Raw genomic sequence first — 282,898 nt, forward strand, 5'->3', positions numbered from 1 at the left:
TGGAAACAGACCTGAAGGCTATTTAAAACTGGAGTCTATGCACACACAACACATGAATTAACATTGTTGGCAGCAGCAAAGCAAGCTAGGTGTGCCGCTGGCAACTGGAGGAGATACTCGTACACAATATTACAGTTTACATTACCACAAGAGACTACAGCTTGCCTGTGCTACTACATAATCCCCGCTGAAGACTTGAAGCTGAAGTAAGTAGGATACAAATATGCAGCTGACAGTGAAAGCTGCCCCCAACTCAAAGGCATTAACCTTCTTCTACCCTTTGGTCCTAACAAGCCAGTACCTTACCTGAAAATCGATACCTCATAGTAAGTGTAACAAAAGCTCATCAGCACATGCACAGATGTTCCTTGAAAGTTATTTAAAGATCAATGCAATGCAGAAGGAATCTCTCAACGTTTCAAGAACAATCAATCTTTACAGGGCAACCTTAACAAGTTGTGGATGAAATATTTGGTCCTTTCCTTCTATTAGGACCCCTCTGTAAGGAAGGAGGAATTTATTTAGCCACATGTGTCTTTCCTTAAAACATTTGTTTGTTTTTGTGTACTTCTGCTTCCAGAGAAGTACAGGTATGCTGACCCAGGAAGCCTGGCACAAATTTGATTCCAGCACTACCGCTTGTCAAAAAGCAAGCAAGGGTTTTACTAACATGAAACGACGACTACTTTCTCCTCAGGTAAGTATTATCAAGCATCTCCAGCACTCTCAAATTCCCAAAAAACAAAGCAGATCAGCTGTGTCCCATGCTGATGTGCCCATTCATCACCTAAGAACATACTCACCATTCTCCGAAGTTCACTGTCGGGTTCCTCTTTTGGTTACTAAAGAAAGGAGAGTTATTAGTCAGGACAGAGTACAGCCCAGCAGAAGTGTTATTCACAGAAGGTGCTACAGTGAAGGACTGACCTATTAAAATAAATGCTGCAATGTTTGTGCTGTATTTACAAGGATAAAGCCCAGCCAGCATGGGTTCAGGAAAGGCAGGTCCTGCTTGACCAACCTGATCTCCTTCTACAACAAGGTGACCCACTTAGTGGATGAGGGAAAGGCTGTGGATGTTGTCTGTCTAGACTTCAGTAAAGCCTTTGACACGGTTTCCCACAGCGTTCTCCTGGAGAAACTGGCTGCTCATGGCTTGGACGGGTGTACTCTTCGCTGGGTAAAGAACTGTCTGGATGGCTGGGCCCAAAGAGTGGTGGTGAATGGAGTTTACTCCAGTTGGCGGCCGGTCACAAGTGGTGTTCCCCAGGGCTCTGTGTTGGGGCCACTCCTGTTTAATATCTTTATCAATGATCTGGACGAAGGGATCACGTGCACCCTCAGTAAGTTTGCAGATGACACCAAGTTGTGCGGGAGTGTTGATCTGCTTGAGGGTAGGAAGGCTCTGCAGAGGGATCTGGACAGGCTGGATCGATGGGCTGGGGCCAACTGTATGAGGTTCAACAAGGCTAAGTGCAAGGTCCTGCACTTGGGCCACAACAACCCCATGCAACGCTACAGGCTTGGGGAAGAGTGGCTGGAAAGCTGCCTGGCAGAAAAGGACCTGGGGGTGCTGGTTGACAGACACCTGAATATGAGCCAGCAGTGTGCCCAGGTGGCCAAGAAAGCCAATGGCATCCTGGCTTGTATCAAAAATAGTGTGGCCAGCAGGACTAGGGAAGTGATTGTCCCCCTGTACTCAGCACTAGTGAGGCTGCACCTCGAATACTATGTTCAGTTTTGGGCTCCTCACTGCAAGAGAGACATTGAGGTGCTGGAGCGTGTCCAGAGAAGGGCAATGAAGCTGGTGAAGGGTCTGGAGCACAAGTCTTATGAGGAGCAGCTGAGGGAACTGGGGTTGTTTAGCCTGCAGAAAAGGAGGCTCAGGGGAGACCTTATTGCTCTCTACAACTACCTGAAAGGAGGTCGTAGTGAGGTGGGGGTCGGTCTCTTCTCCCAGGTAACAAGCCATAGGACGAGAGGAAATGGCCTCAGGTTGCGCCAGGGGAGGTTTAGACTGGATGTTAGGAAATTTTACTTCACTGAAAGGGTTATCAAGCATTGGAACAGGCTGCCCAGGGAAGTGGTTGAGTCGCCATCCCTGGAAGTATTTAAAAGACGTTTGGATGAGGTGCTTAGGGACATGGTATAGTGGTGGTCTTGGTCATGTTAGGTTTATGGTTGGACTCAGTGATCTTAAAGGTCTTTCCAACCTATGTGATTCTGTGATTCTGTGATAAAAACTACCCTCCCACTGAAAAAAATACCTGTTTTGTGTTGAATGATTCCTGAAAGATTACCCAGATAAACTGTCCTAATTACGATGATGAACCATTCCTTTCCTAAAAAAATGTCATCAAGACCGGTATTTTTATTTTTAAACAGAAAATTGGCATATTTCAAAACATTGAAATATTTTACACCATTGTTTCAATAAATGAAATTTCTCCTTAATAATGTCATAATCCTGATTCTTTGAAGTAAAACACATTATCATTACATTTCCATGACTGCTCTGCTCTGAAGTATTGTTTATTGCATTGGGATTTCAAGTGGAAAAAATCTTCAAGTCCAATAACCAAGAAAAAGCACCAAAAAAGCAAAGGATCTCCTTGAATTCTTGAAGAACAGACAAAATGTAAACAGTACGTCCCCTCTGTTTTTCAACAAGTCTACTTACTGGAATATGAAAGACTAGAAAATTTTAGAATAAAACCTCAGATTCAGTTTCAATTATATTCCCTCCAAGCCTCAAGAGAACACACACGCAAAAATTTGTTCTCTCAGTAAGAAAATCACTGGTCCAAAGAAAGGGTTGTTAAAAAAAAAAAAAAAAAAAAAAAAAAGACAGGCATGCTTGCAATGTTTGTTTTAAAGTACCCCAAGACTTTAAAAATGTATGTTACCTGAGGATTCCCTATCAAAAGAAAAATAAGAATAAAAAGTAAGTATGAAATCTTAAGATCTAAATCTATACAGTTAAAATATAAAACATTTCTGTGCACACAGTTTGCTATGGCGACAGGAGAAAAGCTACAGAAATAAATTTACTGCAGTAGCCATTTGAAATGCTGAGAAACACTTCAGTAACACCTAAGTATATCCCCTGTTTTCATTGTAATACTCCAGCTCTGAATGGGGCAAGCAGAACACAGAGATCCAGTACTACCACACTATAATTCTCAGTAAAACCCACTAAACTCATGAAAATATCCACTTGCCATACAGCATTTTTGTCAATATGTAAGATAGAGGAGCACACAAACCACATCAATTGTGTCTCACTTCAGCTGAAGAACATTTGACAAAGTGAGTGCAAGTTTGCAGTGGACAAGCAACCTCATCACAGACAAGGGCAAGACCTCAAGCTTAAGAAAAGCAAGAGTGCAGTGTAATACATAGCAAGCTGCAAATACAGTGCTCTTCACTTAGAGTAGCTGAAAGCATTTTGTTCTCCTTTTTTTTTATCCATTACTGGATTGGGTTTTTTCCCCCACTTTGAGCTACATTAAACAACTTGGCTTACCTGGAGGTGCACTGTGCTTGTATTCTAGCTTGTGCTGTGGATCCTTCCTGCAAAGAAGAAAACAGTAAAAGCTCAATTCACCACCGTGTTCCACACTTAACAAGCCCTGAACTCCTTGGTATTTTATGGACAATTTTCATTTCTTTTTAAAATAAAATTCTGTGACCAGTGCCTTACCGCAGTCTCTCAGCTTATAGAATGTAGGGTGGAAAAAAAAACAGGTTAAATAAGAGTTCTTATTGTTTCAGCATTAAAAAACATAGATGGCTGATCAAAACTAAGTCATGAGAGTTTCCAAAGCTGTAAGATGAGATGCATTTGTTCAGCATGGTAAGAACCGACCCAATTATTTACTTTCATTAAAAATGAAACCAGAACATAATTTCTGGTGCATTAAGTACAATGGGTGCACTGTGCATCACAGGTCTGAGATAGCCAGGCATAGCTTCCATATTCTGCAACACGAGGCTACAAGTTAAATAGTTTGGGAAAATGAAAGCATTTGGAAAGAACTGCTTGTCTCAAAGGATTACAGGGAGACGCCACAGAAGGATTCTTCAGAGAGATTACTTATTTCTGCAGTATGCTGCTGCAATCTAGCAAGCTCAATTTACAAGTGTGTAGGTCTTCTAGAAAAACATTGCAACAAAGCAATGAAAGAAAATTTAAAGTCAGCATACTCTTGGATCTGCAATACATGTTCCCCTCATTCAGGCTGTGATCCAGGTCCTTAACACACTCATCCTCCTCCTGCAGTTACCCAATGCTGCTCTACTGCTTTAACTTAGTCCAACTTACGTTGTGCTAACATGCCTTGTTAGTGTATCAGAGGCTTTTCTCAGGGCTGCATGTTGAAATAGTTCCAACCTGATTTATTTTTGTGCAGAAAATTTAAGAAACTTCTAACTTTGGAAGAAAACCAGTGCAGTTGTCCTGACTAGCCTTTAGCAAGCTCTTCTGCTGGGTCACTTCTTAGAGCTGAGCTCACAGCTTGGCCACACACAACAGCTGCTCTGCCACAGCTGACAGCACAACGCAGCAGGGATATAGGGAACCAAAGAGCAGGGCTGTGGGAACTGGCGGAGGGGACTTATGCTCAACTAATACCCTACCAAAAACCTCCTCTTGTAAGGAAATGCTGTGGTGACGAGCAAAGATGGGAGCGTCCACCTGTATTGCTCTGTGGGTGTCCATCAGCTGCTGGTAAGCTTTATGCTGAAATGGCCAGGGATGAGTTTTATGGGACTTCATCTGCAGGGGAAAAAATGATTCCTGGAAGAGAGACTCACCTTGTTGAACATACAGCTCTTTGAGGGAAACTATGTGGTGTAGCCAAAGAGGATTTTAGGTGAATTTCTTGTGAAATTGTTCCATCCCTACGCCCTCACATGAGCACGTGGCTACTCTGCACTGATGCCCAGCTGGGGTGAAGGCTCCTTGGAAATGCCAGATTTCTGCTGAGACCACTACGCAGCCTGACTGCCCTGGCAGCTGCTCCTCCCGCATGGCAGCAGCAGGTCACTAAGGTAAGTGTGTTGCCTGGTGAAAGGCAGCTGTCGGTGTTCCACTCAGCCAGTGTGCAAATCAGCACTGTGTAGGTTGTTGAGTGCCTCCAGTTCCTCCAAAACCTTCCCCTCAGCTCTCCCCCAGCTGTTAAGCAGCTCATTTCTCATAGGCTTCAAAAGAAAAACAGTGAAAGAGAGTGGCTGTGTTGAGGCGACCTCTATTTTTCACTGAGTTTGATGGGTTTGGGTAACTGCCTTCAGGCAAAGATGTGCTGAGAGCCCACAATTTCAATAGCCTACATTGGTGGCTGCTTCCAGAAGGTGTAGGCCTTGACCACTTACAATTGCAGGTGGACTCCCCTTCCTCATCGGAGTTGCACAGCCAGTGCTGGGCTCGTGCTGCAGTGGGCTCAGCTGGTGTTTGCTGTTCCAGGGGTGGCCAGGAGTCCATCTACAGAGAAATAAGCAGCAGGGAACTATCCCTGGCTGACTGAGGGAAGGGAACCAAGACAGGGCATAGTTTTAAGCCTGAATTTTCTTTCTACTGAAATCTGTTACCTCTGGCTGCTTTGGATCCTGCCACCTCTGGCTCTGGAGCGCTTGGTGGAGACCAGCGTGGTCTGGAGCACAGATGGCTTTGCTCCAGCCAAGGGACAGCTACAGTTTTTCCATTAATCCAGAGATGCGTCAGCTGTGGTAGGCGAGACAGAATAGCACTTCTCCTACTCTTGGAGGGTTTGTTTTTGGGCCCACCCAGAGCCTGGACTCTACGTGAGACTCAGGAGACCTGTGTTACTTCACCCTCTGGTTCTGTCCCCCGTAAATAAGTGGGAAGGGAGGATGAGAACCTTGCCCCGTACAACAGAGCAGTCTGGAGAACAAAAGTTCCTGCACATCCTGCAGCAGAGAAGGTCGCCAGTGGGGGGGAGCTGCTGGCTCCCAGCTGCCCTCCTGGCGCTTCCCCCCGGGCCGTGGGTGCTGAATCACTCACGGGGGTGGGGGGTCTACAGCTTTTCCTCCCCGATGGTGTGGATGCAGACACCTGTTCTGCACCACAGCGATCCTCCTCTCCCCGCCAGCCCTGCCAGGAGCGGTGGCGCGGTCTTCTGCCGAGACAGGAGGAGCGAGAGCTGCGCTGCAGTCATTCACCTCACCGCCTGCACTGATGGTCCCTCAGGGCGTCACCTCCCTCGCGGTGACGAGCGCATTTAGTGGCCAAGCGGTCCCGTGGCGGCAGGTGAAGATTTGCTCCCAGAGTGTACAAATATACTTCGCATCGGACGCTTTCCAACACCTTTCGCACCGACGCAGGCGGCACCAGGAGCCTCTGTCCTGCCCCGCCGGCCCCCTCCCAGGGCGGGCTCACGGCGGGAGAGCCGCCCCCGAGGAGGGGCCCCGCCGAGGGGGGCCGGTCCCGCCAGGCCCCCTGGGCCGCGCTGAGGGTGGCGGGGCGGGCCAAGATGGCGGCGAAGGGCGGGGCCGCGGGCTGGAGGCCTTCCTCGCGCGGGGGGTGCGGGCGCGGCTCAGCGCCACGGAGGTGAGGGGGGAGCCGGTGCTGGTGCCCACCCGGTGCGGCCCGGCCCGGCCCGGCTCGGCCCGGTGCGGTGCGGTCCGGTCCGGTCCGGTCCGGCTCGGCGGGGAACGCGGCCTCGTTGGCTTCGCGCCCCGGAGCCGGGCGGCGGTGGCGTGGGCTGTGCCGGCACCCGCGTGGGGCCCTACGGGTCTGGTCTTGGTCTGGGACGGAAGGGACCCCTCAGGGCCGTCTGGTGCCGGCCCTGCCGTGGGCAGGGACACCTGCCACTCGGTCAGGCCGTGTCCTCTCGCCACCTGCGGTGAGCTGAGGTCTGCGCTGCCCTCGTCCCCGCGAAGGGGCGAGCGGGTGTGAGGGGCTGCTGAGCTGGTGAGAGTGCTCGCCCAAAGCCCCTTCCCGCTTTGGTTTGGTTTCTGTTTTTCCCCTGAGGTGGACTGCGTCTCAGGAAAGGTCTTCTTCAGCACAGAGGCGGAGCCGGGCGAGCTGAGGAGACTCAAGGCTGGAGAGCAACTGGTTTTATATGCCAGAATATCCGTCATCTTTGTTGAGAAGAGATATAGTGCGTAAACTGAATGCACAAATAATTTTCAAAAATGAGGAGACTCAGCTGTTAATACCTGAATCAAAAGCTGTGGAAGTGTTTTTATATTACAGAACACACCAAGACCAAAGGAAGAAATTCCTGCAGAAGTGGAGGATGCAGTAACACCCTTGGTATGGACTAGTGGAATTCCAGGTCGGTCTAAATTGGCGGAACCAGTAACCTGGAAGCAAACCGGTAAGACAAAAACAGTATCCTCTTAAGTGGGAAGCTAGAAAGGGGTTGGAAGATTAATAACAAAATTTTTGAATTATGGATTATTGATAGAGTGTGAATCAAAATATAACACCCCAATATTGCCAGTGAAAAAGCAGAATGGCAAGGAATATAGGTTAGTTCAAGATTTAAGAGCCGTAAATCAGATTGTTCAAGACATTCACCCAGTAGTAGCTAACCCATATACCTTGCTGACATCTTTAAAAAAAAAAACATAAGTTGTTTACTGTACTTGATCTCAAGGATGCTTTCTTCTGCATACCTCTAGACAAAGATAGCCAGGCAATATTTGCCTTTGAATGGGAAAGCCCCACCACTGGACACAAGACACAACTCACCTGGATGGTGCTACCTCAAGGGTTCAAAAATAGTCCTACCATATTTGGTAATCAGTTGGCAAAGGAATTGGAAGTGTGGAAAAAAGAGAATTCAGAAGGAGTAATACTGCAGTATGTAGATGACATCTCGATAGCAGCAGAGACTCGAGAGGACTGTTTACAAGTGACCATCAGCTTGTTGAATTTTTTGGGACAAGCAGGATACCGAGTATCAAAAGCAAGGCCCAGATTGGGAAAGAGACTGTGATATATTTAGGCTTTGAAATTTCACAAGGACAAAGAAGATTGGGAGCAGGCAGAAAGGAAGCAATTTGTCACATTCCAGAACCCAGAACGATACGGGAATTGCGGATATTTTTGGGTATGGTTGGGTGGTATCAATTGTGGGTCCTCAATTATGCAGCTTTGAAAGGATCCCAGGGGAATTACCTGCTGTGGACACCTGAGTGTTGGACAGCTTTTAAAAATCTGAAGAAGGCTTTGATGTCCGCACCTGTGTTAGGACTCCCAGATTTAGCAAAGCCTTTTGAATTGTTTGTACATGAGTGATAACATCTTGCTTTGGGTGTGTTGACTCAAAAATTAGGAACTTGGAAACAGGCCGTTGGGTATTTTTCTAAGCAATTGGATAATGTCAGCAAGGGATGGCCTGGGTGTTTGTGAGCTGTGGCAGCAACTGTACTTAGTCCAAGAAGCAAGGAAATGAACCATGGGGCAGAAGATTACGGTTTATGTCCCACATATGGTAGTTTCTGTCTTGGAGCAAAAAGAGAGGCATTGGCTCTCCCTGAGCTGCATGCTTAAATACCAGGTCACTCTCTTGGAATAGGATGATGAGGAACTTAAAACTACAACAGCAGTGAACCCAGTAATGTTTTTGAGCTCGGAAATGGGTGAGTCTTTACACCATGATTGTTTGCAAACTGTTGAGCAGGTATATTCTAGCAGACAGGACCTGAAGGACAAACCGTTGCCTAATCCTGATTTGGAGCTGTTTATGGATGGAAGCAGTTTTGTCCAAGATGGAAAAGGAATGGCGGAGTATGCAGTTGTCACCACCACCCAAGTGATGAAAGCTGAAGCTCTCCCTGTGAATACATCAGCAACAGAAAGCAGATTCACACACATAGAGCTATCTGGAAGGAAGGAGGACTGTTGTCAGCTCAAGGATCACCCATTACATACAAGGAAGAAATTCTCCAACTCCTCCAGGACATCCAGCAGCCCAAGGAAGTAGCAGTAATGCATTGTAAAGCACATCAGTTTGGACAAGCCGTGGTAAATGTGGGCAACCGATTGGCTGATAAAACTGCTAGAGAAGCAGCGGAGCAAAGCATCCTTGCCCTGGTACCAGTAAAACAGATAAAACTTCCAACCCCGAAACCAAATTATGGTAAATTGGAGAGATTATTGGCAGAATAGTTGAGAGCAGTAGAAAATGAGGATGGATGGTGGGTAACACCCACCTGGCAAGTCATAGTTACCCCACAAATAATGATAAAAATAGCAGAGGAATAAGAGAGAGAAACAGATGGGGGAGTTGAAGCGATGATTGTGGATTTACAGAAATCAAGATTGCTGTGTGCACATCCCAAATGTTACAGATGCTTTGAATGAACAAATAGATGATATGAAGAGGGTGGCACAGCAGACTCAAGGTTTAAGAAGTGAAATGCAAAAAAATTGGTTAGGCCAAATTTTGGGACATTTTGGATTTCCTCTTAAAGGATGAATAACTGAGTTGTTACAGACACTAATCATTTTGATTACAGTTGTTTTGGTGATTTGTTTGGTTTATCAATGTTTAAAGAAAATGTTGACACAGACAATGTCTAGGAATTCTGTAGCAATTTTTAAATCGGTAATGAAGCATCGTACACCAATGCCGGGAGAGAAGCCACCTGCTTATGTTGAGGTATGAAAGATTAAGAGTGGAAGTATTGAAAAGGTGATTATTTCAAAACTTCCAAAGGGGGGAAATGTAACCAGATGTAAGCAAAATGATTAGTTCGTTCTTTTGTAACTAAGCAACATAGAGATAGGAGCGGGATAGACAATACTTTAATGTTGTGTTTATACATCTATGGCTATGGATATGTTGATATGTTCCCAGTACAGCCCCAGCCCATCTTGACAACGAGTTGAGGGTAGTTAGAATAATTGGTTTGTGTTAAGGGTGCCAAATCATTGTTAGGGACCATGCACCATGAAGAAGGGAAGCAAGTTACATAAGCAAGGTGATATTGTGCATGTCCCGAAGAAGGGGTCGACTAAAGGACACACCTGTACGACCACCAAGGACCACCAGAGACCCCCATGGAAGCCCCTCGGAGCTCAAGGACGCATGGGTAATGACCATGCAAATATGATAATTAGTTCTGGGAAATTGAATGAATATGCATGATCATTCTGGGAAATTTGATGCATATGTATGCATTTGATGCATAATCGGACAATATAAGTTTCGGTTGATGTAACCTGCGGTATGCACACTAGGTGGAACAATACCCCGTGCATCCAGCGCCGTAATAAAGAATGCCTGCTTCTTAATGCTACGTTGGTGTTAAGGAGTTTGATTCCTGATTTTGGTGACACTAACAGCTGTAGTTCTAATTGACAGTAATCAATTCTGGAGTATTCTTCACCCAGGTATATTTTCAATGCTTTTTTTGTGCTGAAAATGGCTTTAAAATTGTTTGAAATAGATATCTTACCAGCTTGTGTTCTGCTGGCATTGTACATATATGTGTACGTGTAACACCACCCCCCTGCACCAAAAAAAGTTAACGACACTGAAGTCCAGTTCTGGACCCCTTGTTATGCATTTTAAGGATGAGTCATTTTCCTTTAGGCAAAGTGGATCCAGACGTACATCCTGTGTCACTTAACTGTTCAGTACACAGATTTCTTGTAAATCTCAGCTACTTGGGTCACAGTCTTTGTCAGGAATAAGAATTTCAAGTAAGATGGCTTGATATCTCTGTGCTGGTGGGATTTTATTTGGGAGATCACAGATGACCTTCAGCTTTGAGGATCAAATTTAACCATGATTCTAAATGAGAAAAAGAAATACCTTCCCGCCCCCCTTGACCAGCTTCGAAGTTTTTAAGTGAATTGTCGTAGCTAGGTCAAGAGGACTACCCACAGGTGTAAGTTCAGGCATGTGTTGGAGACTTTGCACAATTGAAGGCAGGTTGATGAACAGCAAGGAGAGATGTCCTTTATAAACTTGTGGCTTTTATTCTGAGCTGAATCAAAGTGATTCATGTTCACGTCTGTCTTTCAGCCCTGCAGAGTGTCCCACATCTCTAATCCTGGACCAAGTGCTTTCTGAGGAGGATGGCATGGTTGGCTGGTGCTCCGTCCCTGGGAATGACTCTCAGAGGTGGTCTGGTTTTCTAGAGCTGCTGAATTCTTCTGCAGAATTCAACCCCTGCACGATTTAATCTTGGTTCTGCAGAGCTTGTAATCAGATGGATGCCTGGGTCTTTGGTGATGGGGTAGGTGGGTGTTGAGAGCTCAGCTATGCCTGTGGTTGCTGCTGCTGTGGTTCCTGGATTCACACATTGATGAAATGTGAGCACAGTCTCTGTTAAGAGCTGTTCTCAATCCACAGGAAAATCAAATGCTGAGACTGAACTACTTAACCTGAAACTACTTGTTTTTTCTAGGGAAAATGCTGCATGAGATTAAAAGCGTTTTCATGGAGGAACCAAAGTATTGGCTGGATGTTATCTCTATCTGGAGAAACCTTCATGGGCATGAGGGTGAAAAAAGATTATGTCTCTCAAGAAAACCCATCACCTCTGAAAAGGAAATCAGAAGAAGAGACAAATACTGCAACTAAAAGAACACAGAACAAGTGAGAGAGACTGTATCTGAGGAATGTCAAGCGGAAGCTGGAGAGAGGTGTGCGGTAGCAGAGAGAAAGAATGATCAGGACTGCTGGACTGAAAGCAAGACTTCCTTAGAAGACCTTCCCAAAAGCAGTGGAGGGAAGCCTATTGCGAATGAGCAGCTTAGCTTCAGTTTGAGAGTTTCTTGTCATTGTAGTGGAGCGATTGCCAAAATACTTCCTTCACAGGTATGCTAAAGTATCTTATTTTTTAAAAGAATTTAGCAAAGGTGAAGGCAGATGTGTAGTTTATTTGTCATGTCAGTTGTGTGTTGAATGTTTTAGAATAACAAACTGATCAAAGCTTTTTCTGTATTTTCTGAAAAAAAGCCCTTAACCCGCATTTACCTTAAACAAGTGGAAATACAAGGGCTGTTGTTAATTTCGGGGCACTCTTACCCTGACTATTTTTCAAATCAATGCTTTTTATTGAGGATAAGTAAAGGTAAGAGGTTGAGGTAGCTGGGCTTGTGGAGTCTGAGGAGTGATCTGATAGTAGTTTACAGGTACTTAAAGAGCCATTGCAAGCACAGTGGAGCCAGACTCCTCTCAGTTGTGGCAGAGTGTAAAAGAAGGCGCAAAACCAGAACTTGCAGCTTCGGTGGGCTCTGGTTGAGCACTGGGGAGAGCTTGTTCCCCAAAAGGGTGGTACGGTCCTGGGGCGTGGCTCTTGGTCCCTGGGAGAGAGTGGTGGCTTAGAGACCTCCAGGGGCCCTTTCCATCCAGCACTCTTCTCATCTGTAATATCTTTCTACTGTGAGGAAAATAAAAAAATTAAAAAAGAAACCCTGTGTAGCTGCAATTTATGTAGATTTCTCTTACTCGAAGATAATAGCAGTTTGATTAGATTCCCCCCCCCCCCGCTAAAGCTAGTACCTTGGGAGGGTGGAACACATGAGCCTGCCAACATTAATATTTGCTTAAATTCGTGCTGTGTGTTTGGACTTTCATACTGTGAAGGTAGTCAGAGCTTTCTAGATGGCATAAAAGCATTAAAATTGTGAGTTGCATTTGTGCCTTCACAGGTTTTCTATTTGGTAATCTAGTTTACAGCCATCAGACATATTTTGTGTGTGATATAATTCTAAAATGATGACAACTTTTGTTGTGCCCTGTTGTACCTCTTCTGTACGATTTTTGTATGAATTGTTCTCCTAGGGATAGAGAGAGACTCTTTCTTTTCCCAGGTATTTCTAAGGATTGTGCAGTGGAGGCTGGGATCTGTAGTTTTCTTAATTCTGTTATTTTTACTGCCTGTGACTGTTATTCCCCCTTGCAGGAGATCAGAAGAGCCATTGGCATAGTGCTCATGAAGCAGTGTGGGTGGCAGGCTGATCTGTAGGACCCTGATCTAGAGGTAGTGGTGCCTGTCTGCCAGATGGCCTCTTGCTGCTTCCAGAATTGCCCCTGGTATCTTTTGTTTTGTTCTCTGCTCCCTTTGCACGCGGGACCATGGCCTCTCCCCGTTTGTCTTTCTGCCACTGAATTTAACTAGAAATCCTCTGGTAGCACTGAGCAAAGCTTTTCTGTAGCCACTGTGTGCATGCCTTCCAGTGCACTTAAATAAATACCAGAATGGCCAGCATGGGCCTGTACATGAGAGGAAGGATCCATACAGGCCATGTCTCAGGATCCAGCATGCTTACAAACTGACTGTGTTGAAAATGGAGATCGCCTGGGCCATTGGGCAGCTAGTTTAGCCTCTGTAGGGGAAGAGAGTGAGCAGCAAGGTCGTGTTCTCGAGGAATGCCATCTTGAGAACGCCATTTATGGAAGAGCCTCCTCCCAGACCCTGTCCCTGACAAGCAGCTTGTTTAAGGCATCCTCCAGGGTGCAAGCTGTCTGGAGACCTTGGAAAGGACTCTTGACAAGCTGTTTCTGCATCCCTGTGCTTGGCGTATGGGAGCTGCTCTCAGCACTGATGCTGGGAGATCTGAGGCGTTCTGTAAAAGCTCTGAGTTCATCTGCTGGCTCTGGTTTTCCCAGGCTGTGTGTCAAATGCAGCTTTGTTGAGTCTCAAGTGGGGCTTTTGTTCTTGTCCAGATTTTTGCTCTGAAACCATTCAAGTGCTGAGGGCTGGGATATTTCAAAAGCATCGTCTTTCTCTTTGGGCTTCCTGGGGAGGGAGGGATTGCAGTCATGCAAGACCTGTTGGGGAGCTCAGTCTTCTTTTGGGATGCTCTCTATGGGACAGGAGGACAATTTCTTTGAGCTGTGTATATTTCTGGAAGGATCACCCATGTTTACCTTCATCTGAAATACTGCTTAGTGGCACTCGTTTTTGTTGTGTGGGGTTTTTTGGTTTTTGTTTTTGTTTTTAAAAAGGCTCTGTGTGTGAATAGCTGAGTGCTGGTAGCTAATATACAGTGAAAAATCTTCTCCTGGTCAGAGTAATTGGTCTTATAATTAAAAATATCCATTCAACATTACAAAAATTGGTTCCCTTGAAGAGTCAAGTGCTTGCTGATGTCTTCCTGGCTGATAAAATCCCTTCCCAGCTTGCTTAAATATTAAATCATCTTTAAAGTGACATTCAGATTACCTAGTGTGATTTCTTCCAATTAATCATAATTGCCTAAAGCGTGCATTTTTGTTCTTAAAAACTAGGAAGTTCATAGAAACATCTTCTGTGTCTGGTTTAAATGAGTTAAAGCTATTGTTGTGTGTCAGTTTGAGAGTTTCTAATGTTTTTTTTTTCCTCTTTCAGATCTTTGTACATCTTAATGACCTTCACTCTGTGGTGGGGATTCCTCTTTTCAGGTAGGCATTCTCACCGGCTTTGCCTTGGTAGTATCAGAACAGACATAATTTCTAAATAGTCTTGCTGTCCACTGTGAGTACTTATCTTCTGGTTTAATATTCACTGGACTGTCCCATTAGTCTTTTGGTCTGTCTGGAGCTTATCTGAGCACATAGGCCAGACTTGGCAGTGAGTTCTGGATAAAAGCAGACTGTGGTTTCTATCTGTCTGTCTGCAGATCTGTCCAGTTCATTTGTTCTTTCATATTACATGGGCTTTTCTGGGTGGTTGTACTGTTACCTTATGTTGATTTTTTGCTGTCTGCAGGCTTCCATTGGCAAACAGAGAGTATATCAAAACAGCAGGACTGTGGTCAACAGTTGCATGGGCCATGGCATCTCTGGCTGAAATCTGTGAAAGTGAATGTTCATGGCAAAGATGTAGAGTCCCAAATGAAGGGGAGGTTGCTGCTGGTCAGAGCTGGAGCTGGAAGCTTTGAAGAAGTGTGGTGATTTTAATGCCCCATCCTCTTAAGGCATGTGGAGAGGGTTTGCCTTATCTGTGATCAGAGTGCGCTGTTCAACCAGATATCTGCTGTAATCCCAGATCCTTCTCAGGAGAGGTGTTATTCCTTGTATGAAAATATATGTCTAAATGGCAAGATTTTTTCACTGTTGAGGCTTCAAACCTTGTTTGGGGTTGTTCTCCCAAGGGAAAACAGAAGCGTATGTGATGATTTCCACAGATTAATTTGGTATCAGTACCCCCAGTCATAATTTGTTTCCCTCAGTGTCACCTCAAGGCTGGATGCAGTGATGGATTGTCTTTAGTGAAATTATCTTCTCTTTTTTTTTTTTACTATATTCTATTACAAGCAAGTTTGGCCTGGTAAACCAGTGATTATTGTTACCTGCACTGGATTCGGTGGGAGTATGTAGGTGACCTGTACATCCCCGAGTAAGCTTTGTGCTGGGAGAAAAGTCTGTCTTGCTTGGGATGCAATAACCCCTATATTTTTGCAGGCAGGTGCCTTTGTGCTGGATCCCATGTGTGGGCTAGGAATAATGCTGCTGGAAGCTGCCAAAGAGTGTCCCGTGAGTATCACAGTCGCAGCAGGCAGGACCTTTGCAAGATGGCTTGTAGTTGCATCACGAAAAATGTGTCCCACAGTTACACCAAAGTCCATTACTGGAAAGCTGGAACCAAACTGATCTTTCTAGGCAGTTGTGAAAAGTGTTTTAGTACAAATGTTCCTGCACAGGAATGTAAAACAAAGTCCTACATATTTATGCAGATGGGTGCTGGGAGCCCTGGATTTATACCGCAGGTTTTGTGTAAGGCAGCTATGGACTTTTAAAGCTGCCTGGGCTTATCCTGGGAAGGGAGGTGTCAATGGAACAGTACAGTCAGTTGTCAGTATTAGAGGCAGCGTAGCTCTGTCTCTGTAGCTAGCTGGGGTCTTGCTGTTAGGACATAGCCTCAATATTTCTGGAAGTTACAAGTGTCTTGAGCAGACCAGGACGTGAAAAGAGTGAAGACAGTGCATACTTCCCCCATTCCTCTGTCCTCTGGATCTGTGTATTGCTCTGTGTAATGGTACGAGAACTCCCAGGAAGAGGTTTGTCTTGGAAGAGCTGTGCAACAGGGCAGTTCTGAGAAAGGTTTGTAAAATAACTACACCTGTTTGTCAACTAGGTGACTTTTCTCTTTTTCTCTGAACAGGAAGCCTGTTACTAGGGTGCTGATAGAAGTGATTCACAGTTAGAGGGTGCAGATGTGAATATTAGGACTACAGGCTTGATGGATAAGATTGAGTTACTTAAAGCTTCTGTGAAAGGTATGTCTGTAGGCTTCCCAAGTGAGACACATTTGAAATTTTTTGTGGTTCTGGGATTACACAGGTACTGTAGGTTCTCTTGAGGTGATGTGTAGTAGAGCTAACTCTCAACAAATAGCTGAGCAGTGACTCTGTAGTGCTAGTGAATGGATAATTATTTGTTCTGTCCCCCTCTGAACTTTGGCAAGAATAAACTCAAGCAGAAGACAATGACAATAATTGTCAGACATGGGCAGTAGTTGTCTGTCTTAATGGTAAACTTGTGAACACCACAAAGAGTATATACCATGTGAGAATTTTTTGTGTCTTACGGGAACACAGCAAGGACAAATCCAGATAAAATGTCGCTTGTAACTTAAATGTACTAAATGAGTAATGGTGGGGACTCATGTAGCTCAGTATTGAATTGTTAATGTTTTGCAGTAGGAGTATTTTAAATGATGATGCCTTTCCTCTGGAAGAGGGAATCTGTTTGCTCTCAGTTCATGAGCTAGTCTGGGGAGAAGGTAATAATTTTATGACCTTATTCTGGAGCTCAAAGCTTGAGTCTAAATTAGTCCTTTATGAAATTAATCACAGACAAAAGCTGGGTGTTTTTCCCTGTGCATGGATGATGAAGTATGCATAGTTTTTCCTTTGCAGTATCTATTTCTTACCAGAATGGTAAGAAATAGTATTATTTCTTTTTTATAGGAATATATATAGCTTTATTTCTTACTTAAAAGCTGTGATTGGCCTTGGCTTCTAGGATAATGGAAGGTACTTTGATGTCAAGCTTTTCTAATACTGAACAAGTACCTGGTGTCTTTGTCACTGGTCAGAAGCTGTTACTTCTGCATGTTTTGAGAAGGACTGTAGGTAACTTGTCCTTCCATTTTTAGATGAAATTGTTGTGCTGTAAGTGTGGATGCAAGGATGGTCCAAGAACCATCCCCAGCCAGTTCTGGAAAGGCTGGCATAGAATCACAGCAGGGTTTAGGTGGGAAGGGACTGCTGGAGGTCTTTAGTCCTGTTATCTGCTGGGAGTGGGGCTAACCCCAAAGGTGGATCATGTTGCTCAGGGCCTCTTCCAGTTGAGTTTTGAGCATCCTGAGGGATGGAGAACCCATAGTCTCATCCTCTCACATGCTGGCTACCCTCTGGCCAGCCCAGCCTGGTATGTGTCTGGCCTTCATCACCCCAATGGTGCAGTGCTGTGTCATGGTCAAGAGAACTGACTGTTTCCTGGATGCAGAAACTCTGAGGAGATACTTCAAAAATACTAGCTCCAACAGAATCCAAGTGATTCTGGCTGTAACCGGATTCTTGGGGGGAGAAAAGGGGGATGGAGAGGAATTTAACATATGGTTCCTTGCCGTTCATACATGTGCATCTGCACATCTGCACTAAGTAAAGTGCTTGCAAACTGAGCTCTTCTTTTGCGTTTTGCTTGTAAAGATGTACTGTGTGTTGAGAAGCAGCAATTAGTTTGGACCCATGCAGTGCCCTGTTAGGATAGTCATACTTTCATACCACCAGTAACAAACATATCACCAGTAACAGGGAATCTACAAGCTAAACCCCACTCTCGTGTTTGTCTCTTCCCAGTCTGCACTGGGTTGGTGGCTTTGTAGTGCGATTTGTGAGGATAAGTACAGAAGGAGTTATGAATCTGGGTGCATAACCCACAGAAGAGCTGGCAGACAGTTTTGTAAGGTGAATGGGGGCATAGCTGCTGTTCATTTTTCAGATAGTCAGATGTCTGTCTGAAACCTGCCTTTATTCTGCAGCATTGCCATTGCCTTCAGAAAGCTTTGACACTGTGATTTCGGCTATTCTGTTTGGGAAGAAGTTCAAGATCACAAAAGACATACAGCTCTTTCTGGATATTCTCTAGGAAGTGGAGAGGTACGTGTTACCTTTGACATGCTTGGGGTTTGATGTAAATGTCATGATGGTTTGCGATCCTAAGTGTTCAGCCAGCTTCAGGTTTGTTTTATTCCAAACACTCTCCAGCTCTGTAATCTGATCTTGTGCAGACTGTGAAAGTCTGAGTCCTTGTCCCTTAAAGGCTGTGGTGGCTTGTCTTGCAAGCTGTGGACATGCTGATGGCTGCTGTCTTGCAAGCTTGTGGAAGCGCAAGCTGACAAGGAATGAGTTTGCTGTCTGAGCCACGCTCACAAGTATTTTTTTACAAGGCATGATGGTGACAGAAAGGAGGAAGAGAAGAGGATGACCTAGACAAACTGAAAGCGTGGCCAGGCAAATAAAGCAATAATCCTTTCTCAGTGGAGATCAGCTTGTATAAAATCATCGGCTTTCTTTCCGAATTCACAACCCAGCTTTTACTAGCCTGCCTTGGCAGGAGGGATCTCGGACCAGAAAACGGTGGTATGCGTTTTTCTTTCTGTTAGCGTGTACTCAAATATCCAGCTAGCCACCTGGTCTGCTTTATATGCCTCCTTTCCTCTCTCACCCTGTCATTTTGTGGCAGAGTTCAGCCAAGCTAATAGCGGGCTGCTTCTAACAGGCAGTTCAAACCATCTGCCCCTTTATATCCTTTCTTGGCTGAAAACAAGCCTTTTCTGTAGGGTTGGTTTTCAGCGGGTGTTCATCTTGCTCACCCAATGCAGGAATGTGGTGGGAAGATGGTGAAGAAGGTGAGGTAGCTCCACAGAATGTCAGAGCAATCTTATGTCAGCTTGTGCTGACCATCCCTCCCTTTGGCTGTGCTTGTCTTCTGGTCTCGTTTGGTCTCTTGGGCCATCCTAAGCAAAATCTTTCCTTGGGAAGGTGGAGGTGAGGAAGGGACCATTACCGTGAGAGCCCCACCAGTAAGACTGTTCAATCCACTTGCTCTGAACAGAGCCAGGATAGTCTTTTTTTCCCCTTCTTTCAAGGCCAAGTGTAATGTTTGCTCATGTATGAAGAGAAATGGATTTCAAACAATGGTTAATTGTCCTGTGTTTCCTGAGTTGGAAAGCCATTAAGGATCAGTGGAACACAGAAAAGACAGACCTTTTAAAGTTTCCAAAGGGCAAGGCCAGCTTCAGAATTGCCTTACCAACCTGAGAAGTTCTTGCTGCCCTGGGAAGCTGTTCCTTTGCAGACTGGTGGAGGGCTCATGAGACCCAAAAATGGGGTTTGAAGGTGACACTACCCTCCATCCTTGGAAGAATACTGAGAGGGGGAAAAAACTGGGTCCATCTTCCCTGCTAACCCAATGGAAAGACCTCCTGAGGCTGGAAATGTTTGGGAGTCAGAATGGAGCCCAGTTCTCCCATTTAGGAAGAGTTATGAAGATAGAGAATTTAAATTCCATTTGGAGATGTAGCTTACTGAGTTGAGCCATGACCCTTATCGTCTTTAGGTGTTTTATCAAATGCAGCTGGCATCTGAAGTGTCAGCAGCGTTGAGCTCTGCATGGATGAAAGAATGCCAGGCAGGCTGAACACCTAACCTTTATTTTTCCTGCAGTTGCCAGAGTATTTCGTGGTGGAGGCACTATTGTATTGCTGCTGAGCCAAGATCTCCATAAGTGCATGGATGGCATTGCTGAGTGTGCTGAAAATGAGTCTCCTAATGCAATTTCTGATGGTGCAAGTGAAACCGCTGCTGCAAAAGCCCTGAATGTTGATGGGAATTCTTCCTCCTTGGTGAATGGTGTTGAATCCTTTCTCAGCAGCAGATAGACACATTTTGGGTCTCTGGTGCCAGATGGCATCTATGCCATCTGGAATAGATGTTAGTCTTGGAAAGACGGATGCTTTCATATGCAAATACAGGAAGATCTCTACTGCTGGGAATCGGTAGCTTTCTTGCACTGTGCCTAAGTGAACCTGAATGCTGATACACTTCCAAAGCAGCACGGCAGTGATCTGGTGGAACCCTGCTGACCTGAAGGAACCCTGTGCCATTTGTTAGCTACCCTCACTTGGCATGTCCTAAGGCATTGCTTTTCTCTCTTTGGTTTTTAGGAGAGGTGGAAGATGCCTGCTAGTGTTTCAGATATTTTTACTGTAAAATATTGTAATGAGCAAGAGTCCTCAAATCCTTGTTTAGGCAAACCCTCTTAGTATCGGGAGGAATTTCTTTGGGACAGAAAGACTTCATTTGCAGAACTACAAAAACAAATGTGGTAATATTAAATGTAAATGGATTTTCACCTTCAGCAATGCTTTTAGGAAGCACACCTTATCTGAAGAAGTCTCCAGCTCTTTTTGAGGGCTGGATATACGCTTTACCATGTGCCTTGCAGTATTACTTTAAAGGTAGTTTCTGATGAGTTGGAAATGTCACTATTGAGATCTCTTGGAGTGGAAAATAAACTTTTTGGGGTGTTAATTCTTCGCAGTGTGTGCATGTATCTAATGGGTATGCTTTAGCTTTTTAGGGTGAGGAGACTTATTTCTATCAAAAATAATGCTTTTCCTCACTTGGTAATGTTACTCCAAGGGCACAACGTGGAAGATGGAAAAACCTGCCAAGTGGATGAACAATTAAAAGCGAGTTCCACCTGTAAAGAAGCACATGGAAAAATTCTCCTGAAAAGAGAGAGGTCTTAGCAGTTCTTTTAGTCTATGCAAAAGGTATTTGGAGGGGGAGGATAGTCTAATTCAAGGCTTTCCATGGCTGCTGAGCTGACAGGGAAGTATTTTTATAGAGAATTACTGCAGATTGCTTTCAGATGCTATTTTGGATAAGCGTTTGCAACTTGGCAAGCTGGGATGGGCTCATGCAGTGTGTTCCTCTGCTGTGATTGGTATGAAGATACAATTAGTAGTGTGTCTGGGTTTGGGTTTTTTTTTCTTTTCTTTTTTTTTTTTTTCTTGATTCTGACAAAGTGCTTTGGCTGGGTAAGGGAAGAGACTTTAATCTTAAGGCTAATTGTATTTCAAGAGACTAAAACTTACTGTTGTTGAGAACTGCTTGTGGAGCCCCCCCCAACTTTATACAATGCTGAGGTGTCTTTTCAATACAGTTGTCATGCCTGTGGGAAGGGGCCTCTAGTGGCCTCCAGCCTCCCCGTTGAAGCAGGCCTATTGCCAGTGCTAGATCACATCAGCTGGGGCTTTGTGTAGCCAAGCCTTAAACCTCCAAGGATGGAGATCCCTGCCTCTCTGGGTATGTGTCCCAGGGGACACCACCCTCCTGGGGGAGAAGCTTTCCTTATGTGTGAGCCTCCCAAGCTGCAATCTGTGGCTGTTGTCCCTTGCTGCATTGTCTGATGCTGCAGGAGTTTGGCGCTCTCATGTCTATAACTGCCTTTCAAGCAGTCACAGGCTCCTGGTAGATGCCCCCTCTGCCTCCTTTTCACCAGACTACCCAAGCCCAGCTCCCTCCCCTCACAGGCACTGTGCTCCATGCCCCTAACCATTTTTGCAGCCTCTGCTGGCCCCCCTTCTGTTTTCCTGCATCTGTCCTGAACTGGAGGACCTAACGCTGGACACCAATCCTGGTGAGGCCTTACCAGCCCTGAACAGAGTGGGTAAAAATTGCTCTTCTGGCTCTGCTAGCCATGTGGCTCCTAGTGTAGCCTGTTTGCCTTACCTGCAATAGGAACATGCTTCTGGGTAATGGTCAGCCCGTTGTCTGCTGCAACCGCAAGCCCTTCTCAGCAGGGCTGCTGCCCAGCTTGAATCTCCCAGCCTGGCTGAATGCACGGGGCTGTGTCACCCCACAGGCAGAGCTCTACTCATCTCCTCCTTGAACACCACAAGGTGCTTCTTCTCAAGTTGACTGAGGCTCCTCTGGGCAGAAGTTCTGCCATTCATTACGGTAGCCACCCCCCCAGTTTAGTGTCACCCATGGCTATTTGTGCTCTTCACCTGAGGTGGACCCAAGTTAAACCTTCTTGGTGTTATAGTAGATATATAAACCATCTGGAGAGAGTATTTCTGCCTTGATCTGTCTGTGACGACAACCACATAAACAGGTATGAGCTGACTCCAACAGGACCTAAGTGTTTGCTGAGAAACACTGCTCTGTGCTCAGTGGTGAAGGCAAGCACAGAAACGCAGGGGAGGCTGGCCGCAAAGCTGTGCTTAGTGCTGATGCTGGTTTCTCCTGCCATTGCTTCCTGGCATCTTGATTGCTCTCAGATCAATTAATTGATCTGTTGAGCTTAGTCTACTTTGTATGATTGTGTTTCTTAGTCTAATTTGGCACTGACTTTTTCTGCTGTCATTTAATTGATGGTTATTGCATTAAGGCAATACTTCTCTGTGCCACCACCCTTGCCTCTCACCTCCCCTTCCTTCCTCTCTGACCCCTCTGCCCTTCAACCAACCTTTCTCTCACATCTCCCTTTTTCTCTTCCCAGCCCTATGCTCACAATACTCTGTATCTGACCCATTCCCCCCCGCCATTCCCTTTTGCGTTCGTCTTGTACCATCCACCCTTACTGCAGAATTGGCTTCTCTGATCACTCTACTCACTCAGCAGTGTTTGCTCTGTTCCTGACAGAGCCCATGCCCTCTGCAAGGCAGCCTGGGGGACCTTCCAAGGGCCTGGCCAACTCTTTCCCTGTACCCAGCAGGTGTAAAACACTGCTCTGGCAATTAATGTGTGGATACCATGCATCAAGGGCAACACTGGCTTTTAGGAGATGGCAGAGGATTGTAGCTTTGGATGAGTTGTGACAGATGCATCAACATAGCACTGAAATCTCTTAGTTGTGGGGACTGGCTCTGTCAGTTTGAGTGCTGACAGATCAGCGTGGTGCTCTGATCTGTTAACTTGCATATCCCTGCCATTAAGCACTGGAAAATGCAAAGACGCTCCCCTTCTAGCATCTCCCCATCCCTCTGTTGCCATAGGTGGCTTCTTGGCCCAAGCAGGAGAGGTTCTCTGGGGCTCTAACTCCAGCATGCGGCACTGCTCCCTAGGGATGCTTGGTGCAAGCACTGTCCAGGCTATGACCCTCCTGGTTTATGAACTTTCTCTGCCTTGCAGGAGACATCATTTCCAAGCTGTGAAATTGCAGTTGACACAAACGCTTTTGAGAGAGGCAGGAATTTTACTACAGATACTGTAGCTTGACAAATGCCTCATAACCAAGAGACCATCCGGGAATGGACAGGAGTAATTTAATCCTTCTCACAGTGCAGCTCAGGTGCTCAGACTGGAAATCGTGGTTATTTACAAATTACACAGGAACTTCATGTACAAAGGATACCTAAAGAGACACAGGTATACACTGATTTAAAAGAAAAAGGTCTGTTTGGGCATTTTGGGAAGAGAGTGGCACCAAAGCCTTACTTTAGGGTCAAGTGTGGAAGGTGCTGAATTAAAACATTAGAGATGATGCCCTGGGGAAGGGGGTATAATTCTGACTAGGATTCATTTGGCAACAGTGACTTTTCCTTGATTTCTTTATGTACAGATCCTTGAAAAATAGAAATAGCCCTAAATTCTTACAGCAACTTTCTTCCCCCTTTTACCTTCCAGTGCAAATATCTTCCTCTGCATGGACTTGCCATGCTGAACTGAAGCATCTGATCCTGAGCCATCTCTGTCCTCTGAGAGCTGTCTCCTTTTCAAATCGCTCTGCTGGGCAGCATGGGAGAACAGCTTGCTGAACCGGTAAAATGTGATGGTCAGATTTTGAAGAATCAGACTTTTGTGCTTGGAATCCTGAGCTTAGTTTTCCCTTCACTTCTGCTTCTTCGAGTAAGTCCTGAAAAATACTGTTCAGCCATTACTGAAGCATGTTGGTGGCAGGTGGGCAGCCATATGGAGGAGTCTCTGGTGGACTTCAGCTGCATAATGTTGCCCCTGCTAACAAACAGGTAGGCCATGCAAACACACCCAGGTGCTACTGTAAATCCCAGACTGCACCAAGCCCAAAATACAGACTAGCTGTATCCATGTTCTATGTCATTGGGAAGAGTATAGATGAATGAGGGGAGGTGGTTTAGGTTATCTGTTATACTGGCTGCATAAGTGCACAGAGATATAGTGCAAAATATTCCTGTAAATGAAATAATTGCGTTGTTATTTTGAGGTGTAGCATAGCGTGAATAACAAAGTAAATGTTAGGCCTCACTAATCAAATACCAACAAAGCTGGGTGCAAGTTATAAGTTATCTTGGGTAGCACACAGGTGATAATTACTGGCATTCATAAGGTTTTTGTGCATTACCCAGTTGTGCAAGGCTAAGCCCTAGCTCTGTGGTTGTGAATTGCATCCAGCAAACTTCTTGGTTACTCGGTTACTTACTTACTTGCTGGTTATTTTTAAGAATAAGAGAGTCTCCTCTGTGACTTCACTCATGCCTGCCCTTCAAACGGAGCAAGGTAGCCAAAGCCTCCATCTGTGATCAGATCTGACCTATGGGACGAAATCACATCACGCAAGCTGGCATTGTGATGCTGAATCCCCTCTGCAGGAGCAGAGCCTGCTGCACGCCTCAGTGCAGCCAGGGGAAATTGTTTTGCGTATGCTGTGTGTAATCTCATCTGGAGGTTATTGAGCGGGTAATCTACCTCCACAGGTGGCCCTCCACACACCTCTGCAGAGGAACCATTCAAGCTAAATTGCTCCCCAGCTCTCTGCCAATACCCTTCTCCCAGCTTAGGGTTTCTGTTGGGTCACTTTTCCTTAAGCATTTTTCATTAGGCTATGTTTTCATTAAGCAGCTAAATTAGCCATGCACAACGAGCCTTTCCTCAGGCCTGTGCTTTCCAAATGTATTAAAAAATATAGCTGTGCTGTGTATTACAGCTGCTCAAATCAAAATATTTCCTCTGGCACAAGAGAAGGTGGTGTGCTTAGCCATGTGAGTTTAGATGGTTCAAACTCATGCTGGCTTTGTGTTCGCAGATTTTACCTTTCCTCCCCCTCTAAACAATCTCTAATTTTATGACTAAGACTTTTTTAAGTATTCCCTTTTCCAACTTCAGTATTAAAAGAAATATTTAGTCCACCATCAAGGACTGCAAACTGGAGCAAGAGACCGTTCTGTTCTGGAGAAGAGAGAGAGCACTTAATACGTAAGGAGGAGGGAGCAGTTGTTTTAGCCCTGTGGTCCTTTCATGCTGCTGCATGAGCCCTAGTGCATTTTTCACAGGTTTTTTGTTTCCAATTATTGGTTATTCCTCTTGTATGAGTAAGTGACTCGCTTCATGCAAGGCACAGTAACTGGAGATCCGAAGGAAAGGCATGCTCTACTTACTGGCAGCGCATGCTGCCTACCCAAGGGAAACCTGGTGAAGCCTTCATCCATAGTTAGCACGCTAGAACGACGCATTACCTGTTATCAGGAACAGCAGACCCACAACGTGCTGGGTGAGGCTTTCCTCCCAAAAGAAGCTGACTGCTGCCACGATGCACCCGTAGAGAAGAACAGCTGTAGCCGTGCCCAGGAATCCAGCCATGATCCTTCTCAAGTCTGTTTCCACCAAACCCAAGAAATTAAGAGCAGGTGTTGCCACGAACAAGCCTTCCACCGCAGGAGGAAGCGGAGAGACACCTAGAAATAGCCACAAGTGCAGCTGGCCCAAGCCAGGTAGACGCACAGTAGGAGTAATCCCAGACCTACGAGTGAGTACCTGTAAGTAGAAAGTGATGCTGTAACAAGGCTGCTACAAACTAGCGGTTTTGTAGTTGTGCTATAAACTTCCCACTATCATATGAACCATATAATCATAGGGCTTCAGCCATATGACCTTCAGGATGTGGGCGCAGCATCGTTTTGTGCAGATACACCGTAATATACTCTTTGTTCTCTATTTCCTTGTAGAGTTTAAATTTAAAGTAACTTGGATGGATAGAAATGCTCCGGTTTCTAAATACCGGGAAGTTTCCATGCAGACAGGTTCTGCCATAATTGTTTAGCACGTGGCTGTGGAATAATTGCTGGAGGTGACTTAGAAATTAAACTTATATTCACACTTTTAAGTAAGGCACAGCAGAAGCTGTCTGGGTGGAGTGCAGCTGGCATGCAAGGAATCCATTTCACGGAAGTTCCCTAGGCCTGCAACCTTAGATTTCAGGGCAACTTGGTGTGTTGGCTCTAAGAGGAACTGCCCGGAGGGTGGAGCGGTGTGGAGACACCACGGCCAGGCTCTGTGATAATATGGGAACTTGAAGGTACCACGGAACCGATAAACTGCATATTTGCTACCCTGGGCCAACAGTCTGTCATGTTTTTGACAAAATGCTGTCCTTTTGGTGAACTTTGCTCATAATAACATCGTTATAATACCAAAACACACCTCCATTCCAAAAGTTACCTGCCTCCAAGGTGCGACCACCCCTCACGGAGCTTGTGCTTTGAATTTTTCTAGTTTATACCTTTAAAAGATAAGCGAGAAAATTTTACACCAATCCTAACAAAAGTATGTATGCCTAGAGTCACTCAAGCTCCACCTGAAAGGTAAAAAATAGTATAAAATAACTTGAGAGAGAGAATGTTAGGAAAGATACCATCATGTACCACTCTGACTTCTGGGATCAGTCAACAGGCTGAGCCTCTCTTCCTCCCCATCAGGATGTCTTTGGGTAAGATTCGAACACTTGGTTATACCAAGTGCTTCACCGGGAAACTTAGGAATCTCTATAGAGTCGCTTTATATCTTTTAGCGCGTTTGTAGCTGGCGGTGTTATTCATACTCTTGGTATTTGCATGTGCTTTGCAGACAGTGAATTTATCACCAGTAATCCAAAAGAACCTGTGTATCTGTTGCTTTAATAAACTGCACTCTTCATTGATCTAGCCATGATAGTTCTCCTTGAACGCGACCAGACTCTTTAAGTGTGGCCGTGGTAGTTCATGCAACATGACTAGACTGGAGGTGTATCACGTTATTTGTGAATCCGTAATTGTGATAGTTCAATACACTGTATGCGACCAGACTTATAATGCTGTCAAATTACTTTAACACTGTCGCCTTAATCAACTTTGCTGAGCTGTTTCAGTGAAAACCCTGAGAGGGCTCTGACAGGCAAATGTTGACTCTGATGGGTGGCTACATATACCGTCCTTAGAAAAATAAACTGTTGACCAAGTTTGAGACTAAGACTAGACTTAGCCTCACCTACACTCCTCTCTGAGAAGGAGTTTAGAAAGCAAGGGGGTCCTGCCTGAACCTCATGACTCAACAGGAGGATCCCCCCCCCAGCCACTCCTCAGACTCTTACACGACAGTAACTTTTAATGCAACAGTGGCTTCTGTCATCAGCTTCTGACATGTCTCCTGCTGGACCTTTTCCAGTACACCAGAATGCAGGTTTTCAAGCTGATGTCTGCAGACCCCTGGAGAGGTGAGGGGAGAGATGATCTGCCTGTGAAAGGTGGCTAAGAGCAGGTTACATTCAACAAGCTTGAAAACCCTGTGTGTGGTGTTCATGCTTTCCTGGACCAACTGTAGCAGCCTGCAAGTAAAAATGAGGGTGAAAATTGCTGATGGCTGGGCCCTGGTGAGATCCTGCCTTCTCTGCCCCCTCCTCTGCAAACTAGTGTCTCATTGCTGCGTTTTTCACATGAAAGGGAGAGCACGAGCCGTGAGCCTCACCAGGGAGGAGTGGGCCATGCTGAACACTTACGGAGCAGATACCATTCATCCTAGTGGATCATCTTCACCAGGTTGAGGGGGACGTGGCGCAAGCCTACCGGCTGGGAAGAGTAGTACTTGATAGCAGTGCATCTCTGAGCAATGCCTGCTGGAGAGAAAGATGAGGCATTCCCATACCAGGTAACCAAAAACAGCACCGGTCTCCCCTCCCAGCGCTGGGAATTACCCCCCTTTCCCACAGCTAGTCCTTGTGACCTGCCTTCCTCCTCCCCATCCTTCTACCATGTGCTCAGCTCCTGCCCACCCTTTCTCCTCTGAGGAATCAGCTCTGCCCAGCTTCTCCCAGTACCAGCACCCATGTCCTGGATCATCTGGAGACCACCAATAGCCGGCAGCATTTGTAAAACATTATCTATTTACTCGGGAGCCTGACTTCTTCCCTCCCCCTTGCCCCTTCCAAAAAGATACTGCTGCTCTCTGAAAGACACAGGTGAGTATTTCCACACAGAGATGTAGAAACATGGGGAAATGCTTACTACTGGCCTGTGGAAGCAAAGGCAATCCATGTTTTTCCTCTCACGCTATGCTCGTGCCTCTCCTGGCAAAGACAAAACCTTCCCAGAAAAAGCCTGCGCTGCAATAGGAGAAACAATGCTCTGACTTATGGAAAATTGCAGGCAGGAACCCTGCCTGCTGGGAGCTGGCTATTGCTAACTTCTCCCAAGCAGCCCATGCTGGCTGGTGGCAGCGCTGGCTGAGCCATGGAACTTGCAGGGGAGAGGAAAGGAGGGGGGGAGACGGGCTGGACCTCACTCAGGCTTTATTTTTTTTGCAAGAGGGGAGGTGAAAAAAAGAAAAAAGGAAAAAGCAGTGCAGGGGTCTGGCTGGATTCCAGTTGCCACATGCTGCACCACTGATCGGTATCCCCAAAGGGCCAGCATTTGGCAAACATCATGGAGACGTGCCCTACCTTGCCCCTGCAGCCATCGCTGCCCTGGGGCACCATTTCCTTAAAAAAAGGCATTTTTGCCTTCTGTGTTCTTCAAAGAGCAAATGCCAGCATGAGCTGTCACTGGCATCTTGCTCCTCAGCGTGACACCACGGAGGTGGCTGCTTTAAAAGGCAGTCTCAGGCTGTGCAGCTGCTTACAGGTAAGCTAGGCATGCAGTGCAAGGGGTCTCATTGTGCGTGGGTGCCCTTCCTTGAGCCAAGATGCTGGGTGCTTGGGAGGGTGGGGCTGGGCTTGTTCAGCTGAACAGGAGCAACAAGCAAAAGGCATCCTAGAACAGACAGGAGTTGACGTGGGTTGCCACAACGAAGTGGTACCCAAGAGATGCTGGCTGTGGTCAGGAGGGGCCGGGGGACAGACAGCTGCTCTAGGGAGGCATTAAAGAGGAAGAGAGTATAGAAGAAGCCAAGTCTTCACACTGTTGGCATCATAATGGAAAGATTTATTTTCTTTTTTCTGTGAAGCACAACATAAAAGTCTCATGTTTGAGGAGAGGGGGAAAAGTGTCCAGGCTCCACTACTGCTTTTTTACATTCTTAGAGTCATCCCTAAAACTTTGAGGCTTAGCTCTTCTCCCTGGACATCAGGAGTGACTTCAACAGGAGTATATCAGGATGGGACTTGTGTACGTGAGCCTCCCACATCTGGAGCTAAATGGGCCCTCTAAATTTCAACTTTCCTTCATACGCTTCCTTTGGGGCACAGCTTACGACCACAACCAACCTGCCCTGGGTCTAACACAAACCGCAGCTCTTCCCCTGACCAAGGCAGCCTTCAGCATTCCAGAAAACACTTGCCTGCCTCCATGTCTGATCCCACCGGGCTCAAGCAGGTGCTCTGTGGCCCCTGTAAGGACACCCTCCCTCTCGCAGCAGCTCCATAAGCAAAAGGGACAGGCTGGCTCCAGGCTACACCTTCCCTCAGCAGCACCAGCAGATGCAGTGCCTCACCCTTTCATTTGGCATGGAAAGATGCTGGAGGGGTGGGAAGAGGTGTCCAACTGTGGCAAATTGCATTGGCATCACCTGGCTGGAGCCTGCCAATGCACGCCAGCCGAGGAGCCAGTGCTCCTGCTTCAAGCAGTGGACAGGATTTAGGGCTGTAGAGTGTGAAGTGGCATTTTGGATCTAAGCAGCAGCAGCAGGATGGATGGGTTGTGAGCGCAGCTGGAAATAACAAGGCATCCAGCCTCAGCAAGGCATTTTCTGTGGCTGTGGGGTGCCACTGACTACAGCTGGGGCTCATGATCCCTGGAGGCACAGCAGTCAAATATCACAGCGAATCCCCCACCATCACCAGAAGAACTCTTAAAGCAAGAGCATTGGCTGAACTGTCACAAAAATGTTTAACACCCAAATGCAGTTTTATTGAATTCCTTTGACCTTTGTGAGTGGTGCTGAAGAGGAGCCCAGTCTGCCTACCTGCAGGATACAGCTCAACTGTCCTTCTGTAGCCACATCTAAGGAACAGGAGGAAAAAGAGAAAGCAGGAGAAGTTGCCCCAAAGCTTGGGGGAGCAAATGATGCCCAGTACCCCTTTGATCCAACCTGTTTCTGAAGGCAGCGGAGGGCACATCTCTCAGCTCCATCTGTCTCTTTTACCAAGGAGAAGGGACACAGACACTCCCAGAGAAACCTGTGGGTGTTTTTACAAGAACAAAGGAAGTGCAGGCAGCTGCCGTGGATAGAAAGCAGGATTTAAGGGGAAAAATAGCCCTGTTTGCTTCATTCATAACCATTTCTACCCAAGCAGAACTTGGCAGGGACATAACATGGGAACAATGATAACTCCTTTCCCCTCTAATGAGATAGAAATGAAGACTGAGAGGCAAAAGCAGGTGGCTGATGAGGTTATCGGTGCTCCCCAGCAGGATGTCCGTGAGCCTTTCTGGGCAGAGCTCAAACTCCCTGGCATTTTTTTCCGTAACTCATTCAGAGCTGCTGCTACTCCCAAACTTGTCACAGAGCCCAGTCCCCTTGGATCAGCTCTCAGAGCATCTGTGGCAGCCCTGTCCAGCTAATCTACACCTGCTGCCTGTCCGAGCTCTTCCACAGCAGAAAGCAACACAGCGAGCCCCAAAAACCTCCGTCATGTGCCAGGAAAAATCACAGCAGCCTGAATCCGATTCTGGCAGGTTTAAGACTGTCTTACCTGTGAAAGCAAAAGTCATAAAAATGAAACCAAGGACAGGGGTGCATGGCCCATGGCAGCTGGAGGGACAAATGCACCAACAGACATTATGCAATTTCACAGCCATCACTGCTACACCTGCTAAAGCTCAACCCCTTCAGCTCCTTCTCTGCTCTGATAATCACACATTGAAATGGGGCCATGCCCAGCTCTCTATTCCCACGCACCTTCTCAGCAGAGAGGAGGGTCCCCCATGCCATCCTTGGCAAGGCAGGGCCAGCGAGCAGACGGTGCATCTTTGTGCCCAAAGTCGCCCCTTATCCCACTCTTTTTATTTCACCCATCAGTCACTGGCAGCAGGAGCGTGGTGGGAAAAGCTGTGCCTGGTTCACCGGCACAGAGCCCAAGAGGTACCCTAGGACCACACGCCGCAGAGCCACGTTCCAGGGGTTTCACCTCTGGGGAGAAGGGTTCTCACAGCTATCTGGCACTTGTTACCCCCGCGTGCCTCCTCCACGCTGGAAACCCGTGTGCAAGATGGGAGCGGAAGTGGGACTGGCGTAAGAGAGGGGGGGTGCACGTCACGAAATAAGGGGAAGTGGTCCCGCGGATGAGGCGAAGATGTTGCCCGGCCAGGGTGCATTGGATATGTGTGCACAGATGCTGCGCCAGTGGTGCAGGGGACTGGCAGGTGCACAGTGTGGTGCAGATGTGGGGCATCCGTAACGCGTGGTTCCTGTGCCCCGTTGGGGAAGGACAGATACCCCACAGGAGCCGGCAAGGGCCCTGGGAGCTCCCGCGGGAGCTGGCACGGAGGCTGCGAGCAACGGGGCAATGCTGGGATCCCAGCGGGGTCCCAGTTTTGTGCACTGGGGCGCGGAGCGCCGGGTTCCCACGCACCGAGGTGCGGGGAAGTGCCCTGTCCCAAACTAGAGACCAGGGGCGGGGCACCAGGGGAGAGGGGAGATGGTCCCCGGTGCACAGGGACATCATGGGGGGGTCCTTGGGCTCCGGCTGCTGCAGGGGCCCCCAGCTGCATGCACAGAGGGGCGGGCTCTGAGGAGGGGTCCCCACCTGCATGCACAGGGACTGGTGAATTTGCGGGTCCTCAGCTGCATACGTGGGCTCCGGGGATGGATCGCGGTTTCCGTGCCAAGGGGCTGGCTCTGGGGGATGCCGGCTGCATGCTCGGGTGCTGTCTTTTGGGGGGGATCCCAGTGACCGTGCACGGGGCTGGCTTCTTCGGTCCCCGGCTGCACGCACAGGGGCTGAACCCGGGCAGTCCCGGAGCTGGCAGCGCCGCTCACCCCTGCGGACGAGGCTGTCGAGGCGGGAGTCGATGCCCAGGTAGCAGCAGGTCCGCCACAGCCCTGCGTGCGTGGCGAAGACCGGCCGGGCGCAGCCCGGAGGCGGTGGCGGAGGGAGGAAGGGGCGGAGCGGTACGGGCGGCCCCCAGGCTCCTTCGCAACCGCTGCCGGTGCTGCCGCGGGTCGGTGTCGAGCGCCGCCACCAGCAGCCCCAGCGCGCACAGGCGCAGGCACAGCCTCGGGGCACTGCCCGCTGCCCGGCATGGCGGAGGCGGAGGGAGGTGGCGAGCGCGGCCCTCTCCTCGCACATCCACCCGGAGCCGGGCGCAGGGACACCGGGGCGGGGGCTGGGAGCTCCGTGGGCGCCGGGGCGGGGCAGCATACCGCGGGACACGGGAACCGGGTGGGACGCCCCGCCCCGCCGGACCTCGAGTGGGGCGGGGCGGGGCGGGGCGGCGCGGCGGGCGCATGCGCAGGAAAGGGCCACCCCACCTTGTGCCAGCCCGCGCAGGCGCAAGGGGCACCGCCCCGCCCCGCTCCCCCGCGGCGACCCTTGCGCCTGCGCGGTGTGGAGGGACGGCGCCATGTTGTCAGAGCGGGCCGGGGGGAGGCGGTGAGCGTTCCGGTGACGGATTCGCTTCCTCTCTCCTCACCCTCCCCTCCCCCGGCCCGGGGGGCTGCGGCCGAGCGGGGCCTCCCCCGGCACCATGAGCGGCGGTGGAGGTGGCGGGCGGGTGTGCGACCTGTCCCGGCGTAACCCCCAGGAGGACTTCGAGCTCATCCAGCGCATCGGCAGCGGCACCTACGGCGACGTCTACAAGGTAGACGCAGCACCGTGGTCCGGGGGTGGGGGTGTTGTCTCTCCCCCCCTCCCACGGTGGTGGGTTCCGTTGCCAGGCAACCGGGTCGGCCCCTCCCTCCCCCCCCAAATTTGAGGGCGGCTTCCGTTGTCAAGCGATCCCCCTTTCCCCCCCGGCCCTGAGGGGGCTCCTGCCGTTGCGGGCGGCAAGGTCGCCCCGCATTCTCCCCCGCTAGCGGAGTCTACCCTGTCGCACCGGCCCCAGTCCTGGTGGGAGCGGGTGGGCTCCCGGCCTGGCCGCTCCCGGCCTGGCCGTCCCCGGCTCCCCTCTGGAGGGACCCTGCCCCAAGTGCCTCTCCCTGTCGCCGGCCTGGCCGCGTCTCCGGCTTGGCTGGCCCGTGCGAAGGGGCGCCCCCGGGGGCCGCGTCGGTGCTTGGGGGCGGCCGGGCCCTGCTGGGGGCGCGGGGCTGGCGGTGCAGGACCGCGGCGCTCTCCCGGCTTCCTGCGGCCGCGGAGCCGCCCCGGGAGCCGGTTCTTGCCGCTGCTGGGTGCCGGCTTGGGCGTCTCTTTCACGGGCGGAGGCTGGGGGTCGGCTCCTCTCCAGATCGAGCCGGGGGCTGTGGGGGTGTGGGAAGCGCACGCTTGCTCGCTCGTTTCTAGCCCAAATATCACTTTAAATCGTGTGCCTGAAGGGCTGTTCATCCCGGCTACTGTTTCCGTCTTGGGTGGAAATACCAGTGTTTTGTGCTTGTGTCTCTGTAAAATGTGAGGCTGACCAGTCCGAGGGCAAACTGGGGAGTCAGGAAAAACGTAGTTAGGATCAGAGTCTTTCACGATCCTGTCCTAACTTCAGAAACGTAGGAAAAGCAAAGCTAAAGCAACAGCAGCCGAACGTAAGTTTGGCTGTTTGGGCTTTATAGTGTACTTGTTGACATCTTTCTCTGCTCTGCAGCGTATGTTGTTATTTGTGTATCCAGTTGAACTCTTGCCTGATGGGATGTGGCAGCCTGTCCCTCAGGTAGGATGACACTGTTTGTACCTGCTCCTGTTTGGTGACAGAGCAGAGGGGAGAATTGAAGTTTGTCCTGTGCGGCCTGTTGGAAGCATCACTTTAACCGTGTGCTTTCCAAGTGTCTTCTGGTCTGTTTTTGTCATCACAGGGTGGGTGTGTGTGTTTAAGAAAACTTGTATTGGTAGGCAGGACTGTAGGGAAACATTTAGAGCCATTCCACAATTTGAGGTGCACAAAACTGGCGCTGATGCTGCCTTTGACTCTAAGTAAATGCAGCTAGAATGAAGTCCTGTTTGGGTTGGGGCGATTTTGGTTTAATCTCAGCTCACTTAAATGTTATGAAAGTTTTGGGACCTAAATCCTCTTGTTACTGTGCTCTTAGTGTGCTAACTCCCTGCTTTATTAATTGTTTAATTGAAAGGGGTTTTTGTGTTGTTTTCCCCATCTTGCTAGCTTTCTTCGAGTGAGTGTGTACTATGCTGATGTTTTAATTATCCAAGTCTATTTGCCTTATGCTCTGTTTTTTTGCTTTTCTGCAAACTGTTGTCTTGATGTGCTCAGCTCTATTTCTGTTGCAGTTTTTAACTGACATATTGACTCTGTGATATCTTATCAATCAGATTTTTTTGGTGCTCCGTACATTATTTTGATGGATGTGAATTAGCCAAGTCATCAGTGTTTGTCGTTTAATTTTAAGGATGTTACCTCCAACCACAGGTGAATATTTACATTTGCAATACCACTATGCATCTGAAAGCTGTTAAATTTCATTGGATTTGTCAAGGTGTTCTTGATGATTATCGTACTTACATTGCAGTAGCCTTCAGTTTGGTGCTCTGTGAGTGGCCAGTGTTTGGCACTGCTTGTGACTTACTTGTTTGAGGCACAGAAGTTCTCTCCTCCCTCAGAGTGGATTTGTTTATGTTTACAATCTGCCTGTGACAGCTGAGATAGAAGGTGATATATCAGGACCAGGATACACTAGGCTGGTATTTATTTCTTCTAGGTGAGAGACAGGTAAGTGCTTTCTGATTACATTGTGGACAGTGTAGGGAAAATGAGATGTGCTTTTCTCCTGGATGGATTATTGCCTGTTTCATTTTGAGGCAAGGTCTTGCCCAAGGTGCCTTCAAAGTGGAGCATGAAAATAATAATGAAAGCTGGTTACTTTTAACGTGACAAAGAAGTAATATAGTGTGTCATCCATGTGTGAGCTTACTAGGGCTTTATCTTAAATTTGTGAGGAGTTTCATAAAGCCTCTTTCATTTGCTTCATCCTGTCATCTGTAGGTGAACTTTGTGGTTGATGAAATAATTGTGTGAAGTTGAGATTAGCTGTGTGATGATGGTGCTCATCAGTGGTGGGATTTCAGCAGAGTGGATCCAAGCACTGGATGTACTTGGGAAGCTTCAAACTCTTCTTTGTAAATTGTGTTTTTTTCCCCCTTAGCAGGGAGAGCCATGTAGGGAGGTGTTTCTGCTGTTAGTAGGTTGGGATTATTGCCTTAATAAGATGACAATCTTGTTATGTTGACATTCTTGCTAAATGCTGACCTTTCTGTAACCTGCTTTTCTGGCAAAGTGCTGAGGAGCTGAAAGCAGAGCAGACTGGCATCTACTGCCTTGCTCTGTTTTAGTTGAACTGAGCTACAATAGGGCATGGGTTAAATGTTTGAGTTGTTTAAGAAAATAAATTATATATTTAAAAAAAAAAAAAGCGACAGAGTCTCTACTCTGGACATCTTAGAATTTGAAGTAAGAGCCCACGGTGCAGACTGAACTACAGAGACACAAAGGGAACAAGGATACAGGTCAGATTGAGATGATCCTGCTGCTATGAGTCCTGCTGTTTAGCTGGTACCTGGAAAGGTGCTAGTGCACCACAAGTAGGGATTTTTTGGCTTAAAACAATATTTTTATAATTATCTGCCCTCCCACCCAAGTTCAGCTTTCAAAGAGGCCTTGGAGAAGATGATAATGAATGCATTACAAGAAAGGTAATGCACAACTTGTTCATGCCATTAGCTCTAGAGCCAGATATGCACAGTCAACAATGAGTCTTCTAACTAGCACCAGTGCAAGTTTGTTGTAGGAGATGAAGTGTTATCTGAGTTGCTTAGTTCTTAATGTATCCCAGGGACATAAACACTGGACATAACGCTGTTTTCAGTGAGGGTCTGAAAGAGAGAGGATGTTTGGGTTTTAAAAATTTGTTTCAGTGAAGCTGTGTTGCCACGATAGATAGCTAAATCGTTAATATTACAAAGTTCTTCTTAGAAGTTGAATTAAAACACAGGAGTTTAAATCTATTCCCTTGTCCAGAGATGTCTCCCCTCAAGACTGCTAAAGTTAATGGTGAAACTGAGTTACTACTTTGTAAGATGGTTGATGGATCCGTAACAAAACATAGACAGATGGTCTGCTAGTAGTGTTTTTTTGGAGTTGAATATTCTTGAGTGTTGCGTATCACATTTTCATTTGAATGGTTTTGTTTTCTATGTCTCAGTAAACTTACTTGTCAAGTAATTTAGCTTCATCTAAAGTCTAGGTTAGAGACTGATAGCAAAATTGCTTTTCTGATTGCAGTTAGATGTCAGGAAAATTATTGAATTTCACTGTCTGTTTCTGTCAAATATTCTTGTCCAAAATGACATCCGCTAGAAAGGGTGAAAATTAGTTATGCTGTTGTACGAGTCATTTCTGTCTTTCGTGTTTCTGTATTTCACTGTTGCAAAGAATTTAATTGTGTAGGGTGGTCAGCAAAGTGTAAAAGAGGAGTTACGGTTTTTTGGTTGTGAAAAAGAGACACTGTACTGTCCTGTTCAGTTTCAGGAAATATTCCTAGAGTTAAATTAGGTGGTTACTTAATTTAGTTTGCTCTGTGTTTACTCCATCTCTCATTTAGAAAGACTTTTCTGTCTCTTGGTATGAAATTGCCATTCTAATTGTCCCTAGTCCCAGGCCCCCTGTAATTTATGCCATTCTTTTAGGGTCTGGGTTACAAGTGCTGCACGTGATATTCTGACAGAGACCGTATTAACAATAATGCTATAATTTTCTTGTTTGCCCCAATCCTAATACCTTTGGTTTTAGTAGTAATTGCACATAGATTTGAAGTATATTCTGAGGCAACTGTAGGTCCCTTTCTTTTTTTCATATGATTAATTTATATTGCAGCATATCTTAAACCAAAACAATGCTTTTTTTCAGTAAAGGTTGAACTTCATTTGCCATCTCCCAGGTCATTCATCTAGTGTGGGTGGACCCTTCCAAAGATTTTCAGCATCTTACTAAAAGAAAGGCCTTTCTTTTACTTTCCTCTTTACTGAAATTCAGATAGTTGTGATAATTAGTGAGATTATTGTTCCTGCAAAGGTATCTGTTATACCATGTCTGCCTTATTTCAGTTCTTTTTGTCATTTATGGCTTCAGCCAGTTAACAAATGAAGACACAGAACTTGGTAGGGTGTGCTTTGCTTGGTGTCTCATTTTAAAAAAGAAAAAGCCTGATTTTCTGCTCCCCAGCCCTTTGGCATGGGCGTTGGTTTTGGTGAGGGAAGTCATGTATCTACCAGCTCAAATGCTTCATGCTGAAACTCTCAGATTCTGTGGGTATCTCTCAGGAATACCTGGTGACTGTTACTGCTTTCTGCTGTCAACTGTGTTTCGGAGTGTCTGATTTCTGATAGTGCTCCTATGTGTTGCTGGAAGAGAATGTGTCCAGAACAGACGAACCTGAATTTTGATAACTCCCATTTTGCAGAGTCCTATGCACAAATCTGTTCTCTCCATGTCCATGCCCTTGTTCCTCTTTCCTGGGGTGATCCAGTAAGGCATCAATTCTTCTACAGCTTTGCTGCTTCTGAAATATTGAAACTGTGCCTTTTAGTTGTATGCTTTTTTGATAGGCATTTTAAGTCTTCCTTTCTTCTTGATTGACCTTACAGCTGTTGAAGCTCCTTTTGACTTTGACAGGAATAAATGTCTGTGTTTTGAAGGCTCTATTTCAGCTTTAATTGTCTTTTGATACTTGCCAGGGAAGCAGAGAGGTCTGGTTGTTTTGCCGTCCTGTATTTACTGCACTAAGTACTACAGGGCTTAGTTACTGTGACTGTGGTTTCCTTAACCAGTAATCCATGCCTTGTGTAGGGATTTCTGTTTGCCTTAGTTTCAGATCTTTTTGTTTAACATCACCTTTATCAAAACATTGCTTTCTGAAATTGTAGCTGTAGTGTTTTGTAGCTGTATCAGGCCTCCTACCAGAATGTGGAACCTAATTATTTTTAGCATAATTCTTAGTAGTTCAATTCCTGTTAATTACATCTGTGACTTCATAGGGTGGGCTGAACTGATGCAACAGCTCACTGTTGCCTGAGAGGGGCGATTGCCTACCCTGCACCTGGCTGCCTTGCCTACCCTGCACCTGGCTGCCTTGCCTACCCTGCACCTGGCTGCCTTGCCTACCCTGCACCTGGCTGCCTTGCCTACCCTGCACCTGGCTGCCTTGCCTACCCTGCACCTGGCTGCCTTGCCTACCCTGCACCTGGCTGCCTTGCCTACCCTGCACCTGGCTGCCTTGCCTACCCTGCACCTGGCTGCCTTGCCTACCCTGCACCTGGCTGCCTTGCCTACCCTGCACCTGGCTGCCTTGCCTACCCTGCACCTGGCTGCCTTGCCTACCCTGCACCTGGCTGCCTTGCCTACCCTGCACCTGGCTGCCTTGCCTACCCTGCACCTGGCTGCCTTGCCTACCCTGCACCTGGCTGCCTTGCCTACCCTGCACCTGGCTGCCTTGCCTACCCTGCACCTGGCTGCCTTGCCTACCCTGCACCTGGCTGCCTTGCCTACCCTGCACCTGGCTGCCTTGCCGCTTACCTCGTGTTAGCTCCAGCACTTGGCATGATGCCTAGGCCGGCTTGGTTAGCTAACCTGTCAGAAAACTAACCAAAAAAAGGGAGGCAGGTGGGTTTCTGCTGGCCTGGAGAGTTGAAACGGCTGCTGGGGGAGTCCTGTGGGTTTGAGAGAAGCTGAATGGGAGGACCCTAGGGCTGGAAGCAAAGGGATTGGGAAGCCATTTGGGTGCATTTTCCTGTACAGTGGAGCTAATCTGGGTCAGGAAGCCTGTCTGTGCTCTGGGACCAGTTATCCCATGAAGCAGCAACTTTTTTAGAAATCGCTGGTCTGCATTTTGTTCAACAATTCACACAGGAAGTAGTCAAAAGCAGAAGCGCCCTGTTGTTACTGTCTTAGACTTTGATTTTTGGCCTAGTTTTTGTTGCAGCATTATACACTTTATAGTACCAGCTTCCATTTGAAGGCCAAATATGAACTTGGCAAGAGATTTACCTCCTTGGACCTTGGATTTTATGTTTATACTGGTTCAGCTGCACAGACCTCTCCTTCTCATGAATCTGCTGTTGTTGCATATATTAGGGGCAGTGCTAAATACTAGCCTTGCTCCTCCTTTTCTTCTTTCCCTTCCTTGTCTTTTCAGACACACACCGTGCATGTCTTTTTCTTGCCAGTTGTCTCCCAAATAGAGCCCATCTGAGTACTGCCCCACTCCATTGCTGTTTCCTTTTCTATTTCAGAGTAATTGGGTCTTTCCAGTTGTGAGGCATTTTGGTTAATAAATTTTTGTATAATGCAATGACAACAAAACCTGGATTTTTCTAGCTTTTCTTTCTAGTGGGTGGCAGTTTTTTATACAACATTTTGATCTGATATCCTATGGTTGTCACAGAGACACTAGTAATTATTTCCTGTTTAATTAGGTAGTGCTTCTCCAGCTTGACTTAGTGGTTGGTGGATTTTTTTTAAACACCTCCTCAGATATGGCAATGTAGATATCTGGAAGCGTATCGTTCTTTTAGCTACTGGTAGAATGAGGATGTCTAGATGGTTTTCCAGAGCAGACATTGTATAAATGCTGTAGACATTTAGTAAAGTGACTGCATGTAGATGCAGGCATTGTAGGCCAATTTTTGCTTCTGGAAAACCTGTGTAATGCATTCCCATTGACATAGTGAAACCTGCATTTGAAGGAATTAGTTGCAGGCTCCTGCTCATGGAAACAGGGATGGGAGGAAAAACTCTTGGCTATTGCTGTTAACCTCATCATCAGAAAGGCTGGGAGTTACAGCACTTAAGGTGCAAGTGGAAACAAAAAACAAATGTGTGTTTACTTACGTGAGCCCCTCTGAAATTTTTGATTGCGTTTGCCAACTCAAAAATACTTTTTTGAAATTTTTCGTCAGCCAGCTACTCCTTATTAATGCTCTAATCTCAAAACCCATAAGTAATTGGCAACTTTAGTGTGATTACGCTAAATGAAAGCATAAGGCAGTGTCCTTGACATACTGAGCTATTGTATGGTACGTACGCACGCACCCTCAAAGTAAGAGTTGGAGCCAGCTCCAACCCATGTTGTACCACATGTGGTACTTCAGTCTTTCTCCGTCTCTCATTCATGTGAGCTTAGGCAAGGAATTGTTTCATAACTGATGATTTCAAAGGTATTTGATGAGATCTAGTAAAACATCTTAGGGGTACTGAATCCTCATCCTTATCCTTTGCAAGGAACCCTTGTGTCACCACAATCGGAATAGTCTCTTTTTTATATATTCAGATTAACAAAGGCAATTGATACTCTTACCTGTGGCAAGACCTTCAATGCTAACAACCCAAATGAAATAAGATGCAAAGTGATAACTTATTCAGATCATCAACTTCAAGTCCTGTTTTCTTAAGTAACAATTCATGCCCTTCAGGAGCTGGTAGCCTGCTGTTCCTGAAGGCATTGGTGACCTGCATTAAATCAGATTTTGCTCCTCCTTTCTGGCTTTCATGAGGCCAGGCTGACACTGGTCCAGAGAATGGCCAGCTGGCCAAACAGTCCCACTACTGCTGGTGTTGAAGAAAGGAAGCAATGCCGAAGCTGAAGGTGAAAAGACATGTTTGTTCTTTCTTGCCCATGATTTTCAACAGTTCTTCAGCATCCTGTTCTCCAAATAAGAAATCCCTTTGTGATGGGAGGGGGCTGAATCAGCCACAAGGTGTGGAGAGCGCAGGTTTGGCAAGGCTGGCTGCTGCTCGGACCCTATGCCTTTGGCTGGGCTTTTGCATGTCCTGCTCCAGATGTACCTATGGATGTATCTGTAGATTTGCCTGTCTACTACTGATAGTTTTTTGGCATCATATTTGTGACCGGTATCCTCATATGTTTTAATTAGATTTGTTCCGAAATTATGGTTTAATTAGATTTGTTCCGAAATTGTCACTAGCTCCTACCCACCTTCTTTCTTGGCTTTCGATGCCATAGCATTCTGCAGAGCGTAGTGACCTATGGAGCCATAGTCCGAGAAACAAATTTCTGACAGCTGAACACAGTATTGTTAAAAAGAAATAAAAGAAAAGCAATTTTTCAAACATTTTTTGCTAGACTAGCAATGTCCCTAAAGCCTGTGAAATTTCTTCAGCATGGCTTGCACATCCCAGCTGCATGCAGGATGCATAACTTCAGGATCTCCTCACTTGTATCCACTACAGTCGTGTCTCATTGATTATCTTGCTAGTACAAGTTGCCCCCAAACAGGTCTTTAAGTATTAACAAGACTCCCTGATGAGCTCAGCTCTTCGTTAAAGCTTTAGTAGTTTTTCTTGTTAATCTTGAAGGTTAAAAAATGCCGACCTTTGATTCGTGAGCATCTTGCCTGTGTGTTTGTTTCTTGCTATGAAAAGAATGTGTTGGGAAAAGAAATAAGGATTAAAAATCTTCCTGGCACCATGGAAGCATGAGCTTTCTCATGTGTTGTCTTCATTCTCTGGTACAGATAAAAGGAACTCCTATTTTTGCTGTTCTTAATGTCTTTGCGTCTTTGTTCCACCATACAGTGATGAGCAGAGATCCTGCTACCATCAGTGGGGTGGGCCAATAATGACTTGCAGGGAAGGCTGCCAGAGAAAATTCATTTTTTAACCGTTCTTTCTGCAATCTATCTATCAAGTTTGGACTACTCTTTGACTTTTATAGGATTCCCCCGGTCTCAGGATCTATCCATAACTGTCTGCCTGCAAATTACTTGCAAATGCCAGTACTCCCAGCATTGCAGAAGAGCATTGCCACACCAAGGAACAGTGAGGGGTTTGAGATTGGCTGTGCTAGGAATGACCTGGGTGGATCTCTAGACACCGGAGTACACTCTGCATTTATTTCCAGACTTTATTGCTGGCTATAAAGGATTGGAGAGGGGATCTCAATAAAAGGTGTGAGCCCTTGAGCCCCTGAAGCGACTTAAATTAGACCATTAGCCACTATGAAGGTGGGCACCTATCTGCATCATTAAATTCTGTAATTCTGGCCTTTTTTGATTTGAAAGTGTATGGGGGGAAAAGGCAAAAGCAGGACTGGTCTCACCTTTTGTGCCCTGTGAGGGGGTAGAGTGGGCACAGCATTCAGTGCAGCGGCGGTCCAGCACAGTGCAGCTCTGGGTACCAAGAGTCCCCTGGGGAGAGGAGAGGCGAGGCTGTAGCTGAGCATCCTTCAGGAGCTGCTGCTTCGGTGCTGGGGAGCAGCTTTGCTGTCCTCTCCCCATAGCTGGGTGCAGGGGCATGGAAGTATCCCGAAAGCACTGGGCAAATGCCTCCCCAGTTATCAATCAGTAGTCAAATGCAACAGTTCTAGAAGATAAATTATTATTGTCATAATTTATGTTGCTTCTTAATGGCTTTTTAAAAATTTAGCGTCCTTGGTTACTCAGTAGTGCATAGGCTTTAGCATGACAGAGCCCCGTACAAAATGCAATTAAGCTGCTGAGTAATTGCTGCTGAAGTTGGCCACAGAGCTGCTGTGTATACGAGGGCAATGCTTTCTACCTCTTTTGTTGCTGGCTTGTTTTCTTCGCACCCTTGCAGCAAGGGGAGGATGCTGGTGCTGGCAGAGAGTAAGGACCAAGGGGCACGTAGCGAAATGAGCAGGAAGCGTTGCATTGCTCTTGTGGGAGTCTTGGAAGCAGTCACGTATGCTGCAGGGTGCAGCCCTTGGTGCTCCCTGGGCCCTGCTTGTCTGCTGAGATCTGTGCATGTTAGAACTGCTTTGCAGTCGGTATCTCAGTGGTCGGTTTGTTATGGAATTTAAAACAGAAGTACAGCGTGGTGGAGGACTTGGGTAATTTAGGACTGTTGTGTGGCAGCGCAAGGTTTCCTGAGCATACTTAAAGCTTCAGATCTCAGTACAAATTAGCTGCCTAGTGGGGTTTTTTTGAGATAGCCTGCTTTGTTGTTAGAAAAGAAATTCAGGAGGAGAGGTTTTGTTGGAAGAGTGCTTCCTACAAACGTGTACTGGAGAAGAGCATGCTAGCTACAGAATTCTTGCTGTTGGGTTCACTGTCATTAAGCATAGATGTGGATTATTTTAAATACATGTTTTGGGTATAACAGAACTCAATAATGATGCTTATCAAGTGCAAATATATGCTGTAAGCCCAATAAAAAAATAAATGCATGGTGTATCTGGAAAAAAAATTTCCAGCCTTGCATGAAACGTAAATATACAAGATGTTTTAATTTATTGGCTCTTCCTGACATTGGTTTTGCTTAAAAAAACCAAAAACCCCAGCAAGTGGTCTCACTGTTTTAAACCTTGTGTATCTCAGTTGCTCTTTCACTCCATGTTGTCAGAGAATGTCGAGTTGAGAATGCAGAGCTGGTTGCTGTGTTCTGCTCTCTAAATATTCTTTTTTTTTTTTTTTTGGTAGGCTCGAAATGTCAACACGGGTGAGCTAGCAGCAATTAAAGTAATAAAACTAGAACCAGGTAAGTGTTTCTTAACTGAAATAGGCCACAGAAACTAAATATTTCCATGCTTAAGATACAATTGTGCAAAATCAATGGAGTCCACTTATTGAAAGAAGGGATGACTGTTGCCTTTTAGCATAGGACAAAATACACTGTTCTAGGAACTAACAAGCATGATAAGCAAGGTGTGAGAGGAAAAAATGTAACTGGAGAACAGTTAAAGGGAAGCTGACTAAACTTTCAGTGAGAGTTGTGGTTTGTTTTTTTTCTTCAGTACTATGTTTTCAACTCATGTGATACAAAAACCTGTATAGAACAAAAGAAATGAGGAAGATAGCAAGGCAGAAAACACACCTGGAGAGAGTGCGGAGAAATAAAAAGAAGGAAGGGTGTAAATAAAAGGGAGAAATAAAAAGAAGGAAGGATGTAATAATAGGTGAGCATTAGTATCCAGGACCTGAGTACATTTCCTGAAATTCTCTTGGAGACTCTGATGAAGACATCATTGTATGCTAGATTTGTGCTTGAACTGTGCCTATGTTGTGATTGCACAAAGTACATATGCTCTACAGATCAGGTAACAGCCTGCAAGTGCTGTTCTATTAGTATGGCAAGACTTGTTGAAGGAGAGTACGGTAATCTGGGAAGCAAAATATCCAGACTTTTTGTTTAACTTGTAACAGTTGGTGTTGCGTTTTAAGATGTAATGTTGGGGAGGGACATATTTTCACTGCTACCTGGTTTGATCCTTAAGGTCTATGCAGGCAAGAAGGGAAAGAAGTTGCTACTTTCTTCCATTTTTTTTTCTCTTTCAATTCTGGAAATGATTAGGAATGTTGTGTTTATATAATGCATGGACATTTAAAAAAAAAATTCAAGACAGGGCAGTATGTTACCGTGTAGTTCCAAAAGTGTATATTCATCACACTTCTTTTATTCCTAGTCAAAGTTGTGGTCTCAGATTCTCTTGTCTAGTTTTACTGCTTTGGCTTTTCATGTCAGTTCTCATTGCCGGAGTACTTAGCTGTGCACGACGTGGGTTACCAGTCCAGCTAAGACGAGCAGTTGTGCTGTGTCTCCCTGTGGAACTGTAAAGATAAAACAAGGAAGGAGACTTGTGTAGTGGGGAAAGAACCATAGCACTCAGCAGACTCAGATGATGTCAGCCTTTAAAATAATGTAACTTTTTACTTACTTGACTGTTTCCACTCTCAAAAGTATGATGATGTCAGCCTTTAAAATAATGCAACTTTTTACTTAGCTGACTACTTCCACTCTCAAAAGTATGAAGTGACTTGGTTGAAAAGAGTGTTGTATGGGTTGTGCTGAGTAGGACTCAGAATTGTGCTGTGTGTGTTCGCTGAGCTGTGGACAGAGCCTGGGGTTGCACTGCAGCTGGGGAAACTTGCCCTTGTGCTGTGTTGATGGGGCCAACAACTGGCATCTTGCAGCTGAATCAAGTATTTGTGGCAGCCTTTGGCTACCTGAGTGGTGCCCAGGGAATGTGCTTTAGCTGCCCGCTGTTTGCACAGCAAGCTCAGTTTCTCTCTGTGGTTGCCACTTCCAGTTGCAGCAGAGGCTTGACTCACAGCTTCAGACGGGCAGTGTCCATGTTCCAGAAGTGTGGCATTGGCTTTCTTTGCAAGTCTTGGAGCTTAGGGGAGAGTGTGAAGGCTAAGGGTGAATAATGTTTAGGCACTTCCTCTAAAGCTTATGCTACTTTATGATTTTGGATGCAATGAAAACACTGGTCAAATACTGGAGAAATTACGTCCTTTCACAGAGACAACTGTCTGTATGTGAAAACAATTTCTCGTTTGCTCTTCAGTGTTTGCAGGTCTAGCCAGGATACAGCAAGCCATCAGCAATACAGCATGGGTAGGAGACAGTCTGTTGTGATGTTAACTTGCAGCGTGTGGTTTAAAATTTGCTTTCCGGTAAATGAAATACATGTGAATATTGGATTTCTGGTTAAAAAGTCCCAAATGGTAGGTCACCAGTATGTTGATGTCTTGGGAGAAACTTAAACCATATTTTCTTAGGTAATAGCTTGGCCAGTTCTCTTGGTATTTGTTGTGTTACATTTGAAATTTATTAACAGCCATATTTGAGATGTGATTTTGGGTTGCCACGATTGGTAAATATGAGCTTAGTGTCTGTATTCAACTTTTTAGACAGTAGCTTTGGCTTCTGGTTGAAAAGCTCTTCTGCGTTATGCGGAAGCATGCTACAGCAGTACACGAAAAGGAGAGTTTTGACATACTTTGCATTTTCCTGTTTCTTCAACTTGCTTGTAGACTCTCTTAAGATATTCATGAAGTTAAATGGTTATTTTAGGCCTTCAGGCTTCTTTTACCTATGAAGTCCTTGAGGTGAGTAAGAATGAGTTGTTTTTTGTGAACTGTGTATATCTAGTAACTAAACAGACTTCAGAAGAACTTCTTCAGAAATAAAATACTAGACTAGCTATGATTTGCCCTTAGGACTGAAGAAATTTCAGAGGAGCCCCAGTGTAAGATACTGAACAGCAAGGGAGCATTTGACAAGTATTTCTTAAAAAAAAAAAAAAAAAAAAAAAAAAATTAAAAAGGCTGTCAAATATCTGTTACCAGCATTCTCTTACATCTTGATGTCTTTCTCGCCTTCCCTCTTTAACTTGCTTACAAAATCCCTGCACACCACCCCCAAACCAAAAATGTCTCTCTTGGGTTTTGAATTTCACACATGATTTTCTCAGTGTACACATCTGGTAAGAACCTTTTCTGGAAAGACAGGTACAACTGAGGTACCACATAGTAAGACTCAGATAAATGCCACATCTATGTCAGTGTTTTATATGGACATACGTTATGTACAGTCCATAAATTTAGGTGCTTACCGAGTTTACTGAAAAGTTGCAGCAGCAGCGTACTATTGGATGATTTTGCTCAGGAAGACGATCTAATGGGTGTTGAACATGTGGCCAATAATAGCAAAGTTTTGTCATCTTTTTAAGAACCTGGGCTATTGGCAGGACGTATGCAAATGGACACAGTGGGGTCTTGTGGGGAAAGTAAAGACTAGAAAGAGCTATGGCCAATATCATAAGAGGTATCAGATAGCAGATGTGAGGTCCATCTGTCCCAGAATAAAATTTCTTAAGAATATAGTTACTTATTGCTAAGCCCTTGCTAATAAATATTGATTTACAGCTGCTTTATATGTCTGTGAAACTGGCAGATAATTAGTTTTAATTACTCAAAATGTTTATTTTATAAACATGTACTGAAAGTCTAGTTGAGATGTGAGTATGAGCCAGGCCAATGAAAATATTAATTCTTCTGCTTTTCAGGAGAAGATTTTGCTGTTGTGCAGCAGGAAATCATTATGATGAAAGACTGTAAACATCCAAACATTGTTGCTTATTTTGGCAGCTATCTCAGGTACAGTTTCTTTTGCTCACTTAAAAATGCCTCTCTATCTCCTTGTAAAGTACAGGTCTATAAGGTGACTTTGGCAAAATATAATTTATCAAAGAAGTATTATCCACTTGTATATTTTTTTCATTTAACTTAAAATCTATTCTGTTTACTACAGTGTCTCTCTGTAAATAATGTGTCTCAGCAAAATCTTTCAGTGACGATATAGTCATGTTTCCTTGGAAATGAGTTGTCATTTAAAAGCTTTGAATTTAATACATAAATGGAAAATTAAACAGAAGTATGACAAGTATGAAGAAAGAGTCTGTGTATATAGTATCTTTTAAATTGGTTTCAGTAAAATGTCTCTTACATTTGCAAAACTTTGGGAAGTATAAGTATTGCATAATACAGATAGAGTTCTCAGAAATGTTCTGGCTTAATTTTACATGCCAACACCAGTTGTCTGAGAACTCAACATTGAATGTTATGGGGAAATAAGGAGGAAAAAAATTGTTGGTTTTTTTCCTTGCTTAAGACTAGTAGTGCTATGTTAAGCTTTAAAGACAATTTAATACTGAAGTACCTAAGGGTGTAAACCATGCAGCCTTTAAAAAACCTGCTGGTGATTTGTGTTTTGGAGTTGTTTTGAAATCTAAAAATTATTAATATTTTAGCTCTTTTATCTTTGTTTTTTTCTCTGCATCTGCAGAGTTGTTTAGGACACAGTGTAGTATTTGTAAATTGTTGTGACTTGCTATTCTTTTGTGTGATTTCTTTTCTAAGGTATTAGGCTTACTTGTTACAAGTACAGTAAACTTGTACTCCATACAAAGTCTCAGTATTTGGAAAATTTCTAATAACGTTTGCTATTACAATTCTTATGTTGTTCATCCTGGCAAATGTTTTATGCTAGATATAGCAGTTGCTTGGTATTCAAGGGCTAGACCTTTTAATGCTGGATTTCATGAACCTAATGTTGTCATACTTTTAGGCATATCGTGCCATGTAATAAAAAGCTTTTAAAAGGCTCTGAGAAGTTGTGATGCTCTTTATGGCAGAGACTTCTCGTTCTTTTTGGGTATTCACGTATCTTCTGTCTGCTTGGGGACAATAGAGGTGCGACATGACAGCTCTGTGTTGTGAAGGTTTCTAGACCCTATTCATAATGGGAAGGTGCCAAGCTGAGTTACTCGTACGTGTACTAGACTTCAGCAACTCCAGCTGAAGTTCTCCATGATGGCTATCTGCTGCAGTCAAAAGCTTTTCAGCAATATCGGCCAACCGCTTTTCAATAGGGGGTGGGAAGATATAGGTGGTATTTTCTCAAGAAAAATCTTGAAACATTAAAGCCTTTCAACAAAAAATTACCATCTTTGAAGCAGGAATATATGACAAAATTTGGGTCTTGTATTTGGAGTGCATCTTTTCCTTTTAAAAATCCTTTCAGATTTGACCAAGCTATCTTCTGAAATACTGCATTTCTTTTACTTTCATTCTAGATCAGCTAGAGCTTGGGAAGTCCCAGTTACTGTTTCTTTTCTAGCCAGCAGTGTCTGGTTTGCTGCATGTTTGCAGTGCTACAGAAGAGCTAACACGTGCTCCTTGGCTTGCTTGGCTGTTGTTGAGCGTTCCTTGTTTTGCTCTGGGGTGAACTGGGACAGGATGTTGAAATGGCAGGTGTGGAGCACTTTGTGGTGCTCTTAGTGACCTTGATGCTGAACGTCTGCGTAGTTGGAGCAAACTGAAATTGGACAAGTTGAATATGCATAGAGCTTGGAGGCGGTGTTGGGGAAGAGAGAAAGTTCTGGCAAGAAATACTAGAGGAGAAGGAGAGGTCTCATGCAGAAGCTCATCTGGCTAATGCTTCAGCTGAAGAGTTTCTTCTCCCTGCCTCTTGTATGCAGTGTCCTGAATAGCCCTGGATGCTCACTGAAACCATGTTTTATTACTGGTGGGATTCATTGCATCTTTCTCAGTATGAGTATCTTGTTAGCTTTTGTCTGATGAGTGAAAAGTATTGCATGCTGACAGTTGTGATTCAAGTCAATAGAATCTGTGTTTTGAATCGTGTTTGCTTTACAGTTCGCTTTTCAAAGGTCTGTAGTGGAAAAGCTGGTCCTATTAGTACTCCCTAGACATAGTTTGGTGTGGAAATTTCCTTTGGTGAAGGAAATTTCCAAGAGCAAATGTATTTTCAGAATAAGACTAAGTAGAAATGCACCGAAAGTATGAGAATGAAGAGGAAAGCAAGCCGTTGACTAGCCCATTAGATGAACACCATCTGCATGCTACGCTGAGTGAGGTCATGAGTGTGTGATTGTGTACTGCTTGCATTATCGTGTATACATGTGCAGGAAGGGATCAAAGTCTGAAGATAAAATCAACAAGCTATGCTGTTCTGGCATCCCATATCTTGAAGGGTGCTCGTCTTGGCAGCCTGAATGCTTTTCTAATGCCAAGCTGGTCTGTGAGCTGCATTATGCACAAGTTTGTGCGGGTGTGCATACAGATAGAGCGTGTGTACATGTAGGGACTTGGTATTCCAAACTAGGAGTGTCTGCACTTCAGTTTTGAATGTTTAAGGTTAATTTGAAGATTAACTTAAATTGTGTGTTACTTGCATTCTGTGCAGTACTGGAAGGCTTTTTCTTGTGCATGAACAGTCAATTCTTAAGGCTGCTACATATCTCAAAGTCATGTTAAAATTTTTTTGAGAATTTGTGGAATTACTAGTCTGTTTGACAGCAGCTTATGGATTGTCAGGTGGTAAAGTTCCAAGGGATCTTGTGATCTCCTAAAGGCAGTATTTGGAAGCTCTGTGTTATGGTGACTAAGCTTCTTAAATAGATGTTGCATATTCTGAAAGTTGTGTGGCTGGGACCACATAGTGTCCCACTCTCCTGGCACACCTCCTTAATCTTCCTCCCAACCTCAAAGCCTGCCTTTGTTTGGGAAGAGGGCACCTTTTTGTACGTTAAGATGTTCTCCACTGCACGTGATTATTTTATTTGTACCTGTCTGCAGTACTGGGAAGGAAGTTGTGTCGACATTTTTCTTGATGTGTGACATTAAGTCTGGCATGCTCCACAAACCTGAAAGTCATTGTTGTAAACCTTTTCAGAAGACAAATTTAGAAGAAAGAAGTAAGTGAGGAATGGCAGAATGGGGCTCTGCAGTACTGTTGAAGTTGCCCTGAGCTGTTTTTCTAGCATAGGAACTTCTGACCAGAACGTGATGTTTCCATTTGTGTTTGTTTCTGGAGGTGAGATTATTTGCATTGTAGAAGTACTGACAAATGTATCCAGTTGTCTTACCAGCTGCTTCTTTTAACTAGTCATAGTGGGAACAGATTGCATAGTATAACTAATAAAGGCTGTTTCTGATGACTTTTTAAGATTTCATGTGAAAACAGACTGTGAACAAATATTGTTGCATTCACCTTTCTTTAAAATTTTTAGATTGAAATGGTGCCTCTTCTCATGATGCTGTATTCATGCTGGGGATGCTTTTTCTTTAAAAAACGGTTTTCCTCTTGTCTCAGGGTATCAAAATATACCTTTGTAGACCCAGAATTAAATTTTGGCAAATATAGTATATATTTTGGCGCTCTTGCTTGGTCCCCTCCCCTTGCTTTGGTGCAGTGCTTCTCTTTTGTCTGGGCAATGGAATGCCTGTCTTTGAGGCCTCTCATTCTCTGACCTTTTGTTTTCCAAGTATCTTTCAGTGCTAAGAACAATAAGAAAAATACCATCATCCTATACTGGTCATTTATCAGCATATTGTTCCCCATGCTTTTCTTCTGTTTACATATGGATTTTGTTGTTAGCCTAGGTGTTAAGTTGCAGACACTAAATGATACTGTTGATCCTGTTTTGTTTGCTGTGCTTGCCATATGCTCTGCAGACACAGACAACTATGTACACTGTTACTGTTGATTTACATGGATCTTCACCTGTCTCAAAGCACTTAGGCACAGTAATAAAAGGCTAGATAGCAAATTAGAAATGCAATCTCCTCTTTTGATCCTCTTATGTTTTTTCCTTTTCTGTAGGGCTTTTCCACACTGGGAAGTTAATGCCTAATAAGTGAAAGTGTGAATTTACAGCACTTAGCTACTTCATATCTCTTTGCGGGTGCTCTGCTGCTGTCCCAAGGCTGCTGGGGTTGTCCTGGCTTTTTCCCACTTCTAGACTGCTGCTGCTGTTGGCATCAAACAGGATTCAGCCACATGAGAGAGAGTGGCTTTCATGAGCCCAGTGCCCCCAAAAGTGTTCCTGTCTGAGTCCTGCATCACTGTGGGGAATAAACAAGGGACTTGCAGATGTCTGTCTTTTCAGTGCTTCTTTCTTGCTCATGTTCCCCTGCTGCCATTGCTAATTCTGTTTTTTTGTTACAGGTAGTCACATTGCTTCTGTGTCTGAACTTGATCAGTTATTTCAGTGGAAAGCCTTCATATTATTTCAAGCAATGCTTTAATTAACCCCTAGAAATGTATGGAGTTAACAGCCAGGGACTTCTGTTGCTTAAAACCTCTGTAATGCCTGAAAAATACCTTTTCCACCACTAGAGGAAGCAGCTGGGGTGTAGCTTTGAGGACCATGTGGACTATGGACATTAAAGGGACTATGATGGACGTTATGGACTATGATCCAAGACAGACAGTTCTTCCTTGGAACAGCAGCTATTCTAGCTGTTACCTGCTGGTGAAAAACACTTGCAATTTGCAGCTCAGGGGATAAGCTCAGCACTCACACCATTGCCTTGCAAAACACTTCCACAAACGTTGGCATTGCCCACAGAAATGTCTCAGCTATTCTAACGGAGCCTTATGAATGCAAGAAACGCAAGACTAGGGGTCATGGTCAAGCTGCAGGACAATCATCAGTCTTTCCTTTGGTTGTCCTGTGTCCCAGTCTGCCCTAAGGTAGCTGTATGCAATTTTTCTTTCCTGTGTGTTTTGAGGGCCAAGAATGACTAGGCAAGTCCCAGATCTTCTGCTCTCCAAAATGCCTTGCTGCAGCCACACATGGTACATCTGCCTTACCAGTGAAAATTACTAAGTGAAAATAGTCTTCATAATAGAAGATACCTTTGAATCCTTCAGCCCATTGTCTATTCTTGGAAAGCACCTTTTATGGAGGTATAGTGAGTCAAACTGAATTGATTCCCTTAGTAAGAGGAATCTAAAGAACTTCCCTCTGACCCCTGCCACCAAAAATATCCCTAGTATTTTTGAGGAAAAACACTTCATCTGAGAAGGCACTTACCCACAGCATGGGCTCCACTCTGCCTAGCTTTTACTAAAGCACTAGGGTTTCTCTCCATTTGTTGTGAAAGAAATTGAGTTGAGAGATATCCCTAGGGCTTTTTGTTTTGGGTTTGTTTCTTTTTTTGTTTGTTTGTGTTCATTCCTCTGCTCTGAAAAAAGTGGAGGAGAAGTGAAAATGAGGAAGAAATAAGAACCTGCATCTGTCTTCTCTCTATTCTCAGTAAAAATATATTTCGTTTTCATAGTAGACCTTGAACAAAAATCAGTGTGCACGTTTCACTAATACTGTTTCTATTACTCAATAAACCCTGGAATATTCTGGGTATTTCAGTAGTTACTATTTTGACAGTGAAGTATCACATAAAGATTAAATCATATTCATTATTTGACTCATATTTTTCATAATACAGAACTTGTTATGTTGTGCTTTATAATGTTTGAGTCCTCTGACTTACCTTTTATAGGTGCTGTTTTCAAATATGACAGCTAATGAATGGTTTTGTTCGCTTTTTTAGACGAGACAAGCTATGGATTTGCATGGAGTTTTGTGGAGGTGGCTCTCTACAGGATATTTATCATGGTATGTCAAGACTGTAATTCCTTAAAATCTAAGTAAAGCATATTTTCAAAAATGGAGATGATTACAGTGTTTTGGAATCAGAGAAGAGGAATCCTAAATTTAGTATCCATAATAATCCATTGAAGGTCAGTTTTAGCTTATGCATTTACATAATTGGTTGGGTTTGTTTTTTTTAAATGAAATTAGCTATAGTGGGGTTTTTGTGAGCAGCAGAAGTTATTTCCTTCTTTTAGTAGCTCATATACCCATCACGACTTTTCAAAGGCTGTAAAATTAGACAATATTGTATTGTAAAAATAAAAAATGTATATCCTCATGTGCTGTGTTCATAGCCATTTTGTTTCAGAGCTTTTGAACTTTGCTTTAGTATAATCTATACCACTGCCTACAGATACCTAGATAAGTGGATTGATTAGCATGGATGCTCTTGTCCTTTGTAAACAGTGATCTTTTGTATGTTTGTATAGCAGTAGTGCCATGAGGGGGTGTCTTTTTTTTTATTTTTTTATTTTTTAATGCTGTATGTATGACATGAAAAGCAAGGGTGGCCTATATATTTGCTTTAGGCTTAGGTGCAATGAGTGGTCAAAGAAACAAGGGGCATGTGTGAATCTATTATATAAAGAGAGGATCAGTCCATTGACTGATAGTTTTCAAGAGACAAAATCAGTTTTGAGGGATTTTATTGCCCTGGAATTAAGACTTGCTTAGGAAAGGAGTATGCCATAAGTGAGTAATGGCTCTGTGATTCTCAGGTGATGTTTTTCAGACAGGAAATCCATCCATATTCGAAACTGTGAAGATTTTACATGTTAAAATCTTCACATCCTTCTCTTGTGCATAAGCAGCTTGTATACCTTTTTACATGTAACTTGGGTGCAATTAAAACAAGGCACCAATTCACAAGTTCACACCATGCTCATGGCGTAGTCATTTGAGCATGGTCTTGTTGATACTTTACATTTTTGGTAGTGTTCATAAAAGTATCTTGTCTAATAAGCTTTGTTATGTAGAACACCTGTAGAGTAGGAAATGAGCTCATGCCACATAAATGCCTGAACAGATGTTGTACAGGAGCGATTTCCTGTTGCAGCTGATTTTTAGCTTCTCTGCTGGTAGTTAAGAGTGGAAGCTGCTTTTCTGATCTTAATTATGTTTCAAAGGGTCTTATTCGAATTGAACTATAGGCCTCTGTAATCTTAAGTCATTTAAGTTAATCAGAATGAAATTTCTCAAAATAAACATACATGCCTAGAAGTTAGGTACTCTGGGTACTAATATATTTAGTTTTATGCAGGTTTGGAGCTTTTCTTTCAGAAAAGGGAAGATGGATCTAGACCTGTTTTGAAGATATATATTGCATGATACTAATTTATATTATGGTTGTGGGTTTTGTAGAAGTTAAGCAGTTAGGTGCTTAAATCTTGTTTCATTTTTAACTCCCTACTCCTTCAGTTTCCTTTGAGAAACCCCATCCAATTTTTCTATTTGTTTTCTCTGCAAAACCTGAGAAACTTGTAGTGAGGACTGCATTTCCGAATCTTAAAACCCTTGAATTTCTGGATCAAAGTCCAGTGACTGGGGACGAGTCACAGGCCATGCCTTGCTTGCTGTTCAGTGTTTGGTTCACATATTTGTTCAGAATTTAATTGTTTTCCTTTAAGAGACTTGAGTGAAGTGGAACCCTGGAGGGGAGAGGAAGGCTTCTCCTTCCCTTGGGAAGTTGCTGAGCCTGCTTAGAGGGAGAGTTTGAGAAGGTGCATGGTGTGGCAGGCCCAGGAGCACCAGTGATGGTAGCTCATGCAGAAAAGGGTTGAGAAGCTGCAGAAAGCAGGTTGCATGGCTGTAGGGAAGAGAGAGCAGGTTGCATGGCAGTGGGGAGGATGGAAGGAGAGAGCAGGTTGCAAAGGGTAGAAGGAACTTCCTAAGGCTCAAAGGGGACTGAGCAGGTTTGCTGTAGCTCTGCATCACTGGATTGGAAGTCCAGCCCTGCATAGAAGGACACAGTGGGTTTGTGCAGGGAAAGAGTTGTGCTTAAGTCGCTCCTTCTGTTTCTTTTTCCTCTTAATTACTTTGAGATTTATATATGGATGGAGTTAGTAGTTTCCATTCCAATGGGACTAGTCATTTTTGAGTTTAAGAAAATGTTTGGTGGTCTTTGGGATGCTCAATCTGGGGGAAAATCTAGGCACATTTACTTTGAGACTTCTAGTGTAAGAGCCTGTCAGTGTGAATGGAAGTAATTGAGGTATGCATTTGGAATGGGCAGTATCTTACCTGATTTTGAGAATTTTTTTTTTTCCCTTCCATTTCAGTGACTGGACCACTTTCAGAACAGCAGATTGCCTATGTTAGCAGAGAAACACTACAGGTAGTGTGTTCTCAGGTTCTTGTGGTTGACTTTTAATGTAAAAGTATTAAAAGCTAAAAATAAAAGCTACAAAAATGTGTGATGCCATAGAAGTACAATGTTTGGATGGCTTAGCATTTTTCTCATACTTTTGAGGAGGTCCTGTACTATAGCCTAGAACTGATTTGTATAGTTGCATAACCTCAAATTATCCTGGATCATTTGAAGAAAACTGTCATCATCTTTCTGCTGTTAATTTTGTTTTTTAAAGGGGGGAAGCAGCCTATTTATTAATCCATATTTGTGGTACAAATTAGTTACTGCAAGTTTGAAAGAAAATGTGAAGACTGTTTTGCATATCCGATAGTTGATCTGTGCCACTAAGAAAAAAAAAATTGCCTGTGTACTTGAGATGTTCAAGTCACCAGCCTCTCCTCATGGGTATGCTAGCTTTCATTTTTCTTTCCTAAATTAAAGGTTCAGTTCACCAGTAAAACTTAATCAGAAACAGCTTTTTCAGCGGATGTCTTGCTTCCATGTGAGAGAGCAGTTCTTGGCTTCTAGTGAATGCAAATCTGTTGAATGCCATCAGATGAGAGCTGCTGCCTCTCTCAAACACTCTCTCAAGATAGCTCTGTCCCTGAGCCAGCTCCCTTGCATGCCACTTACCATCTCCCTATGCTATGCCAGAGATTGCTGACTTCTGACTTACAGGACATGGCTTTTTTTCTTACAGTGAAGTCTTACGTGACATCTGGGAGTGTTTTGGGTTTTGAACCTTTAAATCCTTTTGTTCTTATAGAATCACAGAATGGTTTGGGTTGGAAGGGACCTTTAAAGGTCATCTCGTCCACCCCCCCTGCAATGAGCAGGGACATCTTCAACTAGATTAGGTTGCTGAAAGCCCCATCCAACCTGACCTTGAATGTTTCCAGGAATGGGGCATCTACAACCTCTCTGGGCAACCTGTTCCAGTGTTTCACCACCCTCATTGTAAAACATGTCTTCCTTATCTCTAGTCTGAATCTACCCTCTTTCAGTTTAAAACCATTACTGCTTGTCCTATTGCAACAGGCCCTACTAAAAAGTCTGTCCCCATCTTTCTTATAAGCCCGCTTTAAGTATTGAAAGGTTGCAATAAGGTCTGCCTGGAGCCTTCTCTTCTCCAGGCTAAACAACCCCAACTCTCTCAGCCTTTCTTCATAGGGGAGGTGTTCCATCCCTCCAGTCATTTTTGTGGCCCTCCTCTGGACCCGCTCCAACAGGTCCGTGTCTTTCCTGTGCTGAGGACTCCAGAGCTGGACGCAGTACTCCAGGTGGGGTCTCACCAGGGTGGAGTAGAGGGGCAGGATCATCTCCCCCAACCTGCTGGCCATGTGTCTTTTGATGCAGCCCAGGATACGGTTGGCTTTCTGGGCTGCAAGCGCACATTGCCAGCTCGTGTCCAGCTTTTCATCCACCAGTACCCCAAGTCCTTCTCGGCAGGGCTGCTCTCAATCCCTTCATCCCCCAGCCTGTATTGGTACTGAGGGTTGCCCTGACCCTCATGAGGTTCACATGGGCCCACTTCTCGAGCTTGTCCAGGTCCCTCTGGATGACATCCTGTCTGTCAGGCGTGTCAACCGCACCACTCAGCTTGGTGTCACCTGCAAACTTGCTGAGGGTGCACTTGATCCCACTGTCTATGTCATTGATGAAGATATTAAACAGTACTGGTTCCAATATGGACCCTTGGGGGACAGCACTTGTCACTGATCTCCATCTGGACATGGAGCTGTTGACCACTACTCTTTGGATACGACCATCCAGCTAATTCCTTATCTACTGAATAGTCCATCCATCAAATCCATCATCATCTTGGAGTATGGAGGAATGTTTCAGTAGTCTAGAATGGAATTTACAAAATAATTATTTATTGTGTGGGAAGATTTCTTGGTTAATATGTGTAAATTGCTTGTGAGAAGGAAACTTGCTACTTTGTATGTATTTTCTAAGTGTCATCCATCAACCTATTTTTGTGTATTTTGAAGTTGTCTGTAAATACATGCTTGTTAACACTCTGACCAAATCTAATGTCTATAGTTTCTGATATCTTGTTGTAGCTTATAATGCAGCAGTCACTTTTCTTAGGAAAAAGTCTGAGAATATAGGCCATCTGTCCATCCATGAAAGTAGTTTGTTCAATTTTAATTTTTGCCATGAGTTTCCATGAATCCAGAGTTTCATTTGAATGCCTGAAGTTAGCATTCGATCTCCCTATTTAGAAGACCATTAAATGTTATCTTTTCAAAAAACACTTGCTATCAGCTCTGGTTGGCATCAGTGAGACTGATTCTGAAAATACAGCTCCTGTAAATATGGCCTTTAAAGTACCTGCCTCCACGCATTCAGTTTGGAAAATGGTGACCTCAAATTCTTCCAGGGCAGTGGTAAAAACGAGTGAGTTGTTGGGCTTTCTGTGCCAGTAGCATCCAGAGATTTAGATGCGAGGAGTGTACATGGGACTCTTCTAGCTAATGCCAGTTGTTGCAACAGTCAGGTAGATGTTTTGATTAATTACACTCTGTACCAAAAGCCAAGTCCAATTTTTGGGTCTGCATGCATGCCTGCAGTGAGAACTCTGAAAAACCGTTGGACCAATGGGGTATTGTTAGTCATTTCCCCCAGAGAAACAGGTTAAAGCATCTGTGAGTGTTTGGGGTTTTTTTTTCTCTTTTAGTTTATTTAAGGAGTTGAATTTCGTGACTGATTAGCACTTCAGCTACATCGCTACATTCAGGTTTTCATGGAAAAAAAAAAATTCTGTGTTGACATGGGTATCTTCTATGAAAATGTAGTCTTTATGGAGGTTCATGACTGCAGAGCACGGAAGATGTTTATATGTAATTTTACCCCAGAAGAGAATTTTAGAGATAAACCTGGAGTGTCAAAAGTGACATGCTCTGTGATTTGTCATGCAGGGATTTGGTTTCATAGAATTCTTCCAGAGTTTAAACTTAAAGTTTCTAACTCGTGTTGAGTCCTAAAATGCTGTGGTACTGTCATTGAGACCCAGAAAGACAGCCTAATGCCTCTGCAGAAATCCATGAACTGGAGTTGAACTCTTGTGTTATACCTGAAGTGCTGCCTGCTAGCGTGCCTCTAAACTTAATTGAAGTGTGTAATGAGATAGGAGATAACTGCAGTAGGTATCCAGTGATCTGACTGCTGAATAGAAGACTGTTAGGCAATTTAAAAGTAATTAACTTTGTCTAGAAAGGTGACAGTTACCATGTCCAGAGGAAAACTTGGTTGGGGAATGCTTTTCTTACAATAGATGTGGTGACTGGTATTCTTTCCATCAATCCTGTGTTTTAGACATTATGCTACTACATATATTGAACGTGCAAATGCAGTTTGAATACACTGAAATATAAGAATGTTCTTCAGTCAGTGAGTCATTTAGATGATTGAATTGGATCCTAAATATGTCTCGTAATTAAATAAGAAATGTATATAAAATGAAAAATATTGGACTAAATTATTATCTAAATATTTTATGCAGGGACTATATTATCTTCACAGTAAAGGAAAAATGCACAGAGATATAAAGGTAAGTAAAAACTGAAGTGAATTTTGGTGTTTTTAAAATAGGCTACATCATCTCTGATGGGTCTTTACTGTTATGGTGTTACTGTTGCAATTTTGGGGATATTTTTAAATATGTAGGGTTTTCCTATCTATTAGAATAAAATTATTCTGCCCAAGGGAAGAGAAAAACCTGTTCTTTAAAATGCATGCATGGAAATAGCTTGTTCTTTTAATTGGAGCCAAACATACCATTTATTTAGACCAGTGCTGTAAAATTTAGGCATCAGCTAGTGTCCAGAGCAACACGTGTTCAAATGGCTGTAAGGGTGTACTCTGTGCAAAAGGAAAGGTTTGGTCTTTCCCACACCTTTCCAAGAAGCTCGATGTACCCTTCTCTTTGAACCAGCTAGCGAGCAGAGCTGTTGCTTTGGCTTCTTGCTTCTTTTTTTGGTGAACTGCTTGCAGGGCAGTGGCTGCAGTTCTTCATGATTCTTGGAGACTACTTCTGTCCCCTCCCTCACATGCTAAAATGAAAGAGGGTACCGCAAATCAGGCTCTTAACACTGACTTACTTAAAACTTCATCTCAACAAAGCTGTATCAAAGGTGGCTTGTTCAGACTCTGTTATAGTTTCCTTCTGGTGCTTCCTGTTGACTTTTTGTTCCTGGAGTTTTATTTACTACCTACTCTTTGCCTTTCCAAACACTTCCTTGCTCAGACTGCAGCTTAAGCTTGGCACGTTTCCTCCTGGACATCTAACAGTAAATTATCATATTCCTTTGTGTTGTGTGTGGGGTTGGTTTTGTTTGTTTGGTTTGATCCCCCCTCCCCCCCCCCCCGCCCCCGACTAGGGATGCAGTGTATCTAGTAGCTTCAACTGTAGATGCCTTAATGCAGCCTGATTCCAAGTTGTTCTCATTGACTGCAGGAGGATATTTGGGTTTTGAGCAATCATAAAAATAATTTCTGAATGAAAGATTATGTTGGACACAAAAATTAAACCTTTTTTACAGTGCATAAATACTTGTTTCTGAACAGAACTGTGCTGATAAAAAAATGCTTACAGGGCTTACATTGAGAATCTTTTTTTTTTTTAAGAAAAAAAAAAAAAGCTGTTCTCATGAGCATGGAAAAATACTATCTTCATCTGCAGATCTCCTGACTGTTGAATTATGTTTGCTTCCTTCAGCAGCTAAGTTACGTATTTAGAGTATCTGTCCTGTTTGTCTTGAAAGGTGAACAAGGTCAAGAGCATGTTAACTGGACTGTCACACTATTTACCAAGCTCCATTTATAAGGCTCATTAACTATACTTGTGCAGCGTTTGCCAAAGCAAGCTGCATTTTACTGCAGGCCTGACTTTTCCTTCTCTGTGAAAAGCCATAATCTGTAAAAACATAGTTTTTTGGAGGCCCATCTGTACTGCCTTTACATCTACTTATGGTCAGTGCTGACATTTGGAGCTGTGTTTAGCCAGCTCCAACCTTTGCTCAGCTGGGCCTTTACCTGGTTTCAGTCTTCAGATCAGGTTTGTTCTCAGGCCTTATATGTCCTTATATAAACTTTATCGTACCAACTACCGCTTCGGGTTAGTTTTGATTATTGAACTGAAGTGAGTGGTACACAGAGCCACAGAACAGCGAACTCTTCAAATCTAGCACTAACAGAATCTCTGTTGCATGAGGACGGAAATAGTTTTGCTAAACACTTGAATATCAAGGCAGGTCCTTAAGGCTATAATTATAATTATCAGGGCTCTCAAACAAGACAAAACCAGCTCCTACATATGAAAAGAAAATTAAATTACTTCCGCTTTGACATTTAGAGTATCTATTTCTTTTCAGTCAGCGTAAATAGAAAAAAAGTAAGAATTCATCAGCATAGGCAAATCATCATATTCTGCTTTTTGAGAGGGTTTTGTGTACAACGGAAACTCTGTAGTACCATAGGCTAAAGAGTACTAAACTAAAAATTAATGAGAAGCCCTGTATATCCAAGTTTCTTTATATAACAGAATGGCAGCTTGCTAATTTCACAAATATTTCCTTGGTAAGGCTGCAGATTTCTTGAACATGCAATCCTTGGTGTGTGTTTGGCCCCTAGTTTGCCACAGGATCTCACAATTTTTTTTTTTAATATGGTATTGGAGGAATCTGCATGTTTTAATTCAAGTATGCTTACTTTTTTTTAAGGGAGCAAACATTCTTTTAACGGATAATGGACATGTAAAATTAGGTGAGTTAATACAATTTAGTGTTATTAACAGATTTTTATGTGCTTTAAGAAGCAGTGTTCTGTATTTTGTTTAATGATGTAATGTTCTTGTAAGGAATTAGTGAATATCAGAATTCTTTTCCTCTTGCTGGTAATATCGAACTGTACCATCCAATTAGTGTCTGAGGAGTAATTGGAGTAGTTTTGGAACACTAAGGTAAAAGATTTTGTGATGTTGTAAGGGGGAGGAAAAAATCAAATCATGGGTTTTTATAAATTTTTAATAAAATGTACTATCCAGAGTGCTTAAGTGTGAAATGTGCCTTGAAAGTTTATCTGAAATAGTCTCTTGGATAATACTAAATGATGTATTTTCTCATATTAAAACACTGCATGTAACTGTTAGGACTTCTGTGCTAGCCTGTTCTTTCTTGTGTTGATGACGGGCATGCTTGTGTGCAGCCTGCATATATGGCAGGCGACTGAGAGGAGCTGACTGGCAGTATCTGAGGTACACCAAGTTTCCATTATTTGCTTTTGTTATTTATTTTTTGTTAAATATTTCCAGTATATTTAAGAAATTCTTACAGTGGGGAAACCAAACTTGTGTTCATTAACAATTAATTACATCAAATCAGTTATTAACTGTCATTTTGGTTTTGCCCTTTTTTTTTTTTTCCATAGCTGATTTTGGAGTATCCGCACAGATAACAGCTACAATTGCCAAAAGGAAATCATTCATTGGCACCCCATATTGGTAACCGTGTTTTACTCGGCCATCAATATAATAGTAACATATATAATACTGTTGAAAAATTGTGATAAAAGCATGCTATGTCACTCTCTGGGTAGACTAATCACTAAAGGCTGTGTCAGACTTCCTAGTGATCATATCTGTATTAGTGATGCTCAATCATGAATTAGCTGAGTATCAGAGAAAATGCTCTAACACTCTGAAAAATTGAAAGCCTGTCCGTGTGCTGCTATCACTGTTGACTAATGTATCTCAGTTTACTCAAACTTAAATACTATCAACAATTTTGCTTGTTTTTAACTCTGATCTTAATTTTTTTTTTTCTTCCCTGATTTTCTGTTTTGGTGTTTTATGTTTCTTCCCCTCCACTCTAGATATGTCTTTTCTTCAACTCTTTAGTTGCTAATGAGTTTCATTTGTTTGTCTCCACAGATTCTTTTGCCACTTGTGAGGTGTTTCCTCTAAGCCATTTTCTTCTCCCCCCCTTATTTGCCTAAACTGATTGAATTCAAATATATGCTTCTATTCTATCTGTACTGGATCTTTATTCTTCTGTCAGTCAACTAGTTTGCATAATTTATCTTTTCTAAAGTTCAGCATTTTATTTTCTCCTCTTTGTACTGGAAGTGGTTGTTCCCTTTCTCCTTGAAGTAAATGGCAGACATTCTTCACTGTAGAATAATAGCACTTTTGTTGTATGTTTCGCAGAAAGCTACTCAAAATTCTGTTGTCTGACAGCATAGTAGGTACAACATAAAAACGTATATAATGAAAAAAACCCCTTACATTCAAGTATTCAGTCTTGAAATAGTCAAGCACAACATTTTTAGCATTCTTCTGCAGTGTAAGTCATGCCAAGGCATGGATTCACTTCTCTTTCAGAATAATGCAAACACCCATCAGTCATGATTGTATAATTGGTTTGTGTGTCTCTTTCCTAAGATGTCTGGGTGACTTTAGTCCTAGCCTGTATCAGCCAGCAAGGAAGCAAAGTTGTTGAGATAGTGAAGAAGAAAATTTAGTTGGAAACAAGCAGTGTGAAAGTTTTAGTGATTATTAGAGGTGTCTGGGCTGGTAAGGGTGGGAGGGAAATGAAGGGCAAAACTGTTGTGCAGTGTCTTTAGTTCTAGTAACCCTGCTATTTACCCTTGTGCTCCTTCTCCGTGTCATTCTGAAGTTAACCCATGTTCCCCCTCTGCCTTCGCAACTCCCTCCTTTTTGATTTAGAGTGATGGGGTTTTTTTAATGAACTCTCAGAGAAATTTATGTAAATATAGTTTAACTATGCAAACTTGAAATAAGTTATACCACCAAACCTGATGATGTTTTCAGATCTACAGCTAAGGATGTCTGTGTTTAATGCATCATTTGCCTGCTGCTTTACTGGAGCACTCATTAAGTGACATTCATTTATCTTAGCTGTATTGAGTTACATCTCCATTTCCACCACTACTTTTCAAGTGATCTGGACTAATAAAGTTCAAAGCTAAAAAATATGAGCGTGTTTGCCATCTGATATGACTACATAGGACAATCAAATCCATAATTCACTTTGGCTGTTCAAAATGTGACAATGCCTAGTGAATCATTTTCTTTAGGTATTCCTATTTATGTGTCAGTCATGTTTGTTAATTTTTGCCACCTGAGGATGTGAAACTACTTTGTTAACTTCAGTGAGGTCTTCTGAAATTACAGTGCGGCAGACTTTACAAACAAGGAGCACTCTGTGCAGAGATGAGAATGAGCCTTCAGGTCTTATGCTTTCAGGATACAAGAAAGTTGACATTTTGTTACTTTTTTTAAAATTTTTTTGTTAGAATTGTTCTCCTCAAAGTCTGTTGATCACTTTCTGGGGCAATGTGTGAATTTGGATATTATTTGATTTTACTGTAGTTTGAATAATTATACCTTAGGCTCTTTGGTTGTTGAGTGGTAGTTCGTTGTGTGCCTGTAAAAAAAAGTCTGAGACAGATTGGTTTCATCCACTTACTCCTAAATAGCTGTTTTGGAAACTGCCTATTAGTTATTAGAAGATAATTGAGGAAAACTTCATTTATACATTACATAACTTTTTACACACACACGTGTGTATATATATCCACATGTATAAATGTATATGCTGTGAGCTTATAGATTGAGAGCTTTAGGGGAAAAAAGTAGTAAACTGCTATGTACAGGAGAATGTTTGATTTGTGGCAAGAAGTTTATCTAAAAATGTCTGTTACCCTTTAGGATGGCACCAGAAGTTGCTGCAGTAGAAAGAAAAGGTGGCTATAACCAGCTCTGCGATCTGTGGGCAGTTGGAATAACTGCTATAGAGCTTGCTGAACTTCAGCCTCCAATGTTTGACTTGCATCCAATGAGGTTAGTAAGGGGTTAAACCTTGGTGTGTAAATACAGCTTTGTAAATAATCCATTTGGAGTGGCGGCTACGTGTGCTTGTGGTGGTTGGGGGTCCTACAAATGTACATGATAGAAATTGTAACAGCTCTTTTTGGTGCATAAATGTGTAATGTTGTCCTGGTAGCATCTCTTAAACTGATGGACTTCTTCCTGCTAACTAAATAATGTATTTAATAATTCATCTCATATACGTATTGCAATGTAAACCACATAAATACTTTTGGTTTTTTTTCAGAGCACTTTTTCTAATGACAAAAAGCAACTTCCAGCCTCCTAAATTAAAGGACAAAATGAAATGGTAAGTACTTTTCTGTTTCAGTAGATAATGATCATGTATTTCAATGGGCAATTGAGTCTAATGTTTACCACTTAATTTTACAGGTCCAATAGTTTCCATCATTTTGTGAAAATGGCACTTACAAAAAATCCTAAAAAAAGACCTACAGCTGAAAAGTTACTACAGGTATAAATTTGTTTGGGATTTTTTTTTAAGTTATAAAATTAAAATATGCTTAATATGAGTGGTTGGAATTTTAATATTTGTTTTTCCTTCTGTTTTTCAGCATCCTTTTGTTACCCAGCCATTAAATCGAAGTCTTGCTATTGAACTTTTGGATAAAATGAATAATCCTGATCATTCCACTTACCATAATTTTGATGATGATGATCCTGAGGTAGGAATATGTTTTAATTGTAGAATCAGATTAAGTTTTCATTTGCCAACAAAACTAAACGATTATGATTTATTGAGCCACAGAATGTTTTGTGATGTAAGAATAGTCTCAAGGGTTGCTTTTACTTTTGGTTGTGCTGCTCTGTCACATGTACAGGCACTTACCAAAATTTATTATATATGGGGGAGAGAATCTCAAAGAGAAAGAGATGTAAACACTTTAAAATTTTGTTTATTGTTGTCCTTCAACAATTTTGCAACAGTAAATGTGGACTGCTTCTCCAGTCCTGAGTTCTGTCATGCGTTCTGCTTTCTGTTTCTTTGTGGAATTATGTTTCCATTCATCTGCAAAGAAAGCATTCATAAAAATAATTTTATACCTCTGTAGAACTTGTTCTTTTGTTCCTAATTTACTTTCTTATGAGAAGAAGAGAATGATCCTGTAGTTGTTGTTGTCAAATGGTTCATTTTCTATCTTGGAATACTCTGAAACTTGATTTCACTTACAGTTTTGACAAAGGCAAGAGTTTCTGATTTTCTGCTTTACCAGCTGGGAAAAATAGCATGTTTATGTAAGATGATAAACAGCGCAGAACTGAAGTGGTTCATAAGTAAGAGAAAACAGATATTCTGTTACTGCATCCTGTCTTTGTATTTAACTGTATGTTGGTGAAGACTTTCCAAATGTTTTCAGTTCCCTACCTGATGATCTCTTTTTGGGGGAAAAAAAAAATCCTTTTGACACAAATGCCATTGATTCATTAATTGCATACTTGTGTTTTACTTTTTTTTATGGATAAACTAGTCTAAAAATGCCTTCAAAGGAAAATAAGCTTAAAAGAAGCAACTAGTTTAAGATACTAATTTTCAGATTTTACAAATTAAATGAGCTTTCACCTTCGGGAACAGCAAAGACAAGTTGACATGCACCAAGTCTATCTTCCTTAGAAGCTGCAGTAAATAAATGTGGAAAGAAGCCAAAGTGAAATATATCTTTTTTTGTATTGTAGAGTGCAATGTTTACATATTTCCTAAATGTCAGGGAAGGAGAGGAAGGCATAATAATTGAATAGTCGGTACTTTTAAAAGCAATTGCAAATAGCAGAGCACACTTAGTAAATTTTTCTGTTCAAAAATATATATGTATTTAGGGAAGTTAAACACACAAGAAAACCCTTAATGTGGTTGACTTTCATGTCAGTGTTAAGAGAAAGGTGTCTGATTCCTGATGGAGATAGCACTGAGGAACTCGGATCTTCTCCTCACCGTAAGCTCTAAGGATCAGGTGTCCTTTAGTTCTCTGTTCAGTGATGATAAAGAGCTCTGAGGCCTGTTAAAGCGATATTTCTGTAGAAATCAGAAAATCGAAGCTTTCATGAGCTGTCATAAGAAGAAAGGTAGCTATTTTCAGTGTGCTTCCTGTGAGTGAGCTGCTCAGATCAGAGTAGCTTGCCCTGCAAGTCTTCCCTGCTTTCCTGGAAATTGTACTGCAACCCTGATGTGCCATTCCCCTGTGTCACTGGTATATCTTTTCGGTAAGAATCTTGACCTTCATTTTGGGCCACTCAGGTGGAGAATCTCTTCTTTTCTCTTCCTGTATGGAGTTACTTCAGTACACATTTTATTGGCAGTTACTTGTAGCTTTCAAAAGTGTTCACTCTTTTATGTCCCTTCTGACTTAGCATTAAGAAGGCTCTTCTGTTGTCTAGTGTATTACTTATCAGTTATCCCACAATGAAGTGTGGTATCAGGGGAAAAAGCTATGCCTTGTTTGGGGAGGAAATGAAGAGAAAACAACCTCACAGCAGTGATCAGAGAAAATGCATAGTTTCATCACTTATAAAGGAGCTAGACCAGCTGACAGTATGGAGGACAAGCAGGCTGCTTGCATGTCTTTTGATATGCATTTTTTCAGATGTTAGGTCATTTGTTGTTTATCTCATGTTGCTGAGGGTTTGCTGCTGCATTCGTGGGCTTCTGTGCTAGGCATAATGATACTTCTCCATCATTGTTCATCACATGGCCTTGAGCTCTCCAGTGAACTTCAAACACCGTTACCTGTGGTGCTGGATCATTTTCATTGGATGGGCAGCTTAAATGTCTCTTCTTATTTCTCCCTAACCATGTTGCCATTGAGGCATTTAATCCACCTGCAAAATGAGATTGATAGTGACACTTGGGAAAACATTTTATTTTGTAATAAGCAAGCCTAGAACCCACTTCTGTGAATAAAGCAGGTGATAATTCATTATCTGATGCATCTTGAGTAAGGTCTGTATTTCAGATGAAGAATCCTGCCACAGGCAAAGCAGTTGTAGGCATTGTGGTCCTTCCTAAAACAGAAGGAAATAAGAAGTATACATGCTCCTTTTATACATGGTTGAACTTGCTCCAATGCCTGCCTGCTCACAGAGGTAGCTGGAAATGTTAATCCGAATTTGGGGATTGACCACTCCTACACTTGTGGCGATCACCTGAATGCATCCATCAAAAATTGAAAGAAGCAACATAACATGGTACAGCATAACATGGTACAAACACCACTGGTGAGAATCTTGAGCTTCAGACCTGCTCCCCAGTTTCTTTGGCGTTTTGGTTGTTGGGGGGTGGTGGTGTTTGTGTGTTGTTTTTTTTTTTTTTTTTTCCGAGGCTAGAGAGCTTTTCTGGCTATTGGTGGTCTTTGAGGGCAAGTCTAGTGCCCACTGTGATGAAAGCTCTTTACCTGGCCTGTGCTGCTTTTATGGGGATGCTTGGATAGTCTGCAGAGTTGTGTGGGTGAGGTAGAGATTAAGATGTGAATTTACCACCTCTTTGAGGAGTGCCGTACTACATCTTTAAATCATTCTAAACTCAGACAAAGGTGAAATGTTTAATGTGTAAAAACAAAACTAAAAACACTCAATCAGGTTATTTGGGTGTAATCAGAAAGGTCTCCCCTTGATACAGTCGCTGTTCATTTGGCAGCAATATCTATAACTGACATTTTGAGTGTTTTTCTCTACCCCAACTCATGGAGGACCTCAATTGGTTTCCCATTCAGGCAAAGACAAAGTTTCCTTTTTGGACTCTGCTTTCACTCCCTTAAGAATAAACCTTTGGAGATGTTCGCAACTGCCTGTTCACCACATTTCTGCGACAGTGACTCTCATGATAGATGTGATATTAGCTGAAAAGGTTGCAAAGAGGAAAGTGCTCATGTTTTATCTTCAGCACACTGTAATTTTTGAGGATAAGATTGCTCTTGAGATCTGTGCTGTGATTACAATTGTGCCCAAATGGCATTTGTGTTGGGGAAGTTAACCTACATTCCTTTGTCCTCTTGCACAGCTCAGGTGTCAGCTGTTTGTATTGGTTTGTTGTCAGTGTAGGTCTTTCAAGGTGACTTGAGGACTTTGTCCTCATGACCAAGAGATGAGAGTTTGACTTGTTCCAGTAACTCTGTGGTCATGGAGAGGGAGGTGTGAGGGCAGGCTCTGCCTGTTGTGCAGTACAAACGTCTCTGGCAGGATGCAAGGAATAAGCACAACACAGCTGCAAAGGCAAAAATACCTCCCACCCCCACTACAGTCAGGCTCCTGGTGCTGGCATTACAGATGTGCACACATCATGTGCAAGTGGGCAATGCCTCTTAACAAAAGATTATAAATAAGCAACCTTTTAGGACTTAGAGTGTTTGAAATACTGAAGTAGAAAACAAGATCATACCTTGAAACACATCCTGAGCTATAGCAAACCGTTTTTAAAACTCAAAAGAATGCACAATAGACAAACCAGAACTGAGGAACGGGAGGATTGGCATAAGTTACAAGAAGTGAAAAACTGCCTGTGAGATATGTGGGAGAAAATACATACCCACAATCTGTAAGTCTCTCCAGTTTCAAAAAAGACCAAAGTGAACATAAATGGGAGGTGAAACACTATGTACATGTGTTGGGTCCTAATATAAAGCAAGGAAGTAGTGTGTGATGGAAAGGGGAGAAGGGAAATAATGCTTTCAGATAATATTTGGGGGATAAACAGAATTGTTGAGCTATTTGTGACTGTGATAGTACAGCAGTTGAAGCTCTCTAACTCTGTCATCGCTTTGTTCTCAAAAGTTGCCAAGTGAAGATTATAATTAGTATGTATATATAATTAGTAAGTATAAAAGCAAAGCTAACATACCAGAACATCAAATTTCTGACATTATTGTGTCAGGTTGCTTTAATTAAAAATTGTTTTGCTGCCACATATTGAACACAGAAATGTAGCGAACATGCACTTCTCAGAGATTACTTGGGCTAACATTATGGAGAATGAACTTTTTTTTCCTAAAGAGTAAGACTTCATTGCAGAGGGCATACTGAGAGCACACTGTTAGGATTTATGTTGCTAATTTTGGGGCCTGATTGTATACAGCAGTCAACTGGTCTTGTACTCTTGTTAAGAAACCTTAAGTTATAGTTTCTAAGAGAACCTGCAGTAGTGGATATAGAAAGAAGAGAGAAAATCCAACAAAGGCAATGAAAAGAAAGCCAAGTCTTAAAGTTCATGTCACTTCATCCTGTAGAGAAGTAAATGGAAATCCAGCAAAAAGGTAGAAGTGGAATGTAAATACGAAGGTGAATTTGTAGAAATGATGGCATCGCTCTTGCCACGCAGCACAAGAGTACCAGGAATACTCCCTTCTATTCATCTCTGAAAACCTCAGGCTAACTTTTCATCCACTTAAAGAAACTAACTGATGACTTTTTAGGAATCGGTTTAGGTTAGAAGCTGGGAAAATGATTGGGGTATCTAAATGAAGGAAATGCTGCCAGTAAGAGTTAGTCTTACTGCTTATTTTGGAAACTACCAATACCCTTAAACTGAAAGGCACAAAAAGGAAATGTTATCTCAGCAAAGACAAATGCTGGCCAGCATTGTCTTTATTTGCTCAAATCCAGTGTTTTAAAAACCCTTACCTTGAAGCTGAAGACACTCTACAGATAAAATGTCTCCAAACAATTCTATCTTTAATGTACAAAAACATACATGCAGTCTTTATTTTTAGCTTCTGCTTGATTGCTTCATTTATTTTTTGATACTATGCTAAAGAAACCTGCTAAAAACTAGGTACGCAATACTGGGTTTCAAGTGAGTATATTTTGGTATTGAAGTATTTTATTTTTCTGTTCTAGCCTCTTGTAGTGCCTCACAGAATTCATTCGACAAGTAGAAATGTGAGAGAAGAAAAGACACGCTCTGAAATAAACTGTAAGCATGTGTAATATGACAACATGAAATATTCTTAAAATAATAATTGATATTCCCTTACTTCAACTGGTATTCTGGGTATCTAGCACATATAGAAACATTTTTAGTAATATATAGGAAAATAAACTTATGCTGTTTCACTTACAGGTATAGGTTCTAGATGACCATGCAAAAGAAAATATTAGTGTAAAACACTTGAAGACACCCTTTGTCTGCACTTGAGCAAATCTCACTATTGCTTCATCTTAATTGAACAGGATGCAACCTGAGCTCATCTAAGAGCTGATTGGTATAGCTTCATGTGCCACTCCAGCAAGGATATTTGGAGTGATGCCAGATTCTGCTGGGTAACAGAATGGCAGAGGAAGATTTTTCTTCCTTAATTTAGTATCTTGTTGTAGTTTTTGCTTTTGAATTGAAACAGTCATGTAGAAATCAGAAAGGAGGAGGTTGATCACTGGCCATTAAAAGCAGATTCCATCCCCCAAATTGTAGTGATTCTTTTGCTTGAATTAAATCAGAGCAATACCTGGAGCTTTAGTTGTCTTTTCTTAAGCTAAAATTGAGAGGAGGAGTGTTAAAGAGTATCTGCCAGAGAGTTGTCCTAGAAGACGTGATTAGCTCTCTCCAAACTTCATTCAAGGCTCTTTAGTGCTAGTGAATCTCCCAGAAGAACAGATCCAAGAGTGAATTTACACAATGGATGTGTTTTTTCTATAAATTACAGCTGTATTGCTCCTCTAAAGAGTGCACTTCACTGCCCTGTTTGCTGAATGGTTTTCCTGATCCTTCTATTGAATAGGTGGGGCAAATGGTGATTGTACTGTCTTTGTGATAGTAGAATACTTTCTGTGCCCATTAGTTTCCATCATGCACAAGTTCGGTATGTGCATGTGTCAGAAGTTTCCGTCAGTGGGAATAAGATACACTCATTAAACTGGATTTTTCTTTTTGGTAGCCTTTGGAGTTAAAGTTTGTCTAATTACAGTCCAACTTAAATTCTTGTTTTCCTTTTCTCCTCTTTAGTTGGTCAAGTAAAATTTGATCCACCCTTGAGGAAAGAGACAGAGCCGCATCATGAATTTGTGAGTAACAAGCAGCATGGGCTATGCTCTGCACATTATTCCCTGCAAATATCTGTGGAGGAGGAGAAATCCAAGATGTGTAGCATACTTCCTTAGCACTACTAAACTTGGTAGTGATTTTTCTGACAAGTCATAACATATTGGTCCTAAATTTTTTTTGTGCCATTACACTATATGCAGCAAGACGCCTTATTTGTGGGCTCTGCCAGGTGTGATGTGTGTGCTAAGCAACAGCCCTTTGTCTTGTGGGTTTCCTCTGTCCTTTATATCTCATTGCCAAGTATATAATTCCATTTATTTATAGTTATTTTATTAATTGTAGAATTACTGTGCGTACTCAAATGTTTCTCTCCCTTGTGCTTGTATTGACAATGACTGATAATGGAAATAATAAAATTGAGAGCCTGGGAAAGAGGTGTGATCCATTTTAGAAAATTGGATTTTTGTGGGGTTGTTATTTTCCCACACAAAAATCTTCCTGTGGCCCTGCATCACACCTGAGCCACGCTGAGTCTGGCAGTTGATGTATTCTGTAAAGGTGTATGGCCCATGTTTTCTTCTTACGGACCCATCAATACAAGGGGTATGAGAACTCAAGCAGTGAGGGAAAAGGCGTCTGTGCTGTCTCATGCACTCAATTGCACTACCTTCCTCTCTTTTATGGAGACTGTTGCTTTCCACACTTGTGCACTCGGGCAGTTTCTTCACATTCCTGGATAAAAAAGACACTCCTTTGCTTCCTTACTGCAGACTTCTTTGTTCTCTTTGTGTTTCTAAGGCAGGTGTTAAGGTGAAAAAGTTGACTTAGTGCATAGGTGGGAGGGACATTGGCTTTGCCCTGAGTTGGCCTTGGAAAGGGTGTGTACCTAGGAATGTACTTCCTCTTTTGTAGTCTACAAACCACTTATGAGTGGCATTTCTGACGCAGATTTCCTTATATTGCTCTGTAGTTGTAATAAAATCTCCTTCCCAGTGCCTTGTCCTTTGGTAGTGGGTCAGCTGGCTCTGTGTGTATGAGGGCATATATAATCTTGCTCTTCCTTGGCAACTGGCTGGACAGGTAGTCTGCTGTTTCTGGTGCCTGTTTGAGATGGAGGAGAGTAGCTTACCAAATCACACATAGGACTTAGGCAATTATTTCAGAGATGTTATTTAGACCTTGACATAACTGCATAACAACATCATTTAGGATCCCTAGTTATACAAGTGTTTATTAAATATGATAATGAAGTCAGTGTTTCTACCATAAACTCATCAGTTAACTCAAAATGATTTTTTGAATCGATTCCAAGTTATTCTGGCTTTGCTTCCCTGTTGTATTGTCTGGATTATAACGAAAATACAATTGATAGTATTGTATAGTTCAAATTATAATGCTTTTGCTCCTTAAGAATTTTATTTATTTATACACACACAGAATCATAATTGCAAAAAGGTGTTAATGGAGAAGCTGAAGTTTTAAAAATACTTTTTCCATTTCTTTCTTCTTTTATCAGTCACTGACTATACAAACCAGTCAGTCGACAACTTTATGGGATGGAGAGGTGTTTTCATTGCACCTTAGGAACCCGAGTTGCTAAACTGGGGAGAGATTTTTCTGCAGGGTTTAAAGCACAAGTTTTGAGAGCACTTCTTCAGCAGATGTTCTCAGAAGGGACGAATCGAGCCTTTTCCTACCTTGTGCGTTAGCAATCAGGACCTTTGCACTTTGGAATCTCAGAAGCTCTTGCTGCTCCAAGAAGGGACTTGAATGATCCAGATTAATTCTTCTGATAAGGAAATCTCTTAGTATTGTCTATTCCTGTCAGAGTCTGGATAATTGAAACCTGTCCAAAGAACTTGCCTCATGTCCCTGTCTATAAGGAAGGTCTATAACTGCTTGTTTGGACCTTTCTGAAGAGGGAAATAAACTGCTCCACTGCTCATATCAGAATGAAGCATGCAGACCTGATCTGTCCTTTCCAGATAAAACAGAACTATGATTTTGAAAATTATAATGTTGGGTCTAGAGACCAAAGAAAAACGGTATTTTGTCATTAGATATAGAATTAATGGGGAATTTAAATTGGCATGTCAAATGCACACAAGAGGCCTGTTCAAAGAATGGGTGCTCTAGCAAAGAGCCTTAGCACAAAACAGGCTGAGGGAGAAGTTTGTAACAATCTACACGCTCTGGGAGAGAAAGTCTTTTAAACGGAAGTGGGAGTAGGAGATGCCTGTCTGTTCCTCCAGCAGTAACAGCGTGGATCCCTTTTCATTAAAGCAGTTCTTCTGACCCTTTTGCTTCTGTCTCACTAAAGCATGCTTAAACTTTATGCTTATTTACTTATGGGTATGAGTGCACAAGCCAAAGGACTGGACCACTGCAGCATGATGAGTTGTTATTGGTGGTGCACTGAGATGTTGAACTGGTGCATACTTGCCTCTTACTGAGGCAGTTTGTTGCTCCTTACCACAGCTCCGGTGATGAACAATAATTCATTATTTTTGGTGTGATTCAGTAGTGTTTGGTAATGTGACCATACCTGTAGCTGTGTTTTACCCCCCATCCCCAGAACTGTCTGAACATGGTTTGAGTTTCAACTAACAACTTTTTTTTTAGCAAGAAAATTTCCCTTTATGTATTTCTGGCTTTCAGTCACAATGTAAATAACTTGAGTTTCTTGATCTCTATCTAATGAACAGCCTGACAGTAACGATTTTTTGGACAATTCAGAAGAAATATACTACACTGCAAGATCTAACCTGGTATTTTCATCTTATGCTTTTCTTTGTCAGTGTTAGTTTTGTCTTTGTTTTCCTTTTTCAAAGCTCATGTTTTGTCCTGTTATTGTACTGGTGTTTTCATCGGTGTAAAAGTCATTCAATGTAAGGATTAGTCTATATGTGTATTTCTGTAATGAAGGAAGGAATTCTTACTATGTGCAGTATTGAAAGTATTTAACCTGTGTTCGTGTTTAGTTGAATCACTTTTATAGAAGGGGCTCAGTATTGTGCAGTCATTCTGATTTCTTTATTTAACTGCCTTACAGTGCATAACTTGTTAATTTTTTGGAGGGTGATTAAAAATAGAAGAGACATTCTCTTCTTATTTTTGTCTGGTAGTTCCTTTAAATAGTCTCATGAAAGACTACAAAATTGCATACATGTAAGTCTCTGAATTCTCCAGATGGTAATTATGTTACAGAATGAATATACACTTAACACAAACAACAGAAAGTGGGGTCACAAGTTTTTTCAATAGCATTTGGCATTGTTTATAGTCTGATACATTTTCCAAATTTCCTCTTACTGCGCTGCTAAGAAATTTGGTTGTTAGCATTGCAGTGTAGAAAATACTCTAGAAAGTGAGTTTCCTTATTTCTCTGCTCTTTAGACACTATGTAGTTAGAAAAGTAATGCTTTTAAATCTTGGACATCTTCATATACTATTGAAAAAAAAAAATGAAGAAACGTTTTGTCCTAGATGAAAAGCATTATTCTGCTAACTTTATTTGCTTTGTGAGATGTTTAATGTAAGTGCACTGAGGGGGAAAATGGAAAACTGGGGTGTTTGGGAATGGCCTTGTTTTGGTTTTTATGTGGTTGTTTTTGTTTTGGATTTTTTTTGTTTGTTTTGGCATCAGATGGCTTGGTGTGACTTGAATCTGCCAATGCCATAGTTACTGAGAGCTTAGACTGTCTTCCCCATTCTTGGAAGGAACTTCCTGTATTGCTTGATTATAAAAATGTTTCACCAATTGTTTTGAGATCAGTAGCTTAGATTTCTCTGTATGCGGTTGGGAACACCTCCATCCTGTGTAATTGCTCTGGTTTTGGGTGTGTGGTTTTGGTTTTTTGGTTTGCTTTGCTTTTGATTTTGTCTTTTCAGTTTAACACTTTTAAAAATCTTTTTCAGGTTACTTTCAGTGTTGTCGCATAGCTTGCTAGCCTACTATCTGTGGGTCTAAGAAACAAATGAGAACATGTTCCCTAACTGGACTGTCCTTTCCCATCCTTCTTTTGCCCCATGCTGTTCAGTACACTCTTCAAAACTGATTACTATGATAAAGCTCATAAAGTACTATTGTTGTCACAATCATGAGAGGGTTTTTAAAGTCAATCGACAGTGCTTTCTGTGTCTCACTGCTTTCTTCACAACCTCCTGTGCTCATTGTGAAACAAAGAGGAGAATTCTGATTTTTTGGTGGTAATGCTTCACCCGTTTGTGAGATTTTTCCAGGAAGGCACAATCCTTCTGGAAATCAGAACAAATATTTAGTAGTTGGTTCATTCTTCTGTTGTGGACCAGGACATACTAATGAGACTTTCTCTCTCTGTCTCTCTCCTTCCTGCTCTGACAATATTGGCTTCAGATGTGTTCAATGACCATACTCACTCCCAGGGCTCCTGGTGGGTCTCTGCACTCCCCTGGGGTTTCCCTGTCTCAGGAAACCCCCCTGTACGCTGTGATCCCTCACTCCGCTGCAGAACGCACGTGCACCAGAGCTGATCACCTCTGCGAGTGACTGCTGGTGGCAGTTACGCCACGTTTAAATCTGCCACCGTCAGTCCTGCCCTTGCCCACGCCTCGTCAGCTGCTCTTGTGAGAGCCGCCGGCTCCTGGCAGGCCTCTGCACTCCCCTGGGGTTTCCCTGGCTCAGGAAACCCCCCTGTATGCCATGATCCCCCACTCTGCTGTTGAACATGTGTGCACCGGAGCTGATCGCCTCTGCGAGTGACTGTTGGTGGCGGCTACATAGTGTTTGGCAGCGTTGAATGCGTTGATGATAACTTCCTTCTCCAAGTGATAGAGGAGCCAACGAGGAGAGGTGCTATGCTGGACCTTGTTCTCACCAACAAGGAGGGGCTGGTGGGGAATGTGAAGCTCAAGGGCAGCCTTGGCTGCAGTGACCATGAAATGGTGGAGTTCAAGATCCTTAGGGCACTGAGGAGGGTGCACAGCAAGCTCACTACCCTGGACTTTAGGAGAGCAAACTTTGGCCTCTTCAGGGATCTGCTTGGTAGAATACCATGGGATAAAGCCCTGGCGGGAAGAGGGGACCAAGAAAGCTGGTTAATATTCAAGGATCACCTCCTCCAAGCTCAGGAGTGATGCATCTGAACAAAGAGGAAGTCAGGCAAAAATTCCAGGAGGCCTGCATGGATGAACAAGGAGCTCCTGGACAAACTCAAACACAAAAGCTTACAGAGGGTGGAAGCAAAGACAGGTAGCCTGGGAGGAATACAGAGAAACTGTCCAAGCAGCCAGGGATCAGGTTAGGAAAGCTAAAGCTCTGATAGAATTAAATCTGGCCAGGGACATCAAGGGTAACAAGAAAAGCTTCTATAGGTATATTGGTGATAAAAAGAAGACTAGGGAAAATGTGGGCCCTCTCCAGAGGGAAATGGGAGACCTGGTTACCTGGGATATGGAGAAGCCTGAGGTACTCGATGACTTTTTTTGCCTTGGTCTTCACTGGCAAGTGCTCAAGCCACACTACCCAAGTCACAGAAGGCAAAGGCAGGGACTGGGAGAATGAAGCACCGCCCACTGTAAGAGAAGGTCAGGTTCAAGACCATCTAAGGAACCTGAAGGTGCACAAGACCATGGGACCTGATAAGATGCATCTGTGAGTTGTGAGGGAACTGGCGGATGAAGTTGCTAAGCCACTGTCCATCATATTTGAAAAGTTGTGGCAGTCTGGTGAAGTTCCCACTGACTGGAAAAGGGGAAACATAACCCCTATTTTTAAAAAGGGAAAAAAGGAAGAGCCGGGGAACTACAGGCCAGTCAGTGTCACCTCTGTGCCCAGCAAGATCATGGAGCAGATCCTCCTGGAAACTATGCTAAGGCACATGGAAAATAAGGAGGTGATTGGTGACAGCTAACATGGCTTCACTAAGGGCAGATCGTGGCTGACAGATTTGGTGGCCTTCTATGATGGGGTTACAGTGTTGGTGGATAAGAGAAGAGCAACTGACAACATCTACCTGGACTTCTGCAAAGCATTTGAGACTGTTCTGCACAACATCCTTGTCTGTAAATTGGAGAGACATGGATTTGACAGGTGGACAAGGAATTGGCTGGATGGTCACACTCAAAAGAGTTGCAGTCAGCGCTTGACGTCCAAGTGGAGACCAGTGACGAGTGGTGTTCCTCAGGGGTCGGTATTGGGACTAGCGCTGTTTAACATCTTTGGCGACATGGACAGTGGGATTGAATGTACCCTCAGCAAGTCTGCCGATGACACCAAGCTGTGTGGTGCGGTCAACAACGCTAGAGGGAAGGGATGCCATCCAGAGTGATCTTGACAGGTTTGAGAGGTAGGCTCGTGTGAACCTCATGAAGTTCAACAAGGCTAAGGGCAAGGTCCTGCGCATGAGTCAGGGCAATCCCAAGCACAAATACAGGCTGAGCAGAGAATGGATTGAGAGCAGCCCTGCCAAGAAGGACTTGGGGTACTGGTGGATGCAAAGCTGGACACGAGCCGGCAGTGTGCACTTGCAGCCCAGAAAGCCAACCGTATCCTGGGCTGCATCAAAAGACGCATGGCCAGCAGGTTGGGGGAGATGATCCTGCCCCTCTACTCCACCCTGGTGAGACCCCACCTGGAGTACTGCGTCCAACTCTGGAGTCCTCAGCACAGGAAAGACACGGACCTGTTGGAGCGGGTCCAGAGGAGGGCCACAAAAATGACTGGAGGGATGGAACACCTCCCCTATGAAGAAAGGCTGAGAGAGTTGAGGTTGTTTAAGTCTGGAGAAAAGGCTGCGGGGAGACCTTATAGCAGCCTTCCAATACCTGAAGGGGGCCTACAAGAAAGCTGGAGAGGGACTTTTTGCAAGGGCATGTAGTGATAGGACAAGGTTTTAAACTGAAAGAGCGTAGATTTAGATTAGATATAAGGAAGAAATGTTTTACAATGAGAGTGGTGAGGCACTGGAACAGGTTGCCTAGAGAAGTTACAACATTGGTGGATGCCCCATCCCTGGAAATGTTCAAGGCCAGGCTGGATGGGGCTTTGAGCAACCTGGTCTAGTAAGAAGGTGTCACTACCCATGGCAGGGGGGGTGGAACTAGATGATCTTTAAGGTCCCTTCCAACCCAAACCATTCTATGATTCTATATGTGGATTTTTCAAGCGTCATCAAGACGAAAATATTATACTTTTTCACAAGCATAATGTATCACCTACTACTGTTGGGCTCTTTCCCATGCTGTTCTACTTGTTTTATAAAATACCTTATGGGCAACAACTCTTTTGCAGAGCTATGTATCTCTAAGATCCTACAAAAAAAATTTATCAGAAATTGAGGTATATTTTGGGTAGCATAAGTCATAAAGATATACAGTCAAGGTGGAAAGAAAATTTGGGGAGTGAGTGAGAGTATTTTTACCTATTACCTAGCACTTTGCACAGCTGCATGGATTATATGGCAGCTTATGCAGTCACCATGCACGTTACGTTTTTAAAATTTGACACTTACGATGTGGTTACCCTTAAAAATTATTCCTCTCCTTTTCCTCTTCCCCCTCCCTCCACCTCTGTGCTCCTGAAACAGCTACCTGGATCTGCCAGAAGAATGGAGAAATCCAGTACAGGTCTTGTTTGCAGGGAAAATTCAGTGTCCAAGCCCCAGTATCCCTTAATGCAAATGACAAACAGACAAGGACAAGATAGTACTTCTCTTTGATCTTCTACAAATATACCCCTTTGTTTCATATCTAAATAAATAACAGAATATTTTGCTCTAGGTACAAGGCTCTTTTTCAGGATAGATCTCTTTTTCTGCAACTAGCCAACAAGTTTCTCAGGAACTTACTTGGGTACCTTCCATCGTTTGAGATCATCTTGCACATGATCCTTCCTGTCATTTCGAGTTCCTCATGTTCCTATTCTGGTCACTGTGCTGTGTTTTGGCAGCTGTTTTCTGACAATCTCCTTTGCAGAAAAGGGTTTAGAGGTCCCGCCAGACAAGGAGGGGACTACACATCAGCAGTAGTCCAGCATTCCTCTGCTGCTCCTGAGGCAGAGTTGCCCTTCCTGTCCTCAGCCGCCTCTCGTGTATGTGGTTGGTCTGTCCTAGCTGCAAGACTTTTTCGTTGGGTATGTTAAACCCCATGGGGTTTTGTTGCCTACACCTCCAGCTTGTTGAGGTTCCTCTAACTAGCTGCCCACTTTTTTTTGTTGTTGTTGTTAGACAGTGGTCTCATAATAATGTTGGCCAGCTATCTCAGCACCTTGGATGCATTCCACCTGGTCCTAGTCTGCATGATACTAACTGATTTGTAACACTATAGCTAGTGATTTTTTTTTTCCCCTTTGTATTAGGGGAAAAATTAAATGTTTCTGCATTGGACTTTATATAATTTACCCTGGAGTATTCAACACACAGTGAAAAGTGTTGAATTCTACTGTTTTAGAAAGTGACAGAGTTAAACAGAACCTGGATTTGTTATCTCAGGTTCCAGCCTACAATTGTTTTCAGTTGTTATGAACTTAGCATTCATTTTAGACTTCTTTAGCAAAGAATTCAGTAAGAAGTTTGCAGTTACCATGCAATCTTCACTGTTGTATTTGCCAGATGCATTTATACATTTGGTCCTATTTAAATAATTTGGTCATGGTTGGGTTTTGGTTTGTTTTGGCTTATAAATATATTCTGGGTTTAATAATTTGTAATAGTTTTTGATAACAATTTTAGGAATGCAGTGTTTCAGCGTAGCTATTCTGTGTTAGTTAATTATTTGTGGCAGAAAAACTAAAATATTGATAGGAAAAGATTGAATTAAAGAGATCGACCCAGATAACAGAACTTTGCCCAGAAGCCTTTTTCTTTGGTTTAAGTCATTTTTCTCCTCACTACACATGCATACATATGCTTTTCCTTTGTTGCAAGCCATGAAGACTCCTATCCTACTTATCTGCAATATGTTTTTAGAGTTATGTTAGCTGTCAGCACTGAATTGCAGAGAGTCTTCATACTTATGAAGTCCTTGTGATCAGAAGAAAATAAGTGGAAATGGGGGGGGAAGTGCCTAAGGGTTTGGGACGTGGTTTTTACTCTTTCTTTTCCTTCCCTGTATGTTTTGGGTATTTTCTGCCTTGGCAAAAGTAACTGAGAAAAGGAGATGTTTTATTGCTAGGAGGCAGTTTAAAAATGCTGTGCACAATTGCCTCTTGTATTGAGGCCTTACCATAGCTAGCTAGGGGGATGTTCCATTATATGGGTATGAAATAGTGCTCTTTGTGCCAAGTGGACATTCATAGACAAAATGCATAGAGAACTGAAATACAAGGGGAGAGGGGAACAGTGGTTGTGTAGCAGTAATGCACAGTAAAACCTCAGTCAGTCAGTCACCAGGGAAGAATTATATTTAGCATGTTTAAAAAAAATATACATATAACTTGCTATTTCTGATGTGTTAAGCTATCCAAAGAAATTCAAGAATGCACTTTTTAATGAAATAAAGGCATTAAAAGTATAGCATATGTATTAGGTAGTGTTAGGCTTCTTTTAAAAATAACATCCTCTTTTATGAAGCAATGTGGTAGGAATTGTTTAATCATTTTACTGAGAAAGAGATGTGTATGTGCCTTCTTGTTTGATATGTTAGTAGTCCAAAGTTGATTTGTATTCTTTGAAATTCAGAGTTACTTCCCCAGCACTTTGTGGATTTAAAGTCTCAATTTTTTCACTTCAAATGATCTTGTTTCTCACTAGATTTCAGGAACAGAAAGTATAGAAAGTAACTGTGAATTGCTGGTTCACTGTATACATTGTTTTGTTTTTTGAAGGACTGAACACCTAAAAATAGATTTCCAGTACAGCTCAGCCCTACAGAACAAATCAGGAACACAAGACTGTCAAAGTTACAGTAACAATTAATTCATCATGAAATTCTGCAGAAAATAAATAGCAGTTTTTGAAATTTAAACTGCAGAAGGTGTTGTAGATTTTATCATTCGTGGGGAATTTGTTTCATAGCGTGGCCTTACCACCAAATTTGTCTTTGCTTTGAGGAAATCTTTATGCTCTTTTTAGTCGTGATTACTTTGCATGTGTGATTTATCTGAAGGTGTGATTTGCCTTTCTATATTACTTCTTCATTTAATATTACCCAGGCTGTTGAGAAGAACTGATAATTATTCCCTGTGTTACCTTTTTTCCAAAATGATCATTGCCAGCAAATATCACTCTCTTGTACACAGTTTTGTTGATTCAGGAATGGGTCGTTGGTAGTCTGAGGCTGAACACAGAATAATCTGGGGTTGCATCTTTGATTTAACACCAAACTTATTGACCTCTTCTAATTCCTGCTGGCTGTAGTTCTCAAGATTCTCTTGGAGAATATCTGTCTAGTCACTCAGATTTATTCTGTGTGAATGTCGTCTGATCTAAAAAGAATTTTAATTAACCAGTCGGCATTGTATGTATGTTAAATGAAAATATCAATGTAGATTCATAAAAGTTGTTGGTTACTTCAGGGATGCAGAAGAGGTTACAGCTTTTATTAAGCCAATTGTTGCATCATTTAGTAATTATTGCTAATCTGTTCTTCCCAGTGGGAATCCATAACTGGTAAGATTTTTTGTTTTTTGAAAAATACCTTTATGTTTGGCTTTAAAAAAAAAAAAATCTAGTTATACTGGTTGCTCTGATAAAGTATAACAGCTCATTGGAGGCTTTGCAGGATACATGCAGTATTTACCGATGTTTTTGTATCAAATATGTAGCTAGAAGGTTTATAAAATTGTAACTTCTGGATACATTTGGAATAGAGGGCACAAGAAAAAATGTTGCACTTTAAAAGCTCTCTAGCTCTCAGTATTTATCTGTCAAGAGTGCAAAAGAAGGAATTTCCGTAGCAATGGATTACTTCTCCCTGTTTGGAGTGAAAACCAGCAATATTTAAAGGACTTAGAAGAATACTAACAAGCTAGTTAAGGCAAAAAATATACATATCGAATTAGAATCATAGTCAAATAAATGCTAATAGGCAGCACAATAGTAAACTGAATCAAAACAAAGCCTTTGTCCTTTTAAAGCATTTAAACATAAGTCATTCTGGCAGATGTCATTTTTCATAAAGAAAATTCCAGTAAGGCTTAAAAAGTCTGATGATAGATGAAGGCTCCTAATGTTTTATGGGGGTTTGCTTATTTTCTTTTATTAATTTTCCTGTCATTGCTGTACAATGTATATAGCCATACATTGCACAGTGTGTAAATTAAAATGGACAGACGTTTTGGCTGTGTCCAGCATAGGATCTTCGTTTCCCTCTTTTGATTAATGTGAATTTGCAACATGTAGACAAAATGCTTGTCACTTTAAGGTGAAAATCTCAGATTTCATTATACTGACCTGGGGTTATTTTTCTCAACGGCCTCACAGTCTTTGTTCTGGTGTCCTCTTACATAGACTCACACAACCTGTTTAACCTCCTTGTTTGTGAGTCTGGTGTCATCTTATGTTTCCAGTCTTGTTGTTTTCTGCTCTAGAGCCTGAATCCTCAAAACACCTGTGCTTACATGTGGAAGTTTTTGAGATTGCATGAAGTAATATAAGTACTCACAGTAAAGAAGGTTAAATCTGTGATTCTTTGTGGTGGATTGGAGTATGTCAACTGGTGGTGAGGACCAGCAGAAGGGAATTGCCTGGATAAGGTGGCAGATATTGGGAGTGATGAAGAGACTGAAATTGTGGAGGGCCTAGGATGGCCTTTTTTGAGGAAAGGAGACTTGTTGAGCTTGTTTGGAGCAAGGAGCAGGAGGAGTTGAGATTCGGGCATAGGAGAAGGATGAAACCGTGAAGAAGGAAGATAAGGATAGCAGAAGGGATCAAAGACACCCACAACTGAGGCCTGACCCCTTCCACCTGCTACCTCGCAGAGCACGGGACACGTTCCTGGAGAGAAGTGAGCCTTCCTCCCCACCGGCACGGTCACTTGTGCCCCTTCTTTCCTGTCACCTAACTTTCTAGCTCCACTGACAGATGTCTAGGGGGAAAGTCGGGTGGCCCTTGTGAGTCAGATCCATAGAAGGGGATGGCGTTTGGTGGTTTGGGGGTTTCTTTGTTTAATTGTAGAAAAAAAGATGTGTAATAAAGTTGGTACAAAGATTGAAAAGTCAGTCTCTCCGTGGTTCAGAAAATGCCAGCATCAGGCTTGTCTTTACAATTTTCATTCGCCCCTCTGATCTATGCATTCTTTTACATAAAGTAATTATCAGTTACATATTTTTTTTTCCACAATATCTCACTTGTCTTGGGAAAATGTGGAAAGTCACCAAAGCAATCAAATGCTACTGACAGCTGTGGTAGAAACACCTATGTGGAAACTACTACTAAGCTTTACAGAGCAGAATTGAGGGCGCAGTAAACAACCTGGAACTCCTCACCGGGCAGAAAACAATATGTATAGCTTTGTATTAAAGTGATTGCCCTTCAGTCTGGAACTGAAAGCTGCAGTGGCTTCTGCTTCATCAGCTTGGAGCACTGGCAAATCTAGTGTGAGACTTTTCCTCTGATTTTCAAAAATGCCCTTTTGGAGATCAACCCCATAAGTTGTCATCTAATCCAAGCTTATTGCTCTTATTGCTTGGATATCTGGGGATCTTTCTGAAGGATGGCATGCTTTTGATATGGGCTCCAGCTGAAAGAGGCCTGTTCTAGAGACGATGTTGGGAGACGTTTAAAATGTTTCCTGGAAAGGAACAATGTAGCTCAATTTATCACTAACTTAGGTGATTGCCCTGGTTTCAGCTGGGATAGAGTTAATTTTCTTCCTAGTAGCTGGTATAGTGCTGTGTTTTGAATTAAGTATGAGAATAACATTGATAACACTGATGTTTTAGTTGTTGCTAAGTAGTGCTTATACTAGTCAAGGAGTCTTCAGCTTCCCATGCTCTCCTAGCGAGGAGGTGCACAAGAAGCTGGGAGGGAGCAAAGCTAGGACAGGTGACCCAGACTGGCCAAAGGGATATTCAATACTATATGATGTCATGCCTAATATATAAACTGGGGCAGTGGCTAGGCATCGGTCAGCAGGTGGTGAGCAATTGCATTGTGCATCACTTGCTTTGTATATTCTTTTGCCATTATTATTATTATTACTATTTTATTTCAATTATTAAAGTGTTCTTATCTCAACCCATGACTTTTCTTACTTTTGCCCTTCCAATTCTCTCCCCCATCCCACCAGGGGCGGAGGGTGGGTGAGCAGCTGTGTGGTGCTTGGTTGCTGACTGGGGTTAAACTGCAACAGTGATCAATAACTCCTTTCTCCTGGTGAATACACTCAGTATTTTGGGAGCAAATTTATGCTCAAATTTTTCCTATTGTGATCCACCTGAACTAAAAAATACCCTGTAATTACAGCAGTATCCTCCTGACAGATGCAGATTTGATGGTGCTTCAATATGGTTCCTGTATTCCTATTAATGCATTAAATTTGTATGCCATACATTGTCTATTGAATAATAGTGTTGGAGGCGTATTGCCTCTTCTTTTTCTAAGTAGCCCATGCTCCATGATTGCTTGAGTGCTTGACTTTGCTGTTTAATATTGTATTTTTCTTTTCAATACAAAAGGTGATTTTAAAGTATGCATGAGAATATACATAGTTATCCTTAAAATACGTATTGCTATAACCAGAGCTATAAAAACACTTTTACTGTCCTCTCTGCTTGTTTCTTTAATGTCCCCATGTGCTAAAGGTGTTTCAGGCTCCCTGCCAGAACTACTCCCCATCTGAAATGAGTACTATAATGTGCCAGTGAGGGATGGCGGGGTTCTCTACGGGGTCTGATAGATCACAAAGTACTTTGTTGTTGTTGTTGTTTTGTTTCCTTTTCTGCAGCCACCTTTATTTGAGCAAAGGATCTATGTGTCCAAGGAAGAGGCTAAAGTCAGAGTTTTAAAAGAAATTAGAGATGCAGCAAACTGGCAGAGAGGAGATTTTTGGGTGTGATGGGCTTGACAGTAGTGCTAGGGCCCAGGAAGGCCAGAGGAATGAGCTCGTTTGGTAGCTCAGGTGTGGCAGAGGGGATAACAGCAGCATGACACAGGGTATGTGTTTGATGCTCTCCTGTTCATCTTGAAGATTTGTTCTCTTTTATTTGTAGGATCTACAGCTAGAATATGGTCATGGTCCTCAGTGTGGGTACTTCTTGGGTGCAAATAAGTGAGTAAGCAACGGCATTTTCTGTCTTTAATTCATTCAAGACTGTTTTAATACAAAAATCACAAATGTTAAACACATTAGCTGAAACGGATGTAGTAAAATGTCAAGCTTGTTTATGTCAGTTACAATTCCAAAATCACTATTTATTTCTAAAATAATAGTAATTCCAATGATACAGAATTACAGCACTTTTCAGTATTTGAGGCTGTGTTGTCTATATTGTCTCTATGGTGCTGTAAGCTTCCTTTTAAGAGCTGTTATCTTGGTCTGCTTGTTAACAAAATGTTTGCATGATAGTTCCCACAGAGCACAATTTTACCCCACCTAGGAGCTACCAGTGCTGCTCTTTGACATTGCTTTATGCTCTTCTTCATGTTGTAGGGCACTAGGAACATTCAATTATGGATGCTTTAAAAAACAAAACTTACCTGTCTCAGCAAAGTCCTTTAGCTTCATGTTCATACGTTTAATAATTTTGTTGTATTAATAATATGAAATAGTTTTCCATGTAATTCTTCCTTTCTACCCAATTTCTTAATTTACATTTATGCATGTCAGAATTAGGATGCCTAGCTTTGCTTTGCTAAATTAAATCATATTAAAAAAAATGCAGAAAATCTAAGCATAGAACATGATATTTTTACGCAGTCTTTTAGTTGGGGAAAATAGGAAGACTGATACCTTCCGAAATCCTGTTGTTTCTCATCCCTGTGTTTTGCCTGCTATTCCTCCCTGTCTGTGTTTTCAGACAAAGACACAAAAATGAGGAAGTTCAGAATGTTACAAAAATTAACTAGGGAAGAATGAATTTATTCCAATAGTAGTTTAATCCTTTTGTCAGTCTTTTTTTTTTTTAATGATTATGATGATTTTTCTTGGATAGTGTGGATTTGTTTTAAATTGGAGTAAGCTAAGACAGTCCTTGTTTTACAGTACAAGGAACAAGGACCACTGCATTTAATAGCAATACATTAATAAATGCATATGAAAATGTTGTGTAAAAAATAAAAAAAAAGGCAGCTATGTTCATTTGTGTGTGGATGTTCAATGTGTGTTCTGAAAACCAGCTGCAATAACATGCTTTGGATTATTTACTGATAGAATCATAGGAGCATTTGCCCTGGCTTTTGATAATTAAGTTTGTGTGCCACAATTAAACTGTGTTCTTATTCTTATTTAATGCTGAAGGAGTCTCTTAAAATCAGTTGAAGAAGAACTGCATCAGCGGTAATTCTATATATATTTTTTTTTCCCATCTTGTGTGTTTCAAAGTCATTTGTGCGTTGATTTCTTATGTCTGTCACAACTAGTTCTTGTTTGTCCCTGTACTTGCTGAGAGGATATGGGAGAGGCTTAGTTGTCTGGATTGCAGCTGTGCTTTAAAGAATAATAATAATAATGATAAAAAGCTAAAAGACAGTAAAATTCTGTAAAAGAGGTAGTAGCCCTTGAGCTCAGAATTTTTCACAGTAGCCAAGGTAATTTTAATACAACTCACTCAACCATAGTACCTTGTTCATTTTCTTAGGGGACATGTGGCACATTTAGAAGATGATGATGATGCAGACGATGATGCTAAACAGTAAGTCCTTTCTACTTGTAAAAGTAAATAAATACATATAAAATCTGATTCTTGAATAGATGAAAACTTAAAAAAAAAAAAAAAAGGTGAATCATTCTATCCCTAATAGCTTTTTCTTCTTTTTCTTCTATAACATTTTTAAAGATAGGCATTTAATGTTGTTCCTAGATTACATCACCATAAGTTTTCTTACTCTGCTGATAAACTTGTGATAAATTGGGGAAAAAATATTATTCCTCGCTTGGCACAGTTGTCCTTTTATCTTCTATTGTTGAACAAAATCTTGGCGTAGTAACATTGAGTCTGACCCCAGTCCTGGTGTCTTCTTTAGAACTGATGACTGTATATTAAAATAAAGCTCATTAAAAATACCTAAAATACATACGTAACTGTCTTCTCTAGATGATTGAGTTTGTTCTGTCCACTTTTTCAGCTAGGAGGATGCTTGTACTGTTGCTTGATTTTGGAATAGAGCTGGCTCCCTTGCCACAGAGAGAGCAAGGTTATGTGACTGCAAAGGCAGTATCCAATAGGCATGTGTTAAATTAATTATGCTCATATTAAATTCCATTGGTATAAGTATTCTTGGGCTCTTTTTGATTGACAGATGGGAGCTGAAACAATTTAAAATGCACAGCCAGTATGTGGGAATTTACATTCCTAAATAAATCTGATGTAAAGACCAAAAAGCAAGATGCCATTGAGACAGAATTCTTGTTTACTTTCTGTTAATGGATAATTTTGAAAGCTTTTGCTTCATACCAGAAACCTGTAAAACCTGCGTTATCTATTGCTGACATCTATCTCTTACAGAAAACCAAATCTCTCTCTCTCTCTCCGCCCCCCCCCCCCCGTTCTTTTATAACAAAGGCAGTGGTTTTTATCACTGTACTGAGCATGAGGGACAGCCCCCTTCAAAAAGGGTAAAGCTACTGATAATGTCTGATGTCAGTTAGGTGACAAGTACATTAAACTTGCATTATTTAATGATCAACTTCTCAAAACACATGTATGTTCCCTGTTTGACACAAGTGATATTTATAGAAGAAAAATTATTTTTAGTCAGTTTTTAGCAGGCTTTATTCCCTTGCTAATTCCTTAAGAAATTCTTCATATTTCATTATTAAGCGGTCGTTCAAAGGCATGATTGATTATGCAGTTCATCAATAATACGAAGCTCACGTGTCTTATCTTGGAGAGGAAGAGGTTGATAATGCTACTCATTGATTTGCTCCCCTGCATTTGGACAAAGCTGAGAACCCGCTTTGCTCCTAGCTGGATAGACCTTCGTAATGAGAACTTGAGCTTCCTGCACTGTAGGATGTAATGGTCCCCTATAGCTCCATACTGCCAGCTCCACTCTGATGGCCTTCAGTGAAGATGCTCTGGATATCTGCGCTGCTGCAAGCCACCTCAGCTTTGTTCCTCCATCCGTACTAATCTCTGGATGTTTTTTGTGTACATCTCTGTGTCTGTCTGTTTGGTTTTGCTTAATGTTCCCCCCCCCTTTCTTACTCTGTTTGCAGCCAGTATCATCAAATTCAGTAATGTTCCAGGGCTTGGAACCTCTTGATCCCTGCTGCGTTGAAGTGCTTGCACTGATTTCTTTGTCCAATGCTTTGAGATCCTTGTTCCTTGCATGAGCTCCATCAGAACTTTCAAACAGCATTGGTTTTAGCTGCTTCTGTTGTTGTCGTGTTTCTGTGGATTTTCTTTTTCAGGTTAAGCAAGAAAGAACTTGATAGCTTCTGGAGAGGTTCCAATTCGTCTGACCCTAAGGACAGTCACCAGTGGTCTTCCAAAGAAGTCCTGGTGTTTTTTGCTTCTTCCCGTATTTCATCCTAGGTACTCTTGCCCTACAGAGAGGGCCTGACAATTTCCTGTGAGCACAGGGGTAAGCCTTGAATCCCTCAACCTTAGATCAGACAGATTCTGCATCTGTGCCTTTCCTCTTGGTATCTGCTTGAGCCCAAAGCTCTGCTGCAATATGTTGGTTCATCAGCTCAGTCTCAGATATCTTTCTCTGGAGCCCACTGAAGATTCAAGGCTTTTGTTTGATTTTATATTCTGTGAGATGGAGCTGCAATTGAAGAACACATGTGATGTTGGTCACTTCTCCCTTCAGATCCAGAACAATAGCAATGAAGCAGCTGTACACCTTCCAGTCCAAACTGATACCTCTGCATGACTCTGAAGCTGGGTGACTCATAGCAGCAGAGAATCCACACAATTCAGGGAACAATATAAAATTATCTCTCTTCACTTAATAATTTTGATTGGTTTTGATATTTCTTTTTCTCTCATGTGCAGCAAAGCTGATGATGCTTGAACTTCCTGGTTATGGATGCTGGGAAAGCAGAAATTATTGGGGCGCTCCCCTGTGTTCACCACTGATCAGTGGTGACAAACTGCACATAAACCTTGCTGTTGGAACCAGGGCACACAGTCCTTTGTACAAACATCTGTCACATTTATGCCAAATAGTTGGCTTTTTTCTTTTTTACCTTTGGCTGCCCAGTAACACTGCGATGGCTGTGTGAGATGCAGGGAAGAATATGAAAGAAAATACAAACGGAGCTTGGACACACATGACTGAGGACTTAAGCTTGGTCCCATGTTATGAAGAGAAGATGACTTCTATCACCATAGCAGCTGAAGTGCGCAACACAGGATAACCCATAATCAGAAGTCCCCTTCCAGCTTCTCTGAAATAAAAGCAACTTATAAGATGCCACGACAAACTCCTGAAAAGAATGAAGCAAAGCAGACAAGTTGATCTGTAAACAAGCAAACAGATATCTTACTACTTGGATATTTTCCCAAAACTTTGGAACATAATTTAAAAGTAAGGAAAATATTGTGCAAGAATGTCAAGTTTTCACAGTTGTATTCCTAATTTATTTAATGGAAATAATTTTCTGTTCCAGAAGATTAGGAAACAGGACAGTGTAAGAGTTTTTAAAAACATAAAAAATTTAGGAATTGAGGATTTTTTAAAAAATGCAGCATATTCTTTAAATCACAGAACCAGCAGAAGAAGAATGTTCCCCATGCTTCAGCCTTCTTGTTTCCTGCTGATATCTTGTACTGTTGAGCCAAGCTGTTGAATTGTTCTTGTGTTAAAAAGTTGTCTTTCCTGAGATTTCTGTGAAAAAAGGAGCTTGTGGAAGAAAAAAACCCCCAAAACAACCCAGACAGTAGGCTAGCTGTCCATTGCAGATGGATTTTGCTTTCATGTGTAAGGCTGTTCTGAAGAAGTCGGTGATAAATTTTTCAAGGAATGGTATTAATCAGTTTTCTTGTAACTCTCCTTTGCCCTATATACCTACAGATGGCCCTTTAGAAAAGCTCACTGATATCCTAAATCTTTCTCCTCTCAACAGTGTAAATATCAGGCCTGCTCTGCATCTCCCTGATTTCTTCTGCACAAGTATGTGCATCTTCAACAAATCAGTTCATGTCGCTCTGTGCTCTCTAGGGAGGGTCTGTGATACTTGAGTTTTTGGATAGTATCTGTGGTATGCACAGCAATAAGAAAGTGTTTGGAAGCATTCATGATGCAGTTATTTGGATATAATAGTGCTGTTGACAACAAGTTAATGGTGTTTATTTGTATGGCATTTATAAAATCCTGTATCCTCTTGAACACTGCAATACGAGGTTCAAAGAACTACATTGGATAATCTGCTCTGTTTCTTTTCTTTATAGTGCTACTATGAAACCTAAAGTGCCACCTCCTTTACCACCAAAGGTAAGTGAGGGGGATTTTGTTGCCCAGAATAAAAGGGCATTTTAAATAAATAAACAAATGCAGAAGTGTCTAAATGACTGTACTGATGGTTCTCTCACTTCAGCCATGACTTGAAGACTTGAATCGAGTTTTGAGTCAAGCGTATATCCAGGGTGTTGGCCTATGTGTTTGTAGCCTTTAATTGCAAATTGAAGTATTGCACTGTAGAGAATTTGTCAGTGTGAAAGTGCTGTTTCTGACTAATTGCACTTCTGATACTTTGGAAGGAATAAATTGGGTAGTTAAAAAATGTAGTGCCACAAGTAATTTTTAATAAAGAGCTGCCACATAAAGCATCTGCTTGCTAACTTTTGGTGCCTGAATGGTGATCTTCAGAGGCATGCCTGGATCAGATTAGGTTTTGCAGGCTGCCACTTGAAGAGTAAGTGAACCTTTTCACACTGAAGTTATCTTAATGTGAGCAAAAATAAAAAGAAAAAAACTTACTTTTTTTTTTTTTTTGGCTGGCTGTCAGTTCCCCAGGCAAAAACTGCAGGTTTGATTACTTACCCTCCTGCACTAACTATCTTTGCATAACTGAGAAGGATTTTTACAAGCAGCATTAGTGCGCCCAGTGTCTGAACAATGTTGCCCTGTGTTGGTTACATCCCCTATTTGGGATTCTTTACACAAAGTTCTGGCCGTATCATTGAATGTTCCCTAGTTTCTACTTATATGTCTGTAGACATTTTAAGTAGAAAACAGTGACATTTCCACATGCCCAATAACTGTTTGATGCGTGACTTGAATATAATGATTTTGAATTCATCCTTTGTCAATAACAAGGTTTTCCTTATTGCTATGCATTTCCTTCTAGTTTGTTTTTTGAAAAAAAATTTGCATGGCAGAACATGTTGCTTTATCAATTTACTTGTGAAAATTCCAGGATCCAAATATTGGATGTGCTTTTGTTTTTTTGGGTTTTTTTGTTTTTTCTCATTGAGAAGTAGAACGGATGCTTTGAATCTTTTTTCATTATGTTTGTATTATTACTATGTCTTTTTCAGCCTAAATCCATCTTTATCCCCCAAGAAACTCATTCTTCTGAAAATGATAATCAAGGGACAATCAAGAGATGCCCAACATCAGAGAGTCCAGCAAAATCTGCATCTCAGGTTCCACCCAGACCGCCACCTCCTCGGTTACCTCCACAGAAATCTAATGCTTTAGGTAATAAGAGTGACACCAAGAAGTATACAAATATTTCTTAAATAATCTAATGTGATTTTATTTCTACATCCTCACCTATGAACACATTAAAACATACTGTGGTAGTTTTTCTGTGGTGGGCAAGTAACAAAAAGTGCATGAAAGCCAAAATGCACAAAGAAAGCATGCTTAAACTCTTAAGAGGGTCAAACGTACCTTCTAGTAAAGTCACTGACACGATTCCTGCTGATGCCATTGGTGACACGTTGCTTTTCTAAGCAACAGGCTTATGATGTAGTGTATCAGGATTGTCACAGGGAATAAAAAAGTTTTCCTGTATATAGGTTTCAGATTCTGTCCCTGTGTGTCAACTGTTGTTGTCATTTGACATGTCAAGAACAGAGTTTTGCTTTCAAAGTTTACTTTTATATGTAATGAACTGGGTTGGATAGTATAGCAGGTAATTGTGTTTGTTTACTGTTTGTTCAGGCTGTTCCTTTTATGCTTTTGTTAGTCTGATGCTTTGAGAGTTGTCCTGGACTGGCTTGTTTTAAGCAAGCTTAATGTCCGACTCTTAATTGATATCTTGCTAGCGCTTCCTTGCTACATATTTAGTACTGCAGTTGATGTGTTACAGATTTGACTGTAACACTTAAGCATCCAGTGCTAAGAAATACCTCAAGGCTATTTATAAAGAATGAATAATTGAGGTGTTAGCTATAGCCAAGTTTTTCTTTAGATATGTTAAATACATTTTTCCTCATAACCGTGACTGCATCCCTTTCTATGCCCACAATAGGTTTGTTATATTAATTACCAAAAGCCATGGACTGAGATTGAATGTGGCTCTATAGATGGTTATATGTGCACATATAGGAACATGTATGCTTTAGAAATAAACTAGGGTATTGGAACATATTCTGACATAAGTGGAAATTTTGGCCCTTCAAAATTGTTTTTAGGCTACACTACTCTTTAAGTTGAAGGTAGAAGAATACATTTTTAAATATGAATCTTTCTAGGTAATGGAGTCACTTCTGTACAATTAAATGGTGAAAGAGAGGGATCACCACATCAACAGAATGACGCTAGAGACACTAATTTTTCAAGGAAAGAAAAGAAGGAAATACTGGTACGTATTTAAGCTTCTAGGTGTTATTTTAAAGTTGTCTCAACTGTTTTACATGTGCAATGAAAAGGAGTGGGCACACTCTTTAGTATAGAAATGATGCTGGATGGTATCTTGCTTACTTTGAATCAAAGCACAGTTTTGCTAAATTGTCTAGTTGTGATACAATCTTAAGCTGAAGTTTGAGTCAGTCTTTAATTTTCATTAGAAACTAACATAATCATGGATATAAAAGACTGACTTGCTTGTATTCACATACTTGAGAGACAGGTAATGAGAGTGAGATCCTGCAAGAGAGATGTAATGTGTTGTACTGAGCAATGACTAAGCAAATGAGGAAATTGAGGAACTTGCTGCCACCTGATGGCTTGCTGGAGGATTTGGCTGGTCCTGGGAAAGGAGCTGAATCAGGGCTGTTGCCAAATGAGTCCTCCTTCTATCCCAGATGTAGGCATACAAGCTTTTTGGTGTTCAGAGGAAAAAAGATGGAGAAATGTAGATTGAGGGTCCAGATATGCAAGCTGTTTGCCTGATGGCCTCTGGAGCTCCAGTTTTCAGGATTTAGCAGCTGGAGTTTAGTGTCAGACTTGAGCTATATATATTCATGTGAAGTTGCACTCATGGAAGGAATGCTGTTTTACACCACGTGCAATCTGATCCAGCTGTGAGCTGAGGAAAGGAAATATTCCGGCATCCCTTTCTCCTCTTCCAAGTGAGTTTTTTTTGTCAAAGCAGCAAATGGCTTCCAGAGTGGTCATTCTATTATTATCATGCAAAAGCGGGAATGTGAGATAGGAGAGAGTGGGACATCTGTAGTTAGATCAGATTAAATGTAACATGAAACTGCAGTCTTTGGGGGCTTCTTCTAAGGATGAGGTTGGAAATGTTGCTCTTTTTAGAGAATTGAAGAGGAAATAGAGCAGAAACATTGCGTGCATATTTGTTTTGTTTTGTTTTAAGGAATCATAGAATCATAGAATGCTTTGGATTGGAAAGGACCTTTATGGGTCATGTAGTCCACCCCCCCTGCAATGAGCAGGGACATCTTCAACTAGATCAGGTTGCTCACAGCCCCATCCAACCTGACCTTGAATGTTTCCAGGGATGGGGCCTCCACTGCCTCTCTGGGCAACCTGTTCCAGTGCCTCACCATCCTCATTGTAAAAAATTTCTTTCTTAAATCCAGTCTAAATCTGCCCTCCCTTAGTTGAAAACCATTACTCCTTGTCCTGTCACAACAGACCTTGCTAAAAAGTCTGTCCCTGTCTTTCTTATAGGCCCCCTTTAAGTACTGGAAGGCTGCTATAAGGTCTTCTCTTCTCCAGGCTGAACAACCCCAACTCTCTCAGCCTGTCCTTGTAGGAGAGGTGCTCCAGCCCTCGGATCATTTTTGTGGCCCTCCTCTGGACCTGCTCCAACAGCTCCATGTCCTTCTTTGCTGAGGGCTTCAGAGCTGGACACAGTACTCCAGGTGAGGTCTCACCAGAGCAGAGTAGAGGGACAGAATTGCCTCCCTTGACCTGCTGGCCACATGTCTTTTGATGCAGCCCAGGATACGGTTGGCCTTCTGGGCTGCGAGCGCACATTGTCGGCTCATGTCCAGCTTTTCATCCATCAGTACCCCCAAGTCCTTTTCCGCAGGGCTGCTCTCGATCACATCATCCCCCAGCCTGTATTGAAACCGAGGATTGCCCCGACCCAGGTGTAGGACCCTGCACTTGGTCTTGTTGAACCTCATGAGGTTCACACAGGCCCACTTCTCTAGCTTGTCCAGGTCCCTCTGGATGACATCCCGTCCTTCTGGCCTGTCAGCTGCACCACTCAGCTTGGTGTCATCTGCAAACTTGCTGAGGGTGCACTCGATCTTGCTGTCAATGTCATTGATGAAAATATTGAACAGTACTGGTCCCAGTATGGAACCGTGAGGGACACCACTTGTCAATGATCTCCATCTGGACATTGAGCCATTGACCACTACTCTCTGGATGCGACCATCCAACCAATTCCTTATCCACTGAACAGTCCACCCATCAAATCTGTATCTCTCCAATTTAGAAAGAAAGATGTTGTGGGGGACCGTGTCAAAGGCTTTACAGAAGTCCAGATAGATGACATCCATTGCTTTTCCCTTGTCCACTGATGTGGTAACTCCCTCATAGAAAGCCACTAGGTTGGTCAGGCAGGACTTGCCCTTGGTGAAGCCATGTTGGCTGTGTCAAATCACCTCCCTGTCCTCCATGTGCTCTAGCATAGCTTCTAGGAGGATCTGTTCCGTGATCTTCCCAGGCACAGAGGTGAGGCTGACAGGTCGGTAGTTCCCAGGGTCGTCCTTTCTACCCTTTTTAAAGATGGGCACAATGTTTCCCTTCTTCCAGTCACCAGGGACTTCACCTGACTGCCATGACTTTTCAAATGTCATGGAGAGTGGCTTGGCAACTACATCAGACAATTCCCTCGGGACTCTGGGATGCATCTCATCGGGTCCCATACTTATATATGTTCAGGTTCCTCAGGTGGTCACGAACCTGATCTTCCCTTACAGTGGGAGGGGCTTTAGCCCCCTGGTCCCCAACATGTTGTGCATTGACTTGGGAGGGGTGAGGAGAGCAGTTGCCAGAGAAGACTGAAGCAAAAAAGTTGTTGAGTACCTCAGCCTTCTCCTCATCTGTTGATAGTAGGTCACCATTCTTGTTCATCAGTGGAGGTACGCTTTCTTTAACTTTCATTTTCTGGTTGATATAACTGTAGAAGCCCTTCTTGTTATTCTTTGCATCCCTTGCCAGGTCCAGCTCCAGCTGCGCCTTGGCATTCCTGACCCCATCCCTACACAAGTGGGCAGCGTCCCTATACTCTTCCCAGGTTACCCATCCCTGCTTCTACTGCCTGTGCAGTTCCCTCTTGCTTTTTAGTTTGACCAGCATGTCTTGACTCAGCCATGCTGGTCTCTTCCCTTCCTTGCCTGATTTCCTACATCTGGGGACAGAGAGCTCTTGCGCTTTATGGAAAGCATCCTTAAAGATCTGCCAGCTCTGTTCTGCTCCCCTGTCCCTAAGGACTGTTTCCCAGGGGGTCCTACTGACTAACTCCTTGAAGAGCTGGAATTTTGCTTTCCTAAAATTTAGGGTCGTGACTGTACTCCTCGCCTGTTCCATATCCCTCAGGACTGTGAACTCCACCAATGCGTGATCACTGCAGCCTAGACTGCCTCCAATCTTGACATCACTGATGAGCTCACTTGCATTGGTGACCATCAGGTCCAGTATTGCATCACCTCGGGTAGAGGTGTCTATTACCTGGGTTAAGAAGTTATCCTCAATGCACTCCAGGAGTCTCCCGGATTGCCTACAGCTTGCCATGCTACTTTTCCAGAGATGTCAGGGTGGTTGAAGTCCCCCAGTAGGACAAGAGCTTGCAAGCGTGAAGCCTCCTGTAGCTGGAGGAAGAAGGCTTCATCAGTAGGCTCTCCTTGATTGGGTGGCCTATAGTAGACATCAACCACAACGTTCCCTTTGTTGCCTCGGTCTCTAATTCTTACCCATAAGCTTTCGACCTGCTTGTGGCTGTTCTTCAGGGACAGCTTTTCACACACTATCCATTTCTTGATATAGAGGGCAACACTTCTGCCCCTCTCCCCCTTCTGAATAGCCTGTAGCCGTCAATAGCCACACTACAGTCATGGGATTCGTCCCACCAGGTTTCAGTAATGGCAACCAGGTCATAGCTTTCTAGTAGCATGGTAGCTTCCAGCTCCTCCTGTTTGGTGCCCATGCTGCATGCATTTGTGTAGAGACACTTTGTCTGGGCTGTCAGCCATGTCATCTTCCTAGTGGAACACCTCTTATTTCCCTTAAGGTGTTCCACAGAAGTTTCGTTGTTGGCTTCTACTACCTCAGGAGCTGCCAGCTCATCTCCGCAAGACTTTGTGGTGCAGTGTCCCCAGCACGCCCCTGGGCAACAGGTTGAGGGCCCATACTAGCACCCTGTCCCTCTAACCATTGTGTGTCCTCCACACAGTATTACTGGAAGTGCCAGTAATACTGGCAGTACTTTGGAAAGTATGATTTCCTGAACTGCTTTGAACTTGGCATTTGAAATTGTGTGTTTGAAGTTTCCTGTGTTACCTGTAAAATACATTTCTTCGGAAGCCTGTTTTTACTGGGAGAAATTGATACTGATACAGGAAAGTGGGTCTAGTACTGATTGATAGAATTTAACGCTGCTTGTAATATTGAACAATTGATGCAATATTGCTTAAACTTTGTATTGCTGGATATGGCATTCTTTTAGGCATCATCGTAATGTGAAAATGCTGTGCAATAGACTCTGCGGACATTCAATGAGGAGATATTCGGGAATCATAGTAGAGGTTTTAATGAAAGAAAATGATACAGGTAGTTTTTGGTGTGTGGTCACTAGAGACACGTGGTTAGAAAACTCATACAGAATTATGGAAGTGTCAATTGGAAGGGAGGTCTCTAGCCTAACCTCGTGCTTAAAAATGGGATGGTAGCCAAAGCTCAGCTATGGCTTTCAGATCTAGTACACGTGGCATTGGACACAGCAGAGCGTCCCAGTAGGTGCCTAGTGCCTTCCATTCAGCGTAAGGTAGTAATACACAACACAACTCTCTTTATTGTCTTAAAAAATCTGCAGGGAGTGTTTTGTATCTATTTCTTATGTAGATACAAGTATTGGCTGTTTATTTTCTCCTAATATAATTATGCTCAATTATTTATCAAGTGCTTTTAACAGCATTCTAAAAAAATTGTTAGACTTGTATTTCAGTTATGCTTTAGTGTGGGGAGAGAATATGCATGTTCATGCATATGAGTGCATGTGAGTGTAAACATACTTTTAAACTTTTATTTTCTAGAAACCAATTAGTAATGGCCTTCCTCCCACACCTAAAGTACACGTGAGTATTACTGAATCATACCAATGCATGTTGGAAGCAGAGCATGTTTTCTTACTAAAGCTGAGAAAGTACACTTTTTTTAAATGTTTGTAGTATTAAAAAAAAAATAAATTATAAAAGTCACTATCTCTTAGAAATGTTAAGCCACAGATATGGTATTTCAGAAACCACCCTTGATTTTGTGCTTCTGAAGTAAATTTTGGAAAGTTTTTTGTTTGTTTGCTTCATTGAAAAGTAAATGAGAGTTCTGTGACTAATGTCACAGAAGTACTTTCAGCGTACTGAAGGTACTTACTGATCTGAGGAGCTGATGCCTCTCAGGAATTGCAAATAGCTCAAAGTTTATACTATGCAGCTCTAGGTTTCAAAACTGAAGATAGGATTCACAGATGTCTTAGGGCTGGAAATAACTGTTAACAGACATCTATGTGCACCTTCATAACAAAGCAAACTAGAATTTCGTTGTAATATCTGCACGGACTTGTCACTGTGCTTTTAGCCAGCACTGTGATCCGAAGAGCCAGTCTTTCCTTCTTGACTATTTGTTTCTGCCCTCACCACTCTCCTCCTTGTGTGCTGGAGCATGCATTCGTGTAGTTGTACTGTGCACCAAATGGGGGATTCATCTGATTTTAAACTAACCTTTTTGCTACATGACTCCTAAGCCAGATAAGTTTCTCATCTTTAGATAAGAAAATAAAATTCTACAAGGATGTGTAAGTGCAAATGATATTTTTTTGCTTCCTACCCATTTTAGAGAAGCAGGACAGGTTAAGGTAGATGTCATGCTTCTGTTCTTTAGAACTGTAAACTCTTGCATAAATGCACAGGTTTGTTCCAAAGCTCTGAATTCTTGATATGTTTAGCATTGTTTATTGAGGTCAATCCTGTTTTAGTACACTAAATATTAAACTAAATGCATGGCGTAGGGATGCATAGTTTAAACTAGTGGATGACAGAAGTTTGGAAGCACTCCTAGCATTGAAAAGAACTGAATCATCATGGGGAGGGGGAAATAAGATAGGAATGGAATGCGACATTCCATGCGACATGGAATGCGACATTCCAGCGACTGGAATGAGAAAAAGGGTAAAAAATAGTATAGCTCAAAATGAAGTCATACGTGTTGAACTTTTGCCACAAACTTCAGGGACAGGCCATCAGAGAATGACTGTGAGTTGCTAATATAATGAAGCTGTAAAAAGAGACTGACTAAATAGGAAAACTTTTGAAGCTGATCAAATGAGTCTTTGGGTATTGGACTGCTCTCTGCATGTTCATACACCTTGGTAGTGCACTAATTCTCTGGTTCTGCTGGTCCTCAGGTTGAAAACTCTTTCCCCTCTCTTCCTCTTCCCTCATCACACCTTTTATGTGTAACAAACTTTTTAACCTTCCTGTGAAGTGTTGAAGACTGATTTGGCACTTACATGTTCCTCTCTGCCTGCTGTCTGCGTCAGTTGCCAAATAACAAAAATTTGGGTAGGGAAGGGGTTTTTCTCCCAGGTCATTGGGATTACTGGACTTTTTACTTCTCTCTATTGTGGAGCACGTTTTGTATCCTAACATCACCTGGGAGTCTTTTTTAACAAATCCCTGCTACTGCAAGTAAAACTTTGACAATATTTCATTCTCTTCTTTTTCTGTGTTCTGATTCTTGTTGTATCAGAACTGTTTGTTCTGATTCATTGTTCTGATTCTTGTTTGTTTGGGTTTTTTTGATTTGTGGTTCTTAAGTATGTTGCTGAGTGGTAAGAAGTGTTTTGTGTTCTCACTGTCCTCTAAAACAGATGTTCTGGGGCTCTGTTTAAAATGGTATCTATGCATGATTGCCTGTGACTCTAGAGATTTTGTTCAACTTTCTTGGATAACACAGTCTGGAAGTGTGTTTTTCCCTGCTATTTTAGGTGGCTTGCAGCACAGGGAGACCTGTTAGATCCTACCAGTGAGGGAATGCCTGCTGAAATTCCCCTGAGACTTAAATGCCTCCATGGCAGCAGTCAGATCAAGCAGCCTTACTCCAACCTTTTATTTCATGTTTGTGGGGTTTTTTCCCCACTAGCAATTCAGGTCAATAATTTGTCTGATTCTCAGCTGTATCCTTGAGATTTGTTTGGTATTTAGAGATAATGCCCTCAGGCTCCGTTTACCCTTCTGAGGCATTTGCAGCAGCTTATTGGCTCTGCAGGCTTCCTGGAGATCAGGGCTGAGAATGGCCAAAGGTAAAGGATTAGTCTCTTCTGATTTCCATCTCCTCCTTCTTTCTTATCCAACTGACCACTGCAGAGCTCAACTAGGTCTTAGCAGTGAGCACAGCTTCCCTCCACTGTGCAGCATCTCTCTTCAGTGCTTGGAAAGGGTCAAGGAGAATTGCGTAGCTGGTTACAGGAGCAGCAGAAAAACCGATATTCTAGGAGATCAGTGCTTTGAGTGTCATCTAGTGTATTTTCTGTGAGTGCCTTTCAGTGCCCTTTGCACTTGGGAAGAGGCTTCCATAAAACTGCCAAAAAAACCCCTGTATTGTTTTTCTTGATATCATCCCTCCTTCAAACTCCTTGCTGCCAAGGGATTTGACAACATTGAAGCTGTCAGAGCCTTGAGGTCACTCTGTGTCAGTATCTTCTCATGTTCCTGCCTCACATATATCTTTTATCTTACTTCTGTTCTTATGCCTGCAGAAGGATCACCTCATTGTCTAGCAAGCAGCCAGCTCTCTGCCTTGGTACTCAGACTTCTGCAGTAGTACTAGCAGTGCTGAAGTCTTTCCCCTTGTCTTTGTGCAATGGAGTCTTTCATGTATTGCTGATTACCTTAATGAATTTGATTCTTCCCTCACATAAGTATGTATGGACAAACTCATGGACTTCATTATAGTGATGCGAGAGTGAGAGATGTCCGAAGCACAAAGAAAGGTCTAACTTCTACTGCTTTTCATTTTAAAGGGTTAATTGTGAAGTTTTTTCTCTTTTATTTTCTTATTAGGCTAAACTATGTTCAGAAGTGACTGAAATGTGTGCAGACTTTCTTATTCAGCAACAGGTTAAAAAAAAAAATTGTCCCAATTGTTAACACAAGAGCTATTTGGTTAATTCAGTTTATAGATGGATAATAATTCAGAAAGTATTAATATAAAGTGAAAACATTGCCATTCTGTAGCTGTATTACAGAGTATGTAGCTTTGCATAAAGGTGATATCTGCCTATATTCAGGATGGCAACCCTTACTTATGACTGGTTCATATATTTGACCATCATTTGATAGATGATAACATTTCACTTTACTAATTGTTGTTTACTACCGCATCATTCCTTTTCATCTGCAGTACTATTGATCAGCTCTGTTTCTTAACAAAATAGGATGGGTAATTATGTTGACATTTGAGGGGAAAGGAGGAAGCCCTGGGTTTTGCTTTTCTGTCATCTTGAAGCAAATTTACTAAGTATTCTTATAAATGCCTACAAATGCTTGTGCTTCAGTAGGGGGAAGATGGAGGGATTGATTATGTTATACTATGCAAGACACTTAATAGGCAAACTGAGTTTATTAGGGTTATGCTGAACAAGGAGTGGGATCTTATACCAGAGGTTTCCCTTTGGGAAGCAATGAATATTGAAAATAAGTTAATTCGAAACAACTAATAGAGAATCTGCGACCTAGATTTTGATTGTTGCGTGGCCTAGAGTTTTATTTGAGATATGTGAAATATGGCAAGAATAAAGTTTCTCTGAGACTTTCTAAAGTCACAAAATTCAGGAACCTTTTTCAGGTTTGTCGCCTTTGTAGTAAGTGTGTGCTTAGACTATTAATTTAAGAGCTAATTATGAAATGCTAATTCTGGTATGTTTGTTCGGAAAGGTCTTATGCACAAAGGAAAAATCACTTCAAAAAAAACCAAAACAAACCAAACCCTTTGTCAGCTTGTTGTCTGGACGAGGTTATTTTCCACATGGCAAATGAAGCTACTCTTAACCTTTTGTTACTACTTTAAGTAAAAATAATCCTACTGGAAATGTCACATTTTAATTTTTCATATGTGTATTTTTAATTGTTTTTCATTCTATAGATGGGTGCTTGCTTTTCAAAGGTTTTCAATGGCTGTCCATTAAAAATTCATTGTGCAACATCATGGATAAATCCAGATACAAGAGGTAGTATATTACATATACTTTACCCATTTTGTCCTCAGATTTCAAGAGTGCTTAGATGAGCAAGACTATTCCTTTTAAAATAGACATATTGTAAAACAAGTTTATTTATATAAGCAGAAGTTCTTCTTTAATTATGCCACTGCTGTTTGAAGTTCAATGTTGTTTGTTTAATTATGTTAAGATATATATGGGGTGCAGTTTTCAGCTTTGATTAAAAAGAATAAATTACATACCAAAGGTAAAAAATTTTTGTTTGTTTGTTTTGATTTAAGACTCTTCTCAACATTTTAGTCCAAAAGATGCCAATCCTAATTTATTTTTTAAAAATCTGACTTCTGGAGATCCTAGTTGAGATTGATTTCTTTATCATTTACTTGATATTCCCCCCCCAGTCTTTCTGGTCCTACAGGTTTCTGCAACTCTCTATTTTTGCATATGTTTTAGTGTTTTATTAAATAGCCTGATGAAAGGGATAATTGGTAACATTGTACTCACATTGCCTGCAACTTCACCTTTTGATTATAGGCTGTATAGACATGCTACTGAGCCAGTAAGCAAAAAAATACTTAAGTTTTTTAGAAACTGAAATTATGGAAGTCAATCTTTTGCAGCTGACATCATCTCAGTATGAGATGTCTGTCTTGTTTGAATGCCTAAATGTAATCCGGGGTATTAATTATGTTCAAGATGTGAGGCACCCCCAAAATACTGAGAAAACATTCCAGTCAATACTGCTGTTGAAGTACTCCAAAAGATGACTATGAATATGTCACAAAATATATGGAAATGTCTAAGCAGGAAAATCTGTATATGAGGAAATTATTCATATGAATTCTTGCTTATGGTTGTATCACTGCTGGTTTTTATTCCAATTGTTAGTCACAAAAAAAGGACTCATCTTTCCTAATGTCTTAAAACAGCCCCAATCACAAATTTAAGCTGCTTTAGCAAGATTAATTTTCCATGCTTTCAAATGCCGTAACTATTATAGATTGGTTTGTTTCAATGTGTGTAATTGTTTTAAGTCTTTTTTTCTTCTTTTTTTTTTGGGGGGGGGGGGGGTAAAGAGCTGCATACTCTTATTAAAACACACCTTCCTTAAATCAGGATTTCTATTTTTTTGTTGTTTGTGTTTGCAGATCAATACCTGATATTTGGTGCAGAAGAAGGTATTTACACACTGAACCTCAATGAACTTCATGAAACATCAATGGAGCAGGTATATTTCTGTTTTGATATTTTGGAAAAAAATACATCTTTGTCACTTTTTTTAGCAACTCAGATTAATGTTGTATAATCCTTGTAAAAATTGACTTTACCACAATTACATAGGCACTAGCTACACTGAGAATTTCCTTAAATGTTTACTATTGAGGATACCTTTCAGTCATGTTTAAGTTTTTCGTAGGCTGAACGATGTTTAAGTAGGAGATCTGCATATATCAATGTGTTGAACTTCATCGTAGTGCATTGTCCTGCAGTTAAATGATTTTTTAAATAGTATGGAATTTCCCTGATATATTTTGGATGAAAGCTTCTATTTTCTTTAAAGCTTTGTTACAAGATAGAATATTTGCAACAAACATTGCGTTTCAGCTACAGGGAAGCAAGGATATCCTTTATACACTAGATTCCATTATTTTGGTCTTAAAAGCAGCTTTGCTGATGAGACTCAGCTTACTGAATCTCAATTAAAACTCTGTCTTTGCAGAATCTTAGAAATAGTAATTTTTTTGAGGGGATAGTAGGAAGGGGGAAATGCCAATTGCAGGCTTTTCTCTATGGTGTCTTCTCCAGCTCTTTTGTTAATCTGCAAGAGACTTGTTTTCTTTCCTGCCTTCTCCCTAACTTAGGGAGCTGTGCATCTGCCATCAAGATGGAGGAATTTGCAAGGACAGCCTTCACACTGTAAGCTGGAGGCACTAGTGTTTGTTCATCTTCCAGGGTTCAGACGTTGTAGATATGTCTGTTGTGTTGAGAAGAAGGCCTAGCTAGCTTGCACTGAGCTCCATGTAACCCATAATCACACTGGTGCTTGAGTTAGCCAGTTTAAAGTTAGCTCAGGTACCTCTCTGCTGCTACACTGCAGTTGTAAAACCTACCCTGAGAAATACCACTAATACAATAATCCTTGCAGGCCAGGCAGACCAAGGAAAGTTTTGTTTCTTTCTTTTCTTTTGGTTTGTTTTTTTGGTTGTGGGTTTTTTGTTTTTTTTTTAAATTGGCAAGGAGAATAGGTGTAATGAAACTCATGCTTTCATATCCATCCTTGTTTTCTCTAAGCACCATGTTCTGCAGTGCATTGCCTAGTGAGCTTTTAGGGAAATGTTTTAATAACCACTTAGAGATGAGAAGAGATGCTTGTAAAAACAGCCAGTCATGTGTGGAACAGGAGGAATGAGTGATAGGTCAGTCAACCTGCAAATTTGAAGTACTGCTGTTCTTCTCTAATCCTCAGATCCAAACCTACGAAGTCACAATATGCTTATGCAGCTACAGAAGATCAATCAAACTTGCACATTAAATTTTGATACAGCCAGGCTGGTAGATTATTACCGTAGGTTTTTCTTACAGTGTATTTAGGTTATGAGAAGACTTCAGGAATAGAAGTGCACCCTTTGTGCTAACCATTTATTACATTGTTATTTATTATAATGGACAATAGGGCTTATAATAGCATTTTCAAGTTCTGTGTTTCGCTTCATTGTTTACTCTCTAGGTCTGATACAATTCAGTGTAAAAGCAAAAGTAGTATCCTTGGTTATTTTTCACTACATTCCATTTCACTAATGGACAAAGCAGAAATAACATACATTTCCAGGAGTATAGCACAGCTTCAAGATTAATCTCTTGCTCTTTGGCAGAAAAATCTTTCAATTAATTTACATATCTCTTCAAATCTTTCTCATAAACCAGCAGTGAGGGGCTTTTTGTTGTTTGGTGGTGTTTTTCTGTTTGGTTTTTGTTTGGTTGGGTTTTTTTGTTTGGTTTTGGTTTTTTGGTTTTTTTTTAAGAGCAGATGAAATGTCCTCCTGAGTGGTCTGTCTAGCCCAATAGTCTATTTCCTGAAGTGGCAGTAGGAAATGCCCATGAGCTTGGCCACTGTCTGCTGTCCGTTCTCCTCAGACTCCACTACAGTCATTGAACTGGGGAGGATTCCTGCCTATTTGCTTTCTGTGTCCATTTACCTGTTGGACATGAGTATGTCTAATCCCTTGTTTACACTGTTGATACCTTCCAACTCCATGACCTCTTGTGGCAACAAGCTCCAGAAGTTATATGAGAGGGTAAAAAAGTACCATCTCTTTTTAATCTTTTGTTTTTTATTATTATTTTAAAGGATGTCTTGTTGGTTTCAGCCCCATCTTTGTAGTAATTGTGGGGTTTGACAAATAACAATTTTGCCTTGACCATTTGTTGCATTCCTTGATCACTTAAGTGAAATGTGTAATCATATGCAGATGGAGAGTCCCTTCAAATACCAGTTTTAATTGTTTCAAGAGGTTTGGACTACCACAGGCTTTAGAATGGCTATGGTTTGTTGACCATGCTTTGTTTACTGAAGTTTATGTTGTTAAGTTTTTCTCCTCTGAAGGAGAAAGTTTGGTGCTTTTTAAAATTTTTTTAAAAGGATGGATTGATCTTTATAATGATGTCTTGTGGGCTAATTATAGTCTACTTTAAGTCATGAATATGAAATGTGCTAATTGTCTAAATGTTAATGTGTATGTTAAATATAGTGTGTGTGCCTAAGATTGTCTGAATTAACTCTGGAATCCAGGTAAATATTACTTGGCTTAAGCTAATTTCTGCTACAAAAAGCAAACCAGTATTAGTTTTGTCCTGTCGTCTATGCAGGTATTAATTGATCAACTTAATGTGCTCATGTTTTGTGTATATCAAATTGAATGCTTTTCTTTTTTTGTTTTTCCTTCCCTTTATCAGCTATTTCCTCGAAGGTGTACGTGGTTATATGTCATGAACAATTGCTTGTTATCAATATCTGGTAAGTTACTGTGCTATCTTTGAGTGGTAGTGCTGATAAACATTTGTTTTCATATTTAAAGTGTGGTTTTGTTTTCTAATTTCCAGGTAAAGCTTCTCAGCTTTATTCCCATAATCTACCAGGACTCTTTGATTATGCAAGGCAAATGCAAAAGTTACCCGTTGCTATTCCAGCACATAAACTCCCTGACCGAATACTTCCCAGGTAAATACACATCATCAGATAGATCGAAATATCTTAATTCTGGGAGTCCAGGATATGCTTGTGAAACTGTGAGAATACCAAATAATGTGGAGCTGTGTTCACAGATTGCCACTAATAACTCATATGGGCATTAATCAGAGGGTAGACCCCTAAATTTGCACGAATCAAGATGTGAATATACTCTTATTAGAGAAGTAGGTTTTGGTACATCTTACCTTCTCATCGTGAAGCCTCTTCTTTCTGGGCATAGCTCTTTCCAGGTATAGTCTAGTATGGTAAATCCTGATTGTACTTGATGCTAAACAAAATCTACAGTCAGTATTGTACCTGTGATATTTCAGGCAACTAGAAATGGTGATCTTACATTAGTTACTCTGGGCAGTATCTTTCCATTCTATCAAAAAAAAAAAAAAAGTGGGGATGTGTAATCTCTTACTACAGAGGGAATGGGCTCATGGGTTATTTTGAAAGCTGGGAAGAGTAGAACTCGAGTACAGATTTGACATTCATCATCGGCTAGTAATTTTTCGCTGGCCAGTGTAGAAGATACTTTTGTCCCCAGATGCCTACAGCACGTTGTGCGTGCAGTCCTTCCAGCTTTATTTACTAACAAGCTCATACAGAATCCCAGAGACTGGGTACAGTGCTGGCTGCCAAACAAGCCTTAGGAGCCCATTCAAATCCAAGAGGAGGAGGTAGTAACACTAATCTAGTTTGCAGAGAAACCTTTGATTCTTAAAATGTATAGTGAATCACTGGTTCTTCTCATATAATAGCCTTTCTGTTAGGAAATTGTATTCTAGAAGACCTGATTCTCTGCTACCTTTGGTTCTATTAACAGCCTATTAACACTTAATTCTTGGATTCAGGAAAGGCTTCTTACTTGGTCATCTGCAAACATAATGGTGCAACACATGTCTGAAAATTGTGTTCTTCCTGGAGGCTAAATTCTAATTACCTAAGAGATAATTTGTGCTTTGAATTGTCTTCTGTGTGCCTGCACCACTGTTCTGCTCCTCTCTCTTCCCAGCTAACTTTGGCTAGGTGACTTTGGCTTGAGGACTGCATCAGTAGTGGACTAATAACCATAATTATCATAAGGATCATGTGAGGAAAACCTTCAGACTATATTCACCCTGAAATGACGCCTCACCTAAGTTGCAGAGGGCTCAGAAAATTTATTGTCCAGTCATGTCACTTCCCAAGAAAAATGCAGCAGAACCTGAATGTGCGAGTGCCAAGCCAGTCATTCAAAGGCAGGAGAGATTAATTTAGATAATCCATTTTGCTGTTTTATCCCTTGCTGTAAGGCATCAGGGTAGTACCATTTAGCTAGGCAGAAGTAGTATATTTGAAGTATTTAGAAGAGCATAATTTTTTTTTCCTACCAGACCACAAAGTGTATTCTTCAGCAAGTTCCTGGATACCATGATGATGAGTGCTACATGAAAAATGTAGACATGTTAAAAGCAAAGTTTTTGGTAGAGAAAATGCAAAGCAAAATAGAATTCAAAGTAATTTATGAGGTTCATATATTCATTTGCAAAATGGTCTAAGCTCAATTTATGATACTCAGGAGGCAAACATTCAGTAACAGAAAATATGTCTGTGATAAGTCTCCTTTCCAGCTTCTTTCCTTTGAGTGTCCTTGAGCAGTTCCTTTCAAACCTTCCATGACTTCTTCCAACCAAAATTTGTGGCCAGTACTCAGTTTTCATGCTGCTGCATTATTAGTCACTTCTGGACAGCTTCATTTGAAATGCTATGGCAAGTATTTTCCTAATTCATAGCTTTGACTGCAGCATCTATCTATCACTCCACTTATTCCCATCTTTTTCTACAGCATCAAATTAGTTATTTTTACTGTCAAGGCTACTACAATCTCCATACTGTCTGTTATCTTCTAGTCTGTATAAAAACACCGATTCCCGCTACTGGCAAATAACATCTTCTTCCCTGGCTTATCTGATAAATTTTCAAGTAATTGTTTTCGTGATCTCTCAGGGAGTATCCCCTGCATATGAGAAAAGATCTCACAAAGCTGCCTTCCAGTCCTCCTTCAGACCTCCTCTTGAAACGCATGCTGTGCTGCCTATGAAAAGTTTTGTAAAATTTAAGCTGTTAGTTTGCAAGGACTGTTGCCCAGCAAGCTATCCAGTATGGCATCATTTCCCACACCCCTTGGGTCCATGTGTCTTGTCTTCGAACTATAATGTTCTTGGGACAAGAGTGGACTTTGCTGTCTGTGTGGTATCCAGCACAAGATGCAATAAGTTACAGCATTACAAAGAATGATTAGGGGAGTACCAATAGGCTATCCAGGCATATGTATAAATACATATAATTAAATAGCAAGAGATAGTGGTAAATGACACTTGAAGGTACTGAGGTAACTATTCCTCTCCATTCCTGACTGTTAACTGCATTCATGATGCTGCGTAACTGAGCAGCATCTCAGTGCTAACAGAGGGATCACCATGTGTGTTCTAGATGTATCATTTTGAGAAAAATATACCAATAAATATATTTTTAGTTTTTCTGGGGGGCAAATATAATTTTCCCACCAACAACTCTCTAAAAAGCAAATTCATTCAATTATTTTAGTTGATCAATAATTCTGTATTTATATCTTGTAGGAAGTTTGCAGTGTCTACAAAAATTCCTGACACTAAATGGTGTCAGAAGTGTTGTGTTGGTAAGTAAAGATCTGCAGAATAAATGCCAAGAAGCAGTACAAATGGTGGCAGTATTAAGATTACTGAGTCAGGTTTAGGAGGTAAAGGGAGAAGAGACTTTTGTCATTATTATGAAACTATGCATTTGCAGACAGTGAGCTTGTTCAGGTTAGTCCTTGTGTTTAAGCAGTGAAAACTTTCCCATTTTGCTCTTTATGTTTAAAGACAATTCTCAAGAAATGCAGAGAAGCAGAATGCATGTCAAATTTAAACCAGCCCTCAGGAAGAACGTCATCTCCATGGATGGAGTGACTTAAAGAAGTTTACCATCAGACTGAAGTAGCCTGACTTCCTACCACAAGTTCCAGTTATCAGTATTGGATAATAAAAAGCAAGGAATATTTTCAGTTCTTTGAGGACAGTGTTGTCTCTGAAGCCTTTATAGTGTGTTCAAAGTGCACTACTGAAGTGTCAAAGCTGCACTGTGTTAAGACACATTTTAAAAAGGGGATGGGGGCAGATAGATTAAAAACAAAACAAAAACCAGGAAAAGTAACTATGGATGATTTCTCGGGGTCGAGCTCTTGTTCCTGGAAGTGTTTCACCTGGTGTTCCATAATCAAATGTTTGGTGTGAGGAGTTGTATTATACAGGAGATTTTCAGAGACTCAGTGGTAAGTGAGCTTCTTGTCATTTATCCTAACAAAAATCTCCACAATACTGCTAAAACATCTGATGTTTGATATCACTTCTTTGTCCAGCTCACCTGTTAAAACTTGACTTTTTCTGGGATACAAATCCTCTAGGGTGTGGTAGGGTGTTAATGATATGTACTGTGTATGTCCAGGCCTTGCCCTAATTGAGGCATCTAGTCAAGCTGTGAATGTTAATGGCTGCTGAAGGGAACACCCAAAGGGGTGGAGTGACATGGATCAGAGTAGGTACGAACGCTGGCTTTCTAACATGAAAATTAATTTGGAATTCCATACGTTTTCAGGTCTCTTTATGAAATGAGAAACCTGGTGGTGTGCTCCTCTGTAATCTTACAGTTTCTGTACTAACAGGCACAGAATTTAACAAGACTGCCATGGGACTTGGCATTATGGGGGAGGGAGTTTGCTGTCCTGGCATTCAGAGATAGCTTAGCCTAATAAGCCTGGAGTCCTCCTTGCATGATAGGCATAAGTGATGATTTGTGATGGCAACAAGGGCAGCTGCAAAAAGCAGGTCCAAGGGGAGAAATGATAGATTCCCCTCTCCTGCCCTACTTATCACGTGCAGCCTGAGCCTCCATTCCTGCTGGCGGCATAAGTATCCCTTTGGCCTGGGGGAAGCAGCAGTGCCACAGGAGGCAGAAAAAGACGAGAACTTCTGGTCTTGTTTCTCCACCTTACAGGTATTGGTAATTGCACGTTTTGTGGTTTCTGCTGCTGAGTTCAGCCTTACTAAGGGTCACACCAAGCGTTATTTGCTACAGTTTGCAGTCGGTTTGACTGATGTTGAGTGAAACTTGGATTAATGAAATTAAGCTTTGTTTAAGGTGCCAAGGGATTGCTAGTGGATTTCCTTGGCAGTAAGGTAGTGTGAGTGTATTTCACTTATGTAGATAGTACCGGATTGTAGAAGCTTGTTATCTGAACTGTGTTGTTAATGCCTGATGGCCTACAGTTGCTTTACTGCACTTTAAAATCTGGTCTTTAGATGTAATTGTACAAAGTGTGAAGTAACACTTGGTTGTCTTAATGGATATGCTGGCAGTGCTTAAGGAGTGAAATTTTGTCAATACTGTAGAATTAAAGTTGTGAAACTTCAGATTTCACAGTGCCCAATTTTGCAACTTTATTCTCTTCCAATTTTTGATTGAGTTCTGACAAACAATAGAAGAAGAGCAGTTGAGTGGAAATAGATGATGTTACTTAAAAAAAAAAAAATTTCCTGCTGTTCTAGAAGTGTTCATCAGAAATATATAACTCCTGGATTTCAGATTCGCTGTGACAGTGCTTGGAAGGCAGCTGAGCAGTTCTCAACTGACAGTGATTGTTCAGTGCTTGCTGGATAACTGTCTATGTGTCATAAAAAAAGCCATTCTTTAACAGCTTCTCATGATGATTTGGAGATAGCTTAGGCAAACAAACACAGTGGAGCAAGATACTTCAAATGTGTATGCAGTCAACTATTTTTTTAAAGACTATCTAAAATAGTAAATCCCACCTACCAGTCTAAAAAAAACAACAATAAACTTTATTTTGAGTTGGAGAGGTGAAACATACCACAGCACTCTTGTGAGAGTCATATTTATTATGGCTTATTTGGCACCAGCTACTAGCTGTTCATGCCTGGTGGAAGGGTAGCCCCTGCTCCAGCATGCTCACTGTCACCATTTTAATAGTGTGGATGCTGACTTTTCAGCAGCTTCCTTATATAAAAGATTAAAGTGGTGGTGGTGGGTATTTTCCAAAAGTATATGGACTGTTATTTAGTTGGAAATTGTTTATAATCTGTATTTGCTTAGTACAATAATGTACTCTACCTCTCCTTTTTTGGCAGTGAGGAATCCCTACACGGGCCACAAGTACCTTTGTGGAGCACTACAGTCTAGCATTGTTTTGTTAGAATGGGTTGAACCAATGCAAAAATTTATGTTAATCAAGGTAATATTATGATAAGGTGAAATACTCTCGTATTCAGTTCTCTTTATCTTGTAATGACTTGTTAAGAAATAAGTATTAGCCATTTCTTGAGTTATTAGACTTTTCTCTCGGTTTCTGTTAAATTACATTGAAAATAGCTATTTAAATGTGTAATGTGTATTAACAGACTCAAAATATTTATAGGAATGTTCTTGTTTTTGTGGTGCACTTCAGTTAAAGAACAAAGCCCTTCTCTCCATGAACATTGCCTTTTAGTTGCACAGTAAAAAGAACTCTGGCTGACAGACGGAGGCATGGTGGAGCAGAGTGATAACATGGGTTAAGAGCAGACTTGCTCCCATACCAGAGAGAAGGTAGCCACTTATTCTATGCTTTGTGACACTGGAGGTGCACAGAAATGCTTGTTATCTCCCCATCTGACACCACTTGAAGAGATGGAGCCATGGTGGACTCATGTTTGTAGAGAGGCAGCTGCTCTAACTTGATCAGCTTGGGAAACAAGGCTTAGAGACTCCATAGCCAGGGAAAGTAATGATGGATATAGCACTCTTGTAATCTGTGGGCAGCTGCACAGGACACACATGATGAAAGGCATCCTATCTTATTTTAACTGAACAGACATGAAGTCTCTATAAACTTCTTAAATCAGGCTTTATGTATCTATCAATTACTGTTATCTGAAGAAGTAAACTTAATGTTACAAAATATATGGCATAAAATTTACCATACGCTTTAAATAGCTAATAGCAACTCAGACTAAACTTGTTTCCCTTCTAATACCTATTTTTTGTTTCTTAATCTAGCACATAGATTTTCCTGTACCTTGTCCACTGAGATTGTTTGAAATGCTGGTAGTCCCTGAGCAGGAATTCCCTTTAGTTTGTGTCGGTGTCAGTAGAGGAAGAGACTTCAACCAGGTGGTGAAGTTTGAGACTGTCAACCCAAATTCTACCTCTTCGTGGTTTACAGAAACAGGTTTGTGTGCTGTTGTAATTGCATTCAGAAATGTTCCTTGCTCTTCTATTATAGCTGAAGCACTAGAAAGGTAGTTTCCTCTGAGGAAACTAATAGTTAAATCATTAAGGGTAAGTGATCATTGTAGTTCTCAGTTTAAAGGGGTATCTGGTTGTACCTGCTTGCACATGCACTTTTTTTCTGGATGTTTCTGCTTGTCGAACTGATTGGATTTCTTGAGATTTTGAGTATAGCAGAGGATGGAGTTGTGGTTTCTTGCATTTCCATAAATCAGGCTGTACTTTACTATTACCCACAGTGCTGTTCTGTGCTCTACCCTGGCACCATGATTTCTGTTTATTTAATAGATTTTAATAGAATTGCACTCTGAGCAGTTTCTTTCAACATCACTGTAGGTGTGGTTTGACTCTCCTGCAATAAGCCAGTGTGGTTAGAAATGGTGTTTATCAGCTTCCTGCTGAGAGAGAGCATATTTCTATTCTTCCGATGTTTATGGAAAGCAAAAGGGATTAGGACCTCTGGTAGCAGGAAACTAAGTACCTGTCCGTCACTGGTCTGGGTGCTATGAGTGAGGAGGCCACCATGTGAGCAACAGTAGAAATTCTCTATAGAAGGAAATGTGCTAAGAATTACTTTTCCAGAGTTGCAAGATTCCTCCCTAAACCTAGATACAGTAGTGAGCTGACCCCAGTCATAGCTTGCAGGTTTAGAAGCAGTGAATAGCTTTGTTATTACCAGGCATAGAGCCCTTGTTGATCCACGATGAATTTACACATAGCCCTGTGCTGGCATATACATGTGTATGAGTCCGGCTGATTGTGTACCATGGTATCACTAAGAAGTACAGTTTCTACTAGGAAGATGCTTGCTGACTTTCTTGCTGCTGAAAAGCGTGTCAGATTTTGACACAGTTTAAAGCATAGTTACAAAAAACAAAGTGATCAGTGAATGGCCAATTAATGCACTTAACTACTTCAGAGTTAGTGCATTTTATTTTCAAAATCATAAATCTATTTCTGTAGCTGTGTGACTTCAGTAGAGTCCATAAAAGTAGCACACTGAAGAGAAATTCTTTGACCCATAATGTCCTGTTGTCATTTTTCTCTCAGTAATTGTCTGCATCAGTGTGTAAATACAAGAATAGTAATGCCTTCCCAGTTTCTTTTTTTTTAAATGTGGAAAATTTAACATGGCATTGTGCCTTCCAAAAATACTTATTTAGCTTCCTTGAATCATTTGTGTTCTCCTTTTGTGTCTATGTTGTTATTTTCTTCTATTTGTTTGACTCTAATTTAAACCCTCATGTTGTATTGGTGTTTATTCCTGTCCCCTGCTGGCAGGAGAGCGATAATGCAGTAAAAGAGATTTTTCAGCATTTTTTAAAATGAGGAATATGTGTACCATGTGGTCACAAATAGCTTCATCAAATAGTAGTTTTCATTGTTTCACATTTCACTTTTTTATAAATGTCTGATAAACATATTTTTTAAAAATTAGCTGGCAGAGACTTACTGCAGGGGGTTTCTCCCCTTGCCATCCTTCTCCTGTTAGCTTCAGCCAGTGCAATGCATGTTTCCACATCGCATAATGTGGTTGCACAGATGTGTATCCTCCAGTCCTTCTGTTGCATGCTCTCATCATGGCTATATCCACCTTTGGTTAAGATCGTGCATTAGAAATTGGTTAAGATCATAAATGTATACCTTCCAAGACAAACAGCAAAAAAGAGATGGAGGGACCATCTCAAGGAGCACGTTTCTGCTGTCATCCTTGAGGAGTGTTTTGCTTCTCAATGGGACCATGGATTTTATTATTTAACTGAAAGCTGCTTTTGTATTTTAGGTAATATGCTCTAATTTCTCATCTCTAACAGATTTAACGAGTTTCACTTTTCTGTATGAAAGAATGCCTACAGAATTGCTGGCAGTAATGCTGAATTAGTAAGAGCTGCTTTTTGTGTAATTTTAATGTTAACAAACAAATGGACCAAAACTACACTTCTCTTTTGAGTTGACGTGTCCACTAATCACTTGTGGGTCAGATTCCCCCTGTTTGCTGTGATGGAGACTGCTGCAGCTGTAACCCAGAAGAGAGGAAGGTAACACTTCTTTTGAGAGTTTGGAGAAGGAAGTAATCCCCTAGTTTTGGAAGATCTGGGGATGGAAAGTCTGAAAATAGCAGCAAGAATTAAGTACTAATATAAAAGTCCCTAACAAGGTTTAGAAATAAAGGCAGAAGAAAAATGGAATGAAACAGCATTCAGGTTTAGTGTGGACAGTCTCATGTATCTGCCTTTCTTTGCAACAACAATATTAAATGACACCAACAGATAATAAAGGGAGGACAATGTACATGTGAGTTTGCTTTTGTGACATGGCTCAGAAAAGGCTGCATTAAGTCCATACTTTAATATTACAGCTTCAGTTTTCCTGTCACAGTCAACATGTTGGATAAGTGGACATGCCTCTCTAAGAGAAGAGAAATGTCACTGGTAAGATGATTATATTAAGTAGATAAAAACACACTAACCCATTAAATTGTCTCAATCTCTAGAACTTCCATTTCAAATTTCATGGTAATTTATGTTATGAACTAACACTGTCATTTTTTTATAGACACTACAGAGACAAGTGTTGTACATGTAACACAGCTGGAGAGAGATACCATTTTGGTGTGTTTGGATTGTAAGTTTTAGTATCAACTAAATATATATGTATGCATGTACATGCATACTGCCTGTCTTCAAATTAGGTTATATATTGAAGATTAATTCTTGGTTGACGTATCCTATTTATTGTCTAGGCTGCATAAAAATAGTGAATCTGCAAGGCAGGTTAAAATCCAGCCGCAAACTGTCATCAGAGCTCACGTTTGACTTTCAGATTGAATCAATAGGTAAGTTGGATTTCGTTATTAATATTGAATATCTGGATAGACTAGAAAGCTGGGCAATCACCAACCGTATGAAATTTAACAAGAGCAAGTGCCAGATTCTGCACCTCGGATGAGGTAATCCTGGTTATACATATAAACTGGGGGACAAGAGGCTGGAGAAGCAGCCCCATGGAAAGGGACCTGGGGGTTTGGGTTGATGGTAAGCCGCATATGAGTAAACAGTGTGCCCTGGCAGGCAAAACGGCCAACCATGCCCTGGGGTGCATCAAGCACAGCATAGCTAGCCAGTCAAGGGAGGTGATTGTCCCATTCTTCACTGCAGTGGTGCAGCCCCACCTCAAGTACTGTGTGCAGTTTTGGGTGTCTCAATATAAGAAGGACATCAAAGTATTCGAGTGTGTTCAGAGGAAGGCGACCAAGATGGTGAAAGGCCTCAAGGGCAAGACTTACAAGGAGCAGCTGAGGTCACTTGGTTTGTTCAGCTTGGAGATGAGAAGGCTGAGGGGTGACCTCATCACAGCCTACAACTTCCTGAAGGGGGGCAGCAGATGGGGAGGTGCTGATCTCCTCTGTCTGGTGACCAGTGATAGGACACGTGGAAATGGTATGAAGCTGCGTCAGGGGAAGTTCAGATTGGACATTAGGAAAAGGTTCTTCACTTAGAGGGTACTCAGTCACTGGAACAGGGTCCCCACAGAAGTGGTCATGGCACCAAGCCTGTCAGAGTTCAAGGAGCATCTGGACAATGCTCTTAGTCATATGGTTTAGTTTTAGGTAGTCCTGTGAGGAGCAGGGAGTTGGACTCGGTGATCCTTATGGGTCCCTTCCAACTTGAGATATTCTATGATTAACTTGTTTACTGTTACAGTACAGAATTAGAGATGCTAACTGTCAAGTCTTTGGCATTTGAAACACTCTCACGCATTTCACTTTTGTGTGAGAAGGCTCAGTGAAAGGTTCAGCACGCTATGTAATGTGCTTCCCTAGGAGCAATTGGAATGGAGTAATAACCCTGGAGTCTTCCCTGATTAGGCTAAATGTCTTGGGAATATGATGGAGACCTTCAGCCTCTAAAGCAATACCTTAACACAACGTACATAAACTCTGTGAATTGCTCATGGCTAACTCATTCTGCATGTGCGTTCACTCAGTGCATTTTTATAAAGCAGCTCAAAGACTAAATTATATGATATGTCACACTTTACGTAAATTTTGTTTTCTTGTGAAGAATCTGAATGAATTAGATTTGTGAAACAGAAAGACAGAATACATTTATTTTGACAATTCTCCAGTGGTTACATACCTGGATTGCATCACATGCTTTTGAAAGAGGAATGAGGGAAGGATGTGTGCACAGATGGAGGGTAGCACCAGAAAAGGAGGAACAGTGGGAACACAAATAATGAGTTGGAGGGAATTTACTTCTGAGGAGAAGCTTTAAAGTTTCAGGCACTTCAAACATAATGTCCCACAGAGAAGAGGACAAAAAAACCACTGCAATGGAAAACATTGCTTTTATGGCTCCTGTTGGTTAGGAACGGGGTGGGGAAGGAAGGAGTACTACACGTACTTGAAGCTGCTCACTGTGGGACCTCTGCACACACTGTAGTCCTCTCTCTGCTCGTCACAAATGAGCTACCAGTGTCCTTTTCTGGCCTGATAGTGTCTCCAAAGAGCTCTGCTCTCTTTTCTGCATACCTGCCCAGAGGCAGGATGCTGGATGCAGGTGGTACAGATTCTTCCTGGGGACCTGCGCACTTGCCCTCTCTTTGAGGAAGGCCCTAGACCTATTTCCTTTCACAGGGTTCAAATGCAGGTGTCTGTCACTACATTTGTGACAAGGGGAAGGGCTGAGAAGTAGAGGGCTCTATAAAGCTTTGTGTTGCTATTGCAGAAGGACCATATTAGACAATAGTTGCTGGGAAAGTGAGAAATGTCACTGCAGTATCCCTGTAACTTTTCTGCTAAAATTCAATATATATTTTTTGCTAGTATTGGAATGAGGAGGGGTTTCCCATTCAAAGAAAATGACATGTTTAGGACTGGACAGAAGGACAGTTTTGGAACTTTTTCTGGTTGGGTGTGAATATTTTTAAACCCCGCTCATTAAACAAACAAATAAATATACAAATGCAGCTGCTTTTGAGGCAGGTTCAGCAATTCCTGTGAGACATTTTGCAGTCTTTGTGGGTGAACGTGATACATGCACAAATTTCAAAACTGCAGTCATATGCTTTTGGCCTTAAAAGCACGAGTTGATATTATGCCTCAAAACTGATGCCAGTGTTCTTTGTTACCAGTCTGTCTACAAGACAGCGTGTTAGCATTCTGGAAACATGGCATGCAAGGAAGGAGTTTTAGATCAAATGAGGTGAGTACTGCATTTTGCTTCAAATTCTAGCTTCTCATATAAGCCAAGTAGAGAATAAATGCATAATACTGTGGTCTTAAAAAGAGTAAAACATTTCAGTAACTTCCTAGGTTAGACCTGGAAGCTGGAGTCTCATTCTAAGCATGTTTCATAAGATACAAATTAGTGAAGCTATACAAGAGCCCTTGTCAAGTCTAACAAGGCAGAAAGCAACAAGAGACCGGGCCATGATGCCATAGAAAATATCCAAGCCTAATTCTTGGTAATATTAATCTTCTTCACCTTAAATTGCTTTGAAGACCAGTGTCAGTCCCTTAGCCTCTCGCACGTGGATACCAAAATTTGGGCTTTGCCAGTGTTTGCACACTCCACTGCTGAGCTTTAGCTTTTGGTCACAGTGTCAAATGAGTTGTCTGTTGTTTTTTAGTCTCTTCCATGTTCCCTTGGCTTATGAGTACTTTGAAGATTTTAGTGCCCAGCTTTCACAAGAAGTATTTTCCATTCTCAGGAGAAAAATGTCAGATTGACCTTTTTTAAAGATCTTTTCTAAAATTTTTGTGTAGTCCCTTTTTTCAGCCAGTTTGATGTGATTTTTAGACATTGTTAAACCATTATAAGTACCTTCACAACTCCTTTTTTTCTTGCTGCAAACCATGTGCATCTGTGTGCTAGTGGAAATGCTGTGCTTTGTAGGATTTTAATGAGTCTTTTAATTTGGTTATTAAAGAATGTTTACAAACTTCACCAGTTGTTTCATCAGTGTCGCATTGGCTGAGAAATTGAGCTCATTATGACTACTTGTATTGTAAGGTACACATACAGTCACACCGTGCCAAGCTTAGATATTCCACATTGTTACACAACTACATTTATTTGCACAAAGCCACAGCTGACCTAATCTGTGCTGACAGTAAGCCTGCACTTTGTGGGAAGTTGGACCAAAGACTAGAGTCGGACTACTTCTTATTTTCAAGTCTGCAAATGGTTCTTGTGGCACTTGTGTATGTTTGATCCCCAGGCATGATTGTCCTTCTCCCAGGAACTCATAATGGTGAACTGCAGCACCCTGCTGTTAGCACAGACCATGAGGAGGAGATGATGCTGCTAGGCACTTCTCTGACTCCAGACTCCTGCTAGCAGCATTCTGCAGGACTCAGTGGATTACTCCACCCATTGGGACTCAGTAGCTCTCATCCAGTTGTTAGAGGACATGCCCCAGCGTGTTGCAGTGCAAGTGGATGCTTTATATTGTTTATGTAAAGCATAAGGAACACTGTCTTCTTGCTTTGTTATTGTCAAGCCAAAGCCAGCACCTAAATGAAGAACAGAAGGCAGAACTGAGCTTTTGTAAGAAAGCAAGCCACCCAAAACTTTTTCTCTGTAGAACATATCTAGGGTAAGCTCTCAGGCCTTTTTAAATTCCTTATCTCTCCTGGCTGTCCTACTAGCCACAGCTATTAAAAAAAAAATAAACTCATTTTCATCTGTAATATGAAAAGCCTGCATTACCAGACTCAGATCTTGACCATACCCATTACTTTTGGGGAATTTTATACTATGTAGTATGTAGGAAGCTGTTACATGGGACAAAAACCTGACCAACCTAACTTTGCAGCACATTTGTCTTTGAAGACATTATTAGTTCAGGTTCCCTAATCTAATATCACTTGGTCTAATTGGGGATGATTTGAGCTGCTTGCAAAGTTATTTCCTTCCACAACTGTGACCTTCCACAGTGGTTTGATTGGGTGGGAAGAATGAAACAGGGAACTGTGTGAATTCTGAGACAAGACGCTGAAAATTTGGGCCAAGATTGTGCAGACTCAGCCCCACAACAAGCAGGAAGTAATTTTCTTAACAAAGTGGGGAACTTCGTTGTTGTGAATTAAAATTCTCTTGCAAGTTCTCTGTGCCAGAAGTGAATTCACTAAGTCAGCTAACGCTACTAGGATCTGGGAAGGAGAGAAGAATCTCTCCTTTCCTCAAGAATGTGAAATGTGGCTGTGTAGAAAAGGAGCTTTGTAAACAGTGCTGCCCGTTCACGGTGTGACTTGATATCCTTTGGAGTATGCAGTGGGCTTTGGTTGACTTTATTGATTAACATGATGTTTTCTTTGGTGCTTTGGTATTCGTGTGATCATAAAGATGTATCACACAAGTACAATTCACCCGCAGTAAACAAAGCTCTATTGCACTAGTCTGCAATGTGAAAATACCATGTTTTCTTTTCACAATGGTATAAGTACCACAAATTAGATTTTCTCTGTTAAGGTTTTCAGAATATGAACTTACTGCATCATTACTATGATTCAGAATTTCAAGAAAATGCATTTTATATGTGATTTACGTGACCTGTTTTGGATATCTACTCTAGAGTGAGACAAATTGCACCCTACAGCTACCTATTTTCAGTCATGGCTGTAAAGAGAATTGCACTGGTAGCTTGGATGCTGTGCAGTGCTGACCTCTGCTGTTGCACTTGCAGTTGCTACCAGAGGAATTCACATCATGTGGCAGGAACTACAGAAAACTTTTAGATCTCATTTAAAAGTGACAGTTGCATTAAATTCTCTAGCTGATTTAAATCAGCACTAAACTGGTAACATCAGTCATAGTCAATTATTTTCTCTAGGTTGATGTTAAAAACAAAATAAAAACACTTGTGCACTTAACATGTAAACACTCATTTTTATTGTCTAGATCACACAAGAAATTTCAGATAATACGAGGATATTCAGGCTTCTGGGATCTGACAGGTATGAAGAGAAGTGAACATGGCATGCTAAAATAGAATAATGTGTGTTGCTCCTACCTTGTAAAAGTTCTTTTTGCTTGTTTCTTGTGATTCCTTTTTTAGCCGTCTTACTCATTCCTTTGTGTACATGTCTACCTTTCAGCCCTTCAAGTTTACTTCTTTTTCTGGAGAAAAAAAAAAATTATTCTGCTAGCAAGCTCCTATTTGGCTGTGGTCACAATCTCCAGGAGTGTCTTCCTTTTCATGCTGTAATTCTTTTGTTTAACTTGGTGAAATCTTTACTTTCAGATGCTCTGCTGCAGTAGCTCATCAAGATCTACTTCTTGAGACAAATGCAAAAAATACTTTAAAATTTAAATATCTCACTTTTACCCCCAGAAAGGAACTCTATCAGTTGTCGTCCCAGCATGACAGCTCAGGTCTTGTAAGAGCTCTTGATAATTCCCAGCATAGCTGTTCTTTGGCATCTGCTTTGCAGAACACTAACACTGTGTCTGTCTGACCCATCAGATACCAGCTTGCTGAGTCAGTAACTGCTATTTTAGGAGTGTCACTGACTTCCTCAACTTTCTCTGCCCTGCTGTTGAACTTTGTACTTCTGTAACAGCCACAAAAACAGCAGATGTTTTGTCTTCTGGGGAGTGCATGCTGATGTGACGGTTTTACCAGTAATGTATTCATATGAAGTGCAAAGATAGGCTTTAATTTTTCTTTTGAGAATTGCCTCTGTCTTATGCCACTCATAGTAAACTCACTCTCTTGTGGCGTCTTAGAACTACCAAAAAAGCTTCACATCAACCAAAGGCTTTCCCCATATTCTGCTGCTCCAAGCTTGATGCACAGCCCTGTAATTACCCATAACATCAACAGCAGTGAATGCTGCTGTGGCTTTATCAGCTAGCTACCAGCAATTTTTGCTGGCTGGGGATTGAGGATTCTGCCTTATATGCAATACCTGATAGCTTTTTGGTAATGGGTAGTTGTAAGTAATACCCATCTCTGACCTGAGGGTTTTACTCTTTCTGTTCCAGTGAGGTGTGCGTAGAGCTCAGCTTTATTATGTCATTTCTCTCAGTTGAGAGACAGCACAGCTCAATTGAAAAATGAGTCTTGACTTCACAATGGAGCATGACATTGCAAATCATTGCCTTGGAAAAATAATGTCCTCTTCCCCAAATACAGTTCTATCTATTTCTAGCTTGCACTAATAGTTTCCCAACTCTGAGACAATCCTTAAAGACTTTGCACTGCAATAAACATGAATTCCAATTTCTTCAGATACCATTTTGCTTGCAGCTCTGTCATATTTTGTGCTTGAGCTGTGAACCCTTTTTCCAGTAACACATGTCATTTCCTAGGCAGTTCATAGGAACTGGGGTTCTGAGAAGCCAAAAAACTGACATCAGTCTGATAAGAGCTTGTGTGCTGCTTGCTCCTGGTGAACAGGGAATGCCTCATGGCATGAGGTGTCACTCCCTTTGTGGAGCACATTGAGCAGAGGGTAGGTTTTCTCAGCGATAGTTTTGAAGCAAGCAAGCAAGCTCTCCTTGGGTGAATGCACAATAGATGGATTTGAATTTCCCACAATCTACCTTCACTTCAGGGTTTTTGTGGAGGAGAATTCAATCATGAACATCTTGGTCCATTTAGCAGTCTTAGCGCTTCTTGCCTGATTAAAAAATTTCAGCTACTTTATGAAACAGAATTGTGACTGCTAGTTTCTCTCCTTTGACGAGAAAGGTCTGATCTAGGACATCACTTATGGTCTTTGCAGTTGTAGTGTAGGTCCAGCTAACCCAGTCTCCTGTCTGCAATGCTGGCCAAAAGTGGGTGGCAAGAAAAGAGTAAGAGAGAAGATTCTGCACATAGCAGTCCTTTCCTTGAGGACTCTCTCAGCCTGCAAGTCTTTGTCTCTGGGACTTTCAGAGCTGGAGGAAGTTTCTGTAGATTTAGGTTACATGGGCTCAGGGAAAGACTGGAAATGCTCACAGAAGAGTCAGCTTTGGTCATCTGTCATGTCCAATGGCAAAGGGCAGACTAATGACTTCCAGAACTGGTATCTGATCAATGGGTTAGCTTTGCAAAGCTCTGGGGAAGCACAAGCCCAGGCAGTATGGGCGTGATGGACCCTCTTCAGAAGCCCCCACTGGAAGGATGAGAGGCAATAGGCATACACTGCAGCAAGGGAAATTACAGCTGGATAAAAGAGGGCAAAATGTCATGGTGAGGGTGACTGAACACTGCAGCCCAGAGAGGCTGTGGGAGATCCTTGGAGACTTTGCCTAGACAAGACCCTGAGCTAGCTTTGAGGTTGGCCTTGCTTTGAGCGGCTTTTGGACCAGAGGTGTTCAGGGAAAGAGAAATGACCACTGGTCAAATGGATCCTGGGAAAGAATATTTACAGTTATATGCAGGGATGTTTTTAAATGAAGGCTTACTTGACATTGTGGCTTTTTTATTTTCATTTTAGGGTCGTGGTGCTGGAGAGTAGGCCGACAGATAACCCAACAGCCAACAGCAATTTATATATCCTGGCAGGGCATGAGAACAGTTACTGAGAACAGCAGATGGCAGGTGGCTCACCGTGACAGAAAACACTCCTGCTGCAGCAGCATTCATGGCTGGCTGAAATTGCACAAAAGCTGCAGTAACCCAACTTCACTTACTTTATAATTTATTGTAGCATGAGAGGAAGATGAGAATTGTTTGTGGTATGGACACATAAGCATTATGATACCACAGAAGTGCTTAATTTACTGTTATGTAATCTTTGTACATATGCAGTATTTTTCAGTGAAACTTCTTGCTGAAGACCTACACTGACTTTCTGTAGATAGTGGTCCTGTTCAGTACAAGTGTCTTACCTGTACAGATGTAAAAGTCACTGAGGATGCAAAAATGAAACTGGGGTACTATTTTAAGGACTTCTCATGTGTTTATTATGAAGTGGGATGCTAGCAACAAATATAGTACATTTAACAACACTATTGTATTTTATTATATGTAATTTACTAATACAAATAAATCTTAACTTTTAGAAATTGTAACCAAGGCTGTAATCAGATTACAATCTTGTTTTAATTTTGATGCAACACACTGGTGTTCATGTTTGCACAATGTATTGAGATGTGATGTATTTAGTCACAAAGGTAAGCTGTGACTTCGTGGATATGACTTGGGCTTCAAAGTTCCTTTTTTTTAGTTTATTTGGGTGGTTTTCTTTGTGAAACAAACCAGTTAAACACCTGTGGTTTTATATTTAATTAAAACTCTCCTTACAATTACTTCTCTATGCTTGAAAACAATATTTTCTGGATAGGTGTCAGTCCCAGACTAGTGGTACCTGGCTCTAACACTGCAATAGGTGTTTGAATTATTAATGTATACAATGATAAAAATGAGTATTACTGTTCATCTTACTAGATAGTTTCACATCACAATGAAAAGGAGCAACATTCCACATTGTGGAAATGGCTCAAAGATGTTGCCATTTTTACTTTTTTTGGCCTTATAACCATTTTCACACTTTTCTTGATTTAAGATGTTAACACATGGCCAAAATAATTTAGTTACTACCTCATTCAAGCAATACAATGGTTACTACATATCACAGGAACTTAGTTTTGGTCAGAAGTATTTTTGATTGCTATTTTCCAATGGAGTATGTAAATGCCAAGTTTTAGCAAAATGCACACATTTGACTCCTTTTTTTTGTATATGTTCTTTATATTTTATTGTGATAATATACACTGAAACCAAACTAAATTTGAAGTGATTTATGGCCTGCATTATTGTTGTGATTGGTAATGCTTTGAAATATGTTCCCTAATGTATATAATGTAAAATAAACTTTTTTAACATGTTGTTGTACAATTAGATTACCACCTGCACTAATTTTCCACCTAAGACTAAAATGGAATATACGGAGTTTTGAATTCTGCTATTAAATGTTTGTGCCAAACACAGAAGCTGGGCATTTCTGAATGTATGAGTGGTCAGACTGCTGGAACTCAACTCAATTTAGGCTAGCACTTGAGGGTAGGCATTTTTACCCTTTTGGCCTTTAGGCAGTGGATATATATGTTTGAGATAAGTCTTTCAGAATTCCAGCTTGTTGGATTTCTTCAGTCCATCACCTGCTTTTCCATCTCTGTTGATTGCAAAACTGATTTATTTTTTTTTCAGCAGGGCTTTTTTTCCACCTATGGGACTCAAGCTTGCTTATCTCTGCTGGCACCATCTCTTCTGTTCCCTTGCACTGAACCTCAGATCTGCCCTGTGGAAGAGGTGGTAATGCAAGCCCCACTGCTGAGAAGCTGAATTCTCAGAAAAGGTGAGAACTTGTCTGTGTTTCACAGCACGCTTGTGCTGCTACCCAAGGAGGGATTTCCATCCTGCCTTCCATAGACTATTCCTCACTTTGACGTGCAAAAAGTAGCTAAATTTTAACCCAAGTACAGTATAGCTGATGTGCTATAAACATCCTTCCTCCTCTGGGGTTTCTGCAGCAGCTGTGGCCAAGTGTCTTGCTGTTTGGGCGGCCCATTGCTGAATTACAGGCAACGGGAGCTAAGGGATATTGGGTTTTATTCTGGTTGAGCATTTTTGGTACAAGGATGCATGCTGGGATGCAGCTGGAAGAGCTAAAAATAAAGAGGACAGGGTAATGGCATGTGGGAAGAAGGGGAGCATTGTGCTAGGCCAGGCTTGTCTCAAATCTATCACTATAGCCAGGACAGCTTTGCTTTCCACATACTGCTCTCCAGCCTGAAAGAGGAGGAAAAAGTGAAGGGTTCCTGCTTTTTGAGGAATTGTCCTGTTGCAGGATTTGGGGTCTGTGCTGCAAAACTGCGTCTCCCCTATCCCGAGCTGCTCGGCTGGCAGCTGCCCTCAGCTGAGCCCAGGAACCTGGATGTCTGGTAGAGCAATAATAAACCCAGGATGCCCCCAGGCACGGGGCACTGAAAAAGCACTGAAAGCCAGGAGAGAGAGGCTATCGGCTGGCGCTGGCGGCTTCGGGTGGAGGGAGAGCTCAGGCCCAGTCTGTCCTGTGGCCTTACCGAATGTTTGAACCAACCGAACACAGTGCTTGCAATCTCATGTTACCCAACAGTGTTTTGTTTGAAGGAAAGAGGTGCTGTATACCATTCACTGGTATTTAGGAGTTCTGGCACCTTCATTTCCAAATGGAGGGGCTGGAGACCAGAGCACTGGTGCAGTTTTACACCCAGCGTTGCACATACTTGGGAGCAGCTGAAGATTTAAACTTCAACAGACTGATTTTCCATCATAAGGCAGCGAGTGCAACAGCTCTGCAGTCTATGAGATGCTGTGATGGTGTCCCTGAATGTACAGGCAGGCTCCTAGACCAAGCAAATAGCTCTGAGACATGAATGTTCCAACCTTTCATCCTTGTTCCAGCATGCTCAAAGCAGAAGTCTGATTCCTTCAGACAGCAGTATCTGTCTGGGGGAAAAATGCCTGAGGTGGAGCTGCGGGGCGAAGTCAGCTCTTTCTGAGAGGCTCCATCCATCACCTGCTCAGCATCTCAGGAACATCTCCTATCCTCAGCGTGCTTCACAAACACTAATTAAGTGAGCCTCCCAACATGCATACCATTCCTGACAGGTGTCTTCGTGACCAGCCCTTGAGACGAAGGGAGAATCAGCAGTCTCTGTTCAAGCAATCTGTTACGGGTACTTTGCTCTCCTCCCAGCTGGGAAGCTGGTCCTAAACCTTCCTTCTAGTGAAGGTTTTCATACATCTGTCTCCCTCCCTGTGCTCCCCAACACCAGCTCACTATTTTCTCTTCTGGTCCTTGGGCTCTCCTTGGCCCCTTGCCTTGCAAAGCAGAGCACAATGATTTGTTTTTCATCTCCAGCATCGTCCTCCCTCTACCCTGCCAGGCCCCGCAGACGACCACGGGCTTTGTCCTGTTTAAACCACTGGGCTTTATTTGCATTCCAGCTTTGCTTTTTCTGGCCATTTTCCAAGAACCAAGCTTACTTTTCACCCTTGAGGCTGTTCTTGTGCTGCTTGAATGGGGTGTTTATTTATCTCTGATCTTGGTCCCCATGTGAGATGCCAGTGTTTTTGAAAGAGGGAGAGACAGAGCTCTCCAGAGAAGAGTAACACCACCCCACCACCTCCAGCTCTGAGCAGACAGTTGGTTGTCACAGGCAGATGCTGTCTCCTTGTGCTCCAGGTCACCCGGGCAAGGGAAGCTGGTGAGAAGCTGGCAGTGAGGAGATCAGCCGTGGTCTACAGGGACCAAAGCCTTGGGGGCATTATCATCAGCACGCCCACAGAGGCACTAGCCAAGAGAGGGGCTGAGGGGCCTTCCCTGCCCCAGCACAGCTCCACTGCGGTCTGACATGGATGCAAAGCCCCCTCTCTTCCCCAGATCTCTGCAGGGTTGTGTGGGGCCACCACCCCTCCGCTGCTGGGCTCTCCCTTGGTGGGCACGGCCCGTAGCCTGGCTTGTGTGGCTGAGGGGTCCCAATGGCCCTCCTGCGCCCTGTCCCCTTCCCAGGCCCCACCCAAGGGCCCCGGCTGGGCTTCGCTCTCCCAGGGTCGCTCGGCGGCTGCCGAGGGCAGGCAGAGCTGGGGCTGCATGGAGGGCCTGGCGGGCCGCGGCCGTTCCCGCACCGCTGCAGTGGCCGGGAGCAGCGGCGGTGGGGCAGCACGGCGGTGCCTGGGCGGCGGGGTCTCGCGGGCCCCCACCAAACCGGTGCGGGGCCCGGCCGGGTCGCGGAGCGCCGGGAGTCCCGCCGACACCGCGGAACCGCGCAGCGCCTCCCGCCGTCAGGGGGCGCGCGGGGGGTGTCGCCGCTTGGTAAGTCATTTCCGCTGGAGAGGGGAGGCGGGGGAGGAAGGCCCCGACCACGCGTCATCGAGGCGTAGGCGCGGCCGGTACGGGGCGCCGGGGCACCGCGCATGCGCCGCGGCCGCCAACCGTGCGGACGAGGACAGGAGCCTGGAGAGCGGGGAGGCGGCGGCCCTCGCGCTCCGGGCGCCCGACCCCGCCCCTCGCGGCCCGCGCGCCGCGCCGCGTGACCCCCCTCCTGCCGCCGCCGCCGCCGCCCCCCGGGGCCATCACCGAGAGCCGGGGGCGGGGAATGCGGCAGCCTCCGCCTTCCCCCGCCGCTGCGGGCCTGCCGCCGGCGGCGGGGGGCCGCCGGGCCTCCTGCTGAGGGGCACCGAGCCCTCCCGCGGCGGCCTCCTCGCGGCGCCCGGCACGCCCCGCCCGCCTCCCCGAGCGGGCCGGGCTCGGCGGCACCATGCAGGCGCAGCCGCTGCTCTACGAGTTCTTCAGCGAGGAGAACGCGCCCAAGTGGCGGGGGCTGCTGGTGCCCGCCCTCAAAAAGGTGAGGGGGAGCGGGGTCCCCCGCCCCGGCGGGCAGGGCCGCGGGAGCGGGGGCTCAGCCCGGGGCCCGGCGCGGCGGCCCGGCCTCGGCGCGGCGTGGGCCGCGGCCGGCACGACGCCTCGGCCGAGCCGGAGCAGCGGGGCCGGCCGGCGCTCCCCGCGCTCCGGAAGCGGCTTTAGGGCTCGGCGGGTCTCGGTCGTTGCCACCCTGCCAGGCGGGCGCCTGCCTCGGCGGGTGCCGCGGAGGAGGGCCCCGGCATCCCCGCGCAGGGCCCGGCGACCGCGGGAGCCGCGCTGGGGCGGTTGTCTGACAGACGGAGCCGTGTAGCTAAAAACTGGTTAATGGATACGCGGGTCCTGGCCCCCCCTTCGCCGAGAAGGAAGCAAGTAGTGCTGCTGCGGGTTTCTGCTAGGCTCCCTTAATGCCCAGAAATGACGGGGCTGGGGGGCGATCGTTATGAGGAACTGCTGAGAGAATTTTGGTTAATTAGTGTTGGGGCTTAATGACTTTTAGTTAAGCATCTCGTAGTTTAAATGCCTTTTTGCTGAGAAGGCTTCATTAGGACAAACTAGTAAGTCTTGCTCCCTCAGGATAGCGAAGCTTGTGCTTGTGGTGTGGAAAGAATTTATTTGGAAGAGAGGAAAAAATGGTGAGGGCTCCTTTTCTACTTCTGCAGCCAGAGCCCAGAAAGTAGAAGGCTTAAGAAATAAGAGGTTTCTGACACTGTTGCTTGAAGTGGCTTCGGATTGCAGAGCTTGATGCTTTTTAGTCGTACACAGCAATGCTTTATGAGTTTGTCTAGTTACAGTGGTTAACTGCAACTTTTGCGTAAAAGACTTGCTCCTAGGGCTGGTTGAACTGTTGCATTCTCCAGTACGGATTGGAAGTCTCAACTGTTGCCGTTGTACTGGTTCAGTATTTCTTCCTAATTTCCTCTTGCAATGTATTGCCTTACTTTTCTGGGCGTGCTCTTTGAGGTCTCCAGCACTGTGTGGTTTCATCCAGTTCTTGGAAATCTTCTTGCTTGTCTCGCCTGTAGCATGTACTGTTAATGTCTTATCCCTGATCAGTAGTCACTTCCTTGAAACTATACTTCTGCACTAACCGTCCAACTTGCTGCTTGTTGTGGTGCTTGTAAGCACTTGGACAGCTATCCGACTGAAGCCTGCTTGGAAACTGGAGCTACCCAAGGTCTCAACCAGCGAGAGCTCATTCCTTGGGAGGATGGTTTATTCCATGGTGTAGCTGAGGTTTGTCAAATTTGGAATGAGGCTCAGTGCTAACTACTGGAGGACATAGAGTGAGGATTCAAGGCAAGTATGAGCTAAGACTTTGGAATTACTTGCTACATTTGAAGTGCAAGACTTCTTCCCAATGGACAAGGCATTCGTGGAGTCACCCTGCATTAAAGATGCTTGCTGAAGGAGTTGGATAAATTCCTTGGGGGAACAAGGAATTCTGGAGTCTGCAGTCAACAGAGAAAGCCGACAATGACAAGCTACCAAGGATGACAAACTGGCCCTGCAAGGTATAGTTGTCTTGGTTTTATTGTGCTGTGCTTTATTTCTTACTGTGAGTAGAGGGGTGGCAGGAATGAGGTGGAGTTAGTTCTGGAGTTAGGCTTCACACTCAAACTTGCAACTGTCTGGCAGGTGTTAATTCTTTTAACCTCAGTTCTTCATGAGATCACCACCTGTTTCTTATCTTCTCTCAGGCTATTGTCCCCTGTGCTCCAGAAGCATAGTCTTTTGCTGCTTGCTATTGCTGTCCCTGTAAAGGTAGAAATGAAGAATCTGTCCATATTGTCACCTGCTTTACTGAACAGCTGAATACTTGAGTTATAGGAAAACTAAATGGCAGATGAAAATATTAAATTATTATCTTAATGGCTTCTTCATTAATGGAGAATCCAAATTGGATATTTTACTAACTTAGATAGGTACAGGCAGTGTTGGCTAGGGTGTTTAGCCCTGATAAAGGCCCCATAAAGTAATGAATCTGTCATAGGTGGCAGGTAAAACCATGAACGTTGCAGTGTACTTCCTTTGACAGTCGTCTGTCATTGTTCACAAGAGAAGTGTGATACTGCAGCTTTGCAACCAGTGGGTTTGAAACACTGACCCCTTGCTCTGCTAGCCAAAGACCTGAGCTGTAACTGGAGGCCAGCGTGTGGGACTAGTAAAGTAGAGAATGTGGTAGCATATACCAGTGAGGTCAAAGGGCAGAACTGTCCTGGAGGGAAATGAGTGCCTTGTGGCTTTGTCTGCTGAATTGCCAGAGCATGCTGTCTCAGTAGGAGTCAGATTGTCTGAAGCTTGTGTACATCCTGTTGTTACTAGAGGAGATCCTTTCCTTCGTTTACCCCATTAGCTGACCAGATGCTGACACTCATTCTCAGGTAGTGACAGCAAGCTGCTTTCTGAACTCCACCTTGAAACCAGGTAGATGCACAAACAGGATTATGATGATTTCCTGCATAGCTTGAAATGAGACTGAATAGTTTGGGAAGACCTATGTTGAATTAATATCTCCGATGAGGAGAGTGGCATTTAATTTAACATTGTTAAAGTATATATACCAGCATGGAGTGTTCACAGCTATTGGGGAAAACTGCCACACGTGGACTGAATCATTAAAATGCCATTGCCCTTTTGTAACTGTGAGTTGGCTTGTAATGCGGAGCTCAAACTACAGCCTCAGAATCACTTTCTTAAAAAATAGGTATTGTCGAATCATTGCAAATAGCTTTCTTTTTCCCAGTGAGTTATTTTGATTTTTTTTTAATCAAGCAACAAAACCAAGAATATGTAGTAAGAATAAATCTCTTCCTACATCAACAAATTATTAGGAGAGCATGCCTTGTATTTCATTAGACATGAACCTTAACAATAGAACTGTATTTGCATTGAATGGCTGCATTTGCAAAAAGCAGCTCTTGTACCATTCAGATCATAATGTAATCCCTTTTCTTCCAATTCTCCTTCAGATGCTGTCAAGACAGACTCCAGTGCACTCAGTTAAGAAGATGATGTGTACTGAGATGCTTCTCTGCCTGGTTACTGTTATTTTGAAGTAGCAAAAGAGGAGTGTTACAGAGATTCTTGGTTGCTGACGAAAGACAGTAATCATGATGATGAGGTACAAGAAAAGGAAGTAAGAATAACAGCTGGTGTCTGAAATTGTAGTTGCAGAGATGGACAGAAGGTGAGATGCTGGGGCTGAAGACAGAGGATTCAAGACACGTGAAACACCAGAGCTCTTGGGTGGCTGGAGATGGAGATACATGGCTTTTAATACACCTTGGAAAATGGACTCAGAAGGGGCACCTGCAAAGTGATGCCTCTTCCAACATTGGTGTTCCTTCGCTAGTGAATTTATACACTTTATTCTGGTCATAACCTTTTGGATAGTTTCTCCTAAACTTCTTTCCTTGGGCTTCATCTTGCTTGTATTACTCTTGTTTATGCAGAGTTTCTCTGCATGCCTATGACTTGCTTCTTTCCTGATATGTTGGTTTTTACAGTAGAAAGCATGTCATCCTTGCTGATTGATACCTTAAGCAATTCAATGATTGAGAAAAACAAAAGAACTTTCGTATTGTACAGATATTCCACTGTTTGCATACCTCGAGTCATTTTGAATCAGTTGAGCAATGAACAGGGAGTGCTGTTGGAATTTGTTGTGGTCAAAATGATTGGACTGATGTGGCTTTGACAGCTGAGGTGGATTTGCTTCCTCAGTTAAGGAAACTTCCAGACAGCATGCTTCCAGGTACTCCATGTATCGTATAGTCAGTCTTCTGTACCTTTCATGGAGCAAAAGCAGCTCACAAGAAGAGCTGCTTCAGTGACTACAGAGTGCTCAGGAGGCTGTGGCTGACACAGATACTTGTACCTGACTTGTAATTACCTAGTTCTTCAAATCGATGACAGTCCACTTGCCACTTGTTACTCAGAATAGCACTTCCTATTCTTGGCAGTGCTTCACTGCAGATGTAGAACATCCTTAATTTCTGATTGCTTTGGGTTCTCTGTTCTTGTGATGGCTATGGAGGATAAAGTTAAGATTCTCCTACGGTTCAAGTCATTATTGTAAGTTTTTTCATGTGCTCACTGGTGCAGTGTAATACTGCTGCCTTGATACATCAAGAGAAATGTTAGCAAAAATCTGAGTCTTGTGGCCTCAGTGAATTGTTGCTGAAGTGTGGATCCAAGACATTTGTATTTGGTTTAATTTACTGGACTTTTAATTGATCAAGATAACAAAACATGGGCAGGGTTGCCAAATATCAGCAGAGATGTACAAGAATAGAAGAAAAAACCTTTTTATGGAGTGCTTGCACTATGAGAACACTCATCCATACAAGCTGTATGTAAAATATTTCATCCCGGAGTGTTTTAGTGATAAGCAGTTGTTTGTCAGTAGTTTTGTAGTCATTGAGGTAAGATTAACAAAAGATATGTTGAGTAAAAATAAGGTTTACAACATTAGTGAAGACTTTCAAAGTTACTGAAGTGAAAAAAATTCTTCCCTTCCCCCCAGAAAAACCTGCTCTGCGGCCAAGTAATTTCTACTAATAATCTGTTGAATAAACTGTGTATGCGAAGGTTTAGAAAATTTTAGGTTTAGAAAAGGTTTAGAAAAATGCTTATAATCAGTAAAGTTTCACCCTCTCTCATAGTGCTTTGGAAAACAGCTTGGCCTGTTGTCTCATTACAGCTTCTTCAATTTTATTATCAAAATGCTGTGGCAAATATGATGGGTTTTTTCCTTTAGACACTTTCTTACAAGCACTTCAGCTGCCACCAAGAAGACTGGCAGCGTGGCAGTACCTGTACTCAGCAGTGAAGTGCAGTTGTTTAACAGGCGTTGGTTTTTGATTCATACTGTGACTTCTTGCCAGAATCCCAGTAGATGAGTAGTCTTGCCCAGATATGAAAAAAATTGTCTCTAACCAACAGTAGATACTTCATTTTTATTTCAGTTTGTTACATAGCTTTAGAATGATTTTTTTTTTCTGTTACGCACTTTTCTGAAGCTGCTGGAGCTCCTGCTGCTCCTGATGGGACTCAGTTTGGTATTATTCTCTCTGCAGCCTTTCATATGTAGGATTTTTCTGGTGTGTTCTGTATTTAGCAGAACAACTGAGAACCGCGAGCCTGATTGCATTGATGGTTAATGATGATTTGGGAGTGTTACGCCTTTTTTTTGTTGTGTAACACGTGAAGTTGCTTTGTGAAGTCTTTGGAGAGGTTTTTTCATCGTAAGTTGAAATCTTTGTTTTACGATTGACATAAATTAGGCTTTTCCTCACGGCCGCGTGAGCAAGAGGTAACCAAAAACTGTTGCTAAGGAAGTGTGGTTTAGTATCAATCAGAGTGTTAAATTCACTGCGCGAGTCTTCCTTTCTTATCTGTTATCAAACACCTCTTTCTAGTGCAGAATGACCTGCTGAGTGTCAGTCTAGACTTGGGTTTGGGTCATCTTATGACCAGCTTAGGAGTTGTTGTGTTGGACCAATTGGAGACCAAGCCTCTGTATAAGCTGAAGCTGTTTGATCTGCAGTCCTTTAACTGAAACTTGTTTCTGGGTTTGGGTTAGGTCCCTACCGCTTCCCATGAGGCTTGTGGGAGTGTTTATATTCTAATTTATTATGCAGAGTTTGAAAGGAATGGTTTGAGAAAGATTTATATAAAATAAGTTGCGAAGGGTTATAAAGTAATATCAGATATATTTATCTTTGTATTATTTAAGTGCATTTTTTTAGGTGGTTTCATTGACTTTCTGGCAGTTTAGATTTATGGTTGCCTAATTTTTAAGCTGTTGCCATTCCTGATAGAAATTTCTTGCTTTTGTTGATTTTAAGGGAAGAAGAAAAAAAAAGGGGGGGGGGGGGGAGGGAGCCAAGCCAAAATCCTATCATAGAATTTTCCTGAAGTGCTACGAATTTTCTTAAGCAGACACTGCTTGTCTCTGCTCGTGTTCTTAAACAGAGCATGAAAGGCTGTTCAAGAAGTGCTGGGTCTGCTTATCTTCAAATAAAGAGAATCCTGGTCATTTCCCTTTTGAGAATTAAAAAAGAATGAGAAGATTGAACATTCAAAAAAGTGATCAGATGACTTGAGTGAAAACAGAGCCATGGAGGCAGGGGTTTGTAGCTGATGTAGATTGTATTTGCCCATCAGAATTTGTTGGGGTATTTTGAAGAATTGAGGCTTTTGTGAAAAGATCTTAAGCTGCTCTTTTAGTAATTTCTCTTATCGTAAGATAGACATTTTGGTGTGTGTGTGTGTGTGTAGGAGGGAAGGGATGGGTTCTGTCATTATTTAAGGGAGAAGTTAAATGTTTAGATAAGGATCTTATCTAAACATCACTACACCTCAGAAGTTGTTAGTCTGTTTTTATCATGTGTATTTCTAACATAGGACTGTGAAGGATCTGGTGGGATTCAAGCCATACTCCTTCTTTTCAAGGGTGATAAGGCAGGGTGGCCCAGGTTTTTTAATTTAAAATCTGAGCTGACTTTGAGAGAGATGGAAAACCCCTGGTAACTTGATCTTCTTTTTTGAAACTGGTCACGTGATGGTGTATGCTAAAAGATGTTCTCATTTCTCGTCTTCTCTTACTAAACCTTGCATCTTACCCAGTCTTACATCATGTCTTAGATAATGGACTTCTTGGGACATGCTTTGAGTACCCTCAAATAACAGTGTTTCATTCTTCAGTCTGAGCCTTTAGGTAGTACAGTAGTGCAGATACTAAAATTACACGTTTCTATGATAATTATACACCAAACTATCCTGTAATTTTCCTTGTTAGTCTAGTTGTTTTCTTGCTTTTGCTTGTATGACTTTGAACCCTAAATGATACTAAATCTCACTTAAGTAGCAATGAAGCTTATTTACTACCTACCTAATATAGATAAACTATGCTGGCAAGCCAAAGGCACCTCATGATGATTTCCTCTGCTGAGGTGGATATTCTACTAAAGTAGAGCTTGATAGTGCCCAAAGATGATGGCCTTTGAGAATAATGATGTAATTGCCCCCCAAACATAAATGCTTAGGAAAAATGTTTGGAACTTTATCCTCTGAACTGGGAATAGGTTATTGTTGTTGACTATGGATAATGTTTCAGGTCGCGGCCTGACGTGGTACTTTTGTTTGTTTGTTCTTATTCCTATAGACTCTGTGTTACAGACCGAAAGAGTTGTGATGAGGCTATTTAAGACTACAATCTGTTTTCTAAGCAAAGGAGAAAATAAGAGCTGCTCTTCATCACTCCGGTTTATCATGCTCTGTATTTTTACTGTCGGATTGACTTGGTAATTTAACACTTCTCGAAATACAAGGTGCTAGAGTATACTGTAGGGAGAACGTCATACAAATTTATTCAGTTCTGCTTTAAAAAAAACATTAAAGGCAGCATCTTCCAGGCAGCTGACATCATCTCTGATCTTTAAGAGAATACTTCTGCAAGTCTGTAATTTCTGTTGTTAAGAAGTTCCAAGCTGGTACAGTATTTCAGAAGTCAGTGTTTGAATTGTAAATGATGCTTGGGACTGCTGGGCATGTTACTCGGGTACCTCCACAAATACACTTTGTGTGGTGAAGTTCTTGGGGAAAAATGAAACTGTTGGCATAATCAAAATAGTTGTGTTAGCTAGTCAAATGGAGAGAAGTTCTCCTGTTCTATTTTTGCCAGAGTGCTTTTAAGTTAAAAAAGCAATAACTTCTGGAGATGTTTTTTAAGACCTGCTGCATAAGGATATGCAATCTGCAAGAAACTAAACGCATTATCTAGTGTATTTAAATCTCAACAGCAGTTAAATGAGGACTAGGACAATGCGCAGACATGAAGTTTTCAAACTAATGAGTGCTGTAGCAGGCAAGTGGATTTCTGTTTGAGGCTGTTGTGTGTTTGAACTTCATAACATTTAATTCTTCCTATAACTGCAAACAGGAATGAAAACTCAGGTGTGAAATTAAATAATTATGCCACCATTATTTGAATATAGGCATGGGTTTAATATTTGGATGAGACAGATTGTTGGGTTTTGATTTAAGGTGGTTAAGCTCTTGTGTTAGCGATTGAAAGAACTGGAGGCATTTTGAGTTGTGTGCAGTGGGAATGGTAAAATGATGAAATTGGGGCCTGAAAGATGCATTGCAAAAGTTAGCAGTCAGCTTGCTCTGGCATAATATTTGCCGTTGGTGTAGGATTGAGATTAAACTGCCTGTCTGTTTAACCTCTGAAGCACTGAACTTTGCGTACCTGAAATTTAAACTGATTAAAACCGTGCTATTTTGTGAACTACAGAATTGCAAAGGAAAGCTATACTGGAGGCTTGTTTCAGAATTTAAATGACTGTCTCGAAAAATAATGGGAGGAGCAAGGAGGATTGTGCCTCAGTGGATTTACATCAGTGAGAATTTACAGACACTTATACAAGTAAACTTATGGGGACCAAACTTTCAAAACCTCTGAACTGCCGCTTAATGCCAGGACAGCTCTGTAGCCTTTTTTGAAGTGTTTTTTACTCTAGAGGCTGATATCTTTTTAAAAAATCAGTATGGAAACAAACTTCTAAACCAGTCTTATTTTAGTGAGAGCTAGTTGAGAATGGATTAAATAATTTGAAGGCTAAATACTGCTGAAATCATTGCTGTTTTCTGTAGTGCTCTCTCTGTGAAAAAAGTTCTATGTTTCGTTATTATAGGTTGAGTGACAATGAGTTGTAAAAGGGAGAAAACCCCATGTCTAAAATGTCTTGTACAAACAGTGGTTTAAGAGCTAAGGGAGAAAGATAAATATATGCAGGATTTTTAAATGGTTTTCCTAATTGCACTGCTAAGCACCGTTATTAATTAGCTGTTTTCTTGACATTAAATGTCACTTACAGCAATATGAGTACATTTAACTTTTGAGATTTGTATTTCTATCAGGTGTAGATGAGTGTTTCACTCATGTTCATCTGGTGTGCCTTAATAGGGCTATGTTTTGGGTTGGATTTTTCTGAGCTGTTTGGCTCATTCTTTTGTCATCTTTTCTTGCAAATAAAGCATGTGGTTTGGGGAAGAGCAAAACTCAAAGCTTGAATTCTTCTATTTCCTATAGGTTCAGGTGCAAGTCCATCCTAAACTTTCCTCTACTGAAGATGCATTACAGTATGTGGAGGAGTTAATTCTCCAGTTGTTAAATATGTTGTGTCAAGCCCAACCAAGAAGTTTTCTGGATGTAGAGGTATAGAGAATAATTACTACAATCTGTAATAATTTGAACTGTTACATGAAGAGTTAATATATTAGTCATTTCACAATGTGAAAAGGAAAGCAGTAATTATGTATCTTTATGTAGCAGAACCTTCTGCATAAAGCCTGCTGAGTTACCTAATATCTGATTTTTCTATCAATTTGTTGTTCAATGCACAGTAGAACTATCTCTGAACTGTGTTACTATATAATAGATGGTGAGTGTAACTTGTGTATATAAAGCTGACTGGTTCCTTTCAAAAGACCTTTTTTCCCCACTGATACTGCATGCAAACTATAGTTGCTTAGTCTGAGGCTCTGTGCTGCTTTCTCAGCATGGTGATTTAGGCTGATATACCACCCCACTGTCCCAGAAATTTGAACAAAAATAATTCAGTCACTTTCTCAGAATAAGCTGAGGAACACTTCTTTCCTCTATATAGAAACCTCTTCTCTTACAGTTGTCTTTTCAAAGATCTACAACCTCTGTTGCTCAGAAAAGCAGCTTGATGTTTGAGAAGAGGGCTTGATCTGAGAAGAGTTTCTCCATCTGAGAAACAAATTAGTTAAGCTAAATGAGTTAAGCTTCTAAGCTCGTGAATATTTTGGTATCCCTTTGTGCTTACCTGTGATTTGAAGACTTTAGTGCCAAGCTACAGATTCCATGTGCAGTGTGCCTGTTGGTTTCCAGTACTCGGGGGCTGTGCCTGTGCCGGTTTAGGTAACAAAACAAGATGCAACTTCCCTCACTTTCTGAAGAAAGTGGACTAATGGCCAAAAAAACCCCAAACAAACAAACAAAAAAAAAAACCACCAAAAACCCTTTTAAAAAAAAAGGTAGCTGTCTCTGAGCTCAAGATTCATGAATTTCATCCTTCCTGTTCTCTTTTGAACACTGACACCTCTAATGGTGTTCCAGTATCCCCTGTAATGGCTGGCCTGGTTTACAACATCATTCTGGTCTGGCAGCTCAAGAGACAAGAGGTTTGTGGAAGATTGTTTAATGCTGTGTTTTAAACAATGCTAACAAAAAACTTGACACACAGCGTTGCATTACGAGTCTTATGGCTGTGAAGTCAGGATGAGAAATGCAAGAATTAGAGATGACCAAGCAACCTCAATTTACCCCCTTTGTGTTTATGCATAATGATGCTGTCTTTAATTATATGGTCATACACATTTATTTTTTCTCCAGGACACCTTCACTGTTCAATCAGCAGGCTGGACTATGTTAGGGGAGTGAATTGCTATTAGGTAGTGAATGAGCCTTTTTTTTTTTTTTTTTTTGGTAGGACCTCTGCTTTCCTTTTGCAAAAGTGTTATGATGAGGGGAAAAAAAGAAAAGCCTGTACTTTGGAAAGTTGGGTGCCACCTTTATAGAATTGTATTTTGTCCCAGGTTTTGTCAGAAAGTTTTTGTTTGTGTACTTTGTCCTGTACCAGCTCTTTGTAAGTGGTCATTAACTTCATCTTCCTCATTTCCTGGTTGCTCAAACGGGGGTCATATTTACGTAAGTGAGCACTGGCAACCGGAACAGTCAGTGGGAACTGTGGTCTCAAAAAAAAAAAAAAAAGTGAAGTTATCTGAGAAATTAGATTTCTGGCATCTCTGAACACCAGGGCTACCAAAAATGGTGAAGCTTTTGAACCTTCAGAGACCTGTGTGTGAGTTCCAGCAGGAGAGTTGTTCAATGCATGGGAGAGCATAGGTGTCCTCAGGCACCCTGACTGCTGGAAGGAGTAAATAAACTGGGGCATATACAGTCCAACTGTAGACTATGAAACTGTTTTAAAATATGTGGGTGCTGTTGGACATCCTGTTCATTATGTTCATTGCCATCGTCAGAGCAGTTTGCATGTATACAATTTGGACCACGTGCTGATCAGTAAAGGTGAAACAAAAAACTTGTATCTTCTCATTCAGTGACCATTCTGTACAGGGAATAAAGTGTTAGGATAAAATGTGGTCATGTATTTAAATGCTGAATTACCAGTCGTGTGCACAAGGGGAACAAATTGTGCCTGCAATGGCAACTTAATTCTGGCATTTCTCAAATTTTGAGCACTAGATTATTCTATGATAATGATATTCTGATACAGCCTTGTGAATGTAGTGAGCAGCATGTACCAAAATGATAAAATTTATGGGAGTTGTACAAGCTTTTGTAGTTGAAATACTAACATTAGCAAACATTCCTTTAAGTAATGGAAAGCAATTTGATAATGTAGTAATATTGCTAAGCTCATTCAGATTGTGCATCTACCCTTTAGTCCTGTTTTTTTTTAAGGATCGTGTTCAAAAAAGTTTTCCCCATCCTATTGATAAGTGGGCAATAGCTGATGCCCAGTCTGCTATTGAGAAGCGGAAACGAAGAAATCCGTTATCTCTCCCAGTAGAAAAAATCCATCCCTTATTAAAGGTAAGCAGTGATGTAATCTTGCTTTTAGAATGCAGTTAGAAGTTGACACCTTTGTTTCATGTCATGTCTGTATGCTGCCTGAAATGTAAACAAAAAGGAATAAGAATATCTGTTTGTTACATAGTTTTAAGTGTTCCAGTTTAGTTAATTGCATATATTTCTTTTTCACTTAAAAATTAGTTAATTCTCTATTGGACAAACAAAGCCAAGAACTCATTTGCTATGAATTTGATTGTTCTTATTTCATTTTGCATGACTAAGAAAACGCTCAAGAAACTTCTAGAAATAGCCCTAAATGTTAGTGAGGTTTTTGGGACAGTTGTTGGCTGTTGTCACTTCCACAGTTAATAGAGCAGCTTCTACAATGACACTGTTTCTTCTCTAGGCCTACAGACTACTATGTTTCTATTACTAAAATAGACTGTGGATATGTGGTGAATGTTTATTGAGCAGGGTCTTAAACTTCCTGGTTTTAGTTGTAACATATGGTGTGTATTTCATCAACTGAGTAACAGGGGAACGCCTTTTTTTTTTTTTTTTTTTTTTTTTTTTTCCCTTTCAGGAAGTTCTAGGCTACAAAATTGACCACCAAGTGTCTGTTTACATAGTGGCAGTATTAGAATACATTTCTGCAGACATCTTAAAATTGGTTGGGAACTATGTGCGGAATATAAGACATTATGAGATTACAAAACAAGATATTAAAGTGGCAATGTGTGCTGATAAGGTAAGCCTGATGCTTGTTTCTCATGTTAACAGGAAGTTTTAGTTAAGTTTTGAGAGGACAATGTCTATTCCTTATTGAGTACATGGAGTGTTGTACCTTTGAAAGAAGAAATTACTGCCATAAAATATGGTTCCAGTAATAGAGTGAAGCTACCAAAAAGCTAACTGAGCTTACAGAGCTGTTGTTTGTGCTTATTAATAGTTAAGTCTCTCTTCCTTTTGATATCACTTGACTAATCTCAGAAATATGTGAATGCTTTAAAAATTATTGTGAAGCAGCACTAACTTAAAAATTTAACATTCTTAAGCTGTAATAGTGGAGCTTTATTTTGTTACTTGAAAAAAAAGGCTGAAATTAAGCTTGGGTGATCTCCCAAAATAAATAAGACTGTATTGCATGTAAAAAGTAGTGTTTTGATGGTCCAGCATTTTAAAATAAAAAACCCACCTGCATTAGCATATCAGCCTCATCTTCCTTAGTAGTCAGTATTTTTATCTGCAGTTAGTCTTTCTTGTAGCTTCAGAAGATTCATTAGGTTCAGATAGGAATCACCTCTCTCCAGCAGTGATAGAGGAAGGTCCCCTGTCTGTCTGTCAGGTGCCTTTGCACTCTAGCTTCTGTGGCCTTACTAGCATCTCAAGTTGTCTGTTGTTTAAAAAACAAAGCTTGAAGTTAATCCCTTAAGAGATGGGACTTAAGAATTTCTAATCTTGCTGAAGTCTAGGGATTTTTCAGATTTATCACCTCTTTTCAGTAATTTGGCTTGGTCTGTGTTAATATCTTTGGTTGGGATCATCTCTGTGTTTCAATTAATGCCTTTGTCTCATTCCTGCTTGCTTTTTTTCATCCTACTTTCTTCACCTTTCTTTACTGTCTCATAAGATATATTGTGAGGTCTTGAAGAGTCAAGTACTTCTCAGTCAGGACAGTAGTCTTGCTCACTCTTGCTTTTGGGCATATCTGCCTAGGTCGTTAGGGCAGGGTTTGAAGGTGTATGTTTGAATATTTGTCATAGAATAATAACAGGAACAAGTGCTGTTGCTGCATGCTTCTTTCTATCCTAGGAAAGGTGGTGAGCACAAGAGCTGCGATGAAGTTGATTTAGGAACTTCCATTACATTACATTGGAGGAACTCTTTGATTTGTACACAGAAGAAACTTTTGAAAGGCTCTAAAGCAGGCCAGTTGGTTTACTGCCTCGGTAGAACAAGCTGTTGAAAGGTGCTCCCAAGGTGTTTTCTTTCCAATTGCATCGAGAAACTACATAGTATATTGTGTTCATACCCATAATGTGTGTTCTGCTTGGTTTTATTTTTTGAAACAAAACAACCGGAACAGTTTCTTGGCCCTGTGTGCCATTTTTTTCTCAAGCACTTTCACACTTGCTTTTGTGCCATCCATCCATCTGGAGAATTTTGCCTTGTCTGCAAAAAACAAACTCTATCAAAATGTAAGCTGTTTTTCTTCTGCTATCTGTCTGTGCTTCTGATTGCTCTAAACTCAATATCTGGGGTATAGTTACTTTAATTTGTTTCTGTGGATTTCATAGTAGTGAGATATGCGCCTCGTGAATACAGCCTGGAATCTTCTAGCTCAAGTATGTGCCTGAACTGCATCTGTGAAGTAAAGATACAAATGTTGGGGCCTCCTTGAATTACCAGCATTATTCCATGTAATTTCGTACAGTAGTGACCCTGTAATGTCCCATTCCCCAGAATTAGTTAGGATTCTCCTTGTAACCTGTGTTCCCTGTACATTCACTGGCTTTGAAAGATGAATCACCTTCTGTTCTTAGAGCTTCAGAAGAAGTCAGTCTTAATGCAAAATGTCCATTGTTCTGCTTTCAGAGAAGCTTAAGACCAGGGTGTGTAGCAGGGACCTTTGACTCACTAGGAGAAAGAACCTGCTGTGTGCCCGTTTCCCTCTTCACTAGACCTGTATATTTTTGAGGAGTGTTAGGACAAGACCTGGGTGAAGAATGGCTGCTCTGGGTAGGTAGGTGTGTTTCTTCCCATATTCAAGTCTGATGAACCTACCAGACCATCTCTTGAACTTACAGATCCCCAAGTATTCTCTTGCAGAATAGTTCATTTGTCTAAGATCAGTAGTCAACAGGTTGGTTAACTGACGTGTCTTCTGGAGAAGCGCCTGTAACATACTTTAAAGAAAGAAGACTTTTCCTGTAAATACCAGGGTAAATGTCATGTTTGTTGTGGCTCGTTCAGAAGTTTAATTCTTGATATCCAGTTTTATTATTATTTTGAAAAACACTTTTTCATTCTGTTTTCTGCATTTTAAAAACTCTAGTTCGTGTTTAATGTGTTAGCCTTCCCTCTTGTGGTTCTCAGAGGAGTATTTAGAGCTTTGATCCTGCAGTCTTTTCCTCAGTCTTTTCAGTGATTGGCAGCAGTCATGTCAGTCTCTGCAATAACAGGCATAGATTGCCACAGCTTCACCTCCATCTGTTCGGAGGGGAGGCTAGCAAGCAGCGCTTAAGTTCTCATTTATTTTGAAGTTCACATGTATTGTTTGATACACTTCATGACTTCCTGGAAGGGGTGTAGCTCTGGGCAGCAGACTTGTTTATAAATACTGTCCCATCTGTGTATCACAGGACAAAGTCATCTTGTACATTGAACTACATCTTATGCTGGCTTGTTGTAAAGATTTGCTACATCATTGCAGATTGTTTGTGGACCCTCTTTAGCAGTTTGGTTTTGCTAAAGAAACTTCAAATTAGGATGCCTTTTACTAATATGCGGTCAACTTATGTAGTTTACCTTTAAGATGTTCTTTGAGTATCATGGAAACAACCCAAAGTGTGATTTCTGATTGCCACTTGCTAAGTCATTGTAATGACTTCTGGCTCAGATACCGTGTTTGGAAGAAGTGTTCAGTGATCCACTTGTCTTGAAGTTCAAATTATTAATTGCTTGTGTTTGGTAAACCTTGCTTGGGTATGAATTGGAACCTCTGGTAGTCAAAGTTTTTAGAGGTCCTTTTGTCTATGTAGTTCTGCGATGTGACTGCCACCTTTTCTTGAAGCTGGTGCCCTTCCTCGAGGGTCCATTTCAACAAGAGAACTGGGGAGTTATTAAGGACAGAAACCAGGCCACATACAGTGTGTGGGCAGGCCAGTATTCGTTGCAGATAGATTACAGGGTTCTGAGCACGATCATGTGTGACTTCCTGTCAAAACTGAAAAACCAAAATGCATACACTTTTTTACTTTAGATAATGTAGTATCTTTGGAAATTTAGATTATGCACGACTAACTCAGAGTAATACAATACAGCTAAATGCTAAATGTATCTGTATACTTCATAGACCTCTTAAAATTGTAATTGGTTCTAGGACCACATTCTTGGAGAGATGCCTGGATTGGTCTAAATGACTGGGAATTCTTCAGAAATTGCCACTGCAAATAATGACTTGCAAATTCATAGCAGTGAATATTGCTTTTGTAATGCTTAACCAATTGCAGAATGATAATGCATAAATCTTACTGCTGATCAGTCTGATTTCATGGGAATAATAGATTTCCTTTACTGATAACTTACTGGTAGATCTTGAAAATAAGTTGTTCTCACTTTGTGGATTTCCCCCTCTTTGCTACCTAGGTATTAATGGATATGTTCCATCAAGATGTAGAAGATTTAAGTGCACTAACTTTATCTGATGAGGAACCCTCCACCTCTGGGGAGCAAACCTATTATGACCTAGTGAAGTCATTTATGGCAGAGGTTCGACAATATATAAGGGAACTAAATCTCATTATCAGAGTTTTTAGAGAACCATATGCCTCCAACTCCAAACTATTTTCATCTCATGTAAGTATTGTAGAAACCACAAACAAAAAACCCTATAAAAACCTACTATAATATCTATAAATCTAGATGAACACTTCTAGAACTTAACTATTGTCCAGTTTAACGTATCAATAGTAGAGGAAGCACTTGTCTTAAGTTCTGAAATGGAAATAGTAAAGGAGCAAGGAGCACTTGTGGGGAAGCACTGGTTTTGTAGAACTGTGGAAGAAACCACCCAATTTACTATATTCACTTGCAGGCCTGTAATTTAAGATTTGTCACTGTTGTTCTTTACCATGTTTGAATCATTGTAAATTTTTATATATTTATACATATATAGTCATTATTTTAAAAATAAATTCTATTATCTTATATAAATTATACAGAATAAAATAAAATATATTATAAAATATTGTTCAATTTAAGGAAGTGCTTGACTTTCATATCATAACAGTAGCTTTGCACATAACATTCTTCCTCTTAGAAATTGTGTCCAGTTCCCTGTTGATTTTTGTCTGGTTCTGCTGGTTTTTGCAGGATGTGGAAAATATATTTAGTCGTATATCGGACATTCATGAACTTAGTGTGAAGTTATTGGGTCATATAGAAGACACTGTTGAAATGACAGATGAAGGTAGTCCTCATCCACTAGTAGGCAGCTGTTTTGAAGACATGGCGGAGGTAAGAAAATACTACAAGAAAATACTTTTTTGCTATTCATATGTATTTTAATGACTTGCACTTAGATGCTAAGTGCATCTCTGTCCTAGCTGCCTTTGTTTAGGTTGAGATCTCTTCTTCCAGCCCCACCATGATGAATAGACTGCCCATTTTTGAGAGTGCTTTTACCTTTTTAGTCTCTAAACCTCAGATTTTATAGGGCTATTTAAACTTTAGAGAGCGAGGCGGGGGGGAACAAACCTGTTAGTAGACTTCAACAGAAATGGAGGTATACTGTAGATCAGGATTGCTGTGGAAGGACAAAGTGGAACAAGGGCTTCTTTGCCAATGGCCTTTCTAAGCTGGTGAGGAAGGCTTTTAAACTAGGCTCGTTAGTGGATGGAGACCAAAGCTTGCAGACTGAAGAAATGAGAGGAGAAGGGGATGTGCATAATGGAAAGCATGACAACAAAGGCTCTTGCACCTTCCTCCTGAGAAGGTGGGATGACCAAAGGCTCATCTGAAGTGTCTTGTTTCCCCAGGGTGCATGTGCTCATGTACAAATAGGAGGATCTGGGAGTCTGTACACAGTTGCAGAGCTGTCGTGTGACTGGAATTAGTCACATGGCAGGAAGGGCTGTATGAATGATTACAGGCACTCAAGGACAGGTGGGGAAGATGAGGCCAGGAGGCTGAACAAAAGATCAGCTCAAATATGTGGAGCTCTGTTACGGAATGAATGATGAGCCGGTTGAATGCTTAGGGATCAGGATCAGAGGAGGTGGCCACCAAAGTGCATGTTGTGGTCAAGTTTCTCCTGCAAAGACTGCCCAGTTGACAAGTGTCCAAAACCTTCTCTAAACAAGTAGGCGTCATCTCCTTATCACAGGCCCTGGTTCTCTTGGGAGAATAACCTTCCCAACAACTGCTGGATGGACACCTTCCTGTGATTTAAGTAATCCAGAAGATTTCTGGAAGGCACTGGGGACAGTTTTTTGTGGCACATGCTGATGAGCAAACTAAGAAAGGTGCTGCACTTGACCTCTTTCTCATGAACAAGGAAGAATTGGCAGGAACATCATAGCTAATGGCAGGCTTGGCCGCAGGTGATAAAGATGGTAGAGTTTAAGGTCCTGAGGAAAGTGCAGGAGATAAGCAGACTGAAGACCCTGGGCTGTGGGAGAGTAGACTTAGCTTGTTCAGGGAGTTGGGAGGCAGGATCACATTGGTGGCTGCCTTGAGGGTAGAAAGGGCTCAGGAGAGCTGGTTTATTTGCCAAGGCAGTGTGTTCAAAGCACAGGGAATATGCATTCCCAGTCCCTAAGAAAAAGGGTAGGTGTAGCAGGGGGCAAGGACAAGCACAGTTTGGAGTTTCCTGTTTAACCAAACGGGGGTCCATCACTACAAGAAAGACTGTGAGGAGTGGCTGAGGGAACTGGGGTTGTTTAGTCGGGAGAAAAGGAGGCTCCGGGGAGACCTTATCACTCTACAACTATGTGAAAGGAGGTTGTAGAGAAGTGGGTGTCAGTTTCTTCTCCCAAGTAACTAGCGATAGGATGAGAGGAAACAGCCTCAAGTTGTGCCAGGGGAGGTTTAGATTGGATATTAGGAAAAATTTCTTCACCGAATGGGTTATCAAGCACTGGACCAGGCTGCCCAGGGAAGTGGTTGAGTCACCATCCCTGAAGGTATTTAAAAGACATGTAGATGTGGTGCTTAGGGACATGGTTTATTGGTGGACTTAGTAGGGTTACGTTTATGGTTGGACTCCATGATCTTAAAGGTCTTTTCCAACCTAAATGATTCTATGATTCAAAAAGAAACACAGTCTTCCCAGGAGGAATGTAGAAGCATTGTCTAGGCAGGTGGAAGGCTTAAGAGGGCTGCAGCTCAGCTGGAGTTAAACCTGGTGAGGAATGTGAAGCAAAGCAAGGGCTTGTATAGGTAAAATAGCATGAAAAAGAAGATGGTAGAAAACACAGGTATCTTGCTCATGGGGTGAGAGGCCCTGTGCTGGAGGACATGGAATGGACTGAGGTACTCAAATCTCTTTTGCTTGGTCTTTACTGGCAGGATGTGCTTCTAGGTTTCCCAGTTAGGCCTACTACCCAAAATTGAGGGAGAGAGGTGAAAGTCAAAGATCAAGCTAGGGACTATTGATCTAAGGTGGATATATGCAAGTCTGTGGGGTAGGACGGGATGCTGAGGCAGCTGGCTAATGTCATTGCAAGGCCACTGTGTAGAATTCTTGAAACTTAGTGGCGAGTTGTGGAAGTCTCCAGTGACCAGAGATAGTGTTATGCCCAGTCTCAAAAAGACTGATGAGGATCCTGGAAACTAGAAGCTGGTCAGCCTTTCCTCAGTCCCTGAGAAGATTAGCAAATCTTTCTGAAATTCACATCCAGCCATGTGAAGGACTAGAAGGTGGTTGGCAACAGCCAGCTCAGATTTCTGAAAGACAAACTGTACCTGACCAACCTGACTACTTTCTAAGAGGAGATGGCTGGCTCCATACGGACAAAGGGAAGAGCAGTTAATATCCCTTATCTGAACTTAAGCAAGGCCTTCAGCACAGTCTCTCATAGTATTGTTATAATCAACTTGGCAAGATGTAGACTAGCTAGTTGAATTATAAAGTGGGTGGGAAATTGGCTGGACTGGCAGGCTGGAAGGACTGTCATCAGCAATACAAAGTCCATCTGGTGGCCAATGGTTAGTGGCATTCCTCAGGGTTTGATACTGGGGCTGATACTGTTTAATGTCTGTATTAGTGTTGTGGGAGAATGTCTGCCTCATCAAGTTGGTAGGTGATGCCAAATTGTGGGGGGACACAGAGGAGGACAGGGCTACTTCTTGGGGGACCTGATAGGTTGGAGAAATGGACCTACAGGAACCTCATGGAGTTGAGTAAAGGCAAACATGAAGTTCTGCACCTAGGACCAAATAACCCTGTGCAATGGTCCAGCTGCCTGGCTGAGGAGCAGTACTGCTTGACAGCGCTTGGAGATCCTCAGGAATCGTCAGTGAAGGCTAACTACCTACTGGGTTATATTAGGAAAAGTGTAGCCAGCAGATTGAGGTATCACTTCCATGTAGCACTTGAGACCACATCTGGCACACTGTGTCCAGTTTTGGTCTTCCTAGTACAAGATATGCTTATACATGAGGATTGCCATGATGATTAAGGAGTTGAGGCCCATGATGTACAAAGTGGGTTAAGAGTGGTGGGTTTATTTAGTCTTAAAAAGAGAAGTCTGAGGAAGGAGATCTTATTGCTCCCTTCAGTTACCTGAAGGGAAGGTGTAGAAAAGACTGTGGCAGGCTCTTACTGGGGGTTCACAGTAGAGAACTGTGAGGTGAAATGAGAGAAAGCATGCAAATGGTAAAAAAGAGTAATCCTGATTAGATACTGGAGGGAAAAAATCTGCAATGAGAACAATTGAACATTGGAATAGGCTGCCCAGAGCGGTTTTGGTGCCTCTTTTCTTGGAGGTACTTGGAACTCGACTGTATGAGACCCTGAGCAACCTCAGCTAGCTTTGACGCTGGATCTGGCTTTGGCCCTGAGATGGGCCCTGCTTTGACCAGGGAATTGGACCAGTTGACCTCCAGAGATCTCTTCCAGACTGAATTACTTCATGAGTCTGTGCATGTAAAAGTATTGATTGTTGTTCTCTGTAGGTGTTTTGGAAAAAGTATGCAGAAAAGTCTCTCCTATGTAGCGTATGTATTTTCTTTAAGAAATATGAAGTTTAGATATTAAATTAGTTTTGTAAAATCATTCTGTGTTTCTTCTTAGGAACTAGCATTTGATCCATATGAATCGTATGCACAAGATATTTTGCGACCTGGTTTTCATGATCATTTTCTAAGTCAATTATCAAAGCCAGGAGCAGCATTTTATTTACAGGTAACTTTCTTTTCAGTAAGCCATATTATTGATATTACTATTTTAATTACATTATATTGTTGCTTCATTACATTTATTGTTTTAAGACTGAAACTTATTTTGTTTCTAGTCAATAGGTGAAGGCTTTAAAGAAGCTGTTCAGTATGTTCTACCCCGACTGCTCCTTGCCCCTGTTTACCACTGTCTTCATTATTTTGAACTGCTAAAAGTAAGAACTTTGTGTCAATCTGATGGTTTTTTCATAATTCTGTGTTGGATACTAGAGCTCTGTGTGCTCAGTTAGGTGTAAAACCTTTTGCTAGAATGTGAATAATAAAACTGCTATGATGAAAGGAAAGCAGGTTATATGCTCTGGTGCATGCTATAACTAACTGAATATTGGCTTGTAATTTCATGGAAGTTTTACAGCAGCTAATGATTTGTGTTGAATAATCAAGTTACTATTAATTTAGAAAGCAATAGAGATCTAGGTGCTCATATTCTGTGAATTATTGTTTCAACAGTGGTAAGAGATAATGGCGAATGACTGTATTACAGAAAATGTCCAAGGCTTTCTCAAGCTGTTACTTTGTAAGCTTAAAATCACAGTAAGATTTCCCTTCAGACTTCATTTTATTTTCATAAAGCTTGCAGTGCACATCCTGTGGTGGCTGTAAAGGTGATATCCTTCTTTCAAAGGGAAGTCTTGGTTGATATATACACTTCTTGAGCTTTTTGTAATGAGACCTCACAACAGTAGGGTAACAGTAAAGACACTGTAACATACACATGTAAAGAAAATAGCAACAGAATGTTTTTCTGGGGCATTTGTCAGTTAGCATGGAATAATAATCTTTAAGGAGTGTAGAGCATTTTGAGGAAAGCTTTCAAGTAGAATATTCATTTGGACTTAGTGGAAACTCATAAGGGATACAGTGTTCCAAACTTGATTACTTGGAGAAATTTGGATCAGAAGTAAAAAAAAAATCTCTGCTCTTTTGAAGAAATCTGGGTGTGTTTTTCTTGAATGTTTGTTTGGTTGTCTTGGGATAACCCAGTAGTTAGGTCATCTTTGAGTCTAAGTGTCTACAGTTTTAACACCATTTTTACTGATTTAGATCTACATGTACAGCTTTGGTACATAGCTCAACTTGTATAACATCCCACACAGACATAAGGTTTCTCTGCTCATGCTTTTATCACACAGTCTCAAAATGCAGTACCTGGTGGCTTTGCATACTTCTACGTGAACATGGTATTATCTTATGTAATAGACAAAGCATGAAGGATTAACGTCGTCTGACACACAGGCATCCTGTGTTGCTTCTTGCCATTGGTAATTTTCGTGGGGGAAAGAGGGCATGTGTGTTTACAGAAGTAGGGAGCAGCTCATGTTTTGGCTTTTTTAGGGCAAACTGGAGTCTAAGCTAAGCCCACCTGCAGAAGGTTATCAATCTTTTTGCAACTCCTGACCTATGCTTTATGTAAAATTCTTGTCTTTTCTCATTCATGCTCTACACACACACCCCCTCCACCCTATGTAAATCTGATACTGTTGGATTGGACTTTTTTCTGTATATGATAACCTTCCAGGTTTTCTTCCCACTGTGTTGCTTATCTCACATTTTAGTGAGACATCCGTCGCTGTGGTCTGTCAGATGTGATACACATAATAGACAGTGAAGGATAATAGGAGCACATCAAGAGAGAGGTATTAGCTCTTGCGGCCAGTAGCTTCATCTGTCAGTTAGTATGTACATGTGCACACAGCATATGAATCCCTCCCTCAAGTAGTCTCTGCTGGCAATAACATTTTCTTTCTTATATCTGGAATCTTCAAACAGATTCCAGCTTGCTTATACTTAAAAATGGCCTGACAGAAGGGTATTTGCTACAGAAGGGTATTGGTGGAATTACTTAGCCATATAATCCTGACAATTTCACTGACACAAGGTTGTATTGAATTCTTTTGTATGGTAAGAGACCTGATTTAGTGATTGCAGGCATATCTGTGAATAATCAAGTTAAAAATGCTATGAAAATAGATCTCTTGGTATGAAGACACAAAATGTTGGCAAAGTAGTATGTGGAAAAACCATTGTATTTCTCTTGAATATATATACTTAAAGATGAAGGGGTTAGCATTTTTCTTTGAGATATGTTATGTAATCTTCCATACTTTGAAGTTATCTATTTAAAATGCATCTCAAAGTTACCTTCTAACTATATAGACTACAAAAAAAGTAAATTTCTATCCACTGATGGTTATCCTATTTAGAAACTAAAGCTCTCCTGAAGTTTGGCGAGGCACCAGGAATGCACAAATACATATTCTATTTTTAGCTGAAGCTCCTGCTGTAACTTTGTTGGAAAATTAGCATATGACTAAGGGCTGTGTTTTCCTTCAACCAGCCTGAAAGTCCCCAAACTTTTATATAAGAAACTAACTATATAAAATAGCAGCTTCATATGAGATTGTGCTTTTCTGCAAATTTGCAGATAATATGAATGGTCTTTTCTAAATGTGGATTCTTAAGTGAAAGGTAGGGTGGTACAAATAGTGCAGTTATTTATGAGCTTGAGTTATGAAGAAAGACGTTTACAAGACTTTAAATTTAATTGGGCACTGTTTCAGATGCTGTAAATTTGTGTGCATGTGTGATGCTCTTTCCTTTCTTTGGGTAAATAGAAGATTACTTTAAAATTCCTTTTTTTTCCAAGTAGGAATGGCTCAAAGCATATATAAACTTTGCTTAGATAAAATAATATGTTCTGGAAAACAGGAGAGCTAGATAGATTTGATTTTATTTTTTTTTTAAACCAAGTGCAGACTTGGCTCCCATGACTTATGAATGGAAACTTCTTGTCTCTTTGCAAATATTTTTTTAGTTGGAATTCTACCTATAATGATCTTAAATTCTCAGGATGCTTTCATTTCACAGCAGCATCTAGTGTGTTTTATTTGTTTTTTCAAACTTTGTTCTTAGATGATAAATAACTTGCCAGTCTTTACTGACTGGCAATTCAGCTCAAGTGGAAATACTCCTCAATTAAACTTGTTTTGTCTTCCTCTTTCACTATGCTAATGTAACTAAAAAAAAAATCTGGTTTGACAAGCTCTCCCAAGATAAGAAACCACCCTTTTCCCAACCTGATGGGATTAAATTTGTTACATGTTGCTGGAGAAGGCACAGGGTGGTGAAATGTTAGTAGTTTAGGACTAGAGTATGTTTAGGTTGATCCCATAAGTCTCTTGCTGCGTGTTGTGCTGGGCAATACATCCCAGACTATTTTGGCCTTTGAGTTCACTTTGATTCTCAGCCTTGTTTCAGCCAGGCCTGGCTCATGGTCCAGAGCATAACAAATTTAATGAAGCTGGTTTGCGATCCCATCTGTAACTTGTGTAACCCAGCCCAGGGTGGAGAATTACTGAGTCTTAATTAGTTGAACTTCAGCAGTCTGCAAAGTTTTTACAATATTTGCAATTACAGATCATTGTCTCAAAACATTGTCTGCATTGCTTGTATGTAGTACAGGCACTGTAATTAACAGGTTCTTTTGCTTTAGTTGATTCTTAAAGTCTCCTTCAATTAATATTAAAAACATAAAATCACCGATTCAGACTGGTTATGAAGTATCTTAAGAAAGTATTTACTTAGTGTCAGCAAAGGATTTTATTTTCCAAAATCACTTTGTCTGGTGTGCTTCTTTCCAAACACAGTAACTTGTATGTACAATACTGTTTTGAAATAAAAGTAGAAGTATTACTGTTTTATGTGTATGTGTATATGTAACTGCAGATGAGGATGACTTTTTTAACATCCACTGGAGATAATGTGCAATTTTATGTCTGTGTAACAGATGAAGGCCTATCTGCTGGAGGAAATGTAGCTTGACCAAACTGTTGCTAGTGTGTGATAAGGACTGCAAAGTGTATTTGAGTGTTTCTTGGAAGAAAAAGATGGGGTGCCGTAAAAACTGGTCTCAAGTCTAAGAAGAGATTTCCTAGAATATGACAGTAGGTGAAAAATTTAAGCAACTTCTTCATATGGTTAGTGATGAAGACTTATATTACAACTGCAGTGTTGTAAAGGTACAGAAGTTGTGCCTTATGGTAGAAGTTGGAGGTGATACAGCCAGGTAAATGAGGTTCTGTATTTCTTTCTTGCTTGTGTGGTTCCATTGACAACATTTCTCTTGCTTTTCTCCTTTAAATGCTAGTGGGTTTACGCTTTAAGTCAGCTGTGTTTGGCAGCCAAAGGGAAGATGATAGGGGAAAATAAAATTGTCACGTGTGTGTGTGCACTTTTTCCACAAACTTGGTTATTGTTAATCTAACTAATTCGGCTCTCTGAGGTAACTCTTTAATTGAAAAAGTTATTCAGAATGTATTTAATTTTTTCTTTCTAGCTGTGGTTATTGTTGACGGATTTCCTGTGTGTTTGTGTCAGACATACATATATACGCATGTGTATTACTTCATTTGTCATGACTTATGTCATCTGTTATGGAGTTGTGATGGGGCTGTATGTTCTGTTGTATAGCTTTTTTTTCTTTTTACGCAGGATGTATCTGGGCTTTTGAGAAGCAGATGTCTCTTTCCAGGGAATTTTCTAATGAGAAGTAATTACCTTGGAGAATATTTTTTCCATTATCCCACTACAATTGCTTTTCTGCAAAAGCTGGGTAAAATCTAACAAAAGTAAAAGTTAAAAAATTCCTCCTTCCGCTTTGCTTACAGTCCTCAGTGACACTTGAGCTGTGTTATTGTCAATCTGCTGCCAGACCAACAAACACTGTACTTTGATCCCTTGAAGCAGGGAGTAGGATGGCACAGGGCCAGACTGTTCTTATCTAGATTATGCCCTCTTTGGGGAGTCAAATGAAGCACTAACTGAACTTCAACTTTTGACTTCACTTACGTGTTTAACTGTAGGGTTCCAGAGTCCTGTTTTCTGATCCATTTTCTAGGAATACCTGCAGGGTAAATTCTCCCTGGTACTGTGGGAATTAGGAGAGCAGTACTGGGGCAGACTGTTATCCAGGGCTAGTGATCTGTTCCCAGTTTTCAGTGACTTCTGCTAATGATGGTAGATAGCTCTTCAGCTTACATGACAGCAGTTTGTCCTGAACACTCAAGGCCAAGCTCTCATGAAAATAGATGCGTGTTACAGGAACTTGGATGAATTTTGATCCTTTTTTTTCCCCTCTAAATAAAAGTTTTGACACAAGTAATCCGTTGAGGATTGAATGTTAAGAAGCTTGTTGTAGCTAAGATTTTCAACTCCTATAGGATGACATTAGTTTTTGTGACAGTGGCAGTCATGATATAGGCCCTGATACACTTGTATTGCTGTATAGTCTTTTAATAGCAGTAGTATATTTCCCTGTCCTCTTCTCCTGCCTCTGTTCCTGTCACCTTCTGTACAAAAGGGAGATCCTCAGAGAGGTAGCGCTATGGTTGAGACTTTAATATACTTGATTTCTTCAGTGGAAATGTTTCTGGATGTTGAGCTGTGGATTTAGTCCCACTACCAGCATGCTTTCTCTGTTTGCTCTTATAGAAGTGGAGGTCTGTATTTTCTGTCAATACTTTGATATCATCAGTCACCCACCCGTCAGTAGAAACCTGTCACCCACCCGTCAGTAGAAAGATACAGGAAATAACAAACACAAGTAAAACAACAAGCTGCATGCATGGTTTCTGTAGACCAAGTCTACAGATGGGATTCTGCTTGTCATCCCTCATTTCCACTGCTGTTTTTTCCTTAATCAACAGGCTTCCTCTTAAAATAAACAGGGTTCTACTATTGCTTCCCAGAATGATCTCTGAAATTGTGAATTCATCTTACGTAGCATTCAAAAATTCATACATTTCTATCCAAACATAGAGGTGCCATCCAGTTGAGCTTACGGCCTTGCAAACTTGGCTGGCAAAGATCAGAATTGAATTGTGTTGAAGCAGTGAAAGTGGATTTTAATCCACTTTGGAATTACAAAAGAGAAAGGGAAGATGTTTTCAAATTGAATTGTCTTTACTATGATGGAAAATTTGGGGGAAGAAAATGGAAGACATCGATTACAAGTGTCGAAGCACATAGGTAAGCATTTTGTGATATTTCAAATACTGATCTAACGAGATGTTATCAACTTAATTATGAATTTTAAGTTTCTAATGTATTCTGCAGGTCTGCTAATAATGATGAGACAAACCAAAGTGACAGTAAGAAAGAAGAGAATTACGGAGCATGAAGGCTCTGGAAGGATCTGTATGAACTTGTACATTTGTTGCAGAAAGGTAATGAATCTGCTGTGGAAGAGACATCAGCATATAAAAAAAAAAACCAACCACCCTGTATTTTTGAAGAATGCAGAGCAAATGGGTTTTCCATACTCTGAGAAGACAAAGCCCCCTGTAAACAAAGTAGCCGTTTCCCTGCTAATAGAATCTGGGCATATAAAATGCATATATGGCAGCTAGTAGCCTACAAAAAGTCTGAATGTTTAGGAAGTGGTTTTATGAGAACATCAGGGAACTTATTTGAAAACAAGGCTTTGTTTTTGTATCTGTTTCTTGATGAAGGAAATGTTGATTGTGTAAGCTCAATGAAAATTGCTTGCATACATGAATCCCTTCCCAGTTGCAGAAACCGGGGGCAAAAATACACTCTTTCCTGCTGAGCAGACACCAGTTGAAATACCCAGCAGACTCTAGTAGCACTTGAGCAGACCTAATCTGAAATACGGTCTCCTGACAGGCTATACCCATTCATGGGAATGCTAGTGGCAATTGGACACATAAGAAACCTGTTACAGAAAACTTTGAACTGTTAAATTGGTGAAACGTCAACTGACAGACTTCTGTGTGGTATATATTTCTGAATAGCTCTTCCTGACCTTTCCTCAGTGTCCATCCTGATTTGAAAAATGGCACTTACTTCAGAGTAATTTATTTCTGAAACAGATTAATTTCATTCCTCCCCTCCCCAAATAAGAGCATCCACATCGAGTAATCAAAGTAGCAATTTCTTAAATTCACATGTTTCCTTAGTCCAAATGGTTTCATTTTTTTGGGCTCAGGTGAAGTTTGATGTATTTAAATTTTCCACATATCTTTGAGTTCTGTTTTAAGTCACATAGTCAAGCTGTGAAAGAACTGGGAAGCTTGTACTAAAAGTTGAAATGCTTCTTATTTTCCTCTGTTTTAATGCTTTACTTGTACAGTATGCTTCCCAATGGGCTGACTGTATTTTACATTATGTGAGTTAAAACTTAATGTGAAACAAATGATGAGGGCTTTTTAGCTTCTATCTCTTTTAAAATGTACTTTCAAGAGAATACTGGAGGCTTTTTGAAACTAATTATCTGATATCTAAGGTTTGATATTTGACATGTTTGTGTAAGATTATGTGCTTTAATGTAACTTTTAAAAATTAAACTGGGAAGGCATAGTTAAACTTTGAGTGGAGAAAAAGGTTTTACCATTACTTCAGTAATATATTAAGTTCTGTTCCACTCTTAATGCAAATAACACTCCTGCTGTAATGTAAATCTAAATAAACAGTTATATAAATGTATGCATATTTTTACTGTACTGTGCTCAAGATTGAGTTTATATGAAAACAAAATGACCTTTGAAATTCCAGTGCATTAAAGCTGTGTATGTATGTCCAGGAATATGACACAGGAAGTTTCCTTTAAGCTTCAAGTGTGAAGTGCCTTTTAAGACTGCTAGCATTTTCCAGAAGTGTATAGTGTTCCCTGCACTTGTCCCCATTTCTGTTCTAGATGATTTCCTGATGCTTTCTAAAAAATAAAGTTTCTGGATATGAGCACTTTTTTTTCCCAGCATACTGCTGCTTTGGACTGAGTGTTTTATTATTTGGAGGAACTGCAAAAAGTCAGAAAGAGCTCTCAGGCAGCTCAATGATATTGAGCCAGCTTCCAGGATTGTTCTATGGTAAAGTGCCAGAAAACCTGCCTGCCTGCATTTGACAGAGGAGAAACCCTATTCATTTTTATTCTTGATCATACAGTAGCCTGTTTCAAGATTGCCTTTTGGTAGGTACCCCATTCTCAGAAACATGTTGAAGAAAATGGTGAGTCATTAGAACAGAAGCTGGAGTAACTGGTGTCAGTGCACTTCAAGTTCTTGTGAACATTGCTTACTTATGTAGTATTTCCCTACAGAGCAGATAGCTAGGTCACACTACAGATCAGGCTTGCTTTGCTAGCTATGCAAGTGTTTTGTTGCCTCACTGTGGGCTTCAGGATGTCTGAAGAAATTACATAGTGGGTTTTGAAGAGGTTTATCTGAAGCAGCACTAGTTTGAGCTCATTGTTCTGAGTACTGTGGTATGCAGCTTCTACTTGTAACATGGGACCACTTATGCACTAAACTTCTTGGATTAATGTTTTGAGGGGCAGTAAGTATCATTAGCACCTACAATCAAGTGATCTTGAGTTAAGCTTAAGTTAAGCAAATTCAGTTGTGATTTCCCTGCCTCCCATATGCTGTTGTGTCTTTCATGTATAGAAGCTGATTTGTGATCTCTCCTCCCAGATGAATTGGGGAACCTGCAGTTCACAAATTCAGTGGTTAGATTTAGAATAATCTTCTAGGAGGACAGAAGTCTAGATTGTGATGTAAGCCCTGAAGTACAAGATTTTATATCCATCGTGACACCTACTAGTATTGTTATATCTGCATATTCTTATCATAAGTATAAATGTATTTTCTGTCATTGTCTTTCTAGATAGACGCTTCCCTGACAGCGTAAGAGAAGGACTACCATAGTCTAATTTTGCACTGCATGAGGAGGATTTCTTTTGTATGTGTTTGGAATTTCCTGGGTTTATAAATATCTAATCCTTGTGTTATGCAACAGGTAGAACAAAATACCTTGTCTTCCACTTCTTGATATCTCTTCAGAGCTTGCAGCCTAGAATGTAGAGCACTTTTTTTATTAGAAACTTCCCTTAGCAGTCTATTTTCCAAGTTTGTTTTCCTTGAATGGCCAGAATACTGCGCCTATAGTATTGTGAATCATTACAAACCAATATTTTCTCATAAGATTATTAAAAAACACAACGACTATAATACTACAGATAAACAGAAATCTGCACCTCCTTCCCATAATAATATAGTATTCTTCACAGGAGACTTAAAAAACAACAACAAAAAAGCACACTTTTATTTAGCATCTACCCGATCTGTTCATTAGGGGGCAGTGCACAGCTATAGAAGAATCAGTGGGATTGCAGACAAACTTGGATGTGTTTCTAGTGATGCCACTTCACTTTCCATAACCTCCTCTTCCAGACTGTCTGGGGGCAATGTAAGATGAAAGTCATTGCTGTAATTTAAGCTCAGTTCTGATTAAGACTGGTTTTGATAGCAGTTTATGGTAATTATACAATGCTAGAATATAAATTTTCAGATTCCTTTTCTGCATGCAGAGAAGTATCTTCATAGTAGTTCACAGCACTATCTGATTTGCCATTTGTGTTGGTCTTACACTTAAGATGACGCATGCTTCTACATACTCCTTTCTAAATGTTAAACCTGGAACATAATTACACTCACTGGACTTTGATTTAGTTTGTATATACAGCTGGAAATATGGGTTACTTCCAATGGATCCTTTAAAAGTAACGTTGGGGAAATGTTAGTCTTAAACAATTGCTTTCTCTCCAGCACTGTATACAAATATGTATTTTGCTTTTGGACATGAACTGTTCTGTGATGAATACCAAAATTTTTCCGACTGGAGAGAAATTGCTGTAAAAAGCATTTTATAAACTCAACACAGGAGCAGAACGCTTTGCAGTAATGAACGTTAATCTGTACCAGTATGTTTCTGAAGAGAATGTACAGGGAGTAATTTTTTTTCCAGGTATTTGAGTTGATAAGGTGCTACATTGAGAAAATTCCTGATTACTTTCTAGGGGTTTATTTTTCTGTTTGTTTGGTTTAGCACTCCCCTTATACATGTTAGCCTACATCTGCATGGGTTTCTTTTGAGATTTTTCCAAATTTCAAAAACTTTCTTCTTTTGGGATGTGGGTCATTTTTGTTCTAGCCTATGCTAGGCACCATGCATCTGTGTTAGTTTGACTGGAGCATTTAGGTTATGTAGACAGTAATAAAAATAAGGAAATAATTTCATAAGCTTTGTTGCATGTTGAGCCCAATTTTCATCGATTTTTGTCCTGTGTTTTACATGCCTTTTCTCCTTACCCTGTCTCCTGTGGTACCCTTACAAGCAAATGGCAGAATATTGTAGGATCTAATAAGGCTTGTTTTCGAGGAGACTAGGCTAAAACAGTCTTGTCCATTGTTGAAGGGTAACTACCCAGAGATTATAGGAAATCCAGCCAAACTCTTTTGATGGAAGTTGGCAAAGAGGCAGTGTGCAAGGCAAAGAGCCTCCCTTGAACTCTTGTGCAAAAAAGATGCAAAATCTTAGAGGTAGTTACACATTTTTCTTAGCTTTCTTTCAGGACTTCTGCCAGCAGTGCTACACCTGCCTCATTTGTCTGAAGTCCTCTTTAAACCTAGATGATCTCTACAGCTGAAGCAAAGGGAAGATGATACTTCTGTGTTAAATCTAGAGAGTAGAGGAATATGACAAGGGTAGTCTGTTCCTTCTTGGAGTGCACATATTCTCCATGAGACCTTTTGGGAAGTAATGCCTGTTGTGCTACGTTGTCAGGCCTATTTCAGTGGTTGTTGCATGAGCAGGCACTCATGGCTAATGCTGCTTAGGTCAAGAGTATGACAGATTACGCTACCAAAGCTGATGAACCAAAGCTGCTTAGAATAAACCTTGTGGCCATTCTTATGGCTGAAAACACAAATAAAGTAGTCTTTGGCATTGACAGCTATTGCACTGAATGATTAACTCTGGTCAGGGAAAAAATTAATGCTATTCTATGACCCATTCAAACGTTAGAATGAATATGTTGTATTCAGTTGGATTTTGGAGGACAATACTTACGTTTCACACTGGAAGCAAACAGCACGATTGTACTGTTTCCGAGGGTGTCTGTTATTCTGGTCCATGCTAGTCTGTCGCTTCACTTTTACTGCCTCTGTCAAAACAAATCTTTCAATTGTGTGGTGCCAGTTCTTGGTATGTGATAGTCTGAAACGCTTGTCTCTTAATAATCCTGTAAATAACTGTTACCTCAGTTTTATGTCTAAGCCACAGCTGTAGTCAACAATTTTTTCACTAACTATAATGTGAAATATTTTAATACTTGGTGTTAAGATGAAAATCTTAGACATCTTAGGATAAAAACATGGCAGATCTTGTTTTATAAAACTTACCTGTCACAGCGATAGTTAGGCACAAAATATTAGTATTAACCCTTCTCGTTCAGTTTTAGTTTATAATTTTGTTGTATTTTTTGTCCTTTAAGAAAAGTTGAGTTAGTATAAGAAGGCATTAATGTAGCTGTGTACTTAGATAGGGACTTATGTACCCTGGTTTTACTAGCTGGTTGTGGTTCGATGCCCCCGTGTTTTCTGACGAACAGCCAAGCAACCCTTCCATGGAGGAAGAACACTTCTCCCCACCATCCCTCTGGTTATTGTTTTTCCCCTTTGTTTTTTTTTTTTTAAATGAAAAATAAATCACAGTCCTGCTGGGTAATAAGCTGAACACAAGCCAGCAGAACACGCTTACAGCAATGAAGGCCTGTATTGCTGTATTAGTAAGCGTGTAGCCATCAAGTTGAGGGAAGTGGCAGTGCCTACCTGTTCAGTACTGGGAAGGCTGCATCACGAGAACCACGTCCAGCTTGCGCTTCCTGTTGACATTGGTGTACTGAAACAAGCCCACTGGAAGGGCTTGTCAAGGTGACATGAGGATTGGAGCATGTGATGAAGGAGAAGCTGGGGCTTACTCATTCTGCTGAAAAGGAGGCTAAGGAGGAGGGGAAACCTTCCTGCTGTCTTTGACTGTGTGATGGGGTGGGGAAGACAGAGAAATACTTCTCACAGCTGCATAGTCCTTCCACATATTCCACTATGAAAAGTCAATAAAGGAAATCCTGATAAGCTATTAGGAAAAAAAATTTTCACCGTGAGGGATTTCAGACATTGGAACAGATTGTCCAGAAAGATTGTGGCCTCTTCATCCTGAGAGCAATTCAAAACTCAATATGGCCCTAGGCAACCTGCTTATGTTGGCTCTGCAGTTGAGCTGGAGGTTGGATAAGATCATCTCCAACCTTCCAACCTGTATTCTTGATTAGACTGTTGTTAGTGACGTGAGAGCCTTCTGTTTATAAATGCGATGAAGGAGTTTGGCTTAGCTTTTGGTCTAGCTTGCCTATTCCAGTAGTGTTTATATGCATTGCAAATGTACAGATATCCCACAGATTTAATCTTGTGCTGTAGAATGGTATGTACGGGGATCTCCTTCCTCACTTCCTCTTAAGATTTAACACCATTAATGGGTTCTTTTTTTGGAGATGTAAGGTAAGTCAAACTAGTTTTGAGGTAAATAACGTGTGCCTGAGTGTGTGTGTATCTGGGGGACTAGTGACTGCTGCTCTCATTTTACTGAGATTAAGCTCTTAGCAGACAGTTATGTCTCTTGCTTGTGTCAGTAATGCACCTGGTTATTTCATTAACTTTAATAACAAGCAGGAGCATGCAAAATCAGCAGATGGTTGGATTTCTTCTTCCTAGGTCAAACTTCTGGATTTGTGCATACCAAAATGCTCGTAACATTTTTTGTATCTGACTTTCAATGTTCGCAGCAATTGGAAGAAAAAAGTGAGGATGAAGAGGATAAAGAGTGCTTAAAGCAAGCAATAACTGCCTTACTAAATCTTCAAAGCAGTATGGAACGGATATGCTCCAAAAGTCTTGCAAAGCGAAGGCTTAGGTAAACACGTTTCCGTTTTTCCTGCTTTCTGCTCTTAATGCTTTGCTATAAATCCAGGGCTCCCAGTTTCCTCTTTTAGTAAACAATGAACAAAATAGTTTGTGACAAGCCTGCTTTTTCAGAGGAAGTGACATCAAAGCCAAGATAATTTGTTATTGTTTTAAAATCGTTCTAATTTCTATGTGCCCTTGCATACTGGTAGTTGAGATGTTCTGAGAATTCACTGGTAAGTAGAAAGTGATGGCATTTGTGGGTTAATTATGCTCAGATAATGAATACCCACCTAAAAATATTGTGAAAGTACATTTCTGTGTGATTAGAAGGGAATGTTCTTGAATTTAAAACTACTTGATCTGAAGAGGTTTTTTTGTGCAATGGCTAGTTAAAATTACCACTGGATAATAGAAATAGATGCATAGACAGCTAGTACTTAGTCTCACTGTTGTAGCAAATTCTTGGATTATATTGTCTACTGTTTGACTTAATGCTGATATTTGTGCAGTTATTTAAACATGTTAAAACTTTGCTTTTGCTCTTAAAATTGTTTCAGTATTTTCTTTGTCAAACAAGTTCTGTGCTGCAAACTGTAATCTTTAGGCTTAGACATAAATGCATTTAACAGCTTATTTTCTCTGAATGTGCTTCTTTCAAATTAATGCAGTCTAAAATTGTTTGTCAGCTATGGAAATGAGTGGTTTGTTAGGCTAAGAAGCACTAACGACTTGCCTACTTCTGGTTGCCTGTGTTTAGGTAAAACATCTATTGCATAGCAGATAAGTAGAAAATTTATCAGTTGAGGTACTTAAGAGGAACATTAGTCAAGGCTTGCAATGGTGCTGATATTGACTGCTGAAATTGCATTCTCAGTAGGATTCTCACCACTTGGAAAGATGATCTTGTGTTTTTGCTGTTAGTGGTGGTTGTGGTTTTTAAATACATATATACTAATAGGCTGCCTTTCTCCCATCCTTCACTGAAGTGAATCTGCATGCCGATTCTATACGCAGCAGATGAAGGGGAAACAGCTAGCAATTAAGAAAATGAATGAAATCCAGAAAAATATTGATGGTTGGGAGGGTAAGGACATTGGACAATGCTGTAACGAGTTCATCATGGAAGGAACACTCACGCGTGTAGGAGCAAAGCATGAGAGACACATATTTCTATTTGATGGCTTGATGATTTGCTGTAAGTCAAATCACGGCCAGCCAAGACTTCCTGGTGCTAGCAATGCAGAATATCGTCTAAAAGAGAAGTTCTTCATGCGAAAGGTACAAATCAACGATAAAGACGACACTAATGAGTACAGACATGCTTTTGAAATCATCTTAAAAGATGAGAACAGTGTTATTTTTGCTGCTAAATCAGCTGAAGAGAAAAACAACTGGATGGCAGCACTGATATCTTTGCAATATAGAAGCACGCTGGAAAGGATGTTGGATGTAACAATGTTGCAGGAAGAAAAAGAGGAGCAGATGAGATTCCCAAATCCTGAGCTTTATAGATTTGCAGAACCCGACTCTGAAGAGAATATTGTGTTTGAAGAAAACATGCAGCCCAAGTCTGGAATCCCCATCATCAAGGCAGGAACTGTTGTCAAGCTCATCGAGAGGCTGACTTACCACATGTATGCAGGTGAGGTACTTCATTTATATAGCCAAAACTCAAGATGGTGACTAGTTTATGTTTCTCTTTCTGTGTTAAATACATGCAACAAAATATATATAAAGTGTGTAGAAATGCTTTGCAGTGCACATATTCTAACATGCTTTTTGAGTTAAGGTTTTGAGATCTAAATATGCACCTATGTAGCTGTAGCAGTTAAAAATATGAATCCTGTAGTGGGATATGCATGTGGATAAGGTTATTCTCATGCAAGGGATGGGGGGGTTGGGGACCTGCAGGAGTTGAGCTCTAGACAATACTTTTTCCTGTATGCCCCAGTCTACAAGAATTGCCTTCCCTTAAGACTCCCAAAGCTGGGTGGCACATGAAGCGCCAGCATTGCAGGAGAGAATTACGGGCCCAGAGTTTTCAGTTAAGGGTTGTACTCAATCAGCTATTACCTGTGTCCTTGCTGGCGTGTAATGAAAAGACCAAATATCAGCTTGCTGGAAGCAGTCACTTGCATAATTTGGCCTCAGAACTTCACCTTAATCAGAATTTCAGTGGAGATTTGATTTAAGGACTTTTGACTTTGAGTTTCTGTTTGTGTTGAAGATACATTGAAGGCATTTATGTGATCATCCAGTCCAACCTCAGTGTGTGGAGTTTTTCTTGATAATTTCCCAGGATTTTCATAAGCTGTGCTGGAAAGCATGGGCTTGGGTTTGGATTTTTTTTTCTTTTATTCTACCCGTATGTCAGTTATTCTAAAACTTCATGCATCTTGGTATTAGTGCTTCTCATACTCAGCTGTAGATTTTTTCTTTCTTTGTTTTTACTCTTTGCACTCTGGTTATCCTAAATTGTTCTTCTGCAGCTCAATCCTAGATACCCTGCATAGACGAGGAGTATTTGTTTGGAAGAAGTGAAGAGTAAGCAGAGTATAATTAGTATAGTTTAGTACTTCTGTTTATCTTTAAAATGCTTGTAAATATATCTGTTTTACAAGATGTATTTATACAATACTCCATTACTTTTATTGCTCTTCTCCACATTTCCTTCAGTTGAGCTTTCCTAACATTTATTAGAGACCCCAATGCAATATTGTGCTGGCAGTATTTACCAGAACAGTTTTGTGCCTGTCTTCATTTTCTTGTAACTTTATAAACTTTTAGCTCTTGGCTTCGAATTTTACAGACATGATTTATGCCAGAATTTTATGTTCCTGGATGTTAAAATAAAACAATGCAGCCTTAGAGAAAGGAAGATGCCTTTTTTTTTTTTTTTAAAGCTAGCATTGTATTTGGCAGAGAATTAGCAAAAATAGTACTTCATTAGTGCCCCTGTGAACGTTTCTTTGCTTTGACTAACTTGCGCACCATTGAGAATTGCCTTTTCCATACGTGCTGGGACTTTGGTGCCGTAGCCTTGGCGTTACTCCAGGTGCTAGCAGTGCTCTCCACATGTTGTCTCTGTCCAGGGAGCCACAAACTACATTATCCAGTTCCATAAAACAGAAAGGCCTGTTTTTAAGGAACGTGTGGCTTGTTGAAATATGTCTATATATGTTTTTTTGCATCTGCATGTCTTTTTGTCCTTTCTAGCACATAAGACGTCAAGGAAGAATTCGGATCAATTGATTAGATCCACCTTCATCCACCGTCATTTAAATCCCTGCTTGTAACAGCCCCTATTTAATAAAGCTTTAAGTAGGTTGCTTGAAGCCTAAAGTTGTAGGTATGTGTGACATTGACCAAACTATTGTATGACAAAACTGAGAACATGGGTACTGTGAGATAGGTTGAAAGACTTTGACCAAAAGAATAAAATTGGTTGTCTTGTGACGTAATTAGCCTGTCTTTGTAGCCTTAAAGATTTTAGTGCAACATACATGGACCTGATGCTGAATTGCTAGGCTGCACATCATTTCTCAACACCCTTATCTTTCATTCTATACCTTCTGTTTTATAATTGGTTTTCTATGAGGAAAAATGTCATCATTCTAAGCATTCTGTGCTGTCTTTTCCAGGGGAACAAAGAAATAGAGATATAGTGACTCAGACAAAAATCGTCTGTTGTACAGGAAACAAGGTCCATTTACTATGTAAATCATTCAGTGTTTTGTTGCATTTTATGACATGCAGTGAGTAGGGCAACAACTTTCCATAGTAACCCTTTAGCCCTTCTTTCGTACACGTATCAGCTGAGTTCACGGCTTCTGTTTTGCTTGGAGACATGGGAAGATGAGTACTCTGGTGATATCTAGCCAAACAGCTACAAACTGTAGAAATGCTTTTCTTGCCCCACGTAGGATTCTGTATGCCTGATTGTAATCTTAAAAGAATTTATTGACTTTATATTCATATGCCAGAATAGCAAGCCCTTATTTTTCTGAGGCAACTTTTCTCAAATACGGTGTGACTGGTTATAGCAGCCCTTGATCTGACAGTCTAAAGACAGTATTTACCATGGCTGTGACTCTTCCCTAGGTTTTTATCTTTGTAGGCCAAATACTATAAGAAATAATTACAGATATAATTGCAGAGGTGGTACCAATTTGTTGCAAGTAGCTGAAGAGCAGTTTAGTTAGTTGCATATTGAGGAGTATATGGGCTGTGTTCAGATGGTAGTCAAATCGGGTCTCAACTTTTTTGTCATCTGTGAAGATCCACACAGTCCATTTCATTTGTAGATATGGGTGTTGGACCTTTTATTTTTTTTTCCCTCATCTCCCTGACAATGCACAAACCAGCTTATCAGCTGAAATATTTCTCTGTTTTGCTGTGGAACAGGGACAGCCTGGTAGCCTAGCTCTAACGAACCAGTGCTACCAGGGGTAGGAGGCATCCAGCCACCATGAGAGCTAGGACAGGGAGACAGCCCTGATGGCCACCTGGCCACAAGGTACTGTCCAAACCATCCTGCGGTGGAGCAGCAAAATAGGGAGAAATCTCCTCTGCAAAAGCAGCTTTCCATATATTTTTACATGAGAGAAACTGCCCTTTGATTAGAAATTCAGATTCTGGCCCTATTTGCATATTCTAGTGGGTTTTACTTGTTTTAATATGTTTCTGTGTTCATTATGTCCTCCTTTGACTGATTCTTGTTTAAGAGCAGCTGGGTTAGGTGGTACGAAGATTTGAAAGTTGTGGCAATTTTTTTATCTATAGGGCAGTGCTCTTCTATTTTTAAAGCTTTGATATGTTAAGAGTGCTTGTGCGTCATCATGGTGTCCGTTTCCTTTCTTAAGGAATTCAAGGGTGATTATTTATAAATCCTTGTAGAACAAGTTATTGTTCTTTTTTAGCTTTCAAATTGGCTGTATTGAAGAGAGAATTATCACATGAGCAGACATCCTGACTAACTAGTGTTGTCTGTATTTTTTTAACGCTTACTCATATATTGTACACTATTTTGAATTACAGATTTTGCTAGTAAGATAACAAGGTTAGATTTGATTTTCTGATCTAATTCATTTGAAATTCAATATGTATTGTGGATTTAAACACTGACCCTACCTGTAAATAACACTGGCTATGACTCAGAGCTTGCAGTGATCTGAAAATGTTAATTGCTATGGAGGCTTTCTTTTTCATGTAGACCAAATCTGTTTAGGGTGGATGCTGTGTACAGAATGCAAGCTGTGAAAACATGAGTTACTGTACTTACTTCTGTACTTGTTTTTTAGGACAACAAAAATTGTGTATTTTCATGATGAGGATGATGGGGACAGGGATGACATTCTTCGTGCAAAAGGATTTGGAGTTTTGCCTTTGAAAAGGATTTTAGACTGTACAGTTTCAAGGAGAGGTGGGAGAGGCGTTGTGATAAGAAAAATTGAGTAATGAAGGACATAGAGATGGTAAAGCAGAATAGCCAATTGTTTAAGAAATGGGAATTAGCATACAACAGAAATGCAAGGAAATGCTGTGTTACACAATACACAGTTAATCTGTGTGACACATTACAGTAAACTGTTGTCCAAATTGAGAGCTTAATAGGATCGAGAAAGGTAGAATGTTCATTCAAATGGACAAGATGCTGGTAAATAGTTAAGGAGGATTTTAAAAAAAGCTCTTAAAAACCCATATTCCAGGAAACAAATCTAATGGCTTAATATAGTGTTAGGTCAAATAATGCAGGTGGTTTTTTTCTTCATTACAGCCTATAGGAACTCCTGCTTCAAGTCCTATGTGCTCCTCTTCAGCCACTCTGTGTTAGAAAAATTACCAATTGGGGTTTGTTTTTAAAATCTGTATATGGATTTAATATGCAAAGCCATTGCAACCTGCTCATTAATTATGTTCAGTGATAACAGTGTTAACCTTGTTTCTAGTCAGCTCTGTGCAGTGCCAGCATGCTGTCACTGCACTTCCTCATACTTGGTAACAAATGGTTTTGCTTTTGTAATTAAGGGAGACACTTTGATTTTCTGTTTTGAATACTTGCTTGTTTTTAAAACACATTTGAATATTTTAAATTAACTGATATGTAGTTAGTCAATTTAAATTAAATCTGTTTATTTTCTTGACATGAAATAAATATAACCTCAAAGTATAGCTGTCAGATGAAGAAGTATCTAGCCTGCCTTAACCACTACTGGTTATCAGTTGTACCAGTTTAGGGAAAACATTCTCCCCTTGAAGAGGCCATTTCTATCCAATGCAAAGTTACTTGCTGTGTCTTTTGAGTTATCTTGTCCTGATCATTGTCAAAAACAAAGTTGTTTACTAGATGGCTCATAAATAATTATTTATTCTTTTCAACAGAATAAAAATTGTTTTTAAATTCTACTTTGTATTGCTATTTTAAGAGGTTCTGAATTGTTACCAAAGCAATTCTGGTTTAGATCATCATCTCTGTAAATTGATAGGGCGGCATCCTTAATTTTAAAGGATACTTAAAGTTATTTTAAAGTATAAAAAAATTAGGTAATTGCTGACATGAGCATAAAATTATTTTTTGTCTTAGATCCCAACTTTGTTCGGACTTTTCTCACAACATATAGATCCTTCTGTAAACCTCAAGAGTTGCTGAGTCTGCTAATAGAAAGGTATGCCACTGTTAAAAATATTGCTCATACGAAGTGCAAATTTTTTTTTTCTTTTTTTACTTGGAGGAGAGTTTGTAAGATTCTTGTTTTCCAATTGTTTTTGATTCACTCCAAATATTTTTTAAAAAAGTTGTCAGATTGAAGGATTGCAAGTAACATGTGCAAGTTATATCCAGAAGCTTTAGGATTGTTCAGGTAGCTCCAGTAACTTCCAGCATCCCACAGTTTTGTCTTTGAAATACATATTATTATTGAATTTAGTAAATCTTCCTATGTGCTTACCAAGACATCAGATTCTGATATGTGGAAATGCTCTGAATTTTGAGCTATCTTTAATCAACATTTTATTCATGCATGCTGTGAGTAAGATTAGTGTAATAGGAGCCTAGTGCTTATACCCATCTTCTGTGCTAGATTTGAAATTCCAGAGCCTGAGCCAACAGAAGCTGATCGTATTGCTATGGAGAATGGAGACCAGCCTCTTAGCACAGAGTTAAAAAGATTTAGGAAAGAGTACATTCAACCTGTGCAGCTACGGTGAGTATTGCATCAACATGAGCCAAACTGACTTCCTTTAAGTCTTTTGAAGTACCATTTTTTGGATGCAATGGTTTTTTGTGATACTAGCAGCCTTTCTTGTAGATGCTTTGATAGCATGTGTGGACAGTCAGCCATTTTGACCTTGCTACTTGAAAACCTGGTGGGAATTTGAATTCATGGCATGAAAAGCTTCGGGAAAAGCTTGTGCCGAGTTTTAGACTATTAGTGTGCAAATTAGTTTCTTACACTTGCCATTTTTGTTTAATCCATGTTTCTGCAAGGCTATACAGCATAAGTGTGCCACAAAGATGTAGGCAGAGAACATTTTAGATAATGTTCTTTTTATGAACAATAGCGTTACTCTGACTTCTTTGAATTTAAAGTAGAAAAATGCTTATAGCTGTTTGCTGCTGAAATGCAGACAGTAGAATAATTGCATTTGGTCTGCTGATTATGATATTCCTGTGAGCCCTCGCCCTAGTCTTGAAATGCTAGACATGAAGATAGACTGTATTGTAGAGTGCTTACTTATCCTTTACTTTCGCAGAGTATTAAATGTATGTCGACACTGGGTAGAACACCATTTCTATGACTTTGAAAGAGATGCTGATCTTCTGCAACGTTTGGAGGAATTCATTGGAACAGTAAGAGGTACTTATGGTTTCTTAAGTGCTAGCATTTACATAAAGCATCCCTTTTCAAAGGTATGGAATGGGATCACTTTTCCTTTCATTGAGCAGATAAAGAAAAACAGGACTGACTGCTTATTAAATACTTCACAAAGAACATAAAATAAACCTTAATTAAAAAAAAAAAAAAAACAAAAAAAAAACCCAAAACCACTATTATTCAAAGTCTGGCCCCTCTTCAGAAGAAAGAATGTTATTTACATCCTGATAAATAAGTATTGGTTTTGTGATAAAGAGACTGAAACAATGTAAAATAATAAGAACTGAGTAATGATCAAAACAGAGTAATTGCTTTAATTGTCATCTTAAACTATACACAGGGGTAATTTTTGTAAAAGTTTGATGGTGGAAACCACTGTTTCTTTGAAACAAGGGTTTTCCAGCTATTTCACACTGCATATTAGACCTGTAGGACACCTTCCAGTTGTGATTGTACATATCTTTCCTGTTCCCTTGTAAGAAAAACTGAGACAGCTACAGGAGCAGTTTGTAGGAAAATACTGTGTTAGAGAAGTATTTAATGGTTATTTAGCAATTAAAAAGGGGGAGAATGAGCCAGCTAGTTTAATGTGGATTACTGGTAAATTTTCAATGGACTTGCCATCTCATGCATGAAATTCTTATGGTGTAGGCATTTGACCTTTGGGTTTTATTCTGAGCTTTGATGCTAAATGCAGTAGAGGGAGAAGCTTCTCCCTGTTTGTTATTTTGCCCTTCTATGTTATCTGAAGTAAGCACGTACTCTTGCCCAAAGTATAAAGTTCAGGGTGTTTACAGAAGTGTATATTGGGCAAAAGAAGGTTGGTTCCCATAAATTCATTGTAAAGTCAGAAAAGAAAGGAAAACACCTGATTAGGAGCAGAAGCCTGATTTGGGTGTTCTGAATTCTGTTTGGGCAAATCTGGTGTGCTCAGTATTGGCTGTTGAGGAATTCTTTATATGTTCACTTATGCACTTCTGAAGAGTATATGGTCACTTCAGTTTTTAGTAGGTTTTGGTTTAAATCCAAAGATTTCTAAATTATACTGACTTTTTGGAAAAATAGTATTAAGGATAACTAAATAGTAATTTTCTCTCTCTGTGCCAGGCAAAGCGATGAAGAAATGGGTCGAATCAATCACAAAGATAATCAACCGGAAAAAGCAGGCACAAGCCATTGGGCCGAGTCACAACATTACTTTTGAGAGCCCACCTCCGGCGATTGAATGGCACATAAGCAAACCAGGACACACAGAGACTTTTGACTTGCTCACTTTGCATCCAATAGAAATTGCTCGGCAGCTCACTTTACTTGAGTCAGATTTTTACAGGTAACTTTCCTCCATTGAAAAACACATGACACAAACCAAAATATTCTCCAGCATGAAATTGTTTCTGCGGGCCCCTGCTGTGAAGCCCCACGGTAGGTCAAGGGACTTTACCAATGCTGTATATTAATTGCTATTTTTTCAGAACAAAAATTCTAAAAAACAATATTTGTCTTATCCTCCCCAAGTTAATGTGCAGTACATACGACTGATGTATACTGTTAATTGCATTGTGCTGCAGGTTTCTCTTGATATTTTCAGAGTAGATCAACCTTTGAGAAGTATGAATGTTAATTAAATTGGTTTTCTTCATATCCTAGTTTATGAAGCAAATTATGGACCATGTCAGATCTCACCAGCTGTCTGTGAGAGGTTGTTCAGGTGTTGGAAGCTCACATTTTATTATGGTGAATTAGATGTAGACTTCATTCTTCAGTTAGATGAACAGAGGTGGTTAATAGTCAAATAAATTAAGAAATATTTACATGCTAAAAAAGAAGCGTAGAAATAACAGTCACTTAGTCATGGGGGGAGCCTGACATTGTAGAAGAGAAGTGATACCTTAAGAATTTATTTCCAAATATTAATTCCAAATTCACTGGAAATAAAGAGGTTTTGGGAGAATAATATCTTCTTTCCTGCTTTTAATTGGTTTTTTTGATACATGCCTATACTTTTCTAGAGCTGTGCAGCCATCTGAACTAGTTGGAAGTGTGTGGACAAAGGAAGATAAAGAAATTAATTCTCCCAACCTTCTCAAAATGATAAGGCATACAACTAACCTCACTTTGTGGTTTGAAAAGTAAGTGACTTTCCTGAATCTGCAGCTACTCCATTTCTGGACATTTACATTCTGTTCAGAAGTATACTGTGAAAAATTCTGTTCTGGGAGAATTCCAGTTTTAAGTTGTGGTTAGATGCTACAACTGGTCTCTGCGAGAATTTTATCATAATGGTCTCAGCTTTTTATTCTTAGAATATTTTTAAATGTTTATTCTCTAAACATTTTCAAAACTGTGTCAAATAATTTGATAAACTTTTCACATTTGTTTGTGTTACGACTTAATATTTGATTTTTGAAAACTCATCGATGCTTTAATATAAAATCAAATGTTCTTGTGTATTTAGATGCATTGTAGAAACAGAAAACCTAGAGGAAAGAGTGATTGTAGTGAGCCGGATAATTGAGATCCTGCAAGTTTTTCAAGAGCTAAACAACTTTAATGGTGTCCTTGAGATTGTCAGTGCTATGAACTCCGCAGCAGTGTATAGGCTGGATCACACATTTGAGGTACAGTGAAATGTTTTCCATTTTTGGTATGGAAGTGTAATGCAGTGCACCTCAGCTACACTAAAAGCCTGTCTTTTCAGTAAGCATGTCCTTCAAAGAAGGAGCAAGGAAGGTAAATCCCCCAACGAATGAATCAATCAAGGTGTAATAGAGAGGATTTTTTTCTTGGTTTCAGAGGCAAGAAATCAATCCTCACTTAAGAAAAGCAGAAAAAGGTAGCAAGATCTTGAGATGGTGGGGCACTGTCCTCATGGTCACCGACTTAGATATCAATGGGAGACCATTACTGGGTCAGTATTGTTGCTGGGCTACACCTTTACCCTGTCTTTCCAAACAACCTGTTTCCCCTCTCTTTTAGCAAATTCCAAGTCGCCAGAAGAAGATTTTAGAAGAAGCTTATGAGCTGAGTGAGGATCATTATAAGAAATACTTGGCAAAACTCAGGTCCATTAATCCTCCTTGTGTGCCTTTTTTTGGTAAGTATGTTTGGTTTGAATGAGCTGTGTCATGCATAAACATTTGGAAGGTATTCACCTAGGGCACTAAACAGAGTATGAACAATAGTGAGAAGTCAGTTTTAACAGGACAGTTGGGTTTGAATTTCAGGTGCATATATGTGAAATTATATTATTATAATTAATTATTAATATATTAATTAATTATAATTATTTTATAATTATAATTATATTATATAATTATAATTAATTATTAATTATATATTAATTGCATATATGTGAAAGAAAAATTGAAGTGACTGTTAATTGCAGGTGTTATTTGCAGTAAAAATAAGTATATCTGTGATATCTTATTTACGTATTTACTCATTTTTACTTTGAATGTGGTTTGAACTGTGTTGTGACCATAAATGCCTTAGAAGGTGGTCACATTAGAAATATTATTGCCATTGACTAGTAGAGAAAGAAGGACCCCCTTCCTCATCAAGAATTCCAAGAAATAAAGCTAGAGTTTTAATTTTTATAGTTTCTTACAACTAGAGTCTTATTTCTATTAAAAAGTCTTCTTTCTATAAAAACAGAGTTTGGGAAGAAAGCCTCCTCTTTGTCATCAGACTTAACAGTTCTTCTTTCAAGTAGATTGCTTGGAATTTCTGACGTTTAGCAAATTGTGAAGTTAAGCACGTGGCATTCCTGTTCTTTAGCAAGCTACTTGGATGTTTGCTGCAGATCAGTTACAACTCTGAACGTTACACTTATCCAGCATAGGCTTCAGGCTAAAACTGAAAGAAAACAGTGTTGATGGCTTTTTTGGCCTTTTACAGATTGGGGAAAGATATACTCCAGACCTCTGCAAAGAAAGATAAGATCAACTAAGAAACCTTCTGTCCTGCTTCAGAGATGAGTAGAGGTTAGCAGGATCACATGTGAATAGCTTCAAGTTATTTCTTTCAAGTTATACTTAGAAGAGTCAAAATGGCAGTTCCAGATATATTATCTGTGGACTTCAGAGTGCTCTTTTTCTTTCTAATCTTCAAATGACTTGATGCAATTATGAAGCCAGGAGTGGAGAGTGGAACAGAAAAATAAAAGCTGAAAATAATTTTTTGGAGCTTACCTGGGGTTTCTAACCAAGTAGAGCTGAATTGAGGCAGAACAATTGAGAGAAAGCACTTGAGTTCAGTGTACTCTTGTCTTGCAAAATGCTAGTAGTGTTCAGTTGTGTGAGCTTCCTAAACAACAGAAAGATGCACAGACTTTGAGATTTTGATGCCAAAAAGGTAGCTTTCTGGAAAAGGCATATTAAAATATTTAAATGGTTGCCCTTATTTGAAAATTAGGTGCGATTCTCTTATTGACCCTAACAGAGAATTTTTCTAAATAATTAGAATGCACAAATTAAATTCTTTAAGAATTCTTTGTATTCCAGTCATGTGACTTCCTCATTGTTTTGTACTATGTGTTGAGAACCTCTTCTGTGTGCTCTTTAGGGATTTACTTAACTAACATTTTGAAAACAGAAGAGGGCAACCCTGAATTTCTAAAGCGACATGGGAAGGAACTTATAAACTTCAGCAAGAGAAGAAAGGTAGCTGAAATAACAGGAGAGATACAGCAGTACCAGAACCAGCCATATTGTTTAAGAGTGGAATTTGACATCAGGGTAAGTGGCATTATTTCCTTGAGTCCATGCACTGAGTACTTCTGTGGTGATTCTGTCAGCTGATAGACCATAAGGATAGACTGAATTCACATAGACTCAGACTGAATCAGAGATGAGCAGAAGGCCTGTCATAAAATCTCTCTCAGGTCTCACTGTAAGAAAGGGCAGAAAGCTCAGTGCTTGAAGTTTGGTGGGTTTTGTTCCCCCCCCACCCCCCGCCCCAGCTATTGGGATGTTAGTAGATAGATCTTCTTACTGATCAGTGTTAAACAGGAACAGAAACTACCAGATTCTCACTGTCCTTCACTCAGTTGCATTTATTTGTCCAGTGAGCCCAGTTGTCTTTTTCCTCCTCTGTTACACTGCCTTTATGTTTCCAGGTTTACCTGATAGCACTACGTTTACATCATGTGTTGGCAGTGATGATGTTCACATTTTTCTTTCTCCTGGCATTTATTCTCCTTGGTCTGTGGTGTTCTCTAAGCAGTCCTCTCTCTGTTTGCTTTCCTTTCTTCTTTTTTCTTTTTTTATTTTAATATATTTTGAGCTATATACTTTCAGAGGGTCATAGGACAGGTTATCTTAAGAGATTCTGCAAGATTTTCTTCTATTATTTGTTCTCAGGGTTTGATAGAATGCATTGTGAGAGCAGTCTTCCCTGCCTCAGTGTAAAGATGGGCTACATACAGCTGCTTCTGAAGGTGTTCGAGCTAACCTGGTCTGATTTTTGCACTGCAGAAAGTATTTAGGGTACTTGCACAGTTGGTTTTCAGGCCAAGCGTAGCAGTAGCAATGCCCAGCAAAGGGCTGGCAACAAACAGAGTTAATAACTTAAAATTCTGTCATTACTTCTCACTCCAGCATTTTCTCTCTTCTCTGGAACAGCTGGGATAATTTCTGCAGTAGAAACAAACAGTACTAAGCTATTAAGAAGTAGCTTAGCTGACAAGTTGTCTACCTTCTTGTATTTCAGAGATTTTTTGAAAACCTGAATCCAATGGGAAACAGCATGGAGACAGAATTTACAGATTATCTGTTCAACAAGTCACTAGAGATAGAGCCACGAAATGTCAAGCCTCCACCAAGATTTGTTAGTATACAATTTATTTTTTAATTTTTTTTTTTTTCAGAAAATGCTTACATTTGTCTTTCACAGATAGCAGAAGTCATTTTACATCTCTAACTTCATAAATACAAAGCTACATTTAGGTGATTTTGTGGCCTTTGGATTTTGTTTGATATTACCTTTTTTGTCATTTCAGCCCAAAAAATACAGCTATCCTCTCAAGTCCCCAGGTGTTCGTCCCTCTAATCCAAGGCCAGGTACCATGAGACATCCTACACCCCTGCAACAGGAGCCAAGGAAAATTAGTTACAGCCGCATCCCAGAGAGCGAGACTGAAACTACAGCATCTGCACCAAACTCTCCCCGAACACCTTTGACACCTCCCCCTGCTTCTGCTACTTCAAGTACTACAGATGCCTGCAGTGTGTTTGACTCGGATCCTTCAAGTCCTTTTCATGCAAGTAGGTGCTAATAGTCTGCCGAGAATGTGCGTATTAGATTTTTGTGGTGTTAAACAGGTGAAATCATGCTTAGTCTTCTAAAGTGACTATAGAAATAGTTGCTTTTGTCTCCTTGTGGCAGCAAAAACTTTCAGTCTGTTTTATTCCTTTTTTTTTAATAAGTTTTTGCTGTAAAGGGAGAAACTGAACAGAATTAGGTGTGTTACATAGAGAGTATTGCATGTCTTTGGAGAAACTGTCAAAACGTAAGGCAGAGATGTATCTCTAGTGCCCAGTATGTCCCAAACAAACATTTGTGGGATTTGCTGGCATATATATATATATATATATATATATGTGTGTGTGTGTGTGGTGAATGTATTTGGTGAGTATCTGCTTGATGGTGAATAATGAGAATAAAAATGAATGGTTTGTGGGTGCCTTATTCTCCTGTCTGCCATTCCAAATTGGTTTCAGTGCACATGGATGGTTTTCCTGCAGAACTTAAAATCAGTATTTCCCTGTTTTAAATCCATCAGGACCCATCCACACCTATTTTTCTTCTGTCTTCACCAACATACAAGGAAGTTCATATTTTATGGTGTGCTTTCAGTAATTTATAGTGGACATAGCCTCCTTTTGTGTATGAGGGCTTTCAAAGGAAGTACAAGGGTAGTCCTGTGTTCAGCTGGTTGCCACAAGGAGGTGAAATGACTTGCTAAAAGCAGAAGTTGCTTAGCAGAGCAGTGACATTGCTGAGTGTCCAAGCCAGGTCTCTTGAATACCTCTGCAGAAGAAGATATTTCTTCATTGTTGGGTTGGCCCATCGACTGCAGGTTCAGGATATTGTTTTAGTGGTGTTGTGATACAAGAACAACTTTGTGGTGTGGTTTTCGTCTCGAGGATTACTTAAGAATGTGCAGGAACTGATGGCCACAGAGATGGTTGCAGCTCAGAAAAGCAGTTTGTCTGGAAGCTGCAAGTTAGAGGGTTGTTTCATTGTTGTTCTTTAACACCTTGTTGATTAATGCTGCTTTTTATAAGCAATTACTTTATTATTTATGACACCTTTATTGGCAGCAATAAAAGAAATATACTGAGTTGAACAAAAGTTCATCATTATCAGGATTTTTTTTAATGTCCGCTAGGATCTGCTTCTGTGTCATCCATAAACTTTACCAAAACTTCAGATGAAGCTCATGTCCCCCCTCCAGTTCCTCCACGAAGAAGACCAGAGTCTGCCCCAGCTGAATCCTCCCCATCAAAAGTAAGTAAGGAGAAAAAAGGGCATTTTTTCTGGGAGCAGAGGGTAGGGTATGATAAAAAAGTAACTCTTAAAGATAGTACACGTATTTTTGAAGAACTGTATGTGAAAGAGTAAGTAGCCATGTATTTCAAGCCTTCACAGCTCTGCCTCATTATGTCCTGATCACAAATTAATGAAAATTAACAGATGGGAACTAAATTTAGGGTTAGAAATGTTTCTTGTTTACTGATCTGCTATACTCAGGCCCTCACATTGCCTGTGAGAACTTGAGGCTTCAGGTAGATGTTTCCATCTGCAATAATTGTTCCAGAGTATCATTTTGGGGTGTATGAGGCGGGGTAAAGAACTGAAGAAAAGTAGTGATGGGAAGTGATGTATATACCTCAGGCCTCTGAAAAGATTCATTAGAATATTTGACCCTGATGCTGTGGTGTTCAGTGCTTTCTTTCCCTTCTTGATTACCTGTCCCGGCTGCCTGCCTGCTTGAGCCATTACTACATTTTCCTTCTGCATTTGTCTGGTATTTGGGATCTGATCCAGCCTTTGCAGACAGTGTCAAATATCTCTTGATTTCAGTGGGAGCTGGTTTGTGACTTCAGAGAACTGGGTGGATTTGAAAATCCCACTCAAAATTACTTCAGAGTGTCTATGTCTTTGGAGAGGGCTTGTATATGGCTTTTCAGCAAGTTTTTGTTTTCAGACTACAGGTGATGATGCTGTCAGTCAGCAGAGTTTAACACATGTTCCTACCAAAATGTAATTGAAAACATCGTATACATGATAGGGTGTTGGAGACCAATTACCCTATCACTGTGGTCTGCAGCTTGGGAACTGTTCACTTCAATAATTCTGACTACTTAATTCCATCTTCTGAATGTAGTTTTTGGGTTTTTTTTCCTGTTTGGCATCATCTGCTTCTCCCTTTTCCTCATTTTCTTGGAGAAATATCTGGTGGTGTTATCCACCTCAAGTGCTTGTTACTGGGGAGGTGGTGGAAGATACCCAGACCTACCCAGCAAGCAGACCTGGAACTAGCATGGAAATTGTTGCTTTGACCATTCTTTGCCTTGCCTTTGTCCCTCTCTGTGCATCTTCATTCCTTCCATCCTTGGCTGTTAACTCATGTATTGATATACCCCTGCTTTCCCCCTGCACATCCAGTCTCTGTCTTTTCTGTCCATATCACTCTGAGAAATGTGTTTTTCAGGCACTGCCACTCCCTTTTGCTCCCTTACTCCTCATCTTCATTCTGCACCTGCTTGCTGTGCCTTCTCTTTAACTGGATAAGAGCAATCTGCAGGGCAGGAGTTCTGCTTCCATTTCACAGCAGGGTCCTATTCTTTACTGCCACTCTAAAATTTTATTGAATGAAATGTTTGTGTACCTCAGATTACTTCTGCTCACCTGGACAGCCCACCAGCAATCCCTCCTAGGCAACCAACCTCTAAAGTGTATTCACCAAGGTACTCAGTGCCTGACCGGACCTGCATCTCTGACCCCCCTGAAAGCCCTCCTGTGTTACCACCACGAGAACCTGTGCGAACTCCAGATGTTTTCTCTAGCTCACCACTACACCTCCAGCCTCCACCATTGGGGAGAAAAAGCGAACTTGGTAACACCTTTTTCCCAAATAGTCCATCTCCGTTTACTTCCCCTCCCCCTCAGACACCTTCTCCACATGTAGCACGGAGGCATCTTCCGTCACCACCTTTGATACCGCAAGATGTGGACCTCCATTCTGTTGCTGGACCACCTGTTCCTCCACGACAAAGCACTTCTCAACATATCCCAAAGCTTCCTCCAAAAACTTACAAAAGGGAGCACACACACCCATCGATGCATCGAGACGGACCACCATTGCTGGAGAATGCCCACTCCTCCTGAACTATCCTTTGCGCTGGGAGTCACGTTTTCCTGGTGCTATGTCTGTTGCTGGCAATGGATGCACTGAACCTGGTGGTGCCAAGGAGTTGGGATGTGTATGCCAAACACTAAAAACTCTCCAATAGATTGCAAATGCAGTGTACAGAAATGGAATTGCAAAAACAGACATTCTAGTGGAAAAACCGGTTAACTTGTTTTAGTATGCAGGACATTGTTCTAAAGTAATTGGACAACTGATTGTACCAGAAAACAAACTTGAGACACTTCTTTGGCCAATGAGCAGAGACTGTGATTGCGTAATGATCAATGATGTCCAGTACAGGAAGGAAAACAGTCTTGTGTCCATCAGTTCCATACAGAGGCACAGTTTTTGGAATGAAAACATTATGCACTTTTTTTTTAAATCTCAAACAGGGAACTTTATATCCTTCTTAATTTTCCTTTGCTTTACTCCCTGCTTTAAAATACCTTCCTAAAATTATGAGAAGGACTGTGAGGAAGATCTGTGGTACCTAACCGAGCTAGAATTAAGGCAAAGCACTGTATTGCGATCCTGTTTACAAGTTGTTAAAATGAGTAGTAGGGGGTACCTAGGCTTCACCAAAGAGGTACTTTATTATTATTTTCTGAAATATTATGGTGCCAGTTCAAAAATAAATTTTTGCCAGGAAGCATAATGTCTAATTATTGCTTTCTTTAGATAGAGCAGATGAAAGTCTTACATCATTAAGGTGACAGTGAATTTTTTTAAAAAAACAGCACTATCATCCGAAGTAAATATACTACTACATTTAGAAGACTGTTAATCTCTGCTAGGTTATGTCACATTCTTTTTAAGGTTTACTGATAATCCATTTCATGGCTAGTAGCTATTCTTTTTCAGTCATGCCATGAAAACAGTCACTTGTGAAAAGGAGCACTCACTGGTCAACTTCCATAGCTATTGTCATGTTTTACTAACAATAGGTTAATCAGCATACATAGAATTGCCTTGCAGTTGCATAAATCATGTGTATATAGTGAACATTGCATAAATATACTTGCAGATTGTTTTTAATTTAATTGAAATAAAGATACAGATATGTTTGGCTGACATATGTTAAATTATTACATGGACAAATGTACAACTCAGTTTTTCAGTTAAGCACTGAAGGTGATAAAAGCACATGTTGTGGTACATATTTTTCCTAGTTCAGTGTATGTATTTTACTAATAAGAGTCTAAAGAGAAGTCAGTTTTGGCATGTGTTACAAAGTAATAATTTAGTAATATTTGAGAAGCTGGGTTACTCCCAGAGTGAATTATTATATGTTATAAAACTTCTCACACCTCCTGTATGACACTTTTTAGAAAAATTCAAACTTATATTAACCTTTAGAGTAGCTTTCTATGTCCAAAATACACATGATGGAACATGTACTGGTATAAGTATCATGACATGGATTATCCATAAACCTGTGTGCTGCTCTTCAACTCTAGACAATACTGTGACAGTAATGTATGGCAGTTATTGAAGAAAAGAAGCTCTATAATCTCCCCTGCAGTATGTATGTGAAGCATAAAGGATCTCCCGTTAATATGGCTCATGATAGAATTTTACTTTGACCCATTTCCTCTTTGGAAGAAGAATACATTTCAGTGTCTTGGAAAGCTATGTCATTAGAGATAGTGTTAGTCAAATGATGATGGAAAGCGCCTTTTTTAATGCTTTCTGCAATGCCATTGATCAGTACCCCTTGATCCTTTAGTGTGGTCATTACATTTTAGAAAGTGTTCTGATTTCATCAACAGGAACGGCAGTTTTCATCATAGTCAAATGTTGAAATTTGTCGGTTGTATTCCTTCTTTGTCTTTAACAATGTTGTTTTGAAACATTTTCCTGGCAAAAGAAGAAAAAGTGAAGGTATCTAAATCTTGGCTTCAGAGGAGGACATTATATGGGAGCTTTGTAAAAACCCTAAAGCTACAGGAGGTGTAGTCTAGGTTATCGATTCTTTGGATATAAACACCAGGATGTGCATACTGTTGACAATGTCATCTAAATTATTAGTTCATCAGTGGATTACCAGGGAAAACTCCTTAAATTTAGACTTTCTGATCTGTATCTCTTCTTCTGTACGCTCTTGTCTGTGCTATTTTGCAGCCAAGGCAGACCAGGCAGAAAGAATGATCCAGTGGTTAGGTTGCTCAGCTAGAAGGAGAGACCTCCCATGGATCCTGCTAATCAACAGATTTCTTGAATGTCAGTAGGTCTCTGTTTCCCTTTGTGAAATGGGGAATGCTGTTTCGCATCTTTGTGGTTGAGGATAAAAATCCTTTACCGGTGAGGTACTCGGACAACAGGTGACAATGGTCACCATGCAAGAACCTAACTTAAATGTGCTTCGGAGCCCAGCAGAATGGGTTGGTCATACAGTGCACGAATCATGGTGTTAACTCACCTGCAAACAGGAAAGACAGGGTGAGAGTCAAATCTGTTGCATTTAGAATAGGGGTTTTGAGTACAAATGCTAAGCCACTGGTTTGTCTAATGACGGCTTTATTTGCATTAATAATTATTTAATCTGGAATGACTTCTTATTTGGACCGTGTTTGCATTAGTGACAATACTTTTCACATAGAAAATGAAATCATTTTAATGATGCTGTCTGTTTCCTTGGTAAAATGACCCTGGATGGTCTGTTGTGGCCTGGGATGATGATGTGGCCTGGACAATGAAACATGCTTGTGTGGAGGCTAGGTGAGTTGCTGTATTACTCTAGAGTGCTGATGTATGGCTAAAAGTCAGCCTAAACAACTGCAAACTGTGTAGGCGGGGTTATAGAGGTCAGCAGAACTTTATAGGTACGGTACTTAACACTTTGTGCTGTTTCACCTCAAGGTTTCTACTTTATATATAGTCTAGTGCAACAGTGGAGCACTGGGTTTGTTCATTTTCTTCCAGAGTGTCATGGTTGTGTGTTAGGTCAGAAAAGTCTTCTGGGAATTTGGAAGTTCTAGGATGTGCAAGTCCTGCACGTGGACTGGGGCAACCCCTGGTATCAATACAGGCTGGGGGATGAAGGGATTGAGAGCAGCCCTGCCGAGAAGGACTTGGGGTACTGGTGGATGCAAAAGCTGGACATGAGCCGGCAATGTGCGCTCGCAGCCCAGAAAGCCAACCGTATCCTGGGCTGCATCAAAAGACGCATGGCCAGCAGGTTGGGGGAGATGATCCTGCCCCTCTACTCCACCCTGGTGAGACCCCACCTGGAGTACTGTGTCCAGCTCTGGAGTCCTCAGCAAAGAAAAGACATAAACCTGTTGGAGCATGTCCAGAGGAGGGCCACAAAAATGACTGGAGGGATGGAACACCTCCCCTATGAAGAAAGGCTGAGAGAGTTGGGGTTGTTTAGCCTGGAGAAGAGAAGGCTCCAGGCAGACCTTATTGCAACCTTTCAATACTTAAAGGGGGCTTATAAGAAAGATGGGGACAGACTTTTTAGTAGGGCCTGTTGCAATAGGACAAGGAGTAATGGTTTTAAACTGAAAGAGGGTAGATTCAGACTAGAGATAAGGAAGACATGTTTTACAATGAGGGTGGTGAAACACTGGAACAGGTTGCCCAGAGAGGTGGTAGGTGCCCCATTCCTGGAAACATTCAAGGTCAGGTTGGATGGGGCTTTCAGCAACCTAATCTAGTTGAAGATGTCCCTGCTCATTGCAGGGGGGGTGGACAAAATGACCTTTAAAGGTCCCTTCCAACCCAAACTATTCTATGATTTTAAGTGCCATGCATTTACTTCTGTTCATGTGCTGTATGGAAAGTCAGGTATTGTGCTGCCTGGTGACCTGAAGGTACATGCTGCTGTTGTGACATTCAGCAGCTCAGGCAAAGTTTTTCTATAACTGTCTGCTAGCAGAGAACATTATCCTGCTTCAGGATCGATACTGTGGAAGCATTTGGAGAAGCCATCTCCAGTGTGGGCTAACCTGTTCCTTTAATATGACTCTCTCTCAAATCAGGGAGGGAGAGGTCTGTCTCAGTAATAGTAAGTTTATGCTAATGCAGTGGATTTAGATCCTTCAAGATTTAGATTAACATTGTGGGATGTTTAATTATTTTTCTTTTGCATGTATCTTAAATTAGACTTTCTGTTGAACTGAGTCTGATCCAAGCTTGGTGATGTCACTGGAGGTACCACTATTGAAGGCAGTAGATTATTGTGCTTCAGGGAGAAGGTTTTATTTTGTTACATACAAGGAAGTTTCTTTTCAGCCTGAAGAGGTGTTGGAACAAATTTGCATTGCAGCAGGCTGTGTGGCAATGCCGGTGCGTTATAATAAGCATCAGTTCCCTTCTTTGTGGCTGTTGTCTCAAACTAGTGTGGCACTTTACAGAGGCAGCCTCTACTACCGGTATTTCTAGCATTGCTGCAGTTTAAGCTCAACTAGAAAGAGCCCCTCGTTCATGAATGGTGGTCTTACAAATTACATGAAAGTTAAACAAAATGTTTCTTAATGCTTTGCTGCTGTGAGCAGTGCAATTAGCTGCAGTATGTAAAAGTCCCTCCTTGACTTTCTCCTTGCTGCCTTTTCCAGCCAGCAAGGAGGGACTTGTTCAAAAAGACTGTTTTAAGATTATATTTTAAAGTTTGCAAATTCTTAGGGGTTGTCCCCCCCCACCTCAAAATACCGTTTTTCAGTTGTTGAATTGTCATTTCAAAACCTAGATGATGCATGGTCTGAAGCATTTTTAGCTCTTATTCATTAAGGAGAGAAACCTGTGGCCCAATTTAGTTTTAAAAAACAAAAATGATTTTAACTTACTTTGTAAATTCCATGCCTTATTTTCCATTAAAAAAATCCACACTTAAGTGCATTTTTCTGTCAACTGTGAGCAAATTTCCCTTTTGCCTTCAGTGGAAAATAGTGCATTAAGTAGCCAACTGCTGCAGCATTATAATGCAAATAAAGTAAAGAGTAAGTCCCCCCTTTTTTTTTTTTTGCTCTCTAGCCAGCAAATGTGAAATCTTGTACTGAGTGGCTGAAAAGTTGAAAGGGAAAAATAAAATAAAATAAAAAACCATATGCCAGGTGCATGACAATTTTAGTAGTTGCCAAACATGCCTTTTATCAAAGAACATCTGTAATATTTTTTAAAAGGGTAGACGAAGGTAGATGATCAGGGGTGCATGTTGCTGGAATTGCTTTGGGCAAATTTGTTTGAATCTACGTCAGAATAAGCCTTTTTTTGTTTGTGAAAAGAACAAATTTTAGGTTCCAATAACTTTGTTCCAGTATGTGTGCACATTTGCCTTTGTTTGATGGCATGGTTACTTGCCAAAATGAGTAAACATTAAAAGCTATGTCAGTCCAGTTGTAAGAAGAAAAAAAAAACCACCCAGAGAAAGAGAAGCAGTAAACTTTAGCTGGCACATCTGATGACCTGTGTACGTAACTGTCTGTAGGTGATCTTTGTATGCTGTGTCTGCAGTGGTATTCAGATTGCATTTAAGTGAAAATTTAATAGTGGCTCCTACCCTTTTGGCATTAAAAGATACGTTCTAAAAATAATTTTAAAAAAGAAAAAAGCTTTACGTATCCCAGAAGTGTACACTTTTGCATATGTAAGATACACTGAAAGTCCTTGTAGTCTGAGACTGGCTTCCTTAAGCTTAAATACTGTGTGCTTTACATTAAGGACAGTCATGAGTCTGCTACAGATGTAGGTTTTGCTCAGGATAATAAAATACTAAAAGACGCAGTAGCTTGTGAGCAGAGGAACCGTATGGAGTAGAAGACAAGTAAGCAAGGTGTACATACAGTAGGGGACACAAAACAGCATCTTTTAACTGTGTTGTTCTCTGCCACAGGATTATTCGTTGTAGGTGTTACTCCAGCTCTGTGGCTTTCTGTTACAACTTACTGTGTCAAAGGATCTGAAGTCTATGGGTCTCTTGAATTTTAGTGTATGAATTTTTTAGGTAGGTAATTTCATATAAGAGCCTACATCTCATCTCCTTGTTGAATCAGATCACAGTAAATAAAGGGACATTATGTTTAATATCTTGTATCTGGCAATAGGCAAAACATCTGCATTCAAAGAACAGAGTGAATAAATGAAAACCACTCACAAGTAGAAACTGCTTAATATTCACGGTAGCCTCCTCCATCTTAATCCACCCCACAGAAACCACAAAACCAAACAGTGGCCAAAGACAGTACTATGCATGCCCCAGTTCCTCTCCTGTTTAGGCATGAGCAAGGGGCCCTAACAACTTTGTGTAGAGTTTGGAAAAAGCAACTGGATTCCTTGGAACCTGTTGAAGTGGTTTTTGCCCTTGGCAAGGAATATTTGTTACTTGTACAAGTACATGACTTGTACTGAGGTGAAAATACTCTAAGAACTTGTATCCTTGCTTCCTCTACATTGCAACTCAGGGGAAAAAAAGTAGAAGAAAGTGCCTAAGTTATGTAAACTTAGAAGTAGCCTCAGTTATGCTGGTTTAGAGGAGTGAAGTGGTGAGAGGATACATTTGACCAGCACTGAAAGTCAGTTACCCATAATCTGAGGAGAGTGTAGGGTGGCTGACTTAAGCAGGGAGTGTAGCCATGGAGAGGTGATCTGGAAGAGTCACAGCCACAATGAGAGCATGTCCTGTTGGGGGCTGTCTCAGTTGCTGGCGGTTCCCCAGCAGCTAGCTGATAGGCACGTTCTGCATCCGTATGATTGAAAGAGATTTGAGGAGGAAATACCCCAGTAGATTTGCACAGGAATAAAACTACATTTGGACTGTTGATTTAAAACTCTGCTGGCATATGCTAATCTCTGAGACCACTGTCCTCAAGTGACACAACACTGCAGGGAGCTACAGAGCAGTAGGAGGAACGCTACGCACGCTTGCAGGTGCATGGTGAGGTGTGAGCACCATGGCTGAGTTGTCCCTGTTTGTGGTGTCATTGTTTTGGACCTGCTGAGAGTGTGGCAAAGGTAAGATAGTATTGATAGTCAGAACTGGAATTAAACTTTCAAAAGAACTTGGTATGTGACAGACATTTGTGATATACAGGAAGATATTAAGATCTCTTACAGAGTTGGATAGTTGAAATTACAGTGGTGTGTATGTCAGTGGAGAAGGCTCATGGGATTTTTTTGTGAAAGCTCATGTGTCTGTAACTTGAAGCAGCAGAAGGAGCAAAGGAGATGGAGGAAGGAGCTGAAGAAATGTCAGTGAGCTGCACCAACAACAGGATCTTGACCAGAAGCCTAGAGAGTGAGTCAGCTGAGTGCTGGGTAAGAGTCTTGGAACCAGGTGTATGGAAACAGTCTTCTCGCATGACTCTGTGTGCAGGGGAACAGGATTTTGTAAGTAATGTTGCCTCAGAAAGGGACCTGAGAAACATATGTTTCTCCTTTTAATGGATACAACCTTATGGCTGATTCAGTGCAAAAGACAACAGTGTTATTTAAAAGCAACGTTTATTTGGCATAGGAAGAAGAATAATCCAGAGCACACACGTACACTAAAGGTGAAGTTGGATCGGATCCTGCAAGAGGTTGTGTGTTTCTGTGTGGTGCTGAGCATTATTCATTCATTTTATTTACATTTGCAGATTCTGAGCAGGTACAAGGACATCTCAAATGATATACTTAGGCCTGGAAGTAAGAACTCATACAGGATCAGAAGGAAATAACCATCAATTCTGACCATGCCTTAAATCACTAAAACAGAAGCTAAAATCCATGTGCATTTTACAAGCAGGGTCTGCCACTTTGGAAGGATTTCCTCACCCAGGAGATGTTAGCAGGTAGGTTTTCCCAGTTGTCCTGTTTCTGTCCTGACATCTGCCTGGCAAATGTGAGGAGCAAGTTCGTTCTATGAAAGGTAGAAGTGTTGTTATATATGAGACCAAAGACACAAGCATCAGAGCCTTTGACAGCATCAGTGCATTACAGGGGAAACTCATCCATATTGCTATAACTCTGGTTCCATGGAAAAACAAATAGGTCTGCCTATGGCTGATTCCTTTGCAGAACAAACAGACTTTGCTGATGCTTCAGTTACAAGTTTCTGGCTCTTCTCACGTATTTCTATCCTGGCCCTGCACTGTCTGACTGAAAGCTGCGAAATCCTAGGAAGTGTCTTCATGATGCAGTGGCTGTTCAGCATGGAGCGGTCCTGACTGGGAAGGGCCAGGGAATTTGTAATTTAATGAGGATATGAGGGAGAAGGAAAGAGATGGAAAGGGTTTTTTGTCATTAAAAACCTTAAATTAAAAAAAAATCTTCCCAGAATAGTTTCCAAAAGCTGGGGGGTGGGGAATGATGCTTTTTTCCTCTTTGTAAGGAGCAGAAATGGATTTTTGGGAACTATTTTGGGTCCAGTAAAATATATGGGGCAGGTATCAGCCAAAACATTGTAATCCCTGGGGTTTTTCTTGGTCACTTTCTTGAAATGTTGGGAAAACTTTGATTGAGATAAAAGATGTTTTTTGTCTGTCTTAGGTGGATAACCCTTTTCACACACACCTCTTCACCTCCACCAGAGGAGGAAAGGTAGATGCAGGTCAGTTGACACTGTAGGAGAGCTATACACCCTGCATCTGCAGTGGGTGTTAGCCACTGCAGCCAAGGATACCTGCTCTGGGCCCTCCCTATACCGTTGCTGCTGCCAGGAGAGCCATGCAGCATGGTGGGTGCTCTTCTCTTGGCACCAGATTCAGTCACCTTTGCACTGGTGTTGGAGTCCCAGACCCTCACACAGCCTTGCATATTTCCCCTGAGACGTTGCTGTTGGGCCCCACAGAAACAGTTCACAACCTCTTCAGGTGAAGCTGTTCTTTATGACAGACCAGTGTCCCAACTCTCCCAAAATAAGGTGATAAAACCACATTTCCTCTTGAAACTGCCCTCAGCATGCCCCAACTTCAGCTAACACCACAGCCCTATACCAATGGGCTGCTGGGGTGTGACATGGATGTCGGACCAGAGGGCTGTGTTTTTCTCCATGCTTTCTTTTTAACAAAAGCTATAGTCTTCTGCAGAGAACAGCGTTACTGAGGGTTTGTCATATTGAGATGCAAGGAGGGTGGCATCTGTGTGGCCTCATTGTGGGAGGAAGAGTATCCTTGCACAAGAAGGAGGGTTTGTGACTTTGAACATGGGGCACCATTGACTCTTCTGCCCTACTGCCTCAATTTTAGCTAGAACTGCTCCAAAGCAGGGTGCTGCACATGATGAGGCTTGTAAGGTGGTGTCAGGCCAAAGAGAGTTAGCAAAGAGTATTTCAGGTGTATTACCAAGAGCCAGGACACTGGTTGACTGTGTCAGTGTCTGCATCGATCCACAGTGGGGATAAGGTGGAGAAGAGCCTTTGTGTCTTGTGGCAGGTCCTGGGCTCAGCCTACGTCACCTGCCTGGAGACACAGGCAATTCCGACAGCCGGAGCAGAGATTCATACAGCAGGAGGCAAGTTGAGAAACAGCACGCTGCATAAAAGGTGAAGGAGGATTTTGAGGAGTGATGGAAGTCCAAAAGAAAGGATGCTGCTGATTAAGCAGTACAAAGCCCAGGTACTTCAGCTGATGCTTATTAGACCTCAAACCAGCAGGGTAATGCAAGCTGGCCTCCTGGAAGACATCTTTGATGGTGGTTTTTCTTTGGAAAGTGGAGGAAAGAGGGGAATTTCAGACTTCTGGCCAGGATGCCAAGGCTGCAAAGGTAACCCCTCTGTTGTGGGTGAGCCCAAATTAGACTTGGCTTGAATTTGGAAGAGCAAAGATGTATGGCAAATCAAGCAGCATTGGGGGATGAGGGGGAGGAGAAGATAGTGGGATTTGGCCAAAGCTTTCCAAAACTCCAAGGAAAGTTAAGTCAGGCAGGGGTGAAAGCTAGCAAGTTCCTGTGCTTATTGGACCTGCTGGCTGAGCTCCACTTCAACCCATAGCCTGGCCCTGCCCTGTGCTAGGAAGAGCACGATGCGTTTGTAAGGCAGTTGTGACAGTCTCCTCTCCCCCACCCCTCCACCTACTGTGTTAGTTGGGGGATCTTGGGGCCTTGCTGTCTGTCTCCACCCTCAGGGACCTGGGGAAGCACTGTTGCGCTTAGGCTGCGGCCTGCCTTTCTTGGGGCTGCTTATTTCTTTTTGAAGAGCTTGCGGAAGGAGCTCCGGAAACCCCCCTTGGGCTCGTGCCGTGGGTTGTGGTCGCTGAAGGATGTTTGCTCATTGTCATCCTTCTGGCAGAACCTGGTGTTGTCTTCTGCATGGAGCTCCTAAAAGGGAAAAGACAATTTAACCAGCATTTGCAACCTCACATCCTTGTCCCCTTCTCTCTCTCTCTCTGTGCTAGGAGGGACCTGGTGGGTGAGGAGGTGCTGGCAAGGCTGAGAGACAACAGGTCACTTAGGCCTCGGCAGCACTGGTACCTCTGCAGAGAGCTTGTTGCTGGCTCTGAGGCTGAGGCAGTGGCAGAGGAGCGGAAGGATAAGTATTGTTAGAGGGAACTGGAGGCTTCCTTGCTAAGCTTTTTGTTTAGGGGGAGCTTACTCGCCCCTTTTGTCAACGAGGGAGCAAGCCCGCATGGGGAATTGAAGGAACTTCCCACCCTCTCCTTTCTCATGAGCTCTGTTTACCCTAGGGCAGGGAGGCTTCAGGCTTCTTGAGCTGATATGGTGTGAAAGACTTCTGTTGGCTCTGCTGCTGCCTGGTTTTATATCTGTGGGGCAGAAGGCTTCATTAGCACAGACACCTTGTGGTAAATGTGCCACTAAAAGATCTCTCCGCCTTTCAGGAGAGTGCTGAGTTCCTCTCAGCAAGGCTCTGGACAAGTCCTTTTTTTCCAGTTCTGCCCACCACTGCCACAGTGGTCTCCTTTGCTCTGTGGGGGAGAACATGTCCTGCACTTCTGGACTAGCTCCACATGTGCACCCTGCTGTGGGCCATAGCTCTGTGAACGTGAGTGCCAAAGAGCTCACAGGCTCCTGTTTCTGGGGGGGGGCTGTGTCCCCATGGCTCTTCTTCCTCTGCCTCATCTCCCCTGCTCAGCCATCCACCGCCTCCTTCACTCACTAGGCTTTTTTCTCTCTCTTCTTTTGAGGTTTCCTTGCTGCCTTTTCAGTCAGGCTATTGGAACCTTCCTCCCATCATCATCTGCATCTACAGCCTCATCTGCATCTCATCATTGCCTCATTTTAACAGGAGGGTGTTTCTCCAGGCAGCACTGAGAGAACTAGCTAAGTACCTCACAAGCACCCTTGGCCTCTTCCCCAGGAAGTGTGAAGGGCATCTTCCCCCCCAACTGTGACAGCTCAAAGCTGACTCTGAACAGGCACTGCAGACTACAGAAACATTGTTCCTGCAAGACTTGGTGTCCCTGAAGGGCTAGAGTGCCACCTGCCATGCCAGTGGTTGTCTGCAGGACACGGTTGCTGGGCTTTGTCTGTTTTCACACAGACTTTAGCATGGGTCTATGATCCATGCAACAAACACAGGTGAAACAAAACCCATGGACCAGATCCTTGCTGGTGTAAATGGGCTGAGTTCAGCCGAGTTATGCTGGTTTACACTGGCTGAGGATCTGATACTAAATCCATGGGTTTTCTTAACCCAGTACTCCTCACAGCAGGTGGAAAGCACCTTTTTAACTGGATGCCACCCTATAGCACTAATTTTGAACAGCTTTGCGCATACTTAGTGACCCTGATCAGATACAACATTTACTTGTGGGGGAAGCTTAATGACAGCTAGAGAGACAAAAGAGGCTAGCTTGTCTCAAGGGTGTTTTGGCTGTCACTCAGCCAGCTGTGTGCCTCAAGCCTATGCTTGTCCCCAGGGAAGATGTGTGTGAAAAGGAGCTGTCTTGTCCCTCCCTTGGGCATGTACATGCAGATGAGGACTTTGAATTTGTGGACTTGGAAGTTGTTTTGGCATGTTCTGCCCTAACTGTATCTCAGATCTTTCTCCTGCTGCTGCCGCTGCTTCTGCACCACCATGTGCCTTTTTTTTTTTTTTCTCTCCTCCTATTTAAGCCTCCTTACTTCCAAAAAGCTCTGTTTTTCACCCGCTCCTCTCTGTGGGGGGAAGTAGCTCCTTTGGGAGCTTCGAGATGAGGCTGAGATCATGTGAGGCTGGACATTCCTCTCCTGCTTCTGCTGCAGCCGGCTCCCACTGCTGCTCCGTGTGCTGTAGAGTCTGGTGCTCACACCCTCAGCGCTCCTCGGCAGCTCCTTCAGAGACCTGCTCAGCTGCTTGCCTTTGCTGTGGAACATCTCACGCTTGTAAGTACTGCTGCTAACGGGAGTGCAGCTCTTAGGCAATGGCTGTAAGGCATGATCTGTCCTCTCTGGCTCTGATGTGAAGTTAACAGGCCTAAGGAAGCAAATGTCTAAGCTGGACTCGGAAGAGGCCGGGGAGCAATTCTCAAAGAGAGTGAGGTTTTGGAAGGTATCATCTTCATAGGGGCCTGGCAGGGTGAAAACCTCCCCAGGGTAGTCGAACTCTTCGTAGCTTGGTGCAAAGTTCCTCGCATCCTGCAGCAGCTCCACAGAGGTCCTAATGGCTCTCTCAGTGTTTCCCACCGCATCAGCCGGTGGTGCTTCATACTCCATTTCAGGGATGGACTGTAAGGGGGCTGTCAGAGCCTTGAGTTCCTGCTCTGTGAGCTGAGAGGATGCAAGGATGTTCTCTGGCCTCTCATGTTTTCTACTTTCCATTTCCCAGTCAGGGGGCTTTACAGCTTGGATGTTCTCCATCACGGTTGGCTGGGGTTTCTTCATCTGGGGCATCAAATGCCTTAAAAATAAGAAATAAAACAAAACAAAAAAACAGAAGGAAGTGGAATACTAAAGGATGACTGAGAGACAGCGTGACAAGCCCCCCTCGCTCCCCCAGCCCCGTTCTCTTGCTTTTAAGGCCAAAAGGTATTTTCATATCTTGGAGAACAGTAACAGAGCTGCCACTAACAGAAATTGCCTGGCTGGGTTAGCAGGAGCAAACTTGTAAGGGTAGAACTGCTTATCCAGTAGCTTTGGCTGACTTTTGTACTCGACACCATGAAATTAATAGAAACTGAGATGAGAAGCCAACTGCTCCATTTCTCTCCTGTTCATCTGCATTGTGGATTTTTACTTTCCTTCTCTTTTTGTAATGTAGGGGCTGTGTCTTACTTTCCAGTGGTCTGATTGTCATTTCAGGTGGACAAGGTTCCTCTCTTGGGTAGGGTGACTCTGTCCCCAGAAGTGTGTCAGGAGTACTTGGAGGGCTGCTACCTTTTTTGTGTAAGTCAGCAGAGAGTACTGCATTGGATGAGGTATTAGGTGCAGGGTGTGTACTTCCATGGCCCTTAACGAACACTACTTAGGAAAGTTCCACTGCCATCTTCTGAGGACATAATGAATGGAATAGGGGAACAGAAACCTTGTGATGTTCAAGATGTGCAGAGCTCTGCATCTGGGGCAAGATAACCCCATGCATCAGACCAGGCTGGGAGATTTGGGTTGAGCAGCAGCCCTGGTATGAACTTGGGGTTATAGCCAATGCCAGGGTAAAGATGAGCTGACAGCATGCTCTCATGGCAGACAAGGCAAACCCTGACCTGAGCTGTATTAGGAGCTGAGCCTGGGGAGTTATTTTCCCCACTTCTGTTCAGTGCTGATGAGGCCCCACCTGGACCCATGTTGGGTCCTCAGTTCAGGATGAATGTGGGGAAACTGGGGAGGTGCCAGCTGAGGCTACCAAGATGGGGGCCTGGAGTGTTACATCTGTGAGGGGAGGGAGATTGGTTTGGTTAACCTGGTGAGAAGGCAGCTGGGGATTGATCTAATAACACTAACACTTGAGGGAGACTCAGAATGATGAAGCCAAACTCTTCTTGTTAGTGTCAAATGATGTAAGGAAGCACAACAGCCACAAATTGCTGACATAAGAAAAAAGGCAAGTCTAGCGTGCTTCTCTGATGATCATCTCAGTTGGTACCTATCAGTAGGCTAGAAATGGCCAAAGATTGCTGGGTGCTATCAATAGCCCTGTCTTTCGTGAATTATTCTTGTGTCTTTTTTAACCCATTTGTACTTGCATCTTGTGATAGTGAGTCCCATCATTCAATGACGTGCTGTGTGGAAAAGTACTTTTTTTGATAGTCTGAGACCTTGGTCATGTTTCCTAGCTCTTGTAATGTTGACAGTGAATAATGTGGAGTGTTACTACGCACACCACTGCCAGGCCTACACAAATACATGTCCTCCCTGGTACACTGTTAAGACAGCTAGCAAGAGCATTGACAGCCCTGGGTAGAGCTCTGAAATGTTTCCTGCTGGTAAGCCACATGGTAGTGGATAGCAGGAAGGAGCCAGCCCTTCATCTCTCTATGCATACACAGGGAGTAGTCTTGGAAATGACAGTCTGTAACTGCCTAGTGTCACTGGCATAATATGGTTGAGGAGAGAGTTTTCAGCCTACTTTGAAAGCCTTCTACTAGGACAATAGGCTTACGGGGTTGTCGTGCCAGAGGAAGGTGCTGGTGGGAATGACTGTATTGTCTCTTCAGAGTGGATCCCGCTGTCCCGGATAGATGTTGCACTGGGTGTTGGAGAAACCTCTTGGCTGGTACACTGGGAGGTGAGACCTTTGTACAGCTTCACCAGGGATGACCTGAGGGAGGAGAAATCCATCGTCGTGCTAAGAAATAAGGCAGGGAATGAGCACGAGCATGTAGAATCACAGAAAACAGGGCTGGGAGAGACCTTAATATTCCCATTCACCTCTTCCCGCCCCAAGCAAGGACATAGTCTGTCCCAGGCAGCAGGGCATCCTGCTTTCTGTCCTGTTCTTAATGCCTCTCCTTATAGCAGTCCCTCCCTGCCAGTCTGCTCCAGCCCTTTACCACCCTCCATATTTGGAAGCTTCCCTTGACATTTGATCTTGTCTTGCTCCCCCAGTGAATCACCACAAGGAGCAAAGGCAACCAGATTTTGATTTTAGTAAAAAGTCTTCATTTCAAGGCACTCTTCTGAACCACAACTTGAGAATCTACATTCCGGGTCATTTCTGTCACAGTTCATCTCAAACAGATTATGGGAGGCTTTTGTTTCTCCCACCCCACTCCCCCAGTAAAATAACACTGTTCTTTCTCAGCCTATGAGGGCTTCAGGCAACAGTCTTGGCATTCACCAGGGCCCCAAGCTGCCAAAGCAGCTAAGTACCCATGTATTCTCCCACTGGGGCATGACTTTGCCATCAGCTTAAGGAATCAAATGTTCCCATGAAACATGTGGCTGCTCTGTTTAGAAGGATTAAACTGATTTTCCTTTCACTCTCAGAGTTAGACAGAAGGGCCCACCCCGAATCTGACCTCAGTTTGGAGGACAAATGCCAATAATGGGCCTTCTCCAGCATTCGTATGCAAAGGGCTTTGTTTTATTTCAACAGAGCAATGTACCTGTTGATCTTGCCTGGACCTAAACCCCCTATTTCCAGGCTTCCCCCACACCTCCCTTTCCCTGGTGATAGAGAGAATGAGCTGATGTTGTGCTTACTTCTTCAGCTTTTTCCTCTTCTGTATAAGCAGGTCTTCATTGCATTGGAAGAGGAGGCTATAGTGTGAGATGAAAACCCGGAGGCGCTGCACACACACCAGCAGCAGGTAATAGTCAGGATGCTCTTGCTCCGTGAACTTCAGGACATTCTGGGGCACAAAGGAGAGCAGGCTGTTTGGAGGGTGTCCTAACCCTTTCTGGGGAGAAGGTGCTATTGGGACCATGGATTAGTGCTCTGGAGTTCCCATGGCACTGCCCTGTGGGAGCATGGTGGGAACTCTTCTAGGCAGCACCAGTTTCTGAGGGACTTGGACAGGGCCTGCCTCCTACTACTCCAGTGCAAATACACAAGTAGCCACTGTAAATGTAATCATGGGACGTGTGGGTGATGCACTGGTTGAGTTTAGCATTGGATAAATAAACCGATCCCTTGTTTTTATAGGGCTTGCTTTCTGTGTGAACCAGAACTCTTTTTATCAGCAAGCTCTGTGTAGGAAAGGTGGTTGGGCCCTAGGAGCCTCTAGCCCTCTCAGTCTCAGCTAACAGGCATGTGGACCACTCAGCAAAGAGGCCAGGTCTGTTACAGGAGTTAAGTTGGAGCTCATGGTAATGTGCCCCACCTCTGGCCTCCTGTTCTCCCAGAGCAGCAGGCAGCAGAGCTCTTAGCTTCCCAGGGGACAAAAGTTGGTTCTGTCATGCCAAATGGAGAAACTGGCAAATAGAAGGAAGCTTCAGGTGAAAATAATGAAAACTAAGCTATTCTTAGCTGGCTTTCCCTTTCAGAGGTTTTTTTCAGAGAGCCCACTGGGTTAGCCAGAAGCCCTGTACCTACACATGCCTGAATAGCAGCTCTAAGTTAAAAGTCACATGTTGTAGTAAGAGTTCAACAAGACAGTTTCCATCCTGGGGCCCTACCTGTAAATGAATAAGGTATTCAGGGATTCGCTGGACTATATGGAAGAAGAGAATGTAGAGATCAGACTTGATTTCTTCTTCTACCTGAAATAGAGAAAGCAACTTCAGAGTCTCTCCCACCCATAAAAGATGTCTGCTTCCAAATGGTTCTGGGGTTTAATGAGTAGTTATGCTGTAAGTAGTTACAGCAGTTCACAGGAGCACACCAGTCAAATGGCAGCTGTGTGTGACAATACACCAGTTTTCATCTTGCTTCTGAAAGTGATATTTGCAGCTCCTTCTAGCAGCAATACTAGTCCTAAGGATGAAATTCCTTAGGTTGGAGATTATCTATGAGGGATGCTCAGCCTAATTAATTAAGGTTGTATGTTTAAAGTGCACTAGTTAAGTTTCATTGAAACCCCAAGTAGACACTGTTGTTCAGAATGAATTTCTTAGTTTAGGTCCAAATGAATTGAACAAAATTAGATTGACTTCTAAATTAAGATGTCTTGGGAGTGAGCTAGTGTGGTTTAGTTATTGCACTTTATTAAACTACCTTTATCTTTAACTTTCCTAGTTTAAACCAAGAATCAAGGGTGTGAGATCAAATACCTGAAGCTGAACAGTAGAGACTGTTTTCTCTCTTACAGCCTCACTCTTGGTCTCCCTGTTTGGATGAGCCCTCCATTTTCTGTTTGCCTGGGACAGGTCTGGATAGCATGTGCATAGGCAAGCTTTCTGGGAGATTTGATCTGAGACATTATTTTATGGCATAGCTTTGGTTACAGTGGTGAACATGCTACTGCCTTTTGTAGGTGCATATCAGCCATGGCAACATTTGGGAAACTGGCATTTGGTAACAGAACAAGTGGATTGGCAGAAGAGTCCTATCATGGGCAGGCATAACAGGAAGAGATCCAGGCTTGCATGTTGCCATTACATGTCTGTGAAGCAGGCAGGAAGTTTACCTCCTTCAGGATCACCACGTGGATCAGAGAGATGCATTCTGGCAGGTCCCTCAGGTAAGCAACATAGTAGTCCAGAAAATTATTCTTACAAAAGGAAAAAAGAAAAGAACAAGGAAGCTTAAGAGAGATTTTTGGTCATAGAGCCAGCCAGAACAAGAAACGGTTGATTCCCCACCATCACTCCTGGGAGCTCATTAGTGGAGCAGAGCTGCTAACTGTGTGAAGTTTTCAGGGCTTGGGACTTTTCAAGAAAGGCTGTTTAATAAAATGTGTTCAGCTGTTGAGCACAGTGTATAAAAGCTTTATAGGAGATAGGAGGGGTAGAGAGGCTGGAGAGGAAGAAGCTTTTCTTATTTAAGACTCTTAAAATTTATACAGCATTGGATGAGTTTTTACACATCCTTCCAGGAGAGGTCCCACTGCTCGCCAGGGGTTGGGCAGACCTTCACCCTGAGAAGGAGGTGCTGTTTTACCTGGGGCTACAAACCATACAGGATAAGGGGCCTGCCCACCCGCTTGTCGTAACTCTGAGCAAAGTGTACTGGGGAAGGGGAGCATAAGAAACACGCTCTTTTCACACCCTCACTCTGAATACAGACATCCAAGCTGTCAAGGCTTATGTGTGGCTCCTGCAACCAAGTCTAGGTGTCATGCATTTATTATAGGGCTGTGCTATGTGGCTGCATGCCCCCAGTTGGGTCTGGCATGTGGGCTCCCTGACCAACCAAATACTATGACAAAGGGGCTACCATGCACTGGGACGCTGCTCAAAGGAGTCTGGCTGAAAGGCCTTACCCTAGACACAGCTTCACAGCAGAGCCCCTCTGCTGCAAGGTATCTCGGCTCACCTGTGGGCCATCAGCACAGCATCATGAACCATAACAGAAGAGTCCAGAGATATCTGTAACATACCTCATCATTTGTTAACTTCAGGAAGATGTCTCCTAGGATCCCTTGTCGTGGCCAGCTCAGGACTCGCTCCTGTAGAGCGTGAAGTAAATCAACATGCTGCTGGACCAGGTACCGCAAAGAGTTGGGGAAGAAACTGAAGGGAGACGATATCAGACTGGTTACACAGAGCAGAAGCTCAGCCCTAAGCATGTACTGCTGAAATGTGCATTCATGGGTAGTCAGCACAGGCTTGCTTTAAACACAGGTATTATTAACTACTTTTATTGGAGTCCTGCCTGCACCAGGAGGCCCTGTTTTGGCTGCTATGTACAGGCAGGTACCCTCTCCAGTAGGCTATTATTACAGTGTTTTGAAGGTTTCGTAGTCTGACTCTCCAGTGCATTGTGTAGCTGACCAGAATTTGCAGAACTAAGAAGCCCAAGGCAATGTTGATGTGGTTAATGGAGCAGGACCATGGTCCTGAGCCATCCCATAGAGTGCTTGGAGGAGAGCTCCCCAGCTATGGTGTCTCATTTGTCAGGCCTTTTAACAAGCCAACCCTTTGCAGAGCTGGTCAAAACGTGCTGCTGCCTTTCTGTCATTTCATGCTGATTTCATCCAGAATCAGGATAAAGATGTCAAATATCGAAATATTTTGCTAGATGGAAAGGTCCCAGGGAAAAAGTGTAAAAATAAAAACTCACTTTGGACTATCATGCTTCAGTTTGAACTGTGTGTGTCATGTAACTGCTTAAATGAGTCCACATCAACCCATGTACCACATGTCCCACAGTGAACTTCTGTCAAATGACTCCTTGGATGTGGGACTCCTAGGGACAGCGGAAAGAGCTAAAAAAGAGAGAGCTAGCAAGGACTGCGCTCCCCAAATGTGCTTAGGGGCTGGGAACTCCCAGGCCAAAGCTGAGTGAATGGGAAGAGCTGTAGGAGCTATCCCATCCTGGGAACTAAGACAGCTGTCACAGGGGATGGCCTTTGCAAAGAGCTGGGTTTAAGTGCTAAGCTGGGTCAGTCCCACTGGTCTTGTGTCTGTGTGTAAATACATGTGTATGTCTGTATATATCGATACCTGATAGATGGCAGCCACTAGCCAGGGGCTTGTGCCCACAGCAGCTTCTAGAGCTGGAGCTGTGGGCTGGGAGAAGCAGGCAGTGAATGCACAAAGCTTTTTTCCTACCCAGGCAGGAGGCGTGCAAAACAAGAATAGGAGACTGATGGGACTCAGAAGGAGACTGAAATGAAGTAGTAGTGAAACGGTTTGTGGTGCAAGGTGGACAAAATGCCAAGATGCAAGGACAGGCAGGAAAGTCTTTAATCACTGCAAAAACCTTGCAGTGCCTCCAATTTTCAACTAGAAATAAGCTCTAAGTGTTTAAAGATCTCTGAAGGAAAAGTGGGAGAGAGGATGATGCAGAAAGAATATTGACTGAAGAAAACTCCCCAAAAGAGAGAGCACACTAAATCAAATACCTTCTCTCTTTGGTGCTCCTTTTCACATCTGGCCCTTGCAACGTGGCCTTGATCTTCAGGATTAGGGAAAGATTGATGACATATTTCCTTTCTGACTCCAGCAGCTCCAAAGCGATGTTCTGCCTTTTGGCTTCCAGAAGATAATGGTTAAGTTTAAAAAGGAGGAAATGCTGACCTCAAGGACAGCCTCATGTTAGACTGGTGATCTGACATTAAATCATGAAAGGAGAAACTGTCGCAGTGACACCAATGTCTTGTCTTTGTATGTGTACTTTCCCCAAAATATAAAATTATAGTCTGATGCTACAGCATGCCCCAGACATGACTGGAGCCACAGCTTGCTAAGAAAGCTCCAGAGCAAATGTGTTTTCCCCTATGAATACCATTTTTTTTCTAAGAATAACAAAACAAGCAATCAAAGCCAAAACAACTCATACCAGGGATTCACATCCAGTTTCCTGCAGAATGAAAAGTTGTATTTTTCACCCGCTTAAGCAACTACACTGTCACAATCCCATCAGTACTCTGAACCTGCCAGGTCTTGGAGAGGAGAATGGGTGTCCTGGGTGAGAGCAATTCTGTCAGTGGCACAGACCAGCAAATACAAAGGCCAGAAGTCTTGGAGACTGAGACCCTGAGGCATTCCCCCTACCAGGAGAAACTGGCTTGTGTATCCCCCTCTGTAGAAGCTGATTACTGACCAGCTCACACCAGATGTGAATGCAGCTTTGAGCCTCTCTAGACAGTCTTCCACTCTGTCCTTACCAGCCAAAGAGGGTTCACATATAATGTTGTCTGCTGAGCTGTATCTACTTTGGCCCATGTCTTTCCCTCTCTCCGGTTGCTCTTTGGAAATGTATTCATCTCCCCAGTCCTTGGTGTCCTTGGGCTGCTTCCACACTGTTGATGGCAGATGCACTTTCGACTGCCCCTCTGTTGTCAAGGAAGGCTTGAGGCTGTCATCTGTCTCTATGGTTGCTCCTGCAATGACAAATAGCTGTATGGATCTTGACATCTCACTTACAGATTATGCTACAGCAGGCAGCTAACCTGTATTATCATTCATTTGAAGTACTGGAAGGAGAGTTTGAAGCATTCTTTGTGTTTCACAAGGGCTGTAGCCTTGTAGCATTAATTTACAAACAGAAGTGCAGTTGGCAAGCACTTTGACAGAACAAGGCTTGCACTCTTCCAGCATTTATTTTCAGGCCAAATAAGGTCCAAAATAAGAGACACTTTAGAAAAGAAAAAACACATATTCCAAGTATGGTTGCACTTCAGGGTTTTGCGACACTTCAGAACTTGGTAATATGACACTTATTGGCAGGTATTGTAGAAACAAAGTATTATAATTTGGATTTAAATGCCATTCTCAATGGATGTAAACTGTCATGGCTCTTAAAAATTTTGTTAGTGTGATGTGATACAGCAGCAGCAGGACTGATAGTCTGAGGCTATTAAATCACAGAGAAGGTAGGGGAGGGTGCAGGTGCTTAGAGCCATTGGGCTGGAATTGCTTTAATGCAAATACTTTGAATTTGGGTTGCAATGGACCATTTCCGTAGCTTTTGTTCCCTCTGGTTTTTTAAGTGGATTCAAGCAAAAGAGACACCCAGAACAGTGTGTGCTTCTAGTGAACAGTGCAAACATCTGATGGTTGTTTTCATGTGTCCTTTTGCTGGTCAGGATCCTTAGTGTCCCCTTACTATACCCTTCTCTTACTTCTGTCCAATTTTTATTTTTGCGAGAAAAACTCCTCTGTTACTATTCAGACATGTCTACAAGGAATCTGGAAGGTGGTGGGCAAATAAACAGCTCACCAGTTCCGCTGGTGTGTAGTCACTGCAAAGACAATCTCTTCCCAAGTGGCAAAATGGCACTCTCATTATTCTTTGCCATATCAGTAAGCCTCAATTCTTCCTGTCTGCAAAGGCACTTAAAACCTGTGAAAGCAGCAGCAGAAAGGCTTTCCCTGCCAAATATCAATCCTTTGCATTGTCTGTCAGGCATTTGGCACTTCAGGGATGCACATTTGCTCTCATATCTCAACTGCAAGTATGAAAATGGAGGTACATGGCAAAGTGAAAGACATTCCTATGAAATGCATTCCCTGAAAGCATTTCTTCAGTGCAGTAAAGCAAGCAGTCTAACTGAATCATTGTCCCACTGTTTTTTGACAGTTCAATATTTTCCTACCTGGACCTGCTATGACTTTCACACTTCCTTCTCCCATTGGCATGATCCTGGTGTCAGACACTGTTGAAGTACAAAGGGAAACTTTACAAGAGAAGACAGCTGTAGAGCAGGCTTCCTCCTGCCAAGCCAAGTCATGGTTAGATCCTTCAGTCTTTCACATTTTTGCTATGGAAACACCCCTGTTAGATCCTCCACTAAGGAGGATCTTTACTGTTGTGGCTCTTGTTGCGGTCTTTGTTTCAGTAGCACCTGCAGGCAGGCTAATGTGGGGGTTCCTGTTGTGCTTGGTTCTGTATGACTGCAGAGGAATGTGAGCAGTCTTGGCTTGTCCTTGCTCAGTAGGTGCACGTTGGGTAGAAGGCAGCCAGCAGGCAGAACAAGAGGATGGAGGCCTGACATAGAGATACAGCTGCCATTTTGGGTGGAAAGAAGCTTATTTAAGAGTGGAGGGGTGAGACAACTGGAAAGAAAGGGGTAGTGGGAGTGAGAAAGTGGGTGAGAGAGGTGGATGTGCAAGAGGGTTGTGAGGGAGAGGGCTAACATACCACCTCAGAGTAGGGTGAAGGGGGTCCATGACTGGCCAGATTCTGAGCAGAACAGAGTAGAACACAGCACATGGTTTTCATCCAATCTCTGCCTTTGCTGGCATTTTAAATGTATATGTTTTTAGTCTTCCTATCTGAACAGCAGGAGAGTGATAGACCAGTTTAGACCCCCACAGTTAATTATAGAAAAAAAACGCTCTGGTCCATCACCTTTTCTTTGATTCCAAGCTTCACAAGTGTTTGGCAGTTGGCAGTGTTTTCCTGGTCAAGGTGTAACCTTGACACCATGGGTTAGCGGCTTCCACAGCTAACAAGGGGCAGTGATTCTCCTAGCAGTGTGTATATGCAAGGAGCAGTGACACCAGTAGCCTAGTGTGTATATGTAGCTCCCATGTCCCCTTGTCAAATCAACCACTGGTATGGCCCCTTAATGACACCAGGTGTTCTCTGTCAGACCAATCCCTGTGATCCTCCTTTCAGTGCTTTGCTCCCTTACATGGAAACAAATCCACAGGTTGTAGTATTTTTATCAGGGGCTCCTACTTGGCTCTGTGTCTGTGCCACTAGCACTACAGGGAAGAAGATCCAGCCTGCTTCCCTTTCCTTGGAGGAAGCAAGCAATGGCTTTTGGGACAGTGTTCACAGAGCAGCATCTCCTGAATCCAGGCCAGCACTAAGGTTGCTATCCTGAGACACTGTGCTGAGGTGTGTGCACAGACCCAGGAGCAGTGCTGCTACATGGAGCACCCCCGTTCTCTTTTTGTGCTGCTGGTACCTGAGGAAAACTTGGTGTCCTCTTACCCTAGTGACCTTTTTCTGGATTTTTTTTCCTGAGGAAGGCACTGTATTTGCCTACTGTATTTCCTACCTTTTTCGTAAGTCACGTTGTGTAAAAGACTTGTAAAATCTTCATTGATCAGCACAGGTTCTGGGAGGTTAATGGATCGAAATGGGCTGCCCTGGAGAGGTGTAGGCACTGTCTGTGACCCATGATCATCCTTTTGTGCTCTTCTGTACAAATACAAAGAATGAGATAGTTGGAAAGTATGAATGCTACAGGTGAAGCTCCTACACTACAGTTGTGGCAGACACCAGTATTAAGTACAAGTACAAGCACAAAGTCAGAAGTAGGACAACTCCAGCAGAGACCAGGAAAGGAGTTGCCTTTGATGGAGTTGGCTTTGATGCAGTTCATGAACAACATTCTGGAAGTACCTTCCACTGGCTACAGGAGAAGGTTATTTCAGATCTGTTTTTTTGCAGAGCATATTTCATCTCATTAAATGGCTTAATTAGCTAAGGGGTAGCCTAGATTTGCAAACTGTTTGCATCAAGGCAGCTGTACACCTATCATCAAAACTCCGTTTTCACAAGGAGGCTAATCAGAGCCAAGGTGGATGAGCCATCTGCTTCATCACAGCAACAGTGTGGCCCAGCAGTGTGCAAACATGCTCCTGCATGACCCTGCTCAGAGAAGAAAAGGCTGGTGACAGGAAAGCAGAGCATGACTGCACCATTGGGAGCCCACTGAGTCCTGCATGCTTGGAAGGGGAAACTGCACTGCTATTGTCTGGATGGGGGTGGCTTAGCAATAGCCTGTAGTGGTGAAGGCTCCTGACTTTCAACAATATTCCTGCCCCAACATGCCTCTAGCAGGTCTGTGTGTTTCACCAGGCCCTGGTTTCCCTGAGAGCTGCTAGGGCTATTTTGCTGCTGGAATCCCAGTGAGGTGTTGGTGGTTTTCTGCTGTGTTTGCTCTGTGGGGTATGTTTCTAAAAGCCTGGGGTAAACTGAAGGCTAGAGCTTCCAGTAATAATCAGGGTTGATACACATGTCCAGCCAGGAAAAGATTAAGAAATTAAGCTATAAGGAAATGAACAAAACGGACACCACTGCTAATTAGCACTTTTGGAGCCCAGGAGTTCGGGCCCTTACTTAGCTTTCACTTTCCGTGATTCCCGCCGCTTCTCTTGCTGCAGCTGCTCAATTTTCTGTTGCATTTCTTCTTGCTTGGCACTGATTTCTTCAATCATTGACTTTGCATCACTGAGCTCCTCCTGAGAAACAGGCAAAAGCACAGCATTCCCAGGGTGCCCATCAGCCTTACATAGCACAGCTTTGAATGCTGGCTGGTGTGCACTAGAAATGCTTCAGGGTGCTACGGAGAGTGGCTCTGTGATTAGACACTCTTCCTTTGCGAGTCCAGTGTGTGTAATACATGCCATGTACAGCATAGCAATCCTTAATTCAACTACAGACAACTCACCCAAGCCGGTGTGATATCACATGGTTAAGGCACAGGTGGGAGATGGAGACATATGGCCTCATCCACCACCAGTTGAAAGCACTGGGAGGACTCCTGCCTGTAATGGCATTTGGAGGTGGGCCTGAGGAAGCACATTTCCCTCTGCATTTCTCCAGCATGTGTATTCACATGTTGCACTTGGTTCAGATCCCAGTGTGATCACTCACACGTATAAGCTTTTGCCTTTTTAGCCTGGTTTCCTAAGGAAATGAGGCCCTCTGTAACCTCCCTGTCAGCACGTCCTCCCTCAGGCAGTTTCAGCCAAGCTTTACTCGGATGTAGAGCGCTCTGATGCATGAAGTTCCTACAGGTTTCATCAATGTCAGCAGCAGGATGGAGGAGAGAGACTCAAGAGTTTCTTGTAAATCAAAGGAGAGGGATTTTCCCCAAGCAAGGAGGTGGCTTCACTGTGAGCTCAGCATTTGGATAGTCAACATGGGCATGAGGCAGAGGGAGAGCAGCCTTTGCCCCTCCTGTTGCTTGCATAATTCCTTGTATCTGGATTTTAAAACCCCTTTTTTCCCCATGACAATGTCCTAGATAACCCTGCCTCTGGTTGCTTTGAGACCTCTGCCATGTGCCCTTACGCTTCTTGTTGTCTCCCTTGCTCATCTAGGACCACAAGGCTCCTTTTGCCCAGTGCCATCCGACTCTCCTGTCACAGGGTCAGTAACGGGCTTTTCCAGTAAGCAGCCCTCTTTAACTTCACAAGGTATTATTGACACAGCAAAACCCCATGGGGAAAATTTACCATAAAAACAATAAAACAGTTCCTCTGCCGGCCTCCTCACAGGCAGTCATCCAGTTTCTGTATGGAGATGCTGGCTGGTTTAAAGTGTACATCAAGACTTCTTGCTAGGCTCTCTCTCTAGTCCTTTGTTTTTGTCCTCTTGGGCCAGATCAAACCAGGCAGCACTTCCTCCCAGCCGTGTGGGAATGCAACTTCAAAAGACTTTAGGGTTTTGTGTTAATTCCCTGCTCCCCAGCAGCTTTGGTTCCTGCAGGAAATACAGGAGACCTGACCCAGGGAGAGGTATGGCACAGTGGCCCAGTGGCAGCCTGTGAACAGACAATATGCCCATTGCATGTGCAGCCCAGAGCAAGGGTTGCTTGTGCCCAGGATAGCTCGCAGCACTGCCTCATGGCCCATTGAGAAGGCTAAACAGGCGAGAGCATGGGTTACGTTTGGGTTGGAGTAGTCGGGAGAGACACAAAGCCAAAGGAAGTGCACCAGATACATCTAAAACAATTGCCAGCTCATTTTCTTTGCAAGCAGAAAGGATTGATGGAGGCAGGGGAATACTGCCCCATGCCACCCGAGCTAATGTGGCAGGTATGCAGCCTCCCCGCAGGTCACACTCCTACCTTGAAAGTGTTGAGGGAATTCTTCATCTCAGCCACTTTCTCTTCCATGGCACAGCGGCAGCTCTTGACCTTCTCCTCCAGGGCATACTCGCCATGCTGGATTCGTGACAGCTCCTGCATCGCTTCTGTGAAACCCGCCTTCAACTCAGAGGCTAATGCCTGCAACTAGAGGAACCACAAACATGGTGGGTTCAGTCCCTCCTCCCAGATCCATGTGGCTGTGTCCCCAAGGGTCACCCATGGTTCAGAGTGGCATGAAGGCTGGGTGAAACCCATCCTGTAAGCTCCTGTCCTCTTTCTCCTCCTCCTGTCATGGCTGGGAGACATGGAGGGAGGTTCGGCCTCTGCTGCAGCCTCAGTACAGGGTAGGAGGTGTTTGCCTTGGGCAGTCAATGTGCCCCTTTTTAGACTTTTAGAGTTTTTCCAGGCTCCCTGGCAGTTTGCAGCCTGTCAGTCTGTAAAAGGAGAGGACAGCCTGAAACATGCCAAGAAGGTTTGCAATAATAGCAGCCAGATTATCAATCCCCAAAGCATCTGAGCAACCAAGAACACATCTGTTTTTGAGCAAGTCCTCCTCCCCCACATGCTTGTGGGGCTGGTGCTCTCCCCAGACAGGTCTAACACCTCCTTACTCTCCAAGGGCTGTTGGAGAAGCTCTGTCCTTGGTCAGCGGGCCCTTTCCAGGGAAGGAGGGAGCTCTTTAACTCGTGAGGGGGAGGGAGCGGGAGGTTTTTCCCTGGCGTACAGCGACACTGTGCCCACTCTCCCTGATTTCTGTCCCTAGAGGTCCTGGAAGAGCTGCTGGAAGAGCTCACAACCTAAGCTGGAAGCAGCCGGTTGATAGCCGGGCGAAGCAGGAGACAGACCAGCGCGAGCCAGGCTGGCATAGCAAGCAGACAAGGCAGGTGTGGAGGTGGGCAGTGAGGGGAGGTAGGCAGCTTGCAGAAGGCTAAGCGGGGACACCCTCTTCGGGGGCAGCTCAGGCTGGTGACCCTGAACTCTGCCCCCACTGCAGTGAGCAAGGCGCTCGTTCTGCCTGCCCAAAGCCCATGGCGAGGTCGCGGCCCAAGGCGCTTCAGTACCAGTGGTTTTTACCTTTACAACAGAAATTCGGCCTAACATCTGGTTATAAACTGAGTCCAAAACTGGAGCACTGATGATAAGAGGACAGCCACCCCGGGCAACTCAGGCGCTTGAGTCCTGTAAATGGAGCAGAGATGGCTTCCGATACCTCGGGGCAATGGCATGCACCATCCTCCTCTGATCAAGACTGGTAGCATCTTTACAGAGGACATCTGCCTGACATCCCCACTCCTACCCCAGTGCTTACCCCACAGTCCCCAGTCTGGTCTGGCTGGACACATGTTCCCAGAGCTGTCTGCGTAGGAGGAGCGGGACTGACAGGAGCTGGGACAGGGCAGAGAGGGAGCAGGAGGCTGAGGACATCTTTCCTCCTCAGGCAGTCAACCCTGACTCCCCAAGCCAGCTGGAGCTCCAGACCCCTTGGTTCAACCCCTTCACCCACCCTTCCTGGCCACAGTGGATATCTTCCTGTGACACAGGAGTGTCACAGGAATTGTAACCCTGTGACCTGTGAGTGTAGCCTGAAGGGTTAGAGGGGCTGCTTGGGGCCATGGCTGCTTAGGGAGGTGATGACCATACTGCTTCTGATATCTCAACCTACGGGGGTGAGCCAGATGGTCTTAGCATCATCAGACATCCTAACATACATGCCTGGAGAAGTGGGGGGATATAAAGTACTGCAACTGTGCAAAATGTTAATACTCCCATCCCTGCTCACAGGTGCTTGCCACACTTCGACACTGAGCTGACATTGCCAAAGCAGAGTCTCCCTGCTAGCCTGTGTCAGGGCTAGGCATTGCACGCGTTCCTCCAAGTGAAAAGGGGTGATTCGTCAGATCTGTCCCTTCCAACTGAAATATGCTATTCTCTTCTATCCTGTGCTATTCTATGCTATCCATTTTAGAGATCTGCTTCAGGATGGAGATGTCACAGCCTCAAGTCTTGCTAGCCGTGGAGCAGTCCAGAAGCTGGCCCTGGAGATAACAATGTCTGGGGAGAATAAGAACAAAATGAAATGTCTCTGCCCACAAGCCGGGCCGTATTCTCCTCAGATGCTTCCAGAAAGGGGGTAAACTAGACAGATCCTTTGTGAAGGGTACAGGGATGGGAGTCATTGCTGATCTAGAGGTTTCAGTCAAAAACTGCTAAGCATCAGCAAAAGTCAGCAAAAAGGGAACACTGCAGAGACTTTGGTGTCCGTGTGCACCGAAACGGTCTGTTAAAGCAGAGTTCAGGCAGTCAAAAGAAAGATTTGGTCTAGAGGCTGGACTAAAATATCCTCTGCATCTAAGAGCAGACAGTCACTTGTTATTTTGGGGTTCACTATTGGCCAATCTCTGCTTTTGCAGTCACAGTGCTAGCTTGGTTTCTTTGTGTATCCTTCCCAGTGCTCCAGACCCCAGCCTAGGTCTGTCCTGCCCCATACATCCTTCCTCAGCCCCATGCAGCTTGCAGTGGCTATTTCAGACACTGAAATGCATCTTACACTTGCATTTCCCTTTGTTGCTGCTTGATGGGTGAAAGCAGCTAGCAACACCAATCAGCCACATCTGCCAGGGCTTGTATGGCTGGACATGAAGTGCTGAAACCCTGAGAACTCCCTCTTCTGCTGCTCAGACCATAGAAAGAAAACACAAACAGCCTTGGGGAATTGGGTGCATGTTTGATCCACAACTGAGTGGAGTGGTACAGGAAAAACACATTATCTTTGAACTCCTGCCAAGCACAGTGTAGTGCTTGAGCTGTGGATTTGAGTTTGAGCTCATTTCTAACGACAAGCTGTAGAAAACCATCCTTTAAGTCCCATGGGCTGTTACAGCAAATGGAAGCCATTGAAGCATCAGCTCATGCTTATGTCTTGCCCAAGTGATTATGCCTACAGGACCAGAGAGACATTTTACAGGTTTGTGAACCCCTGGAAAGTCAAGACAACTCAGTGTTTCTAAAGTGCAACACATACCAAAAAAGACAGATTTTTATACTACCATGGAAACTTGGCAACAGTTTAACTGTAATTTGTTGCCCTGGCTCACCTATTCATGGCAATAAATACACACCTTAACACTTAAGTTGTTCAAGTTAATGAACGCACCTTAACAACTTAAGTTGAACTACCTAATGCCTCAACAATAAATGAATCTGCATGGTCGCAGGGAGTCCTTAGAACCTGCGCAAGAACTGTTCAGAAAAAGTATTTAGGCATCTAAATAATTTAGTACAGGATACACGTTTCAGCCCCTACCTGCCTTTGGAGTGTGGCCCTCAAATCTGACAAAGCAATGCAGTGAGGGATCCAGCGCCATGCATCTGTAGCATATTATGTCTTTCTTGGGGGCCATGACTCCCATTTTACCTGCTGCCCTGATGTTTTTCAGCTCTATGTGGAAAAACCATGCAAGTAAAATCTCTAGTGAGACCAAGTAACTGTGCTGTGCTCTGTGGGTAGCTGCCCATGGGGAAATGAAGGATTCTTCTCCCCTCTTTGCATGACTCTGATTAATAGAACACTGAGAAGCAGTCACTTGTGACTCTCACTTGTTCTCCAGCCCAGCAAGAACATGAACTCTCTGGTGAAGTTCACCTGGAGAGGGGAGCAAGCGTTTCGCAACATGGAGGGGGGAACCGTGATCACATGGAGGAAGTAATGGTGGCTAGAGGGGATGAGAAGGGTGAGATCGGAAGACATACAAGGAGCATTTCTCAGCCTGGTTTTGACTTTACTTTGCAAGAGTGGAGCTTTTTATATGTATTTATATATATATATTTAATGGCTGTGAAATCTCCTTTGCTGAGTCTCTACTCTTGTCTCACCTGCTTTACTGTTCCCAAAGGGTGGACAGGACTGACGCTGCTTCCAGGACCAGAGGCAGCAAAACTGCAGAGCCTCCCCATCCTCCCTCAGTAGATGCCAGCAATTTGAGCCATTTGCAAAAGATAGTGACAGTCCCTGCAGCCTAAAGCTTTGTTCAGACTTTGAGGCAGTCCAAGGAAGATGGTCGTGGCCAGGAGACAGGGATGGCTTATGGAAGGAAGGGCTGGGATGGAAAGCAGAGGGCAGAGCCTTGGTGAGCTGGGTTTACTGCCCTGGCTGCCACTGAGAAGGTGAGAGGGAACCCTTGCTTCCATGAGTATCTGTGTCCCCACATATCTCCCCCAGCACTAGCCACGCTGTCCAGGGCTCTGTGTCTCTAAAGGGATAGCTATTTGCATCGGCCACCCTTGGCAGCTGCCTAGGGTCCTTTACACTAGAACAGGGCCTGCTCTCAGGGACCTTGATTGAAGCCTGTCAAAACCAGTAGAAAACAGGCTCGTGATGAAGAAGTACTACACAGGAATAATTCTGCTGTTATAAATATATCCTAAAAAAGAGCAAAACCTTCTGTGGCCATGAAGAAGTACTGTCTGTGTTACTTCCCCCAGCTTATCTACTGTCCATCACTTTGCACATCTTCTTATGTGACTGATCTGAAGAAGTAAGTAAACATTGTGTCACCCAAAAGAGGGCTGCCTGAGGACACTGCCTGAAACGAATCTGGCATAAAGTCCAACACTTGCCACAAAGCCTGGATTTGATTTTTCTGAGCTGCATGATGTATGCTTTTACCAGGGAACAACTAATTTCTAGCACAGCTACTAACTCCTACGTTTACGGGCAGCACTTCTACAGCCAAGCATTAGGAAGGTTTGCAATGCCTCATAGTGGGAAAGCAGCAGAGCTGTGGTGATTTACAGTGTTAGAGAACCTGGCCCTAGGAGTATATCCAGTATTTATATTCCTAGGCAAGGATGGTAGGAATAAAGGCAGAGCAGCAGGGTAAGGACAGAAGAGGAGGATGGAGATACCTAAAGGAGGCTGCAAGCACTTATCAGCTCATTTCACATCAGTGCAGTCTTTTTTGCTAACTGTAGTTCCGTAGGGCTCTCGCTGAAGCAGAAGGGGACAGCCAGCTGGTAACTTTCATTTAAAGGATGCGTTAGGGTTTCCACATCTCAGCTGGGTTTTTCTGGAAAGCAACACGTGTATGTGGTGTTCCCAGCACGCTGTCCCAGCAGTGTGCTAGCTTTCCATGCATGTTGGATCCACTGTGCTGGGCCCTTCAGCAGCCCAGTCACAGCTCCTGCTTGGAGCTGTCTGGATGGGAAAAGAGGATGAGGCAAGAGAAGCACTGACTAGTCAATGGAAAGCAGTATCTTCTCCACTTGCCATGGTGCACTTACAAGCAATTACGGGCATTGGTGTTGCTAATGGTGGCAAGGGAGGTCTCAAATAGTCAGCATTTCCAGTTCAGGGATCTGTTTCTCTTTCAGAGTACAGTTCCATATTGAACCAGACCAAGGTTTAAAGTGCTCAAAACTCTGTTGCATTTCCTGCAGACTGGAAATACGTAGGAAACATCACTGTGGGAACACCGAAACTGCATCTTACAGGAAGGATGATGCTTCCTGGGCTGCGGTGTAGACAATCTTGTTGCATCCACGGTGGCTAATTGCAGCAAGAATGTCAACTTGAAGAGCAGCTGCAGAGCTCTGGAAGTCCTAATCACCTTAAGCCAACACGGGCTCAAAGATAGGGTTTCCAAGCTCCTGGCTGGGGAGCCAGACAGAGACATGCAGCAAGACTCAACACCCTGGCTGGCCCAGCTGCTCTGGATTATCAGGCAAGAAGAGCACACCATGGTCCAAGGAGTTGTGAGGCTGCCAGGGTAACCCAGAGCCCCCCAGGAGACTTGATCCCCTGCTGGGGAGGACACCCCTGCCCCATGTCAGTGAACACATCCTTGCTCCTGGGACAGTTCATCGGGTTTGGTGAAAGCTCATCAGAACTCAGCCATGAAATCTCCCTCCGGCCCAGTGAATTGACATTCTTTAGTTGGTGCTAATGATGCCAGCTAGTTAATTAGCTGAGCTCACAAATCACCTGTCTAAACACAACTGGTTGTGAGCAGAGAAATTTTACTGAAATGTCTTTTAAGATGAGGCCCAAGATGTGATATGTATGACATTTATTCATGCAGTGTGCACATTTTAGTTGCCACTAAATTAGTTTTCCTTCCACTTAATGTAGCTTTTTAACTACTGTTTATCTATTAGTAATTCTTTAAACTCTTGGAGTTATTCAGGGCATTTTGCTCATCTTTACCTGGGAAATCTGTGTTGCAGGGGTACTCACAGGCACACTTTCAGTCTCTCCTGTGGGAATAAAGAACTTCAGTCAATTAAAATGACTTATTATAGTTGCTATAAATAACTGGAACAGAGGGTTTGAAGTCCCTCTTGAGGTACAAATCAGTTTTAAAGGACTCAAGTCTCACTTTAGGAAGTGTGAACACCATATCATTTGTAAAATAAACTGCAATTATAAACTAGGAGTGGCTCACCTAAATCAGATGTTACATTCACCTCATTTGCTGTCCTGTGTCTGTCCAAAGCTGATCCATGTGAAGAGGTGAGAAACCTTGTACGTGCAATTAGGACTAAATTGCTCCCTGTGAAGTTCAGTTCTGTGTACCAGCCTTAAGTAACAGGTTTTTTTCACCTAAAGCATTACTGATCCATCTCTCTTCTGAAATTGTGAATTTTATCCTCTACTATATTTGTACATATTTCTATTATCTCCACAAAAGGCTGATCTGATCTGTATATTTTAAGCCCTAAGTTATATTTTGTCACAATGTCAAAATATCTGTCACAACAAGCAGTAATCATGTCTTTTGTAACACCAAAAAAATACATCTTTTAACCAGTTTCATCATTCCTAGGTTTTTGTGGCATTGTGATCCCACCTGATCTTGTACAATGGAGCTAGACATAACTTTTCTGAAACAAACTTAGCTCATGGAGGAGCTTATATCTATTTTGCAGAAGTGTTTTGGACACTGCAGAGACATTATCTCTAGGCATTAATAGGTTCTTGATTGAAAGCAAAAAGTCTGTCTTTACTATTTCCTCTTCTAACATTGTCTCTTTGTGCAAAAACCTTCAATTATCCAACAGAAATTATCGCTGGTTGTGCCACCATTGGACTTTGAGGGAACTGCAGTCCAACAGCCATTGGTTCTCATGTTATTCCCTACGTCAGGCTCCCTGGCTGGCCTTCACTCCCAGAAAACACCATGCCACCCAGTTCCTCATCTGGATCACCTCCCCTTGGCAATGTCACTTCATGAGGTGGGTTTTCTCTTGCCTCCAAGAACTTGCTTCACCCATCTCTGCTGCCAGTCACAGACATGACTGCTGACCCCATGCCCAATTCTAGGGGCAGCCAAACTCCCTCTTTCCATGCTGGCTGCAGATGCTCAGTGCCTTACCCACCTGGGCCTTTAAGACCACAGAAATTCAGCCATGCAGAGGCTTGAAAAGGGTTCAGGGAGGACTCTATGCAGTCAACATGAAGTTGAAAGCTGAAGCCTGGAAGTCAGAGCTTTACAAGGCACAACTACGTTCTGATTTCTTTACCCCTGAGGGGGAATATGGGTTACCGCCAAGGGCACCTATGAATTGGCCCTGTTCTGGTCTCTAGGATTTGTCCTGATTCAGATGAACGTGGGCAAATTCCCCAGCGACTCACAGAAGTGAGAAGCAGAGGATGAGAGGCTGTGTGCCCCTCTCTGTGCCCATGTGCCACTTTCTCCCCGTGCTGGCTGATCTCGCAGCCATGGGGTTGGGTTGCAGGGTCAGACAGTGACCCTCTGGGGAATATCCTCCGAGGTTCCTCCTGGGGAAAACAAGCAGCAGCAGACTGATTGGGAGAAGTAACCATGACCCCAAACTGCCAGCTGTTTGGGGTCAAAACTCATCAGCCAGCCCACATCAAGTCCCAGATTTCATCTTTTAAAAGACAGGTTGTTTTCATTTTCAGCTTTGGCCCTTGCGGGTCTTTTTTTTGGATTTTCTCTGCAACCCCACAAACTAGAAACCAACTTTTGGCCTGACGTGAATGATAAATTCTCATGATGCCTGGAGTTGAGGATTGAGAAGGCAGCCAGTGTGTACTGCGATCCTCCTCAATCAAGAAAACTGGTGTACATGTCTGTTCTGATGTAAATGTTACTGCTGGACTCTTAGTGTGGGATGGCAATGACTGACCCGAAAAGAGCAGGAGGACATGTTTTTTAATTAATAGCACAATACAAACCAGATGCTGGGAGGACAGGAAGATGCTGTTTTTGCAAAGTGGTGGACGTATTGAATGCTGAGTTTTGTGAAGGGCTAGAGGAGTCGAAGCACGGCACAGCAAGGAATAGCCATGGTCTCTCCTCACATTTTCTTTGGGTGTTCTTCAATCTGATATATAGCATAGAGGGCTCAACCCAAGTCCTGCAGAAGTCTGTAGGGATCTTTCTTTTGGGTTTGGATACGGATCAGTCTGTAATGTCCTTGGACACACGCAAAGTGAGGAAGTGCTCCTGAGCAAGACCAGAAGAGGGGAGAGGATCCCTGCTACTGTGATTTTACCTCCCACCTTTGCCATGAGCATGAGCAGAAGCACTCTGCATGTACCCAGTCAAAACCCAGATCATTTCTATAGTCAATGCTAAGAGCTGGAGCAGAGGAGGCTCCTCACAGTTGCACTGTGGGAAGCAAGGGGCTTTGTGGTTATCTCCCAATTTCTGCAGTGAACATCTGCAGCCCTTGGGGGCATACCAATTAATTGGAAAAAATCCCTGACTTAATTTCCTTTTCAGCCTGCTGTAGTGCAGGGGCCTAGGTACACAGACCTAATTTAGTCAAATTAGAATAATAATAACAGAGAAATTAACTCTTCTGTTACCTATGCCATGAATGAATGTTGGCACCACCAAGCATCTTTTAAGAGGGAAAGAGGCGGTCCAGGCTCTCTCCTGAGCTGACAGTTATGGGCACTCCTAAAGCTGCTCCCCCTGCTCCTCATAGTTTCAAGAGTTCCTCAGCATATGGACACAGTCACCTCTGAGGTGGCAAGGCAGAGCACAGTGCTGGAAGGGGCTTGGGGTGGAAAGCAAGTACCACCAGCCCCACATTCCTCTGCAAGAAGAACATCTAAAGCTGATAACCACTAAAACCCTGGACCTGAAACCCCTGAGCTTTGCAGACTTTCTAGAAGTGCTGCTGACTGTAGCAGGACTGGTTGCATGCAAGCCGTGTGACCTGGATACACTTTGGTGCTTGCAAGATCAGGACTGGTGCAGAAGTCTGGGTTGTGGCACTGACATGAACAAGAACCCCTTGCAACAAAGCATGTCGGGGAGAGAAGCAGATCCTCATCACAGTGCCCTCATGTAAGATGCAGCTTTTGACAGTTAGAAGTCTCTGTACATCCCAAGGCAGAGGTGGGTCTGAGGCAAGAGAGGGGAATGACTTCCCACGTTGGACATTACATACGCCACAGGATTATTTTCCAGAGGGGAGAGTGAGGTGTTTCTAAAATAAGAGATAAGAACTTCAAACCCCAGATACTTCTATGAAACTAAAAGAAGAGAACATTTGCCCACAGCTGCCATGGCTAAGAGTTGCTCTCAGGGGGGCTGGCTGGTGGCTGCCAAGAGACAGGTCATATGAGAGCAGGTTTTTTCCTTGCTGTCTTTCATACTATCAAGAAGTGAAATAAGAGGATGCTTTACCTTCTTGCTTGTTTGAGTCCATGGCTGCTATAGGGTGTGCGTCCTTGCAGGGACTCCTGTCCTCACTCTGTAGGGTTCTGGCTGGTCACTGGGAACATCCCATGGCTTAGAGCTGCCCACATGTGAGCCCTGCGATGGGTCAGCTGGTCTGAACCCTGAATGCAGAAAGATGCAGAAAGGGTTTATTGAGCGGAGATGCTCAAAGTTCAGAAAACAGAGGGAGGAGAAGAGATTTGAGAGGGAACGAGGCATCCTAAAGGTTTGTTTGGGTTCACAGTGCCTCCACAAGCAGAGTGGGCACTGGTACAAACAATTCCCTCCCAGCCCAAGGCCATTTGTGCTTATGTGGACAGGTGATTAAGAGGTACTATGTAATCCCACAAAGACTATTTGTTCAGCAGGATGCTTCTTGTATGAACAGAGAAGCAAAAAGATATATTTGGAATGGCACATGAACATCTTGCATGGGTGCTCTGCATCAAAGAACCAGCTTTTTGCTTTGCAACTGATCACCCAAAATGTCCACCAAACTTGTGTTTGGACTGCAGAGATCGTGCCTTCACACTGCTGCTGCACAATCCTGGCGGCACTTTTGGAGGCACTTGTACTGCCATGCCTGCTTTCTCTGTCAGTTGTCTCCCTGACTTTTGGAGGCACGGGAGTGCTGCAAGGCACCTTGATGTGTAGAGCTGCAGTCTCTCTGGAAACCAGGGCCAACAGAGCATAATGCTGTGCCCAGGTCACTCCCTTGGTAAAAATCAGTCCAGTAATAGGGTTAGGACCTTGGGAACAGTCTTAAGATAATGCCTGATTAATGACACAGGCAGAGCCCCAGAAATATGGATTGCACCAGCTCACACTTCTCTTTTCATCATGGGCACTGCCCCACATCCATGCTTCCTCTCCTCAGGGTTTAATTCAAGTCTGCTTTTGTCCAGCCTAACTAGGAAAATAGAGGTGATTTAGGAGTCTAGAATAACCTCCCACCTCCATTCCTGTTTGACATAGATATGTCCAAGGCTGATGTGAGTTATCGTTAGCTTTGCTAATGGGATTGGAGGGGCCAATGTAATTACGGCACAGAGCTCTGCTGACACAGCTCTGCCAGGAGGGCTGCAGTGGTTCGGAGAAGCCTGGGGTGATGTTTTCAGGGAAGCAGGCACAGAGAAAGGCACTTAGCATTAAATAGATGGGAGAGATGCAAAAGACGCAAGAGCCCTGGGCAGCTTTAGAAAATCGCTGCAGAAGCAGTTGCTTCTGGTGCAGTCAGCAGTGTAGCTTGGGGGCCACACACTTTCGACCTGACAGCTTTCCAGTGTGGAACTCCCAAGGGGGGAGGGTGGTGGCACCATCGGGGCCCCCGACACGGGGGCGATGCTGAGCATCTGTGAGCTGTGGCGAGGGATGCCTCTTGTGGTCAGGCTGGGAGTGGCACAGCCATCAGCATACCCAGCCGGCCTCTTGCTGAGTGTATGGTGTGGACTGAAAGGCTTCCAGCACAGTGCTGGAGGGACTTGGGGTTTAGCGCTTCTTGAGTTGGAGGATTAATGAAAGGATAAACTTATTTGTAAGAGAGCTGCTTATGAGATCTCCTCCTAAGAAGATCCACAGTCTTCTCAGGACAGAGGATCCTTTGGTGACACATGTGGAAAACCTGAGCAAAGGGGGGGGACTTTGGATGTAGGCTTTGTACAAAGAGGCTGGGAAAGCTTCTAGGTGGACGCCTGGTTACAGTGAGATAAATGTAATAGTTTATTAGATCTGTTTTCTATCAGCTGATAGTGTAAAAGTTATTTTTTTGTTCTGAAGACTCTTAGGCTCATGGCAGAGTTTAGATGGGCAGGAACCTCTGGAGTTAACTGACTCAAAGCAGGGCTAACTGCAAAACTAGATTAGATTGCTCAGGGCAATCTCGCTTCACATCTAGTCAAGGTCTGACTGTTTCCCAGGCTGGAGACTTCTCAACCTTTCTGGGCCTGTCCAAGGGCTGCACTGCTCCCATGGAGAGTGGGAGAACTCTAAGGAAGAATTTTTTCCTTACAGCCAGTCAAGGTTTCCCTTGTTGCAGCTTGTGCCCATGGCAATTTATCCTTTCATTGTGTCTGTGAGAAGAGCCTGACTGTCTGGTCTATAACTCCCATTAGGTAGTTGCAGATGGCTGTAGGATGCCCCAGCCTTCCCTTCCCCAAGCCGAACAAACCCAGCTCCCTCAGGCCCTCCTCCTATGCTGTGTGCTCCAGCCCTCTTTAGCAGAAAAAAAAAAAAGATTTCTTTTTCTGATAGGTATTCCAAAGACTGTCAAGAATGTTACTTGCTTCCGAAACACACAAATATGCAGTTGTTTTTAAAGTAGCTAAACCTCCCCTCTAGTAGTTTTGAGGAGATGGTACTTAAGTTTGGGTCTCTGAGTGAAACAGACTTTTAACTTCAACTTCAGTAGCAGCTTGTTTAGTAGCAAAGTTGTTAAATTTTGCTCCCAGTTTAGACTAGTCAGTGTCACAGCAAATTCCTGAGGCTTTTGTTATTGGGTCGTTGAACTGGGACCAGCTTGTTTAACACCGAGAACTGGTTTCAAAATTCAGAATTGTTTTTGCAATGTTGGGGGAAAAGGAACAAATAGGACAGATATGAAAGATATGAAACAGATACGAAAGAAACATAAACCTCCTCTGTGATAAACATTTTCACTGAAAATGATGAAAACAGCTTTTTGCTGGAAAGTCATTGTATTTTTTCTTTTTAACAAAAACACGTATATATTTTTACCTGTTCTGCTTTTATATTATTAATGTTTTACCATGTCAGTTATAGGAATATAACAGTATATAATTGTTAACTATTAATAATAATAATTAACAAACATCAATTAGTATGGAATTAGTTACATTAACATACTATTAAATACACTAACTGCATAGCCTGTCTTAAAGTTTTTATAATTTTACTATCCACTTGCTGAATTATTCTGAGGATCCCTAAATCTCCAGTGACAATGTGACATTCATACCTCTGGTCTTCGCAAGGCAGGGTGACCTATACCCTGCCACTACCAAGAACATTTATTGTGGGAGCATGCAAAAAGGAGAATCTCTAACCCATACTTGCTGCACAGCTTTAAATGGGGGAGTCAGGGGACTGTAATGCATGAGGAAACAATATATAAACAGGTTGCAATGGCAGACATCCAAGGTGAGGAAAAGCCAGAATTAAAGCATAATTCAGTTCCACCAAGTGCTCTCTACTTCCACTCTTCCTGGGAGGACCAGCTCCTCCCAGGCATCTGAGACCTCAAAATGCTTGTGTCTCTGTCTAGGTCCCACTTTGGCAGGTCCCCCTGCCCAGCACATCACCAGGGCTATGCCATCAGTCCCACAGATGGTGAGTCAGAGTGAAGGATGCAACACGAAGAGTGTCTGTGGCTACCCTCCACCAACACATGGAAACCTGCAGTTGTCATGAGGGGCGATGAACCTAAGAGGGGAAGCTCACAGGCAGGCATGTCCCCCTCTGCTATGCTACAGGTGATGACATGAAACGTCTTGGGTCCAGTACAAAAAAAGAAGTTTGTCTGATGTGGAGAAAAATAACCTACATGAGGTTTTAATGAGAGAGAAGTAATACTTGTAGAAGAAGGGCTCGTATGAGGATGTGTCATTGCCCCATTACCTATCTTGTGTTCTCATGCGCTTTCAACTCAGGGCCACACAGGGCTAGAAGGGACCCCATTGGCATTGTATCTTATCTCTCGGGTTGTAAAAAAGCTGTGCATTCCTGGTATCAGAAGTAATTTTTTCCTTATAGAGGTAACTCAATACCTGTACAGCATGGAGATTTAACTGAGGAGCTTCCACATCACACTCATGCAGACGAGGACAATGTTTGAGCACAGTCTCTGTTCTCTGCAGAGCTCAGGAGTGAGGCTTTGAAACTGGGACACCAGGGATGCTGCCATCCCCTCCTGCTCCAGGCACCACCAGGAGCTCTGCTATATGACCGCACTGCAAAGTAGGTTGACCTTGGTAAAGTGGGTCCAGAAAATCTTCCCTATTTTACCAGAGTAACTGTCTTTCTTGTGTCCTCTAGCTGCAGCCTGCAATTTCTTGAGTCACCCCTCAGTTCTTTGTTACATTAAATAATTGCATTACATTGGCTACTTTTGGGCATTTAGGGCTCACTGCTGGACTCCGTGAATATATAACATTGCCTGACTGTGCCTCGTTCTTCTGAATTGCTGAATATATGGAGCAAAACTAGTCAGTCCTTCCTCATCACTAAAACAAACAAAATGTGCACCTCGCCATGGTTTGGAGCAAACGCTTGTCCTCTGTTCCCCCTGACTGCTGGGTGGGGAAGCTGTTAACACTGTCCTCACCAGGGACAAGGGTTTCAGTCAGCCTGAGTTGGCTGAACCGTGTCTGGCTTGTTCCTAAAGGGTGCAAAAAGGGGTTGGAAAATAGGACTGACATTTGGCCCTAAGACCCTGGATGCGGGCTGCTTGGTCCAATCCTGCCTCTGCTGGCAGCGAACAAGTCATAAGCTCACAGCAGAGTCTAGGTGAGTAGGAACCCTTGTATGTCTCTAGTCCAACTTCCTGCTCAAATCAATGCTAACTCCAAACTAGATCAGGTTCCTCAGGGCTGTGTCCAGCTCAAATCTGGATATTTCCCACACTGGAGTCTTCACAGCCTCTCTGGGCCCTCCAGTACCCTGGGGAAGAGTATTTTTCCTTATGTCCAGTCAGGGTTTCCCTTTGCTGCAGCTTGTGCCCATTGCCTTTCACTGTGCACCTCTGGGAAGAATCTGGACTCCATCTGCTTTATAGCCCCCTTGAGGCAATTAAAAGTTGCAAGAGGATCCCCCCCTTCACCTTTTTTTCTCAGTCCTGAGCAAGCCCCACACCCTTAACCCCTTCCCATATGCACATACATGAATGCACGTGCACATTAGGTGCGAGAGCAAGCCGTCTGTGAGGCTGCTTTCCTAAACCACCGTCAGGCGTCCACCGACAGCAAATCCAAGGTTTGCCTGATATGCCAGCCCACCACAGGGTAGTTTCCTCATCAACAAGGAGATGTTGTTGTTCCTCTCCAAGCTTCCCACTGGACAGGCTCAACACCAAGTCACATGAAGCCATCAGCAAGCTGTCTTGGCCTGCAACCCAAGCCCATGGCCCCCCTGCTTTAGGGACGAGAAACAGCAAAGACATGCTTGTTTCTTCAGAGCTGAGCATTAAAATTCATTTACCCTCCTGCAGCTCTCATCAAGCCAGAATGACATCTCCAGAGCAAAGCCCAGGTAATAGTTTCAGGGCAAAAGGAAGTATTTTCCCCTTTTGTCTCTATCTTCCCTCCAGCAGCCAAATATGCCAAGCCCAAGAACCAAAGCTGAGTGCCACCTCTGCCCTTAGTGATTGCCATGATTCTGGCCACTGGTGTCCAGCAAAGAATACTGCTCTGGTGCCTTGCACAAGCAGCTGGCGCTGCAGCCCCCCCAGAGCAGAATGGGCTGCCTGTGAAAGTTGACAGAGCCTGAGCCGGCACCCACTTCCCATGAAATCCCTAAGGGAGAAGGTGTGGACAGACAGGGAGGTCCCAGTGGGCTGCCTTCTTTAGCTATGCCCCAGGCACAGAGTCGAAGACGAGCGAGGGGCCACTGAGGCAGCACAGGAGTGGGATTCTCACACAAAGCTGTGCGTGGGGAGGGAGGGGAGGCAGGTCCCGCAGCCTGCGCTGCATTTATGTGACCATGCTCATTCTTCCAGTGCTCCCCCACCTGGAATGGCACAACTTTGCAGAGGATGACTTGTTAAAAAGACCGACGGAATACCCCGAGCATCAGCATGCAAACAGTAAAGCATTTACAACCTAGCCTTGATGGATAACAGTTACTATTTGTTTGGCTTTCTGTCCCAGTCTGCTTCTGAAATCATGACATGGGTAACAGTGCAGGGGAATCCATATGCACTTTTGCTGCTGCACTTGTTAAACATCCAGAATTTTCCTAAATAAATGCTTGGGATTTTCCTGGTGACTGTCTCAATCCTGCCGTCTGAGACTGCTGGCTGTTTTAAATATTCCACTTGGAGAATAACCCCCAGTCCTCTAAAGAGAGCAAAAAATCAGTGATTTACTCTCGCGCTTTGTCTCCAGCTAACTCTAAACGCAGTTGTCATTCAAATACTTCAATTCAGCATGATACCTCAATTTAGCTCTTAGATGGTAAGAGAAAAAAAGGTCTTTTTAACCTGCTATTTGAGAGACCTTACTATAAATGCAGCCTCACAAGATTCTCCAGCACACTAAGAAGCTAGATCTCCATACACAGTCTTAGAAGAAATCAGTTGGAAATAACAGTGGGCACTGAAGATGCAAAATACTTTAAATACTATTTTATGTGCTGCACATGCAATATTAAATAGCTATGGCTCTAGCTTTTTCCAATAATATGAAAAATGGTATTATTAATCCCACTCTTCATCCCATGCTGAGTACATTTTAAACTTACCCCAGGCTAGTTGAAGATCCTTCAGCACTGGTGATTGCCAGAGTTGGGAATTAGCACTGTGCAAAAAAGGAGAGAGAGAGAGAGGAGAGCAATGGTGGCTTGACGTTTCCCAGGATGGGACTGTCACACGCTAATCGCTGATTTGAAATGCAGGCATAACAAATGCCTTCTAATTATGTAATCATCAGGTCACATCCTTGCATCCCCATGAAAAAACCAGGACTGTGCGCTTGGAAGAAGATTATACCGAGTTTTTTCCTTTTTAATTAGAATTGCACAGTGCTGCGAACGAGGGTGAGAAGCCTTGTGAAGTGATGGGCAGAGGGGGCCGTGTGGTGAGAGGCAGGTGCTGATGTGGTCTCTGCTACTTTGCTGAGCTTAGAGGCTCTTAAGTACCCCCTGGGCTGCACCCAATCGAGGCAGCCTGCAGCTGGGGACAGGGAGACGGGACCAGCTCCTCCCCGCCTTCTCAGACACCTCAGTCTCCTACCATGCATGGCCTCACTATGGATGCCAGGGTCAAGGGGGCCCCTTCATTCAGGGGCCAAGAGCAAGGTTGCCAAAGTAGCCAGGGCAGGGGAGCAGCAACCACCAGCACTAGTGTATTTTCTGTTGCTTGTTAAATCATGAAAAATTTCCTTTGAGTAAACATAAATAAGGGCTTGGAGGGTGATGGGAGAGTGGGAGGCAGCAGCCCTCCATGCCTGCTCCATTTCTTCACTAAGGTCCTGCAGGGCTTTTTGCTCCAAAGGGCATCAAGAAAGCACGGGGAGAATGCAGGTAACCCAAGGCCAGGGGTGTCAGGAAAAGGTTTGAGTTACTTCAAAGTGTAAGAGCAGGGAGACATAAAGGAGGAGGAACAGTAATGAAAGGCAAACTAATTTCTCCCTGAAAGACAAAGATCTGCTTCAAAGAGATGCTTCAGGCAGAAAACCTGAAATATGAAACTGTGCAGCCTAAATCAGTATAATTGCTGTGCAGCACAGATAAATGTGGTGATGTGGAGTCCTAGCAAAGGAGCTGAAAGGACAGGCTCATAGATTAACAGAAGCTCTGTGGAAGATGCTGTTACCTCTGAAGTCAAGGACTAGGGACAGAAGACACTGTATTTCTTTTTTGGAGCTGGCTATTTCAGGAGCAAAATACAACAAAATTGAACAAAATAAAATTATAATTCTGAAGGAGTTTGCTGGAAAGTGCATTTTTGGTGGGTCAAAGATAGCTGTGAATTCAACAAACAGCTCAAGCTAGGAAAGATTTCTTTTTAATAAATAAAAAGAAAAACATTTAGCTTCATTAATCTATGAATAAAACATTTCAAATAGAGATTTCGTACAGGCAGCTTTAAGAAAAAGGGCTGAAAGGCATTATATTGCCAAATGCCAGCTGCTTTGTTTCTGATGGCCCAGTATGTTTCAGTCTGCTGATAACGTGCTGGTTTTTCATTTTGCTAAGAAACCACAGGGCCCAAGATTTTTCTGAACCCTAGCAAAATTAGCTGAGTATTTGAAGGCACATCTGAAGGAACAGCATTTGTACATTATGTCTGCAAATGGAGGCAAGGACAGGTATTTACTAAAACTCTATTAAATATCTGGCAAGCAAAGACTCAACACACATTTTTTCCTGACAGCACTGGTATGTTGTGGGGTTTTTTTTTTTAAACTAGAAAGCAGGTTTTCTGCTTTGTAAAGCAAAGTATTTAGATTCATAGTGCAGAGACCTTTGATGACCAAATGCAAACAAAAATAGAAATAGGTTTTTTCATTGTATTAGACTTTCTGATGGGACAGTGGCAATGATCAGTCTCCCCTGTGCACTCTCCTGTCTACTTCCCTTTCCAGAGAAAAGCAGCTTTGGTGCATGGCAGAGGTCTATCCTTGAGCAGTCTGGTACCAGAGCCTGGGGTTTATGGGCTTGACCTGTGAGGAGTAACTACCATGTTACAGCTGCATTTGCGCTCTGCCCTGACCCCACTATGCAACACCTGGCTTAGGGTAAACATGATCATATGAGCACTGTTTGCAAAAGCTTCTGTGGGTGGTGAGGTTTGTTTTCTGGGGAAAGTTACAAAAGTTGAGCATAAATTAGGCTTCATTTGTTGATGACAGGTTTTTTTTGAAACTCAGGGAGAAAGTCATTCCTAGGGCAAGTTAAAATAAAAAAAAAGAATTCTAGTCATCAACTGCTCCACTTATAAATTCACCCTATTCAACTTCATTTCTTTAAGGTTTTCACTTAGGAGACTTCAGCGGATCAGTCTGAAAAGAAAAATAACTTAATTTTATTTATTATTGACATGCATTGTCAGGGGTTATTTTTAATAAATACATGAAGAAATCAATGCCTATTGAAAACTGGTCACAGCTGTTGAGCCCCAAATGCAGAGCCTTTAACCTGTGCTACTGTCTAAGCCAAATAGCTACATTTTCAACTTCTGCTTCAGTCCTACTGCTGCTGAGCCATGAAATGTGCCACTCCACTCCATTTTCATCTATAAAGTCTCCTTCACATTCCATCCTGTAATGACATAAATCCAGCCTGTTGAGAATACAGTGAGTTTGTGGCAGCACAGTGATGTGTGCACTACTCAGATAAGCAAATTGCCAGGAAGCAGAACCTTCCCAGTGTAGTGTAAGTACCTGCCTTAACTTTGTAGCCTGTAAAAGTTTTGACCTACAAAGCACACAGGTTAGACAGCCAAGGAACATATTCCTTTATTTGCAAAACTGTATTTATACTAACGTCCTCCCAGCATGTAGCCTCTACAGGAAAAACTTCATAGTCCCAGTCATGATTAGAAGTTACCAGAGTTTAAGTCCTATGAAGTTTATCCTGACTTTCATTAGGGGCATCTTAAAGATGTGTAAGTGTATGCAGCCAGTTACTGTGTGATCTTCTTGCTGTAAAAATCCATCCTTTCTTACCCTTTCCCCATCCTGCTACATGCTGTTATGACAAAGTGCAAGGATTTACAGCCTCCTGCAGGAAAAAAAAAGTAACTGCCGTGTGAATTCAGTCCTCATAAACCACATATTTCTGCTGATCTTTGAAAGCTGTGATCAAGCTCATCATTATACCTGAAAACTGCTATAAAGAAGAAATGTCTGTACATCAGCATCCCTTGCAAATGAGGGGAAAATAACTTTTAAAATCAATTACTGAAGATTTGTTTCCCTTAAAAAATGAAGCCACCTAGCAGTCACAGCAAGTTGCTATGGTGCTGCCTATTTATGTTCTCTCACAAAAGCCGCAGTGATCTGGTGAACTGACACCTATCTCGTGTGAGTAGGTGGAAACTAGCAATCTTGAAACTTGGCAAAGTAGCCTTCATTGGGCTGTCAGGGAGTGGCGTGTATTAACAGTCACAAAACAGTGTCAAAAAGAAGTCTTAATTCCCTGGTGAAAACAGCAGTGGCTGCCAAAGATTGGATCTCTGCTGCCAAGGGTGTATCTACATCAACATTTTAGTTAGCTGAAATCACAAGTTCAAATCAGAACCAGATGGTTTTCTCTACAGATCAGCTAGTAGTGACAAGCACTGTGCTGGCCCCTTTGTGATGGGCTACATTTTCACAAGAGAGTAGAGGCATCACCGTAAGATTTTTGAGAGAAAATGCCCATAAAGCTACATATGTGATCTACTGCTGAATGCCCTCACTGAGTGATGAGTACTCACAGGTTTAAACTTCATGCAGAATTCACGTCTGTCATTTAATATGACAGCAAAAGACAGAAGCTCTGTAGCAGATTTAACATGCCACTGTAATAGAGGCGTAACTTAACTCAATCTGTTCTAAAGCATTGAAATAAATGTCTTTAATTTTTCCCCAAACATTTGAGTTTGTCATACAGGTTCCTATTTTGTATCCAGGTACATTCTGTAACACATATTTCATCTGGTTTCTGATCATTTAAAAATAGAATTGGTCATCATCCTAGTACTATTGGTGCTATTATTTTTGGTCAGCAGGGCAAGACAGAGCTTTTTTTCTGATGAAAGACCACATATTAACAAACATACATTTTAGATTTATTTTAGATACTGGACTGGGGAGGTCCTTAAAGAAAAATTAAACCTAAATCAAACCTAGCAAATTTGACAGAGAAGTCATTTAAGGAGAATAAACATGAATGTTCTCATGTCATTTTTTACGGTTAATTCTCTCATTAAATCTGCTTTGTGGATTATGAAGTGGGTATCAACTTCTTGTTTTAGGAGAAGATGGTATCTTAGCAATTCAAAACACACACCCTTACTCAAAGACATTAACTCAGATGATGTTTATATGAGTGGCACTAAAACATTTTATTCTGAGTGATGAAGATAAGCCTCCACATTTTCCCATCTCTCTGCAATTTGTACTTTACCTCAAAAATAAGTAAACACAAACTTTGCAAACTATCAGTGCAAATCAGCACTGTATTTCTGCATGCATCTGTAGGCAGACAGCTTGAAACAACAGCTCTGAAAGGGGTCTGTTGTGGTTTAGCCCCAGTCAGCAATTCAGTACCACACAGCTGGTACTGTGGTGGGATGGGGGAGAGAATCGGAAGAGTAAAAGTAAGAAAACTTGTGGGTTGAGATAAGAACAGTTTAATAATTTGAACAAAAACAACAAAATCATAAATTGTAATGAGAAGGAAAACAACGAGAGAGAGAGAGAGAGAGAGGAACAAAACCCAAGGAAAAAAAAAAAATCCAATTATACAACCGCTCACCACCTGCCAACCAACACCCAGCCAGTCCCCCAGCAGCGACCGCTACCCCCTGGCCAACTCCCCCCAGTGTATATACTGAGCATGTCATCATATGGTATGGAATAGCCCTTTGGACAGTTTGGATCAACTATCCTGGCTGTGCCCCCTTCCAGTTTCTTGTGCACCTGGCAGAGCACAGGAAGCAGCAAAGTCCTTGAGCAGTGTAAACACCACTTAGCCACAGCCAAAACATCAGCGTGTTATCAATATTTTTCTCATACTAAAATCCAAAACACAGCACTATACCAGCTACTAGGAAGAAAATTAACTCTATCCCAGCCGAAACCAGGACAGGTCTGAACTGTTCTGTTTCTCTGAACTCTGCCTGAGCCCAGAGACCTGGTAACAAATAGTGGGTGAGTGGAATAACCATCTTGAAAACTTCTGAGTGGGAATGTATCACAGACTTTTGACCGATCTCATGAAAAGGATACAACTGGGATCAGCAATCTCAGATACCCAGTGCAAGTTTCACTGGTAGCAAAGGAAACCTACTCCCATGCTGGGTGAATTTTATTTGGACTTTACAGCTTATGAACTCAAAACTAATAGAAAAGACTACACTTCAAACATACTTGTTTTCATTGAATGGTCCAATGTGCTTTGCTCCATTTGGAAATGTGTAAGTTCCAGCCCCATGAAACACGTTGTCTTTGAACTCACCTTCATAACTGCCCCAGAAGGATGTCCTAGCCTTCCAGTACCATTCATCTGCATTTAATGAGAGATGAAGGATAAAGAAAATGGTTAATGTTCATGCTTACAGTATTATTTCTTTTCATTACAATATCCCTTCAGATTGCTGTCTTTGAGTCTGCTATCATATTCAGATATAATAATGGAGAGGAAAGTGACTATTCTTTCAGATTTAGACAGGTTCCTGCTTCTACAAGGATTTCACATAAGAGCTTAGAAGTTTTTGGCCAGCCACAGTGTCCAATAAACCCCTCCTCTGCTGGTAGTTTCACAGGATCTTAACAATCTATGTAGCATGGAACTGCTGTCCCCAGCCCTGCAAATAACTCATCTACCCTGACAGCCTGAGGGGTTAATTAAATTTTACAGAATTTATTTCTGTGGATCAAGTCAGAGCAAATCTTTCATTTGTTCAGCCTAGGCCACTAAGCCATGCCTGGGGATTTAAATCTGTGCTGTAAAGCACTTCTGTGCCATAATCTTAATTCTTATCATTGCACCAGTATTTTTGTAAGAGACTGAAAAAAAGGCCAGACTACATCTAATAAAGCCACAAGATGCTGTTTCCTAATCGCAGACCCTTATTTGTCTCATTTCAAGGACTGTCTCCTCTCCAGCATCAACAAAATAAGCAATTTTCCTGTACTTACTAATTCATTCCTGGGGAGCTCAGTAACCAAGGGCAGCCAAACAACAGTGTATCGGTCCATTGCCAGAGCTCCCCTGTTTCATTGTAGGATGTGTGTGGTGTATATACACGTGCAGGAGGGCCATGCCTACCCCACTATGTGTGCACAGCCCATTCATGCAGGGCTTTCACAGTGGCTGTGCTGTGCTGGGCACCACCGGTGCCACACTGCCCAGGTGTTTCGCCAGGGCCTGCCTGCCAGCAACGACCAGTGTGTTTGCAGGAACCTCGGGAGGCAGCAGACATCTGAAGACCCCAAGTCTTCAGACTGGGCTGTGACAAGATTCCTGGGTGGAAGAAGAGCCTGTGGTGTTGGTCTGATCCTTCTCAGGTTATGACTTTCGTTTCTGTGTCTTTTTAAGGGTGGATATAGTGAGACATGCTCCATTCCAAACCCAGAGAAAGTTTAAAATGAAGGAATACTTAAAATTACCTTGCCATTTTTCCAGCTGCCGACATATGTAGTTCTGTTGGCACCGGTGTGGACTCCATGACTGTTCCTCTCGAGCATATGCTCAGCTGTCCTTTTGCACTCCCCCTCTAGAAGTGGTAGACATGTATTTTCACTTCAAGACAGAGAGCATCTGAGAGGCAAAAACCTATGAGATCGTGCAATGCATTTCTTCTGTTCCACAGAGCCATTTCTCCCAGAGCTGACTCTCCATCTTCTGTGGACAGACTGCTGCCAGAGATGGGCCCTTGGAGCACGCAAGCCCCACTGGAGCAGGCGCCTTTGGGTGCCACGCACAGAGTGTGAGCCAGTCCCGTTACCCATTCTTCCACCACCACTGAGCCCCGCTGTGGGGGTGGTGGGGAGCTGGTGTGGGGCAGAGCAGACCCCCATGGACCATCAGGGCAGTGGCTGTGGCTGTCTGGAGGAGGACCCTGAGGAAACACCCCCATGGCAGCTTCTGTGTGTCTGTGGGGGGTTCTTACACAGCCAAAGCAGTGTGTTACTTGGGTAATAGTCCATTTTTGCTGGTAAAATTTTTTGCTTTAAACTCCAAACTGGCAGAGGTTGCCCGGAGGGGTTGTGGAGTCTCCGTCCATGGAGATATTCAAGACCCAATGGGATGCAGTCCAGGGCAGCCATCATGGGTGGCCCTGCGCGTGCTGGGGACTGGGGATCTCCAGAGGGGCCTCCCCACCTCAGCTGCGCAGCTTCAGGGTCACTTGTCACTCATGTAACCCTTACCCTGAAACTGGTATAGATTTCCTCTGTTTTAATCCCATACACTCATTTTTACAAAAGGAATTAGCACCTACCAAGATTTTCTTACCATACGTGTCTTTATTTGGGAATATGAAAGACACTTTAAAAACCGCAGCATCTGTTGAGAAAGAAAGAACCAGTGTCACTGTTACAACTGTTGGCTGAAATTCAAAGATATATATATACAGATATCTATTCAAATACACAGCAGCTTGAAACCGCAGATAATTATCAGTGTGCTGCTTGAGTGTACGATTCTTTATAAGGGAGCCCTCATTCCTATCTGCGGGACACCGTGTCAGGGGAGCCAGGCGGCCGGGGGGAGAAGAAGGTGTTACCGTCCATGGTTGCCAGGCGGACGTGTCCACGGTTGCTAGGGAGGCTGGCGGCCCGGAAGGGGAAGGCGGGCGCTTCCGGGTCAGGGGACACTGCGCCGGGCCGCTGCGGAGCGGAGAGGTGCGAGCGGGGGGGGAAGGCCTCCGTGTGGGGGGCGTAATGGCGCCGTGGAGAGGAAGGGGGTGCGCGGGGGCCCGTGAAGGAAGCTGAGGGGAGGTGGGTGGGCAGGGGATGGGGTCCCGGGAACGTGGGCGAGAGGAGGGGACGCGGACCCTGCGGTGAGGGAGGGGCAGGGCCAGGAGAGGAGGTTTGGGGATCCCCGGCTGCGGGGTGCTGGTGACCGGACACCCCTAGGAGGTGTGCGAGGCGGGTCCGCGGGGAGGTGCTGGAGCAGTCGGCAGGGAAGCGGAGCTGTTCTGTGCCGGGGGCTCCGTGCTGTGTGTTGGGAGGAAGGAGACTGAGACTGCAAGTGTCTATGTCCGGCTGCCGTGTTCGCCCTCTTAGCCTCCCTCATGTATGCCAGGCTGCTCTCAGCGGGGTCAGCTTCTCTGTTAAATCCTGTCCAGTCCTGGTGGAGCTCCAGTGGGGAGAACAAAAAGGGAAGTTTGCTTCTTTCCAAGCCCTGAACTGTTGCCACTGTCCAAGCTCCCATTTGGGCTGTTACACATGCATGGCCACATCATTCTTGTCCTGGCTCTGGAGGTGCCAGTGCACAGATCCAGGTAATAAGCTCCTGCCAGACTGTCCACAGCTGCTCACCTGTCCCTGCAATAGCTTTCCATTTGCAGGAACATGATGCTGGGCCATTCTGTCACTGACAACAACTGCTTAATACTAATGGGCTTGTTGTGTCAGAGCTGGTGAATATCTGGCTGTGAGAAGGAGAGCAGGGGTTCAGTTTTTCAAGACAGGTCCCTAATCGCTCCCCTGCCCAGGCTCCACAGAGCTCTCAGCCATCTGGGCAGCTCCTTGCAGAAGGGGATGGGTCAGGAGCAGGTTAATGTGGAAACAAACTGTATCTTTGGCTTTCGCTCCCCTTCAACCTTTTACTCTCAGACCTGCAAACTCCCAAGTCGAAAAGTGGCAGCACACAGGCTGCTTTCTGCTGTGAAAAGTTCCCCTGAAGGTTTGTCCTTTGGGCTCCCATGTCCAAGAAAATTCCATCAGAGTGGCAGAAGTGGAGCTTCCAGGCTAGGCAGCACTGCTGGTAGGCTCATCCTTTTGCCAGAGATCCTGCGGTTTTTGGTTGAACAGTTGTGAGGAATATTACTTTTATTTTCTAAAACCACAGAACTTGTTTAACAGTGTTGTAGAAGAATTTTGCTTCAGGTGCATACATATACCCCAACATACAGATAATTAACTGCGGTTTGAGGGGGTATCTTCTCTTGTCACATGGAAAAACAAATAATGTAATGTGTGCCCAGACATTTGCAACATGTTAAATCATCTTCATAACTAAGGGCTATTTTTTTTCCCTTCCTCAGCAAGAGAACATGAGTTCAGCAGGGAGGAAAAGAGGAAAGCCCAACAGACTAGGAGGAAGAGGGAGAGGAGGCAGTGGAAGAGGAGGAGGAAGAGGAGGAGGCAGCAGTGGCCATTCAAACAAGTCTCAACTTGGTGGAAATAGGAAACGTTCAACCAAAATTTGGGACGATGGAGATGATTTTTGTCTCTTCGAGGAACCAAGGCTGGAATCCAGGTCTTTCTGTTAATTTGGGGGGGGGTTGGCATAGAGATGTTTGGGATGCTTTGGGGCTGTTTTTTGGACATCTTTGAATATACAGAAGAGTGAAGGGGTGATGAAGCTGTTTTAGTATGAAGCAGTTTTTATATGGCTTTTTTGATTAACATTTTTAGCATTTTATAGCTAGGAAATTGTTTTTTTAAAAAAGATTAGAACCTCTGATTTTCTTCTTTGGTCATAAATAGTTTCAGAACCTCTTTGATCAGAAAACACTAATAAAAACAGGATATTAATTTTTGTGTATTACAAAGCAGAAGCTGGGCCATGGAAAATAAGCAATGTAGAATGAATTTAGTATCCTGAATGTATTGTGACCAATCTAGCTTAGAAATACGTGGTTGTACTGTAGTCTGAGAACAGCTTTACCTAGCAAAGTGTTTATTAGATCACTTTGGATTTGACATAGGATAAAATATATCTGTGCATGCATGTGTGTGCGCAGATATAGATACACACATCCTGGTCACGTAAGAATGAACCCAACTGAATAATCCTTAGGTGATGGACTTGTCTTCTTTTGGTTTTCCTGTTTTGAATTACAGGGTTGAGTCCTAACACATCCCCAATTCAGTCAAGATCATTTGAGCCAGGCAAATAAGTCATTGTTATGTTCTATTTTAATTTTTAGATCAAATGCCCCTGCCAGAAGAGGAGGGCAAACAAAACAGAGACCTGAAGCAAGAATGCCTCTGCAGACCATACACATGACATCGGAGAATCAGAGAAGAGTGAAAGAACTTCTTCAAGAGCTTCAAGGGCAGGAGCTGGCTCCTGAATCAGAGTTAGTTTAAATGGTGGCACTGCTTCTAGCTCTTCTAGATGAGCACGCTTTAACAGGCACACTGTTAGAAATGAAAACAGTATTCTTTTTTTCCCTTAACTTTTAAGTTGATCTCAAATCCTGTGGTTTTGAGTCTGCTTTGTTCTTCTACAATATTAACTCTGGGAAAGGGGTAGCAGAATCCTCCATTTAAATGGAGGATTTAAAACTGCAGAGGGAGGGTTTTGTGTCTACTCAACAGTATAATTTTATTTCATTTTAATTTGATAACTCTTTTTATCAGAGTAGCTGGTTCTGGTGAAGATGATGATGAACCTGATTACCTTGATGATGAACAGTGCTGGTCAACAGATCAGGAAATTCCTGACATAATACCAAGGTCGTCTGCTGAGCCAGCTGAGCACAGAATTGTGGAAAGTGAAGTGTCTTCGTTTGCTGTGCACAAACTCTCCAGGTGATGCTTTTCAGTGAATAATATGTATCCTGAAAAGGTAAATCACTAGTCTCAATAATGTAAGCCCTCAGTGCTTGGACTTCCTCTTGACTCCATGGAAGTTCTATGTGCAGAACTGATGAGTTTGTATCTTCTACAAATTTAATCCTCAACTAGATTAATTTAAAATAATGGTTTTATGAAAATAAATCACTCCAGCCTTTTTTCAGTGAAGTTTTCAGTTCTTTCTCCAAGACAATGAAACAGATGTTGGGAAAGCTCAGGGAGCATTGCTGTTATATGTATGTTTCTTCCAGGTAAGGTAATGTTTCAAAACCTTGTAAGCGTTCTTCATCCGTTTTGCTCTGATATGAGCATTTATTAACTATTTTTGCTTTTTTTGAGAGTGTTTTATATGTGACAGGACTCGGCTTTTTCTGAAGAGTTTAATTTATATAGTTCAACTGGGAACTCTAATCCTGTAACTATTATGTGCTACATTCTGAGGTGTGAGGTAGATGCCACATAAATTAATTTGTCACCTTATAAAAAACAGACTAGCATTCACAGACACCAAATTACTGCCTGCCACTGTCATTTAAAATAGCATAAATATTTTGGTGCGGGCTTTTTCCCCCAGTAGTAGTAATAGTATCTCATGCCATACGTGTTTCCTTACTCTAAGCCTAATCAAGCAGATCTGTGGTTATTTTGCTTCATCAAGTCTCTGTCACTCACTTGTTGCCATGTTGTCTCTGTTTTGTTGCAGGTATGGTTTTGACAGTGAGCGTTGTAGGAGAGTACTGAGATCCTGCAATGGTAATATTGGGGCATCACTGGAGTATTTGCTATTGCAGTGCTTTACCGAAAGATATGGAGAGAAGGTGCAGGTTTCTGCCACAGCTGCTGAAGCCAGTCGAGAAGAATGTTTAGAACAGAGACAAGAAGAGGCTTTTGCCCTCCGGTCAATCTATGGAGAAAAATTTGTAGAAAGAATTCAAAACCGTGTTTGGACTTTTAGTTTGGAATTGGAATACCTAGCAAACAGGCTCAGCAATTCTAAACAAAAGGGTGGTTGTACTAGGGACACAGCAAAGCAGACTTCAAAGGAAATATGTAAATTTTATCTCCAAGGAGGCTGCAGGTTTGGTTCAAAATGCAGATTTGGACATGAATTCCCTCCAAACCACCCACTAAAACCATCCAGGAACTCTGTAGATGATGCTCATCTCAGACCTAACAGTGATGGTCCCATATATGAACTTGAAGTAAGATTTCCTGAAGAAAACAAGTATCCACACCAGGCACTTCTTGTGGCATTTTATTCCACCGACGAGAATCTACCTCTTGCTTGTCGTTTACACATTGCTGAATTCCTCTTTGGAAAGGCCTTGATAGCTGCAGAGTCTAATGAACCAGTGGTGTATACCTTAGTGACTTGCTTAGAAGACGAGTCTGAAATAAGCGAGTTACTTAAAAATACTTACCATAAGTATAGTGTTCCTCCTATGTCCCTGCTGGCAACACCTTCGGTAAAGCTACAGACAGAGAGTACCTCGGGTTCACATCGAATGTCTGAAGGTACAGCAAATTTCCCTCTACAGTTTCTGGGCTAAGAACAGTAAAAAACATTTAAAAAAAAAAAAAGAGAAGGCAGCCCAATTCAGGCATCTGTTCCAAATCTATTTCTGGAGATTAAGGTCGTGGTGAGCCAGATCCATAATCTGTCTGTGCCTCAGGAAGTCCTTTCCATAATAAAGCTGCAGCAGAGAGGTTTTCTGCTGGCAAGAACTGAGTTAAAGGAGCAGAGAGGTAATGAGTTTGGTAATGGGTTGGCAGAGTGAACAATGCCTATTCCCACACAATCAATAAAAAGCCATTGTGAGATGTGGTGTGAGCTCACTAAAATTGACCAGAGAAATGTGCTTGGAAGGGTACAGGGAAGGTTGATTGCAAGCTTTGGTGCATCTGCTACTCATCAATTCAGAAACATCATTTTTTAAAAAACAAAAATACTTAAAATTACCAGCCCCTCTTCAAAATTAATTTTGTAAAGGTGGATTTAAGGCTAAGTAAATGTTGCAGGCAGTTCTAGAATGTTGTTCAAGGTATCATCCCTGTTTTTGCATGCAAGTGCAAGTAGGTTGATTTCACAGGGGGAGAGTTGGGACTGTGTCGCTTATGGCAGGGTGACAGCAACTTCATGGCATAGATGACCTTCAAGCTCTCAATTCCAAAACTGTTTTATCTAAGGCAGACTTTCTTCAAGAGAGTTTTCAAGAACAACTGCATCACATTTTAGAGCACCTAAATAGTGACAGCCTACTTTTTTGTTATAGTAAAACAAATTACTCAGTTTTTTTAACAGCTACACACAAAGACACTTGGTTCCAGAAATTGAAATCAGAGATTCCAAATAAGCTTCCTTATGTTATAAAATACCTTGTTTAGATAAACGTAGCCTTAAAACTTTCAAGGGCTGGCTTACGGTCTGAGCAAATCCCACTTCAGTTGATAGGCAGTAGGCACCAAAGTACCTGGTCCAGTTTCAGCCTTGGTTTAAGAGTACTTAGCAGTGGCCTAACACTTAATGTTATAGTGTAGTTTAATTTAAGCTGGTGCTGCCATCACAGTCTTGTGCTCCATAGAAGTGGTCGTGTGGTGAAATGGAGAGGGGAGTTGAGACACGTGAAAAACGTTCAGGAAGGCAAACCAGTTACCAGTCTGGTTCACCATGTGGCCGCTCAGACCATGGTGTTGCAGAGCAGACCTGGTACAGGGGAAGCGACAAGTGGGTGGAGAAGTTGTGATTTGTTTAATGGGGTGAGGGGAGGTTTGCTGGTAGTGTTGAACTAAATGCATGTCAAAAACAGTCCTGCAGGCCCTCAGCTCCCGTATAACGAGGTTCTTTGTTGAGAATGCTCCTGGAACATGTGTCTTTTCTGCAGTGCGCGTGGGGTCCCGTTCCTTAGTAACAAGAATACCTAACTGTACATTCTCTGTCTCAAGCCTCGACAGTGTTAGAGCCTCAGGAAGAAGAGAAGGTGGCAGAAGAGGAGGAGGAAGATGAGCCTGAACAAGTTGTTGTGGAGAATGAGAGTTATGTGAAGCTCAAGAAAAAGCTTTCCAAAAAGTATGATATGCAGGCAAAGTCTCTGTATAATGAAAATGTTAAAATCTGCACGCAATTTCGGCTGAAAAAGGTATAATGTACAGAACAGAATATCTGTTTTCATGCTTACTTTAGAGAAAGAAATATTTAAGCCACAGGCTGCTGTGTCAAATGGTTCTGTTCCACTCCAGTGGTGTTCTTACTGCCATGCTGTCTGGTTTTGTGCATCAGTCTTCTAGGTGCTTCCAGTCCATGTTGTATGAAAGACAGAAGCTCCCTGCATGGCAAGAGAGAGAAACCATTCTTGATTTGCTGGAGAGCCACCAAGTTCTTGTTGTGAGCGGCATGACAGGGTAAGAGTGTGATTGCACATACAGACTTCATGTATCAAAGTATACACAGAAGAATGTGAAATACATATCCATGTCCTCACAAGGTTAGGGTCACGATCCATCTGTGACCAGTGACAGCAGTCCTAGGTGAACTTCATGTTAAGGATGACACTAATGAAACAAAGCAAATTTCAAGTAGAATGCAGTCATTTTAATTTACGTGGATGGAAGCTGTTGGGCTTGTGGTTTTTTTTAATTAATCCCTGATTTTGTCATGCAGATGTGGGAAAACCACTCAGATTCCTCAGTTTATTTTGGATGCTTCATTGCAAGGATCTCCAAGCAGAGTTGCAAACATCATCTGCACTCAGCCTCGCAGGATCTCTGCCATTTCTGTGGCTGAACACGTAGCCAAAGAAAGAACAGAAAGGATTGGACTCACTGTTGGATATCAGATCCGTCTAGAAAGTGTAAAGGTATATATGCTTTGTTTATTGGTTTTCGTTTAGTTCTATTAAAATGTGCTTAGTGCTTCTCTAGCGTACAGAATCTCTGCCCTCTATCTGCCATACAGTGAGATAAGCAAGTCTGTATCACCTATATTTTATATTATATTATGAAATATATTCTATATTTTATTTCATCTCAAGTTGCACAGTCCACTTTACAGAATGAGAGTGCAGTACTATGTCTTGTATTGTTGTTTTGCTTTCTGTTGAGACAGGTGAAGGGGTCTGAGAGTATGAGTAATACTTCTGTCCTCTGGAAGGCTGCTGACTTCATTTCCACTTGTCTCCATTTCCATTTGTCTCCCAAGTGGGGATTGAAGAGTACAGCTTCAGTCAGCCAGAAGGGGGGGTTGAATTCAAACTGCTGTGAGGTTTGGAAGTAAAATTTTGTCTATGTTGCAGCTGATTGCTCTTTCCAAGAACTATGTTAAAAAAAAGATTCACTAAATCTTTCTAGCAACAAGAGATCTGAGTTGTTTATCAGAAAGCAACTTCCACAGGAAAAACAGTTCAGATTTTTTGTTTACCCCTTATAGTTAGCAATGTCCCTTGGTAAGAAGCAGATGCTCTTAAGTTTTAATCAAGAAAGAAAAATCATTCAGCCCATCTCCAGCAGGGATTGCTTGTTCCCTTTCTGTCAAACCTGGCACTCTAGCTGAAACCGAATGCTTTACAGCAATACATATTCTCTTTGCGCTATGTTAAGTTGCACAAAGTCAACTGAATGCTTTGTCTTACCGTTCAAGTCCTCAGCTACCAGACTCTTGTACTGCACTACTGGTGTGCTATTGAGAAGGCTGGAAGGAGATCTGACTTTGCAGGGAATCACACATGTTATTGTTGATGAAGTTCACGAAAGAACAGAAGAAAGGTAAATAATCTCTTATCCCATAAGCAAAATGAAGAAATATAGTCTGAAGGATAAAGGTGACTAAGGTGCAAGTAACTGAAGTCAGACTTGTTGATCCTGTGGCAGTAATGTGGGATGGAGGAAGGAGTCTGGTTTTAGGTTCTTGTCTTTGGGCAGTAGGAAGTTGTGTTGCAGCAACTTGCAAAGAAAGCACGTCTCTTAAATTTCTATGCCTCCAATCTGCCATCACATTGCAATGGTGTGGAAAAGAGGTTTTGGATGGGGCTGGAGGGTTAAGTAACTTTTTAACCACAGTTGTCTGGTTCTTATTCTTCCCTTGTTTCAGCTTTTACCAAATACCCTAATTCTTCACATGCCCTTTTGAGAATTATTTCTATTGATGCAGGCTTCAGCAGAGCACCTGCAAGGGACAAGTGCTCACATTTTCTTCCAGTCTATAGATTTTACTAGTTCTAGACAGTCTCATCCTATGCTGCTCCAGCTTCCTGCAGTTTTACCCCACTTAGCTGCTGATGCCAGGCAAAAGATAATGTCTTTCAGTATCTCTCTAAACTAAGTGGCAAGGATCCTTTTCTTTGATGTTTTCCTTGTGAAACACTGCAATGCAGTGGGTTTCCAGGAGACTTTGACCTGTTATTCTACAGGTCAGATTATATTTTAGCCTCATAAAAGGGCTTGTATCTCTCAAGAATTCTTCTTCCTTCTCATCTAAAATCACTTCAAGCCAGTCCTCTAGGCATGCCACAAGAGCTATAAATATGTAGGGAAGAATACAGTGAGCAGGGAAGAGTAGTTAAGTTCGAATAACTCTTCCAGTGAGGAGGAGGAGCAAAAAGGACTCATCTGTTACTTTGAGTTAATTTGTTATCTAATGTTCTTGTGTTGTCATTAATGTAATTAATTTATAAGGTAGCTAGAGCTTTTTGCATAAATGAATTTGCCAAGTAATCCTGACACTCTAGTAAGGGACAACCAAAAAGTAAGCAGATTGCCTTCCATTAATTTACTGCATTATTAGCCTCCAGCCATTCTGAGAAGCTCAAGCTTCTGTGCTAGTATCACTGTGCTATTGAAAACACCAGGAAGGTGGACAGAATGGGGAGAAAAAAAGAGACTCTGGAAGTTAACACTAAAGAAATTCAAATGTCTTTTTGCTTGTTTTCTTCAGTGACTTCTTGCTGCTGGTTTTGAAGGATATAATGGTTCAGAGGCCAGACCTGCGCATTATACTAATGAGTGCCACCTTGAATGCAGAGCTTTTTTCCCAATACTTTCACTCCTGTCCAATTATTAACATACCAGGTGAAAACCGTTCATTTTTATTATCTTGTCACATTCATTGTTTTAGGGGTTTGTTTTCAGTATTTCTGCTTGCGAAATGTTTCTCAATTCAAGTGCAAGGGGCTAATTTGCGAAGTGGCAAAATGAGGATTTGTACAAGAACTATGATTCCAAGGGCTTAGAAGGAAAGACCAATGAACTTTAGGAGAGAGAAGACTTGGAAATGGAGCCTTTTTTGTGCTGTGTCTATACCAGCAGAATTTCCTTCCCCAAAAGACAAAAATGACATGGCATGCATGGTGTTCCCTGAGCTAGTTTCACCACAGCTGAAGACTCTTCTCTATCATTGTGAAAAAGAAGCAGTGAGAGGATCCAGCTGGATGTGTACACATTTAGCCAAATGTGCCTTTTAAATTGCTAAGTTATTACATGGAGCATGACAGAAACACGTAGCCTCATTGATATGTTCCTGTAAATGTATCAGCTCTTCTCTGACTGTGTAAGTGCATGTTACCAAACCATGCTCGGACAGCATCCACTTTTTGTCCTAGACAGAAATTGTGTTGAAGAGTGCAGTCTGAATGAGAGCTGTGAAGCCAGTGTATGACATAATAACCTGTGTGAAATGATAACCATCTTCTTTTTCCTCTGTTCAGCGTGTTGTGTGGCATGCAGATTTATTCTCATGTTTCCTTTTAGGTCGAACATTTCCTGTGGATCAGTTTTTTCTGGAAGATGTGATTGCAATGACAAGGTATGAAATTGCCAAACATTCTCAGATGTATTTGGCCTTTGAGGTTGCACTGTTGACCTTGAGACTGCAATAGTTCTGTGCATAGATTTAAAAATTAAATCCTCTCAAATCTCCCCCATCACATGCAGTCTTGGAGTTCTACTAAAGCACTGACTTTAAACCATACTTCTTATACTGCAATGAGGTCTAGGATCTCATGCCAAAACAAGCCTTTCTGCATCAGATACCACATAAGCACTCAAGAAAATGTGCGCTTTGCCATGAAGAGTCTGTCAGTGCTTGTGTTTTACCTGTTTCAGTGGTGGTCAGACATTGGCAAGCAAAAGAAACTTGAAGGTAGATTTCAGCACTGAAGGTGAAAAATGTAGGATACCAAACAGTTCCTTTTTGTCAGCCCTACCTTGCAGCTCAGGTACCAGATTTCTGTTACCATTTGTAGTTACTGGAGAGTCACAGCAGCTCAGATATTGCAGATAGTAAATTGATCAGCTATTGTAAATTACTTGCACATCGTTGCTCTGAGCTTCCCACTTAGCTGTCAAGATCAAGTTTGCAGTCCTAGTCTTTCGCATCACAGCTTTTAAAAGGCTAACATCCCAATATGCAAGGACACCTTGACCTTGATACTGTCTATGGTTTTGCAACCCACTTATACAAGTTCCTCTTGGATTTATATATAAATATTTTTGATACCCTATCTCTGCAGCTAATTATTAGAAGGAGACTGTTAGGCTTCTTTCCATGCCACTAAATGTTGTTCTGCTTTTCAGGTATGTTTTAGAGGACAGTAGTCCCTACAGGCGCAAGACAAAGCAAGAAAACAAACAGAATGGAAGACACAAAAGAACTGCATTTGAAGAAGTAGAGGAGGACTTGAGACGTGCTGGCATTCTGGAAGGCACTGACACAGTTGTCAGAGATTCAGACCCAGACCAAAAATTAACTCTGAAGCAGCTCCTTACACGATATAAAGGTGAGTTCCTTCTTAAATCTAATAAATTGGCATATAGCATTTACCAGCCAACATGGTATATTAGCATATAATATTGTATGTTGAATGCATCTATATAATTCAGAGTTTTGTACTTGTGAAGTTAAGCAGGTCACTACTTCTAGATGAGATCAGAAACCTCCTGCCAGCTTAAAAAAAAAAAACAAACAGAACCTGTTGTTCTCTTAAACTAGAACAAACATCTTGGCCGAAAACAGTTCTTAGCATCTGAAAATAGACAGTTTTCAGCTACTATCTGTTTCCATCCCTTTTCAGATGCCTTGTTAATTCCACTTTCTTCTCTGTATCTGTTCTTGCTGGAGCAGCTTTACTTAAAGCACAGCATGTATCTGCCCATTTCAAGGAGGTCACTTCAGCGTGACAAACCCGCCTCGAGAAATTCAGTCACTCTGAATGGCTTAAGAGAGGCAGACCTTTCCGTGAATTTCCCACTCTGTCATCATCAAAATCCTCCTTGTGCTTAGTTCTGAAGAGTTTCTCCCTGCATACCCTTATGGTGAGCTCCACAGTGGTATCAAGTGAAAGCCATTGCTTAAAAGCTTCGGTTTCCTGCTAGGCAGTTACCATCTCAGAAGAGTAAGGGAATCTGGGTGTCTTTTTGAGTTGGTGTATGAAACATTGGAAGGGAGAAGAGAGAGCTTGAGAAGGTAGCCCTGGAGATATCTGTAAGTGGCCATATGAAGGCTTTCAGCTCCTCTTTCCACTAGCATGTGTGCATGTCATTCTGCTAGTAGATGAATCCTGGTCTAGGCTGTGCACAGGGCAGATGTCAGCCCCAGTAAGGCATGAGAAAGGAAGGGAAGAGCTGAAACAGAGAAAGGCATGGAAGGGGGAATGTGCCGCATTGAGTCACTTACGGAGCTACCTCTGTCTGGTTTAAGCCAGATGCTGTTTAAACCAAGGTGTTGTTGGTTGTGCAGCCACACTGGTTCAATGCATCCAGCAGAAGTTTTTTACAAGAGATGGACTTACTGTGTGTTTTATTTCCTTTTCCCCAGGGGTTAACAAGACAGTGTTGAAAACAATGTCTGTCATGGACTTGGATAAAGTTAATCTGGAATTGATCGAAGCCTTGTTGGAGTGGATAGTTGGTGGCAGACATTCATACCCCCCAGGTAATCTCATTGTCCTTGAGAGATAAACAAAAGTAGATTCATGGAGGCTGTGTGCTTATAGACAGCCCAAAGCTAATGTTTCTGTAGTTCATGCAGAGTTTCTGTAGTTACTGACTATTTTTGAAAAAAAATAAAGTTCTAGCTGAGCAACAAAGCCCCTGATGTACATGGGATGGGGAAGGTGAGAATTTTCTACTTTGGAAAGTCTTTGGTGAGGGACTGTTGCAGCCTGTGTGGTTTTTGTACAATAATTGCAAAACAGAGATGGAGTTTTGACTTGGGCCTTCTGCACATTGATAAAATATCATGCTGTCCTTTCTGTTGAGTGATTTTTTTTTTTAATTTTTTTTTTTTTAAATCTATGTATATAGGTGCTGTGTTGATATTTTTGCCTGGTCTAGCAGAAATCAAGATGCTTTATGAGCAGCTCCAGTGTAATGCTCTTTTTAATAACAGGCATAGCAAGAGGTAAGGCAGAAAAGCTCCAAAACTATTGGTCTCTACCCATAAATAAAAGAGCAGTTTCCTGCACAAAGCCTGACTTTATCCAGGGATAAAGGTTATTCAATGTGTGAGAGAGCTTATGATATGAAGGTCTTGACTCCAGTCAGAGTAATTCCTTTTCTACTATCTTATTGGCTTGCTCTCTTTGTTTTTTCTCAACGCAGGAAGGTTAGTTATTGAAGTTCTCGGAGACCCTAGTGATGAGGGTTCTCCATTTTGTGCTCTGCATGATTCAGTGGACTGCTGAAAACTTCACCTCAGCCCTTGTTCTGTTTCAGAATGTTTGCTGAAACACATTCAGTTGTGGTTGCATTTGGCCTTAGATTGTTACCTGGAGATGTAATTGGATCTCCTTGACTAAACAGTTTTTACACAGATGTCCATGGCAAGGTTAGCTGGAGTGATTTCTTCCAGTCTGGCATTATAAATGGCAGATTCTAGACTCTTCAAAAGAGGCAGAATTTTGGTCAACTCTATTCTGAGACCTGTCCCTTCTGTAAACTTCTCCACTTTCCCTTAGAACATGTATCAGGAGTAGTGTGGCCAGCAGGACTGGGGAAGTGATTGTCCCCCTGTACTCAGCACTGGTAAGACTGCACCTCAAACACTGTGTTCAGTTTTGGGCCCCTCACTACAAGAGACATTGAGGTGCTGGAGCGTGTCCAAAGAAGAGCAACGAAGCTGAGGTGAAGGGTCTAGAGCACAAGTCTTATGAGGAGCAGCTGAGGGAACTGGGGTTGTTTAGTCTGGAGAAAAGGAGGCTCAGGGGAGACCTTATCGCTCTCTACAACTACCTGAAAGGAGGTCGTAGCGAGGTGGGGGTTGGTCTCTTCTCCCAAGTAACAAGCAATAGGACGAGAGGAAACAGCTTCAAGTTGCACCAAGGGAGGTTTAGATTGGATATTAGGAAAAATTTCTTCACCTAATGGGTTGTCAAGCATTGGAACAGGCTGCCCAGGGAAGTGGTTGAGTCAGCATCCCTGGAGGTATTTAAAAGACATGTAGACGTGGCACTCAGGGACATCGTTTAGTGGTGGATTTGGCAGTGGTAGGTTAGCGGTTGGACTTGATGATCTTAAGGGTCTTTTCCAATGTAAATGATTCTATGATTCTGTGTCTTAAAGGTGATAGGGCAGAGAGGTTTGCTGGTTTTATATTGTTTTGAAAGGCTGTGGGCAGTGTCTGGTACTAGTGAGGCAAAAGCGTGTGCAGGCAGATTGTTCCCAAGGGGGAAAAGGCTGGAGATGCACTGAGCATGCTGTTATATTGTCCTTCCAGGTGCGTTGTCTATCCACTTCATTCTTCACTGTCTAGTGAAGAACAACAGTCTGTGTTCCTCAGGCCTCCTGCAGGAGTTACCAAAATCATCATCTCTACAAATATTGCAGAAACATCTGTCACCATTGATGATGTGGTGTATGTGATTGATTCTGGAAAAATGAAAGAGAAAAGGTACTGGGATTCATTCCTCAGGGCTTTGTGATCTGGGAAACTGCTCTATGCCTTGAGCTGCATACTTTAGCTTTCCAAAGAGCTGGGAAAAACTTAAAGGAACTTGATCTGCAGAAAGCTGCTGCAAGGTGGAAGATGCCAGTCTATACTCAGATCCAACTGCAGGGGTGGGAATTGTGTCCATACAGAAGTTGGCAGCATCTGCCTGCTTGACCTCCAGCCTGTTCACTCTGCACTCATGAATATAAGCCTATTTCCTGCTCTCCTGTAGATACGACCCAAGCAAAGGAATGGAAAGTCTGGAAGACACATTTGTGTCCAAGGCCAATGCTCTGCAAAGGAAAGGGCGAGCAGGCCGTGTAGCCTCAGGCGTCTGCTTTCATCTTTTCAGTAGCCATCACTATAACCATCAGCTTATAAAACAGCAGTTACCAGAAATACAAAGAGTGCCCTTGGAACAGCTTTGTCTAAGGTGAGCTGTTGTTCCTGTATTACCTGAAAAAGCCAGCATGCAGAATGCCCTTCCTCCACTGCAGGGAGCACCTGGAATGCCATTACCAAGGTCTTTAGATTCCTCAGTGTTTTCTCACATTGTGAAACCAAGAAATTTGTTATGGAGATCTAAGGCTCTGTTGGCTGGTTGCTTTGATCTTACTATCACATTGCCTCTGCATCCAGAACCCCCCCTAATCACACACTCCACCAGTTCTCCCTGTCCTTCTTCACATTCCTTAGCTCTCATCTGATCCTAGGAAAAAGATATGGCTCTCAGATCTCTCATCACCGGAGAAGACAGTTGCATTCCTGTACATTTGTCCCTTTACACTGTAAACTCTCCTGCGGTGTTTCTGTGCAGCATAGTGCAGTAAAGCCACAACCTGGATCAAGCATGACCTTCATGCAAATACTAAATGAAGAGGCCCTCCTATCCCTGCTGCACACTGTGCACCCCTTTGTACAAAAAGGAAACCAAACAACACAATCATTTTTTTACAGTAAAAACTTTATTTTAAACCCTAGTGTGCTAAATAAGAATCTGTTCTTATGGACTCTCTGAGGTTGGATGAGGTACACTGTCCCCCCTGTCGTCCCCCCTCATTATTTCACATTGCTTCCTGACTTGAAATATGGGTTACAAGCCCTCTTCTAGGGAACATGTTCTTAGAAGCATGTTTTCTGTTTTTGTTTTGGTTTAGTTTTATAAAGCTTGCTTTTTTGTCCTGTGTGTGGAACTAAGCTGCTTTTTTTTCTTTCTTTTTTCCTTTTTAATTTTTTTTTCCCTCCTTAAGAATTAAGATTCTGGAGATGTTTTCTGCACAGAGTCTTCACTCTGTCTTATCACGACTAATTGAGCCCCCTAGAACTGAGTCTTTGCGAGCATCAAAGCTGCGACTACAAGACTTGGGAGCATTAACTCCAGATGAAAAGCTCTCCCCTCTGGGATATCACTTGGCTTCTCTGCCTGTTGATGTCAGGATTGGCAAGCTAATGCTGTTTGGCACCATCTTCCGCTGCCTAGATCCTGCACTAACTATAGCAGCCAGTCTGGCCTTTAAGTCGCCTTTTGTAAGTATTCTTAACTGTGTATCCCGCTTTGAAAGTGGTATGTTTTCATGAAGCAGCAAAACGCTGTTGTGACTTGCAGCGTACTACACTTGAGTATTTTAATTCTCCTTTTTAGCCTAAGTTGTTTATATGTTAATGCAGTGCTCATTTAAAAAGTCCAGTTATAAGCAGAAGACCAAAACCATGCAGCAGCGACAAGAATGTTATTTATATTATGAGTGAACAGTAGAAACAGAGTGGATATTAGTTTTAATTTGAACTAAGAAGTACAGCCAGTCCATTTTGTCCAAATTTGGTGTAAAAATTGAAGATGAATTGTAATATAAGCAGCAGTTAGAAATAATTATGAAACAGTGATAACGATGAAGTTGACATGTCTGAGCTGTGAATGCAGAGTTCAGTTTGGATCTCAGTTTGTGTGTTTACTTTCACTTTGGCTTTTTGAATCAGCTGCTGTACTTACAGGTGCTCTTGCTGTTGTTAATCTACTGCAATGTACAAACTTGCATGAAAAGTCAGACTTTCTTGAAGTTTTGATTGCTATCATTAGCAGTGCAAATAGTTTGTACTGAGGATAGCTGTGAAAGAATTGGAAATAGATTGTTCTAGTTATTTAATTGCATATTGTTTTCTATATGCTGATATAGAATAACTTAAAGTCAGCTTTTTTAATGTCCTGAGTTCCTATCGCCTTCTCTCTCTCTCAGACCCAAGTGAATTTTAGACTTGCTGTGCTCTTCTCTATTATAGGTATTCTCATTTGATGAGCTTCAGCTCTGTTAACTTGCTAAGATTTGTCAGATGGTGTTTTTCATGGATCTTGGCATTCTGCAGCTGCCGAGAGGTTGGCCCAAAAATAAATATTTTCTGTGAGCTGGTCAATCACAAATTTACCTTTGGATCTCTTATGGTTAGACAGGGCAATGGACTTAGGTGCCCTGCTGTTGACTAGGCATTTTTGAATGCCTTATATTTTCTGTTATCCATGGAGAAAATTTGCATTCTGACCTGTGAGCTGCTGTGAAAATACCAAAGATTATGTGCCATGCAGCTCTCACAATGGCTTGTCTAAGTTGTGAGGGGAAGTACACACTTAATCTGTTACTGCCTGTCTAGGTGTCACCGTGGGATAAAAGGGAAGAAGCAAACAAAAAGAAGTTGGAGTTTGCAGTAGGAAACAGCGACTACCTGGCTCTTCTCCAGGCCTATAAGGTGAGCTAAACTTCAGTACGCTCTCTCAGAGGTTTGTAATGTGCTTGAAATTCAAGCTGAAATATTTCATTAAAGGTTTCCTCCCATCCTCTCAACTAGGGATGGTGTTTAAGTATCAAAGAGGGCCCTCAGGCAAGCTACAACTACTGCAGGGAGAACTTTCTGTCAGGAAGAGTTCTTCAGGTAAGTCAGTTTTTGTGGCCTTGCACAGGGTTGAGACACTGGCAGAGTCCTAGTGATGAAAATAAGCAACTGGTGAAGACTCTCCTAGCTCTGTGTGGCACCCATCACAGCCCTTTGTCTGTTTGTAGGAAATTGCCAGTCTGAAACGGCAATTCACAGAATTGCTTTCTGACATTGGGTTTGTGAAGGAGGGATTAAGAGCCAGGGACATTGAGAAGAAGTGGTCCCAAGGAGGCGATGGCGTGTTGGATGCCACAGGAGAAGAGGTAATTCACAGCATTTCAGTGCTCCAAAACGATGCTGCAGTCTTTCATTTGACCTGGGTGCCAGGTGGGCTCTAGACTGCTGGGCTTCTCACCACAGCCTGGTGAGAAGCTTTGTAATTTTTAGCACAGGCTTTGTAATCTCACACTGTAACGGTCACCTCCTACCTGCTCTGTTCTTCTTCCCTGTACATCGTACGTGCTGATATTAGCCTCGATTGCATGAGGCCTTATGTGCCCAGGAAGAACAAGCCCAGATGTGGAAGTGAGCTGAAACCTGCTCCTTTGAGACCATGAAACAGTGCTGACTTGACATGTTAAAAGTCAGCAAGTGGTGGAAGGGCACGGGTCTGACTCATGACCTGGCCTGAATGTTGGGATTAGTGCCAACTAAGGTGGGAACAGAACTACATTAAAGAGCAGGCAGTGAAATATTTCAGCATTGTGGACAATCTTCAGAAAGCAGTACCTCTGGAGCCAGAGATCTCCTAGGGCTGCATGATGAGGTAATAAGGGTTTGGTAGTTGTGGAGTCTCACTGTGCATTGGGACAACTTCTGCTTGCTTTCTCTCAGGGGCAAGGCACTTTGTAGGCAGACGTTAGGGAACAATCAGGTTCAGCACTAACTGCATCAAGATAGTTTGGTGGCCAGTTTGCTCCATTGAGTGGGGGGAACACAGCCCAGGTCTAGCCTGAGACCTTAGGAGCCATAACTGGTCCTCCCCTATAAAGCACAGTAGTGCAGCTATAAAAATAAACCAGTTTCAGGAATTCAATCATTCCAGAAGCAGGGCTTTACCTTTATAGATTTACCTGTAGAATACCTAATGCATGCATTAATTTCACAGGCAAATTCGAATGCAGAGAACATCAAGCTGATCTCAGCTATGTTGTGTGCTGCACTGTATCCCAATGTTGTCCAGGTAAAAGAATGCTTTTTCACTTTCCCTTCTGCTGTGTAGCATATCCACACAGCCTGCTTTCAGTCTGGGCTGATTGTGGCAGCCTTGAGCCTGGCTTGGGTTGCCAATGCTTGCCAGGCAGCTGAGCTCCAGTTTGTATTGCTTGAGACTGCTGCTGTTCCTACAGGCTGATTTTAGTGTCACACAGAGCCAGCAGCAAATGTTCTTAAGAAGCTACTTTAAATTACAGCTTTTTAGAAGGCTGAGGTTACAAATGAAGTTAGGGTTACAAATGAACAGACAGCACCTGGAGTGTAGTATCTGTCTCTAGTGACTTGACATGTTACTGTGTTGTAACTCAGTAGAAGTAACTCATGTTACTACTTGAGAATTTCTGGTTTTGATAAAATTAAAACATAAGTTAAAAAGGTTTTCTGGTATAGCAGATTTTTATAACTTTTTATCTTGCCATACAGGTGAAAAAGCCAGAGGGCAAATACCAGAAGACCAGTACAGGAGCGGTCAAAATGCAACCAAAAGCAGAAGAGCTGAAGTTTGTTACCAAAAATGATGGTTATGTTCACATTCATCCTTCATCTGTGAATTATCAGGTCAGGATTCTTTTTTTCTGTGAAGCATGCTCTTTTTCATAAAAGAAATCACCTTTGCTTGAGCAGTTGAGATTACAGTGAGGGTCCCTATTGATGTTTAAAAAAAAAATCTTCATTATTTTTAGAATTGTAAATAATGGTGCGTTCCTGAGTTAAGAGTTGGGCACACAGTTAAACTCCAGCCTCTGGAAAGGAATTAGCAGATGCAGTAACCCCCGCAGTTCATGTTTTCTTAAGCTGAATCTGCAAACTTGGACACAAAAATGTTGCAGTTGCAAAGCTCCCCTGGCTTCTCCTCAGTATTGACTGAGATTGCATGCATGTGTGTAGCACCTTCATACATGTAGGTGACTTCTCCCTACCACCCTTCCCCAGGCTTTGTCTCTTCAGCTGAAATACTATTTATTGGTAAATAATTCAGGGACGTACTCTGGTTTGTCTCTTTGTGGGTCCTCAAACACTGAAGTTAATTTCCTTTCCAGCTTAATAGCTAATACTTAGATAAAAGCTCCTCTCTCTCTGCCATGATATACGGTAATATTTGTCTCGTGAAGTCTGTCTCCGTATTTGATGATTCATTGCTTTTCCAGGATATAAATTACTTGCTTTAAAAAAGGGGTTTTTTTAATCATTAACCACATATTGGGGTTACAAAGGCTTTGAACTCTTGCTTTGAAAGAGCGTAACAAACGTGCACATGAAAATGTCCTTAGCATGAAGTGGAGAACCTGGGGCCTTGAGGCAACATTGATCACTTAGCTCATTTCTCACATGCTCACTGCAAAGTGGGAGGAGCAAGGGACTGGCAGCTCTTACAGGTCAGAGGGAGTCTGTTAGTTAGTCATGCAGGTGCATTTTAGGCACATTTGCTGTTCTTTGCAGCTGTAGAAGTTGTGTGGAAGAGGCAGGCAGGCCCATATTTGCCTGAGCAGGTAGGAAGAAATGTGGCACTTTAACAAGGATGTTGTGTATGTATGTATTCCAGACTAGGCACTTTGAGAGCCCCTACCTGGTGTATCACGAGAAAATCAAGACCAGCCGCGTGTTCATTCGAGACTGTAGTATGGTGTCAGTGTACCCACTGGTCCTGCTTGGAGGTGGGCAGGTTCACATGCAGCTGCAGAAGGGAGAATTTGTCATTTCTCTTGATGATGGGTGGATACGGTTTGTGGCTGCCTCTCACCAGGTAAGGAAAAGGAGGGAGGTGCTTGTGTTTGGAATGGAGGAGATGCATTTCATGAGCTTTACACTCACCTCTGTGTTTTACCATGTGTTAGGTAGCTGAGCTGGTGAAAGAGCTGCGCTGTGAACTAGATCAGCTGCTGCAGGATAAAATCAAGAATCCCAGCATGGATTTATGCATGTGCCCCCGTGGATCTAGGATCATCAGTATGATTGTAAAGCTTGTGACCACGCAGTAATGTGAGAACAGCTTTCTAAGAAGACTCACTGTTTGCTACTGCCTGAGAACAAACCAAGTAACATCAGTGTCTTGGTGTATTTGTTGTCCCAAAACATGGTGCTGATCTCTGGAAGACCAAGTTGGCAACTGTACTATTGACAGGTTTTGGGGTTTTGGTGGGGTTTTTTTTTCCCCTCCTTTGTTTGCAGAGAGCTCACTTGTTGGAAGTAAGGTGACTTACAGTACACTCTGGGAAATGGGAAAATAGCAAATCACCCAGGAGGAACTGAAACCTCCACGTAAGAAAGTAAAGTGTTTTTTCATGAGGCTATACACTGGCAATAGTGTTTTCTGGTCACAAAAATACCTGCTACCTAGCTGCTTCTTGTAATAGTAATGTCTGGAGATTAGCATGATGTCACATTAGCATGTGACATCCTAAGCTGCTCCCAAATTGGTTTAAGCTCACTTCTGCTTTTTGGCCAAGACTTTACTGAGGCAGGCAGTCTTGGCTGACCAGGGATCAGTTTGCTTACAGTAACCCAAAGCCCTTATAAAGTTGAGCACCTTTTGATTCATGTCAAGGGGTTCTGAAATGGATTTAAAGAGCATCCTGTGGTGAGGAGACTGTGCCAGATCAGTTGGAGTAATGCGTTGGCTCAGTGCAGGCTGTTCTGGTTACAGTGTAAACCTGCAGAAGAGTGTGGACATTTCCCCTGAAAGCTAGGCTTTTCCAGCCCCCCCCTGCACTGTGAAAAAGTAAAACAGATGAGATGGACTGCTGTAGTACATTAAAAATGGATCCTTGAGTGGATGGTATTGCTCACTGTTAACCTTCTCTGGTAGGTGGCAGTCCTCCCGCCACCCTGCACAGCTGGAAGTCCCACTTTTGGAAACTTTTAGCCAAACTCCTGCTCTGGGGAGTGGACTGCTACAGGAGTGTGGCAAAATGCCAACGTAATAACGAACTATTACTTCTTCCCTTCAACATTGCTTAATTGCAGTGCTGAGCTTGATGTTACTAGCAAGTGCCTTAAGTGAAATAACATTGCTGTCATCTCTAATAGTAAAACCAGAGTAAACATTGAAGGCCTACAACTAGGCCTTTGCCTAGAACTAGGCCTAGGCCTAAACCAACTAAGGCCTAGAAATAGCCTCCAAGGCTGAGGAATGATGAGCAGAGGGAGGCATGTTGTTTGGGGACTAGTTCAATTTTTCAAAACACACACCTGAATGTTTGTAGAAGCAGTTTCACAGCAACACACCCTTGCATGGCAAAGACGACAGGAGTACCAAGACCAGCATACCCGTGCAGTAGCATGGTCTCTGCAGGTATGTTGAACTGCAGAAGGCTAAACTGTTCCTATAGCTTAGTGTTGGTCAAGAGTACCTCCATACTCCTGTATCTGTGCAGCTGGATGCTTGAGGTTTTTTTCCTGAGGTTTAGTGAAGGGCTGTTAAGGCCTAGAAATCCTGGGGTGAGGTATTAAAGCACTGCAGAGGCATGTGGAATGTGTTGTCAGCCATTAGCTCTGTGTGAAGCAGGACTGTTAGATATGGTGTTGCTTCTGTGTGTGCCTGGCAGCCATGCCAGTAACAGTAAGCAAATACTGTTTCTGTTCAGGTTGGCTTTGGAGTGAAATAGGAACAGATTCCATTTTTCACCTCAGACTTCCATACACTTTCAAAGTGCTATCCTCATAAATAAATGACTTCTCAACCATCAGGGAGTGCTGTGTCTTGGATGGAAATTAGTGCTCAAGCAGGGTCTGTATGACTCTTCCCCCCCAAGTACACAGTGAAGTCCACCTGAGCTATCCCAAAGTGAAGGCAAGGACAGCCAATTATGTAGTAGGTGATCATTAGCAGCATCCACCCTGCTGGAAAGAGGACTTGTGAAATGTCCTAGTGCCTTACCTTGGTGGCAGAATGGGCAAGTCTGGGAAGGGAACAAAGCACAAATCAATAGATACAATCAAAAGATGACAGTGGCTACTGAACTGTGAGTGAGCACATCCCTCATGTCTCACCACCTGGGCTGCAGTGCCAGCTGTTACTTTCAGAGGGTTTCTATGTAATAGTGCCCCATCCACTGTCAAAACAGGATGACTTCCCAGGAATTCCATGTGCACTAGCCTGGCTCCATGGACTGGGCACAGTGGTTTTATTACTCGCTTCCTTCAGCAGATGTTCAGCCTCTGAAACCAGTGCCAGTCTATGCAACAGCTCCACTTCCCCTAAAGTAAAGGCCTAAAATACTGCAAAATGACTGGAGACAGGATAAGCCAGTCCAAGCCCCCAGGTGAACAGCAGAGGCAGAGCTGGAGCTCAGCTGCTCTGCTCCCCAGTAGCACACTGCAAGCCTGCCACAGTACCACTAGAACTGCCTTTGAGACAGCAGTCTCTAACAAGGGGAATGGACCCACATTAAATACCAATGACAAGCAGCAAACAGTGGCAGTGCTACTATTAATGACCATAGGCCTCCCTGTGAGGTATGAGAAGAGCCACCCCCACCAGCAGCGGAAGAGTGGTTCCTTCTCCAACCTCCTACTGCTGACCAGAGTTTGCCCCTAGTAACCCCCCTTCCAGCCTTCCTTCCTCCTCTATCTCTGAGCACATGGATGCAGTCCCAACCTACCCCCTTTCTTGTAATACTCTGAGTGGAAAGACTGAAAAAGAAAGGTATCACTAGAGGATTTTTAGTCTACAGGTTTATTGTGGAGTCAGCTTGCTTCAGCAGTACAGAGGGAAAAAAAGAAAAAAGCTACCCCTGCTTTAAAAGCAGTGTTGCATGGGGTAATTTTACCATTGATACTGTAAACTGCAATGGGGCAGGGGAAAGCAAACCCAGTAAATACTCCCCCCAGCAGTGTTCAGCAATGGCTTAGTGCTGTTGCTTCCAGCTCCCTCTTCTGCAGCTTATAACCACAGCCCATTATAACAAAATGTTAATTGCAGCATCATCAGCAAGGAAAGTCACTTATCCTACTACACACCAATGAGCTAAAACATACAAACATGGGGAAGAGAGAAGAGAGGAGGGACAAGACAAACCCATGCTGTAGTACACAGGAAGAGCCTTTGTGAAGTCATGTATAGGGGTTCATTACCATTCTTTTAATACTTGGACATCTTGTAAAGCTCATCTGAAAACCTAGGGCTGGATGCCCATGCACAACTGCAGTGCTCTACTCTAACAGCAGAGTATCAACCCACTGCTGACAAATTAGAAGCCCCAAGAGAACTCCTCACTGGCCTGTAAGGCACAGCAATATAGGCCAGAACATACTGTAAGGAAGACTTAAGTCAAAATCATCTGGCACTCTGATTTCCTTACTAGTCTGATAATAGCCATGATCAGCTGCAAAGACAAAACAAACTGACAAATACCTTGCACTAGCTTATCATACTTACATATTAAATGCTTCAGTAACCTATCTGTGGTGAGATGGGGACCGTCTGTATACAGGCGGCTACAGTCCAGTTTCCCAAAGCAACAACTGATCAGAACAGCAGGAAGCCCCCTGGTTACACTTCACCACAGAAGGAGATGTGTGACCAGGCAGATCAGGTCAGATAGGTGTAACATGAGCTCTTGTCTCCCCAAATGTACTGCTACTTAAACAAGACCTGCAGGTTCTGCCTGTGACCTTCAATCTGTAAGAAAAACCTTAATTTTCTAAAAAGAGTATCTAAATATACTATCTTCTGCACCAGAACTGCCAATTTATCATAAGTATCACAAAGAAGTAGTACTATTTGGACAACCAGGACATAAAACAAGATTTCTAAAAATATTTACTTCAGTAGTTTACATTCTAGAAGTATTCCAAATACCTTCAGGTGATTTCACTGGTCCTTTAATCAACAGGACAGACAGACCAGCATTGACACAGTCCTTGTTTTTTTCCATCTGTTAATGCCCTTTGTAGACATTTTTGTAAGTCAAATCATCAAGTGTACAAGCACCTCCATACAGATTTTCAGCTTCACTGAGCTCTGAGGAGGTGCAAATAAACACAAGACAGATCACCGTAACATTCAAGACCAAACAGTAAGAATGACAGCTGGTACTGGTGAGTTTTCACTCTAATCAGTGCTCTGTAGGAATGAAGTCCTACAACAGGCACACACCTGCAGGACAGCCATTCTCTAGCTGCTGCCCTACACTCAATTCACAAGTGCCTGTAACAGCCTGCCTCCTGCTTTCACCACAGTGGCATGTGACCTGCTTCAGCTACCCAAATATTAACAGAAACAGCAGGGGTTATCACAAAATATTTCTTAGTTAGAAATGCACAGTTTATTTCAATGTGCCAATAAAAAAAGCCCAACATTTCCAGATCACAGAACATTAACACAACAAAAGAGTTTTGCATTAGTCTACTAATAAGACTTTTAAAAGATCCAGATTCATGCCAACTGTTAGTCAATAGAAACAGCCTTCTAGGACTAAGCCCTTACATGTATAAAGACACCACAAAATCCCTTATAATAATGTAAACAAAATAAATTTTCTTCTTAAACTTTTTAAATTTGAATCCATTCTTTCAGGACTTGCACTCCCTTCAAGGGCTTCCTGATGGTGAGTGACTGAAAGGGAAAGAAAAAGATTAAGAGCAACTCCTACAGCAAAACCAACAGAAACTGTGCATGCTACCCCAGGTTTCCTCTGCTCAGGAGCCCTCCCCTCCCCACTGCCTCATAATGCCCCTCCCCACACTGTTTTCATTTACAGTTCATGAATAATGAGAAAAGTCTTGTATTTTACACCTTTAAGTAACAACTGCTTTAAGCTTGACAAGGGCAGGCAAAATAAGAGACATAGCTGCAACAGCTAGGTGACACATCCAGCCTGCTCAGAAAACACCTTGGAGCCTGTGCTCCAGCTGTGCAGAGGAATTCTTAGTCTGCCATAACCTACATGGTTCCACCAGTTTAGGGCTAGCCATGAGGCACTATGTCAGACTACGTAAATTCCAGCGCATACATCTCTGGTTACATAGGAAAACTTGCTTCTTACTTCACAGTGCATAGCAAAACTTGTCAGCTATGCAACTGAGTGAGAGCCAGCTGTGAGGAGCCACCATCAGGAATTTAATCCTACTACCATGTATTCATGGTTTGCTCCACACCTTACATTACTCACTTCTTCCCCAGATTCTAAATTCCTCAGAAACTTCAGGATAGTTGATTCTCATTTGCCCACATTTTTCTGTTGTCCTTTAAAATTTCATTAAAGCAGGTTACCTTAGAGTTATTAACATGAAGTTCTGACTACTAGCGGTAGGAAGTGCCCATAAAACTTCATCTTTTCATAGCAGGAAATGCCCATAACAATTCATCTTGTCACAGTTCACAAATTAAGACAAGTAAAAAAAAACCTTTTAAGCTTTTATCCTTGCACAAGTTAACTTCTATAGCAACAACTCCAGACGCTAATTCTATGTAACTGTATGGCACATTCCAGTTTTAAGATACTCCTACCTTCTCTTTGGAGATGGTGATCTGGACTTTGAGCGACTGTTAAGAAAAACAAAACAAACAAAAAACCCCACAACCAATATGGTAAACTTGTATACACTCAGTAACCACTTTTGACCATTTAAAAACACTAAGAACAGTTTGACTTTGTTAAATACATTAAAAGACACCACCTTTAATGCTGCTGATAGCAAGTATACCCAATTACTTTAAGCAAGAAGCTGCAGTTGAGAAGGAAAACTGCTGAAAGCCAGAGCCCTCAGGAAAAGAGCAACACACAGCTTCAAAGCAGCTATAAAATGGTCACAGTAATCCTGCAAAGCAGGAGCACTGAATCAAGTAGAGGAGAGTCAGGAAGACTGAGAACTACAAACAGCTGAGAACAGAGGTAGGGAAAAATATGCCCCAAATCCTGTCAAAAATACTTTTTGTCACAATCATGTGACAAAAACCAAAAACCTGTATCCACAATCCTTCTGGAAGGATTGTGACAAAAGGAAGGATTGTGACAAAAATCAGCTATAAAAAAAATTAAAAATAATGTATGAAAAATATTTTTAAATCAGCTATTAAAAAAACCAAACAAAACAAAAAACTCACCCCCCCCCCCAAAACGCTCTTCCACATGCAACTGAAATACTGGTCCAAGCAGAGATTTTGAATCATGACAAAAAAACAAGAAAAAAACCACACCAAATAAAACCACCACCCACACAAAACCCAAAAAACCTGAGTGCTACTTGTATTTATACGCTCACCTTTTAGCAGGTAAGCCAGATTTAGATCTACCATGGGACCCAGACCTACAACAGGAGAAAAATAAAGCTCAGCAAAGCAGCCAGTGGCATGCACATACAATGAAAGTTAGCTAAACCAGCAACAGCAAACTCATACTACATAGTATCACAAACCAGAGAAGAAAGGCTCTGGTGCTGCAGGCTTTTCTCATGACATTTCAGGAGAATCCTTTAGCTCTTATTCCAGAGACCCCACTTACCAGAAGACAAGAGTACAAGCACAAGAAGCTCCCCAGCAAAGCTTCAGCTACCACTTTCACAAAACAGAAGACCTTGTACCAGGCTCCCAGACTTTCTCATCACCTGCAATTATTCCTTCCGTAAAGGGAAGAATAGTTTCAAGTGTCATCTTAGAAAATCTTTTAATAGCACATTAAGAGCCTGGAATCAGCCACAGGTAAGCATGTGTGCTGAAGAGCAGATGCATTCTTCAGATCAAGTTCCCAGTGCCACTTTTATTTAAGTATAATATAGCTTTTCCATCAGTTATACCAATGAAAACAGCATTTCAGTTTTCGCTATGTGGCTACTAATGTGTAAACTCTTCCCGGTCCATCTTATGAATTAAAATCTACTCAAACAGTGAGACTTTCCTCCCACATTTATCATGTTACTTTACCAACTCAAGTATTTGCTGTTACTTAGACAAATATTTGTCCTCCTAGAGTGTCATGTGGTATTACTGAACATCAGAAAGCCCAGTGTTCAAGATAGTCAGTTGTTTAATAGACTTAGCCAAAGAAGTCCGAAACTTTTATTTTATTTCTGCTCAGAATTGTTTTTAAAGGGTAACCAAGATTCACCTTTACCTGGCCTATTAACTTACAGAAATACTACATGGACACTGTTGGCATAAGTTAAACAGAGTTACATGCCACTGCTTTGAAACCTTCCTGGTCACTATGCTGAGCCATCTCCTGTCACAGTTCCTAACACTATAACCAGTAATTTTGTTACTGTGTCACAGGTACACAGGATGGAGTTGCCCACAACTACTCAGAACTCAGTTTTGTAGTACGAGCATGACTTGCTTTGGTAGGAAATACAGTAAGGCAGCACACAAGACCATCATCTTACTACAAGAACTGCTGGCAAATCCTCCTTCCAAGAGGCACACCAACAAAGCAGGACTGCAGATCAAAAGCTCTACAAGCAGCACCAGTTACATACTAGTGTTCTGCTGTATTAGCAGAGGACCAGCACTGGCTGGAGTTTTCACAATGCTTCCCTAACTCCAGTCCTGAACTACCACTTCTCACCACTGCAATTGCAGACATATGCAAAATCAGCATTCCTCAGAAATTTCAGTATGAGTATCAAGTCTTTCATGCAGGAAAGTGACTGTCCCAGAACTAGAAGTCATCAAGCAACATCAGCAGTATCCAGACTATTCCACAGTAGCAGCATGCAATTTGAGCCTGGTTAGTCATATCCTGCATTACAGGCCTGTACGAGTAGTAAGTCAGGACAGCTCTAATAATAATAATCATCATCCCCTTAAAGGCTCAATGTGCAAGTCCTAAAGTAGCAGGCAGACCCCTAAAAGACATTTCTCTTCCCCTGTTCTAATGCAAACAAAAGGCAACTTCTTCCAACTTATCGGCTCTCATGTCCATCACATTTTTGTCCTACTCTTTCACCCTTCTTCCAACTAAGACTTATCACGAAAGATAGAGGAAAATAATGCAGGAGCATTTACTCTATACTCATTTTCCTCAACTTCCATTTCAGCATGGAAAACATCCAGATCCACAAAACCAAGGCTACATGTCAGAGAAATCCTTCAAAACACTACCTGTGGCATTAGGACTCATGGTTCTGTTAACTCAGCCCTCCAAACCTCTGAAGTCAAGCGTCCTACCCCATGTAATGTAGTTCTTAGCACTACAGCAATTTAATTTGATCTCTCAGAGAACTGGAACTGACAAAGCTGAAGAGCTGTAAGCAATAGTTCAGTCAATAGTGGCAACCTTCCCATCCCTTTTTTTCTTCCCCCAGCATTTGGGATTTACAAAAAAACAGGCCAAGAAAAACCTAGGCAGCATTTCCTGCAGGGCACATGGTCAAGCATTCTCTACATGGATAGGCATTAACTAGTTTTCAAAACTTCTCTCCACAGACCTTAAATCATATGTATGCTTTGTTTATGGCTACATATACATATACTATACGTAGTAGCCACAGACCAAAACAAACTCATGTTTATTACAAGAAATCAATCACTACTTTAGTCTGTGAAAAAGCACAAATTATTAACTTCAAGCGACAATATTGCTATGCTGCACAACCTTCTAACCCCTTCCAGCCAAACTCCCCTGAGGAAGGAAAAAACCAAACAAACCCAAAAGAGAAACACATCCAAAACTATTATTGGTTTGAATTAAAACAAGTATCTTACCTGCTTCGAGGCCATACAACAGACCGGGACCTTGAGCGTGATCTGGACCTAGATCTAGGGGGAAAAAAAAAAAAAGGCAGTGAAAGCTCAACTACTACTACATGATTCATACAGCTGAGATACTACTCTTTGACTTTTATGATACTGACCTCAGAGAATTTTGTTGGAACTATTGGTTTTGCAGAACTTTTCTTATTAGAAAGCTGTAATACATTTGGCCAGTACTACCATACACATTAAAAAAAAAAAAAATCACACTGCCCTAGTCAACTAAGCATAATTACTCCCTGTATCCTTGAAGCTGAAGTAGAAAACCTTAACCACAGATCAAGGCTGTAACTTTGATACAATATAAAAAAGCTCAGAAACAGCAGTTCCAAAATTATATGCTTAAGTTTAACTTCAAAGAAAGTGTTCATATTAGCTCTCAGGGACGTAACACAATGAAGGTACCTGCAAACACATAGACTGCAACACAGAAGCTTAATGTTAACTCCCAACAGTTAAGTTCCCTTCAACAATGCTGTGGGCTTAATAGAAAACACATACCTTGACCTCCTTAAAGAACCAGACCGAGATCTGCGGGGTGAAAATGATCTATACCTACGAGGAGAGATTGACCTGGACCTGCGGTAGGAAGCTGACCTTGATCTACAGAAACAAAGAGAAAAAACAATCAAAATTACTGCAAGGTATTTTTCACAATAACCACAGAAAGGGATGAAGCACAGGGAGGAGTAAGAAAAAGAATGAAAACACAACAGCCAGAACCCTACCTCCTACCACGACTCCGACTGCGTGACCGAGAATACCTTCTTCCTCGGGACCTCGAACGGGATCTAGACCGGGACCTGGTTTTAGGTTAGAGAAAACAGGTATCAGGAAACAGCTGCAGCAATCAGTGCACGTGAGGCCCTGCTGAAGTCAAAACTGATTTCAGACAACTAAAAAAAAAAAAAAGAAAGAAAAAAACCAAACAAAAAATAAAACAACAAAAACACACCACTAGCATCTGTCAGTTGGAAAAATCTCTGGGCCTACTTGTCTTGAGCATTTTACTACCTAGAAAAATGTTAAAAGCTGAATTACATTGCAGAATTACATTAGAATAGAAAACACTGTAATGCATATTTAAAATAAACCTTGCAAGTTTGCAGGTCGACCCTCTTTGGCCCAAGGTCTAGCAGATCTAGACGATCTAGAAGTATCTATAGCCGATCGCTGCATCTAGGTGTTCTCTTCAATCTAACGACGATCAAACTGACAGCCCAATGAGCCAGGGTGAGGCTTGATTGACGCAAGAAGATTTTTCTAGGTGGGAATGTGGTCAATCTGGTGTTCCTCTTTCTAAACCGGAGGGGGGCCCCAATTGAAAGCCAAATTTACTGTTACGGCGATCACCGTCTCAAATTTTCTGCCCTTAAAGAATAAGGTGAAGCTACGTGTAGATGGCTCGAGGGGATCTGGCCTCTTATGCTGATCACCTCAAGGTCTAGGAGGATCTTAAGTGTCGGATTTGCAAGGCGCCTCAGCATGAAATCTTAAGGCTCGTGACATTCTGAATCAAGGCGACTGACTCAAACGAAGAAACCTGAAAGGTTTTGACCAGGTTGATTATTAAGATATTAACATTTTATATGTATTAGCAAAAAAAAAAATTGTGATATACACCTGTTGACTTACAACATTAAGAGTTAAAACTGGCGTAACATTCTGTTCTTTGCTAACAAGAGCTACACAAAAGTGAACTGGTGAAGCAACCCAGCCACTCTGGCCCCACACGTACCTGCTCCTCCTTCGGCGACTATAGCGGTGACAATCATAAGCATAGTGGCCTTTCTCACCACACTCATAGCATCTGTCATTAGGGTCAAAGGGGCGCCGTGCAGGAGGCCTGTCATAACGGGAGCGACGAGGCATCCCTGTTGACACTTCCACTCTAACCCTGGAGCCACATATTATCCTAAAAAACATAGTATGTATTGATCACAGGAATACTTTTCTCTCCTCTGCTTGTTACACACAGAACAGATATCTATGATTGCTGCTGGCTGAGAACGTTCAGAAACTGCAGCCAGAACAGTCAAGGCGTTTTTAGGCATGCACATACTTCCCATCGAGGCCAAGCACAGCATCTTCAGCATCCCTCGGGTCTTCAAACTCCACGAAAGCAAACCCCGGCGGGTTCCTCGCGATCCACACGGTTCTCAGGGGCCCGTAGTAGCTGAAGGCTCTCTCCAGCTCGCCTTTGCCCGCGCCCGTGCCCAGGTTCCCCACGTACACCTTGGTCTCTGCCGGGAGAGACGCCATGTCAGGGCCGCCTCCCAGCCCCGCACAGCGGCCGCAGCGCGCAGGCGCGGCGCTGGATACGAGACCGCGCGCGCGGCGCGACCGCCACCGCCCCTCCCCCCGCCGCCGCCGCCATCTTTGACACCGCCTCCATTTTGGTGCGCCCTCGCCGGTGCTGCGCTTTCCCTCCCCCCACCCTCATGAGGGCCCACTCTTCGCCGGGCCCGCGGCTACGGCCCCAGCGGCGGTCTGTCCCTAGCGTCCCCCTCCTCGGCCCCTTGGCGCCATCTTCTCTCACAGCCCGCCGCCCGAAGCAACGGCCACCGCCTCCCATCCTCAGCGCGGCGCGAACGACGCCGTCCGTGTCCCCCCCCCGCCCCCGCTCCGCACTGCCCCCGGCCCCCCATCCCCCCCTACCGTAACGCCCGTAGCGCGACATCTCCCCGGCTACAGGCCGAGCCCCGCGCGCGACCCTTATATAGAGGGAGCCGCCGCTGCGACTGCGCGCCGCGCCCCGACCGCCGCACGGGGGGGCGGGGCTCTGGTCGCTTGGCAACGCGGGGCGGGACAATCCCGCTCCTCGAGCGCGGGCAGGTCTCGCGAGAACGGCGATGGGTCGGGGGCGCCTGCGCATTACGGCGCGGGGCCGAGTTAAGGGTACGGGTCGGATGCGTGCCTGGGGGGTGGTCTGCGGCTCCCCTCGCTGGCTCCCGATAGGAATGCACCTTTCCGGAGTGGTTTCCACCAGGGTAGCTGGTCATGCCTGCTGTGCAGGCTCCACGTCCGTTGTGGCCATAGCCACATGCCTCCCCTGGGGCTCATGTCCTCAGCGAGGCTCCTTGTGGGCACAGACACCCACCACTCGCCCCCAGTGAGAGCTCCCACCCATAACGCGCCTAGTTGCGAGGAAGGCACAGTGGCGCAAAGAGGGAGCAGAGGAGACTGGAAGCACTTGTTCCAGTCATGACCCCTCACGTGCGACCTATAACTCAGCTTGTGGCCCTGCTGAGACTGGAGGTGAAGGAGCCTACCAGGCTGCTTATTCCCTGGTGAGGAGGTAGGAGGCGTTACCTTCCTTGTAACAAGGCATTCTCAAGCTGTTCTTAAATCTCTTGAGCAGAGTTTGACCTGACGCTAGCTGTCATGCCAAATACATCCCAACTACCCTTGGGTGCCCCTGAGTTCAGGCCCTGGTCCAGACAGGCTGCTAAAGCATTCATGCGTTGGCATCTACCAGCCTTTTCAGGGAGACACACACAGGAACATATGTGCAGTACAGGATTTTTAAGAAAAACCACCATTAACCTGAGCTATCCAAAGTAATTTTAAATAAACCACTGCAGGAATGAGGAAGGCCTTTTATTAACGAGGGTTAGACAGACTTTTCAAATGCATTTGAGCATACTAATGTGTTTTGGTGCTATCTCATAATAAGACACAACAAATCAATACACTAAGAGATAAATGAGGGCTCTAAAGGCTCCTGACTAGATTAATAATCTCAGGAACAATCACATAATAGTTCTTGTATTGTGTGTTGCCATAAGCTAGAAACAAAGCATTAAGAAACACAAACTTATTGAACTGCAAGAAATGTTCTTTCTGCGGAACAAAGGTCTTCCAATCACTGCTGCTCTAAAATAACAAATATAGATAGGAAATGTTTCTAAAACCTGCTATTTGCCTACTAACTTTCTCTAATAGTTTTACAAACTTGGACCTACACTGTAACTCGTGTTCTAAAACCGGAGAACAGTTGAGGGGAAAAAAAACAAAGCAGCTTCCTGAACAATTTCTTTATCTGGTTTGGGAAGTCCAAGTGTCACAATTCTCCTTCCGGGGAAAAAAAAAAAATCTGGTAAGCAGTTCAAATAAACATGCCTACACCACTAGATAATTAATTTTAAAGGCAGAGGAAAACGTGGTTTAAATTTATCATCTATCGTCTTTCACAATACTGTTACAAAAAATACTTACTAAACTGATAGATCAGCTTAATACTGATATAGTAAACCAATGTATTGGTTTAATACATCATCATCATCCAATGGCTTGCTTTTAATAAAAAATAGTGCATGGAAAATGCTTCATGCTTTTAGTTTATACTGCTTGTTTTATCCCTTTCTTAACATAGAAAAATAAGACAAAACTACCTAAACCCAGCATTTTTCCAAATAGTGAATACTGATACCCAGGACAGTTCCTAAAATAGGGTGGGTAGACCCATTCCTAAAGACAACTGCTTTAAACAGCAGACATCACTGTTGTTTTTCAAGATAGCCCTGTATCAAGCCTTGAACCCGAGACAGAATAATCTCATTGGAGCTGCTGCACTCTTCTGGGCCGTATGGTGGGTCAACAGTCAATACCCCCGCCACACATAGTGTTCTTCCCGATTCACCTTGCTCTGTTACCGGGATGTGGTTTGTTTCTAGCCAAGTCTTCAAGTCATTCTTCCTCTTTTCAAGTTCCTCTGGGCTGTAGGCTTTGCTTTCTTCAGGTGCAAATATGCAAGAAAGCCGTTGCTTCATTTCATCATCCCCTTCTTTCAGTATTTCAACCTCCTGGACAGCATGGCCCAAGACAACAGATATGGACACTTTTTCATTCTCCAGGAATGTTGCAAGGACAATACTGCCAAGGAACGAAGGATGTATGAGTCACTGTACTTAAGACTGAGAAACACAGGCCAAGATTCTTGGAAATGAGTGCTCATTAGCATCAGTGTAACCCAGGTATTTGGGCAATATCAAGTACACAGCATTCTTGAAAAGCATGCTGCTATACCCTTAAAATACCAAAAATGTGGAGCTTTGTGGGTAACTTCTGGCCTTGAATTTGAAACTACTCTAGATACTATCAAGCAAAATGCTACTTTAAAAAAGCAAAGTATACATTAAAATCAGGCCTGGGAATCTAAATATTTTTGTGCAGCATTCCCAACCTTGCTGAAGAACCTCAAGTCTTCCAACGTTCAAAAACGATACCTTCATACATTCAGCACTTCGAATGCTGAAGGCAATGGTGGCAGCTAACATCAGAACCTTTTAATGACAAATTATTAATATTTAATTATTGATCATTACTAAAAGAATAATTTTTTTTTTAAATGAGCCTTGCTAGTTTCTTAACTGAAAACTATAGCTTGAGTATTACAATGGGAACACACCACAGCAGGTTCAGCCTGGTCTTTTCCCAAGGGCACTTACATCCCAGAAGTCCTAAAATACAGGTAGGAAGGCAGCTTGTTATATTTCTAGGATCTCTTCCCCATATATCAATGAAGAGGATCAGAAACTATTTTCTTCCTCTTGAGGGAAGAAAAATTCCAGGATTTGATGCCAGCACTTTGCTAATCTACTGTTGCCACCATTAGTGGAAGTAATTACTTTTTGGGAAATGTGCAACGAAATATGCCTTGATTTTAGCCTGGGCCCTCCCCAGAATCACTCACAGGTGCACACACGTTTCCTACCAAAATGATAAGCAACTCCAAGAGAAGATTAGAGTATCAGAGCTACTCCAGAGTTGAAGCAACAACCAATTCTTCTGAAACACATCAGAAGCTGGATGTTTTAGTTTCTAGCTTCCATCTTGTGCTCATGTGGGACAAGCTGACAACCAAAAAGGTATGAAAAAGCTCTGGCAGCAAGGAGTGGCAGTCTGGCAGTCAGATCTGGCAGTCAAATTTCTGCCTATTCCCTGGTGCGTTCTGCTTTTCAAACCGTTTTCAAGTTACTCAAGATACTAGAGACCTATGGTACCACTTTCTGTCCAGTGCCCTTGCTGATTTTCCCTGCTTCCTCTCCAAAGCAGCCACTACACCCTTATGGGTGTCCAGCTGGAGGGGAAAGCAGGGCATTGATGTGAGAACTCTGGACAGAGGATAAGGATTTCAACACCTAAAGCACTAAAAACATTCCTGCATTCCTGCTGTCTTTGTGAAGAAGGGCTTGGTATATTATTAAAAGTGGTCCTAAACACATGGATATCATTTAAAGTACTAACCTCAGGTCCACAATAAAGTCAGCATGAATCCAGGTATTATCCATTCCCCAAACTTATCAGTCCTTTGCATGAGATTAAAGTGGATTTAGGTGAACTGGCTTCATCAATTACAATATTGCTTTCTCTTAGTCCTTGCCAATTAAAAAAACAGGACACAGCCCCAATATGCATTTAGGTGAACTGGCTTCATCAATTACAATATTGCTTTCTCTTAGTCCTTGCCAATTAAAAAAACAGGACACAGCCCCAATATGCAGTTTTTGCTCCAAATAAGTTTGCTTCAGTCTTGGGATCTTTTCTCTTCCTGAAAAACTTGTTTTCTCTTAGCTTTACAGAAACAAAAGCTTTGGTACTTACCTGGCAGAAACTGGATCAACTGTTAAGACCCATCCTTCATATTCATGTCTCTCAATTGCAGCAACTTTCACCATTTTGTTCACATACGTCTCCCAGTCTAGAGCGCTTTTCCTCTGCCAGTCATTCATATTTCCTACATCCAGAACCTAGAAAACAGCCAGAGCAATTAGCCGAAGCAATGAATCCTTTTGCTTTGCCCTTCACATCAGAACTGAGTTTGCCTCCAGGTAAAGATCTTCCATTCGTCTTTGTGAGAGACTGAAAGAGTTAATGTCTCAAACATTGTGGTGAGGCGAGACAGGTCGGCGAGCATGGGATGGGGGAGAGTGAGAGCGGGACGTCTGGGACGTGGAGAGCGCATTGGAGGATGCGCGGTTCCGGGTTCTGCCGGACCTTACCATCTATGGCCAGAGGTCACACAGAGTTGATCTGAGGAAGGGGCTTGTGACCACCCCAGAGACCCCTCACGACCACCCCCCTCCCCCAGCGCCTGTGCAGAAGATTGAGAACTTTCTAGAACAAGAACCATGTAAGTCCTGAAGGCGGGGATTAGCTTATAAAAGACACACCCTCCAGGGAACCATGCATGCGCCCACCACTGGAGGATTGCCATGTCTGTCGTCGTCATCACGGGATCCAAGGGTGGTGATACTTTTTCTTTTTCCTCCTCTCTTCTCCTTTCCTTTTCTCACTTCTCTCTTCCTCCACTCTTCCAATATAGGCAAGTTTGGGATAAATTGTGACGGCTTGCCTGGAAAATAGCTCCATTGCCAAATTGCCTCTGTTCGTTTGTTGAGCTCGCCAGTTCGTTAAGTCTGTCCGTTTGTGGAATTGGCCAGTTAATAGCTGGCCAGACTGTTCCTCTGAGTCATTGTCGTGACTCTACCAACCATGTGGCTCTGCCAAGCAGAGATCGGCTTTTGTCGGTACACAAACCATTGGGGAATCGAAAAGATTCACCCATCTTGCAACCCACCGAGTGGGATGAGACATTAATTTGGTGTCAGAAGTGGGATTCCCTGACTTGATCAGTGAGAGGAACACGGAGGGGATATCAATTGACTCGAGAAGGGAGGATGTGAATCGGCTGAGTCCGAGTCCTCTGGCAGATGATCATGGCTTCCCGGGTTCAGCCTGATCTGGACTGCTCCCCTTTGTTAGAGTTGTTAAAAGCTGTTGTTTTGGGTGTTTTAGTAGCTGCGCTGATGGCAGCGCAGAAGTATAAGTGCATGGTAAAACGGGCTGAGCGAGAGGCGAGCGAATCGTTACAAGATTTGGTTAAAAGCTTGCAAGTGGAGCTAGAAGCTGAGCAGAAAAAATGGGTGTGAGCGGAAACGGCAGCGAATCGGTTGCGTGATGCTTTTGTCAGAGAGCGTGGGTTGCGGTTGGCACTAGTGGAGGCAGGATCTGGAGAGCCAGTGTGGGCACTCCACTCTAAGGAACGCAAGCTAGTTGACAGGGGGGTAGCTGGCCACTACCCCTGGGAGGAAATGGAACAGGCAAAGTGCCAACATGATGAGAGAACTGCTCCCCAACTTCACCCACTTATTAAAATGGAATTTCAATATGAAGGGGGTGCTGATACCGTGCCGGAAATCATAATGAAAGAAATACCCTATAGGGCAACTGAATTGGCAAAATTACAAGATAGATATAGTAGGCTCCCTAGAGAAACGGAGATGGCATATGTGGAGGGTCTCCCTCACAGGGGGGGGACAGAATTAAACTTTCTGAGGAGGAGGCTCAGGGATACTGGGGTCCAGGTGTGTTTCTAACTGTCCCCGACACTCGAGGCCCCTAGTCCCTAACTCAAAGGGCAGCATACTGGGCTGGAGGGCTAGACCCCTTGGAACGGGGAGATCCGGTGACCATCCCCACTCTGGGACTGGATCAAATTACCGAGAGCGTGCAGAAAGCCGCCTGCCTCCAGCTCATGCATGACAGGCAGTTAATACCCCATCCGCCCTCCCCAATGTTGCTAAAAGCCGACCCCAATCGAATGAAACCCCTGATAAAAGGCCTTCCTGATCCCCTGAAGCTACATGCCATACAAATCCAGGACTGCCTAAGGGCAGCGCTCCCAATTCAGGAGCGTTTAACAGAAATGCTAACACCAGGGAGAAACCAAACGCAGTCCACTCCAATGGAATTACCCCTCACCTGGGGAGGGGTTGTGCAGGAGCTGATCAGTTATAGGCGCAACGTGGGAGTCTCTGGAGGGGAACAAAGGGGTAAAGCCACGGCTAGGAGAACCAGATTAGACAATTGGCTTTTAAAAGGCCTGCCCCTCGGAAGACCTCCTGATAATCCGTTGCTTTTAAAACCGGTCTGAAAAGGGACAGAGTTTTCCTTTTCTTTTGCAGGGGGAGAACCAGACCATCACCTGCTAAAACATAGTGATCTCGTCGGAGGAGTGCTGGACCTCGATGAGTACCGCCAATGTTATAATAATAGCCCTAATATGTATTTACTATTTCTCACATGGATGGTGGTCCTCCTCTCCTCCAGGAAAGGAGGACATGGGGGGGAGTGGAAACCATATTCCTTCGAGCCTTGTGTGGGAACTATGATTTCTCACGTAGATGGTGGTCCTCCTCTCCTCCGGGAAAGGAGGACACGGGGGAAGTGGAAACCATATTCCTTAGAAGCTTGTGTGGGAACTAATTCATGTGTTTACTAGAATCTGGAACAGAACTGACCAAGGGATATGTGTTGCCCTTCCCCAGTCAACTGAACAAGGATTGAGATTTGTTGTTGTTGGTGGTGGTTTTTGTTGCATTACCCAATAGTATGTATAACTTGGAGAAGTTCTTAACTATAACACAGGTCCTGGGGACGCCCCCCAAAACCTGGCTCTTGGAGAGAGTAAGGGTTCTGATAAGGGACATGTGTATTTGTTGGGTTTATCCTTCCCGCAGATATAGAAACCGGGATGTTCTGTGCAACAAGACTTATGGTAGAGTCAGGTATTGCGGCATACCCCGTACAGGCTACCCTTTGCAGAGCCTGCCGCTCACTGCAAAACTTGACATACCTGTAAAATTAGCATATACCCGGCCCCCTTGGGACTCGTTTGGGGATGTTCTAATGGGAAATTTTATTCCTGCTTAACATTGAAGTATCACGCTGGTCTGAAATGTGGATTAGTCATCCCATCCTTATGTCCATCTCATGTTTTCAGTTTCACCGCCCCTCCCTGGCGAGTGCGCTGGGAAGTGGCAAAAGCCCCAAAAACCTCCATCTTGAATTTAAGTGATGGAGAATGTTGTATAACATTGTCCATCTCACAACTCCAGTACTACTGCACTCTACTACTACTACTACACTCACAACATCAGTACTACTGTAGAGGCAGCACGGACCAAAATGAAAGAAATTGCTGACCAAGCTGCTGAACTATTTAGATCACTCCAACCGAAAGACTGTTTCAATGGGCATGCACCTGGATCTTGGTTCGCTTCCCTCCTACAATCCTGGGGACTCATGGGGTGGGGGAAATGGTTAATGCAAATTGGAATAACCCTGTTGGCTGGATTTCTGTTCATTATGACTGGCATAGCTATTGTTTAATGTATGATTACCCATCTGCTTGCTTCTGCTTTCATTCTTTTCTCCTGCTGTTCACTATGTACATATCACCACCCTGGAAGACAAAATCAAGGACCCTCCGCCAACTCTCATTGAAAATGTACGATTTTGCAAACTATGTCTTCTCAATCTTCTCTATGTGAAAATTGTCGCCCTAGATGAAGATTATATAAATGTTTGAGCCACGCGGTGGTGTGAGAGACTGAAAGAGTTAATGTCTCAAACATTGTGGCGAGGTGAGACGCTATTTGCATGGCGACGGCAGGTCGAGGAGCACAGGGTGGGGGAGAGGGGGAGAGGGACATGGAGAGTGCATCGGAGGATGCGCGGTTCCGGGTTCTGCCGGACCTTACCATCTATGGCCAGAGGTCACACAGAGTTGATCTGAGGAAGGGGCTTGCGACCACCCCAGAGACCCCTCACAACCATCCCCCTCTCCCAGTGCCTGCGCAGAAGATTGAGAACTTTCTAGAACAAGAACCACGTAAGTCTTGAAGGGGCATACCTGGAGGCAGGGATTAGCTTATAAAAGACACACCCTCCAGGGAACCACGCGTGTGCCCACCACTGGAGGATTGCCATGTCTGTCGTCGTCATCGCGGGATCCAAGGGTGGTGATACTTTTTCTTTCTCTTTCCTCCTCTCTTCTCCTTTCCTTTTCTCGCTTCTCTCTTCCTCCACTCTTCCAATATGTGTAAGTTTGGGATAAATTGTGACAGGTTGCCCAGAAAATAGCTCCATTGCCAAATTGCCTCTGTTCGTTTGTTGAGCTCGCCAGTTCGTTGTTTGTCCGTTTGTTGAATTTGCCAGTTAATAAAGTTGCTGGCCAGACTGTTCCTCTGAGTCATTGTCATGACTCTACCGACCACGCGGCTCTGCCGAGCAGAGATCGGCTTTTGTCGGTACACAAACCCTCGGGGAATCAAAAAGATTCATCCATCTTGCAACCCACCGAGTGGGATGAGACAGTCTTAAGCACAATTTGCTTTTTTTAAAAGCAAACATTCACACAAGTGGTTTTCATATTGCTGCAGTTCTGTAATTTCCCACCCAGTTCACTTGTTTTTAAAGGCACAAAATGAAGCCTCAAAAATCACTGTTCTGCTAACTTAACACTTTCCCATTGCATTAAACATTCAATTTATTGCTCTGCCCTCTTACAAAACCTTCGGGATCCCTGTCCCTTGAGGGCAGAAGTTTACTGCCTTTGCTCTGTGTACTGGCACATCCCTTGAGTCCAAGCCCTTCCACTGCCTGTGGATGAGCGTTATCCACCCGGATCCAGGCTCTATCCTCATCCCCTACGGTAGGACGAGCAGCAAGTGCTGTTCCACTCTTTTCCCCGTACCAGTTGCACTACTGGTAATGACAGCAAAGCCACACCTGTCTCAGCTTGCGGCCACACAAGCATTTGTCCCCATCCCAGTATCCCTCCGCGAAAGGGGCTGGAGAGAGACGGGGACAGCGCAGTGGAGAGAGGACAAAGGGCTGGAGGAAGCTCCCTCCTTCGTTCCCTCCAGGTTCCGTGGCGCTGCCATCCCGCCTGCCTGCTCCCAGCTGAAGCAGCACGCGGCGGGACGGGCAGCGCAGGCAGCGACCTGGACCAGGCAAGATGAGCCGCCCGGCTCCCGCCGCTGCAGCAGCCAGGCTCCACGGGGGCAGGAGGGGGGAGCACCCCGGGTCTACCCCGCCCCTGCACCCGCATCCCCACTCACCGACTACGATGGCCGCCCGCCGCTCGGTTCCTGACCCTGCCCAGGGCGCCTGGGAGCCTGCCCCGGCCCGGCCCCCTGCGCTCCCTGGCGGGACCGCCGCTTCCTGCTGCAACTGAACATCCTCCCCCGCCACAGTTTAGGGGTTTTTTAAGCACGAAATTTAAGGCTCCTGAGGCAGGGAAATGCTCAGATCTGGAGTGTTCTATAAATATGGGTGTGCACATAAATGATATATAGATTTATATATATGAGGCCAGATTGCAAAACAAGGAGGCGGGGCGTGTAGCACTTAAATCCACCTGGTGTTCTGCCTTAATTAAGTTGGGTTTGCCGATGCTGCTGCTAGTGCTTGTGAGTTTGCTAACTTGAGTACGCAAAACCATGGCTCAAGCCTCTTCAAGCAATCTGTGTGCATAAATAGGTATAGATGCATGCTGTGTGTATCTGCTCCTTAAAAATAAGATATTTTTGCTCCCTAGTTTTGAGTTGTCTTTACAAGCTTTCCTGTGAAGCTGTGAGAGCGAGAAACTTGATTTCCCCCCTCAGAAAGCTGCTCTATTTTACCGCTAATGAAAAACTTAGTATGGATGAAGCAAACAAGCTGCCCTCATTTCAGTAATTTAAGTGAAAGCAAGCATGCGATGATTTTGTGAGCGTAAGAGAAAAAATATCAAGGGTATAAAACGAGATAGTTTTATTTTGCAGGCTTAAGGAGGTAATTTCCTTTTTTTTTTTTTGTGACGTTTCAATTCAACTTCCACAGATAATGGGGATTATTTATGAATGGCTTATGCCACTGTATTCAGCTACTGTTCTCTTCCAGAGTTATAGTTTGTTTATTAGAAAGCAGGGATTAGCAAATCTAATTGTTTTCGCTATAAGAGCAAGCAACACAATGGGAAATCTTAGCTTCCGTTTGAAAGAAAAGCACTGGAAAGAAGGAATGTGGTTTGTTTTTACCTATTTATGTGCATAACACATTTTAGTTGTTTACGGTCTAAATAGCTTCCTAACTGGTCTCCTTCTGGATGACAGACTGGAGGGCAGCTTGTTCACAGTCCCTTTTGAACAAAATACTCCAAACATCTTCGGTTTTAGTTCTTGCTAGGCTCAGTCCCTACTGATTTTTTTTTCTCCATTGTTGCCAGTGTAGTTACTTAATTGTTCTGAACCACGAAGCCCTTAAGTATTTTTTTATCCTGTCATCTAAGCCATATCTTATAGATACAGGTCACTATCGTGGGCAGTTACTACACCTTTCCCACCGTAAATTTAACCTTAATCACGGTCACAAAGAGGTGCAACTCTCCCAACTCAAGTAACTGTACTAGTGGAAGCTCCTGGCGCAGATCAAGTCGTAAATACGCCATTCGGGACACAAAAGCCGCTTTTCTGGTGAGAACAGCTCCGCTGGTATTGCTGCACCGCCTTCCTAAGCCTACAGCGCCCTTTCGGGAGATCGGCACAGGCCTGAAGCGCTTCCCTCCGCCCTGGGGAAGGGTGCTTCTCAGGCGCTGCTGGCCTCCGCTCCGGAGTCGGCTTCCCGCTGCGGTCCCGTTCGCTCACCACGGGAACCCATCGCTGCCGGAACCCCCCCCCCCGGTGGCGCAGCGGCTACCGGGCGACCCCCGAGGCCGCCTCCCGCGCCGGCCCTGGCGCTTCCCGCCCTCTGTCCCCCTCAGGCGCCAGCAGCCGCACCCCGCCGTCGCCGTGGCAACCGGCGCCCCACTGCCCGCCCTGCCCCCTGGCGCGCACCACCCCTCGCGCGCATGCGCGCCGCCTCACGCCGCAGCCCCGCGCCGCCTGGGGGAGGAGGGAGAGGAAGGCAGGGGGCAGGCGCGGGCGGCGGCGCGTGCGCGCGGAGAGGCGGTTGGCGGAGCCGTTAGGATGTCGCGTTACGGCCGCTATGGAGGCGGTGAGTTCCTGGCGCGTCGCGAGTGGCGGGCGGCTGCGCGGAGGGGAGGGTGAGGGAGGTGCGCGGAAGGGGCGATTACCGCGGGCAGCGGAGCGGCCGGCGGTCGGTGAGGGGGAAGGAAGGCGAGGCGGCCGTTGCTGCCGTTGTCGCCGCCGCCATTTTGCGTCAGCGGCCGTGGGGGAGGGGGTGCGCCCGCGCGTGCCGCTGCTCGTGGTGAAGGCGGGAGCGGGCCGCGCAAACAAGATGGCGGCGCCCGGGGGGGGGGGGGGCGGGGCGGGGCAGCTGTTTCGGGGGCGCTGCGTGAGCCCGCCTCTTACTCTGACGCTGGCTTCGCTCCCAGCAGAGACCAAGGTGTACGTGGGGAACCTGGGCACGGGCGCGGGAAAAGGCGAGCTGGAGAGAGCCTTCAGCTACTACGGGCCCCTGAGAACCGTGTGGATCGCGAGGAACCCGCCGGGGTTTGCCTTCGTGGAGTTTGAAGACCCGAGGGATGCTGAAGATGCTGTCCGTGGACTTGATGGGAAGTACGTGTGCATTTCAGATGTTTGCAGGAGCTACAGCCGATTTTAAAACCAGAGAGAGAATCGGGGTTTTCTCTCTGTTTCTTCTCCTTTTTGTAGTTCTGCCATAAACAGTAACGATTAACTTAGAGCCATCATGGACTTGTTGCAGGGTGATATGTGGCTCCAGGGTTAGAGTGGAAGTGTCAACAGGGATGCCTCGTCGCTCCCGTTATGACAGGCCTCCTGCACGGCGCCCCTTTGACCCTAATGACAGATGCTATGAGTGTGGTGAGAAAGGCCACTATGCTTATGATTGTCACCGCTATAGTCGCCGAAGGAGGAGCAGGTACGTGTGGGGCCAGAGTGGCTGGGTTGCTTCACCAGTTCACTTTTGTGTAGCTCTTGTTAGCAAAGAACAGAATGTTACGCCAGTTTTCTTTAAACTTTAACGCTAGAATAAATGTATAGGTGTATATTACAATTTGTTGCTATTTCTATAAAATGTTAATATCTTAATAATCAACCTGGTCAAAACCTTTCAGGTTTCTTCGTTTGAGTCAGTCGCCTTGATTCAGAATGTCACGAGCCTTAAGATTTCATGCTGAGGCGCCTTGCAAATCCGACACTTAAGATCCTCCTAGACCTTGAGGTGATCAGCATAAGAGGCCAGATCCCCTCGAGCCATCTACACGTAGCTTCACCTTATTCTTTAAGGGCAGAAAATTTGAGACGGTGATCGCCGTAACAGTAAATTTGGCTTTCAATTGGGGCCCCCCTCCGGTTTAGAAAGAGGAACACCAGATTGACCACATTCCCACCTAGAAAAATCTTCTTGCGTCAATCAAGCCTCACCCTGGCTCATTGGGCTGTCAGTTTGATCGTCGTTAGATTGAAGAGAACACCTAGATGCAGCGATCGGCTATAGATACTTCTAGATCGTCTAGATCTGCTAGACCTTGGGCCAAAGAGGGTCGACCTGCAAACTTGCAAGGTTTATTTTAAATACGCATTACAGTGTTTTCTATTCTAATGTAATTCTGCAATGTAATTCAGCTTTTAACATTTTTCTAGGTAGTAAAATGCTCAAGACAAGTAGGCCCAGAGATTTTTCCAACTGACAGATGCTAGTTCTTTAGTTGTCTGAAATCAGTTTTGACTTCAGCAGGGCCTCACGTGCACTGATTGCTGCAGCTGTTTCCTGATACCTGTTTTCTCTAACCTAAAACCAGGTCCCGGTCTAGATCCCGTTCGAGGTCCCGAGGAAGAAGGTATTCTCGGTCACGCAGTCGGAGTCGTGGTAGGAGGTGTGCTTAAGTTTGTCTTTTGTTCCTATTTGCTTCTTTTGCTTAGAAAAAGCTACACTTGTACAACTCTTTAATTCACTTCTTTGCAGGTCCAGGTCAGCTTCCTATCGTAGGTCCCGGTCTGTTTCTCCTCGTAGGTCTAGGTCTGTGTCCCCCCGCCGGTCCCGATCGGGTTCCTTGAAGAGATCAAGGTAATTAGTAGTAATTTTTAATAGGTTGTGTGTTTTGTTTTTGTTGTTGTTTTTTGTTTTAGTTAGGGGATTCAAAAAGGTATTGGATAGCAGACTCTGAAAGGTGTTCACCTCTAGAAATCAGACTTTATCATGCTTTAAAATGTTTCTGATTATCCTAGTCGAATTTACAGGCATGGTAATACAATTAGCCTTGAGACCCTATACAGCTGCATATCTCATGATGAATTTTGATGTCTAAAACGTCCAATGATCACGTAGGTTTTAAGTTCAACATGTAGACATTAATCTAAGTAGTGCTGTAATTGTCATCACTTCTGGTTGAGTTGACTTCTTTGATTTTGTTTTAATTTGTCTTAATTCTTTATTTCAGGTCTAGATCAAGATCCAGATCTAGATCCAGATCTGTTACATGGCCCCGAAGCAGGTAAGATCTCTTCCGTGACTGCACATACTTAGTAAAAGTTGCTTAAAAGTCTGTTTAGGCTTTCTAACAGCTGTTAACATTTTCAGAAAAAGCTGTGTTTTCTCTCCACTAACTTAGGGGTCTGTAGTTTTAAAAAGCAGTGCAGAAGATTGTTCTTTCTCTTTTTATTGTTTTACATATCAATGATTTCAGGTCCTGATGGTCATCACAAGTACTGTTTTGATCAGTTTGCATTAACAGCTAACATAGTGAACAAATTTAGAATTAATCCGAAAAGTTTTTTTTCTTTTTCTTTGTGTAGCACACACAAGATTGTGGATTCTTCCCATTATTTGTCAGAGAAATCAGGATACTTTTCCACTAGTGTGTTAAAGCATTAATGCATGTAGCCAGGCAAGTCGTAAAGGGCTTGCTAGTGCCCTGAGTGTTACAGATGTTTCCAGCTCTGTTGAATAACAGTGTCAGTCTGCAGGAGTGGAATTAACTTTGAGATAAACACCTGTCAGAGTTACTTTGTAACAACAAATGTGCTATAAGAGTGATGATCAAATTTTAACGGAACACAGGATGTCATTCATTCTCTTAAGTTGTAGTTTAATCCTTCCATAGTAAGTGAATGCAGCTTGTGCCTTGTGCAACCTTGTCCAGGCAGCGTGGCTGACATAGGTTGATTGGATGTCCTCGGCGAGCTGTCATAGGAGAACAAGGGTAAATTGAAGTTCTGCTCTGAAGGAGATGGTACTGCTCTTGCCCCAGCCCATTCCCAGGCCTACTGTTCTGGTTTGATGTCTGCTCTCTGAAGTAAATAACACAATAGTCAACCATGAAGAAACACAAAAAAATAAAGCGAAGCATTAGCTGAAGGGAGTAAGGTGGAAAAATCTACAGCTGAAGATGGCAGATTCACTGCTGAGAGGTGGTGGTGGCATTTTCTGAGAGTGGAACAGCAAGCAATGACAGGAGTTTTTAGGGAATGGAGAGATGAAAACCAGAAGATGTTTTGACAATTAAGAGCAGAAACTCACACATAAGAGTCCAGAAACTAGTAAAAACAGAAGGGAAATTCCCTGGGGCAGTAGAGCAATGCCTTTCACTGATCAGGTACACTTTCTCTACCTGTTGCTAAGATATGGTGAAACAATACCAGTTGTTCCAATGTGACTTAATCATGGCTCATCACTTTGCTGTCAGTGATGAGCAGAAAACAGCTACAGCCAACAGGCTCTCAAAGAGAAAAACATCTTGATTTTACCACCATTGTTTTCTTTTTTTAGTACCAGGATGGTTTTCTGCAGTGTAAAGGATGATTTAGTGAAATTTCTAGACTATTGTGTGACGCCTTTCATTGTAAGTAGAGATTAAGTGACTGAGACAGAGGAAATTACAGGCATACAAGTACAGAGAAGTGGCAAAATATTGGTGCTTAACTCTTAATGAAGTCACTGTTAAACTTCCACATGAGGCAATTGAAAGATGGTTTCTTTACAGAAGAATCAAAGGAATGCATAGCACCCAGAGACACGCTCTTGATTCATAAGGAAGACAGACTGAATAAGTATTACATGATGTTTCTGGTTTGACAGCGTCAAAGTGTACATCTGGAAGTTGTGGAAAGCCTTGGATGTGGAAAGTAGAACAGTTCCTTTGGGAACCTAAAAATTTAAGTTATTTTTTTAGGCAGTATTAGTGTTCTTATGGTGCAGCAGTCTTATCTCAAAGACTGACATTTTTGACAGTCTTTTCACAAGGGTTAAGTTCAGACAGATTTAAAAAAATATTTTGAGCAAGTGCATATATAAGATGAAGTGCACTGAGGAGAAGATATTTGTAGCAGCATGCTGCCTGGAGCCATTTTCAACTATAGTGGTAGATGTCACTCAAGCCTAATAAAACTTGCAAGTTTAGAGCATGGGTTTTTATTAGCTTTGTGAAAATACTGGTCAGGATTTGGGTTGTTCATGTATTCCTGCCACCTGCATCAGCAAACACCAGTCAGCCAGGGACCAAAGTACAGAGCAACATGTGCACCATCCATTTAAAAAGCTTTCTTCTGAAACTTAGCAGGAAAAGCCCTGGAAGCTCGCAGGATTCTATCTGTTCAGCATGACAGTTCTTACACATTTAGTGTGAATCTTGCTGTCTCAAATGTGGGAACATGCCTGCTACCAGCTTCCCTGCTGAGCTGTGTTTTTTCTTCTTCTTGTAGGTCTAGGTCTCATGGCAGATCAAAGTCTGGCTCACCGGCTAAGAGGTAAGCATACAGAGATAAAGCCCGCAGTAGTATCTAGAATTCAGTATTAGGTTTGCATGATTAACAGAGCCTGGTCCTTTAGAAAAAAATCCTGCATACATGGGTGCCCAGCTAATCTGTTTGCAATATGACTGAGATTATAACATTTCCTTTGCAGCTATTTGGAATATGTTCCTTACCCATCTCTTTGTTTTCATTAACTCTTTGTAGTTTCCAACATAGTACTGATTTTTTTGTGTCTTTGTGCTCAGTTCTGTTAAATTTTTCTATCCATCAGATAACGGACTTCAGCTTTATTAATGCTGTTGATAAAACAGCAGGAGTCTGTGGTGATGATTCTTTTCTCAAAGCTTCACCTCAGTACCACCTCTTTTTTTCCTGTTTTCTCTACTGAAGACAGTTCCTTAAAATTAATCTCCATGCTAAATGAATTGAGAATCCCTGTCAGAGTAAAAGTTGATTTGAATACTTTGCCGTTTTGAAGAGCTTCTGGCTAGATTCCCATAATAATTCTATTGCCGTCTAAGATGCATATTTTTTTGAATATAAAAGTTCCATTTGACCTTTAAGCTGCATTGATGATATTCTGTTTTGACAGTCGGTCAAAGTCCCGATCACCATCTCCAAAGAGAAGGTATGTTGATCTCCCTACTAATAACGTAGACTCCGTAGAGCTGGCATTTTAGTATCTGCAGTGATCTCTGCTGAGGAGTTTGACTGCTGCTTGTAGGAAAATACTGGAAAGGTATTTTGCCAAGATCTCTTCGACAGAAATAATGTTGTGATTGTGGTTTTATATATGGTACTACATACGTGGTAATAATTCCTTGGAATACTGGTTATGTAGCAGTGTTACGTCACACCTTTGTCTGCTCCTGTGTTAATTTCAGTTCACTAACAGTTTTATTGCACAGTGACTTCCTACTGGTGAAAGCACAGAATAAAGCTTTGAGTCTCATTAAAAGCTGCAGTGAGGTTGGGGAAAATAGGGTGGAGTAACCTGACGTAGTAGTTGGGAATGGAAGATCGAGCCTGTTATTTTTACTGCTGTTACTCAGATTATTTTTTTTCCCAATAAGTTGGTAAATAATTATCTCTGTGTGTGTGTGCATATATGTGTAGTGACAGAATCAGCAGCACTTTTTTCCCTAGTTTGAATTCTTTAATAGTTCATTTTTACAACTTTAGTGTTCAGAATTTGCAGGGAGGGGATATATCCTGGTAAGAATAGCTGTAGACCTGCCACAATGTGTCCCTTGCCTTGGTGATCCTTCTGCCCTGCAAGTTGTTTCTTTTTTTGTTTGTTTGTTTGGGGTTTTTTTGTTTTTTGTTTTTTTTTAAACATACTTACAGAACATCTACACTTAGGTTTGCTTTGTTTAAAAATGTGGCTGTATGTAGTCTAACCTCAAAAACAATCACAAGGGACTGGAATAAATGCTGAGTGATCACCATAATAGGTTTTGACAAGCTGCTGTATCAGAACAGTGAAGAAGTATCCTGCCTCCATGAAGGTCGCTATTAGTAGTACCCTTTAGATGATTTTACAAATGGTCACATTTAAATTGTATTATAAAAATAACAGTAGAGAAATGCAAAAATGTGAAAGTAAAAAAAAAAAGATGTATTATCTCTAACATTAAATCATCAACACATTAACTTTGTCAATAGTGATTAGTTATTTTATTAAAAAACAGTGCTGACAGGGTGCCGGAGTAGTCTAGGTATCCTCCTGTTGCTTTTTCCTGTATTTATGAATCCCAAATGACTACTGAAATGTTAACTGTGGATTCTTTTCCTTTCAGTCGTTCACCATCAGGAAGCCCTCAAAGAAGTGCAAGTCCTGAAAGAATGGATTAAAGTTATGAAGTTAATCTTTTAGGAAGAAAGTTATTTTGCTTACATTATTATAAGGGATTTTGTGGTGTCTTTGTAAATGTAAGAATGTAGATAGAAGAGTATATCAACTAAAATTTGGCATGATCTGGGTCTTCTGAGTTAGTCACACCAATAGACTAGCACAGGTCTCTTTTTATTGTATGAATTAACTTCCTGTGATATGAAAATGTGGGACTTTTTTATCGGCACATTGAAATAAAATGTGTATTTTTAACTAAAACTTCTCTGTAGTAACCCTGCTGCTTCTGTTAACATTTGGGTAATTTTAGCTGTGTGCCATGTAATGTGGATGAAAAATACCTAAAATGGGAATGACTAAAATCGGTGTCTTCTCAAACTAGTCACTTTTCACGTTTATTGTTGAATGGTCTTTGGTGAAAGGATCAGTTTCTGCTTTGTTTGAAATGGAATTTAAAATCCATCTCTGTCTGCAGATGGATAAAAATTTGCATATGCCCTTTTTATTCCTTTTATGATATTTAGTGGGCATTCATTTTTCTCCCTGATATAATTATTCTGCAAAACTTACTCTCTGGTGCTTGACTAGTTGTGATACCAGATGCCCAGAAACTTAAGGATGAGCTTTTATTCAAAACACTGACATCTTTTAAATGAATAACATCTGCAGAAACCTCTAAACGTAATAGAAATTAATAACTTGACAATTGCTACTTTTGCTTGTTGCATTTTTTAGTTCTTCAGGCTATTAAGAAAACTTCTTAAAATGTCTCAAGGCATGTTTTCCTTTTTTGAGGGAAGACGTAAGGTCTTCTGACCTAATTTCTGAAGGACCTTAGGAGAATGTGTTTGAGAGGCAGAAGAAAGCTCTTATTAGTCTTTCTGCAGCTCGCTCAAACTTTCCTCCTCAAAGTGAAAGATTCTGAAGCTGACCTCAGGAATTCTAACCTGCTTCACAGAAATTGGTATGGTTTTAAAGCAGTCCAGATCCTGGAGATGACTTTGTTGAATTAAGCTAATTTATTACAGCAAATACACACCTGCAGGATTAATTATTTGTGTATAGGTATGTCACACTATTTGTCCTCATTGTGTAGTCAAGAATTGCATGATAAGGCACTTTATTGACACAGATCACAGCAGAAGACTGGAAACAATGTTAGACTGTGAACAAACAAACTGGTAGGCAGAGGGGAAAAAAGCAGACTTTTTTTACTGCGATGGGATATCTAGCAGAAATAAAGGCCAGTTTCGTCAGTAAACAAGCACTGAAGTGGAAAGTGAGGCCTATTTGGGCTTCTTATGAAATCTGTCGTGGCGGTTTGCTTCCAATGTGTAAACCACAGCAGAGCATCTTAAATGAAAAAAAATTACAAGATTAACTTCAGTCACAGCTTGGGTAACCCGTGATTTTCAAAAAACAGGTTTCCCGTTAACAATGACTTCATGGAGCTTTTTCAGTGTATGAGTAAATAGTCCAGATTCTGAACATACTCTCATGTTGCAGCATTGTCTGGCCTTTATGCCGAGTCCTAACTGTTGTGTTGCTTGGTGTCTGCCTGGACACTCCTGCGGTGCTCAGCGATGGGGATTAGTGTTTCGTTTGCCAGATGCAATGATCAATATTCTGGCAATATCCATTAAATTCCACTGTCGCCGCAGTGGCAGGGCGGGGGGTGACACAAATGTTGCCCTGCAGTGATTTACCAGAAATGCCCAAAGCCTGTGACTTGTGTTTGGAATATTTATTGGTTGTGCATTGCCTGCCCGGTTTATAGTGTACCTGGTGAGAGGCACATGTACGCTGCTGCTCTGGAATTTGATCAGCTTTTTTCTCTTATGTACTCTTAAGGCAAACCTACTCCACAATAAACCTGCAGACTAATACAACAGCTGTGCTGGTACCTGTTTTTCAGTACCCAGAGGCACTGTGGAAGACGGAGCAGAGGAGCCTGGGCTTCTGTAGGGGACTGGGGTTCCTCTAAACCCAGGCTTAGCAGTGAGAACCTGAGCAAAGGGGCAGGGCTGTGCCGGCAGGGGCGGCCCTGCCTGTGGCTGTGGCCAGTATGAAGGACAGCCAGCGCTTCTGAGGTGCAGAGAGGGAGCAATGGCAAATCTAGTGTCTGCGCTTCTGTGCAGCTGTGGTGACCAAAATTGAGGGTGGGTGTGCTGCTTCCCTCAGCTCCAGTCGTCATCCTTGGAGCAGGCTGCGCAGCTCCAGCTCTCACTTGAGTTTGGTAGGATTTCACCAAAAATTCCATACAGTGTTTGTGAACTCTTGGAAAAGATGTCCGGACAGGGCTGTGTTTGTGTGACCACTGCTGCTGTGACGCTGGGCCCTGCTCCTCTGAGCGGGGTGTGCATGCCCTATGCAGCCTGGTTGTGGGTGGGGGGCAAGGGGGCATGTACCTGAGGTTTCCAGTGTGGTGGGCAAACCCCACTCTCATAGGGGTGATGGTGCTTCTGCCCCTGGTTTGCAACCTAGCATTTCCTGAGCTTGGATCAGTTGGGCTTCATTCTCCAAATTATATCAGCCCTTAACTGCAGCCATGTAACGTGACCACTGTGCGTGTCTGTGCACTCGGGGCATCGCAGGAGAGCAGCGGGGTGCTCATTTTGGGGGTCAGGGTGGCAGAACTGACCATGACAGGTCCGCCACGTTTGCGAGTCCAATGGCCAGGCACTTCCACTGGGGACAAGATCATTCCCACAGCTCTGCAGCTGAGGAAGCATGCTGGAGTGCTGTGGGCCCCAACCACAATCTGGCAGTGGGAGCCCAGCCCGGGGCTTGTGCAGCCCCTTTGGCAGCAGCATGGCAGGAGAAGGTGGGAGTCAGGCTGTGGTGCCTCGCACGGGGTGCCTGGCTCAAGGGCTAGCTACCCCCATGTCTCTGGGGAGAAGGGTGCCAGCTCCCTAATATGATGGCACTGCTTGTGCCAATTTTTTAATGAAACCTCAGAAACATGGAGGTTTTCATCAGACAGGCCCCTGTTAACAGGGTTTTGGGGATGATACATATTTCACATGGAAACACAACATTAAGATGATGGTTTTCCTCCTGCAGTTGTATATTCAGGACTACAGATGGATGCACCCACTTCACTTCAGCAGCCAAGGCATAGTGCGGGAGATGCTCTTGTGCAGCTATTGCTGCTGGCTTTGAAATAGGAGTTAAGCCAGAGGAGCCAGGGCAGCCAGCTGGGATAATCCCAGCACACAGTCCTCCGCAAAGCTATTCTGCGCAACCACTGCAAACCCACGTCATCGCAATGCTCCTGTCAGACCTGGTGGCTCTGGCCATGAGGTCTGCTCTGTTGCCCGGCATGGGAAGGGTAGGGCAGCTTTTGATGAGCTGACACCGAGCTGTGGGGCAGGTCAGTGGTGGGGAGAGAGCAGCAGGCAGCACAGCTCAGGGCACTTCGCTGGGAATAGCTGATGTTGTAACAAACAACCACAACTTTATCAGCCTTCCCACATGCTCCACATTAATATTGCGAGATATTCCCCTGCAACATGTTTGAGCTGCAACATGCCATGTCCCTAAACAAGGTGTTTTCAGTGCATTTTTTACTGCGCAACAAAACCTAATGCCCAGGGTGAGGCTGGACAGAGGGTGAGAGCTTTGCACAGACCAGATAAAGGCAGAGGTCGTGACAGGAGTTAAAGCCAGCAGAAACCATGGGTGAAAACCACAGAGAAGGAAAAAAGTTCTCAAATGGGATGTATCACCAGGGTAGTTTGAAAGCATCATTTGGCACCTGGCAGGATTCCTGGCTAACCTGCTAGAGGCACTTACCCCTCTTGGTGGCAGGAGTCAGCATCCCCTTTCCTTAAGCAACGTTGAACACGAGCCATGTGGTGTGGTTGTATTCCTCACCCGGTTGGAGTAGGGCACTGGGGAAGTGGGGCTGGGAAGAGGCAGCAGCACGTCAATGATTGTGAGCGCACATCATGGGACCAGAAAGGGTCACGAGGGCACGGCCACATCCGCTCGGCCTTCCTGGGGCAGCGTCCCACAGCTCCTGCCCGGCATTTCCAGCAGCAGCGTTTAACCGCCTGTTACTTGCTGGCTGGCTGAGTGGGTGAGTGCTCCCCCTGGTTGAATTCAGGCCCTGTGGGGAGGACGTGGCAAGGCCCTGGTGGGGTCTTCTGCTCAGTCACTGGCCAAGCCCTGCCTAATGCTGCAGGATGCTGTGACCTGTGCCTACCTCAGTTCTGGTGTCTACAAAGCATCCCCTCACCAAACGGACTCCGTTCATATATTTAATGCCCCAGAGACATGGGTGGTGGTGGTATGGTCCTCTGCCACGGGACCTGAGCAGCTCCCAGGAGTGGGGAGATGGTTCACCTTGTTGATGGCGTCGGGCCAGTTCTGGGTTTCCAGGCAGAAAGCTGAGTGCTTGGGGTACGCGATGGCGCCTTTGCCCTTCAGGGAGCTGTCCAGGTTGTTCCCAGTGTAAAACTGGATGCCAGGCTGGGTGGTGTGAACTTCCATGGCCCTGCCGGTGGGTGGGTGGCGAACCCTGGGGAGATGCCAGTGGAGGATGCCGAAGGGCTGGCCGAATGGGCGCCCCATGGCTCCAGAAGTGGGGGACCCCTGCTGGGATCCCAGCCTACCTGGCCGCGAGGTGTCGAGCCTGTGCCTGCTGCAGGCAGAAGTTGTGGTCAAAGCCATCCAGGTGAAACTTCTCTAAGTGCTTCCCCAGCTCCACAGGCTGCCGGAGATCGAAGCTGGTGCCCAGCACAGCAGCCACC

The 282,898-nt window shown here is 42.7% G+C and overlaps 11 protein-coding genes and 1 long non-coding RNA gene across 40 annotated transcripts in view; 6 read left to right on the forward strand and 6 right to left on the reverse strand.

Moving 5' to 3' along the window:
• Positions 1–6,196: 6,196 nt before the first annotated feature.
• On the forward strand, positions 6,197–20,612 carry THUMPD2 (THUMP domain 2 tRNA and snRNA guanosine methyltransferase). Its single transcript, XM_072857742.1, is given in 14 exon segments — positions 6,197–6,568; positions 6,992–7,121; positions 7,192–7,199; positions 10,639–10,678; positions 11,389–11,556; positions 12,771–12,799; positions 12,892–12,969; positions 14,320–14,372; positions 14,680–14,771; positions 15,379–15,446; positions 16,075–16,189; positions 17,959–18,043; positions 19,646–19,653; positions 19,851–20,612. Coding segments are annotated over 14 exon segments (1,377 nt in total). The 3' UTR covers positions 19,982–20,612.
• A 2,627-nt stretch (positions 20,613–23,239) lies between these two features.
• Positions 23,240–32,541, reverse strand: TMEM178A (transmembrane protein 178A). 5 transcript variants are annotated; one of them, XM_072857202.1, is made up of 3 exons: positions 31,899–32,541; positions 25,423–25,720; positions 23,240–23,846 (listed from the first exon to the last, which is right to left on the reverse strand). In XM_072857202.1, exons 1-3 carry the CDS (start codon positions 32,511–32,513, stop codon positions 23,782–23,784), a joined length of 978 nt encoding a protein of 325 aa, XP_072713303.1. In that variant the 5' UTR covers positions 32,514–32,541; the 3' UTR covers positions 23,240–23,781. The 5 variants fall into 5 exon arrangements, 2 of the variants coding, with proteins under 2 accessions (XP_072713303.1, XP_072713302.1); XM_072857201.1 differs by having other exon boundaries at positions 23,240–24,140; XR_012041709.1 differs by lacking the exons at positions 23,240–23,846; positions 25,423–25,720 and adding an exon at positions 27,719–27,830 and having other exon boundaries at positions 30,846–32,541.
• Positions 32,542–32,699: 158 nt separating this feature from the next.
• On the forward strand, positions 32,700–124,130 carry MAP4K3 (mitogen-activated protein kinase kinase kinase kinase 3). 11 transcript variants are annotated; one of them, XM_072857203.1, is made up of 34 exons: positions 32,700–32,952; positions 43,698–43,755; positions 47,069–47,159; positions 52,923–52,987; positions 55,303–55,358; positions 58,882–58,929; positions 61,100–61,142; positions 61,806–61,878; positions 64,108–64,239; positions 64,514–64,576; positions 64,660–64,741; positions 64,842–64,952; positions 70,111–70,186; positions 71,213–71,271; positions 73,957–74,019; positions 85,380–85,438; positions 86,627–86,665; positions 86,967–87,020; positions 90,729–90,771; positions 91,818–91,980; positions 92,982–93,091; positions 97,962–98,003; positions 102,067–102,151; positions 103,291–103,370; positions 106,097–106,157; positions 106,244–106,361; positions 108,998–109,056; positions 111,584–111,687; positions 112,491–112,662; positions 115,278–115,346; positions 115,465–115,557; positions 117,858–117,928; positions 120,629–120,684; positions 123,154–124,130. In XM_072857203.1, exons 1-34 carry the CDS (start codon positions 32,839–32,841, stop codon positions 123,239–123,241), a joined length of 2,700 nt encoding a protein of 899 aa, XP_072713304.1. In that variant the 5' UTR covers positions 32,700–32,838; the 3' UTR covers positions 123,242–124,130. The 11 variants fall into 11 exon arrangements, 10 of the variants coding, with proteins under 10 accessions (XP_072713304.1, XP_072713305.1, XP_072713306.1 ...); XM_072857204.1 differs by having other exon boundaries at positions 106,250–106,361; XM_072857205.1 differs by lacking the exon at positions 86,627–86,665.
• A 3,487-nt stretch (positions 124,131–127,617) lies between these two features.
• SOS1 (SOS Ras/Rac guanine nucleotide exchange factor 1) lies at positions 127,618–180,888 on the forward strand. 4 transcript variants are annotated; one of them, XM_072857215.1, is made up of 23 exons: positions 127,619–128,050; positions 135,236–135,374; positions 137,168–137,293; positions 139,589–139,720; positions 140,283–140,447; positions 144,068–144,277; positions 144,794–144,937; positions 148,716–148,826; positions 148,936–149,034; positions 161,577–161,704; positions 162,684–163,339; positions 168,281–168,362; positions 168,777–168,899; positions 169,450–169,553; positions 170,679–170,901; positions 171,581–171,700; positions 172,027–172,189; positions 172,548–172,665; positions 174,135–174,307; positions 175,281–175,397; positions 175,570–175,834; positions 176,962–177,080; positions 178,470–180,886. In XM_072857215.1, the coding sequence occupies exons 3-23, from the start codon at positions 137,252–137,254 to the stop codon at positions 178,962–178,964; spliced, it is 3,789 nt and encodes a 1,262-aa protein (XP_072713316.1). In that variant the 5' UTR covers positions 127,619–128,050; positions 135,236–135,374; positions 137,168–137,251; the 3' UTR covers positions 178,965–180,886. The 4 variants fall into 4 exon arrangements, with proteins under 4 accessions (XP_072713315.1, XP_072713316.1, XP_072713318.1 ...); XM_072857216.1 differs by lacking the exons at positions 127,619–128,050; positions 135,236–135,374 and adding exons at positions 129,025–129,578; positions 131,037–131,254; XM_072857214.1 differs by lacking the exon at positions 135,236–135,374 and having other exon boundaries at positions 127,618–128,050; positions 178,470–180,887.
• A 5,732-nt stretch (positions 180,889–186,620) lies between these two features.
• On the forward strand, positions 186,621–197,876 carry LOC140649690 (uncharacterized). The gene is made up of 7 exons (XR_012041712.1): positions 186,621–186,755; positions 187,453–187,513; positions 188,337–188,519; positions 193,491–193,561; positions 194,511–194,585; positions 196,191–196,397; positions 197,277–197,876. It is a non-coding gene; the product is annotated as an uncharacterized lncRNA (long non-coding RNA).
• ARHGEF33 (Rho guanine nucleotide exchange factor 33) lies at positions 186,727–221,378 on the reverse strand. 2 transcript variants are annotated; one of them, XM_072857223.1, is made up of 16 exons: positions 221,321–221,378; positions 214,817–214,971; positions 211,357–211,406; positions 205,134–205,298; positions 203,399–203,520; positions 202,332–202,474; positions 200,919–200,978; positions 199,488–199,703; positions 198,723–198,852; positions 197,256–197,388; positions 196,344–196,427; positions 195,394–195,477; positions 194,479–194,627; positions 193,436–193,621; positions 190,984–191,737; positions 186,727–189,219 (listed from the first exon to the last, which is right to left on the reverse strand). In XM_072857223.1, the coding sequence occupies exons 2-16, from the start codon at positions 214,836–214,838 to the stop codon at positions 189,082–189,084; spliced, it is 2,436 nt and encodes an 811-aa protein (XP_072713324.1). In that variant the 5' UTR covers positions 214,839–214,971; positions 221,321–221,378; the 3' UTR covers positions 186,727–189,081. The 2 variants fall into 2 exon arrangements, with proteins under 2 accessions (XP_072713324.1, XP_072713325.1); XM_072857224.1 differs by lacking the exon at positions 221,321–221,378 and having other exon boundaries at positions 193,436–193,594; positions 214,817–215,517.
• A 2,364-nt stretch (positions 221,379–223,742) lies between these two features.
• MORN2 (MORN repeat containing 2) lies at positions 223,743–229,058 on the reverse strand. The gene is given in 7 exon segments (XM_072857227.1): positions 223,743–223,803; positions 223,805–223,840; positions 226,657–226,753; positions 226,756–226,792; positions 227,899–228,005; positions 228,746–228,796; positions 229,017–229,058. Coding segments are annotated over 7 exon segments (396 nt in total). The 5' UTR covers positions 229,024–229,058.
• A 23-nt stretch (positions 229,059–229,081) lies between these two features.
• On the forward strand, positions 229,082–251,997 carry DHX57 (DExH-box helicase 57). Of its 4 annotated transcripts, none has more exons than XM_072857218.1 (24): positions 229,082–229,134; positions 230,502–230,716; positions 231,390–231,542; positions 231,826–231,996; positions 232,745–233,556; positions 234,985–235,178; positions 235,319–235,440; positions 235,700–235,895; positions 236,675–236,799; positions 237,968–238,101; positions 238,780–238,834; positions 239,605–239,807; positions 240,845–240,961; positions 241,333–241,429; positions 242,744–242,917; positions 243,189–243,389; positions 244,207–244,483; positions 245,600–245,695; positions 245,795–245,878; positions 246,007–246,144; positions 246,990–247,064; positions 247,520–247,654; positions 248,640–248,840; positions 248,932–251,997. In XM_072857218.1, exons 2-24 carry the CDS (start codon positions 230,511–230,513, stop codon positions 249,073–249,075), a joined length of 4,110 nt encoding a protein of 1,369 aa, XP_072713319.1. In that variant the 5' UTR covers positions 229,082–229,134; positions 230,502–230,510; the 3' UTR covers positions 249,076–251,997. The 4 variants fall into 4 exon arrangements, with proteins under 4 accessions (XP_072713319.1, XP_072713321.1, XP_072713323.1 ...); XM_072857220.1 differs by having other exon boundaries at positions 230,502–230,704; XM_072857219.1 differs by lacking the exon at positions 229,082–229,134 and adding an exon at positions 229,555–229,736.
• A 149-nt stretch (positions 251,998–252,146) lies between these two features.
• LOC140649688 (serine/arginine-rich splicing factor 7-like) lies at positions 252,147–260,578 on the reverse strand. Of its 2 annotated transcripts, XM_072857225.1 has the most exons (9): positions 260,445–260,578; positions 259,849–260,029; positions 259,525–259,701; positions 258,515–258,589; positions 258,288–258,389; positions 257,739–257,792; positions 255,302–255,346; positions 254,547–254,582; positions 252,147–253,652 (listed from the first exon to the last, which is right to left on the reverse strand). In XM_072857225.1, exons 1-9 carry the CDS (start codon positions 260,464–260,466, stop codon positions 253,628–253,630), a joined length of 717 nt encoding a protein of 238 aa, XP_072713326.1. In that variant the 5' UTR covers positions 260,467–260,578; the 3' UTR covers positions 252,147–253,627. The 2 variants fall into 2 exon arrangements, with proteins under 2 accessions (XP_072713326.1, XP_072713327.1); XM_072857226.1 differs by lacking the exon at positions 255,302–255,346.
• A 795-nt stretch (positions 260,579–261,373) lies between these two features.
• Positions 261,374–271,793, reverse strand: GEMIN6 (gem nuclear organelle associated protein 6). 2 transcript variants are annotated; one of them, XM_072857237.1, is made up of 3 exons: positions 271,690–271,793; positions 264,393–264,538; positions 261,374–262,661 (listed from the first exon to the last, which is right to left on the reverse strand). In XM_072857237.1, the coding sequence occupies exons 2-3, from the start codon at positions 264,518–264,520 to the stop codon at positions 262,286–262,288; spliced, it is 504 nt and encodes a 167-aa protein (XP_072713338.1). In that variant the 5' UTR covers positions 264,521–264,538; positions 271,690–271,793; the 3' UTR covers positions 261,374–262,285. The 2 variants fall into 2 exon arrangements, with proteins under 2 accessions (XP_072713338.1, XP_072713337.1); XM_072857236.1 differs by lacking the exon at positions 271,690–271,793 and adding an exon at positions 269,696–269,841.
• Positions 271,454–278,230, forward strand: SRSF7 (serine and arginine rich splicing factor 7). 3 transcript variants are annotated; one of them, XM_072857233.1, is made up of 9 exons: positions 271,454–271,610; positions 271,951–272,134; positions 272,283–272,459; positions 273,343–273,417; positions 273,507–273,608; positions 273,982–274,035; positions 276,242–276,286; positions 276,885–276,920; positions 278,092–278,230. In XM_072857233.1, the coding sequence occupies exons 1-9, from the start codon at positions 271,583–271,585 to the stop codon at positions 278,144–278,146; spliced, it is 756 nt and encodes a 251-aa protein (XP_072713334.1). In that variant the 5' UTR covers positions 271,454–271,582; the 3' UTR covers positions 278,147–278,230. The 3 variants fall into 3 exon arrangements, with proteins under 3 accessions (XP_072713334.1, XP_072713336.1, XP_072713335.1); XM_072857234.1 differs by having other exon boundaries at positions 271,462–271,610; positions 271,954–272,134; XM_072857235.1 differs by lacking the exon at positions 272,283–272,459.
• GALM (galactose mutarotase) overlaps positions 277,947–282,898 on the reverse strand; it is a 13,912-nt gene continuing 8,960 nt past the window's right edge. The window contains exons 5-8 of one of the 4 annotated variants that reach the window (XM_072857228.1): positions 282,761–282,898; positions 282,492–282,666; positions 281,940–282,051; positions 277,947–278,129 (exon numbers count right to left, since the gene is read on the reverse strand). The exon at positions 282,761–282,898 is cut by the window's right edge and continues 4 nt beyond it. In XM_072857228.1, coding sequence (XP_072713329.1) covers positions 281,974–282,051; positions 282,492–282,666; positions 282,761–282,898 — 391 coding nt within the window. In that variant the 3' untranslated portion in view covers positions 277,947–278,129; positions 281,940–281,973. Of the gene's footprint in view, positions 279,498–281,939; positions 282,052–282,491; positions 282,667–282,760 lie in introns of all 4 variants that reach the window. The other 3 variants (XM_072857230.1, XM_072857231.1, XM_072857232.1) reach the window with 3 other exon arrangements.

Source organism: Ciconia boyciana, chromosome 3 (assembly GCF_034638445.1).
Source record: "Ciconia boyciana chromosome 3, ASM3463844v1, whole genome shotgun sequence".
Classification (NCBI taxonomy): Eukaryota; Metazoa; Chordata; class Aves; order Ciconiiformes; family Ciconiidae; genus Ciconia; species Ciconia boyciana.

Coding starts and splice junctions, on each gene's coding strand:
- TMEM178A (XM_072857201.1), bottom strand. CDS start 32,513: ATGCTGCCCCGCCCCGGCGCCCACGGAGCTCCCAGCCCCCGCCCCGGT. Junction 25,721..31,898: donor ACCAGTCCCTGTGCATGCAG/GTGGGGACCCCT, acceptor TTCTACTTACAG/GTACTCACTCGTAGGTCTGG. Junction 24,141..25,422: donor TCTGCTGTTCCTGATAACAG/GTAATGCGTCGT, acceptor TTTCATTTACAG/GAATATTTTGCACTATATCT.
- MAP4K3 (XM_072857203.1), top strand. CDS start 32,839: ATGAGCGGCGGTGGAGGTGGCGGGCGGGTGTGCGACCTGTCCCGGCGT. Junction 52,988..55,302: donor TCTACAGGATATTTATCATG/GTATGTCAAGAC, acceptor CTTCCATTTCAG/TGACTGGACCACTTTCAGAA. Junction 106,158..106,243: donor TTGCTTGTTATCAATATCTG/GTAAGTTACTGT, acceptor TCTAATTTCCAG/GTAAAGCTTCTCAGCTTTAT.
- SOS1 (XM_072857214.1), top strand. CDS start 127,964: ATGCAGGCGCAGCCGCTGCTCTACGAGTTCTTCAGCGAGGAGAACGCG. Junction 168,900..169,449: donor ATTCAACCTGTGCAGCTACG/GTGAGTATTGCA, acceptor TTACTTTCGCAG/AGTATTAAATGTATGTCGAC. Junction 169,554..170,678: donor ATTCATTGGAACAGTAAGAG/GTACTTATGGTT, acceptor TCTCTGTGCCAG/GCAAAGCGATGAAGAAATGG.
- ARHGEF33 (XM_072857223.1), bottom strand. CDS start 214,838: ATGGACTCAAACAAGCAAGAAG. Junction 196,428..197,255: donor TGAAGTTAACAAATGATGAG/GTATGTTACAGA, acceptor TCCTTTTGTAAG/AATAATTTTCTGGACTACTA. Junction 194,628..195,393: donor AATACCTTATTCATTTACAG/GTAGGGCCCCAG, acceptor TTTGTGCCCCAG/AATGTCCTGAAGTTCACGGA.
- DHX57 (XM_072857218.1), top strand. CDS start 230,511: ATGAGTTCAGCAGGGAGGAAAAGAGGAAAGCCCAACAGACTAGGAGGA. Junction 231,997..232,744: donor GCTGTGCACAAACTCTCCAG/GTGATGCTTTTC, acceptor GTTTTGTTGCAG/GTATGGTTTTGACAGTGAGC. Junction 238,102..238,779: donor TCCAATTATTAACATACCAG/GTGAAAACCGTT, acceptor GTTTCCTTTTAG/GTCGAACATTTCCTGTGGAT.
- LOC140649688 (XM_072857225.1), bottom strand. CDS start 260,466: ATGTCGCGCTACGGGCGTTACG. Junction 259,702..259,848: donor GTGCTTGGCCTCGATGGGAA/GTATGTGCATGC, acceptor TATGTTTTTTAG/GATAATATGTGGCTCCAGGG. Junction 257,793..258,287: donor GGTTCTTTAAGGAGGTCAAG/GTATGTGTTTTC, acceptor TTTTCCCCCTAG/ATCTAGGTCCAGATCACGCT.
- GEMIN6 (XM_072857237.1), bottom strand. CDS start 264,520: ATGAATGACTGGCAGAGGAAAAGCGCTCTAGACTGGGAGACGTATGTG. Junction 262,662..264,392: donor GTTGATCCAGTTTCTGCCAG/GTAAGTACCAAA, acceptor GTTCCTTGGCAG/TATTGTCCTTGCAACATTCC.
- SRSF7 (XM_072857233.1), top strand. CDS start 271,583: ATGTCGCGTTACGGCCGCTATGGAGGCG. Junction 272,460..273,342: donor AGTCGCCGAAGGAGGAGCAG/GTACGTGTGGGG, acceptor ACCTAAAACCAG/GTCCCGGTCTAGATCCCGTT. Junction 273,418..273,506: donor AGTCGGAGTCGTGGTAGGAG/GTGTGCTTAAGT, acceptor ACTTCTTTGCAG/GTCCAGGTCAGCTTCCTATC.